This window comes from Mauremys reevesii, linkage group 6 (assembly GCF_016161935.1).
Source record: "Mauremys reevesii isolate NIE-2019 linkage group 6, ASM1616193v1, whole genome shotgun sequence".
Taxonomy (NCBI): Eukaryota; Metazoa; Chordata; order Testudines; family Geoemydidae; genus Mauremys; species Mauremys reevesii.
The window spans coordinates 124,540,033-124,778,505 of record NC_052628.1 but is presented as its reverse complement, the minus strand read 5'-3'; the positions used below and the strand labels follow the sequence as shown (position 1 = coordinate 124,778,505).

The window sequence follows — 238,473 nt, the reverse complement described above, 5'->3', positions numbered from 1 at the left end:
GTTTGAGCACTGGCCTGCTAAACCCAGGGTTGTGAGTTCAATCCTTAAGGGGGCCACTTAGGGATCTGAGGCAAAAATCAGTACTTGGTCCTGCTAGTGAAGGCAGAAGGCTGGTCTCAATGACCTTTCAAGGTCCATTCCAGTTCCAGGAGATAGGTATCTCTGCAATTATTATTAACCTAGTCCATTTGCTCCTCAGAAGTATTTAAAGCTGTATCTTTAAATAAAGGCACTGTCTATCATTTCCAATAGGGATACTTCACCAATATCTAGAGAAGGGGATGAGCTCCACGAAGAGAAATCACAACCTTGCTTCCAAAATGGTGGCAGAATTATAATATGGGACCAGTGAGGAGCCCCCTCCAGCATAGCACTACTAGGGCTACAAAACATCACTTGGTTTCTCCAGTGATACCTCCGCAATTTGTGGAGCATGTTATTCTCATCAAAGTCTTACCGACCTCATCTTGAATATCTGCAGTATTGGTTTTTATGACTACCTCCTTAAGTCTGTTCTTCTACCATTCTTTTTAGCTTGTAATATTAAGCCTAAGCTTTCTTTACTTCAGTCCATTGTTGCTTGTCGGACCAGCTTTTAAAATGTTATAATACCCTGGTTATTTCCCCTAGTGTTCTTCTTAGATTATATATAGCTCCCTCAGTCTTTCATGTCATCTGATCCTTGTATCATTTTGGTTGCTTTTTGTATTTCTCCTAGTTTTTCTTCATTGTTCCTGAATTTTCAGAACCAATAAGGTATCAGAGGGGTAGCTGTGTTAGTCTGGTTCTGTAAAAGCAGCAAAGAGTCCTGTGGCACCTTATAGACTAACAGACGTTTTGCAGCATGAGCTTTCATGGGTGAATACCCAATTCCTCGGCATCCGACGAAGTGGGTATTCACCCACGAAAGCTCATGCTCCAAAACGTCTGTTAGTCTATAAGGTGCTACAGGTCTCTTTGCTGCTTTTACAGAACCAATAAAGTACACAACAGATGCACCAAGTATGGTCTCATTAGGCCATTTTAGACCCTGATATCTGGTAAAATTTTCAAAACCACTTAAGTGACTTGGGTGCTTACATCCTGTTTTCAAAAGTGACAGGCACTTAGAAGCCTAATTCTCTTTAAAAGTCAGTACAATATTGACTTTTAATGAGACTTTAGCACTTTGAAAATGTTACCCATCCTGCTAGACTTATATCTGATCTCTTCACACTCATTCCTGATACAGACTGTTCAAGCAAAAGATTCTCATATTGCAATTTATCATCACTACCAGTCAGTCTTGCACTGTTTTCCAGACAGGTCCAATCTCTCGTGGTCACTCTACCTGTGTGTTACTATTTTGTGTTTCTCATCAGCAAATTTGATTGCAGTTGAAACCTTCCTTTAGATCTAGCATATAAAAATATTACTTTGCACTAAAAAGCATTGGTCCATGGTATTTAATTAGTACTTATGTTTGGAATCTCTTTGTGTCTAGGTGCTACAGGAAGGTGGTGGTGGTTCACTAGATGACATTTATTCTTCTGATTTAGTGTTAAGCCCAACATCCCATGGATGGTGGGAGGAGTACTTGTTGTTAGAAATTCCTATTCAGTCCTCCTTTCCTCGGGCAGGGGGTGGGAGCTATGGGCAACTGATCTACTGCCCACGCTGACTTGGAGTATGGAAAACCTGTTCCGCTGCTAGTAATTTGTGGTTCCATTCCTAGAAGAGCTGTTTAATTCACTCCTCGTTCAGACTGTGTAGTGACATCGCCCAATTTCATCAGCTGGCCTGACCCATCAGCATGGTTGTTACAGGATTCCTGGAATGGGTTTTCCCCCTCTGATATAAACTGCGTCAAGCTCAGATGTGGAATCCAAACACCATTGGTATTCTAATGAATGTGTGTTGTTCTAATTCTTTTTCCCCTGTTCTTTAGTTAAAAAGGAAATGAGTGAAAAGACTAACTGAATTGTGATGCTGGTAAATAAGTAGATGGCACTCTTCTCTCTTAGTTCAGTACTGCACTAATGTCACAGTGCATTGTTGGGATGCGCTGTTCTGTTGGAGGTCCTATCTGCCAGAAGAGGCATAAAGACAATGTTCTGAGTGGTACTTAAAATGTAGGTGGCATAGGTATAGTGCTCATAGTTTGGCCAACCAAAACCTCTGGTGTAGATGCAACTAGGCTAATGGAAGAATCCTTCTGTCAGCCTAGCTTCTGTCACTCAGGGAGGTAGAGTTCGGACCTAGAGCATCAGGAAAAACCCCTTTCAGTGCTGTAGGCTCCATCCACACTATGGGTTATGTCAGCATCGCTTCAGGGCTGTAGCTATGCTGCACTGTAGTCCCTTTTGTGTAGCTATGGCCTATGTCAGTAAAGATCTCATGGGGTGTCTTGTCAAGACACAGATGTTGAATTACTGCTTGAGCAATTACATTCTGCATACCTAAAATTCCTACTCCATTTTCAGTGATACAGACTATCCTGTCATATACCAACATTGACTAGAGAAGAGCAGTGCCACAGCAGCTCTTATTTCACCTCCATGGTGGCTGCATTTCAGTGTTTGGGTGGAGTAGTCTCTAAATATCACTTTTATATCTTGGATTAAATGATCCTGTCTCATTGTAAAATGCTGTTTGAATAGGTCCCAATATTAAACCCTGAATTATCCCACATGATGTGATTGTCAACATAGCAATCTTGCTATGAACGGCTACTTCTCTTGTCTGGCAACCAATTTCTAATCTATGGTATGGGATTTTTAACTAATGGTATTTATTCAGTTATCCTATATGATTATTCTGGGCATTGATATTCAAATATACATTCCATCTCCTTTATGTCCTAATCATTAGTCACACTGCAGATGGTAGTTGGATTGCCATGACATAACTAAATTTTATAAACTGATTCCTGCCTGAATGTATTCCTTGTATGGATGCCTGCCTAATAAGCCAACAGTTTCTTGGGTTTTCCTTCATATTCTTAAAGTTAAATGACAAATTAACTTTTTCTTGAAGGTTATTTTGAGAGTTCCTGAAACTTCCTCTGTTGTTTCTTCAGTGCATTTTGTCAGGGCCTCCAGACTTATATATATGGATGGTGGGGGGAAGAGGCAGGGGCAGCTCTAGGTATTTTGCCGCCCCAAGCACAGCAGGCAGGCTGCCTTCGGCGGCTTGCCTGCAGGAGGTCCCGCGGATTCGGCGGCTTGCCTGCGGGAGGTCTGCCGAAGCCGCGGAACCAGCAGACCCTCCGCAGGCATGCCGCCGAAAGCAACCTGCTTGCCGCCCTCACGGCGACCAGCAGAGCATCCCCCGCGGCTCGCCGCCCCAGGCACGTGCTTGGCGTGCTGGTGCCTGGAGCCGCCCCTGGGGAGGGGGGAAGTATCACAAAAAATAATTACATAATACCTTTTCATCATTGTTTACACCTCCAACTACTGTCTCTAGCAATTTCACTGTTTCCTTCACGGGATTTTTTTATTTCCTTCCTCTTACCCCTTTTTCATTGATGTGAAGTACACATTGGACAAATACTCGATTTGTGCACTAGCATTGCCATTTTCCCAAGTATTTTTATTTGGTTAAATAGTGATGTGACCAAGAACAAAATCACCTGGCTATTACTCTCCTCCTTGGTGCTCAGATTATGTTTGTCATCAGCGTTGAGCACAGTGACTTGATAGGCTATTCAGATATACAGAATCTGGCAGGCAGCCTCCCTTTCAAAAACATGTAGGAAGATGAGCAAGGGAAAGTGAAATCTTGACTGGGCAGCTTTCAGTGTGTGAAGATAATCCTGCAAATGCTGATTGCAAAGCCCCAATCTCTTGCTGCAATGCAACCTTGGGTACAATAAGTCCTAACTCTGTGGTACTAATTACATGACAACTACTCCGGTGATTCACTGAAGAAACTTCTCGAGTTGAATTAAATCTTCTCAAAACTACAGTATTTCAGCAAACTTTGTTCCAATTGCCTCTTCAAAGAAGATTGTCAACAAAGTCAGAGTTTATGGAGAGTCTCAATGCTCTGGGTGAGAAATGTTGCATTTAATATGGAAACCATATTCTATTGTGGGGGGCGAAGTGTGTTAAACTGCTAAGCAATCTTGTGCCACTCAAATGTTTTCTATCGTGCCATGCATCCCTTTTGTGAGGTGACTTGCAGCCTGTTCATGTTGTTAGACTTATCAGACATAAAGAAGAGAGAGATGTTGGCTCAGAGCAGGAACATAATTTACTTTTGCACTGTGGGATCTTCGATGGCAAGTGCTGGTAATACAGGTTTCAGAAAACAGGAGGAAAAGAGAGCGTGAAAAGGTCCTGTGTAGTGTGTACTAATGGGACAAACATCCAAATAGCTTTAACTGACATTTTACAGTTTGGACTGTCTTCCAAAACAACTTTGGATTGACTTTGTTTAGCCACTGGCCCCTGTTGGATGTTATGGCTGCTGGCTAGATGCTCTTTCTTAACTGCTTCTGAAGTTCATTGCATACAGAAAAGAGGCCTAAGATGGAACTCCACTTGTATGTTGAAACAACTCATACAAACAGGGCATGCATGTCAAGGAATCAAAATTCACATCCCCAATGGCTTTACAGTGGGATATTGCTAATGAGAATTGGTACACCTGAATCACTTAAGAAAGCCAAGCTGGCATCTGTGTTCTGTTATTATCTATGTCCTTTGAAAATGGACCTATGCTTAAGTCAGTGATTCTCAACTGGTGTACACAGAGGTCTTCCAGGGCGCACATAAACTCCTCTAGATCAGTCTCTCAACCTGGGGGTTGTGAGACAGGTTTAGAATGGTCGCAAGTGCAGGGCCTGCATTGGGAGTAGCAAGCAGGGCAATTGCCCACGTCCCAGGGGGTCCTGTGAAGTTAAGATACATGCTTAGCCCCCAGGCAGCGAGGCTTGGACTTCAGATAAGGCTTGCAAGTGAAAAACAGGCTCAAGTATCACACTACAATGTAAATACAGTATGTATATTCCAATTAATTTTATTATATGATAAAAATGAGAAAGTCTCTGCAATTTGTCAGTAGCTGTGACACTTTTGTAGTTTTAGGTCTGATTTTGTACCAAGTAGTTTTTAAGTGAGGTGAATTTTTTTTGGTGGGGTGGGGGACACAAGACAAATCAGACTCTTGAAAGGGGTACAGTAGTCAGGAAAGGTTGAGAACCACTGCACCAAGTTGTTGACAAAAGCATAAATACTACGAATGCAGAAATACTGGATTTTGTCTCTGTGGTTCCAGCCGTAACTAATTCTAAAGTCAGGTCGTTTCTTGTGCCAGACGTGTGCGTTTAAGTATTATCCCTTCAGCTCAGATATCATCTATCGATGCCAGAGTAGCCAATAAATCAAAGCTTTGCTGAACAAATTTAATTAAAGCATGTAAATATCTATAAATTCAAAGCAAGAACTAAATACTTCCCTTTATCTAATCTACCCATCCAGGAATACAAAATTAAAGGAACTGCAGTTTCTTCAACTGTAAGGAACGTGACAGCAAAGTATGTAACAGAACTGTACATTCCATATTCCAGCAATCAGATAGTAGGGTGGAAGCCTGCATAATTATGCTAAATCTTGTTGTGATTGCAAGGTCACTTTTAGAAGTTCTGCCAAACAGCATTTCTACCAAGAGGCAGTTCAGAACTGATGATGCAGAGAACATGGTTATTTTATAATGCCATTTATCATTGATACATTTTAAGCATTACAGGTCATGGCTGCAGACTGAATGGAAGGTCACCGTAAATAGTAGCTGCTCTGAATTAGCATTGAAATTATTGCCTCCCGGTGTTTGCTTTTTTAAATACAATGAAAAAAATCCATATTCACAGCATGTGTAGTTGTGAATTCAGTTGAACAACTATTTCTGTCAGGTACTAATACTGCATGTTACACCTGTAAAGTAGCTAATAAAATAACCTAATTAGTACATACACTTCTGGAGAAATCATAATGGTTGCTATAGATATGCTTTGGCATGGTTCACTGTGTGGCTCTGATAAAAAACAGTCTGTAAAAGACTGAGAAATTTACACAGACAGCCTACCTGTGCAAAGTGGATTGTTAACTGTTTGCACTGTCTGATAGCTGGCTGAATGGCTGTTTGTCAGATCTCTAAAGCTGAGCAAACAATAACTGTAGTATTTTAAGATTTTGTCTCTTTAGAGTTCTTGATTATCTTGCTCATCCGTCCCTAATTTGAGTGTATTTAAGTTAATGAAGATTTTATTTATATATAATATGTTTCTCAATACAACTATGAGGTAGGCACTGGCTCTCAAATGAAGAAAGCTGGAAGATGCTAAATGCCAGATTTTTTTCAATAGAGCTCATGTCAGCACCAAAATGGAGTGGGCCAATTTTTCAGATATTCAGCAACCAACAGTTGAGACTTTGCAGAACTATGTGGAATTCCTGCCCCGTCTTTCCTTTAGCCTTGAGACCCAGCATAGGCAATATCCAGTCTGGAAACAGGGATAATTTTTGTATACATCCAAATGGTATGACTGTAAAGTCAACTTATTTTGCAACGCTGTAGAGCTAGAAATAGAAGTTTACCTATGGTAAGAAGAGATTCCCTAATGGGGAACACAGCACTCCTGTCTGACCTGTGAAAGCCAGAGATATTGAACCTTAAGCTTGGGGCTTTTAGGTAGAAATAGATTTCATGGCTGTTACTAAGCCCTGTAGAGTTAGTCTGAGGAGCCTGGCTTCCCAGGTAAAAGGATATGAAAGTCCTGGTTTAAAAAAACACTCCCTTTTTCGGTAGCAGAAAATATATAGAACATATGATGGTGTGGTATGTAGTAAATACTTACTGGCCCGTAGTTGGGATAGCCTACTTAATTCACACAAGTAATAGCTCAGAATCATGCTGATCACTAGGGCACTCTGGGCAAAAAGAACTGAAACAGAGGTTCTGGATTCTCACTGAGCCACTTTTCCTATTTAATATCCATCACAAGAGGAACACTCTCTGAAATGGTGGAGGGTTGTTTAACACTACCAGAGTCATTACCTACCCACCGTTCTAGAGCCAATGTCATGAAATCTCATGACCACAAGCAGACAGGACTTCTGTCTTACATACACTCTGCAAGATTGCAGCTGTACGGCGCCCTCAAACACTCCTGGGGCATTAGATTGTTACTAACTCGGATCATTTTGTGCTAGTTCCTGAATCATTATTACTACTTCTGCAGCACCCAGGATACTTTCTGGGCTCCCAAACCTTGACCTGGCCCAGTGTCTGAGATGGCCACAGAAGCCCATATGCAATATGGTGCCACTTGTCCTCACAGGTTGGGAAAATACAAGGCAACCATTTTTTAAATCACTTTGGGGAAGGAAGTCTGTAAAGCAATAGCCTTGACATCTTTTTGACTAGTTTTGTAGTCTTTCCACAGATACATTTGACAATCAAATTTAGTAAAAGTTTTCTATACTGAATACAAACTTTCTACAAATATTTAGTCAAGACTAGATTGTGCTACTCATTTAAATGTTTCCCAAACTTGTTCTCTGGAAATTCTGCCCCTCCCAGTCTTGTGACTGGAAACTTCACAATCTTTTTATCTGTAGCCATGGTAACCATCACACAAATGTGCTCAAGTAAGGTCCCTGAGTTTTGAATGTGACTCAGATGATGCAGAGCTTTGATCTGTAGAAATCTGCAGTAAGGACAAACTCCAAAAGGCAGCTACTTTCCTGACTTTAAAAAAAAAAAAAGGCAAATCTCTAATTTAGTGGTTCTTAACCAGAGGTCCGGGGCCCCCTAGGGGGCCTCAAGCAGCTTTCAGGGGGGTCTCCAAGCAGGGCCAGCGTTAGACTCTCTGAGGCCTAGGGCAGAAAGCCGAAGCCCAGGTCCCTGAGCCCCGCCACCCAGGGCTGAAGCTGAAGCCTGAGCAGTGTAGCTCGTGGGGGGCCCTGTGGCATGGGGCCTCAGGCAGTTGCCCTGATTGCTACCCCCTAATGCCAGCCCTGGCTTTTATATGCAGAAAACCAGTTGTGGCACAGGTAGGCCATGGAGTTCTTACAGCATGTTGGGGGGGGGGGGCTCAGAAAGAAAAAGGTTGAGAACGCCTGCTCTAGTTGAAGGGGGAGGGATAGCTCAGTGGTTTGAGCATTGGCCTACTAAACCCAGGGTTGTGAGTTCAATCCTTGAGGAGGCCACTTAGGAATCTGGGGCAAAAATTGGTCCTGCTAGTGAAGGCAGGGGGCTGGACTCAATGACCTTTCAAGGTCCCTTCCAGTTCTAGGAGATTGGTATATCTCCAATTATTAAGGTTGGCTGTAGAAGGAAACAAGTTTTTGCTGGTCCCTTGGGTGTTGCCTTGTATTTAAAAGATTACAAGTATTTGGCTTATTAATCCCGCCCATTGAAAAATCAGCTCTGGGGAACAGTGCTACTTAGTTGCAAATACTGTGTATTATGAAGACGTGTTTAGGGTAGTTCTGGCATATGAACAACCAGTTTCAAAGTACTAAGTACTATATTTACACTGGAATAGCTTTACCACTCTCACATTTTTTAACTACTTTGGTCGGGGGGGGGAAATAACTTAGTAGTTTGTGGGGTTTTTTGTTTTGTTTTTTTTAAAGATGCCAGTATAGGGTTAGTGAAGTTACTGGCTTTCATGTGCTGTTTAAAAGTGAGGTAGTTTGCAGAGTGTGACATGAGAGATGAAATGTAAGGGCACTATTCAGCTGAAATTCTGGGCCTCCCATCACACCCTGTATTCTGAATGCACAGTTGACTCAATTGAGAATCAGGCCCACCAGCTTTGAGGCCAAAAAGGGAGGGGAGAAATAATTCCGTACCTGGCAGGTGTGTGTAGGGCTGTGTGGGGATGCAGAGCTTGTGTGACTGAGCATTTTGCTCAGTTATAGCTGCATGGGAACTCTCTGTGTTGGGTCTGAGCATTTCCACGGCTCCAGCTTTCTGAATTACGACAACTGTGAGCTTGCAGTAACTCTCCATACAGGTTCAGCAGGGGAGTGACCACGTTTGTTGGAGTGGGATCTCTCCCACCTCTGCAGGTATTTTGGGCTGTGATGGGGAGCAGGGGGAGGAAGGAACTGGCTGCTTCTCCTGGACAAGCTCTGGTTTTGGAGGTGTCCATCCAAGGTTGGTTGTCGTGCACTCTCTGAAATATCTTCCTGGGCTGACAAAGCTTCCTGTGTTGGAATGTGGTGTCCTTCTGTCATCCCAAGAGTCATTACTGCTGCTGCTGAGCTGGGTGCAGTCTGTGACTCTGTACAGAAGGGAACAGGTTTGGGCAGGCACAGACCAACCACATTGATGTATAATGCCAGTTTCTTCAGGGGGAGAGGCGGTACTTTGGGGTGGGGGGGGTGGCTGCCTATGCCTAGTAGAATGGCCCAGCTGCTACAGAAGTGATGGGAGGCTGGATAGAGGCCTGAAATTCTCACCTATAGTTGTCATCATTCTTAGTTCTCATTAAGTTTATTACATTTCTTTATAGTATGGGGAAAAAATCTATTCTTAGCCTCAAACGTTTCAGCTTGGAGCTCTGTTAGCCTCCACTTGAGTTCTGTGGGTCCAATTCTCCATTCCAAGGAGCAGTATCACTTTACCTGCAAGCAAAGGGGATCAAAGGGCTCTCTCAAAAGAGAGAGGTAACTGCTGTCATTCTCTCTTCCCTCCCCCCATAGCCACTAGCAGCCCCACCACCACAATGTTGCTCAAAAGCAGAACTATGTACAAAAATCAGTCATTTAGAAACTAGAATCCCAAGTTATGTTCCTCCAGGGGTTTCAGACATGTAACTAGAATGACCAGGCATTCAAGACCTAACGTAAAGAAGAGTAGCTAGTAAACCTAAGCAACTCATCCCAGATTCCACTTTGCTGCTGCAACAATAGTGATAGATTTTATCCCAATTATTCTAAATTGTGTTTTTTGTCCCTCCCTACTTGCCTCATTAACTTAATAGGTTGAGAAGAGGCAACCCTTCCTGAACCTCCCCGGCAGGAGGGATTTCGAAATTTGAGCAGGTACTTTTTGGAGTTGGTTGAATGAGAAATTTGGGATTTATTCCTACAAACAGAGCCTGCTCACATTGTAAAAACGAATTTGCTTGGATTCAGTATTACTTCAGGGTTTCTGTTTCTAGTGGAGTTTTGGAATTCTCTCTGTGTGTGTGTAAATTTCTGTTCTGGCTAGTGTATCATACTCAGACAGAGCTAACTGATTAATTCTGTTGCTTCCTGACTCCAAATTCTCTATTTTTGTCAGAACAGCCTTTCCAAGATAATTTTCGACAGATTGGCTTTCAGACATGGTAACGTTCTATACTTAAACTGGAGACTACAGGGCTTAATAAAAATGCAGCTGTGGATTATGTCTATTGGATTTTTTTTTTTACATTGCTATTACAGACTGTAATATTAGAATCAAAATAATTAGTCCAAAGTGGAAAATATTGGTTGATAACTTGCACTTGATTAAATGTAAAACAGTTTATCTTAATTTAGTGGTGTGTAGGAGATACTGTATCTTTTTAAATTGACTTGAGTGGAAAATCCATCTTTACAAGTATACTCCTGGTTCCTACCAATTAATGGTAGCCAATTTAAAAAAACAACAAAAACTGGAGGTTAAAATGTACTGCAATCTGCTATCTTGGCATAGTGGTCTCACTCCTGCAGCCACTGATGGCACTGGGGGTCTTGTTAGGGACTCAAACAGGAGCAAGATTGGATTCTAAGTCTTTGTTTTACATGCTTAAGAGAGAAAGGCGACTTGCCTTGTGCTCTGTTTTGTGCTCCTGTGTGTCGTATATAATTTAGAAATACACTGATCAATTTGCAATACTAGCACCTCTATGGGGATTGCAGTTTGTTTGGGTTTTTTTCCATGGAGAGTTAGACATTTTGGAATGTATAACATTCATCCCTGTGCTGGAATTGTTTACATGCAAAGAGATTAGTGTTTGATTTTTGTAATCTACAATGTGCAATTTTGTACATGCATTTTAAACTAAAAGAAGAGTTTATAAGGAAGATACGGTCTCTACTGGACTTGGCCATGAGTATTATTGCTTTGATATAAATATCTGAAAAAAATAAAATTTCTTTATATTCATCTTTGTGTTATGTTTTGAAAATTCAGAAACTTAAACAAGTTCAATTGTTTAGCTAAACACATTTGGCATTGCCTAGATAGTCTGTATTCCTAACACAAAAGCCTAGCTTGAGCTCTTGTATTAAATAGGTTGTACTCCTGCTTGGTACTTGCTAGTTGTTCCATCTTCCAGTGCTAGCCACTTCCTTTGTTCTTCGTCTCTTAGCAGTCCGAGTTAGTGATGATTGGGAAAAGTCACTTGTAAAAACGTTGTGGAATTCCATCTCTCTGAATAACTTCCCACGGACCACTCAGTTCACAACCCAAAATATAAGTCTTCTGAAAAAGCTCCAGCCCTTATTTAACTTGATTGTTCTGTCTCTTACCACTAGCTTGGAATCTGAACAAGTTTTGTGAATCAGTCTCAGACTAGGACTGCCAATAGCTGACTGGAATCTAGCTCACTATTAAGGTTCATATTGTCTCCGAGCTAACTAGACAAAACAAGTTTTTACACAGGCTAGTCTGACCTGGAGATGACCATGGAGCAAATCTGTTGAATAAAGCACTTTTTTTTCCTCCATAGTCACTCTGACCATTAATTAAATTTTAATACTGGGTCATATGTAATAGTTTAGAAGTGTCCTACTGCATAGTACATTTGCCAAATAGGAGAGCTGGGCACAACCGTTTTCCCACCCTCCGAAAATCCGAGAGAAATTCCCATTGTGTATTGAGGTGAAAGATACAAACCAACTCACCCTGGGCTTGCTAATAACCCCGGGGTTAGCGCTCTCGCCTGGGATGTGGAGAATCTTTGTTCAAGTCCCTGCTCTGCCTTATTTGAAAGAGGGCCTTGAAGCTGAACTTTCCCATTCCCAGAAAGGGCTCTACCCACCAGGCTTGACTAATTCAGGGGGATTTTTCTCTCTCTGGTTTTGAACAGAAATTCCACCTTGGACCAGAAAACTTCCTATGAAAAATTTGTTTTGTTTCAGCTAATCTGCATTTTCTGGTAAAACAGTTTTGAAAAATTCCCAGCCAGCTCTGCCCAGTAGTGACCAGCTATATAGTATGGCACAACTGACCGGCGTCACTCAGCCATTACTTCAGTTGTTTGCTTACTAGTTGTAAGCACTTGGAGAGAACTTAGTGCTTGCTCTCTAGAAGAAAGATGTTCAATGAAGACAGACATAAGTCCCACTTGGATAACTTCTTTCGTAACCCTACTGCCAGGCTCCCCCTGGAATTAAGATGGTAGGAGAATAATAAAACGTCAAAGCCGTTAAGAATGCTAATAACATACCTTTAAGGCAAATATAGATGCCTCAAGTATTGGGGCTTTAGACTCCCAGGTCCCTGGAGGATTCCCAACAAACATTCACACATGCATGTAATTGAACGGGGATCTTCAGTAGGTCTGTCAGAGAAAGTGTAAATACTCTCCACACACTGATTTCTCACGTGTGTATATGAACTTTAAGAACTATTCAAAGTTGCAAAGTCGAGCACTCTAAAGGTAGAAAATGCCACAATTAAGGTTTAGTGTAGCCTTAATTCAGCCCTCTTGTGCATCTGTATTATGATAGTCTTTAATTACATGATCAAACATTTTCCCCCCTACAGGACCCTCTGCATTGCCAATGGGCAAGCTTTATTGTGGGATTTCCTAAATTGAGTGCTTGATTTTGCAACCTTCAGTTCATTTGAGAGAGGGTGTAAAACAAAATGAAGGAACAAACATTCCATCATAGAGAACCAAGTTGATCCTCTAAGGTGGGTGATGAGCAGGGTTCAGATCTTTAGAGAGAATCATAGAGTATCAGGGTTGGAAGGGACCTCAAGAGGTCATCTAGTCTAACCCCCTGCTCAAAGCAGGACCAATCCCCAACTAAATCCTCCCAGCCAGGCAGGGCTGCCCGGGGGTGGGGGGAGGGCAAGTGGGGCAATTTGCCCAGGGCCCCACGGCGGTCCGGGTCTTTAGCAGCTTTTTGGTGGCTGGGGGCCCTTCAGTGCTGCCAAAGATGCAAGAGCGACTGAAGGGCCTCCCACAGCCCAAATGCCGCCAAAGACCCAGACCGCTGCCGGGTGAGTACAAGCGCTGCAGCTCCCCCGCTTTGCCCCAGGCCCCCTGAATCCTCTGGGCAGCCCTGCAGCCAGGGCTTTGTCAGCACGCACGTTTACCATTTAAGATTGCTATCAATTACACAGTTATCTTCTCTTTGAACCTGCGGGGGCGTGGGGGAGAGCTTTAAAACCCACTGGCAAAGTATATTAGTTGACAGCAGAGGAATGTAGACACAGTACTCCCAGCTTCAATTCCAGGCTCTGGAGGGAGTGGTTAGTCCCCTGCCCCTAGCCTGTTTGTCTCCCCCCCCCGCCATCAGCTCCTGTTCCCTTCCCCTTCTGCTGTCCCTCACCCTCTGGTAGCTGCAGTCCCCCTCTTTCCCTTCCTTCTCCCAAACACGCACCCTTCCCTGCTTTGCATTCCAGTGTGGCTGCGGCTTCCTCACTGCCTGGACACCAGCAGACAGCCTCCTTGCTCTAAGGTTTGGTGCCCAGCACCATAACACCCCCTAGGTGGCCAGGAGCAATAATTGCATTGAAAGCCCTTCTCAGTCCAGTGATGGCGCATGCTCAGCATGGGTGGATTGAGGGGCTTTTTTGGAAGCTTATAACTTAGTCAAATTTGGGCAAGTTTTCACATGGATGCCAAAAAGCACATCCCTAACACCAGAAGTTCCTGCTCTAAAGCACGGGGGTCCAAGAGCTACTCAACTAAGCAGTTATAAGAATTAATGAGCAAAATATTTCCCTAATCTTGTTTCTAAAAGCAGCTCAACCATTTTAGCTACAACTTTATCCAGAAATTCAGCCTGAAGGAGGCACCTGCCATGGGAAATTTTTGCTTAAATGGTTAAACTTTTGCAAAGTTATAAGCAACTGAAAGCAGTGTCTAATTCAAAATGTTGGGCAACCTTACCTATAAGTGTTGCTACCAGTTCCACCTATAATGGGTGAGCATACACATAGGTGTAACCCTTCTGCCCCTCTGAGTTGGCAGCAACAAGGGCTGCATTCAGTATCCAGGGGTTCCGTTTCAATAACACAATGCAAAACCGGCTCGAGCCCCCACCCATTGACCTGGGACAATTACATACCACCACCCCCGGGCGCCTTTAGGAGGCAATACTTCCCCTCTCGCAAGCACAGAGTCTGAGTGTAGCAAAATCCTTTTAATAAAGGAGGGAAACAATGCGGCATTATGTTGGGGAAACACCACAAACAGGATTCATAACACAAACCATGAGCAAAAGACCCACCTCCAAGTAAGTTTGGCAATGTCCTTTTCCCCTCAGGATCTTAAGTCCAAATCACCCCAAAGTCTAACAACCCAAAAGTCTCTGTCCCTGGTCAGTGCCGCCCCAGAGTTCAAAAGTTTATCTGCAGAGTCTTACTCCCCAGCCTGGGTGGAATTGAGGGGGGGGCACCTTACATGGGCCGAGGCCGACTGCCCCGTCTCTCCGTGGAGTTCTGCTGCAGCCTTCACCACGAACAGCTCTGCTCCACCAGCCGCTCCGCTCCTCCAGCCGTCCCTACATACTGCTCCGCTCTGCTCCACTCACTGTTCCGTGGGCCGCTCCAACCATCCCACAAGCCGCTCTGCTCTGCCAGCTGCTCCAACTGTCCTGCAAACTGCTGTGCTCGCCACTTAGCAATATATCTTCAGGCTCCCCCACTAGTTAACACAGCACTCAGTGATCTCAGCTCAGTAATTTTAGCTCTTTTAGTGGTTTCAGGTTATAGCAGAGGAGCCCTAGTGCTGGTGCACCATTGGACTAAAGTGAATTCAGCTCAGCAGCATCTAGCTAGACTCCTAATGAAATCAAAATTTGCTCTGCTATTCAACAGTGGGGAAAGAGAGAGAGAAAGGAGATACAATTGGTGTTCCAAGCTCTCAAAAGAGGCTCATCTCATCAGGCACACATACCTGTCCCCAAATTCTCTCAATTCACTGGGTTTTGGAACCCATGTCCCTTGTCTAGCGAGTGCTATCTAGTTGATGGTGAGACCCTCTGTCATAAAACAGTCTCATAGTCCTTCATTCACATAATCAGGGTAACAACACTTTATTCCTCCTACCCCAATAAGTGACCATTCTTGGCTGCCGTGGGCTCATGCTAGGTGGAGCGGGTGTGCCTATGCAAACAAGATCAGCCCCCTATGTTCTTTTCCACACTCGCCATAATTCACCACCAGATGTCAGGGTAGAGCTCATCCTGACTCTGCTTACATAGGTGTACTATACAGTTACCATTAGAAGGCATTTAGCTGAGAAGGGTAATTATCTTCTGGGCAAATTAAGGTTTATCATCTACATATGTCTCTTTAGGTCTGTCAGATTCTTTCTGCCAACTTCCTTATGTTTACTTTTGAGGGTTGACTACCTGTCCCAACAGATGTCAAATGGGTCTTGTTGCGCTCCTTCAGAATTTCTTCCAACCCCCAAGGCTCATTCATGTCAGTGGTCACACAAGTTCTGCATCAGGTGTCTTCCTGGAAGGTGACAGCCCGCATGTTCTTCTTGGCCTAATCCCTACCAGTTCACATCATGGTGGGTGATCCACCTCTCATTCCCGCCCTGAACTGGAGATTGTTTCCTAAAGAACAGACATTTCCCCAGCTGCAGCCTCTTTAAAAATGCCTCTCTTTCCCTCAGCATGAGTCAATCACATATTACCAAGCTGAGCCTTCTCCCTTACCTGCGCTCCTGGTTGATTCCCAAGTTCTGGGCCACTACTTTGAGAAATAGTACTGGGTGCTAGAACCCATTTGTAAAACAGGGTCGACAGCTCTTGTCCGAGAGTAGCATTTCACTAACTTGCAACATGAGGCTAGTGCTTAGCTTGCTTAGGTACGTTTCATAGAGCTGTTGCTTTCACTGCAGGTAGGGAAGAGAGGATGATGAAAGGAATTCTCTAGCCCCCCGACCCCCCCCCTCCCAGCAGCTCAATACTATTCCCACTATGTAAACAGATCTGTCTTCTGCTCAGGGAGTGTTGGGTGAGAGCCTTCTCACAGGTTAGCTGGGGAGGAGATGGCCATTGTGGAATGGTGCTCTGGGTCTGGCAATAGGTCAGTTAGCAGGAGATAAATTGAACAGATTAGTTCCCAATTTGAGGATGTGTATAAAGCCTGTTCTGAGGAGCATGTACCTGTGTTCTGGCTTGGGTTAGTTACCTTCCCAAGGGTATCTATGTGGGAGAGAAAAGATACCTTGAAACTAAACTGCAAGCCATGTCAATGTTGTTTGTTTGTTTGTTTGTTTGTTTTAAAAAAAAGCTTCTCTGTACCACAAGGTGGTGTCCAGAACACAATGCTGAAGCTGTACTGGTGTTCTCCATGCCACACACATCAAGTGGGGAAGTACACGATATAAGTCTCATCAAGAGATCAGAGCCACCTGAGACAAACTGCTGAAATTCCTTCCCCCCCTCCCCAAAGTTAGCAAATCTTAAATTTCAGTCCTAGAGGGACCATGGCAAAGACCAGACTTTTTTCTGTTAATGGATTGCCACTCTAATTTCAGGGAAGTGTCAGCACAAAGTGTGGGGATTACCCCCATATCAAATCTGGCCAGTCCTGATTAGTACCAGCCTTCAGTTTGCAAGGCTCACATTTCAATGCTTGAGACCTACCCTGCTGAGCATGCGCCCCCGCCCCTTGTCAAAACTCAGAGGGACTGAACATTTACAGAAAATGGGACTATCCAGTTATAACAATTCTGGAAGGGATATAAAAGCTTCGGGTCTCAGCCATTTTAATGATCAGAGAGCAAGATGGAACCATGTTTGAGAGTAAATTACCCCACAGCTGGCTGCTGGCAGAGACCACATATTGGACCTTTGGTTCGATCTGCTCTGGCAGTTCTAATCGCCACAGAACAACATGATTACGAGGGCTGCAAAGAGTGAAAAATCTCTTAACGTTAAGCATGGCACTGGACAGCCATACCTTGCTGAGTTTGATCTTTAGAAACAAGCTGCTTTCGGTTAGTTTCTGTAGCACTTGTCACTTAGGTATCCAAAGTGCACTCAATGCTAATTTGTAGAAGACTTTACATCCTGCATAACTGTATCTTACTCAAACTTAAGCAAATAGCAGGGTTACAAATACAACTGACAGTAGAATGAAACACTGCAAAGCACTGGCTGTTGCAACTCCATTGGGCTGGGTGAGGATGGCTGGGAGCAGTCATGTAATTGTACCCCAAAAGCTGAGGACGGGGGAAGGAGCTAGTTCCACACACCAGCTCTGCCTCCCTCCCCCCGCCCGCCCAGGCCTCTAGTAGCACCTCGCCCTACACTTAAGCCACACGATAGATACAAACCCAACAATGTGTATTTCACTGTAACACAATTTTAAATATTAACTTGCTGTCTCCCTACCCTTCTCTCCCCCATCCTTTTATTCTGTTTTTTCTTTCTTTCATTCACTCCCTCCTGCTGCGATCTGCAACTCACCATTCTCCTGACCCTAACATGGCTCCCTTCCTCCCTCCCCAACTGGTGTGTCTTCCTTACCAGGTATGGGGGTCCCCTTCTTTACCCTCCAGCTCCTATTGTCCACATCCCTCTGCTCTCCCCTTTTCTGAGTCCAGGCTCCCAAATCATGGGGGGCAGAAGAGGGGGGGACTTTCCAGCCTCATAACACATCCCCCTTTTCTTAAATTATAATTTAAAAGTTACCAGGAACCCTAGATACCTGAGCCAGTAAGTCAGGTACAGATTGGTCGGGTTCAGCAGTAAGGCTCTGCTAGCTAGCACTCCCCCGGCCATGCAAAGCAGGTGTAAACCTAGTCGAGCTGTTCGATGCATCCTGGCCCCCGCCACTGCCCAAGCATGGTATAAGGCAGCCAGAGCCTACTGATGAATGTGGCTGCTAAAACTTGGGTTTGAAATCATCTAAGGCCAATGCTACGGCTGTTCAGAGAGATCACACGGCAACTCTTGCTTAGCATTTGTGTATGAAACTTTTATTAAGTACAAAAAACTAAGGATGTTCCCAGCCAGAAAGCTACATTCAGCTGGATCTAAATTGGAGTGTATATATCAGTCGTTTAAGGGGAAAACCACATACTATGAGAGAGAGAGAGTTGTAATTGTCCCCAAAACATGCATTACAAATCCAGACGTTTCAGAGTGAAGGTTAAATTTAAGAAATCCAGATGGATTAAGATATGGAAATTCACAGTTCGGGCACTTTAGCTACCTTCACTGTGCCCTGTGGCAGTGCCAGACAATAACCATATTAAGGCATTTTGGTGTTTGTGGTCCTTGAATAAACTATTTTTTAAAAAAGACAAAAGGAGAGGTCTTCATTTATCTTCATTGCATTAGTCCAGGGAACAAGATGAAGACTCTAAGAATGAGACCTGGAATCCTCTCAAGCCCTCAGGTTTTGGTGCGGGTTGTCCCTAGTAGGTGGCAGCCATTACTTTGAAATCTTTGCCTTGCCAAACACATCCAAGATTATTACTGTACTGCAGAGGTGAACTCAGGTTTGCCAGTCTGACAGAGTGCCCACTGGGAACAGGGCAAGGTCAGCTCCAGCAAGTAGCTCTGCAGGAGAGGGATCGAACTCTGCAGATGCTGCTGGACAATAAACCTGCTTCTTAAACAGTTCTTATGTCTTGTTTGTGTCCCTTCTCCAAGTGACTCACGCCAAGCTTCTCCCGAACGCTTAAAGGATTCAGTGTGTAAACAAGGCAAATGGGACTCGCTTTCATTTCCAGAAACGAGAAGGTAAGTGGTGGGACCTGCTCCCACTGTCAAACCCAAAGGTTCTGGGGTGGCAGAAGAGCACAAGGTGTGCGTGAAACCTCCCCATGTGTACCCTACTGGTGTGACCACAAGGAGGAAATAGCTGGGGTGGATTTGAACTAGGTCTCTTCTGGTTGATGACACATGTATGAGGTTTGGGCACTGCAAGAATCTTGGAATTGGCTGGTAGCTCACTAATAAGAGCAATGGAGGAATTTGCCCGGACATGTATTGCTGATCTTTGTGTTTTCATTACAGGATGCAGCCCAGTGGGGGTCTGCCCTAAGCAGCACTGAAGGGGTAAATATGCAGCTTTCTTTGGCGGAAACCCTGCACATCTCTTTATCCTCTACTTTTAAAATGCACTGTCATAAATACCCCTCTACGGCTGAAACCCCTTCTGATTTTCTTAGGGCTTGGCTACACTTGCAAGTTAGCGCACATTGAATCATCCCGGGCACCCTAACTCCTGAGGTGTCCACTCTGGCAAGGCACATAGAGCACCTGGACTCTGCTGCTGGAGCCCTCCTGGTTCTCCACCTCCACGAGAAGCATAAAGCTTGCTGCACCCTGGCTGAAACGCCTGGGTGTCAGTGTGGATGACATGTTGCGTTACTGCACTGTGATTGGCATCTGGAAATGTCCCAAAATCCCCTGAAGTCAAGTGGCCACTCTTGTCATTGTTTTGAACTCAGCTGTAGGCATGCGGATATCCCCTTTCAAAGCTCTGTTTCTGACAGCTGGCTGCTTATCTGCTCCAGGACAAAGCAAACCATTAGTGTGGAATGCTGCTGCTGTGAGTGTATGTGAGAGAGAGGCGGGGGTGGGGGGTCTGCTGCTGTCTGAACTTACAAGACAGCATGCTGACACACTCTCTGCCTCCCAAAACACACTGTTTCTCCCCCCATAGACACAACACAAACCCTGTCACACTCCACCCACCCGCATTTGAAAAGCACGTTGCAGCCACTTGCATGCTGGGATAGCTACCACAATGCACTGTTCTCTGTGGCCATTGCAAGAGCTGCTAATGTGGCCATGCCAGTGCGCTTGCAGCTGACAGTGTGAACACACGGCAGCGCTTTCCCTGCTGCGGTCTCCAAAGGCTGGTTTCACTCCCAGAGCTCTACATCTGCAAGTGTAGCCAAGCCCTTCGTCGCTGCACTGCCCCAAAGGAGAGGGGCTAGAAAGAGAGACGACTGACGTGTTGTAGTAACACACTTCACTTAAACACATGCTGGCTCTGCTTTGTTAAACCACGTAGCTTATCATCCCCCACTTGCTGCACTCCACCCACATGCCTTGCCAGCAACCCTGCGAGATGCAGGGCCCGCCTTCACAGACACAGCCCTTGTTGATGGAGGCTGATGTCAAACTGCCTGGGGGCTTTTGCCTAATGTTTGCCGCCGGCCCAGAGTTCTTTTCAGCTCCTGTGCTGGTTTCCCCCAAAGAGGGGGATTGTGCACCACACCCTGTTCCTAGTGAAGCCTTGTCACTGAAAGCAATGTTAATGTAGCTGGAGCGTAGCTTTTTGGTGACTCTGCTCTTCTCGGCAGGCAAGTGCCATTCTCTGAAAATACACACACAGAACTGGGACCCATCTCCAGCTAAAAGGGAAAAAATTAGTTTTCATTGGCTACCAGCAGCATGAAGCCCTGGGAAGTTGGACTGAAGCAATTTAAGGTTTCCATTCAGTGATGTATCTACACAGAGACTCACTATAAGCAGGTTCCTGTGTATCCATCTTCAGCAGAAGCAGCTTAGTGCTGTATTTCCTGCTGTTTAGTTGTCGGAATTTTTCAGACAAGGCTGCACTTATTAGAAAAAAAATATCAAAACTCTGTTAGACAGAAGTACCTGAGAACCTAGCCAGGGCAAATGGCTCAGCCATCGCCTGCCCCTTCCCGCCCCTCATTCCCCCCTTTGCAAAGACTGCTAGAGGTAAGAACATGATCCAAAGATATAGACAGCGAGGTCTGTAGCTTTATTTCCAGCTCAGGGTGAGAATGGGATAAGCACAATATTCAAAGTACTAAATTAAGAGCCTGTTCAAACAGGCATGAGGTAGCGTCTGAGACCATAGGACAAATATTTGTCTGCCACGCACTCTGGCAGATAACCGAGAGGCAGCCAAAGGAGGGTGGAGAAGGAGTCCATCGGAGACAAGGCGCAGCGTGTTTACTCATCCCAGTGGAGAGAATTAACCTAGTACTGCACGAGTCCTTTGCTAGACAGAGTTCCTTCAGAACCTGACAGAACCATCCCACTTAGATAATCCGAGCCCCAGGTGCAGGCCTGCTTGGTGATATCCTACTTGTGTGTAAGTCACCCTAAGAATACAGGTGACCCTCTCACAGCAGGTGTCCTTACGCCATCTGCCTGTGATCAACATACTTTGGAAGACTTGGAATATTGTGAGATTGTGGCAGCAAAGGACGCTTCCTTGTTTCTCCTTATTCCCTTCCTGTTGCTACACAAACGGCACGTTGCCGAGTGATGAGATTGTGACATCAGATGCAAGTCATGCTCCCCGCTTCTTTCCTCATCCCCAAAATCAGCTATTTGCACAGTGCAATCCTATTGGCTGAAATGAATCATGTCAGTGGATTCATGTGCTTAAGGGGACCGTGTTAGACCAGTAGGTCTCTATATTTTCCCATCCTGTCTAACTGGGAACCTTTCTCATTTAGTGGTATGGGAAGGGCAGGCAGGTTGCAGCCCGCAAGTCGAGAACCTCTTTATTAGATGGAAAAGTCAGACATGGCGTCACTTTATGGGGGCACAGACAAAGTGAGATGACAATTTACTATTCTTGTTCCTTTGCTGAGTGGTAGCAGAATTTGGTGCCCTATATGTCAGGTTCCCATTTGCAGTAGAAATCCGGGATGTGGACTCCGATATTTTCTTAGTGTAATTTGTCCATTTATGAAAGGTGCACACATGCTGTGTCCTAGAACAGGGGTGGTGACGAAGAGCATGCATATATCTCCCTCTTACAGAAACCCCAGCTTAGGCACTGCTGCCCTGTCTGCAGAAGCAACTACCTTGTGCCTGTCTGTCTCCAGGGCTTCATGCAAATCTCATTGCTTAAACTCTGCCTCTTTTCCTCCCTCAGCCCCTGCACTTTTCCGCTGGGAAAACCCTAACCTAAGGCTGAGGCCAGATGGCCTGGCAAGATAATCCTGGTCACGCCCTCCCTCCCCTTTTGTTCCACACAAGCAGCAGCTTGGAAAAGGCTAGCGGCCGGAACAAGGAAGAGTGCTACCCCACCAGACCCTTCAGACTCTGGCTGTCTTTAGTAGAGTTCCATCCTGGGGGCTTATATGTCAATGACCAAATAATGGACAACCCATTAGCTCCTTATGATATTATATGTATCTATTCCCTCCCCCAGAAACCTCTTAACATAGAGAGAAGGTTGAGAGCACATACCAGTAAGGCAAGGATCACACCTGTTCCAGGGATGTTGTAATTATCTCTTCCCCTTGCCCCCCACCCTATAAAACCAGCCCTACAAACCGAGCGATTTCATAGCTAAGGTGAAAATCAAAAGGAAGGAAGCCATGTTAGAGAATGGAGCCCACATTTTGGCCCATCCATCTGAACCCACCGTTTGGAATGAGGGGTGCTTCCAGCATGGTCTTTATACTGGGCACTACATTGTTATAGAATAATTACCACCTCAGACAGAGATTTAACTGCAAATAATGTACTTGGGTCCTTTCAACAGCTTCACACATAACATGGCCTTCCTGATAAAGTAGCTTACAAATGAGACATTGCAAAGCTGTCTGCCATGCCAGGATCCCCACTAACCCCCACACCAAGACTACACTCATCAGGATACTCTTAAAGGGCCAGGTTTTGCTCTCAGTCAAACCAGTGTAAATGCAGAGTGTCTCCTTTAAAATGCAAAAAATTACCTAACGTTGTGCCAGTGGGACAGTGCGGAATTTGGACCACTCGCGCTGGTTATCGAGCTCCAGCACTGGGCTTAGAGGCCAATCCTGCACATGCTGGTGTGCAGACCAAGCGAGGGCTGTGCCGAAGCCGAGGCCTGCTGACATCAGTAGCAGTCTGCCCATGTGCCACCAGTGGCAGGATTGGAGGTTTAATACTTAGAGACACTGCCATCCTTTACTGCCCCTAATGTCGGAACATTAGAGATTACTCACTGCAGTATATACAGAGAGAAAGCCTCCCAGCCCCCCAGATTTTTGGACAACTCAAAAATTCCTAGACATAAACCCACACGAATTAAAATAAGCCCCCCAAACAGAGGCCCGAATTATGTTGTATTGACACCTGGACACAACACCTGGACAGAAATCCATACAAATCTTCACCCAGTGTGCTCCTATGCATTAGAGGAGCTGGTGCAGGGCTCAGAGTGCAGTGCAGTGCTGTGCAAGGCAGTGGGGAGCTCCCATGCCGCTGCAGCAGGGAGCGTGCACAGGCTGCATTTCACAAGATGCTGCAATGGGCTTCCTTCTCTGTTCTGCTGGCTGCTGGAGCAGGAGGAAATGGCCCCTCTTCTGCTTCCCCCCTTAGCATGGGTTCTATCCCCAGGAGTGCTAGGAGGGAGCAATCTCTGTGCCCAGGAGAGTTTAGGGACAGAAACTATACCCGATATCAGGAGGGAAGTTTCTTGCACCCTCCAGTCCCCTGCACTAGCTAGGGCTGCCAGTTTTGGTTGGACATATTTCCTGGAGGTTTCACTACATGACAATTTTTAATTAAAGAGTAATCTTTAATTCCTGGAGACTCCAGGACAACCCTAGCGCTAGCCCCGTGGTAAGCTACAGTCTGGTCACTTGCTTTGAACTGAAACGGCCTCTTTCCACACACCCCCAAAGACATAACCCTCCCTCTTCCCCCAGTCCCTTAGTTCAGTGGCTCTCAACCTTTCCAGACTATGGTACCCCTTGAGGGGGTCTGATTTCTCTTGTGTACTCCCACGTTTCACCTCACTTAAAAACAACTTACTTACAAAATCAGAAATAGAAATACAAGTGTCACAGCCACCAGGGGCGGCTCTAGACATTTCGCCGCCCCAAGCACGGCGTCATGCCGCGAGGGGCGCTCTGCTCCTCTCCGGTCCCGCAGCTCCGGTGGACCTCCCGCAGGCGTGCCTGCGGAGGGTCCACTGGTCCCGCGGCTTCGGTGGAGTTGCGGGACCAATGGACCCTCCGCAGGCACGCCTGCGGGAGGTCCACCGGAGCCGCGGGACCAGCGGACCCTCTGCAGGCATGCTGCTGAAGGCACCCTGCCTGCCGCCCTCCCGGCGACCGGCAGAGCGCCCCCCACGGCATGCCGCCCCAAGTACGCGCTTGGCGTGCTGGGGCCTGGAGCCGCCCCTGACAGCCACACTGGAACTGAACAATGTCTGACTTTCTCATTTTTACCATATCATTATAAAATAAATCACAACCCTCAGGTTGAGAAACACTGATACAGTGTACAGAGAAGTATAAACAAGTCACTATAAGAAATTTTAGTTTGTACTGACTTCACTAGTGCTTATTATGTAGCCTGTTGTAAAACTAGGCAAATCTCTAGATGGGTTGATGTATCCCCGGAAGATCTCTGCATGCCCCTGGTTGAGAACCACTGCCTTAGTCCACCAGTTGTGATCCTTTAAACTACTCACCTTTGTTATGAGAGGCTGAATTGGGAGCTGAGGACCAAACCAGCTCCCTAGTCCATATATATCAGGTAAATTCAGTCCAGCTCCTTCTCAGCTATTCTGTGAGATGACTTTCAAAGGTATTCAAGGAATGGCATGTGTCCCTTTTTTCTGATTTATGTTTCGTAAAGAAAGCCTGAAATGATTTTAACCATTTTTTTTCCTGCTTAACTTTTACTTTAGGGCTTGTCTATGTATGGGTTACTCAGAAATAGCTACTGTGCTTTAAATTCACACCCACTTCATCCAAATTAATTTTCGACTACAGACAAGCTCTTAGAAATACTGTATTAGGAATATTAAATCAGGTCTCACTTTGTTTTGCTGGAGAAGGGGCCAGAGATGCATACTGAGCTCTGAAATCTTAATGGAAAGGCTTTAACAAAAGCTTCACTTATCCAATGTGTTAGTTAACCTTGGAGTTAAATCAATATCAGCAAAAAATCAGAGATTTAAGCATCATTCCTCAATATCCCTTCTCCTCACACTTGTTCAGGTTTTTTCCAGTCTCTTGGGGTGTAGCTGAACACATGTTAGCTGCAAATAGTGTAGGCAAGGATGAATCATGTTTGGCACAGTTTCAGAAACTGGGTTTAAAACTGGAACAGGTTTTAACTATGGTTCCTTAAACAGCACTGAACACGGTTTGTCCTTGTCTACCCTTGCAGAAAAACTGTGTTTTCCCTTTGCCAGCAACGGGTAGGTTTTTTATGGTGTGAATAAGGCTAGAGAGGATTTTGACAGATCCTGAATTTCAAATGTAAAGAAAAAGCAGAACTTATGCACTTTTCTGCTTTAACCTTCTCAGTCCTTCTTTATACACAAAATGAAGGAGCAACACAGGACAGAAACCTCAGCTTTATTCCCTCTCCAACCCGCCAGGTTGTCTTTAGCACTAAGGCCAGACTACAAGGACAAGCGCCAACTTCCTTTTGCAAGCACTGACATGAACACTACTCCAGGCAGCGCATCAAAGGAAAAGGCCCCTTCAGTGCACCTCAACAATATTTAGTCATCCTAACTGAACTGGGCAGAGTTGGCAGTTGGTTGTGAGCCTCTCCAAAGATAAGGACCCTGGCTGCCCTCAAAAGAGGTAGCTTGGAGGTGAGGAGAGGAAGATAGAGGATAAAAGGCAGCTGGAGAAGGAGGAGCAGCAGCAGTTTGGAGGTCCCCCATGAATTTGCTGCAGTTTGTGGCCTGCTGGCTTCTTTCAATTCTCACTCTCTTTTATAAAGTCAGCTTGAGGATTTACTCCATTGTAAGTCACCCCTTCCCCCGGCTGATTGCCATAGACCTCATCACAATGTAGCACCTCATCCTTCTACTGTGAAAGTCCATATTTAGATGCCAGGCCAGGCCAGGCAATGGCAGGCACCGAGCCAGGCCAGGCCGACAACACAGGCTCCTGACGCCTTTATGGGGCAACTGTCACCGCCCACAAGGGGCGCATTAGTAGCCTACGATTGGCACCCTAGCCTGGCTTGTTACAGTAGCACGGTCATGACCCATCCCAACATTATGTTCAATCCATGGGGCCTTCTCCACAGCTAGTGGTGTAGTCCCCAAATTGTAATTCTCATGCCCAGGCAGTGGAGAGCCCTGCTTGCCTCCCACCTGGCCCAAACCCCTTGGTTCCCTTCCACAACGTGTGGAGAGGCCAGACTTAATCCCAGAAATCAACACACTCCAGTATAGCACCAGTGATTTCACGTGAACAGACACAAAACCTCAGAGAGTGTCAGGGATGATTCTGGGGCCCCTATGGAGAGTCATGGCTGGATCCCCAGCAACAGTACAACTGTGCGAGTCCCCACCACTCACCTGACCTGACCTAGAGCCCCTACAGCCCCCAGCCTCAAAGCTCCCCCTTTGCAATGAGCGATGGTGGTTGGGTGGGGTGCGAGCTTGGAGTGGTGAATCCCACCCTCTGCTGCATTTCCAGGTCCTGGTGGTAACCTGCCCATGCCCCAGCCTGCTTCCTGAGCCCCAAGTCTGGGCTGCATTTCGAGCTGCCTCTCACAGCAGCAGCAGCAACAGGTGACCTCTGGAGTGACATTCCCTTCCTCCAATGGAAGGCAGGCTGGCAGCGGGTAGCCAGGGTGGGATATCCTCCCTGGCTTCTGGGGACCCACTCCCCTTTCTGTCCCAACCCTAATGAATCAGGGCTTGTGGGGGTAGGGATACCTCCAGGGGCATGTGGAGTTGGGGCTCCCCACCCGCCATTTCCTAAATGGAGCAGAACATCATATTTTGTGATGTGGGACATGGGCTTCCGACGGGTCCAGAGGGACACTTGGGTGTCTATAATACCACACTCAGGTGCGTCCTTCAGTCTATACCAGTGTCTCTAAACAGGGTATGTGGAGGACGAAGGAGGGAAAGCAGACAGGCCTCTCAATTGTTCCCCAGAGTCTCAGCTTTCAGCAAATTAAAAAAAGGAAACGTGTAGCTGATAGGTTTGCAAAGAAAAGCTTGAAAACACAACTTGAGTGTAACCACTTCAGCCATGTCTGCCTGACTTTGAAGAGAGCCTGAAACAAGAGCTGAGATATGAATTGCCTTTGTGCATCTCAATGGGGGCCAAGTGTCAACACTGTTAACTATTTCCCTGCTCTTCAAAGCAGGTCAGAAAAGAGAGGAAGCATCATCATGTGGAAATCTACACCACTGATTCTGCATGGCCACTCATTTGGGGGCAGCTCCTTAACAGCACAGGGTGGGGGGATAGAGGGGGCACCAAAGGGAGGCACGACTGGTTACATTTTCCAGTAATGGTGCTCAGCATTACCAAGAGTCTTGGGCATGCTGCTCTATACCATAGATCACTCCTCAGGCTCCAGCGTTGTTGCTGAAGAATGTTGACATTCCCCATGGCAGATGGAGGGCTCATGTGACATACTGTACACTATGCATCATCTATTTACATCTTTTTTTACATTAGCCACAGATGGCTTGGCATAATTACTTTTTTAAAATAAAAACAAGAAGATATCCAGACTTTAACATTATTTTCCTGGACCCACAGTTATACTCTTGTGGGACCATATGCTTATGCGTGCGCGCACACACACACTTACTTACTTCGTATATATTATATATATATTCAGGGGAAAGGCTGCCTGAGTAAGGACTGAAGAGAACAGAATTTTGGTAATCAAACAAAAATATTCTGTCTCAGGGCGCACGACTCACCGCTGTACTGGTGCCTCCTCCTGGTCACTCTGGGGAGTAGCTCTTGAGGCCAACTGCCTGCAGTGCACACGCTGGTTCTCTTACTCTAGTCTGCAGCCCCTCTCACTCCAGGACTGCAGCGTCCTCTTTGTGACTTCGCCTTCTAGCTAGGACAGTAAGTGTTCCCTCTTCCATGGTTCAGTCTGCCAACAGTCCTAGGCAGTCTGCCCATTCACTGCCTCAGTGCTCCTGGGGCCAGGAGGGGAACCCAAACCCACTCTCTACTCCAGGTTCCAGGGCAGGGATCCTCAGCTCAACAGAACTGGGCTAGACAACTGGTACCTCCCCGTACTGGGAGGACACACGACCATCCCACATCTCCCCTGCCCAGTGACCCCACACACACCCAGCTCAAGGCCACAATGCTCTCCACACCCCATGTTACCTGCAGGGAGGGACTCTCTATCCTTCTCAACATGGCTCCCTCCCCATTTCATAGACTCATAGAAGATTACGATTGGAAGAGACCTCAGGAGGTCATCTAGTCCAATCCCCTGCTCAAAGCAGGACCAACACCCACTAAATCATCCCAGCCAGGGCTTTGTCAAGCCTGACCTTAAAAACCTCTAAGATAGGAGATTCCACCACCTCCCTAGGTAACCCATTCCAGTGCTTCACCACCCTCCTAGTGAAATAGTGTTTCCTAATATCCAACCTAGACCTCCCCCACAGCAACTTGAGACCATTGCTCCTTGTTCTGTCATCTGCCACCACTGAGAACAGCCGAGCTCCATCCTCTTTGGAACCCCCTTCAGGTAGTTGAAGGCGGCTATCAAATCCCCCCTCATTCTTCTCTTCTGCAGACTAAACTAGCCCAGTTCCCTCATCCTCTCCTCATAAGTCATGTGCCCCAGCCCCCTGATCATTTTCATTGCCCTCCGCTGGACTCTCTCCAATTTGTCCACATCCTTTCTGTAGTGGGGGAACTCAGGTAAGGCTCACAGGAAAATATAAGCAAAGACAACACTAAAGCAAAATTATGTGCGGCTAGTGAAAGGGGCTACAGAGAATAACAAGGGCATATATATATCAGAAGGGGAGGGAGGGAGAGAAATGGGCTAGTACTGGCAACACCAAATCTTCAAAAATTGTGAGTCAGGTCCCACATATTATGAGTCTGGCTTAAAACCATGAGGCTTAACAAATAATAAATGTTCGTTTCTCTTTCTTTTCCTTCTGCTTTCTGAGCCTTTCAGTCACACTGATGTCACAGTGTCAAGCTTTTTCCCACAGCCACAAGGGGCACTTGCTCTATTTTAAATAAAAGCTGAGATTCTTAGATTATCACATGACTCCAGGTGCTGGGATTTCACGTAAGAAATCAGACAATGTGAGATTTGCAATAAAATCACAAGGCTGATGTACTAAGAAGAAATTTAGGTCCTTTCGTAAAGGGAAGGGGATGAAATTAATGATGGCTCAAGACCCTTCTTCAGTCCATCCTCTTCAAGAAAGCTAAAGATATTTGAATAATAAGGGCATGAAGAAGAGGCTGTGATGTTACACTCCATATTCTTCATAGAAATATTATGATATGAATATGGCATAAGTGGGATATGTTTTATGCAAGATGGGTCATGTGAGGTATCATTGGAAAGGTTCTGATTTACTGAATGTCTTCAACCAATTTGTATTCATGTATCATTTCTGTATCTGAAGTTAGGAATATTGTCTACGTAACAATTACAACTGTCTGGGTACATGCTTGGGAAATGCCCATCAGATAGTAAGCAATCAGCCTTAATGGGCCAATAGGAAAAGACAACGAGTCTTCGAAGATGTGGCTCCCCCATCTTCCCAGGAGTTCCTTCCTGTGGGCCTTGCAAATAAACCTTGTCTTATGGTTGCCCTGAGACTGCAAAGTCACGTGATAATGTCACCTGGTACAAAATGCCACTTTGGACACTGCTGGTACTTTTCCACTGGAAACAAAGGCTTCCCGCCTTATGTACATTCTATTTAAGGCTGGGAAGGAAGGCAGTCAGGACTTTCCTCCATTGCCTGCCCAGGAAGGAAGACTGCTAAAAACACCTGAAGGGAAAGGCAGGGTTGAGTCCAGACTGAGACAGGAGTCCAGTCTGTAAAGAGAAATAACTGGATTTCTGAGCTACAGAAACTGTGCAACTTGCCTAAAACAACACTGAGGGTGAGAAATTACATTTTGTAATCTGTTCGTTGAGTGCATTGAGCTTAATTTGCACGTTGTGTTTTATTTGCTCAGTAATCTGCTTTGTTCTGTTTGCTGTCCCTTATAATCACTGAAAATCTGCCTTTTGTGTTTGTTAAACTTATTTCTTGTTGATTTCAAACCCAGTTTGTGCAATTCGTATCTGGGGGGAGGGGCGACAAGCTGTGCATATCTCTCTCCACGTTGAGGGAGAGGGTGAATTGCTATGAGCTGGCGCTGTGCAGATCTTTCTATGCAGCACAAGACAATATTATCTTGGGTTTACTCCCCGAAGGGGGTGTGCATGTGAGTACTGGGTGAATCCCTGAGCTTATTCCTCCCACACAGAGCTGATCTCCGTGTCTCTGTGTCCATCTGCAGTTGGGTCTGTCTCTACTTGTGTGTGTATGTGCGTGTTGGAGAAAGCTTGAGGGCCTGGCACAGCATAACAGGGTGAGGAATCCCAGGCTAGTGGAACAGGCAGAACCAGTGGGACCCCAGCACATCTGGTGGCATCCCGGATGGAGGGGGTCCAACCCGTCACGGAGGCACAAACAGCTAAAGGCAAAAGTTGCCCTTGTGCAGAGGAGAAATGCAAGACCTCTGCACTCCTGGATGAAGATGGTGAGGGTGGGGACCAGAGCTGGGGGTAGGGGTGGCATGGTCAGGGAGTAAGTGAGAAGGGACTTCCAGTTAGTGAACTAAGAATGTTCTGAGCTGAGGGAGCCGTCAGGTCTGGCCACTGTCCAGGGTGACAGTGCACCAGCTGTGTCAGTGCACTGCATCCACTCTAATACACCATCTACTGAGCCTGAGCTGGTTCAGGTTAGCCCTGTCATTACTCTATTCAGTGGGGGGGGATATTGGGTCGATTGTTGCCACTCTCAACTGTCAACGGAAGCACCTTCGGGCAGAGATGCAAGATGCTTTTCAACTGAGTGAAGGAAACTATGGGCATCATCCCTGTAAGGGAGACAAGGCCACATCTGGGTTAGAGAGGATGGAAAGCCCCAAGCAGAGGGAGACAGGAGAAGATATTGGAAGGAAGAGAAAGAAGCTGGGGTTGAAAGGACAGAGTTTGCAGGGTCAGGAAAGCCCCAGTCGGGGGAGGGGGGGGAAGAGAGAGAGAGTGTAGGGGAATGAAGAGCCAGGGAGGGGAAAAGACAAGGCTGGGATTCAAAGAAATGCAGGGGGAACCTGGAGAAGGGAGGCTAACATGCCGCCAGGGCAAGACAGAGGAAGAGAAGAGAATATGACAGCAGACAGCAAACGTGGGGAATTAAAGTGGGAAATAAAACAAACTGAGGAGGAAAATAAAGCCCCAGGAAGTGTCTCACCTTGGAGAAGGTTGATTTGTGTTTCTCTGGTATGGCCCAGGTTTTAGGGCCAGCTCCTAAGAGTGTATATTTACCGATTAATTAAAAAGCCCTCCAAACCAGTGCGTTTCTGACATGGCTTTCCTCTTCCCATTTGGGCTGCAGCACCAAAAGCTCCTTCTTCTAAACAGCCAGGCTTGCTGAAGGCATGAACAGGAAGGAAGAGAGGCAGCGAGGCCCCAATGTACAAGGCACTGGGCTGGAATTCAGGAGACCTGAGTCTCCCATCTCTGCCATTGACCATCTGAGAGACCCAGGGCAGGACTTTTCACCTCCGTGCCTAGGATTCCCCTTCATCTTGTTCATTTAAATGGAAAGCTCTTCTGGTCAGGGACCTTCTCTCACTAGAGGTACATCTTTGCTGCAGAGCTAACCCAGGTAATTGGGGAGCAGCCATGCTGCAAAGCCCTGCCCACATCTCCTCCCTGGCACTGCACTCCCCCATGTGTGTCGCTAGGACATCCCAACATCCTTTGTGCTGCAGTAACCCAAGCATCCTGTCATTCCCTCCCAGGGAACCTGCCCGATCTTCTGGCACATGAGGACTTGTGGGAAGGTATTGGAGGACGCTCTGCACTTGAGTGATTTAGCTGCATCCTAACTGCAGGGGGAACGTTAGAGCAGCAACTGGGTTCTAACCCAAGCCCCCCAGCTGGGTCAGCTAGTCTGGGCTGAAAACTCTGCCAAACTTGGGTATGAGCTTTTTGTGTGTGGATGTGAGGCGGGATTAGGGATAACACCTGAGTAGGCTCCTGAGTTACCTCTGCAGTGCAGACATACCCTATGTTTATGTACAGTGCCTAGCACCCTGGGGGTCCTGCTCCTGACTGGAGAAGCCAGGTGTTACTGTAATACAAACAAATAATAATAATAATAATAATAGATGAAATAGTTACAGAGGTGCAAGAATGTATGCACAGGAATACAGGGATGAAATGAAGGGTATATTTTTAGGCTGAGTATCAGGAAAATATTTCTGACCATGAGCTATTAGACTATGGAATAGTCACCCAAGGGAATGTGCATACACCCTATCCCTTGTGATATTTAACATTACACTGGACCAAACATTACATAACGTAGTGGCTGGTGGACCAGTGAAAGCCTGGGTATTTAATAAGTTTTCCCCAGCTCAAACTGGTATGATGTGAAGGCTGAGAATCCATATTCACATTAATTAGATAAATCTAACCTGTTGACCTTCTCTGCAGTAAATCTGGTGATTTGCCTATTGGTTATTGCTTTATGTTTCTAGCAAGCAAACATCTCTCTTTACTGATGGCATGGTGGGTGGATGGAAAGCTAGTTTACATTTTCACATTGGTTTTACTCCTCTGTAAAGCCTACTCAGCGGTGACTAATCCCGAATTGATTCACCTTTCCCATTTGGAGCATTTTATTTTCACCAGATTTTAGTATTTAATTCAGATTAACCATTTGCAGACTATGTGCTGGGCATATAATATATTGTATATACATTGGCTGGCTCTAAGGCGGTGCCAAAAAATTTGCCCAAATGTGAAAACAATTCCTGAGGTTCCGGTCTATTGCCCAAGGCGCAGGGCAATATAACACAAATGAAAGAATTATTTTTATCTTGATAGTCAGATTTGTATTATCATTGCTCTCAAAGACAAATGATTTTGTTATAATGACCCTAGACAGATGAAACTCACACAAACATAATGCATAAAAGAAAATAGAAAATGCAAAAGAAATGATAGGTAACATCTGAATAAGAAGGAAAATAACCTACAGTAGGTACGTTATGCGCTGCAGACTGGTGAGGTAACTCTCCTTGTTTCATTGTACACTGGGTTCATTTTGTGAAGCTTCCAGAAGTGGCAGTGGATTGTGTAGGGCAAAGTAAATGTCCACAAGCAGTGAAAAATCTTCACACCCAGGAATGATTCTGCCAAGGAGAACCCAGTATGGAATGATCCAGAAAGCTTGGCAGTCTGAGAGGAATTTCATCAACCTAATTCCAAACATCACTAGCAGTACGAGGAGCTACCAGCTCCCTCTTGGCCAAGATAGGCTTGGGCCCAGACAGCACAGAAATGTGGGAAAGGGGGTAGATGGGACACCTGCACCAAAATCCTGTAGGCAAACATGGTGGGTGTCCAGCTCTCAGTGGGTCCCTTGGAGAATGGCACTCAGAGGCAAGGCTCGCAGCCTGAGAAGGTCCTTCCCTCAAATTCTGGACAACTTCGCTGGCAGGTGAGAATGTGGGCTACTTCACTTAAGTGCCACTCATGCAACTAGCAGAGCTAATCCTGCACTTCCTCACCACTGCTCTCAACGAGCTGTGATCCCGACCTACCTGCTTTCCCATCCTGTGGTGATGCCATGTGGGATCTGGGCAGGCAGCCATCTCTTCACTGTGGTCCTTGTCATTCCAACTCCCTGCTCTGAGGCTGCCGGCAACTGGATCTCTCTCTAGGTTGGAACTCATTCCCCCAGCTGCAGCTTCACGGCTTGGACTCCCCAAGCCATCCTGAGCCCAAGCCCTGTCCCAGCTCCTTAGCCACCTCTGGCCCTTAGCAGGATTCCCCCGAGACTTCCTTGGAGAACTCCCTTTCAGGCTCCTTCTCCCAGGTCCTTTCTTAGTGCCTGTCCCAAAGCCAGAACTCCTTAACTCAGGACTATTTATTCAGGCCTCTCCTGACCTGGGCCTGATTCCCGTGGCCTCCTTTTCTCCTCCCACGGCTAGAGAACTTCTCTCCTGCCCATAGGAGATGGCCACTTCCCACTTCCAATAGTTTCACCCTCAGAGAAATCCAATTGCCTAAGAGGAAGAGGTTCAGCTGAGCACAGTGGCATTCATAGATTCTAGGACTGGAAGGGACCTCGAGAGGTCATCGAGTCCAGTCCCCTGCCCTCATGGCAGGACCAAATACTGTCTAGACCATCTCTGATAGACATTTATCTAACCTACTCTTAAATATCTCCAGAGATGGAGATTCTACAACCTCCCTAGGCAATTTATTCCTGTGTTTAACCACCCTGACAGTTAGGAAGTTTTTTCTGATGTCCAACCTAAACCTCCCTTGCTGCAGTTTAAGCCCATTGCTTCTTGTTCTATCCTTAGACTAGAGGCTAAGGTGAACAAGTTTTCTCCCTCCTCCTTATGACACCCTTTTAGATACCTGAAAACTGCTATCATGTCCCCTCTCAGTCTTCTCTTTTCCAAACTAAACAAATCCAATTCTTTCAGCCTTACTTCATAGGTCATGTTCTCAAGACCTTTAATCATTCTTGTTGCTCTTCTCTGGACCCTCTCCAATTTCTCCACATCTTTCTTGAAATGTGGTGCCCAGAACTGGACACAATACTCCAGTTGAGGCCTAACCAGTGCAGAGTAGAGCGGAAGAATGACTTCTCGTGTCTTGCTCACAACACACCTGTTAATGCATCCCAGAATCATGTTTGCTTTTTTTGCAACAGCATCACACTGTTGACTCATATTTAGCTTGTGTAACCCCTAGATCCCTTTCTGCTGTACTCCTTCCTAGACAGTCTCTCCCATTCTGTATGTGTGAAACTGATTGTTCCTTCCTAAGTGGAGCACTTTGCATTTCTCTTATTGAAGATATTGAACAGAGCCAGTCCCAAAACAGACCCCTGCAGAACCCCACTCATTATACCTTTCCAGCAGGCTTGGGAACCATTAATAACTACTCTCTGAGTACGGTTATCCAGTCAGTTATGCACCCACCTTATAGTAGCTCCATCTAAGTTGTATTTACCTAGTTTATTGATAATATCATATGACAGTGTATCAAATTCCTTACTAAAGTCTAGGTATACCACATCCACCACTTCTCCCTTATCCACAAGACTTGTTATCCTATCAAAGAAATCTATCAGATTGGTTTGACATGATTTGTTCTTTACAAATCCATGCTGGCTATTCCCTATCACCTTCCAAGTGCTTGCAGATGATTTCCTTAATTACTTGCTCCATTATCTTCCCTGGCACAGAAGTTAAACTAACTGGTCTATAGTTTCCGGGGTTGTTTTTATTTCCCTTTTTATACATGGGCACCATATTTGCCCTTTTCTAGTCTTCTGGAATCTCTCCTGTCTCCCATGATTTTCCAAAGATAATAGCTAGAGGCTCAGATCCCTCCTCTGTTAGCTCCTTGAGTATTCTAGGATGCATTTCATCAGGCCCTGGTGACTTGCAGGCATCTAACTTTTCTAAGTGATTTTTAACTTATTTTTTTATTTTATCTTCTAAACCTATCCCCTTCCCAGTAGCATTCACTATGTTAGGCATTCCTTCAGACTTCTCGGTGAAGACCGAAACAAAGAAGTCATTAAGCATCTCTGCCATTTCCAAGTTTCCTGTTATTGTTTCTCCCTCCTCACTGAGCAGTGGGCCTACCCTGTCCTTGGTCTTCCTCTTGCTTCTAATGTATTGATGAAAAGTCTTCTTGTTTCCCTTTATTCCCGTAGCTAGTTTGAGCTCATATTGTGCCTTTGCCTTTCTAATCTTGCCACAGCATTCCTGTGTTGTTTGCTTATATTCATCCTTCGTAATTTGACTTGGTTTCTATTTTTTATGAGACTCCTTTTTATTTTTTAGATCATGCAAGATCTCATGGTTAAGCCAAGGTGGTCTTTTGCCACATTTTCTATCTTTCCTACTGTACAAGAGTTCGCCAGGGCTTGACCCTCTCCGGGGCGGTGGGGAGCCACACCGGCTCACTACACCCCGTTGGTTCCGGAGAATTAGTCCGGCCCGGGGGGTCTCCCCTTGGTCGCCCTTGCTGTAGCCGGCCGAAATGCGGTTAGCCCGGCCCTGGCTCAGGGCGGGGCAACACCGCTAAGTCTGGGTTTGGGCTCTGTCAGGGCTGAGCAATCTTAGTACACAGTATTAAGCCCCAGCCCTAGGTCAGGGCAGGGCAACAAACGCTGAGTCAGGGGCTCAGGCCCTCAGGCAGGGCTGAGCAGTAACCATAGGCCCCAGCTCAGACCAAGGGGAGGGGGGAGTCTGCCACCCAGGAGTTGGGTGGCAGGGGGGACGCTGGGACGCACTCCACTGCGTCCCAGCCCGGGGCCCTAGAAAGGCCAAAGATCCGCTGCTTAGTCAGTGGGGATCCTGGCCACAACACACCGACATTGGCTCTGGTAATGCTGCAGCCAGACTGGGATCAGCTGCCCTCGGGCCACTTCCACACTCCCCTTGGGCCCTACCTGGGTCCTGGTGTTGGCCTCTGGGGGATCCAGGAGCATGGGTTCTTCGGAGCAAGGGTTGATTGGCAGGCCCGGCAGCTCCTCCGGATAGCGGGCGCAGGGCAGGCCCGGCACCTCCTCTGGATAGCGGGCGCAGGGCAGGCCCAGCCAATCTGGGTGGCCGCCTGGGGCCACGGGGGTTTCCCAGTCACAGGCTCCGCTAGTGACGTCTGCTCGCTCCAGCGGCTGGGCTCCTACTGAGCTCAGAGCTGGCCTTTATAGTTCCGGGTCACTGCCTGACCCTCTGAGGGGCGGGCTCAGAGCTCCCTAGCTCCGCCCACTCCGGCCTCTGGACAGGCTCTTCTCCCTCTGGGGCGGCGGGGAGCCACACCGGCTCACTACACCTACCCAGTGGAATAGCTTGCTTTTGGGCCCTTAATAGTGTCCCTTTGAAAAACTGCCAACTCTCCTCAGTTGTTTTTCCCCTCAGTCTTGATTCCCATGGGACCTTACCTATCAGTTCTCTGAGCTTACCAAAATCCGCCTTCCTGAAATCTATTTTGCTGTACTCTCTTCTACCCTTCCTTAGAATTGTGAACTCTATGATTTCATGGATCACTTTCACCCAAGCTGTCTTCCACTTTCAAATTCTCAACGCATTCCTCCCTATTTGTTAAAATCAAGTCTAGAACAGCTTCCCCCCAGTAGCTTTTTCAACCTTCTGAAATAAAAAGTTGTCTGCAATGCAGTCCAAGAACTTATTGGATAGTCTGTGCCCCACGGTGTTATTTTCCCAACATATATATGGATAGTTGAAGTCCCCCATCACCACCAGATCTTGGGCTTTGGATTATTTTGTTAGTTGTTTAAAAAAAGCCTCATCCACCTCTTCCACCTTGTTAGGTGGCCTGCAGTAGACCCCTAGCATGACATCACCCTTGCTTTTTTTTTTTACCCCTTTTAGCCTAACCCAGAGACTCTCAACACTTCTGTCTCCTATGTCCATCTCCACCTCAGTCTAAATGTGTACATTTTTAATATATAAGGCAACACCTCCTCCCCTTTTCCCCGTCTATCCTTCCTGAGCAAGCTGTACCCATCCATACCAACATTCCAATCTTGTGTATTATCCCACCAAGTTTCGGTGATGCCAACAATGTCATAGTTGTATTTATTTATTTATTCTCTTCCAGTTTCAAAGCTGCAGCAGCACTGGAGAGGTCACACTGCCCTGTTTGGGTTCAGTATGGTAGTTTTCTTTTTCTAATGATATATAGAACTGGCTGAAAAACTGGGATTTTTCCCATTTGAATTTTCATGGGAAAAATCCCCCTTTGAATTTTTACTGTTGGAAAATGCCAATTTTCCCATGGGAAATTTCAAAGCTGTGGGAAAGTAGGTTCCCCTTCCCCATGTTTCGCTGTTAAATGTAACTTTCAAGTATTAATGTTATTTTCTCTCTGAAATTTATACTATCAATACTTTCTTCCTGTTTCCCAACTGGAAAAAAAGAGTTAGGAAATTGGAAAAAAGTAGATTTGGCCACACTTTCTCCCAGTTATCCAACTTTTGCCAGTTGAGAAACAGTCAGATAGTGGGAGGGAAACCCACAGATTTGAAATTAAAATTTTCAAATATTCTGAACATTGTCAGGCTCCCCCACAAATGTTTACATTTAGAAAAAAATGGTTATTCCCCCCAAAATTCAAAAAGATCTGGGAAATGGCAAAGTTAGTAAAAAATTATTTTTCCACAAAAATATTCATTTTCAACTCAATCCTATTTTCAACTAAAAACCTTCATCAGACAATGTTTGACCAGCTCTAGCTATTAGTTATTATTGTTACAGAGAGGCAGTTGTCCATATATTACTCAGAATTATCCTTGTTGATAAACTACCAGGAGTGCAACAGACATTATCAAGGAAATTTCAGTTAATTTCTTATTACTCTGGTACTTATTCTGTACAAATTCTGTTCTGAGGTACACCAGTGTCACTCAGGAGTAACAGCTCTGAAATCAATAGATTTATTCCAGATTTACATTGGTGGGTCTCAGAGCAGAGTCTGACCAGGAGGAAGGCAAGACATTTAAGGATCTGTAGTGTTGAGTCTTGGCTCCTTTGTTCCAACACAGCTCCCCTCTCATGCACCTCTGCCTCATATTCATAAGAACGGCCATACAGAGTCAGACAAATGGTCCATCTAGCCCAGTATCCTGTCTTGGATAGTGGTCAATGCCAGGTGCTTCAGAGGGAATGAACAGAACAGGGAAATCATTAAGTTATCCATCCTGTTGTCCAGTCCCAGCTCCTGGCTGTCGGAGGTTTAAGGACACCCAGAGCATGGGGTTGCATCCCTGCCCATTTTTGCTGATAGCCATTGATGGACTGAGCCTCCAGGACCTCCTCATCTGTTACTATAAGAAATGGCTTGTACGGCACTCAGAAGTGCCAGATTTTTAAAATATCTCAGCACTCAGCAGCTCCTATTGAGGACAAAGACTGAGCTCTTTTGAAAATCAGGTTCTTGCAGTACAAAAAGAAAGACACCATCCACACCCCACATTGCTCACTTGCTAAAGGAGCAGGAGTTAAACAGCAGGGGAGCATGAGGTCAGGCAGGACAAGGGTTACAGAAATAAACCCATTAGGTTACTCACTTTCTTTGTGTGCACTTCTAGCTGCTGACACGGAAAGTGTCGTCATTATTGACTCGCTTGCTTCTTGTGAGTCCTGAGGATGAAGTGAGTCATCAGGAGAGATTTCAGGCCAGAGCAGGGTTTGCCAGAATCTGAAGGCTATCCTGACTGGGATTTTCCAAGTCTGAGTATCAATGACTTAGGGTTGCCAACTCTGGTGGTTTTATTGCAGGTCTCATGATATTTGGTGGTGTTTTTGAATCCCTGGCTCCTGGACTCATGTAAGGATCTCAGATTTCATTTTTTTAAAAGGATGTTTCTAGCCCTCGGTGTTGTGAAGGAAAGCTTGAGAACATGAACCTTAAAGGCTCAAAAAGCCAGGAGCCAAATGAAAAAGAACCCAACACTGATGATTTTAAAAGTCCCAGGGTTTTTGAGATGATGCTTGTGGCTGGCACTTCTGGTCACACTGATTAGCTTCTCCAGGTGTGGCTCCAGCCTCATGTAAATAGACTATGGTGTGAATATAACCTGGTGTGGATATAACCATGGCTTTTGTAGCCCAGTGCATCAGGTTGTGCCACTTGAATTCCATGCCTGGTATTCTCATTGACATATATAAACAATTATCAAACCAAAAGACACTAGCTTCAAGAAAGCCAATACCCTACACCAAAGCACTGTTTGCCCCCATTCACATGGGATACAGGACCAGGGGAAGGAGAGGAACAAAGCCACTGAAGGGTTTTTCCAGTTTGCTGTGCATAGGAACTACCTACCATCAGTGGGTTAACAACTCCAAGACTTGATGATTTAGCTGAACTGCCAATCCTCTTTACAGGCACTTCCGGCTCATGTATTTATCCAGGGCAATTGGATTTACTTGAAAAGACATTCCCTTGAAATCAGGGTGCAAATTTCAGAAAGATGTAAATCTTCAACTATCCTATCAAAGTTGTGATTTTTATTCATTTTTCTTTTGGTCCTCAGCATTGTACTCAGGCAGGGAAGGGGCAAGGGAAAAAGCAGAATAGGAAGATCCCTGGAGAAAACATCAAAGCAGGGAGCTGAAAGATTTCAGGTTGATTGTTTAAAAAAAAAAAAGCTGTATTAAAAAAATAACCATCCACTTGATTTAAAGCAGCTCATTAGTGACACATACTTTGCTAAAAGAATGAGGAGTCCTTGTGGCACCTTAGAGACTAACAAATTGATTTGGGTTTTAGCCCACGAAAACTTATGCCTAAATAAATGTGTTAGTCTCTAAGGTGCCACAAGGACTCCTCGTTCTCTTTGCTGATACAGACTAACAAGGCTGCCACTCTGATACTTTGCTAAAGAGTTTATTGCGTGTTTTTCATATGTATTTTGAGTAAATCGACATTAAAAACTCACAATTTTTCTATATGACTTGGAGAACAAATGCAACAGATTTTGACCAAGTGTCCTAATTTCTAGTGCCCAAGCTGGAGGCATGATTTTGAACTATCACAACTAGGAATGTATCCTCAGGGTACGCAGGAGCCACTTCCGCAGCCGAAAGCTATTTACTCCAGAGGGCTTGCAGTAAGTGGTTGTTACTTTCCAGTATAAAATGTGACAATGTACAAGTTGAAATGGAAGCCCTTCCTAGCTCTGTCTATTGCAAATGTAGCAAGTACATTTCCAGAAGGGGGGAGGGGGAGATAAGAGTTTGAATATGAAGCAGAACATATGTCACTGTGAAGCTGAACAGCTTTCTGCACCACATATTCTAGCCAAATGATTAGTAACACCTGATATACCCACTGCTCCTCATTAGTCACCTGCCAGCAATGAGCAATTGGCTTCATATTAGCACTTGCTACTCTCTTTCCTCCCACCAATTAAGCATCTGTTAATCATGAGAAACAAATCATCCTCTTGGAAAACAAGGGACAAACATTGAGATTTTGTAATAAAATGGAACATTGTAAATAATCAGTAAGATGCCCTGAAAAAGTTAGTTGTGGGGTTTTTTTTTGTTTTTGTTTTTTTTAAAGTTTAGCTATCTATTAAAAATGCTGGGGAGAGGGAAACAAGTCAGCAATATTGACTGGTACATAACATTAACATGGATTAGAAATATAGGACATAAGAGACTGGGTCAGACGAGGCCCATTCACCCAGTATTACATCTCCGACAGTAACCAGCACTGGATGCTTTGGAGGAAGATGTAAGAAACCCTGAGTAGCAGCTGAGAGAGAATTGGCTTCAGGGAAAGTTTCTTTCCACTCCCCCAATAGCCAGAGGTTGGCTTATACCTGAAGCTTAAGGATTTATACCTCTATGCAACCTCGTTACATTTTGCCACCTACTATTATACTGATTATTTTTTGTTCTCCATGTAAATGTTCAGTCCTTTTCTGAATCCTGCTGAGATCTTGGCCTCAGTAATATCTTGTGGCAATGAGCTTCACTGGCTAATTGGTTCATCTGCCAAGTGACAGAATGAAACAATGGTTGCATTAGTCAGTATTAGTAAAGTGCATTTTGGCAGGACCAAATTTGTAACTTATTAGCCTTGATAAAAGGGGACAATGGATCTGTACATCAGACCACTGCTCAAATCCCTCCAGCGGCCTCCTGCCTCCTTCTGTCAAGTTCATGCTCTTTGTGCTGATCTACAAAGCTCTGGGAAGAGCTGCCTCTTTTTCATGCCTCTACATCTGCTCTTGTAAACTATGGGTTAGATTCACACAGGAATCAGGATGCCTGCATCCAAAATATAGATCCTCAAAACCCCAACTGCCACCTAACACTGGAGGTGCTTCAAGTCCCTCGGTGCCTATATTTCTACTTTTAAAGTTCCTTAGGTGGCTAAATGTTTGCTGGTGGGCATCCACACAGCTTCACCAGGAAAGATTGAGAGCCCCACCTCAGAACATCACATAGCCCAGTGGATTTGAACCTGTCTCCCGCATCCTGGATGAGTGCTGTAACCAGGGCACCTGACTCTGTCCCAGCCCAAGAGCTCCTGACAGGGTGCAGTCATAGGCCTGGTATCTCTCAGCAGGTGGTTCATGTCTTCCTAGAATCTCAGAAACCATCCAGCACGACTTGTAAGTCCAAGTGGAAATAGGTTGCAGTGTGGTACAATCACACCCAGGGGGTCGTCTTTGCTTGACTCCCTACAACAACTATGACACTACCTTCTTCAACTTGTCTGAGTCACTCAACAGGATTCTCACTCACTCAACAGGATTCTCAGGTGCCTGCCTGCCAAGTTTGAGGATTTTCTTCTTTTAAGTTGTGTAGGGCTAGCACCTTTTTCCTATTTTACTTTGGGCATTTTTTTGAAACGAAAATTGACCATCTGTATTGGCTTATTCTGGGAGCTTTGCTTCCTGTCTGACTGAAGGAACTGGCTGGAACACACAGAGGGCAGTGTTTATGCTCAGTGAGGGTGACCTGGTCCACATTTTATCCTACTGCTACTGCCCTCCAAGGTTAAAAACAACAAAACCACCACTAAGAGCAAGCTCCAGCTGTCTTGCCCTAAGGAGCTAACACCCAGTAAGAATAACTCTGGAAGACTGTATTTTTAAAGAAAAGTGTCTGTAACCAAGTTTGAGGGGAGAAAACAGAAGAGAGTCTGTCATAAACAGATAGTTAAGGGTTAATGCCTCTTTTACCTGTAAAGGGTTAAGAAGTTCACCTAGCCTAGCTGACACCTGACCAGAGGAACCAATGGGGGGACAAGATGTTTCAAAAGGAAGGAGGGAAATTTTCCTTTGTTGAGAGTTTCAGTTTCAGCCGGAGTGAAAAAGATCAAGGAACCAGCCTCTTATCAGAATAGTAAGTTTTAGAAAGGGATAAATAGGCTTATGTTTATTTTCTTTGTAACTTGTCTTGGTACCATTAAGGGAATTATCAAATTTGGGTATTCTTGTGTGTATTAAGATTTTTGCCCAGGGGAACATCCTCTGTGTTTTGAATCTGTTGTCTGTGAGAGTAGCTGGTATGCTAATCTCTCCCAGAGGGTTTTCTTTTACCTTTCTTTTCTTTAATTAAAAGCCTTTTTCTTAATACCCGATAGATTTTTTCCTTGTTTTTTAGATCCAAGGGGGTTGGATCTGGATCCACCAGGAGTTGGTAGGAGAAAGGAGGGGGATGGTTAATTTCTCCTTGTTTTAAGATCCAAGGGGTTTGGATCTGTGTTCACCAGGAAATTGGTGAAGTCTCTCAAGGCTACCCAGGGAAGTAGTGGTGCTTGGGGGTGGTGGCAGCGATGCCAGCTCTAAGCTGGTAATTAAGCTTAGAAGTTTCCATGCAGGTCCCCACATCTGTACCCTAAAGTTCAGAGTGGGGAAGGAAACTTGACAGAGTCGAACCCACAAAACCAGTAAAAAAAAAATCAGCAAGGAGACTCTTGTTTTAACAGTGATTTATTATCAGTAAAAAACAGACAGTTTAGAATTGTGTTTGCTTTAGAGGCTTTATTTAGTGCAGCACACAGACCCTAGCCCCACACAGACCCTAGCCCCAAACAGCTGTTGGGAGACCTTTGGCTATATTCTTATCCCAACTTCTAGCCCAGTCCCTTGTTACCAATGACATCAATGCTGCAAGTCACAACCAACTCGGCAACAAGCAATTCTATACAGTACTTGTGATAAGGGTCATTGTGAGGCCTAGGGATGCTGCAGGATATTTTATGGGAGCTAGGACATGCTGTTTTGGCTGTTCCCTTGTTAATGTTCATGGCTTATTGGAAAGCTATGAAAATCTTTCAGGGCTTGTCATTTTTTCCATTGGCGCTTTGCTGCTGCCAGGTCTTTCAAATTTTTATCTACATGGGCCCAGGACTTTTTGAGAGAAAAATCCCTATGAATAATGTTAACAGTGCATCCCTTTCTTTGGGGTGAGGGCTCTGTTCATGCTGGGGTCCTTCACAAAAAGACTCCCCTCTACTGATGGGCTACTGGTGGTTGTTTTGAAAAAAACTGTAATGGTGGCTCTTCAAATTGAGATGCAGACATGTATTCCACTAGGGGTGCGCGCCTGGTGCCCCTAGAACCGGAGACTTGTCTAGCATTGCCTGTAGAGGGGCAGTACTTGTGCTTCATGGCTGCGGCCCCTCCCTGGCTATATGAGGTGGCAGCACCTTGACCCCCTCAGTTCCTTTGCACTGGAAGCCCCTGAGAGGAGAGACTGATGCTGAGGGAGGGTGGGCTGTGGAATACATGTCTGCATCACATCCCAAGGAACCACAGTTACAGCCAGTAACCGTTTCTTCTTCGAGTAGATGCAGCTGTGTATATTCCACTTAGGTGACTCGCAAGCAGTACCCCAATCGGGAGGTGGGGCTCAGAGTCTACTGCAATAGGGACTGCAGGACCATCTTTCCAAGGCCTGCATCTGCTCTGGAAGAGGCGATAATAGCATAGTGGTCCCTAAACCTAAGTATGGATGGCCACGTGGCAGCCCTGCAAATATCCAGTATGGAAATGTCCCTGAGGAACACTGCTGAAATCACTTGCGCTCTCATGGAGTGAGCCCGTATCCGCTGGGGAGGTGTGACCGAAGCTCTCTCATACGCAGTCTTGACACAGGGTATTGCCCATCTAGAGATGGTCTGTGCAGAGAGGACTGCCCCTTCATGCAGCCACATGACTTGAACAGGCGAGGTGAAGCATGCAACGGTTTAGTCCTATTTAGAAAAAGGCTACACATCGCCAGACATCCACAGTGTGGAGGCACAGTTCTTCCAGGGAAGAGAGTGGTTTAGGGAAAAAATACAGGTAAATACGCTGCCTGATTTAGATAAACCAGAGAGACCCCCTTGAATAAAAACTGTGTGTGGGGTCACAGCGTTACCTTGTCTTTGGAGAACTGAGTGTAAGACAGCTCAGCCATTAGGGCCTGCAACTCACACACCTTCTTGCTGAAGTGATGGCTATCAGGAACACGGTTTTCCGAGACGGAGAGGCAGCAGACAGGACACAAGGGGTTCAAACAGCGGGTCCATCAGAGCTGTCAGAACCGAGTTTAGGTCCCACCAGGGAACCGATTCTCAGACAGGAGAATGTAAGGGGAGATGCCCCTTCAGAAATCTCATCACCATGGCAGTGGGAAAAATTAACTTCCCTTGAATCAGGGAATGGAACCCTGGTATCGCTGCCAAATGCGCTCTCAGTGAACTGAGCACAGCACAAGGTCTGATTTCTGAAGATGTTGCAGGTAACTCCAAGATGTCCTGGATAGAAACCTCTTTTGGTTGGGTCCCGCGAACCATGGACCAGATCGAACCTCTTCCATTTTGCTAAGTAGATCATCCGAGTGGAGAACTGCTTACTGCTGAGTACAACTTGCTGGACAGCCTCTGAGCACCACTCTTCCTCTTCGTTAGGCTTGCAGCAGCCACGCTGTGAGGTGCAGGGAACTGATTGCAGGATCGAAGGTTTGGCTGTGGCTCTGCATGAGCAGGTCGGGATGGAAAGGAAGTGAAATGGGAGGTTGAATTGACAGAGCAAGGAGATCTGAGAACCAGCAATGTCTCGCAGGAGCAACGACGATGAACTTGGCTCGATCGGCTTTGAGCTTGAGAATGACTTGTGGAATGACCGGAATAGGTGGACAGGCATACAGAAGAGTCAACTGCCAGGTGCAGTGGAAGGTGCTGGAGAGGGAGCTCAGGCTGAGGCCCCCTCAAGAACAGAATAGTTAACATTTCCTGTTATCCCTCATTGCAAACAGGTTAATTGCAGGGATGCCCCATGTTGCAAAGATGACCCAGAGAACACTCCCCTTCAGGGACCACTTGTGGCTCTGGGAGAAAACTCTGCTGGAATGGTCCGTGAGACGATTTTACATACCCAGTAAATGGATTGCTATGGGGGTAATGTCTTCTTCGATGCAAAATTGCCATAGGTTGATCATCTCCAGGAAGAGTAACCTAGAATGTGCCCCTCCTTGCTTATTCACATAGTATATTGTGGTGGTATTGTCGGTGAGTATGTGAAACACTGAGTGTCTGGATGCGGTCTTGGAAGGCATGACATGCACTGTGGATGGCCTGAAATTCCAACACATTGATATACAGTGAAGCTTCCTGTTCCAACCCCAGGTCCTGCACCCTCAACAAGTCCAGATGTGCCCTCCAACCCAGAAGGGAAGTGTCGGTAACCACTGACTTGGTCGGAGACGGCCGAGTGAAGGGGATTCCTTGGCACACACCGTGTGGGGACTCTTACTAGCACAAGGAATCTAGGACTGGTGAAGAAAAGCGCACCAACCTGTCCAGAGAATTCAGGGTGGTAAGCTCTTCTGAACCACATTTGAAGAGGGAGAAGGTGCAACCTGGTGAAGTGGACTACCTGTGTGGAAGCAGACATGTGGCTCAGCAGGCTCAGACACACGTGACGGTCATGGGGGGAAGGATAGCTCAGTGGTTTGAGCATTGGCCTGCTAAACCCAGGGTTGTGAGTTCAATCCTTGAGGAGGCCACTTAGGGATCTGGGGCAAAAATTGGTCCTGCTAGTGAAGGCAGGGGGCTGGACTCGATGACCTTTCGAGGTCCCTTCCAGTTCTAGGAGATAGGTATATCTCCAATTATTGTTATTATATTATTATAGATTGCAGACTGAGGCACATCTGTTGTACTGCCTCAAAGCCCTTGACCTCATTGAATCTAATAGGACTCAATTTTCAGAGTGGGAGACAAAGTTGACTTTGCAGTATTTAAAATGAGTCCCAGATGGTTGAGCAAACAACACTGTGCCCATGTGGTTGAGAACCTCCTCTCCGGAGCCACCCTTCAGCAACCAGTCACCGAGGTACAGAAAGGTGTGGATTCCCTTCTTCCTGAAATATGCCAAGACCATCGCCATGCATTTGGTGAAGATCAGTGGGCAGAAGAGAGGACGAATGGGAGAACCGTACACTGAAAGCGGTGTTCTACCACAAAATGCGGAAACTTCCTAAGGCCCAGCAGAATCACCATCTGAAAGTAAGCATCCTGATGGTCCAGAGCAGCAAACCAGTCATTCTGAGACAGCATGGGGAGGATTGCCGATAGAGTGACAATGCGGAATCTCATGTACTTGATGAATTTATTGAGGCCACAAAGGTTGAGAAAGGCTCTCATCCTGCCCTGGGATTTAGGAATCAGGTAGTACCGGGAGTCAAAGCCATCACCTCAATGTTCTTGTGGAACTTTCTCCACCACTCCCAACTTCAACAGAGAGCTGACCAGCTTGGTGAGCAGTGTCTTGTGAGACGGATCCTCAAGGAGGTACGGGGAAGGGAGGTGGGAACGGGGCGTGGAGAGGAACTGGATTGTGTAGCCTGATCTGATAGTATCTAGGATTCAGCTGTCGGAGGTAATTGAGTCCCAAGCATTGTAAAAGTGGACCAGCCAACACCCAAAGGGACAAGGAGACAGAGGGAGTGGAGCAAAGACTCCAGCAACTGGCGGTGAGAAGGAACTGAGGGGGCTCAGATTGACCCCACCTTATATCACCAGAGGAGGAGCCACTGCCACAGGCTAGGCAAAAGTCTCTGGTTCCGGTGCACTGGGCATGCACACACCTAAGTGGAACACAGGTCTGCATCTAGTCAAAGGAGGAGGATTGTTAAGCATTGTTTTGTAAGTGCAATTTACATTTACTGTGAAGAATTACAGAAGCATCCATATAGGTGCTCAGATACCACAGCACTGAGTGCATGAAAAATACATTGCTTCTATATACACACATTGTCACACAACAACAGAATCATCTGAAATAAGGGCAGCATGATCCAGTCATTCTTTCCATAAATACTGATAATCAGTGGTTTGGTGAAGAATTTTCTCCTCGACAAGGAAGGTATCTATGCAGGAATGCATGGATGCAAAGTAAATGAGCAAATTCAGCATACTGGCCTCATCCTTTGCTCCTGTATAACCGAGCTGAGCACAGCACTTGCTTCCTTAACCATACAGAGTGCTGAAAACTGTCAGTCAAACTACATACTTAAAATATCCATACTACACATGAGAATATCATCAATTGGCATAGTTTTTACAGGTAGGATAGGCAGTCCCAATTCAGCCAAGCACTTACACACACATCCTTAAGTGCTTTGCTGGACTGAAGCCTATATTATTTCTATCGGCACCCAAAGGTGAGCTGAGTGCCTCCCACTCAGAAAGATGACAGGATCCTTGGCCCCAGAGAGCTTAAAATTAGGCACGGCCTGGCAAGACAGACAGGAAGGGGCAGGGGAGGAAACAGAGTAACATCAGTAAGATTATGCACTTACTCAGTGACAGCTTGAGCATGAGCTCACATACTAAAGAGAGTGTTTATGAACAGACTCCTTAGTTGGCTAATTTTGCATAGGCATCATGGCAGAAGTGGGTCTAAGGAGGGCTTTGAATGAGGAGATTCAGGGAGTGTCTTGTGGATCAGAGGAGGGAGGGCATTCTAGGTGTAAAGAGTGGCACGGGCAAAAATGTGAAGACATCTGTGGGAGAAACAGAGAAATGGGATATCAAGGTTAGGAAAGGATGACATTCTTACCAGAATGACTAGTCTGGACCGTTCTCTCAGGAAATAAAGAGGAAGTTATTTGTGACGACAGGACTCATGATGGCCAAGCCCCAAAAGATGTACGAGGATAAGTTTATCAGTCCTACAATCATCTTTTCAATATTGCCACCAGCTAAAAAGAGCAGGTGGGACCTCTTGGAGAGCTCTGCCTACAGCAGCAATGCGCAGATCTGTGCACCTGACTCTCTATAATACCTTGCTTTGTTATCTTAAATGTGCATATATCAGGCAGGATTTAAGTTCCTTGAATATCAAGCAAGATTCACATACTGTAGTATCAGCATGTTGACATTTAACTGAGGTAGCCAGCAAGTTGTCATCGTATATTAGTGATGACAAAATGAAGGGAAAAGATGAGGTGCTAAAAAACACTAAAGGCAGCCAAAGCCAGTAGCATACACTATGTCTTTCTCTTTTTTAATTTTTTTGTTTTTATCGCCTCCATTTTCTCTTTTCACCCATCTCAAATGGAAGATACGTGCGAAGAAAGGTTCAACAATCCAGTTAAATCATAACATGACTTTGGATATTCAAGGGCAAATTTAAAAAAAGCCAACACACGCCCTCCCCAAAACCAAACCCTATCTTATATTTATAAAGGCAAAACCAGTGATGTGCACTTTAAGCACTGATACAACACCACAAAACTGACAGACTCTGCAAAACCCATTAACCAAAAGCATTCAATGAAAAAATCCCATCATCTTCCTACACATGTATAAACACTCAAAATTGTATGCACATATATTTGCATGATCAGAAAATGGAGACTATATTAATGGAGGCTATTTCAAAATATGTCCCAACCCACATTATGTGAACATACAAAGGATCGCTTATTCTATTCATTTTATTTTCAAGTATTCAGAAAGTTAGAATGTTTGCTATTTTGCTTCAAAAATATTTTTCCTCCAAGTAGAAAGCACTGAATTCCCACAGAATGGCTTGAGGATTTTGAGTTTTCTAGCAGCACTGATTTCACACAATGAGAATATTTTCAAATAATTCACCTTGTAGCTTGTGATATCTGGTGTTAAAAATACCCACAAATTCCAAACATTTAGGGTAAAAAAAAAATCGTAGAGATTTTGAATTTTCCAGCAGATTTTTATGTCCCCATGTTACTGTTTTGTTTTAAACTTATTGGGTACAAACTTGTGAGAAAGAATAGTTACTGGTTTCATCTGAATATGGATGAATTACCATCCATATTCAGGTAAAATTTTAAGTGTGAAAATTATCCAGTTATGACATACACTTTGGATTTCCACTTTTAAACAAATTGCTACTAAAAACCTAAGGTTTTTTTTTGCAGTGGTAAATTACTTTGATGTAGCTGCACTGATGCAACCCCCCCCGTGTAAATGTGTTGCACGGGTACATAAAGTAGGGCTTACAACAGTGCAACTTACTCGACGTTCAAATACTGCTAATGTACACAAAATGTACGTGAAAAATTATTACTCAGTGCCGGTCACCAAAGTGTTGACTATTCCTGGTTTCTTCATCTTGACCCTAATGGAAAGCCTTTTTTCCCAAAACTGAAAAGTAAAATAGTTGGAAATATATATCATTATACATAGTGCAGTTAAAGCAATACTGAAGTGTTTTTTCCTCTATTTGTGCAATATGAATTGTGTACAGCAGTAAAATTCACTGTGTTAACTGTAATGCTGTCTTTGGGTTTCTTCCTGCATAGACAGATATGAAAAACTATTGTTATTTAAAAATACTCTGACCCACCACAGTGAGAATTAAGCAATTTGATAAAGTATATATTGAAGTGTCTTAATGCGTCAAGCTAATCTGAATTCTTTTTTGTTTTAAGTCCTGACATCACTTAAATAGAACTTCCCTTTCACAAACCACACATGAAGAGGTGTTTTATAACTAGCATTATCTTGCATTACATACAATTGCTCATTGGGTGTAAGCAGATGTAGGTAATTTATTACATCATAAATCTAACCTCTTCAATATTTAAGCGTATGTAACACACAAATTAAAAATTCCAGTTAAGCATCACCACATTTTAACCCCTCACATTTGCATAAAATAATTGACTATAAGCTATTAAATTCAAAAACTGAAAGTTTATACAGGTGATTTACTACGTCATACTGTGTCATGGGTCCCTTTGTTCAGCTTTCTACACAAACGTCTGAGTCACGGTTGTTTCCACTCATTATCTATTCAGTCTCTGCGTTATCACTTCTCGGTACATGATAGAGATGTATATCAGCAGCAGAAAGATGACAAAGAAATCATCTAAAAATCCCAGAATTCCAAAGAGGGCTTCAGGAAGAAAATCCAGAGGTGAAGCCAGATAGAGCAGAGCTCCTAGAAGGCAGAGGAATATTCTGATACGGAACATCCAGAAAAGGCCCCCTACAGTAAACATCTCCCTGAAAGCATGCCGCAGTAAAGTGGGTAAATCCATAATTCTTTCCATAATCTATGAACAAACAAAACAGAAATAATTAATCTTTGCAACATCATACAAAATGCCAACATAAATACTTCTTAAATGGGATTTTTTTTGTTTGTTTTTGTTTAAAGCAAAACATTGATTCTATCACATTCACCAGTTTTGGAATCCATTATGTCACATAACAAAGTTTATAGACCTGGTACTTGAAACCACAGTATAACGAATGCATGAAAGATTTTGACTGCCAAGACACCTATTGGGCAAGAAACACAGCAAAACTAGCATCAAAGAGGTTCTTAATTGACACAGAAGATAACTTATGATTCACCAAGTAGCAAGAGCAAGCAGTGGAGAAACTATTCTGGATCCATTTCTTACAGATAAGTAGTAACTGATTGAGGATATAACAATAATAGAGAAGTTTGGAATCAATGGTTACAAGTTATATTAGTTCAGTACAATAAAGAAAGGGGCTTGAACTCATTATAGCAAAGAGAAGACTCACAGAATGCAGCGGTATATATTTAAGAACAGGTAAATCAACAAAAACAGATTTCAGGAAAGCAGAATGCAATGGAAGAAAGTATGGAAAAATCTAAGAATATGGAAGAAAACTGGGGTTTCCTATGAGATGCCATTATCAAGCTGCAACAGATTACATTTCCTCTGAAAAAGAATAATGCAATATACAAACTGTGGCTAAATGTGGCTTTTCAAGGGACTGTTCAAGCTTTAAGATTAGAAAACAAAATAAATCCAGCCATGGCTCCTTTTTTTTTATTCCGTGGCTTCATCCACACTAATTAGCCATGGTTCAGTGGAAGCCATTTTTTAATTTTAACACTGTTTCAATAATGGCTCCTTTCCCAAAACAGACAGAGCCACAGAATAGAAGACTAAAAGGAAACATGGACCGAACTTAAAAAAATACTTTAGAGAGTAAGGGTAGTCTTGTGATTAAGGCAATGGACTGTGTTCAACATCCACAGGCAGGATGTCTAGGTTCAATTCCTGGGTCCGCCACGGACTTCCTGTGTGACCTTGGGCAAGTCGTTGATGGCCTAATCCAAAGCCCACTGAAGTTAATGGGAGTCTCTTAATTTCAATGGCCTTTGGACCAGGCTTTCAATCTCTGTACCTGTAAAATGGGGATAATTCTTCCTTTCTCTCATATTGTCAGGGTCGTCTATTTAGATTGTAAACTCTTTGGGGTAGGGTCCCTAGTAAGAAACAAATGAGATATGTGCAGGAAGGACCCCACTGAAAACACTGGGATTTGCCTGGGCACATCTCATTTGTAGAATCAGGGTCTGCGTTTACGAACTGTGCCTAGCAAGTGTGACAACAGTAGCTTGCAAGGTGTACATTCTAAAGTTCTTACAACTCTAATTATGACACTCAAGGTATGGCTACACTTGCAGCTGTACAGCGCTGGGAGTTAAACCTGTCTTCGTACAGCTGAGTAGGGAAAGTGCTGCAGTCTGGCCACACTGACAGCTACCAGCGCACTGTCGTGGCCACATGTGCAGCATCTGCAGCGGCATTGGGAGCGGTGCATTATGGGCAGCTATCCCAGCATTCAAGTGGCTGCAACGTGCTTTTCAAAAGGGTGGGGTGGAGTGTGACAGAGAGCGTGGGGGAGAGAGAGTGTGGATTTTTGGAGCCGACACACTGTCAGCAGCTGCCTTGCAAGTTCCGACCCCCTCCCCCACCCCTCTCTCACTCACTGAAAGCAAACAGCAGCTGTTTCCCCCCCCCGTCACAGACCAGATAAACAGCCGCACCGAAACGGACCCCCCCTCCTCCGCCTGCCGCGCTGCTTCTCTCCTCAAGCCACCTTCCTCCCCCTCTCTTCAAGCAAACACTAGCTGTGGGCATTCCAAAGGGAGCCCCCTGCCTCTGCTCATTCACAGCAAACAGTAGCTGTGTTTGTTTTTTTTTGATAACCAGCTTCGGAGCCCGGACTTCACAACAAAACAAAGAGAGGCATCACAACAAAACAAAGAGAGGTCAGTCACAGCGTACTAAGATTATTCCCTGTTTACACTGGCACCCCAGCGCTGCAGCAGCAGCGCTATACTCTTTATTCCTCTTGGGGAGGTGGAGTACAAGCAGCGCTGTAGCCACGGAGATACAGCGCTGTATGTGCCTTGCCAGTGTGGATGGGGAGTGAGTTACAGTGCTATAAAGCCACCACCAGCGCTGTAATTCTCAAGTGTAGCCAAGGCCTCAGTTATAGAAATAACACTCTCAGAGAGAAAAGTTTAGAAAACAAAATAGAGAAGGCACATATAACTCATTAGGAAATCAAGGAAGCGTAGAACTCAAAATACATTTTCAAAAGAAAGGGAGCAATATCAACACAAAAAAACAAAGCTAAATTCTCCTGATCAGTTCACAGAATCATAGAATCTCAGGGTTGGAAGGGACCTCAGGAGGTCATCTAGTCCAACCCCCTGCTCAAAGCAGGACCAATCCCCAGATTTTTACCCCAGTTGCCTAAATGGCCCCCCTCAAGGATTGAACTCACAACCCTGGGTTTAGCAGGCCAATGCTCAAACCAGTTCTGGGTCTTTATATACTGGGAGCAAAAAGGGAAATGTAAAGAAAAATAAGCCACATATTTCTTTACTTGTTAATTATGAACAAGTTAGGCCCTGAATCAGGAAAGCACTTAAGTACACATTTAACCACCCTTCCTGAATAAAGGATGCTCTTCTGAATCAGGGCTTTAATCAGTACCATGTCATTACTACAGAAATGCAAGGTTAAAGGAATAGTTAAAAATAAATGTTTTTATGCTTAAGCTGCAGGAACTTGTATTTACTAAACAAAACTTGTGTAGTTCCCGTGAATTATAAACAGAAAATAAACACCTACAAGAAAATCACACAGTATAAAACAGCGTTAGTCTTTTGCTAGTTTATTGACTCTCCACGCACCCCCAACCTTACTTACAGATCTGGGCTGTCCTGAGAATCTCCGGTTGTAATCATTAACGTCTTGAAGCACTTGTGCTGCATCCTGCTGATCTTCACCAAAGAGTGGTAAAAACAATGTTACCTGTGCACAACAGCAAGAAGTCACTTCATGCCTGACAGTTCTTACGAATATGAAATTGCAAATTCATAAATGAAACAATAGTAATTCAGTGCTAAACCTCATTCTTTAAGTACAATTCATTACTGTAGACCAAACTTGGTACAACTTTAGATATATATGGCCTTGTTTCTAAGTATTAATCTAAAAGCCAGTATTTAATATTTGCCCTGTATTTACTTAGATACAGCTCCCAAGTCTTTAAAAATTAACACTTTAAGATACTATAAAAAGGATATAGAAAGCTATTTTCAAGAATATTTTACTAAGGACAAAGTACAAGAACTCAGTCTTTGAAGTAGATCAGAGGTAAAGTTTTCAAAATTGCATAAGTGACTTAGGAACTCAAGTCCCATTTTCAGAGGTGACTTAGGCATTTAGATGCTTGGGGGTTTTAAAACTTTCATCCCCAAAATCAGACAAATGCTTCTGTCATCATTACTGATGATCTTGCATTGAAGCATAAAAGCAGCGAAGTTTGAGCTCGTATATCCACTTAACAGCACAGTGGCTGAGCGCCTTCACCAACCCTGTTCCTCCGAAGTGCACCAGCCTAGGGGGAGTCCGCTGCCACCTGCTTCGTGATCATGGCAATGCTCAGAGTGAGTCTCCAAGCCCTATCTCATTAAGGTTCCCCTTGACTGGAAAGCTGGTGGCGACAATGGGAAGCTTTGAGGGTAAGGTGATTAAACTGGAGAAAAAATTGGCAGGACAAGAAAAAAGGATAGTCTTGGCTTTTGCAATAGTAATGAATGGAGGATTCTCCTCCTACAGAAAAATATAGTTTGGGGAATTAATTCTGCTACAAATATCTAAAACTACACAATATAACATACATACGCATGTGTACATTTTATCTATATACAGAAAACTATTGTAATTTTACCCATATGTGGTGATGATATTCATGTGATAAACTGCAGAACCTTATGCTAAAGTGTATCACATTGCTTTGCAATTTTTCATCTTTGAAACCTTACCTTGTACTCTGCCACTAATCCATCGAGCAGTTGGAAACACCTACCTCCCCTCCTTTTTTTAAAACAGCAACTTGCCAAAGGACAGTTTGCTCCCCCCATCCCCAAATGAAATCCTCCTTCCACTGCATAGGCTGAGCAACACTCAGTCCCAGATCAATGACAGGCTTAAGGGCCAGTGCCAGTCCTCAAATCCTCCCAGCAGGCCAATAATGTCACTCATGCCACCCAAAACCCACCCCCCAAAACTCTGCCCCCAACCTGCCTAAGGCTCTGGGAGTTTGGGCTGGAGAGGAGGTCTGGACTGAGAACTGGTTAAAAGACATGGAACAAAGGGTAGGAATAAATGGTTAATTCTCAGAATGGAGAGGGGTAACTAGTGGTGTTCCAAGGGTCAGTCCTAGGACCAATCCTATTCAACTTATTCATAAATGATCTGGAGAAAGAGGTAAACAGTGAGGTGGCAAAGTTTGCAGATGATACTAAACTGCTCAAGATAGTTAAGACAAAGCAGACTGTGAAGAACTTCAAAAAGATCTCACAAAAGTAAGTGATTGGGCAACAAAATGGCAAATGAAATTTAATGTGGATAAGTGTAAAGTAATGCACATTGGGAAAAATAACCCCAACTATACATACAATATGATGGGGGCTAATTTAGCTACAACTAATCAGGAAAGAGATCTTGGAGTCATCATGGATAGTTCTCTGAAGACATCCACGAAGTGTGCAGCGGCCATTAAAAAAGCAAACAGGATGTTAGGAAAACAACAAGGATTCCGGTGGCACCTTAAAGACTAACAGATTTATTCAGGCATAAGATTTCGGGATAAAAAACCTCACTTCTTCAGATGCATGGAGTGAAAATTACAGATGCAGGCATTATATAATGACACATGAAGAGAAAGGAGTTACCTCACAAGTGGAGAACCAGTGTTGACAGGGCCAATTCGATCAGGGTGGATGTAGTCCACTCCCAATAATAGATGAGGTGGTGTCAATTCCAGGAGAGACAAAGCTGCTTCTGTAATGAGCCAGCCACTCCCAGTCCCTATTCAAGCCCAAATTAATGGTGTTAAATTTGCAAATGAATTTTAGTTTGGCTGTTTCTCTTTGAAGTCTGTTTCTGAAGTTTTTTTTGTTCAAGTATGGCTACTTTTAAATCTGTTATAGAATGTCCAGGGAGATTGAAGTGTTCTCCTGCTGGCTTTTGTACGTTACCATTCCTGATGTCCGATTTGTGTCCGTTTATTCTTTTTTGTAAAGACTGTCCAGTTTGGCCAATGTACATGGCAGAGGGGCATGGCTGGCACATGATGGCATATATCACATTAGTAGACGTGCAGGTGAATGAGCCCTTGATAGTGTGGCTGATGTGGTTGAGTCTCTCTGGGGCACCTGGCATTGGCCACTGTCAGTAGCCACTGGATGGACCTTTTATCTGACCCAGTATGGCCATTCTTATGCTCTTATGGGGTAGGGGATTGGGGTGCAGGCTCTGGGAGGGAGTTTGGGTGCAGAAAGGGTGAGAGGTGGGGCTCTGGGAGGGAGTTTGGGTGGGGGATGGGGTCTGGGGTGCAGGCTCTGGGAGGGAGTTTGGGTGCTGGGTGCAGGCTCTGGGCTGGGGCAGGAGGAGGAGGTGGTTTGCAGGCTCTGGGAGGGAGTTTGGGGGCAGGGTGTGTGTGTGGGAAGGGGGTGCAGCTTCTGGAAGGGAGTTTGGGTGTTGGGGGTGTATGTAGGGGGGTGCAGACTCTGGGAGGGAGTTTGGGGTAGGAGGGGGTATGTGAGGAAGGGGTGCAGGCTCTGGGAGGGAGTTTGGGGGTGGGAGGGGGTATAGGGAAGGGGTGCAGGCTTTGGGGTGGGGGTGTGTGGAGTTTGGGGTGGGAGGTCAGAGGGTGGGACAGGATGGGGAGCCTCCGTGCGCTGCTGCCCCCAGGCACCGTCCCCGCAGCTTCCCATTAGCCATAGGGGCACTTGGGGTGGGGGCAGCACGTGGAGGCACAGCCCCACCCCGCCCCGGGGGCTGCAGGGGCTGTGTAGACACGTGGAGTGAGAAGGCAGATAACGGTCAGCTCTGCTGCACTGCTGGGTCCCAGGCTTTAAATCACCTGGGGGGCGGAGGAGCTCCCGGGGGTGGCAGGTGGGGCCAAGGGAGAGACCCAGCCCCAAAACTGCTGGAGCCCTGCAGGCCACATTGGGGAGGTTTGCGGGCCACAAATGGCCCACGGGCCGTGAGTTTCAGATCCCTGCTTAAGATGAAATAGATCATCACTTTCCATGGCTAGATATGGGTGCTTTAGTCCATTGGAAAGAGAAGTGTACAGGATAATCCTGGCCCTTTGAGCTATAAAAGAGGATGCCTGGGGAAGAAAGATCTGGTGAGACAGTTCTCTGCAGCCCTCCCTGGAACAAGGGAGGAATTATCAGGGAGCCAGTGGAGGGGTTAGCCAGTGCCAGGAGGCTGAAAAGGGTGGAGACCTGGGAAGACTGGCTGACTGACCTTCCTGAGATGAAGGGCCAGAGCCAGGAGACTGATTATGGTTCTGGGAGAAGGCTGAAGGCAGAAGAGCAGCAAGAGGGGTTAGCTGGCTGGTAACCCCAAGTCAGAGCCAGGGCTAGAGGTGCCTGAAGGCCAGGGAACAGCAGAAGGAGTTGCCTCTAAGCCAGAGTGCCATAGCCAAGGGCCAGAGAGGGCTGATGGTGGGGGAGCGCCAGAGAAGCTTATCTACTGTCATCTCCAGAGGTGGAGAGCTGGACCCACAGGAAGTGTGAGATGGCCAGCAGGAGTGAGGGATGCTCTCCTGATAAAGACCATCTCTCAGCAGTCAGGCTGTGAGGGTTCCCACTGGGAAGAGCAGGGTTGCACTCCAGCTGGAAAGGCAGGAGTGGCTGTTCAGAGACAAAACAGGACAGTGTCTGGATATGGCTGAAGGTGCCGTGGTGTGGTACATGGGGCATCAGGAGATGAGATGTCGGGTGATCGTAATGATTATGTGCACTGGGAATAATGAATGGATTTTATTTTGCACATGGTTTAATAAATCAATCAATCCCAAGGAGGGGTGTTATTGAGAGAGAAGAGCCTTAGAAGTGAAGTTATTTCGTTACCTGAGAGGGGAAACTGAGGCAGGGCACACATGCCATGGCTTGCATGGGGGGTGGGCACTCTAGGTGGAGCTGCTCTATGATAAGGAGATTCCCAGGTTTTGTGACGTAATGTAATACTTGCTACTAGCCCTGGAAGGGCTCAGGATACTGGATCTTAAAACAGTCAAATGGGAAATCATTTTTAGGGCACTGTTAGAGGTTTTTAAAAACAAATCTGTTAAAATCTTCCTGTCCTGGCCTCGTACTCAGGAAACTTGGGGATTCAATTCCTGCCCTGCCACAGACCTCCTATGTGACCTTCAGCAAGCCTGTCTGTGCTTTAGCTCCCCACATGTGAAGTGAGGATCTCATCACTTCCCAAACACAGGGGTGAGGATAAATACCTCAGTATTTGGGAAGCACTGAAACACTAATAAGATAAATAATTGGACTCTATGGTAATGGAAGCATTTTGGCTTTACAGGTGAAGGAATACAACAAATACTCAAAATAATACTTGAAAACTTCTCTAAAATATTTCTGACAATTTTTGTGAAAAGTATGCACCCTAAACAGAATACATAGTGAAACGCTGTAAAGATTTTACTGGCACTGGTTTGGGATGACCCATATAACTCACTCGTAGCTCATGAGTAGTGCAGCCATCTCAAACTCAGGATGTTAAAAAATACCACAGCATCATGTCTGTAATAATGAAAGGCCCTGAACTTTTAAACACTTTATATGCCTAACTTTAAATATGCAATATAACCCTAACCATTTAAAATCATGAGTCAGACCATCCAAAAATCGTGAGATTTAAGAGAAAAAAAAGCATTAGATTTGTGTTACTTTTTTAAAATTTGCTTTCTTGTTTTTGAGCCTTTGGAGGAAGCACTTGCCACCAAAAATATAAGTGATCATTTCATGTTCAAAATTCAAACTTAAAGCACATGCAGAAATGCAGACCTCCCCGCTGGTTGCTCAGAAAGACACTCTGCTAACCCTTTCCAATCTCTTGGGTGGTGGTGTGGATGTGTGTCTAGCTGACAGAAGACTTTCACTTCCCCCCTACCTTATTGCTATCCTGTCTGTCTCTCCTCCGTTCCCCTTATAGCTATTCTGTCTCCTCGCCCCCACACCTCCTTCCTGGTCTCCCTCTCACTTCCCTACTAAGACTCTTGTCCCACTCACATTCTCCCTCCACACTCCCCACCACCAGTTCTTCTGTCCCTCACTTGCCTGCCTATATTCCTCCCCTTCCCCTTATAGAGTCTTACCATTCATACTTTCCCTCTCTGCCATCCCTTACTTAGTTTTAGAGATAAAACTGAGAGTGCGTGTTTTCAGAATCCAGGCCTAAATTTAGAATCAGAACTATTGGGTCTTTGATGATATAAAGTGTTACCGTTTGTCTGCAGATTGGGCAACGGATAGCACCGAGCCACGAGCCATACCTCCAGTACGCAATAATGCAGGCACCTAATGGAGGTAAATATCAAAAGCTGTAATGATTTAAATTTTAGATTGTTAGACATTTTTTATTTAAAACAATTTCAGCAAGAAAAACGGTAATATAATATTAAAATATTAGGCTCAAGTATTTTAGGCATAACTGGCTGTTTTTATATATTATTAACTTCAGAAACTAAAACCAAATGTATCCAAATTAAATTAATAAATTCTGATCCAATTCAATTTCAACATTAACTTCAATAGCAGGGTGGACAAACAAATAAAAAAAATTGAGTTTATATTTTAAAAATAAACCTGTTTAAAATTAAATTTGAAACTGACAACTCCAAACTTTTAAAAATCATTTAAAACAAACATAAAAATAATATTAAGCAGTACGTTTGCTGCCACTTTTTGAAGAAAGTAAAGCCACAGAACTGTGGAAGTCACTGGCTAAGCCGCGTGGGCGAAGTGCCGACGGGCCAGCTATTTTAAGCCGACCCTTGAGCTCCGCTCCGGTGCTCTCCCGGAAGCTGTAGCAGTGCTTTAATGTGGCTGTGTAGTCGCGGCCCTGTCGCTGGGAGACAGCTCTCCCAGTACTGTAAAAACCACCTCCACGAGGGGAGTAGCTCCCAGTGCTGGTGCACTGTCTACACTGTCACTTTAAATCGCTGAAACTTGCATCGCTCGGGGGGGTGTTTTTTCACACCCCTGAGAGAGAAAGTTTCAGCACTGTAAAGCAGCAGTGTAGACAAGGCCTTAGTGTAAAGGCTATGGTTAACTGAAAATCAAAATGTTTTATTATCAGGGGGTAGCCGTTGTTAGTCTGTATCCACAAAAACAATGAGTCCGGTGGCACCTTAAAGAGTAATAGATTTATTTGGGCATAAGCTTTCATGGGTAAAAAAACCACTTCTTCAGATGCATGGAGTGAAAATTACAGATGCAGGCATTATTATACTGACACGTGAAGAGAAGGGAGTTACCTCACAAGTTTTAATAGCTAACAACCAATGAAAATCAACTTTTCTTTAGGAAAATAACTAAAAAGTACAAATGCAGAACACAATTAGTATAGACAGTAAAGGTTTTCAGCTTATTGATTTGAATTATGATTAAACAGGGTCATTGAAATTGCACTGACTTAAATCAATCCATCCTGGTCAAGAGCATATCTCTTAATTGAGAAGTCAAAAAGCTTCTGCACCATTGTAACTGGAAAATGATTAGTTTTAAAAGCCTTTAACAAGATAAAGTTTAGCTGGGAAAACTACAGTTTACAAAACTGTCACCTCAGCTCCTCGTTTTATTTTAAAAAATGTTTTCAGTTAATTCTGTTTTTCCCAAGTTTAGAAACTTTAAGGATACAGAGTCAAATATATTTGCAGACGAGTGGAAATTTTGATTTCAAACCTGGTAGCAAAGAAAAAAATACTTTAGAATGTAATTTTAGACACTGCTTGTCATTGTTTTTGCTGATATAGACTAACATGGCTACTGCTCTGAAACCTATTACCAGATACTTTCTCAAGAAGTTATACATAAAGTTATTTGTTTTTAATAGTGTTATTCTACAAAAAAAACAGTTTTTCTCTTCAGATCAAGTTAAGGATATTTTAGGAATGGTTACTCACCCTGTATAGTAACTGTGGTTCTTCAAGACGTGTCCCCCTATGGTGCTCCACTGGAGGTGCACTAGTGCACCCTGTGCCTTTGATCAGAGATTTCTCATAGCAGTGTCTGTTTGGCCCGCGCATGTGTGCTACTCAGCCCCGTGCCCTGTGCCATTGTTACATAGCACTGGGTGGGTGAACCGCCCTCAGTTCCTTCTCTACCACCAAGCGCCACAGCAGAGAACTCCAAAGTAGAGGGGAAGGAGGGCTGGTACTGGAGCACTTATAAGGATACAAATCTTGAAGAACCTCAGTTACTGCATACTGAGAATAATCATTTTTTCTTCTTCCAATAGTGTCCCTATGGGTGCTCCACTCTAGGTGACTGCCAAGCAGTTCCCTCTAAGGCAGCGTTGGGCGGGGGGCTTCACAGTCAAATTTAGCACAGAAGAAAGTACAGCTGAGCCAAACAATATTAGAAGCAGAGTTGTAAGTTACTGTGTAGTGTTCGGCAAATATATGTATAGACACCCAAGTAGCAGCCTTACATATTTCAATAATGGGCACATTTTTGAGGAATGCTGCAGAGATGGAAATGGACCTTGAGTGAGTACCTATGTTCAAAGTGTTTGAATATTACAAGATTTGTAGCAAGAATTACTGCAGCCAGATAGCTACTTAGAAAGTCTTTGACTACAAACTGAAGACTGTTTTGATCGATCTGCAAGTGAGACAAACAATTTGAGGGTCTTTCTGAAGGGTTTAGTCCTAACCAGACAGAAGGCCTGATATCAAGGGTGTGCAACAATGCTTCTTGATTATCTAGGTGAGGTTCAGGGTGGAAAACTGGCAGGTGAATGGATTGGTTAATATGGAACTTGGAAGAAACTTTAGGTAAAAATTTTGGATGGGGTCACAGCATGACATTGTCTTTAAAAAAATACTGTGAAAGGGGGGGAATGTCATAAGGGCCCCTATTTCCCAAACCCATTGCGCTGATGTGATGGCTTTCAGGAATGCCACTTTCCTTGATAAATGGAGCTGTGAGCAGGTAGCCATCAGTTCAAACAGTGGTCTTGCAAGGCATTTAAGGACCAGGTGGAGGTCCCAAACAGGAGCAGGGTGTTTGACTGGCAGATAGAGATTTCCTAGTCCCCGGATGAACCTTGCTGTCATGGGATGGGGAAAAATGGAATAACCCTGTATTGGAGAGTGGAAAGCCATGATGGCGACCAGATGGGCTCTAATAGAGCTCAGCAATAGTTCCAAACTTTTTAGTGTTAGGATCTAGTCCAATAAATCTAGCAGCGATGAGGTCATTGGTGGAATATGTCTATGGTCACACCAAGAAAGAAACCTTGTCCATTTCTGAAAGTATGTGTAGCAGGCAGACTCTTCCCTGCAGTGTTATAGAATTCTTTTTACTTCCTCTGAGCAGGTTGCCTCTAGTCCCATGAACCATGGGCCAACCATGCTTTGAGACGAAGGACTGCAAGACGGGGTAAAGGATCATCCTGCCTTCCTGGGAGAGGAGATGAGGAGCAGCATGGAGAGTGATCGGAGAGCAAATGCCAGCTGTATCAGGCTAGGAAAACATGTTCGTCTAGGACAGGCTGGAACTATTAGGATGACTCTGGTTTTGTCTTTTTTTTTTTTTACTTTGAGGAGAACTAGCAGAATTAGTGAGAATACGTACAAGAGAGTCAACGATCAATGAAGGTGAAAAATGCCTAAAGAGATCTGTGACCCAGTTTGCCTCTTGAGCACCGCAAGCCAGCTGATTGCTGCAGGCAGGAGGCAGCGGAAGCCTGCGCGCTGAGTCATCGCTCCTCCCCCTCCCTCCTGAACACCGCAAGCCAGCTGATCACTGTGGGCAGGAGGCGGGGGGGAGGAGAGGGAAGGCGCTGATACGTGGGGTGTGCTGGTGGGTGGGAGGCACTGGGGGGGCGCGGGGCGTAGGGGAGCTGATGGGGGGCTGCCGGCTGTGGACAAAGCAGGCAGCCAAACGACATTATAGCAAAGCATTGCACAACTTTAAACGGAGCATGTTCTGTAATTGAGCAGGGATGTAAGATTGAAAACGTTAAGCGAGAGGGCATTAAGTGGGGAGTTACTGTACTGGCTGCCATGTGCCCTAACAACTGAAAACAGTTCTTGATCAGGGGGCTTGATCAGTATGGGGGCTGAGTTGAATTGTACTGGCTTTTTTGGAAAGGGACACAAACCTATCCAGAGGAATGTAGACTCTTGCTGCTACTGAATCAAGATAAGCTCCTATAAATTTTAAGTTTTGCACAGTGGTCAAAATGGATTTTTGAACGTTCAATTGCAGGCCCGACTTGAAGAGATCTATAACCTCAGAAGTCGGGGCAGATGACAAGCCGAAAAGGAGCACCTGGTACAGAAGGGCTTCGTTCACAGACAAAGCTATGTGGGCAGATGAGGGCGAACGAAGGATACCAAGCACCATATGATGAGGTTCTTTAACTTCCTCGAGTTAATTTCAAGGAGTCAGCAATTCTCTTGACCAGATCCTAGAACTGCTTAAATTATCCACCAAGGAAGGAGGATGACAAACGATAGCTTCATCCGGACAGGAAGAGGAGATATTGGCCACAGGAGAGACTTCATCATCGGATCGAGCTTCCTGCTCCTCAAAGGCTTCTTCTTGAGGGTCAGGTCTCCTAGAGGGAGCAGGCGATGCAGGTTGCCTCTCTGCAACGGGTGGTGCTTGATGTCTTGGAATATTGTTGATGATAGGCTGCCCAAGGGTCCCAATGTGGTGGTGCATGAGGCATAGACAGCACCCATGGGTGCTCATACCAAAAAGATGGTGCTTGCAATCTTGTGCCACGAGTGGTTATAGGCTCATCAGAGACCACTGGAAAGGGGCCTCTACAAAAGCGAGGGGAGAGCCCTGAACTGATATTTGGGACACCAAGACAAAGTCTTCATCAGAATCCTCATCCTCAAACCCACTCTGGAATGGTGGAGTGCCTGAAGACATCTGAGGTGAAACTGTTGGTATCGGGCAAACTTCAGGCAATCTCGATGTCCTCGGTACCAAAAGAACATAGGACCCGAGCAACAGAGAATCGGGCATCTCAGATGCAGCCAGGTCCTGGGGAAAATGGAAGTCCTGCAGCACCAAGCATGCTGTCGGTACCAAGCCTGTAATCTGCACTGAGGTGATGGTGGCTGAGGCTGCTGACAGTACCATAGGTCTTGGGCACTCTGAGAGAAGTGTGGTTGGAGCCCGAATGGGCTTCTTTGATTCCAATAAAGCAGAGGAAGAGCTCTTCTTGCCACCTTGGTATGCTGATGGTACCAATGATTTCTCCAGGCCCAAGGCTTTGCTGTCTTTTGGTCTAGTGGTGCCCTGGGTACTTGAGGAACCAGAAGCCTTGTGGGTACGTGACTGGAGAGCAGATGGTGGTGAAGTGGCTGAAGACACCAACCACCTCAGCTTTTTACCTGGTGAGCCTCAGACATGGTCCTTGGAGGACTTATGAGATGGGTCTTGTGTCTTCCTCATAGATGCCCTGGAGGAGTGTGGCTCAGACAGAGAGGAGGCAATAGAATTGCTGGGAGACTCGTGGACTGGGGGTCTCCTGGGCATGGGTCAGAAGTTGGGCATCGAGAGCTTTCCGTCATGAGGAGATGAAGTTTTCTCTCTCTTTTTTCTGGCTCTGAATTTCAGTTCCAGGCAGAACTTCCACTTCTGGGTGATGAGTAATTCCACTAGGCAACAGATACAGTGGGAGTGCCCATCGCTTACTGGGATTGCCTCCTGGCACAACAGACCATGTCTGAAACTGGGAGAACCAGACTCAAGCTCCCAGTGCACAAGAACTACCTTATCTACTAACCAATATCTATCTAAATATATAAGAATATTTTTTTTGACTAGGAAGCTAAAGCTACTACAACTTACTAACTAATTACACTATTGCTAAGAACTATTACAAATAGCTACTAGAATAAGAAATGAAGACAAAGTTGAGGAACCTCAATGGGGACAACTGCCAGAGCTCCGTCTCAGGCTGAAGCGGTTGAGAAGGAACTGAGGGCAGTTCGCCTGTGCAGTGTTATACAACAAGGACACAAGGTGACTAGCACGCATGCACAGGCCGAATAGACACAGTTATGAGAAATCTCTGATCAAAGGCTCGGGGGGGTGCTAGTGCACCTACGGCGGAGCACCCATAGGGACACTCCTCGAAGAAGAATCCATAGGTTCTGAGGCTATTCAGAAGAGATGGTGAGTGACAAACTTTTACTTCTAAAGCATGTCAAATAAAATCTCAATCACAATTTCTTTCTAGAAGGTTTCTAATAAACTAAGGTAAACAAGACAACTTCATGCACTACACTGTTACCCAAGAACCTCAGTTTACAAATATTCTTCAGAAATAAGTCACTGGGAGAGTAATTTTCATTAACTTTTGGAGTACTACATATGAGTTGGGTTACCCTTCCCCATTGCCTCTTTCCTTCTGCCTCTCCATAACTAAACAAGACCCGTGACAAATCAGGCATGAGTTTGCAACATGTTAAGGAGGAAAAGTGTAATATGTCTGTGCTATATACGTATATGTACGCAAAGGCCTCAAAGAGGATGGCAGTAGCCCCTCTCTAGGGGTATGTCTACAAGCTGTGCTGCTGTAGCATGGACACTACAGCAACGGAAGGGGCTGTCACTGTAATAAATCCATCTCTTCAAGAGGCGGTAGCTAGGTTGACAGCTAGGTTGCATCTATCATTGAGGGAGGCCGACCTCACTACATTGCACAGAGCATGACATTTTTCACACTCATGAACAAGGTAGCTAGTTTGACCTACATTTCAGGTGCAGACAAGCCCTACGTGGCTCTGATAAGAACACAGCTGGAATAATGTACTTAAACTCGACTACTTCTACTCGAAACCAAGTCTTAGGGCTTGTCTACATGGACACTAAGTTTGCAGCAAGCTGAAGTGTAAATCTACCCTGTACTAGCGTGCTGCACACTAAGTATCTGTCTGGCCGCTGCTGCCATGCACTAACAATTCCCTAGTGTTTCCGATCTACCCTGCTCTGAAACAGGGGTAGATCAATGTGGACTAGACTAGGGAACTGTTAGGGCACGGCAGTAGTGACCAGACGGACACTACGTGACACACTAATGAGGGGTAAATTAACTCCCCAGCTTGCTGTGGACTAAGGGCTGGTCTACACTTAAAACTTACGTTGACCTTGATACGCTGCTCAGGGCTGTGAAAAATTTCACATAGGGTTGCCAGATGTCCAGTATTTGACTGGAACACCCGATTAAAAAGGGCCCCTGGTGGCTCCGGTCAGCCCTGTTAAAAGTCCAGTTGGCAGGCTCCTTACCCAGCTCCTGGAAAGCTGCAACATGTTCCTCCAGCTCCTAGGTGCAGGGAAAGCCACGTGGGCTCCGTACTCTCCCCCTCCCTGTGCACCATCTCTGCAGCTCCCACTGGCTGGGAACCATGGCCAATGGGAACTGCAGGGGCAGCAACTCCGCATCAGGGGCTTTGAAATGATGAAGGAAGGGGAGGTTCTGTCCTCAGAGAGGTGTGATCTGCTCTGATCATCTCAATGGGATGTTAACTCTCTAACCTAGTGGTGATAATGGTAGTTTAAATGTCAGAATTTTTAATTTTCTCTGCTGATCATTTTTACTTACCACAGAAAAGATGTCCACAGTTTGTTTCAATGGGAAACGTAGCCTGCTGTAAACAGACTGGACAGGACATGTCAGTATAGAAACGATGTCTATCACTAGCAGATGCATCCTGTTGGGACAAAAAAGAGATACAAATTGTTCAGGAATTAACTTCAATTTAGAAGACTACTTGAGTTTTAAAAAACCCAGGATATATTCTCCACTTGCTAGAAGTCAGACACAGATGACTCAAACTTAAAACTAAATAAGAGCAGAAATAGAATAATATTTAAATAGAAAAATTAATTCAGTAAGCAGGTGCTTGTGTAACAAGCACATTATTTTCTTCCATCTGTTCTATATAGCATACACTTCAATCTAATTAAGGACAATGAAAATAAAACCTTACGATCCTATATTTAACAAACAGAACCCTTTAGTTTAGGTGCACTGAAGTGAGAGTGATGCTCAAAAACTAGCTTCCAATTCACTACTCACAAAAGCCTGTCTATACTAGGCAAGAGGCAATGCATCAGCATTAGCTATAAGAAGAAATTTTGGCCTGGGCCCTATTGTAGAAGGGGCCTGTGTACCTCTTCATGACAAGCTCAGACAGTGGACAGTTAACTTTGAAGCTGAACAATTCCAGCATGTTGATGACTGCTTGGCTAATCCTTGGATTCCTTCCATTGTTCTAGCACAGGCATTGCAGCCTAGAATCTCCTGTCCCCATATGTGCCAGGGAAGGGGCCAATGCCTTTAGCTGGCCTGAGTGGCTCATTACCCCAGCTCACTGGCCTTGGCTGCTGTGCTATTTTCTAGGAAGCTTAGCTTGTTAGTCTAAATGCTTCTGGTCCCTGCTCTATAGCTGCCAATTGGACTCCACATTTGAGTTCCTGACCCCCTACTGCCAGGCTCTGTTACTGTGCAGGGAGCACGCACTGTAATCTAACTTACGTTCCCCTGTGGGGAAACTTGGAACTGTCCTGTGCTCAGGGCCGGCTCTAGGTTTTTTGCCGCCCCAAGCTCCGAGAGCGTAAATGCCTAAGCAAACAAGCAAGAAAACATGCAAAAAAAGAATGGCCAGAATGCCGCCTCTGGAATTGTGCCGCCCCAAGCACATGCTTCCTTTGCTGAGCCGGTCCTGCCTGTGATTCTTTAAGGCTCTTCTGAAAGAGATTATGGATTCCAGTTTGAGAAACACGGGGATAGATCTGACAGGCCCTTTCAAATTTATCTATGACCTAAAATTGTAAGGGGATATCATGATATCCATACAAGAAATCTGTCACTTCACCAGTAGCTGAAGTTAGTTTTAGTAAGTCCATCTGCAGCGAATGGAGTTTATGCAATGGACATGAACACATTTTCTTTTTCTAGAATGACCTCTTTCAGAATTTTTTTAAACTTTAGCAGTAAAAGAACAATAGATCTACACCACATATTATTACACAGATGGACATTTCCAACATCTAGTACAGTACCTGGTCTGTTTGAAGCTGCTGCCGAAGTGCCCTCACTAGCTCTTGGTTGTCTGGATGAATGTTCTGGTGCTCATTTCTGTGAGAGGGAAAAAAAGTGAAAGAACAATGACTGCCAGAACACAGAAGAACAAAGTTTTAAAAACAAAGTGATTTAAAAAATAAAACCTGAAACTGAGGGGGAAAAAAATCATTCACTCTCAGTATAACGGATTTTAAAGAAAATTCTAACATAATTAAGGAAACTGCATGATTAATATGTTTCAAAAGGTTTCACTGATATTTTAAGCCATGTGGCACTGAGATCTTTCGCCAAAGGAAAACTTCCTTCTTATGACCAATCATCAAGAATAGCTTTGGCTGAAAATTATCAGTTTTAATAAATGAAATCAAAATCATTATTGTGTAAAAAATCAAGTTGCTTGTAAATATATGTTAGTTAACTCAAAAGTAAGAGTTATAATCTTTCCATTGGAAAGTCCTTTGTTGCTGGAAACATAATTATGACAATTATTTTTTCCTTCGCTGCATGCATATACTCACTTATTATTGTAGAGTTGAAGTATCTTTTTTTTAAAATCTATTTTATTTGCTATCTGAAGGATTATGAAATAACACTCAAGAGAAGAAATGGCAGGCTTTTCCTTTGTTTATGAACACTGATCTTATATAACTTACTCCCAGCATTAAAAACATAAACCTTTGAGGACCCCAGTGGCAACAAGAGTAGCGGTCAGACATGATAAAAAGACAGATTACTGTTTATACTTGTTCATAAGCCGAATTTTTTTTTTTTAAATAAAAAAGGGAAGCACCAGAGAAGGGGGTCAGCTTATGAACGGGTATAGAGAGGAGAGGTGGGACAGAGCCCCTCCCCCCAACAGAGGGAGCAAGGAGAGGCTGCACAGCCAGCAGAGCCAGAAGGGAAGAGGCGGGGCCAGAGTCTCTCCATTTCTGGCCACGCTGCTCTCCCCCCAGCCTCCGAAGCAACTGCAGCTCCGGGGCTGGCAGACTGCAGCCGTGCTGCTCAGCCCCGCCCCCCAGAGCAGGCTGTGGCCACGCCGCGCCACCCAGTCTGGCCCGTTGGAGCAGGCTGCGGCCGTGCTGCCCAGCCTGCCGGAGCAGCTCCAACCAGACCAGAGACATCCTCCCCTGGCCCTCCTCAGATAAGGTGGGAAGGGATGGGACAGGGAGAGTGTGGGGGTCCCAGGCTAGGGTCATGTGGGGGGTTACTCCCTTGACTCCCAGCTTCTTTCCCTCCCCCCCCCCCAAATTTCCCCACCTGTTGCTGTCCCAGCCCATCAGGGTAAGCAGCCGGCGCCAGGACACTGTTTACTTAGGTTTACCTCCGTGCCTGCAGACGCTTGAGGTAAACAAGCCATCACAGCCCACCAGTGGCTTATTCTGATGGCCCAGGAGCCAAAGTTTGCTGACCTCTGAATTATAGGGTCGGCTTATGAACAGGTTATAAAAATTTTCCATTTTTACTTATCCATCTTGGGTGGGGAGGTGTCAGCTTATAAATGAACCAGTTTATGATTGAGTATATACGGTACTTAAAATGAGAATCAGAAGAAAGGGCTGCACTGAGGACTGATGAGAAATGGGTGGAGATAAACATTTATCACTTTTTCCCAGACTTGAGCAGGCCACATGGAAATCTTTCAGTATCAATGTGGTGTCATTAAGCTCAGCTAAAAATCTTCTACAAGAGATAACAGAATTTTCAGTATTATATTGAGTATTGTTGAAGTTCCATTATGAGTCTGTTTTCATTTGCTCCGTATTTTCTAAAACAATTACCTTTTGGGATGAAACTGACATGTTTGGTATTAACTCAAAGGTGAATTTTTTTTTGAAAGTTTGAGCAAAATTCTCTCAGTTGTGGGTGTTTTTTTTTTTTTTTTTTTTTAAAGTTTGGCCATGTTGAAAACCAACACACTTATCCCATTTTAGTAGTGCCTTTGCTTGGTTTTGGAAAAAGATGAAAAATTAAAGCAAACTAAAATCTAAGCAACTGAAATATTGCTAGTGAACATGCTACATAGGAATCTGCTAAGATTTTTAGCTGACACCTTAGTGCACCATCACCCAGCCGAGGGGCCTGGCAGAACTGTTCTCCCTGCACAATGGGCTGGAAGGGACAGGACTATTGTCCTATGATACTCCTGGGGAATTCTGCACCACTGCACAATGCAGAATCTTGCAGAAATTAACATTGTGTGTGCAAAATTACCTTTCCCCCACAGAAATGGGGTTAGCTGCTAGCCGCCACTAGGGGCCACTGAACTTGGCCGAACCTAACTTGCATGTAGAAGACACTGTCGGTGAGAGGAGGGGGAGATAGAGGGTTCCCAGCAGCTGCCGTTCTCAGCATACCTTGAGGGAAGGCAAGTGCAGCGCAGGAAACTCCCTGCAAGCCTGGGACCGAGTATCAAGCTGTTTCTCCCTCTCGATTCCTGGGCTCTGGCAGGGAGGGAGCAGGTGTCTGAGCAAAGGGGGTCCCACGGCTGGGCTCTGGGGGAAGATGGGATGCAGGTATCTGGGCTGGGGAGCCCCTGCAGTTGGGCTCTGGGGAAAAGGGGTTGTGAATGTCTGGCTCCCCGGCTGGGCTCTGGAGGGGGTAGGGGGGGAAAGGGAAAGAGAAACAGGAACTGGGTTGTCAGAGACGTTTCTTTAACACTCTACTCCTGGGGGAATTTGTGTGTGTGTCTGTATTGTTACAGACATACTTGCTGACAGGTATTTTGAAATAAATTATCAAAATAATTGAATCTGGCATGATTATGGAGCTGAATAGGAGCTCCCAGTGTGATTCTTGACAAAAGAGCTAACGTGTTCTGGGACATATAAACAGGGCAACCTTGAGTGGGAGTAGAGATTACTTTACCTCTATATTTGTTACTGGTGTGACTGCTGCTGTAATACTGTGTCCAGTTCTGATGCCAACAATTCAAAAAGGATGTTGGTAAATTAGAGAAGATTCACAGAAGAGTCAAGAGAATGATTAAAGGATTAAAGAACCTGCCTTATTGTGATAGACTCAAAGAGCGCGGTCTAGTTAGGTTAACAAAGAGAAGGTTGAGGGTGACGTGATTACAATCGATAAATATCTACATAGGGAACAAATATTTAATAATGGGCTCTTCAATCCAGCAGAGAACCAATGGCTGGAAGTTGAAGCTAGACAAATTCAGACTGGAAATAAAGCACACATTTTTAACAGCGAGGGTAATTAACCATTAGATCAATTTATTAAGGGTTTTGGTGGATTCTCCATCACTGACCATTTTAAAATCAAGATTGGCTGTTTTTCCTAAATATATGCTGTAGGAATTATTTTGAGGAAGTTCTATGGCCTGTGTTACAGAGGAGGTCAGACTAGATGATCACAATGGTCCCTTCTGGGCTTGGAATCTATGAATTGTTTACAATATAATTATACACCCAATTTTTTTTTTCCAGGAAATACTCATTCTGGAACTCTAATTTTTATTTATATTTCTTTAAAGTGGACATTTCCCCAATGGCGCTACGAACTTTTCCAGTTTTGCATACCTGACTGCAATTTTAGCATCTTATTAGTGTAGTTTTTAGCATTTAATAGCTTATGTATTCTTTCAAAAATAAATGAAAATGCCTTGCAGAGTACTTGCATGCTTGGCAATATACAATAATGTATTGTTTTACAACATCAGATATACATATATAGCCTATTGTCCCTTATACACAAGATGCTCAGTGCATAAGAAAAAGGACATTCACTGCGCAATGTCCACAGAAAATACATCAAGAGCTCCTGAGGAGCCTGCTTTGTTCACAGCATGCCTCATAAGAGCACAGGAAAAAACATGTCTATTATATTGGAATAGACAAGAAATTGTATGTGACTATGTAATTAAAGCCTGTTATAATGTATGCATACAAGGAAGCAGAGTGAAGATTAGATGTGCAATCTTTACTTTTAAATTTCTTGAATTTTGAGTGCTTCACCACACAACAGCTTTAACCTTATTTTGTTTTAAAAAATGCCCATAATCTGGAATGATTCAGTAGCCACCACCAAATGTCATGACTCACAAAACGAAGTGTGGATCTAAATGAGGTAAGAGCTCCTGCTTCATTCAACATGCACTTTCCTCCAATGAAAATGAGAAAATGCTCATATGGAATTTAATTTACCTATATGGTAACACTGTAATCTCCCCTGTTAAAAAGTAAGTCTCCTTGTAGGTTTCACCTCTTTTGGAAACACTGATGTACCTATCAAAGTGAAAAGTGTGCGATAGACTAGACTACTGATGTGCAATGACTAGATAACGAAGATACTGGAAAGCAGGTTAGATAAGCAATGAGGGACAATTAGGTAGTTTCTGATATATTCTAGATTGTTTGGCTCCTTTTAACTTGTTATATGAGCTAAGATTTCACCATCTCAGCTCTGTCTATTGTGACAACAAACTCTCAGCTTTTAAAGACGATGGCAGCAAACTGACTAATTTGTCAAGATTTAGTTCTTATAAAGGCAAAGTGACTTAACAAAAGTGTCATTATAATGATTGAATTAAATAGCTGCAACTCTTGGAAGATTTTAATTTTTTTAAATCTTTTACTGTTAATAGCTTCTTCAACAGCTCAGACTTTGAATTCATGCATTGATTCTGAACTGTGATTTGTTTTTCAATAAAAAGTGGGAAACCACCACATCCCTTAAGTTCAATAGACCCTCCCCTTCACATTCCACTTCACATTCCATTGCTGCCCTCAAGGCCACACTCAAACACACTGTTGCTCCCCATCCTGTACTGCTTCCTACTGTCTGCTGTTCTTCCCTGGCACCCCTCTTTAACAGTCATGAACCACACTCCAAGCTTCCCAGTCTCCTCTTTCTCATTCTATACTTGCCACATGCCTATACCCAGTTTTAAATATTTTAAAATAAAATCTGTAAAACTGGATAGGTGCATGAGACAGAGGTATGGATGAGAAGGAGACTGTGGGGAGGGGAATAGATGCAGGGTATGGCAACATGGAGGGGTATGGTGTTGAGACACATGTGAAAGAATACGAGGCTCATGCTCCTCCTCCCCTCCAGTATTTGGTGGATAAGGAGAGTGGTATCCAAGAGGTTTACAGATTTAGGTGGGGACAATGCTGGAGTCTGGGTAAGGGAGTTGGGTGCCTACTATCCTTCAAGCTCAGGAGCTGAATGAGCCAAGGATGCTGCTTAATGAAATGCATCCTAGAATACCCAAGGAGCTGACTGAGGAGATATCTGAGCCATTAGCGATTATCTCTGAAAAATCATGGAAGACGGGAAAGATTCCAGAAAACCGGAAAAGGGCAAATATAGTACCTATCTATAAAAAAGAAAATAAGGACAATAAAGAAATAAGCTTAACTACTGTACCCAGAAAGATAATGGAACAAATAATGAATCCATCAATTTGCAAACATCTAGAAAATAATAAGATAAGTAATAATCAGCATGGATTTGTGAAGAACAAATCGTGTGAAATCAACCTTATAGCGTTCTTTGACAGGGTAACAAGCCTTGTGGCTGGGGGGAAGCGGTAGACATGGTATAACAACTTTAGTAAAGCTTTTGATACTGTCTCACATGACCTTCTCATAAACTAAGGCAATGCTACCCTAGATGGAGCTACTATGAGGTGGGTGCATAACTGGTTGGAAAACCGGTACCAGAGAGTAGTTATCAGTGGTTCACAGTCATGCTGGAATGGCATAATGAGTGGGATCCCGCAGGGATCCATTCTGAGTCCAGTTCTGTTCAATATCTTCACCACTGATTTAGATAATGGCATAGAGAGAACACTTACAAAGTTTGCGGACAATACCAAGCTGGGAGGGGTTGCAAGTGCTTTGGAGGATAGGATTAAAATTCAAAATCATCTGGACAAACTGGAGAAATGGTCTGAAGTAAATAGGAGGAAATTCAATAAGGACAAATGCAAAGTAGTCCAATTAGAAAGGAGCAACCAGTTGCACACATACAAAATGGGAAAAGACTGCCTAGGAAGGAGCACTGCGGAAAAAGATCTGGGGGTCATAGTGGACCACAAGCTAAATATAAGGCAACAGTGTAATGCTGTTGCAAAAAAAAAAAAAAAAAAAAGCAAACGTCATTTTGGGATGTATCAGCAGGAGTGTTGTAAGCAAGACACAAGAAGTAATTCTTCTGCTCTACTCTGCACTGATTAGGCCTCAACTGGAGTATTATGTCCAGTTTTGGGTGCCACATTTCAGGAAAGATGTAGACAAATTGGAGAAAGTCCAGAGAAGAGCAACAAAAATGATTAAAGGTAGAAAACATGACCTATTAGGGAAGATTGAAAAAATTGAGTTTGTTTAGTCTGGAAAAGAGAAGATTGAGAGGGGACATAACAGTTTTCAAATACATAAAAGGTTGTTACAAGGAGGAGGGAGAAAAATTGTTTTTCTTATTTAACCTCTGAGGATAGGACAAGGATAGGCTTAAATTGCCGGAAGGAAGGTTTAGGTTGGACATTGGAAAAACTTCTTAACTGTCAGGGTGGTTAAGCACTGAAATAAATTGCCTAGGGAGGTTGTGGAATCACCATAATTGGAGATTTTTAAGTGCAGGTTAGACAAACACCTGTCAGGGATGGTCTAGATCAGGGGTAGGCAACCTATGTCATACCCTGTGTCATAGGCGGCACGCAAGCTGATTTTCAGTGGCACACTCACTGCCCGGATCCTGGCCACCAGTCTGGGGGGCTCTGCATTTTAGTTTAATTTTAAAATGAAGCTTCTTAAACATTTTAAAAATCTTATTTACCTTACATACAATAGATTAGTTATATATTATAAACTTATAGAAAGAGACCTTCTAAAAACATTAAAATGTATTACTGGCATGCGAAACCTTGAATTAGAGTGAATAAATGAAGACTTGGCATACCACTTCTGAAAGGCTACCGACCCCTCGTCTAGATAATACTTAGTCTTGCCATGAGTCCCTTCCAGTTCTATGATTCACCCTTTAAAGAGTTATGTTGTCTTAAAGACAACCTTAAGCACAAAAGCACTGAATTGCTCTATGTTTCAATCCAGTTCGCTTCTCCAGCAAATAACCATTTAGGACATGAAGGCAGATCCAATGTGTGCGTTCTGTACGTAGCCCTTTGCTCTGTAAAAGGTATCAAGCTGACTAGCTCCCTTACCCAGGCCATCAGCAACCCTCATCGTAGCCATGTATCCCTGAAGCTCCAACTCCAAGAAAACTCTGCCTGCTCCAATATTGCTCATCAAAATCCCTTATTCTATGCATGCCTCCTTATGCTTCCATTCTTCTTTCCTCCTTCATACTCCTATTACCTTCCTTTTTAAAGTTAAAAACATTTCCAAATTAAACTTATCAAAATGTTTAATTTATTAAATATAAACCTTTTAGGTGTTAAACATTTAAATATTTGTTTATATGTAGGATTTCTGATTTTGGATTTTAAACAATAAACACTGAAAAAACACCCAGTAAACACACACAAAATAAATAAATAAAAATGGTGTTTATCCAGTAAACACAGGAAACAGTGACTTGTCTCTAAGGGCTTATCCCGAATGAAGGAGTAAGGAGGACTACGGGGGTGAGACTTTTAAATCACAGTAATGAGCCACACATCAATTGGTCCATGTAGACCCTGCTGGTGCACACTAAATGTTCCCTAGTGCGCTTTAATGCAGTGCTGTTTGAAACAGTACTATGTGAAAGCACACTAAGGAATATTACAAAGAGATTACTAACAGTATATACTCATTAAAAGCAGCAAAGAGTTCTGTGGCACCTTATAGACTAACAGATGTATTGGAGCATGAGCTTTCGTGGGTGAATACCCACTTTGTTGGATGATCATTACAGTATACATAAAAACAAATCCCAGACCCCCCCCCCAATTTTGGACATCTACATAAAACTCAAAAATTGCTAAAAATAAACCCTGAAAAATGAAATTTAAAAAATCCCCAAAACAGAAGCCATATTTATATGTTTATACATTTAATTTCTAAAACTAAAAACTTAAATAGGGCAAGTCACAGAAGAGGCCAAAGGGACTGGGAAAAAGGAAACTGAGGAGACATAGGATGAAGACAAGAGAGTGTCTTTCAGGGGTCTGAGGAGCAAGAGCTAACCTTTGCAGGAGGGACGCAGAGCTAAAATGCACCCTTCTTCTAGAATTCCTTTGATATAGGAGACTGTAGAGTGCCTGTTCTACCCCATGTGCTACTGCAGAACTGCTAAGCCCCACCATCTAGTCTACTCCCTTAGTTCTTTCAGGTTCCTCTAAGGCATGCTCCATAGGTGTCCCTACTTCCAGCTTGGCCCCTCAGACAGCTTCCCTTGCCAGCATGCACATATTTTTATGCAGAATTCAGTGATGGAAATCCAGTGCACGATTAAGTTTATTTAAAATTCTTCTCCTACATTTCCATGGCTGTGAAACATCTGCTATGTTCAAATGTCTACAAACCTGCATAATGGCATGCAATCTGAATCGTAGACTATTAATTTGCTGAAGAATCAATAACAACTTCATTACTTTGAATAGAGCAATTTTGAAAATCGATACATTTTGATTACCTGGCGCACAAAATTCTTTCATCTTAAATGTATAGATACACCTCTACCCCGCTATAACGCGACCCGATATAACACGGGTTCGCATATAGTGCAGTAGCAGCAGGGCTCTGGCAGCGCTTTAAAGGGTCCAGGGCTCCGGCTGCCGCAGGGAGCCCCGGGCCCTTTAAATCACTGCTGGAATCCTGCTGCTGCTACCCCGAGGCTGCGGCAGTGGGACGCGCCGGCAATTTAAAGGGCCTGGGGCTCCTCACAGCGGCTGGAGCCCAGAGCTCTTTAAATCACCGACGGAGCCCTGCCGCCCCTACCCCGATATAACGGGGTTTCAGCTATAATGCAGTACGGATTTTTGGCTCCCCACGACTGCGTTATAGCAGGGTAGAGGTGTATTTTTTTTTCAAAAAAATCTCCTCTTGTCCTATAGTATTTGAAACATATTTGCAAACCAACTATTTACAAACAAATCAGTCAATCCATTCAAAAGTTTAAGGGAATTAAAACTAGGATTTATAACAGAAGTGTATCTGCAACCTTAACTACAGAGTCACTATTAACATCTCTATAAGTAGCAAGTGATTGTGATATTAACTATGCAGGCCATGAATTCAGTAATTTCCATTCTCAGGGAATGTTGGACCATATTCAGTTTGACCAGCTGAAGATCCAGAAAAGAGTTTGGCATCATCCCTGGAAAACTTGTCATTTCATTATGGTTATGGACTAAACATCAAACTGTGTCAAGCAATCTTCAATTAAATAACAAGATATCTAGACTGAGATGTCAACAATTTATTTCAACAGCATGGAACCATAATTACTTTGCACCTTAATGCAACTACTCAATTTAATAGAAAAAGTTAAAACTTCACAGTAATGTTGGAATGCATGTATTGATCAATTCCTATCAACATTGTCTCACCTTAAAAGCATATACACCAGAGCAGCAATGAAAGTGAAACTGAGCACAACAGCCACCAGTACCTGGTCACTTATTCCTTCTATAACCGAATCCTTATCTAGTTTCAAACTCTGAACTTCTGCTTGTTGACTGGCCATTCCAGGTCTAAAACGTAAAAAGAACATATATATAATATATATGCACATATATATACACACACACAACTCTTGAAGCTATATATAATTTATTGGTTGGAATATATACTAAAAAAAACAAAGTGGGAAAAAGAAGTTGAATTTGACCATATATACACAGCTTGTTGTAGGGGGTGGAACTAATATCATTATAATACCAGCAAAAGTTTTAAATGATTGGCTGCTGCCTGAAGTGTTAAAATTAAACAAGATTTTTTTGAATCTGTCAGATATACTACCTGGGGATCATTGATAGGAGACACTGCTTGATTTGACACGTGTTCCAAATACAGCCTATCTACATCGAGTATGCATCCACGGTCTAAAGTGCTAGGGATTCTCAAACTTTTTCATAGTGTAGACCACATTGTAACAGTCTTTTGGACCACCCCCTATCAGGTGGGATTTTCGTAAGCGATAAATGTTAGCCTAACGTTGCTACTATTGAAGTCAATGGGAGTTTTTGAGAAATCCACCCTATAGCATTTACTTACACAAAAGAATATTTAAGAAGTATTAATGGGGGATAGGGGAGAAGATAATCATGCCTCTTACTCTTGCTTTTCATTGTATCTGCCCTTCCTACATGTTCCATTTCCATCTGCTGGAAACAGAGATTTAGCACAGCACACCCAGCCACTTTCCTCAGACAAACAGCAAGTGCTCCTCAGGGCACAGTTTGGAAGCCTCTGGGCTAAGCCTTGAAGGAAAAGATCATTTTCAGATTACTTCTTGTTCTAACCCAGGTGTTGGCAACTTTTCATAAGTGGTGTGCTGAGTCCTCATTTATTCACTCTGATTTAAGGTTTTGCGTGCCAGTAATACATTTTAATGTTTTTAGAAGGTCTCTTTCTAAAAGTCTATAATATAGAACTAAACTATTGTTGTATGTAAAGTAAATAAGGTTTTTTAAATGTTTAAGGAGTTTCATTTAAAATTAAATTAAAATGCAGAGCCCTCTGGATCGATGGCCAGGACCTGGGCAGTGTGAGTGCCACTGAAAATCAGCTCGCGTGCCGCCTTTGGCACGCATGCCATAGGTTGCCTACCCCGTTCTAACCTTTAACATAACATTTGTTTTTTTGTTAACTTCATATCGGCAAATATCAGAGTGACTTATCTTCTATAGACAACGTTGGCTAAACTATGGGAGCGGGAGAGGTAAACCAAATAAAATTGGCTGCAACCAGCTATTAAAGGGCTCCTGTGGCAATCAAGAAGGGCTCTGAATCACAGCTGTGAACATTATGAAATCAACCAGAGAAAATGAAGCTGGCTTTGGGAAAGGAGTGACATGTTTACAAAATATCATGCTGGAACTGTGTTCCATCACAATTAAAGTTTTAAAAATATTTTTCCTTGATGATAAATATGGACTCTTGGAGACAAAATATGAGACTAATCTAAATTTGTATAATTTATATAATCTTCTACCTCTCTCTCCACCCCCCTCAGTACACACACCACCATTTTAGGACTCGCTGATACCTCCTTATATAATAAATCATTTCAGAATTTGTCCCTTAATGTTTGAAAAATGCCAGCCAGGAAGTTATTAATTAGCCCTAAATATACACTAAATGGAAAGAAAGAACACCAAAGTCATGGAGATTAGCGTACACCAGTAATGATACGATTACACTTAGAGGAAAGCATACCCATTATTGTGGCAAAATTTCCACTAGTCTACTACTGATAGTCTCAAAAAACATCTTTTCACCAAAACTCAACGTGGATCATGAAGGTCTGGTCTTCTATCACTGTGGGGAATTTACAGGCTAGTCGCCATTATATTTGTGGGAGCTATTCTCCATTATATTTGTGGGAGCTGCCTATTTCAGTTTCTGTGCAGCAGTGAAGAAAGAGAAGCCAATGCATTCTGCTATCCCAGTAAGTGGATGAGTGATGATATTTTTAAGGACTGTAAGAATGGGGAAAAACTCCCGAGAGAAAAATTAGGGTGTGCATGAAAGGACCCGAGCGAAAAGGACATTCCTTGCATATGTCCTTAAGGAAAACAGTAGCCATTCTGTGACCTCCTGTGGGACCCCGAGAAGTTGGACAAGGAGAGGAGGTAAGTCCATCTCACAAGGAAAAGGATCTGAATTATTTCACGCCATGCTCCCTGCTGCTGTGTCTGGGCTGAGCAGGGACCAATCGCACAGAATACGTGTTGAGCGGCAGCCACTAGCGACTACCTGGCATCAGAAAGGTGGCAGTAACTGGCATCTGTCAGGCAGCTGTGGCCTTGCAGGTAAAACAGCTTGTGGGATGGGCTTGTTTTACAGCCTTCTCAACAACTTCAGCATGGACTTTGCCTACATGTTGGCCAGGAGCAGGCATTTCTTCGTCCTGGTTGCCACGGTGGAAATCATTCCTTCTCCCAAGATTCAGGAGACTCCAGTGAAACTTTCCTGCTTGCTCTACAAGCTGTGGGATTCAGGGGGAGCGGCAGGGAGGCTTTGAAAATCTTAACCTCTAGTTCCATGCCACTGATTCTGGCCAGGTGTCAAGGAAGGAAGCTTCACTGAGGACTGCTCAACTGTCTTGCTGTGGAGCTGGGTTTCTGTGGCCTGCTGTCCATCTGCCATTTCTCAGAGGTGAGGAGAGATTACGTCCTTCAGACCCTCTTCTGAAAGCCAAAAGATTTTCTAAGTTCAGCAGTTTTGAGCCGAAAAGTCTTGAAGCCACTGAAGAAGCCACATGTTTAGTTAAGAACACTTCAAAAATCTTGTGAAAGCTCTGCTTCAAAGAGAGACTTGAATTCTGCTGTATGTACTGCTTGGAGGGCAAAAAATTCTGTGGAGATCTTCTGGAGGGGCATCCTTAAAGCCAAGCTCAGAGCAAAGATCTTGGATGCCTCCAGTTGCCATACAGAAGGGGTTTGCCCATTATGAAGACTGGCTGACACGAAGGGAACTGAGAAACATCCATTTCTAAACGCCACATGGTCCAAGTTAAAACTAACATGTTGTTTGGAGGTGAGATATGTATGTTATTGGAGATAGATGTGGGTAAGGATTAAGGGTATGTAGGAGACTGAATTAAATTTGGATTTCTGTCTCCCTACTTATTTATTTTTACTGAAGTGTCTCAGGGCTCTCCTAGAGAATCAACAATGAGTTGACATAAGTAAATAAGGTTTGTATTCAACTACTTTATGAAATCCTTGCCGTGCTCCATTATTTATGCAAATTATTTTTTTTAAATTATATTTACCTAACCTTTTCATCTTAACAATTTTAGTTGAATCAACCTAACTGCAAGACCATGTGTTTTTCAGATGCCGAATAATCCATTTAAAAGACATTCTTCCTTCTCGGTGTTAAAAATGTGTGCTCATTGTTTCTTTATGATGTATAAAGGAGAATAGAAAGTTTTTTAATTTGTTCCTTCTCTTTTATACTACAAATTCTTGTTTATGCTAGTTTTCATGGAAGACTATGGATGACTGATAAAATTACTTCAGAAAAAAACCAAGAGAGTGAAACTATTAATTCAGAGGAGAGGTAACTTTTACTCAGACTTTTAAGAACTTGTTTTTTCTTGACATCCATCCAACTGAATAATCAGTTGGGAGACTCTCTCTTTAACAAAGTTTCATTCCCACACTGCCTTTCAGTTAAGAAATGAGAAAGCTCACAATCCTCCAGCAAAATCAACTTACAAAAGACAAAAAAAACAAAAACAAAAACCAGCCATTTTTTTTTAAATAGCCAAAAATTTCAGTCCCTTTTTAAACATCAAAAAAGCAGCAAAAAGGACACTAACCAGATTTTTAATTGCCAGTCCTCTTTAATCTCCTGGTGTTTCTAATACAAAATATCAGAGCTCTTCAGTGAGAAAAAGAAAAGAAAGAATTACATTATCTTTTGCACTGAGACCCAACTATGTCACAATTGGTATGATCAGGACTTGGTTAAATAGCAGAGGAGCTGATACCAGATGCATTTGCATCATGAGTCTCAATGACTATGGAATGGAACTATACACAGGCAGATTGGTAGGGACTGGGGGTGGTAGAAGGTATGAAGAGTGGTGAAGTACTGGAATGGGTTACCTAGGGAGGTGGTGGAATCCCCTTCCTTAGAGGTTTTTAAGGTCAGGCTAGACAAAGCCCTGGCTGGGATGATTTAGTTGGGAATTGGTCCTGCTTTGAGCAGGGGGTTGGACTAGATGACCTCCTGAGGTCCCTTCTAACCCTGATATTCTATGATTCTAAGAAATGTAATTTATCTGGGCAAAATTGTCATTACAAGTAACCAGCTCAGGCACAAATTCTTGCCTGCTCTTTATCATGGTGACTCAGATTGATGATAGTAAAACTAATGATAATTTACTCTCTTATCAACAAAGAATTATTTGCTGTAGGCAAGTAGAATTTTTCAAGGCTGATTTAATTACTGTCAGGTTAAAAATTCACATTGGTCACAAGTTATCTACTTAATCTCCATTGCTTCTTTCCCAATAAAGGAATATCACAAATAACAGCATCTTAAATTACAACAGTGGCTTTTATTCTTGGAAGCGCACACAGAGGACATTGAAATTTAAGCGCACAAAGGGGCATGTTAATGCAGATGTATTACCTCATCATGCTTCTGAACTGCCAGCTAACAAGAGAAATACTATCAAGATTCTGTTTCATATCGCACAGCTAGAACAATCCCAGATACCATCATTTAGAAGGACACTAAAAATGAACCAGTGCTTGCCATAGTAGGTGAAATAATTATTGCTGGCTAGCCAGACCAGAATATTCATGATTTTCTACATTTTCCATATACACCTCTACCCTGTTATAACGCCACCCGATATAACATGAATTCGGATATAACGCGGTAAAGCAGTGCTCCGGGGGGGCGGGCGGGGCTGCACGCTCCAGAGGAACAAAGCAAGTTCGATATAACGCGGTTTCACCTATAACACGGTAAGATTTTTTGGCTCCCGAAGACAGCGTTATATCGAGGTAGAGGTGTATCTGAATGCCTCTTACTTATCTGCTGGGGATGTCTTATCTGTTATTATACTCCCAAGAGAGATTACAAAGATCTTAGACACAAGGGTCACATAGGTATAGGAAAAATAAAGGACCTTATTATGGCTCTAGGTGGTCTAGAAATGACAAATTGAGATGACATGAAAAACGAGTAACCAAGAAATTAGGAGGTCACATACATTTGTGGACTTTCAGGGCATAGTACAAGGCTCATCAGTTTGCTCAAATCCCTTACTTAAAGAGAGATTTGAATTGAGAGTGTCCTTTTAAGGATTTGTTAGGGGGTGAATAAGGGGAAATTAATTACTTGAAATTCTGTTTCTCAGAAGACAATATTCTGAGAGGCTCCTGGGCTTTTGCTTCTTAGTGCGAGACTGGTGGAATACCCTTGGATCTTAAACAATTTACATAAGCACAAGCCCAGGCCCCTACTGGCTGTTGCATGCCAACTCCTGCCAGGATAAATGCTGTCCTCTAAAAGTGCTAGTCAGTGTCTTTGGTTTCAAAGGAGATGAAGCTCCCAGGATAAGCCAATGCAAAATGATTTATCATGACTAAAAAAAATACATCCCAAAGAAAAATGTACCTGGATAATGGAAAGAGTGACTAATCCAAAAAAGAACTGGACATTAACTCTTGTTATCCTCATAATAGGATTAAAAAATAAACAAGAGTTTTGGAAAGAATATTATCCCACAGGGTTTATCTAAACGGTAAATGGAACGAAAATAAGGTTCAAGTCACAACTATACTTACTTATAGTGCAAGTGTGTGCATGGATACTTTTATTTTCTATTTTTACATAATTTATGTCAATTTTTATGGACAGTAGGGCACTTTTTCCAAAATAAGAATATGCACATATGGACTTGCACTGATATAATTAAAGATGTGACCTACAACTGATGTAGTTATTTTGGTTCCTTTTACTATGTAGATGAGCCCTCAAACTTTGGGGGCATAAACTACCCTTTAAATATTGGGGGACAGGTGGAAACTTTACTTGGTGCCAGATTATCCCACATCTTCCTACTGCAAGGTTTCTTCCTGTGAAGCACTGGTCACTGTCAAAAGTAGGATATTAGACTAGACAGACCATTGGTCTGATCTAGTCAGACAATTTCTATGCTCCCTTTGTCCGTTTCATGCAGAATCCCAAGGACCTTTCAACAATTAATGCATAGAGAAGGGCATCACTGGGATGAGCAAGTGGGCATAGGAGAAACACTAGCAGGACAGGAACCCCAGCACTACCTTGCAGAGGAATCTCAGAGGAGACTCTAGCACACCTATTGCTTGTATAATCTGGTGTCAGACAGATCAAGCATTAGGCCCTGAAACTTACTTGACAAGCTTGCATCACTACTACCAAAGGAAATTCCATGTTAGAGATTAAAATTCACAGAAATGATTTAAAAGGAACTTTCATCAGCTTGTCAAAACTACATTAAGACTGCATGACATAGGGGTTTTTTTTATGAGAAGTTTTAAAAGTATCAAACCTTGCATGAATCTGATGCCAAGGGGCTGCAGAGACGCTGGCCTATCTTCCAGTAGTTCATGATATGTAAATAAGCTGCCTAATATCCCTGGCTCCCACTTTGCCACTTCCTTCATGGTGAACATTCTTTAAGAGCTGAGAAAGTGCTGCTGGACCTAAAAGCCATGAGCAAGAATTCTGGCAAATGGCATCTTTAGAGAATGGAGGGTTGTCAACTGATGCTGTCTATATCATAGGAAGTAGGATTTGTTGATTTTGATTATGTAAACATGATGAGATTTTTGCATACAAGGCACGTGTTTACACATTTAAGTAAAAATAATATGAATAAGCTTCAATATTAAAGACTATTTTGTTAATTTTTATTATACTTAATAAAAACTGCAGGTAGTCAAACTAAAAGGAGGAAGGACAACATCTGAACAGACAAGCAAGGAGATCAATTTTTAAAAGAAGATATTCATTACCAAGATAAATTCTGGGGGAAGGATAAAACAAAAGAATACTGTTTATTCGAATGGTGTGTTGTTAAGTGATCAAGCAGTGAGTATTAACAGGATCAACATTACTGGGTAACTACTTTAGAGGTACAGCTACAATACTTCTGACATTACAGTATTAAACAAGTCATCTCAGCTGGTGCAATCAAATCTATACCCAGGCCTTTTGGTGTCACTGGCAACCATGCTGTCACCATCATCCATGTGAAACACTCACTCAAGGGATGATCAACTGTTCTTAGAGCCTCTACCAGTCTCAGATTCCCACTGACCCCTGAACTCAGTGTACTTGTGAAAGAGACCTTTACAGTCTTGGTAGCTTTCCCGAAATTTTGGAAATTTTCCCGAAAAGCTGAGGTTCTTCAGCTCTGCAAGAGCAGTTTTACTGGGAAAGGGTCCTTTGCTTTCATGTAAAAACTCTTAGGACAGACAATTCCATATATTTACCTGCTGAAGCAGGTCTTTGGGAAGTCTGGGGTCAGTAGCCTCTGGAAAACATCTTTTCCTAAAGGAGAAAGAAGAAAGTAAGTATTACTCTCCTGCTGGGGGAGAGATACTTCAGAGGGTGAAAATGTTGCAGGGTACAAACACCCCTTTCTCTCCAAGAAGAGTTTCAAAGGCACTTACCTCTCAGGGATTCAAACTGAATCTCTGAGGGAAGATACTACAGAACTAAAACATTTTGTTAGAACAGAAAGACACCTCTCTCATTGTATGGGTGAAATTCCGCAGATAGCTTGCAGCAGACAGACAAAACCAGTTTCAGTCCAATTCCTAGCTAACAGGGCATCCACATTGCATAAGCCATTGTAATTGACATCCTTGCTGGCTACCTCAGCAGACAGGCCAAGGATTCAACTGGTTACTGAGGCTGAACTTCCCACTCACCCCTCTACATACTGCCCCCACCCAGTGCAGAGTTGAAGCGTGTTGGGTAGACAGGGTGGGGAAGAACTCAGTCACTGCCTGTATATTACCTATTCTGTGGGTAAACAGGAATTCAATGTGGATAAACAAGACTTTATCAAGAAGATAGAAAGCAATTTTAAGAATGAGGAAAATATCTGAAATTCCTCCTTTAAAAAGCCACTCCCACATTCCCAAACTATATTACTTACTAGTAATAATTTCTATGAATATGCTGTCCTCACGAATCCACAAACTGTGTTGAGAGACACTTGGAACAATTTTAAAAGCAGTCAGCTAACTTGGGGTGTCCTGGTTCATTGCCTAATGATCACAGACTGAATCCCTAGTTTCTATTGACCTGCTCAACGTAGACACTATGGAGAAGCAAAGAAGTAGAGAGAATGGGTGTTTGTGGAGGCAATATTTTCAGAGAATACTGGTTGGTTATAAGTAACCTACTTTTCTGCCATGCAAAACTGCCTTCACAGATTCTTAATGGAAAGGAAACTTGACAAGGCTGATTCCCCACTCTGGCACTTTGAGTGCAGAAGGTGGGGGCCGGCAAGGATTCTAAATATTAATACTGGCCACTCCAGGCTGGTATTAAACTCCCAAGGTTGCAGCTTTTATCTGACCTTGGATGGGTAGATGCTACCACCACCCAAGTGCAAAACCCCTTTGAGAGCCCAGGAAGGAGCACTTGGGAATTCCTTCCTGTGGGGTACCCTCAAGCCCTTTCATCCTCCCTCCAGGGAAGAGCTGAGGAAGAAAAAAAGAAAGGAAATCAGCTGTTGCCACCAGCTAATTAAACATGTATCTTAGGATACAAAATCCAATCCTGTTCTTAAAAACAGTAAATTTTATTAAAAACAAAAAGGAAGAAAATACATTTGAAAACTCAGGCTATTGCTAGATTTAAAAAACCCACAAGAATGAAGCACAGAGAATAACCTTCTTGAGGTCCAGCTTACAGGTTACAAGCAAAACAAAAGCATTTGGGGTTAGCACAGGAGTCCACAAGCCATAAAGAAATAAAAAGAAATAACCCTAATCACGTCTTCCTAGACATTTCCTGATCTACTTACATATCTAGGGGTTTCTAGGTATGAGTCAGATGATTTTTCATACCTGGCCCCAAGCTTCTTACAGCATAGTTCCAGCCCTGTTTCTGCTTCTCCCGAGAACAATACACAAACAGAGGGGAAGTTTTTTCCCCCATTTTAAAAATTATAGCCTTCCCATTGGCTCTTTTGGTCAGGTGTCCATTCCCTTCCTTTTACCTACGCAGGGGGACGTTTTAACCCTTTACAGGTAAAGCAAGTAGAGAAAACTACTAAGAGGGATTTTATAGCTAACTGGCTGGATGGATGTTCATAAAAGGGAGCTATTTCCCCACCACCACCACCTTTCATTTATCACAGAACTGTAACTCAGCCTCCCTGAAACACGTGTCTAGCCTCAGCACTAAATTATCTTAACTGGTCGTTTCCACTATTTATGTAAAAATATTACTTCCACATTTTTGAAAACGTCTTTATTGAAATGAGCAATACAAAGACTATATAATGTCAAGTGTTTCTTTGATTTGACAAGCTATGGGCCAAAACCTGCAAACACTACCAATATAGTGTCAGCACTACTGTTACAGTAGTTCCATGAAACTCAATAGAAATACACAGGCTAATAGGGCCAAGAGCCAGTAGTGGTTATAAGGGGCATGCCCTGTCAAAGTCAAAAGTTGAGTGTGAGCAAGGACCCTGGCTCTTTGAGCTCCACTGGCTGGGAACCTAGTTTCTCAGAACAGCTGACATCTAAAATCATCCAAGCTGGAGTTCTGAGCTGTACCATTTTAGGCATCAGCATTCTCTAATTAATGTTTATTGACTGGACTGAGAGATCAAAACAAAGAACCCCACAGACCACATTTTCTTTTTTCAAAAAAACAAACCAACCACTTATGTGTTTAGATCCAAATTTCATTCATAAACAGGGAAAAGAGGCAAGAAGGGAGCAGAACAATATACAGTGTATGCGGGGGAGAGAAAAGAACAGAATAGGTGGCAGGGTGGCCAAGTAAATGCAGTGGTGCTAAAGGCCAGGCTCATACCAGGACCTGGGGGCCCAAAGCGGGTGGGGGAGTGCCTGGATTCACACCAGAATGTAGGGGCACACAAGGGCCATAGAGGTGTGTGCGCGGCAGGGCCTGCCCCAGGAGCAGGCACTAAAGGGGATGTGTTTGGTAGGGGAGGGGTGGCCGGGCTCGCCAGACACCCCGGGGTGTGTGTGTTTGGTGGGGGGACTCACCAGGCGTGTGTTTGGTGGGGGAGGGGTGGCGGGGCTCGCCAGGCGCTCCGGGGTGTGTGTTTGGTGGAGGATGGGGGGGCCGGGCTCGCCAGGTGCAGGGGCGTTTCGTGGGGAGGGTGGCCAGGCTCGCCAGGCGCCCTGGGGTGTGTTTGGTGGAGGATGGGGCCGGGCTCGCCAGGCGCCCCAGGGGTGTTCGTTGGGGAGGGGTGGCGGGGCTCGCCAGGCGCCCGGGGTGTGTGTTTGGTGGTGGATGGGGGGGCCGGGCTCGCCAGGTGCCGGGGCGTTCGTGGGAGGGTGGCGGGGCTCGCCAGGCGCTCTGGGGTGTGTGTTTGGTGGAGGATGGGGCCGGGCTCGCCAGGTGCCGGGGCGTTTAGTGGAGGGTGGCCAGGCTCGCCAGGCGCCTGGGGTGTTTCGTGGGGAGTCGCCAGGCACCGTGTGTGTTTGGTGGGTGATGGGGGGGCGCGCAGTCGCCCCGGGTGTTTGCCAGGCGCCCTGGGGAGGTGTGTGTGTTTGGTGGGGATGGGGCGGGCTCATTAGTCCCCGGCGGGGTGTTTGGTGGGGAGGGTGGCGGGCTGTGGCGCCCCAGCGGGTGTTTAGTGGAGGATGGGGCGGGGCTCACTGGCGCCTGCCGGGTGTTTAGTGGAGGATGGGGGGCGGGGCTCGCCCGGCGCCCAGTGTGTGTGTTTAGTCGGGGAGGGGTGGCAGGCTCGCCAGGCGCCGGGTGTGTGTGTTTGGTGGGGATGGGGTGGCGGGGGTGTGTTTGGTGGGGATGGGGTGGCTCGCCAGGCGCCCGGGAGGTGTGTGTGTGTTTCGGGAGGGTGTGGCGGCTCACCAGGCGCCCGGGGAGGTGTGTGCGTTTGGTGGGGATGGGGTGGCGGGGCTCGCCAGGCGCCCCGGGCGGGGTGTGTGTGTTTGGTGGGGATGGGGTGGCAGGGCGCCAGGCGCCCGGTGTTTGGTGGGGAGGTGGCGGGGCTCGCCAGGCGCCCGGGGTGTTTGTTGGGGAGGGGTGGCGGGGCTCGCCAGGCGCCCCGGGGGTGGGGGGTCATAGAATCATAGAATCTCAGGGTTGGAAGGGACCTCAGGAGGTCATCTAGTCCAACCCCCTGCTCAAAGCAGGACCAAACCCAACTAAATCATCCCAGCCAGGGCTTTGTCAAGCCTGACCTTAAAAACCTCTAAGGAAGGAGATTCCACCACCTCCCTAGGTAACCCATTCCAGTGCTTCACCACCCTCCTAGTGAAAAAGTTTTTCCTAATATCCAACCTAAACCTCCCCCTCTGCAACTTGAGACCATTACTCCTTGTTCTGTCATCTGCCACCACTGAGAACAGTCTAGATCCATCCTCTTTGGAACCCCCTTTCAGGTAGTTGAAAGCAGCTATCAAATCCCCCCTCATTCTTCTCTTCTGCAGACTAAACAATCCCAGTTCCCTCAGCCTCTCCTCAGAAGTCATGTGCTCCAGCCCCCTAATCATTTTTGTTGCCCTCCGCTGGACTCTTTCCAATTTATCCACATCCTTCTTGTAGTGTGGGGCCCAAAACTGGACACAGTACTCCAGATGAGGCCTCACCAGTGCTGAGTAGAGGGGAATGATCACGTCCCTCGATCTGCTGGAAATGCCTCTACTTATACAACCCAAAATGCCATTAGCCTTCTTGGCAACAAGGGCACACTGTTGACTCATTCAGCTTTTCGTCCACCGTAACCCCTAGGTCCTTTTCTGCAGAACTGCTACCCAGCCATTCGGTCCCTAGTCTGTAGCAGTGCATGGGATTCTTCCGTCCTAAGTGCAGGACTCTGCACTTGTCCTTGTTGAACCTCATCATATTTCTTTTGGCCCAATCCTCTAATTTGTCTAGGTCCCTCTGTATCCTATCCCTACCCTCCAGCGTATCAACCACTCCTCCCAGTTTAGTGTCATCTGCAAACTTGCTAAGGGTGCAGTCCACACCATCCTCCAGATCATTAATGAAGATATTGAACAAAACCGGCCCCAGCACCGACCCTTGGGGCACTCCACTTGATACCGGCTGCCAAATAGACATGGAACCATTGATCACTACCCGTTGAGCCCGACCATCTAGCCAGTTTTCTATCCACCTTACCGTCCATTCATCCAGCCCAGACTTCTTTAACTTGCTGGCAAGAATACTGTGGGAGACTGTATCAAAAGCTTTGCTAAAGTGCAGAAATAGTACATTCACTGCTTTCCCCTCATCCACAGAGCCGGTTATCTTGTCATAGAAGGCAATTAGGTTAGTCAGGCATGACTTGCCCTTGGTGAATCCATGCTGACTGTTCCTGATCACTTTCCCCTCCTTTAAGTGGTTCAGGATTGATTCCTTGAGGACCTGTTCCATGATTTTTCCAGGGACTGAGGTGAGACTGACTGGCCTGTAGTTCCCTGGATCTTCCTTCTTCCCTTTTTTAAAGATGGGCACTACATTAGCTTTTTTCCAGTCATCCGGGACCTCCCCCAATCGCCATGATTTTTCAAAGATAATGGCCAATGGCTCTGCAATCTCATCAGCCAACTCCTTTAGCACCCTCGGATGCAGTGCATCCGGCCCCATGGACTTGTGCTCGTCCAGCTTTCCTAAATAGCCCCGAACTACTTCTTTCTCCACATAGAGCTGGTCACCTCCTCCCCATACCGTGCTGCAGAGTGCAGCTGTCTGGGAGCTGACCTCCTCTGTGAAGACAGAGGCAAAAAAAGCATTGAGTACACTAGCTTTCTCCACATCCTCTGTCACTAGGTTCCCTCCCTCATTCAGCAAGGGGTCCACACTTTCCTTGACTTTCTTCCTGTTGCTAATATACCTAAAGAAACCCTTCTTGTTACTCCTAACATCTCCGGCTAGCTGCAACTCCAAGTGTGATTTGGCCTTCCTGATTTCACTCCTGCATGCCTGAACAATACTTTTATACTCCTCCCTGGTTATTTGTCCAATCTCCCACTTCTTGTAAGCTGTTTTTTTGTGTTTAAGACGAGCAAGGATTTCACTGTTAAGCCAAGCTGGTCGCCTGCCATATTTACTTTTCTTCCTACAGATCGGGATGGTATGTTCCTGCAACCTCAATAAGGTTTCTTTGAAATACAGCCAGTTTTCCTCGACTCCTTTCCCCGTCATGTTGTTTGGTGGGGGAGGGGTGGCGGGGCTCACCAGGCATCCCAGGGGTGTGTGTGTTTGGTGGGGAGGGGTGGCGGGGCTCGCCAGGCGCCCAGGGAGGGGTGTGTGTTTGGTGGGGATGGGGTGGCGGGGCTCGCCAGGCGCCCCGGGGAGTGGTGCGTTTTTGGTGGGGGATGGGGTGGCAGGGCTCGCCAGGCGCCCGGGCTGTGTGTGTTTGGTGGGGAGGGTGGCGGGCTCGCCAGGCGCCCGGGGGTGTTTGGTGGAGGATGGGGTGGCGGGCTCGCCAGGCGCCCGGTGTGTGTGTGTGTGTTTGGTGGGGAGGGTGGCAGGGCTCGCCAGGCGCCCGGGAGGGTGTGTGTTTGGTGGGGATGGGGGCGGGCTCGCCAGGCGCCCAGGAGGGTGTGTGTTTGGTGGGGATGGGGTGGCGGGGCTCGCCAGGCGCCCGGGGTGTGTGTGTGTTTGGTGGGGAGGGGTGGCGGGCTCGCCAGGCGCCCGGTGTGTGTGTGTTTGGTGGGGAGGGTGGCGGGGCTCGCCAGGCGCCCGGGGTGTGTGTGTTTGGTGGGGATGGGGTGGCGGGCTCGCCAGGCGCCCGGGTGTGTTTGGTGGGGATGGGGTGGCGGCTCGCCAGGCGCCCCGGGGGGGGTGTGTGTGTTTGGTGGGGATGGGGTGGCGGGGCCAGGCGCCCGGTGTGTGTTTGGTGGGGATGGGGTGGCAGGGCTCGCCAGGCGCCCTGGGGTGTGTGTGTGTGTGTGTTTGGTGGGGATGGGGTGGTGGGGCTCGCCAGGAGCCCCGGGGGGGTGTTTGGTGGGGGATGGGGTGGCAGGGCTCGCCAGGCGCCCCGGGGGTGTGTGTGTGTTTGGTGGGGGAGGGGTGGCGGGGCTCGCCAGGCGCTCCGGGGGGGTGTGTTTGGTGGGGAGGGGTGGTGGGGCTCGCCAGGCGCCCGGGGTGTGTTTGGTGGGGAGGGTGGCGGGGCTCGCCAGGTGCCCGGGGGTGTGTGTTTGGTGGGGAGGGGTGGCTGTGTGTGCCAGGCGCCCGGTGTTTGGTGGGGAGGGTGGCGGGGCTCGCCAGGCGCCTGTTTGGTGGGGAGGGTGGCGGGGCTCGCCAGGGTGTGTGTGTTTGCTGGGAGGGTGGCGGGGGAGGGTGGGGGGCTCGCTGCGCCCCCGTGTGTGTGTGTTTGGTGGGGAGGGTGTTTGGTGGGGAGGGGTGTGTTTGGTGGGGAGGGTGGCGGCTCGCGTGTTTGGTGGGGAGGGTGGCGGTGGGGTGGGTGGTGGGGAGGGTGGAGGCTCGCTGGCGCGCCCGGGGTGTGTTTGGTGGGGAGGTGGCGGGGCTCGCCAGGCGCCCGGGGTGTGTTTGGTGGGGAGGTGGCGGTTTGGTGGGGAGGTGGCGGGGCTCGCCAGGTGTGTGTGTTTGGTGGGGAGGGTGGCGGGGCTCGCCAGGCGCCCGGTGTGTGTGTGTTTGGTGGGGAGGGTGGCGGGGCTCGCCAGGCGCGTGTGTTTGGTGGGGAGTGTTTGGTGGGGAGGTGGCGGGGCTCACCAGGCGCCCGGGTGTGTGTGTTTGGTGGGGGAGGGGTGGCGGGGCTCGCCAGGCGCCCCGAGCGGGGTGTTTAGTGGAGGATGGGGGGGCGGGGCTCACCAGGCGCCCCGGGGTGTGTGTTTGGTGGGGATGGGGTGGCGGGGCTCGCCAGGCGCCCGGGGTGTGTGTTTGGTGGGGATGGGGTGGTGGCTCGCCAGGCGCCCGGTGTGTGTTTGGTGGGGAGGGGTGGCGGGCTCGCCAGGCGCCCGGGAGGTGTGTGTGTTTGGTGGGGATGGGGTGGCGGGCTCGCCAGGCGCCCGGTGTGTGTGTTTGGTGGGGATGGGGTGGCGGGGCTCGCCAGGCGCCCGGGTGTGTGTTTGGTGGGGATGGGGTGGCGGGGCTCGCCAGGCGCCCGGGGTGTGTTTGGTGGGGATGGTGTGTGTTTGGTGGGGATGGGGTGGCGGGGCTCAGGCGCCCGGGTGTGTGTTTGGTGGGGATGGGGTGGCGGGGCTCGCCAGGCGCCCGGGTGTGTGTTTGGTGGGGATGGGGTGGCGGGGCTCGCCAGGCGCCCGGGGTGTGTGTGTTTGGGGATGGGGTGGCGGGCTCGCCAGGCGCCCGGGGTGTGTGTGTTTGGTGGGGATGGGGTGTGTGTTTGGTGGGGATGGGGTGGCGGGGCTCGCCAGGCGCCCGGGTGTGTTTGGTGGGGATGGGGTGGCGGGGCTCGCCAGGCGCCCGGGAGTGTGTGTTTGGTGGGGATGGGGTGGCGGGGCTCGCCAGGCGCCCGGTGTGTGTTTGGTGGGGGAGGGGTGGCGGGGCTCGCCAGGCGCTCCGGGGTGTGTGCGTGTGTTTGGTGGGGATGGGGTGGCGGGGCTCGCCAGGCGCCCGGGGTGTGTTTGGTGGGGATGGGGTGGCGGGCTCGTGTGTGTGTTTGGTGGGGAGGGTGTGGGGGCTCGCCAGGCGCCCGGGTGTGTGTGTTTGGTGGGGATGGGGTGGCGGGCTCGCCAGGCGCCCGGGTGTGTGTGTTTGGTGGGGATGGGGTGGCGGGGCTCGCCAGGCGCCCGGGGTGTTTGGTGGGGATGGGGTGGCGGGGCTCGCCAGGCGCCTGTGTGTGTTTGGTGGGGGAGGGGTGGCGGGGCTCGCCATGCGCCCCGGGGGGGTGTGTGTGTTTGGTGGGGAGGGGTGGTGGGGCTCGCAGGCGCCTGGGTGTGTTTGGTGGGGATGGGGTGGCGGGGCTCGCCAGGCGCCCGGGTGTGTGTTTGGTGGGGATGGGGTGGCGGGGCTCGCCAGGCGCCCGGGTGTGTGTTTGGTGGGGATGGGGTGGCGGGCTCGCCAGGCGCCCCGGGGTGTGTTTGGTGGGGATGGGGTGGCGGGCTCGCCAGGCGCCCGGGGTGTGTTTGGTGGGGATGGGGTGGCGGGGCTCGCAGGCGCCCTGGGGTGTGTTTGGTGGGGAGGGTGGCGGGGCTCGCCAGGCGCCCCGGGGTGTGTGTGTTTGGTGGGGAGGGTGGCGGGCTCGCCAGGCACCCCGGGGTGTGTTTGGTGGGGAGGGGTGGCGGGGCTCGCCAGGCACCCCGGGGTGTGTGTTTGGTGGGGAGGGTGGCGGGGCTCGCCAGGCGCCCCGGGGTGTGTGTGTGTGTTTGGTGGGGGAGGGGTGGCGGGGCTCGCCAGGCACCCCGGGGGGGGGTGTTTGGTGGGAGATGGGGTGGCGGGGCTCGCCAGGCGCCCCGGGGGGGTGTGTGTGTTTGGGGGGTGAGGGGTGGCGGGGCACGCCAGGCGCCCGGGGTGTGTGTGGTGGTGGAGGGGTGGCGGGGCTCGCCAGGCGCTCTGGGGTGGGTTTGGTGGAGGATGGGGGGGCGGGGCTCGCCCGGCGCCCCGGGGGCGTTTGGTGGGGAGGCGGGTGTGTGGCCAGGCTCGCTCAGGGGCAGGGTCCGGCCTGTCGGGCAGGGGTCGGTACCTGTCTCCGCTCCTGGCGCAGCCGAGGCCTCCCCGCGGCCGGAGTCCGGCCCCGCCCGCACCGTGTGCGTGAGGCGCCCCTGGCGCATGCGCGGCGGCGGCGGGAGCGGGCGGGTCCCGGCGGCCCGGTGACGTGTCTGCGCCACAGCCCGGCCCGGGGAAGCGGCGTCGCCTGCGACTTGGCCCCGGCAGCGGCGTCCGGCGGCCGTGCCCCCCTGAGCCCGCCCGCCCGCATCATGTTCAACGTGGAGAGCCTGGAGCGCGCCGAGCTCGGGGAGAGTTTGCTCACCTGGGTGAGTCACCGGCGAGCCCGGCCCGGCGAGCCCCGAGCCCCCGCGGCCTGCGGCACCGCCCTCCCAGGCACTGCCCAGTGTCTCGGCTCCGCACCACGGGCCGGGGCTCAGTCTCCGTGTCCGGCCCCCTCCCTCACCGGGTGGGTGTCAGCCTCCGTGTCCGCCCTCCGCCCCCACCGGGTGGGTGTCTGCCTCCGTGTCCGCCCTCCGCCCCCGCAGGGGGTGTCAGCCTCCGTGTCCGGCCCCCGCCCCCACCGGGTGGGTGTCAGCCTCCGTGTCCGCCCCCCCCCCGCGGGGGGTGTCAGCTTCCGTGTCTGGCCCCCTCCCTCCGCCCCCCCAGGGGGTGTCAGCCTCTGTGTCCGGGCCCCCCCTTCATGTTCCCTCCATCGCTGTGGGGTTTCAGTGCCCGGACGTCAGATTTCCCCCCATGTCCTCTAGTGGGGTGTCAGTGCCTGGATCTCCTGGCCTGGGGCCTCAGTGTCTTCTTTAGGTCTTCCCTCCCAGTTGTCCCTACAAGGTGTTTCTGAGCCAACATTATCCTTGTCTCTTAATCTTCCCCCAGTTCCCCCTCTGACTTCTTCCCCCTCTCACCCCCCAGTCACCCCTCCAACTTCTTCTTCTCCCACCCCCATCACTGTCCAGGCAGAAGTGTCTCCTCTCCATTTGGTCGTACCCCACCCACCATGATGTATTTCTATGTTCGTGCTTCCACCCACCCACCCAGTGGGGCCTCACGTTACCAGGACCAGGACCTCACACCCTCCAATATAACACCAACACTCATCACCCCCCACCACTCTGTCTGTTTTCACTGTCTGTGCTAAGAAATCCAATCCTATCAACATATGGAAATAGATCTAACCAACCTTAACTGTGTCCTGTATTGACACCATGAGGAAAAACAAAGAATACCCCACAGTATAATTTAAAATCACGTTAATTTAATCTGGCGCAGCACATTCTAAAAGATTCAAGTTAAGGTTGTTTCGGTGTTTTAATTGTGCATTTCTGTGTTTGGATTTCTCAATTTCCTAGGTTTGTAATGCTTAGTTTTGGTGTAGCTGTGATAGCTCTGTAACGTGTGTTTTACTGTTAGTTACTGGTACATACTCTCAATCTTAACTGCAATTAAACATAATTTTTATCTGGAAATGGTGGTGTTTTTTTTTAATTAAAGATGTTATGCCTGAACACTAAATAAGAAACTCAAAAACACATGCTACCATGTGATATCTCCAGTGAGTTGAATATCAACCTTAAAATTACATTTTTATTTTAACTTCTGTGACCTGATTCACCAGTATGTTCTGATTGTGGTGTTGCTCTGGAACTTCATAAAGCAGCTAGCATTCACTTAAAATGAGTTTACAGGTGCTTTGCCTAACCGGAACAGCACAAAGTAGCAGGAGTGCACTGGTGAATCTGACCTTTAATTTGCAGGTGATTTATTGGTTTAAACTGGAATTATAGACTGATTGTTTGGTTTGTATTTTGTCATTTTAATTCTTTGCACACATATAGGCAAAACTACAAGGTAAACTTCCAGCATATGAAACTGTCATAGCTGAAAAAGAAGATATTATTCACGTCTTAAAAATTTTGGTTGTGCAACTCTGGAGTCAGACTGGGCAGCAAGGGGGTGTAAAATAGGTGAGAGGGGATTACTGGGGATGTGGGGAAATGGCAGAAAAGAGTTCTCCCAGGAAGTTAAAGTGGATAAGCAGGGCTATATAGGGAGTAGAGGGATTTAGTGGCATGGTAGTGAGGGGAGGCCGGGGCTGTGGTGCAGGACAGTTAAGTGTAGTGGTGTGTTTTTGGAAAACCAGGGGTATACACTTGGTAGGAATCTGGATTGGATAGCCCAGGCAGTCTTTCTTCCTTGACCTCTTCACATCTCTGCTAGTACACATGGCCATTTTTTCTCCCTTTGGCTCTCCACAGTGCTGTTTTCTGTGGTTGGGGGGACCTGAGGGAGTGCAGGGATTCAGGAGGAGCTAGTTGGAATGTGGGGGGGAAGCAGGTATGTGCATGAACTTGGGGAAAGAAAGGTTGTGTGTGGGGGTGGGAACCATGTTAAGAATACCAGTTCTATGAAAAAGGGAGGGCCTGAGATGGGGTGGTGGATGGAGACCAGTCTCAGAGTGTTTCTGTACTTTAAGGGCTCCCCTGTGCTCCTACTTCAGCTGCCCTGGTAGTGCTACTATGGTGCATGGTGGAGCTAAAGCAGCAGTGCCACAGAGGAGCATTTCAAGCATTGATGCCTACTAGCATAGGGCCATTGAACCTTAAACAGCAATGGCATTTGGAGACCAGCAATCTACCAGTGAGAACTCTTGCTATGACTCATCTTCCCTAAGAGGAAGTTGTCTGATATCATGGTTGCCCCAGCTAACAGTGACCTGAGCTGTTGACCACTGTTTTTGAGCAACAGTCCACAGCCATAATCCTTGATCCTACAACTCCAAGGATGCAGGTGGAGCTTTAAGCCCCACTGTGTGAGGGGGCCACGTCGAGGGAGAACACAGTATTCTGCAAGCCAAACGTTTCATGGACCAAGTGTATAAATATCCCTGCTGGAGCAGTCACACAACCAAGAAAGGGAAAAAAAGTTTTTGTTAACAGAACTATTTGCAAATAGCGGTTAAATAGCATGGTAGTTAGAACATTTTGTGTGTTAGTCTATAAGGTGCCACAGGACTCTTTGTTGCTTTGTTTATATTTGTGATTCTTAGTCGGATGTGCAGTTTTCTATGCTGTTTAACAGTTTTAATATTTTTTGTATCAAGAGGGTTTTGAAACTGACTCAGGATTTAGAGTACCTCATCTACATTATGGCCCCAACTGGTTTTAAAATATGTTTAGTTGAGCTGGTTTAAAAAATAGAATTTTGTGTAAGGGTGTATGGGTTTTCAAAACAGACCATGGAGTTTGTTGATCCCCTGGTGAAACAATTTTTTAGAAGTGTTTGAGTCAGTTGCTGTCATTGCCTGACTTTTTTCCAAAGCCCCATAGCTATTCTTGGGAGGTGAGGTTGCTCATCCTCTTTGTCAGAAGAGCTTAAATTAGCTATTTCTTAGAGAAGACTAAGGTGTTTTTATGCTAGAGAAGTTGACTGTTCTAAGAACTTGTTTTACCTCCTACAGTGCTTGTGAAACACTTCACGTTCATACATAAGTGCTTCAACTGGTTTTCTGGTGTTCTGAGAAGCAGTTGGAAAAGACTTGGATTTCAGCAAATTTGAGAACCTGTTCAAACTAAACTAATAAGTCTGCTAATGTGGATGCAGGCAACCCGAAACTGCTCCTGCCATTGCTAACCCACCATGTCTCTATTCTGTTTCATAGTGAGATGTCCCTTGAGCCTTTTACTTACCACAGAAATGGGGTCTCAGTTGTGGAATCTTTAAAGTTATTTACTTGTAATTTTGCTGCTTTGAAAATTCCTGTGGGGTTCCCTATCATAGCGTCACCTGCCATCAGACTTCGGGGGTCTGTTCTAAGCTGGGGCCTTGTTCTCAAAGTCTTGTTTATCTCCATTGGAGAGCATTGTCAAATGTTCTCATTGAGAGTTGTGTATTATACCCCTTCCCCCACCCTGTATCTGTCTTGTCTATTTAGATTGGGGCAGAAGCCATCTGTGTTTATACAGCACCTAGCACAATGGGACCCTGTTCTTGGTTGGCCTCTGGGAATTACCATAATAAATGTAATTAATATTAAATTTTGACTCAATACCTGGGGTGCTCTCTAGCACGTAAGTTGCAGTCTCGGTGTAACATATGTCCAGAGCGTCCTTATCTAACATTTTTAAGGCTGCTACATATTCAAAGCACAACTTCATAAATCACCATTTTCTCGACATGGTATCAAGAACAGATGCTGGTTTTGGGAAGGCAGTGCTGCAGTCGCTGTGTAAGCAGCAGGAGTCCAAAGAAAGATCAGTGCTAGTTAGTCTTCTGCGGCGTCTGTGTGGAGATGTCATGACAGAGACGTACTTTACCCTTTTTCCTTCACTCTGCTGTGTAGCTCAGATACAAATAGTGTTTCAGTAGGTAGAGAGGACCTTAAGGAATGGTTAGAGGAGTTGGGTGTTTATAACCTCAGTGGTAGCATTACACATTTCTATGATATGTACATTCTGTAAGCATTGGGGGGGAGGGATAGTTCAGTGGTTTGAGCATTGGCCTGCTAAACCCAGGGTTGTGAGTTCAGTCCTTGAGAGGACCACTTAGGGAGGGATCTGGGGCAAAAATCAGTACTTGCTTCTGCTGGTGAGGGCAGGGGGCTGGACTCAATGACCTTTCAGGGTCTCTTCCAGTTCTATGAGATAGGTATATCTCCATATATTATATTATTATTGCTAAATATCCAAGATCTCTGTACTCCCTTCCTCTATTTTGAGGATGCCTCTGGCCATCTTTCTGGTCTCAATTCCTAGTATTCAGTTTGGCTCTTTCTCTTTTGTGGATGGTGTAGTTCCCCCAGTGCATATGCCCTCTGTCTTCCACATGGTGCCCATTCCTCAAGAGAGGTATGTTAGTGTTTCTTTATGGCTCTAGACCATGTACATCCGGCTCTCCAGACATTTTAATCTGGCCCTTGAGCTTCTGCTGGGGAGCAGGATCCAGGGCTTACCCCACTCCAGTGCTCCAGCCGGGGAGCGGGATCAGCGATTTGCACCACTCTGTGCGGCTCCCAGCAGCAGTGGCATATCCCCCCTTCGGCTCCTACACGTAGGGGCAGCCAGGGGGCTCTGTATGCTGCCTCCGCGGCTCCTATTGGGCGGGAACTGTGGCCAATGGGAGCTGCAGGGGTGGTGCTGGCAGACAGGGCAATGTGCAGAGCCACCTGGCTGCACCTCCATGTAGGAGCTGGAGTGGGGACATGCCGCTGCTTCTGGGAGCTGCTTGAGGTAAGTGCCGCCCGGAGCCTGCACCCCGACCCCCTCCTATGCCCCAACCCCCTCCCCCAGCCCTGATCCCCCTCCTGCCCTCTGAACCCCTCTGTCCCATCCCGGAGCAACCTCCTGCACCCCCAATACCTTATCTCCAACCCCATCCCAGAGCCCTCCCCACACCTCAACCTCTGCCCCAGCCCAGAGCCCCCTCCCACACCCTGAATTCCTCATTTCTGGCCCCACACTAGAGCCTGCACCCCTGACCAGAGCCCTCACCCCCTCCTGCACCCCAAGCCCCAATTTCATGAACATTCATGGCCTGCCATACAATTTCCATACCCAGATGTGGCTCTTGGGCCAAAACGTTTGCCCACCCCTGTTTTAGAGGATATATATTGCATAACTCAGAAATGTTTGCTACACTACACAGGGGAGGGATAGCTCAGTGGTTTGAGCATTGGCCTGCTAAACCCAAGGTTGTAAGTTCAATCCTTGAGGGGACCACTTAGGGATCTGGGACAAAATCAGTACTTGATCCTGCTAGTGAAGGCAGGGGGCTGGATGGACTCCGTGACCTTTCAGGGTCCCTTCCAATTCTGAGATAGGTATATCTCCATATTTCTTTCTTCTTCTTTCACTACTGTATGTTAGCGTACAGTTAATGGTGTAAATGTAAACAATGGTGTAACAATGTAAAACTAAAGTGGTCTTAAATATAAAAGGCCTATATAGCACAACCTTTATATAATAATGAGAAAATAAACAATAAACCCTACAACAGTTTAAATGCATTTTTCACTAACCTTTTAATTCACTGTGCAGAAGAGCCAGGGTTTAGTAAATGAAAATAACAAAAAAACAAACCCATCTTAACATTTTTTCTCTGCTGCTTATCATTGTTACAGTATCTTGTCAGTCAGTGTGAAACTTAGAGTGAGCCTTTATGCACACTGAGGTGCATATGTGTATCAACTTTATTGCATCCAAGCTGCGTAAGATGGAAGAGTGTTTCATTTGTCAGTTGGTTCCTTTCCTTTGATTTCCTATGAATCAGTCTGGAGAAGTCACTTTCACAAATGGGTTCTTCCAAAGAGAGAGCACAATTTCAACACCTACTTTCTCAGATTTGGGAAATGGGACTCAGTAAGCAGTTTCCAGAACTGAGTGTCCCTTTTATTCTTCTCTGCAACAAAGAAAGGTTCTGCAGTTCGTACAGTTGTAGTTGCAGTTCAGAAGGCTGGTCATTGACAGCAGCTGCAAGTGGATCATTGAAAAGCATCAGATGAGGTTGAAAACTTTCAAAATGCTTAAAATGTTCATTGAAATTGAGCAACAGGATTTCACTGTCAGTATCGTTCCTGCTAAACTCTGAGTCGCACTCTTGCAGTTCAGATGTATGTGCATCACATGTTGTAAAGTGGGCAAATTCAAATGTAACAGGTGAGGGTTAATAAGTGAGAGCTTGCTTCAGAACCCATCCATGTGAGCAATGAGGTCTGATGCAGTCTAGTCCATGCCTTGCAGTTGCATATTCAAACAATTCAGGTTATGTCTCTCAAAAATGCTGTATAGCACAGAAAAACTGAATCTTCCAGTTTTTCCTGAAACTTCTTAGTATCAGAACTCTGTCTTTCAGAAAGGTGACACTCTGTGTTTTTTGTTGGAAAGAATCTCACGAGGCATTTTCCATGGTTTATTCATCACTCTTCTCTGTATAGCTCCAAATTGTCCTGCTATGCATCCACTTCATCAAGAAAAGCAACTAATTTGTGATGATTGAGTGATCTGTTTGCACCTCCTATTATGTTTGTAACTTTCATGACCACATTTATGATGTGATTAAAATACAGTGATTTTCCACACAGCAACTCTTGATGAATAATGCAGGGCAGAGTTGGGCAGTGCTTCAATAAACCTGGAAACCCAGCCCTTGAGCCATGCATAGTAGGTGCTTCATCTGTTACAACAACCAACAACTTTTTACAATCTCCAAAACCCGCAACAGCTTCCTGAAGCACACCAAAAATATCTGGACCCTTTGTTGTTCTGCGTAATAAGGTTAATTTCATAAGTTCTTCATAACATGCATGTTAAAATTACTATCAGTTGTCCATATGTATATCATAGCTGACTTACATTTGACACAGCGGTACTGTCGCCTAATGCCAAAGAAGAAACAATTAGGCATGATTTTCTTTAACTTTCCTTCTACGTGTTCAGGGATATGTAAAGCTGTTCACGAAACTGTACAGAGCGATACTGTTTTGAATTTTTTTTTGCCATTTTGTCATCATCAAACACCTTTCCCATTTGCACTGCACATTGCATGAGAGTGAAAGAGTGAAACAGTGGCTTTCTAGCCCATGCCATCTCAAGAGTGACAAGATACAGTAAGACCCAAAGTTTGTACTGGGGTAACTCTAGCAAAACAACTCTGTTGCTTTAAAACTTTGCCTTTTAGATAAGCCACAGTGGCTTATCCCTGCATGTATTTCATTATTTGCTTTGTGATTGGTCCTGTGGTGATTTTTCAAGTGATATTCATTTGTCATTGTCATGACTTGCAAACATATGGGGCATTGGGGTTTACCTCCATTTTAAGTACAAAGATATTCACGCTCCCACTGTGCATGGGCGACTTAGTGTTGTCTATCTTTCATTTACTCATGATAAACTGTAAAGGCAGAAGAATCAGCCACTGGTTTGTCAGTAGGCCATTTCCTACCTCGCTCATAGCACAGCAGACAGAGTCCTGATGTTTCAGGGTATTGAATTTCCTTGTGTTCAGCATACATGCAACCCAAAGAAGTGCACAACCATTCTTTCTAGCAATCAGTCTTCCATATTGAAACAAGCACTTGATACTCATGGTATGTTTATCACAGATCCCCCCGAAAAGGTTGAGAAATAAGAAATGTCATTGCAGAATAAATAATCTCTTAACTGTTAGTGAGCCAAATAAAATGACCTAGTGGTCCAGATGCGACCATTGGGCTGCCAGTGACCCATCCCTGCTCTAGGTGTCCAAGTTTGGTATCCGATACTTCCTTTGCTTGACCATCTTTTCGAGGAGCAAAGTAAAATGCTAAAAGATACTGACATCGGGGTCTGCCCTGTTTCTAGACATGCTGTTTGTGCTTCATATGATTCATCGTATATTAGTGAGAACTGTGGCATCTGGCATCACTCTTGGCCAGTAGGTATTCTTGGCTTTAGTCATCCAGCCTCTTTGCTAAGGGCTCAAGAAGCTCTTCTCTTTGAGGATTGTTCAGTAGCAAAACCAATGATATGCTGGAGAAGATAAAATTAGCTCTGCTGCTTGATCATTCAGGTTGACCCAACCTAGTTTAAAAGAAGCAGGAATCTTCTAGGTTCCAGATGCAATGCATGTGCATGTCAGCAACAAAAGAAATAAGATAAAGGGAGCTGTTAAATGCAGATTTCTTATTGAGAATATGCGAGCCTGAAGAGAAATATCAAAACAGTACAGAGGGAAAGACTTTTCTGTGAGGTAGTTCCTGCAACTCAGAAGGGGAGAGGCAATTCTTGCTTTAGTCCTAAGTGGAGCACAGACTCTGGTCCGAGAGGTGAATATAGTTGAACCACTTGGTGATAGCAACCATAATATAATCAAACTTAGCATCCTTGGTGTGGGGGGAAATACCAGAGAAGCCCACCAAAGTAGCATTTCGCTTCAGAAAGGTGATGTCAAGACTAAATCCCCACTCTGACACTTCGAGTACAGAAGGTAGGGGCCTGCAAGGATTCTAAAAATTAATACTTGCCATTCCAGGCTTGTATTAAACTCCCAAGGTTACAGCTTATCAATGACCTTCGCTTGCTAAACGCTGCCACTACCCAAATGCAAAAAAAACCCCTTGGGCCCAGGAAGGAACACTTGGGAATTCCTCCCTGTGGGGTACCCTCAAGCCCTTTCACCTCCCCTCCAGGGAAGAGCTGAGAAAGAAAACAAAGGAAATTAGCTGTGCTACCAGCTAATCAAACAACATGTACAAACCTCTTAGGACTCCAAAAATCCAATCCTGTTTTTTAAAAAGATAAATGTTATTAAAAACAAACGGGGAAAAAATACATCTGGAGCTTAGGCTTTTGCTAGATTTTAAAAGAGCAATTCCAAAAATTAAGCATCCAAAATGCTTTCTTTGGGGTTCAGCTTAAAGGTTACAAGCAAACAAAAGCATCAGGGGTTAGCACAGAGGAGATCCACAAGCCAAAATAAGAAATAAACCTGATAGTGTCTAACTAAACATTCCCTGTCCAAATTATTTTTTCTAGGTATGGAAGATACTTTTTCATACCTGGTTCAAACCTTACATAGCATTCCTGCTTATAGCATTGCTGCTCCGTGTTCCTGCAGCCCAGAGAACAACGGAGAAAGGGAAAGTTTCTTTTCCAATTTTAAAAGTTCTAGCCTTCCCATTGGCTCTTTTGGTCAGGTGCCCACTCCTTTTCTTTTACCTGTGGGCTTGTTAACGCTTTACAGGTAAAGCAAGCAGAGAACAGACACCAAGAGGGATTTTACAGCTAACTGGCTGGCTGGGTGTTCACAAAAGGGAGCTTACCCCCCCCCCCCCCACACACACACACTTCATTTATCACAGATCACTACACAAAAATGAGGAAGTTAGTTAAACGAAAATTAAAAGTCACAGTCATAAAACTGAAGTGCCTGCAAGCTGCACGGAAACTTCTTAAAAACAGCATAATAAGGGCTCAGATTAAATGTATATCCCAAATTTAAAAACATAGAGGATGAAAACAGTGCCACAGTGGCTAAATAATAAAGTAAAATAAGCTATTAAAGGCAAAAAGGCAGCCTTTAAAAATTGGAAATTAAATCCTGCTGAGGAAAATAGAAAGGAGCATAAACTATGGCATGCCAAGTGTATCAGTTCAATTAGGTAGGCCAAAAAAGAATTTGAAGAGCAACTAGCAATAGACCCAAAAACTAAGACTTTTTTTTTTTTTCAAGTACATCAGAAGCCTGCCAAACAATCATTGGGGCCACTGGACGATTGAGGTGCTAAAGGAGCACTCAAGGAAGATAAGGTTATTGCGGAGAAGCTAAATGCATTGGTCTTCATTGCTGCGGATGTAAGGGAGATTCCCAGACCTGGGCCATTTTTAGGTGATAAATCTGAGGAACTGTCCCAGACTGAGGTGTCAATAGAGGAGGTTTTGGAACAGATTGACAAATTAAACAGACCAGATGGTATTTTCCCCAAGAGTTCTGAAGGAACTCAAATATGAAATTGTAGAACTACTAAGTATGGTATGTAACCTATCCTTTAAATCAGCTTCTGTACCAGATCACTGGAGGATAGCTAATGTGACACCAATTTTTGCTCCAGAGACAATCCTGGCAGTTGCAGGCTAATAAGCCTGACTTCAGTACCATGCAAATTGGTTTAAACTATAGTAAAGAACAGAATTATCAGACACCTAGATGATCACAATTTATTAGGGAAGAGTTAACAGCAGTTTTGTAAAGGGAAATTATGCCCCCCATATCTATTCCATTTTTTTGAGGGGGTTAACAAACGTGAGCAAGGGTGATCTAGTGGATATAGTGTACTTGGACTTTCAGAAATCCTTTGACAAGATCCCTCACCAAGGACTCTTAAGCAAAGTAAGCTGTTATGGGATAAGAGGGAAGGTACCGTCATGGATCAGTAACTGATTAAAAGACAGGAAACAAAGGGTAGGAATAAATGGTCAGTTTTCACAGTGGGGAAAGGTAAATAGCAGGGTCCCCTGGGGATCTGTACTGAGACCAGTGCTGTTCAAAATATTAATACATGACCTGGAAAAAGGGATAAACAGTGAGGATATAAAACTATTCAAGATGTTTAAGTCCAAAGTAGACTGCCAAGAGTTACAAATGGATCTCCCAAAATTAGTGACTGGGCAGCAAAATGGCAGATGAAATTCAATGTTGATTAATGCAAAGTTATGCACATTAGAAAACATAATTCCAATTATACGGACAAAATGATGGGATTTAAATTAGCTGTTATAACTCAAGAAAGAGTTATTGTAAATGGTTCTCTGAAAACATCCATTCAATGTGCAGCAGCAGGTAAAAAAGCTAACAATGTTAGGAACCATTAGGAAAGACAGTAAATATCATAATGCCATTATATAAATCCATGGTACACCCACACCTTGAATACTGTGTGCAGTTCTGAGGAGAGATTTAAAAGACTGGGACTATTCATCTTGGAGAAGAGATGACTAAGGGGGGGATATGTTGGGGGGGTGTCTATGAAATCATGAATGGTGTGGAGAAAGTGAATAAACATTTGCTTACTCCTTCCTGTAACACAAAAACCAGGGGCCACGCAATGAAATTAATAGGCAGCATGTTTAAAACAAACAGAAGGAAATACTTCTTCACACAATGTACAGTTCACCTGTGGAACTTGTTGCCAGGGGATGTTGTGAAATCCAAAGGTATAACTTGGTTCAAAAAACAATTAGATAAGTTCATGGAGGATAGGTCCATCCATGGCTATTAGCCAAGATGTGCCACGATTGGGTCTCCCTAACCTATGACTGCCAACAGCTGGGAGCGGACGATGGGATGGATCTCTTAATGATTGCTGTTTCTATTCATTCTCCTTGAAGCATCTGGCACTGGCTACTATTGGAAGACAGGATACTGGGCTACATGGACCATTGGTCTGACCCAGTATAGCCATTCTTATGTTCTCATTTAAAAAAACAAAATACAAAAAATTGCCTTCATTTCATCATGGACTTGAGAAAGTTAAACAGTTACATTAGTGTTCAGATTTTACATGCTGATTTTACCTATTGTCTCTGTCCTTCTGTTATTCCTGTCTATATCCCTGTAAGACTGGTTTGGGGCTCTCAGCATAGAAGATACATATTTTCATGTAGCTTTCAGACTGGCCTGAAAGTAATTATGCTTTTGTATAGAAACAATTGTGACCAATATAGCATTCTTGGATCTGGCTTCTATAGAAAGTGTTCATTAAATATCTGGTTAGATCAGGGGTTCTCAAACTTCGTTGCATCACCTGATAACAAAAATTACTACATGACCCCAGGAGCAGGGACTGAAGCCTGAGCCTGTCCGAGCCCCACCACCCTGGGTGGAGGCAGGCAAAACCGAAGCTCAAGGGCATCAGCCCTGGGGGTGTGTGCTGTAACCTGAGGCCCGCTGCCCAGGGCTGAAGTCCTCGGGCTTCAGTCCCGGGCGGTGGTCCTTAGGCTTCAGCCCCGGGCCCAGCAAGTCTAAGCCAGCCCTGGCGACCCCATTTGGGGTCCTTACCCACAGTTTGAGAACCGCTGGGTTATATAATAGCATACTTCAGGCATCAGGGTGTACATGTGTGTCTATACCAGGGAAGTTTGCTTGACGTTCTTGGAGACGGGAAGATGTGGAAAAGTAGATTCCATATATCAGATGGACTTTTCAGTCTTTTATCTCTTCTCCATGGCTGCATGTGCAAGACAAGACAGCAAAGTTCTACTTTAACAAGCAGAAAGGTGCTTGTCTCTGTGACTAGTATCTGGCTCATCGAATTTACATGGTGTACCTCCAGCTGGTTGGCAAAAAAAATGTATTGTCAGATAAGAAAAATCATAGAAGTGAAGACCAGAGGAGGTGGTCTCTGAAACAGTTGATGGTAGAGCTGTTGTTCAGGAGGTGGAGTTAGCATTTCCTAGATCTTTGTGTCACAACTAGCAATAGAAATGGTCCACAGTTTTATTTCAGGACAGGAGTGGACAGAAACTCAATAAGATGTGGTCCTGTTGGATTGGAGCAGACACTATGCTTTCCCACTGATTCCATTGCTTCTACTGATCAGGAAAATAGAACAAGTCCAGGGTCAAGGATCATCCTGATCACTCCAGCTTGGATCAGGCAGTTCTGTTACATGGATATCCCAAGAACACATCTCCTTCTGCATCCAAACCCAGAGACACTTTACTTCATTGTTTGACCCATGGGACTTTGACTACTTCTGGTGAAGCATGAAGCAGTATCTTGCTGCAATTCAAGAAGCTGTTCACCCTGGAATGTAGTTTACCGAAATGGAAATGGACAAGGGTTTCAGTATAGGCATCTAATAACTTGACCCTATACCCTTGCACCCATGTCATCGATTTTGGAGTATTTATTACACTTGAAGTTTCTCATTCTGTCCTTGTCATTGATCAAAATACATCTGTCTGCTATTTTTGAATACTGGCTTCTAGTTGAAATTGTAAAGCGTTCTTACTGTCATGGGTTTTTTTGAAGGATTGGTGGTTGTCTTTATACTGGGCAGTCAGCTTCACTGATGTGATATCTAAAATTCACCTTCTGAACCTTTGGAAGGGTGCTCTTTATTTCACCCATCACTAAAGGCAGCATTTTCATCACAGTTACATCTGCAAGAGAGGAATGAGTGTGTTGCAGCCTTTAATGATTGATCCTTCCTTTACTGCATTCCCTAACAACAAAGCTGTCATGCAAGCTCATCCATTTTTTTTCCTTTAAAATAATGTTTGAGTTCTACCTGAACAAAGTCATTAGTCTTCTAGGTTTTTTTTAACCAAACCCTGGGTTCCGTGTCCTAGAAGCTAAGTGCATCGAGTTTTGTCCTATGTAGAGAAGACAAAGGTATTTTGGAAATTGCCTAGATTTTTTGTAGCCTTAGTGGATCAGTATACGGGAAATGCTGAGTGACTGTCAAAATAGATTAGATTATGCACTGGCATGTGTGCTTTATCTATCATGTAAGCACTTGAGATCTTGGGGCCCACACTGCAGGGTTACTCAGTTTTCCAGTGGTTTCTCTGTTATGATGGAAACATTACAATCTACAGGGCTGCCTAGCCAGGGTTCTCTTCAAAGATTTACTGAGCGCTGCTCTCTTGGTTTATCACCTAGAGCTGATATTTGCTTTGGAGAACTGTTCTATAATCCTTGTTTAATTAAAATGTCTCAGCTCACCTTTGCTGGGGTTGTCCTGTTAACTAGACTTGCATAACTGAGCGTATGCAGAGGCAGGCTGGCTTGTAGAAGGAGAGAGATTACCTAGTAGTAACTGTAGTTCTTCAGGAATGTTTCCTCCATATTTTCTCATAGCCTGATCATCTCTTCTTGCCCAGAGTTGTCACTTTAAGGATCTTAAGGTTCAGCAGAAGAAACTCGGGTGGGTCACTGAAAACCTCTGATCTGAACATTTGGTGCCATGAGAAGGCACTAGCATGGTCCTAATAGGCACTCCTTTTCTAGAAGGATCCTGAAGCTCGCTGGCACTTGGAGAAGGGGGTTGCTATGTGGCTGCATATGAATATGCACAGGCAACACTCCAGAAGAATTAATTGAAACTTTATGAAAAATAATTAATAGAGAATGGTCAAAAGACAAAAAGGAGTAGGCAAAGGCAAATAATATAATAGGGAAAAGTTTAGAATTGGAATATTAGAACAGGCATTGGACATTTATAAGCTAATTATTAAAAAGGAGAAAAGTTGAACTAGTAAGATGCATGCCTTGATCACTGTGCTTGCATGTTGTATCACTTTTCTTCAGCCTTTGGTTTTCTGTCTCTTTAAGGGCCTTGTCTGCACTAGAGAAATGTACTAGTCTAAGAAACAAACATCTTGCATACACATTCTCCATAAAGTTAAATGTATTCCAGATATCATTTGGATTGGACTTGTGTTCAGCAGGTCTACATATTGATTCAAGCTGCAGCAATTTAGTGGCAGTATGGAGCCAGTGCAGTCATAAACTAATTCATATTGCCCTTCCACTCAAGTCCCACAGTGCTCCAGTCAGTACTGAGGTAGTTGGTCTACTTTCTCTTACTTTTGTCTACTTTGTGCACCCTATTGCACAGGAGTCTGCTTGGCTAGAAGCCATCTACCTGTATAATAGCACCACACAAACCATAGAGCTCAGTGCAGACAACTTGCATTGCAAGCAACTTCTTTCACAATTGCAAGCTTCTTTGATTGTGAACATTGCAAGTATTACCAGGATGTCTTAAAGGAGAACGTTTATTGACTGTGTTGCTGCCTGGCTCAGATATTTGGGCCCAAATCTTATTATGGGATGAGAACATCCAGAAGCAGCTGGCCAGTGGTGTTAAATGCTCTTACGTACATAGAACCAGTCACCTGGATGCTTGATATAACCTGGGTTTATAAGCCACTCTGGGATTAAATAAAAAACCTAAAGTAAAGTCAATGATGACATCAGAAGACTCAAGTCCTGGCATAGAATTTTTCATTTATACAATGGTCTGGCAAGGAGCCTGAAGACTCACTCCTCTGCTCAGCCTGAGATGCTCCCAAACATAATGAAAAAGTACTTTGTAGCATAATTATTCAGGGGAGACGAGAACACCATTGCCAAATAGGAGGAACGGGGTGAGGGAGCCTGACCAGGAGTTGCCCAGATCACAAGATCCATTTATAGGATGGAGGCCCAGATCCTGAGATGACTGAGCTGGTTCCGCATGAGGAAGTGGAATCTGGAGATGAGCAAAGCTTTATCAGGTATGCAGCTTACTATTGTATAAAGTACTGATGGGGACTGATTTTTTTTCAGATTCTGGGGCTGAGAGAAATTTTTCTGGGTTCTTATGAATGCCATCCTTAATATTTGTGAATGGGCAGATATAGTCTTATGTGAAGATGGAAGTGTCCACCTCACCTTCTCTCTGCTCTGCCAGTCCCCACTCCCTCAATCACTCCCCCCTTCATCCTCTCTGCCATAGTACAAGTAACATCCTCACAGCAGCCCACTCAAAACAGTTATTCCCCCCATAACTGGTCTTTCTTGGAGCCACCCTTCCATTCCTGTATCAGAGGGGTAGCCGTGTTAGTCTGGATCTGTAAAAGCAGCAAAGAATCCTGTGGCACCTTATAGACTAACAGACATTTTGCAGCATGAGCTTTCGTGGGTGAATACCCACTTCTTCTTGCATCCGAAGAAGTGGGTATTCACCCACGAAAGCTCATGCTGCAAAACGTCTGTCCTTCCATTCCTCTCACTTGTGGTACCCTTTTCAGCTTCATGACCTGGGAAGAGAGGAAGCGCTTGGCTTGGCACTTACGGCAGCTGTCTGTGTTATACCATGTAGCCACGTACAAAAATGGGGATTTTTTTTTAAATGTCACATGAAACACCAATGGAAAAATAAAAACAGCTGGACCTGTAAGTTACTGTAATAAGTTAATTAGTGGATGCTTGCCAAAGCATTTACCTTACATTGTATTGTCTGGCCCATATGGCATCCAGCCATTTCTATACAGCATGCACAACTTGGCTATCTGCAATCATATTAGAGTTTGTCTTTCTGATGAACTGTTTGTATGGCAGCTTCTCCAAAGTTAATATAAATGTAGCTAACCAAGCCTCACCAGTCATGAGCTTCTCATTGAATATCATCTGCAAAAAACCCCAAACCCTCATTTTTCCAAGATCCCACTTTTCTGTAATAAGTAACTTTTTTATACCATTTTGGCATTATCTCCCTTCCCCTGATCTAACATAGTACCACACCTCTCCATAGTTTTAAGTGTTGTGTGAGAATTGGGAACATATGTCCTTAACATTTTGTGTTGAATGGCTCTGGATTAGTTATTGGAATTTTAAAAAGAGAAGAGAGAGTTTCTTTTGTCTCATTTGTTGACATTTCATGGGACGTGTCAGGGATTGCGGTGGGTGTTAATTCTATCATATCTTGTTTTCTCTGTCAGGGCTTGCTGTCCAGACTCCATGTTGGTGGCACAATTGAAAAGTTGAAAGGACCAATTCATCAAAGCGCAAGGGAATGTGAACAGAGAATTAGAATGAATTTACCACATTGAGGAGTGAAAGATGAGGCAGCCCTGAACACACCTGGAAGGCAGGAACAGTTCCAGCAGGAGGACAAAACTCATGCAAAAATATAGACAGCAGAATGCACAGGGAGGCAGAGTTTCAGCAGCCATTATTTAATGACTATTAAAGACACAAAAGAAACTGCCTGCTGCTCTGTCCCCACAACTAGTGTCTGCTCCTGCACTGCCACATGTTGCCTGCTACCATGCCCTCCTGAAAGCAGAGAATACAACTCTTTGGATTGGGACCTACCTCTTTGGCTCTCTCCCAGCCATTCTCCATTCAACCCCTATTTTTGACACAGGGAAAGAAGATTGTTTCTGCAGCTGGACTCCCTTATTGAAACAAAGTTTTCTTTTTTGGAAAAAAGGCATTGTTTTTGAATGTTGATGATACTTAATATAAGGTGATAACAAATCAATAAAAAATGTACATAGCATAAATGTGCTAGGTTAACAACAATGTTGTGCTATCTAGTCCTTCATTCTTCACTGTGTAAAAAATGGTATTTTCAAGTAGTCCTAAAAAGAAACAATGCATTAGTCCTTGGTGCCCTACGTTTCAGATCTGTAGCGCCTGCTCACCAGAAGTAGTGTTGTTATCCTTCAGCTGCATCCACGTGATTTTTCTGGCTGTGAAAAAGTAGAAGGCAGGCTGTCTGAGCCACTCTAGTCTTTACTGACCACTTCTCCTTTGTTTTCGCTTACGTTATGTAAAATGCAAGAAGCAGATATGATCATGGTAATAATAGTCATGGAACAGTCAGACAATTTACATCTTGTTTTCAGTATCCCAGAAGCACACTTCACTACCATCCTGCATTGGCTCAGTGTGTAGTGGAATCTTCTACCTTTGTTTATGTAGTTGGGGAAGTTTTAATGAGTCAAAGCAGTACTGGGTAGACAGGATCACCTGGGAGCACAATGGGGACAGAAACCCCCATAATGTCAATATTGTTCAGTGGGAATAGTTTTTCACTTTTCCTGTTTTTGAGAAGTCCAGAGTTTGGTGGTGGGGGTGTGTGTGGTTTGTTTCAAGTCCTGGGATCATGCACTTTTCCAGGCTACTGTATGTCCATGCCCAGGGCTTCCCAGGGAGATACACTGTGGACTGCATCATCATGGAAACAGTTTCCTTCCTGTTATGTATTTCTCGGCTTGTGCTCAGACATAGAATGGGCATGCAGATTCCATTAATGGCTCTGTCAGTTTGGGGAGCCCAGCCACTTAAATTATTTGGTCTCTGGCATGTTAGCAGTCTTGATTACTTGTCCTTGTAACACACACAGTATTTATTACAGTGCAAACCCCCAGCACAACAGCATTCACAATGGACTTCCCAACTGGGTTTCCATCTGGACAGTAGAAAACTAGGTTAGTCAACTTCTGCAGTGTTATGGCTGCTCACATTTCCATAGTGCAGGAGATCTCTCGTCATCTGGTACTGCTGTGTCAGGGGCAAGCTCGGCACAAAATTCCAGAGAAGTCTTCTTTGACCCTGAAGTTCTTGCAATCTCTTACACAAATAGTCAAGTGTATATTATACTGCACATTCAAAAATGAAACCCTACCCCAGTATGTCTCTCTAGTCACAGCATGTTGACCAAAATGACTGTCACCCATCCACCCTATCTCAGATATATTTCTGTTATGGACTGGAAACCACCACTCACCTCCACATATGGCACTATGGACTCTGCCACATTCCATCCTTCAGTTCTAAGTCAGATACCAACACCTTGCATCTTAACCTCTATATTTATACCAGAGACTTTTCTCTGTCTAGATTTTTTTTTGCCGCATTTATTGTAGTAATTGAAAGCCTTACAACTAATAGCAAACTAACACTGGCCAGTACAAACCAGCTAGTACTAGCACAATTTCACTCTCATCCCACACTAGGGAGGAGTTAATTGTTCAGAGTGCATGCATGTGTGTGTGTGTGTATATAATTATATAACCATGGAAAGTCGGTGTACGGTCTAGGTGATCAGCATTTTTAATAATCGGGGTCTTATGTATATGCCTAAATAGGGATTTAGGATGGTGCTTGAGTGACTTAAAAGCACAAGTTCCACTAATTTTCAGTGGGATTTGTGTTCCTGAGTTATTAGATGTTTTTGCAAATCCCTCCCTTAGGAATGTAATTCTAGTAACTCCTGTTTTGAAAATCTTGGTCAGAGCTTGTAATAGAACTTTGGTTGCAGCCATATCTATGAACCTGTGTCCATGGCTCTACAACAAGACAAACCTCAGTGTTGTGGTTCACTAAATGAAATCTAACACTTGCAATATTTCTCCACTGATAAAATTAAACTTGTGCATCTTTGTGTTTTGTTTTTCTCTCTGCCATTTACTGCTGTTTGGTAGTAACAATACCGTTGTGTTACTTTTGAAAGCTCTTTGATGTGTTAGTAAGAAATGGGTAAGGCAGCCTAATAAGAAAATGTCTTTTTTTCCCCTTCAGATTCAGACATTTAATGTTGAAGCACCATGCCAGACTGTGGAAGATTTAACGAATGGGGTTGTGATGGCCCAGGTGCTTCAAAAGATGTAAGAACAAATTGTTTAATGGTTTGTAGGTTTTCTGCATGCAGAATAGATCATTTGTAAATGTGCCCAATTATCTGAATGTAAGTATGTTTTCATATTAAAAATTGACCAGTATCCAGTAAGGACTCAGCCTGCTAAACTTAGTTTGTGTTTTCACCTAAAGCATAACTAACAGTTATTTGAAAATGGAGAAAAACATCTGAAAAGTACAGCTCATTTAAGGCAAAAGAAGTACCCGGTCAAAGAGTTTGTGTACGAAGTTTCAACTTTTTTGAGAAATAAAATGGTTAAACTTAAGAACAATACTTTTTACACTGCTATTAAAAAGTTTGGTTTCCATTTGAGTAATAATGCAAAATAGCTTATTAGTTGGGGACAATTTATAAAAACTACTAAATACATACTATGTCATAAATTACAATATGTTGTAGTGATAAATCTTGAGGCTGCTATAACTGTCAAAAAGTTTTAATAACTCACCATATTGCCATCCTTTTTAGTAGTGTCCGTGGGGATTTCAGATATTGAACAGACATGGGTAATTTATTATTATTTCATCTGCTGGAATTAATCCCTTCAGGTCATGGTTGAGTCAAACCAGCAAGGCAGTGTAAGGAAACTTGATGCTCATGTAATACAAGATTTGCGTTAAACAGAGAGTCTATTTCTAATACTGCCAATCTAGCACTATTCAAAGACATTCAATTCCTAAAAGATTAAGTCGGGGGGAAAAAACCTCTCTGTACTTGGGATTGTCATGACTTTTTGTAATAGGCCTTTGATGGAGCCAATTATGGATTAAGATATCGTATACACTGATTCAGAATGCATCACTGTAGTTTATTGATAAATGAGGTTTATTTTCAATGCTTATTTTCAATTGTATCATACTTACCTATCCTTTATAGAGAGATTTCTGCTTCTGTTTTGAGACTAGGAATAAGCATCTGATATGGCAGATGCTTGTTCCCCACTTTACAGCAGCCAAAGAGGGCCTTCCTCTCTGGCTTTTCCTGCCAGGGACCCTGATACCTCTTGGGGTACATTTGGGGTGAAAAAATCTGGTCCGAAGATCAACCCTGGCATGCAATGGGGCGAACTGGTTGGCAACTTAGTCCCTGGGCCAACAGGTCAACCCTGTTCTCCCAAAAATGGGGGAGGTGGCCACTGAGTCTGGCCCTAGCCACACCCTCTGGCCTTGGGACCTAGTAAATATGGACAATAGGCATGATTCAGTATGACAATTCCTACATTCTTATAAAGAGTCAAGGGACCAATTTTATTCCTTAATATGGAGGAGGTACATAACATAACCAAAATAATTGCTTGACAAAAACAAATAAACAAATCTAAAAGTAGTTTTCTGCACAAATCCTCCAAAAGGAAGATTAGGAAATCAAAAAGAATATAAATAGGTATTAGTTTTTCATCAGCAGTCCCTTGTTCCGCAGAGGGAAGGAGTAGCAGTCTGCCTGCAGTACACAGGAGAAAGTGGAAGGAAACTCAGAATTTGCCTAATATTTTGAGGCAATGCTTAAAATGTTTTGTAAGAGGACTTTATATGTGGGAAGATAAATTAGGAACTGAAGAGGATAATCCTGATTTAAAAATGCAGAAAATATTTCCCTCCTCCCTGGTACTTTTAAGAAGGTCCTATGCTGTATAGTTTCATTCTGCTCTAGAGGAAATTGTATAGTATAATTTAGGAAATGCAAATAAACCCAACAGAAAAGTAATGCAAAAAAGCAGATTTAATGGAGATTTTCCAGAAATGCCTGTTTTGCTGAAGTAACAAATAAACCCTCAAAGGGCAATATCTTTGGCACATATCCCACAGATAAGTTGAAGTCCTCCTACACAGAGGCATCAGTTATGAAAGCTACACTACCCTGTACATGCTTTGTCAGAAAGGAATCCTGGTATGTTCAAACAATATGTCAACAGTCCTAGCTGCTCCTAATTGGGATTAAAAACTCTCTAATATTCAAATGTTGTTGCTTAGAGGACATTAAAGAGGATACTAAAAAGAAAACATGTATAGTATGCCCAATTTTAAACTAGCACCATCGTTATTTTTCTATGTATCGTGAAAGATGAATAAGTCAGTGTTTTAGGCCTAAAAAATGGGAAAACCCCAACATGAATCAGGTACTGTAACAATATTAATCTAAAAAGGGACTCTCACCGTCTGAAGCAGACGGAACATGACAGAATATACTGAGGGAAGGTGAGCACTTGGGATAAGAGATTTTGTTAGTAAATTTTGTAAGAAGTTGAGATTCTAGCTTAACCGTTCTTGAATCATGTTTCAGAACATCCATGAAAATGAGACCATATTGTTACATTATGTAGTTTGGATATTTGTTAATCATAAAGTTATGCACATGAAAGATCATAGTTGGTATATTTGTATAGTTTGAGTTGTCATTAATCATGAAGTGATGCATCTGCTTCATACTGTGTATGTCCCATAACTTCATCACTAATCAGCAGTTGATAGGATTATTTTCTGTATCCACCTGTTGGCCAACACATGTGGCTGATTAGTGTGTACAGTTCAAAATAGGGGTCTCTAGGAATTATGTCATTGAATCATAGAATATCAGGGTTTGTAAGGGACCTCAGGAGGTCATCTAGTACAACCCCCTGCTCAAAGCAGGACCAATCCCCAGACAGATTTTTGCCCCGATCCCTAAATGGCCCCCTCAAGGATCAAACTCACAACCCTAGGTTTAACAGGCCAATGCTCAAACCACTGAGCTATCCCTCCCCCTTTGTCTTGTATATACCAAAAATAAAACTCTTGGGTGACATGAGAAGGGAAAGCTCAGTAGTCCTATTAATCATATTTTTAACCTTTTGTTGGGCCTTGTATCTTGCACACTTCCAGGGGCAGTGTTCCAAGAAAATCAACCCTGACTTACTGTTTCCAGCTGCACAGGGGATATTTATTTATGGTGTGTGGTCATAATAGGTGAAATGTGTAAAATATAAAATTTGCATTTCCATAGCAGCATTTGAAATGGAATGATATTCTAGTGATCTCTTTTGTTATCACCTCCCCTTCCCCCACCCCCCGCTTCAATGAATGCTAGCTTCAATTCACTTTCCCCATGCAACCAGTGGTATGTAATAAAGGTCAACTACGCAATTTGTAAGTTCAGGTGATAACCCCTGTACAATAATTTGGGCCCATCTAAATAGACTTTGCGGCTTTCAAAGCTCCTGTTAATTGAACTTCATTTCACAGGCATGGCTAGATGGCAAATTTCTAGTTACAGATATACATAGATAGGGTTCACAGGAATTTTGAATGTCTTACTGCTGAGAAATGCTTTGGAGCAAAAGAGTCATAATTGCAGCTGATTTTGAATATTTTTAGAGTAGTCATCAGGTATTAAATCATTTTAAAAGAAAATTACAATTGCTGCTTCTTTTTGTAGTGTGGATGCCTCGATGGATTCTTTTAGGTTCTCAGATATCTATGGCTGTAAACACAGTAGCCAGTGATCACCTATGTCTCAGAAAGCTTGCCCATAAGTCTAACATATTATGAGTACCTCTAAGTACTCAGTTGGTAAAGTGATTGGGAACCATCAGGCAAAACCATTTTAGAAAATACAGAGGAAAAACATTGACTCCCATCACCTATTTAAAAAATATATATATACACAATTTGAAACAGCCAGTAAAGTTTTACTTTTGCTCCTTCAATTCAAACAGGTACCACAGAAAGGACTTAGTCCAGAGGCAGGCGGGACTGTTCAAGCAAAGGAGGGGGAGTCCAGGGCTGACTTCTCCAGTCCACCATTCCTTCTAGATCAGCAGCATGACTCCCACTCCTGTCCCAAGACAACCAACTAATTGGGGAAAAACTGTCGCAGGAGTAGAAATGCATGACAGGAGACAGGTGGGTGCTAGAAGTTATTGAGAAGAGTTGTTGGGTAAAGTTAAAATAAAGATTTGAGCACTCCAGCAACATCCTTGAAATCAGTGAAGAGCAAATTCGTTTCAGAAGCCAATAGATCACTTACTGCGAATAGGTGTTATAGAGCCGATACCACAGACTTGCTGTCTGGTGCTTACTCTAGTCAACTTCAGTAATCCCCCAGAAGGCTTGAAGGGTTGTGAGAGTTTGATGTGAAAATCTCTCAACAAGTGCACCTTATTAGAAGGGAAGCTGAAGTCAATTAGGTGACTTAGACTATTGCATCATATCAGTCCCTTTGAGAAAGATAAACTGTATTATCCCTGCCTGAATTTCTTGAGAATTATATCCATTTCTAGATGGCATCAAGAGTTTCATCAAGAGAAATCAATCCATTTTGTAAAAGAACATCAAGAAAGCAGACTGTTGCCAAAAAAAATTTCCACTTAGGGTGCTATTAGACTCCTGACAGGGTGTCAGTTTTCCATGAGTAACCAAAATACAGTCAGCAAGAACACAGCTAATTGGATCAGACAGAGTGTTGGATAGAAATGTGAAGATGTAGGCATGCTAGTTTCCTGCATCACTCGAGTGATCTGGGCCCATCTCCATATGTGGATAAGGCTGGCACGTCTTGTCACTGAAGCTCGTGATTTTGTAAGTTCTGAACACAATAGTATCTGTTTCCCTGTCAGTTTATCAACCTCTGCTTTGATGGAAGGGACTTACTAAGTGTTCATCAGGGCAGATTACAGTAGAACTAGGGAGGCAAAACCAAGTCAATATTTTCTGTATTGGGACAGTGCTGGCTATTCCTGCCACGGTAGGCTTTTACTGGAGGCTGCTCTAGCCAAACTCATGGTTGGCATTCCATGACCATCAGAGATTCTAGGGTACGTTTTGAATGGAGAGTTTACCAGCCTACAGTGATTAGAACCCTCACTGGGAGTGAAGTGTCATTCCTGGGCAAGTACAAATGGGAGCTGTGGAAGAAGACTCACTCATTTATGGATTCTCCCCCTAAAATGAAATATGATACATTTAAGACTAAAATGCAGATGCAGAGATGGGCAAATATCAGGTGTGGGCATACTGTGTTTTTGTCCCCTCCGAAGAGGACAATGAAGGCAGTTGTCTGTTTGGTACTTGTAAGGGTCCGGTAAGGGGCTCGTCCTTCTCAGGCGCGGCGGGGAGCCAGGGCGCCTCCCTACAGGCAGCAGTCCGTCTCGGGCTCAGACCCCTCTGCGAGGGCTGAGCAAACCAATAGTCTCTACACAAGGCAGAGTCCCGGCCCTTTAGCAGGGCCCGAGTAAACCCAGTGTCTCTAAGCCCGGCCCTGGAGCAGACGGGGCAACCAGCTAGTTCAGGCTCAGGCCTTTCAGCAGGGCTGAGCAAACAGAGAGAGTCAATTAGGGCTCAGGCCCTCAGGCAGTGGCTGAGCACACACAGTAGCCTGTGAGCCCAGGCCCTTCAGGCAGGGGCTGAGCAGCGAGCTAAACAGTAGCAGTCTAGATAGCCCAAGCCCTGGCTCAGGGCAGGGCAACACACACAGGTAAGGCTCATACCCTTAGGCAGGGGCTGAGCAGCGAACTAAACAATAGCAAAGGCCTCCTCGGGCCAGGGGGAGGGGGAGTCTGCCACCCTGGGAAGGGTGGCAGGGGGGACGCAGGCCCTCCCGCTCCACTGTGTCCCAGCCCGTGGCCCTAGCAGCGGCAAAGACTCGCTGCTGTCAGTGGGGATCCTGGCCGCAACACACTGACATAGGCTCCGGTATATCTGCAGCCGGACTGGGGTTGGCTACCCCCGGGCCACTTCCAATCTCCCCCTCCCTAGGTACCTGTCCCTCGCCGGCGTCATCCGGTGGGTCCCAGACCATGGGCTCCTCCGGATACCAGGCGGAGGGGAGCTCAGGCAACTCCTCCGGATACCGGGCGGTGGGGAGCTCAGGCGACTCCTCGGGGTACCGGGCCCGGGGAAGGCTGGCCCCGGCGGGAGCTCGAGCATCGGCGTCTGTCCTCTCCAGCAGCCTCCGCCTAACTGAGTGCTGGGGCTGGGCTTTTATACTTCCTGTCCCGCCCCTTGACTTTCAGGGGGCGGGGACAGGCGGTGGCGGCTCCGCCCACTCCGGCGCCTGGTCTGGCTCGTCCTTCTCAGTCGCGGTGGGGAGCCAGGGTGCCTCCCTACAGTACTCATACCACACTCATTGCTCTGGTTTCTGAGGAAGGCATAGATGATAGCTACTCTTGACTATCGGAATATGGTCCTCTGGGCTGAGCAGAACTGAGGTTGGCACCCAGATTTTGTACCTTTTCACTAGTGGCTGGCATACTTCTTTAATAATTTTCATGACTGTCATTCAGCAAGCTCCGCAAAATCATTTTCCCGCTTTTCATGAGCATGGCCTCATTCTTGTCTGGCTTAAGTTTCAAACCAGGTGTCTCAAAGGAAAATGTAAAACTAGGTGTCAGCATAAGGATGGCACTGCAGCCTGAAATTATTGAAGATGTCCATTAAGTGGCTTGCCGTAGCCATTAAATGACTGGGGAGGTAGGAGGAAAACCTTATGGCAGAACACAGGAGAGTACTGTAGGGCTTCCTTGAAAGCAAAGCACAGGTGATCATTCACAGCCCTCTTGATAAGTCACTCATATGAACCAGTGCAGCATGGTCAGTAAGTCTGCTGAAAGATACAAGAAGATCAACTTGGACACCCGACTTCTGTTCGTAGCCGAGATCAACCAAAGATACTAGTGTAGGTTTTTAGGTTTATCCAGCCCTCGTGTAACTGGAGTCCATATAGTGCTACAGTTGTCCAACTGATATTTTCTCACTAATCTCCAGAATGGGGAGATTAGGGACTGAATGGGAAACAGAGTAAAACAAAGGTGCAAGGTGTTAAACACCACTTACTTTAAAAGAGGCTGGCATGATGCTTTCATGTAGTCATTAACAATCTTTGTCAATAGTGGAACCAAGCTTTTTTTTCCTGGATTTACCTGTTCATGAGGGATAAGGGTTCATTTCACAGCTAATTGGACAAAGTCTATTTCACACACCTAGTGAGCTCTATCAGCAGAACCAGATGAAGCTGTACCATATATTTTGCCTTTGCTGTTTCATGCTTTTGTACTCTTGTGTCCGTAGTCATGAATCTAAGCTATGTCTCTGAATGGGAGCAATCTGGAGCCATAAGATTGCCTAGTACTTAAAATCATTCTTCCAGCTACGTGTTTGTAGATGCTGTGTCAGAGAAAAAGAAATATGCCTTAACCTTCATCATAGTCTCCGTAGAGGAATGTGTAAAATAGCACCTGGAATCTGTTGAGTTGAGACACTTTCACCATTGTGATCTGCTTCCTTTGCCATGTAATCTATCACAGACCATTTGTTAACTCTGAGGACATTGTAGAGAAAGGGGATACCTGGGAGCTAGTGTACCAGAAGAAAAAGATAACAAAAATTTGTATGGTCTAGCCATCAAAGCACTAATCTAATGGTTGGCCAGCTGTATCCGAGTTCCGGGCTTCATTTGGATCACAAGGCACATTAGTGGATTTGATCGAGTCTAAATAAACGGATCCTCCCAAAAGGTCTCAAAGTGGCTTAGACTTAATAACAATATACTTTTTCCATATAGGATTCACCTCAACACCATTGGATAGAACAAAGCAATAACAGTGCACAATGACAGCACAACTTTTTAAGTCAGCAATCTAAAAATACTTTTTCTTCTTGAAACTGCCTGGATGTTTACCCATTTTGGAGACTCACTAGAGAAGTAGATCCTAATAGCCTTACTCATTCAAAAAGTGCCATCAGTTTTCTGACAACTGGTGGTCAAATTTTGATTTTATCTGTCATAAAAAAAATCCCCTATAGCAAAGTTCTCCGTGATACTATGCTGCGGGGCATTGCTTTAATACTGATTAAGATGCGGAAGTGTCACCTACTAAATCACTTATTTTTTAATTGTTATTCTCTTTGTCTCTTCTTCATTCTGTTTGGCTGTTTGCTATCTGCTTCATTCTGAATGATGGACTTTGTATCTGTGTGTGTGTGTTTGAGAGAGAGAGAGAGAGAATGTGAGCACAGAAGCTTTTTTTAAATTTTATTTTATTTATTTTATTTTTTAAATTTTATTTTATTTATTTTATTTTTTTAGTGTCTAGAAGCTGTTTTTAAAAAAAAAAAAAAAAAAAAAAAACCCAGCATGATCTTGGATACTTTTTTACTGGAACTGACAGTTACTTTTAGTTCCTGGCCTCTTTGTAGTTGGGAACATAACACTGTCAAAATTCTCTGTTGGAGAATGGAAAATGTGATTTTGAATAAACAGTTACCAATAAGAAATGTTCTCTCTTCTTAGCTAGTTTCTGAACCTTGGGGAGAAAGCCCTAGTAGTTGCTCAGGGAAGACGTCTGCCAGAGGGATACAAAACAAAGGTGTATAGTGTACCCTCATCGAGTACTGTTTTCTATCTTGGTTGCCTCAGCTCAGGAGCCAAAGTAGGAAAAAACTTGAAAGAAGAGTGACTGTAAAAAAGTTAAAGGCTTGATGGGGCTTACAAGGAAAATACTTTTAAAATGCTGGGATTTTTTTAGGATAGAAGGGAAAACAATTAAGCAGATGCTCAGAGATAAATATAAACTAAGTGCTCCTTTTCAACTTTTTTCACTGTATGAGAATGGGTTTATTTGTTTTTCTTTGGTTGATATTGAAGGGATTATATTTTTAAAGGAATATTTAGAGTTAGCATGTGGGAACTCACTGCTCCAAGAATTCATAAGAAGTATGTGTGGCTGGATTTAAAAAGTCTATTAATTGTATCAATAATAACACATACAAGTATGCAAGCTAAATATGGTTATTGTAAGAGAATTCAAACTTCATGATTCCAGGTATCCGGTGATTGCTTGTGAGGATTGGAAAGAAAATTTTCCATTTGTAGAACAAGGTACAAATTGGCTAGGTACTTTGTCTGGCTATGCTGAAAGAAGGAAAGGAAACATTGGATGTGGTTTAATTAGGCTGCAACTTAATTCTTAAATGTCTGGGAGTACCTGACAGATAAAAGTGTGCAATGCTGTTTATCATTTTAATATATACATGAGGTGCCCTCCCCCTTACCCATCCTCATCCCCAGCAAACCCCCTTCTGGGGCTTCACCATCCCTCCCCCTTGTTGGGGGGGGGGTTATAAAGAGGGAGGGGGTTGGTTCCCTGCCATACCAGTCATAGGAGCCCCGAACCATCCCCTCCCCTCCGGTTCTGCTCTTTAAAGAAGATCTCCCTTAAATCCATTCCCAATCCTTTTTATCTGATCACTATATCCTGTCCCTACAGCGTACCTACATTTGGACATCCACCCCATGTTTACATAAAGAGTTGCAACATCATAGCCTAACTTCCATTTCATGTTCACCCTAACTAAGCCCCTCCAGTCCTGCTGTGGGGAAGGTGGAAAAAAAACCCACTTGACCTTGGCCAATGTGGTGAGGGAAAAAATCCTTCTCTGCCCCCTGAGAAAGGAGCGAGTAGAGCAATGCCCACAGCAGATCTTGATAAAACTTCTGGTGGATATGAGTATGGGTGCTGCTCTGTCTGGTCCAGGTAAAAGAGGGCTTTTCCTGCACCGGCATGGACCTATATAATCCCCCCCACCCTCTATTCCAGTCACTGGCAGAGGGATGGGTCAGCATCCTCATGCTGACCTGCTCTGCCGCTGCAGCAGAAAGTCACTCACTGTCTCTCTACCACTCAAAGGGACACACACCTTTTACAATAAACCAGACAACGGTCCCCACGACTTAGGTGCAGTGGGGTCATTCTAAGAGTATTACAGTCACCTCAAAAGTACTGGGTAAGTATTGGAGGTATTTGGATAACACTATGATGTGTGATAAATATTTAGATAGACTATATTAATATCTATATGTTTATATGCATTTAAATTAACATCAGTATAGGATTCATCTGGAATCTCTAGCTTGTTAGTACTAGTAATTGGTGTTTTAAGAGAGATGCTAATTTTATTTATTTTATTTTCAGAGATCCAGCATACTTTGATGAAAACTGGTTAAACAGAATCAAAACAGAAGTAGGAGACAATTGGAGGCTAAAGGTATTTTCTTCATGCTTTGCTTTTCTATAGTCAGTATTTTAGTTCTTAATAAAATATTTTTTCAGTATTAACTTATTCCTAAATTAAAATATTATCTTACAGTAGAAGATATCAAACTAACTATAATAAATGTAATTAAGGATTTCGCATTTTCTAAAGTTGTTGGCTCTTGTAGAGTTTAATTCAATGTCAAAACCCAAGTTAACGATGTAAATCCATGTAACTAATTTATGAGAAAACTTATCAGAAAAATAAATCTTAAACGAACTTTTAATTTTTTTTTTAAAGAACATTTTAACAGGTAGGAAATTTGAATGAAGGTAACTTTTTTTTTTAAATTGCTAAGTATGGAAATGCCCAACTAAATTACCCTAAAAATCTTAAGTGCAGTTTAAAAATGACTGGAAAAATGACATCTCATTACTCTGTTTCTTAGGTATATTCAGTCATATCTATGATAAGGTGGTAAAATGATGCTACTCTTTACTACAGTGTCAGCTCAGCTGTGGAAGAGAAAACTATGCTGGTTTGGATTGTGCATAATCAGATTTGTTAACTAATTTCTAGTTCCACAGCCACTTGTGCAACTCAGTTACCTTGTAATAATAGCTTTATAAATCCTCAAGTCAATAGAGATTGCACAGATGTAACGGAGGGTGCTTTTTGACCTCCACAAACCAGAAAGAACACAGCTGGATGTTGAGATCCCAATGTGGGTTTGAGGAAAAAAATCTTCAGTTGTAAATTGAACAAATTTGATCTGAAGATCATTGAGATGTAAGCAGATGCGCAACCCTACCATGCCATATTTGTAATACCTTTTCAGGGTAGACCCACAGGTGAAAGGTAAGCTGTTACAAAAAAGTTGTTTGTGCCTCTTTATTGCTCTTCATAATGTAAGGGCCGGATCAGATGATAAACAGTCACATAAAGAATCTGGCACATCAGAAAAAGGCAGGCTAATAAACAGGGACAAGTTTTTAAAGTGCTTGTACACAAATGCCAGAAGTCTAAATAATAAGATGGGTGAACTAGAGTGCCTTGTGATAAAGGAGGATATTGATATAATAGGCATCACAGAAACCTGGTAGACTGAGAGCAATCAATGGGACACAATCATTCCGGGGTACAAAATATATCGGAAGGACAGAACAGGTCGTGCAGGGGGCGGAGTGGCACTATATGTGAAAGAAAGTGTAGATTCAAATGAAGTAAAAATCTTAAGCGAATCCACATGTTCCATAGAATCTCTATGGATAGAAATTTCATGCACTAGTAAAAATATAACATTAGGGATCTATTATCGACCACCTGACCAGGACAGTAATAGTGATGATGAAATGCTAAGGGAAATTAGAGAGGCTATCAAAATTAAGAACCCAATAATAGTGGGGGATTTCAATTATCCCCATATTGACTGGGAACATTTCACTTCAGGACGAAATGCAGAGATAAAATTTCTCTATACTTTAAATGACTGCTTCATGGAGCAGCTGGTATGGGAACCCACAAGGGGAGAGGCAACTCTAGATTTAATCCTGAGTGGAGCGCAGGAGCTGGTCCAAGAGGTAACTATAGCAGGACCGCTTGGAAATAGTGACCATAATACAATAGCATTCAACATCCCTGTGGTGGAAAGAACACCTCAACTGCCCAACACTGTGGCATTTAATTTAAAAAAGGGGAACTATACAAAAATGAGGGGGTTAGTTAGACAAAAGTTAAAAGGTACAGTGACTAAAGTGAAATCCCTGCAAGTTGCATGGGCCCTTTTTAAAGACACCATAATAGAGGCCCAACTTCAATGTATACCCCAAATTAAGAAAAACAGTAAAAGAACTAAAAAAGAGCCACCGTGGCTTAACAACCATGTAAAAGAAGCAGTGAGAGACAAAAAGACTTCCTTTAAAAAGTGGAAGTCAAATCCTAGTGAGGCAAATAGAAAGGAGCACAAACACTGCCAACTTAAGTGCAAGAGTGTAATAAGAAAAGCCAAAGAGGAGTTTGAAGAACGGCTAGCCAAAAACTCCAAAGATAATAACAAAATGTTTTTTAAGTACATCAGAATCAGGAAGCCTGCTAAACAACCAGTGGGGCCTCTTGACGATCAAAATACAAAAGGAGCGCTTAAAGACGATAAAGTCATTGCGGAGAAACTAAATGGATTCTTTGCTTCAGTCTTCACGGCTGAGGATGTTAGGGAGATTCCCAAACCTGAGCTGGCTTTTTGTAGGTGACAAATCTGAGGAACTGTCACAGATGGAAGTTTTGGAATTAATTGATAAACTCAATATTAACAAGTCACCGGGACCAGATGGCATTCACCCAAGAGTTCTGAAAACTCAAATGTGAAGTTGCAGAACTATTAACTAAGGTTTGTGACCTGTCCTTTAAATCGGCTTCAGTACCCAATGACTGGAAGTTAGCTAATGTAACGCCAATATTTTAAAAGGGCTCTACAGGTGATCCCGGCAATTACAGACCGGTAAGTCTAACGTCGGTACCGGGCAAATTAGTCGAAACAATAGTTAAGAATAAAATTGTCAGACGCATAGAAAAACATAAACTGTTGAGCAATAGTCAACATGGTTTCTGTAAAGGGAAATTGTGTCTTACTAATCTATTAGAGTTCTTTGAAGGGGTCAACAAACATGTGGACAAGGGGGATCCGGTGGACATAGTGTACTTAGATTTCCAGAAAGCCTTTGACAAGGTCCCTCACCAAAGGCTCTTATGTAAATTAAGCTGTCATGGGATAAAAGGGAAGGTCCTTTCATGGACTGAGAGCTGGTTAAAGGACAGGGAACAAAGGGTAGGAATTAATGGTAAATTCTCAGAATGGAGAGGGGTAACTAGTGGTGTTCCCCAAGGGTCAGTCCTAGGACGAATCCTATTCAATTTATTCATAAATGATCTGGAGAAGGGGGTAAACAGTGAGGTGGCCAAGTTTGCAGATGATACTAAACTACTCAAGATAGTTAAGACCAAAGCAGATTGTGAAGAACTTCAAAAAGATCTCACAAAACTAAGTGATTGGGCAACAAAATGGCAAATGAAATTTAATGTGGATAAATGTAAAGTAATGCACATTGGAAAAAATAACCCCAACTATACATATAACATGATGGGGGCTAATTTAGCTACAAAGAGTCAGGAAAAAGATCTTGGCGTCATCGTGGATAGTTCTCTGAAGATGTCCACACAGTGTGCCGAGGCGGTCAAAAAAGCAAACGGGATGTTAGGAATCATTAAAAAGGGGATAGAGAATAAGACTGAGAATATATTATTGCCCTTATATAAATCCATGGTACGCCCACATCTTGAATACTGTGTACAGATGTGGTCTCCTCACCTCAAAAAAGATATTCTAGCACTAGAAAAGGTTCAGAAAAGGGCAACTAAAATGATTAGGGGGTTAGAGAGGGTCCCATACGAGAAAAGATTAAAGAGGCTAGGACTCTTCAGCTTAGAACAGAGAAGACTAAGGGGGGATATGATAGAGGTATACAAAATCATAAGTGATGTTGAGAAAGTGGATAAGGAAAAGTTATTTACTTATTCCCATAATACAAGAACTAGGGGTCACGCAATGAAATTAATAGGCAGCAGGTTTAAAACAAATAAAAGGAAGTTCTTCTTCACGCAGCGCACAGTCAACTTGTGGAACTCCTTACCTGAGGAGGTTGTGAAGGCTAGGACTATAACAATGTTTAAAAGGGGACTGGATAAATTCATGGTGGCTAAGTCCATAAATGGCTATTAGCTAGGATGGGTAAGAATGGTGTCCCTAGCCTCTGTTCGTCAGAGGATGGAGATGGATGGCAGGAGAGAGATCACTTGATCATTGCCTGTTAGGGTCACTCCCTCTGGGGCACCTGGCATTGGCCACTGTCGGTAGACAGATACTGGGCTAGATGGACCTTTGGTCTGACCCGGTACGGCCGTTCTTATGTTATGTTCTTATGTTCACCTTTTTCCATAAAAAGGTTGTTTGCTTGTTTTTCCTCCTAGAAATAACAAGCCTTGACCGCTGTTTTTCTTGATTGACTGGAGAACCACTGTCCATAACATCATAATAGGCTGAAAGTTCAGCTGCAGCTTTTTCAGCTCTCAGTTGAAATTGGGGGAAGGGAACTTTCTCCTACCAGTTTGTCAGGCATTTGAATTTGACATGAACACTCCCCTCATTCCTGCCTTGTCTCCCCCCAGAAAGTTTAAAGCAGCCATATTAAAGTCTTCCCCTCCTAAAGGAAGAGAGGGAAAAGCAGCAGCTGAGGTTTGTCTGTTGATGTCAGTATCTTAGTAGTTTTTTAGTCATCCACTTTACAAATAAGAATGTTAAGAGCTAATACTTTTCATGCAAGGAGTGTACTAAAGGAAGGAAAAAAACAAACAAACCCCAACAACAATGCACCCTTTGAGACCTTCGTAAAAAACAGTGAAGGGCACAAACAAAATATTTAACTCTTCCTTTGTAGCCTGGCCACTTGCAGGGGTCCTTGATATAAGGTGTATGAATATCTGACAAGTAGCACAGTTACAGTAGTTCAGGGGTCGGCAACCTTTCAGCAGTGGTGTGCCGAGTCTTCATTTATTCACTCTAATTTAAGGTTTCACATGCCGGTAATACATTTTAACGTTTTTAGACGGTCTCTCTATAAGTCTAAACTATTCTTGTATGTAAAGTAAACAAGTTTTTTAAATGTTTAAGAAACTTCATTTAAAATTAAATTAAAATGCAGATCTTATCAGTTTAGTGCAGTGGTTCTTAACCTGGAGTGCACACACCCCCTGGGGCAGGGCCGGTGCAAGGATATTTTGCCACCTAGGCGAAACTTCCACCTTGCACCTCGGTTCATTGAGGGGCAAATCCCCAATGAGCCTTTTATAGACCCCAGGGGCCAGCTGTGCCCAGGGGCTGCTCCCCAGACCAGGTTCCCCCCTCCCCTCCCCCTGAACTCCCCTGGAGGGTGCACAGCCCCCCTGCGAGCCCTCCTAACCCCACCCAGGTGGCCCCCGCCCCGAGTCCACTCACTGACTTTGCCAGGCTTGGGCCACTGAAGCAGCTCGGCAGGGAGGAGCCGCCTTCCGGAGGCACCAGAGAGCCAAAGCGTCCCGCTTGCGGCAGCAGCGAGCCCCAGCCATGGAGGAGCCGTTGCGGTGCAGGGGGGCAGCAGCCATGGAAAGGCGGTGGGGGCACTGCTAGCGGGGAGCAGCTGCGCCCCCTTGCCCCTCTTGCCAAGGCTGCGGCCTGGCGCCCCCTGGGGGCGCCTGTAGGCTGCAGTGGATGTTTGTGGGCACCAGCCCCCATGCGCCCCTTGGCTCCCCCCTCGCCTAGGGTTACCATATTTCAACAATCCAAAAAGAGGGGAGAGCCCTGCCCTAGCCCCCATCCACTCCCTCCCACTTCCCACCCTGATTGCCCTGGTCAGAACCCCCAACCCCCCTCCTTGCTCCTTGTCCCCTGACTGCCCCCTCCTGGGACCCCTGCCCCCACCTGCCCCCAGAACCCCACCCCCTACCTAAGCCTCCCTGCTCCTTGTCCCCTGACTGCTCCCTCCTGAGACCCTCCCACCTTAACTGCCCCCCTAGGACTCTACCCCCTACCTGTCCCCTGACTACCCCAACCCTTATGAATACCCCTGCCCCCAGACAGACCCCCGGGGACTCCCATGCCCCATCCAACCACTCCCCACCCCCTGACAGGACCCCCAGAACTCCCGACCCATCCAACCGTCCTCCTGCTCCCTGACTGCCCCCTGGGACTCCCCTTACCAGGCCCATGCTGGTGAGACGCTGGCTCCACGTGGAGGCAAAACTCCACTGGAGTGCTGAGGCAGTAGGAGTGGGGAGCTGTGGGAGGGGCAGTGGGGGCGGCGGCTCACACTTCTGGGAGCCGCAGAACCCGAGTGTGGTGAGGGAGGAGCCGGGGAGGCGCGCCTGCCGCCAGTCTGGGGTCCCAGCTGCCGGCCCCACTTCACTCAGCCGGCAGCATGTGCTGAGCGGGGCCAGTGGCTGGGACCCCGGCTGGCAGCCGCATGCCAGGCAAAATCGTCTCGCGTGCCACCTTTGGCCGTAGGTTGCCGACCCCTGCCATAGTTTGTCTTCAGCTCGCTATAAATTGGTCATTTGAAACGTGGTGAGTGTTGAAACTTTGATCACTTACCTCCAGATTTATGATGTCAGTAGCATGTATCTGTGAACATGCTTAATATTGTTTCCCTGATGTTTTTTAATGATCAGAGTGAAAACATTGATTATTGGATTAGCATTTTGTGTACTATGCCACAAGGCTCTGTTATAGTGAATAGAAGAATATTCTGACTGTTTGTCAGACACGAGACAGAGCTCTGTTCCCTGTCTCCAGTGTTGCATGGTGTAGTAATCAAACACTTGCACTAGAAGTACAAATCAGTGAAGGGATCCAAGTATGGAGAATAGACGACGAGGTAGAATACTATGCAGCTGATCTTGTTTTCCTGATGCGCCCCCGACACCGACATCCTCCTAATCCTGGTGCCATTGTCATTGAGGAATTAAGTAAATTACATGGTTATAAATTGAACCTTAAATCAGAGTTTTGAATATACATTGGAGCTGTGCAAGAATGCATGGCTCAGTGCTACGTTAGCACACACTTGGATTAAGTAACATCATAATCTCTTTGGATTGGTCTGAAATCCAGATATTGAATTATTAGCCTTCCCACTCAATCAGTTTTAAAGTGATTTGAATCACTGGGCAAATTTACCAATAACTGTGAAGGACAGAGTTGTCCTTTTAAAAATGTAGTGTCCTCTTACTATACCAGTGGCAAAATTATCTGTGTGATTGAATACTAAGGATTCTTCTCAAATTCTGAAGGAACAGTAATTGCACAGGCAGGTTAATTTAACATTCCCAGTTGCAGAGCATACTTTTTAGCTTCAGAAACACAGAAAAATGGTAGGAATAAACCATCAGGGTTACATTATAGCACTGGGTACAGGCAGAGTAGTACCAGAATGCATTCAACTAGCTAATGCGCTGTATCTTAAAATGGACCAAATTTCTGTACATATTATATTAAATGCCACTGTGTATGTCAGTATACTTCTATGTAATAGAATTAAGGAGAGATGCCAAATTTCATGTACAAAATTTTGGATAACCACAGTCATTGATAATCCATCTTTTCTATTGGCAATGAACACCCAGTTTATCAATTTTGGTGTAAAAATAATGTTTTTTGTAAAAATGGAAAGATAATTATCTCTTGCCTTGCTTAGTGCAAAAGAAATCCACTTTGCATAATTATATTTTAGATTGCATGCAGAACAGAGATTTTCTATTAAAAACACATTTTGGAAACAGAATGCCAATCATTGTAACTGGGAAGCAGCACAAAAAAATATTTTTCTTGTACCAAGGCCTTGCAGTTGTGAACTTCCCTAAACCACAAACTTCAGTATTTCAGTGGTCAAAAGATATAGGCATACCATTAACTGAGGAGAACTGGTCATGTACTTTGAAAAGCGGTTGATAACATTACTGTGCATAATGACTTGAGACAGATGCAGATATCCATAGGTGTTGTATTTCATCACATTTTATGACTGTGCAGAATATTATTGAACGTGTGGGGGATGGGAACAGAAAATTGGATAATGTCCTCTTTTACTCATTCATTATGGCAGTGTTCAGAAATTCATAAATTTTGGGGAAAGGTTGAACAATATGTTCCCAGTTATCTACTGTTTGATCCCAAGCTTTTTGTCTTAGATATTTGCCTGGGTAATCACACTGCAGCTTTTGTTAAAAAAATGTAGTTTATTTCCATTAGTACTAGCAGACGGTGTGCTGAGATATTGGGCAACATTGTCCAACCTTATAATGATAGTGACTAGAACAGATCATTGGATGTCTTGTGGAAAGGGAGGATGTTTTCGAAGATGAATGGCTCTCAGTTTGATACAGTTTAGGCAAAATGGAATAGTCTATTAAATTACAATATAGACTGTTTAGTACTATAATCCAACTAACCAAGCCTGGACTTTTGAAAACTATTTTTTGATTCTTGTTATAGTGTAGTTTTATACCACTTTTTCATACTTTTATTATTTAATTCTTTGTTTGTGCAGCAAAATACAGTTTGGTTTTAAAAAATGGTGACTGCTGGACCTCAGATAGGTGTGTCCCATCCCACCAGCGCTTTGTCTTACATAAAATAAATTGGAGCTGTCTTCCAAGCCCTAAGATCACGTAGACATTGAGTTCTTTGTTCCACTGCCCCAGCTGGGTTGGCTGTAACAAGCATAGAACTGGGTACTATCACCATTCATTATAGTCCTTTCCATGGTCTACTATCATCCCACATAAGAGAGTCCTCTGGGGGAGGAGCGATTGCTTACACATTACCCTTTCAGTTCTCTCAGACGAGAGGTGGGCAAACTACAGCCAGCAGGCCACATCAGGCCTGTGGGACCCTGCTGCTCGGCCTCTGGGCTTCTGTCCCAGGAGGCTAGCCCCTGGCTCCATCCCCTGCTGTTCCCCCTCCCCTGCTGCCTCAGCTCACTGTGCTGCTGGCGCAATGCTCTGGGCAGCGAGGCTGCAGAGCCGCAGCCTGATGCGGTGCTCTGTGCTGCGCGGTGGCGTGGCTGGCTCCAGCTGGGCACTGCGGCTGCCTGTACTGGTGCTCTGACTGCGCCACCAGCCACGAGTGGTAAGGGGGCAGGGAGCGGGGGGGTTGGATAGAGGGCAGGGGTCGGGGTGGTCGGGGTGAGGGTGTGGATAGGGGTGGGGCAGTCAGGGGCAGGGGTCCCAGGGGGGCAGTCAGGAAGGAGGAGGTGTAGGATTGCGTGGCGGGGGGCAGTCAGGGGCAAGGGTTCCGGGGGCGGTCAGGGGACAGGGAGGGGTGGATGGGTCAGGGGTCCTGGGGGGGTCCGTCAGGGGATGGGGATTGGGGGGTTGGATGGGGCTGTCGTCCTGGGGGGGGCATCATGGGGGCGAGAAACATGGCATAGCCTCCCCTAACTGGCCCTCCATACAATTTTGGAAACCCGATGTGGCCCTCAGGCCAAAAAGTTTGCCTGCCCCTGTCTCAGACAGATAGGAACAGAATCTCCTGCTAGGATTGGCAGGTAAGACTGCAGAATCTCATGATCATCCATATGAAAGGCTGTCAGTTGGTCTGAAAGAGCCTGCACAGACACTTATCTTCATGGCAAGAAGATGATCAGTGATTAACACAATTAGCTTAATTTCCACTAAGCCCCAGCTTCTGAACCAGTGCTGCTTCTTTGAGTGATGGTCCCTATTGTGTATTCCACACATGCCATGCATCTGATTCCAGAAGTGTTTCCAAAGTGTTGCCAACTTAGCTACTTTGTCTCTAGATTTAACTACTTTTTAGTTTCCTTAGCAAGGAAATAAGTGTCAGCGTGACCAGTGACAAATCTAGTGACTTTCATTGCTGATTACAGTGATATTCAGAGAAATAAATCACCAATATGTATCCCCAAATCATTTGCAAACAACTCGATAGTGTTAATAAAATCCATTCCATTCTCTTCTTATGACATTCTGTTTTACACCAAGTTAATGTCATTATGTCTCAATCGAGCATGTCCTGGGAAGGTCTCTCTTACTCTGAGCCTTGATTATTAAGTGAAGTAAATCATATCCCCCACCACTGAGATGCTGGGAAGGCACCTACCTTCTCCAAACAGGCAGATGGTGAGCTAAACTCGGAAAATGAGCAAAGTCAGAGTGTCAGTGCAATCATATGAGTGCCACTGATGTTTGCGGTGGGCCCATATGATCGTGGTCTGATCTTTAATAGAATACGGGAACTTCCAAAAATAGATTACCACTTGAGCTGTTTTCATTGGTTGTCAGAAGTAGTAGGGCTATTTGTGATAAGAAAGAAATTGAAGAAATACATAGAATGCAACCGAAACCCGTTACAGCAACTTTATAGACCTCAAACAGGCTTTTGATAGCATTGGGCATAAACGGTTATGGCAAGTCTTAAGGATGTGTGGCATCCCTAAGAAATTAATCAAGCAAATAGAAAACATCTACAGCAAGTCTATGAGTGCAGTGTGAGTACACAAGAAGCTGACGGAAAGGTGCAGGATGACTGTAGGAGTGAGACAACGATGCATGCTATTTCCAGAGTGTTGTTCATTTTGGTTCTGGAAGCAGTAATGTCTGTAGCATGGAGAGATGAAATGAGAGAACTCACCTCATGTGCGAGGACAGTCAGTAGGCTTAGATTCAAAGATGATATTGACCTCATAGCAGTGACTGAGGAGGATTTACAAAGAATAACTGAGAAGGTTGATCCAGAAAGCAGAAAATTCAAACTGAATGGCAATTGAAAGTCAAGTGGAAGAGGTAAAGATCCAAGTCAGAGACAAAGAATTAGAAGAAATGGAAAAATCTGTGCAGCTTAGAGGACTAGTATCAAGGAATGGGAATTGTGAAGATGACATAAAAAGAGGTATCAGGCTAGCCACTATGACATTCAGAAAATTTTGCAAGACTTTTAAGGCTAAAGAGATTTAGGTAAAAATGAAAATTAGCATATATGAGATGGTTGTTGTGCCAATACTTCTATATAGGTCAGAATGCTGGGGTGTGAGGAAGGTTGATAAATGAAAGATACTGACTGCAGAAATGAACTGGCTGATGGAAATACTGAGAATTTCAAGACTGCAGAAAATAATAAATGAAGTGATAAGAAAACAGATAGGCAAGAAGTAATGCTGTTACAGAAGATTCAAGAAAGACTGCGGTGTTTTGGACATGTGCCAGTGATGTACCTAGGGAGGGTGCCTTACACAGCAATTCATATCAGAGTGTAAGAAACTAGAAATAGAGGAAGGAACGAGGGTGCATTTGATAGACATGGTAAAGAATGACACAGAACAAAAAGTTTTAAAGATGAACAGAGACGTGAAGCTGGTACAAGACAAAGTGGTAGAAAGACTTCAGTCAGCCTCATTGTCGCTGATGGGCGGGAACTCTAGTGCAAACACTTGAGCACTTTTAATCCATCCAGCGGAGAACAGTATGCTACATGTAGTTTGTATTTGGAATTACTTGTGTCATTGCTTGACTGAATGCCTCTTTGTTTTCTAAAGCTCTTAAACAATATAATTATATTCTCCCCTTTACAAATTAATCAGTTGCTCTTAGCACTTTCTTTGCTTCCCTATTGTGATATAAATGTTTTTCTGTTCATTTTGCTGCATTTGAATTTCTCCTTTAAAAATTTGTGCTGTGACTGGAAGGTGATTCAGATAGAAAACAGTTGCACTAATTTCCTATGCTGATTGCCCCCTGGCAGCAGCTATTTTCCAGCATATGTGCTGTAACTAAAATGTCCCTTCCCTGCTGGACTCATGATTAGTGTTAGATGTTAGACCAGTCTGAGTTGGAGTTACTTGCATTATGGTGGGTCTTATGATTGGCTGGTTGTGTTTTATACAGTAGTGATGCAGCAAACACTTGAAAAGGATGTGTCAAGGTATTGATTATTGTGGAGATAGAAAGATTGGGTCATGGAGATCAGATGTTGGGTGTCTTTTCAGTCGCCTCTCCCTTAGGCGCTCTCTAACCACCCTGGTCTTGGTAGCAGATGAGCTGCGATCTCCTACTCCAAAAGCGGTGAAGTCTGGGAGTTACATGGAAGGAAGGTGATCACTTTCTTTTTGATTAGGGGATCTTGATTCACATGGGGATTGCATGGGAAAAAAGGTAGTATTTTTCATTTTATTTCTTTGTCACTTTTGGGAAATATTCAAGGTCCCTATGTACTCTGCGGTAAACTGGACTTAATTCATAGAATCATAGAATCTCAGGGTTGGAAGGGACCTCAGGAGGTCATCTAGTCCAACCCCCTGCTCAAAGCAGGACCAAACCCAACTAAATCATCCCAGCCAGGGCTTTGTCAAGCCTGACCTTAAAAACCTCTAAGGAAGGAGATTCCACCACCTCCCTAGGTAACCCATTCCAGTTCTTCACCACCCTACTAGTGAAAAAGTTTTTCCTAATATCCAACCTAAACCTCCCCCTCTGCAACTTGAGACCATTACTCCTTGTTCTGTCATCTTCTACCACTGAGAACAGTCTAGATCCATCCTCTTTGGAACCCGCTTTCAGGTAGTTGAAAGCAGCTATCAAATCCCCCCTCATTCTTCTCTTCTGCAGACTAAACAATCCCAGTTCCCTCAGCCTCTCCTCATAAGTCATGTGTTCCAGCCCCCTAATCATTTTTGTTGCCCTCCGCTGGACTCTCTCCAATTTATCCACATCCTTCTTGTAGTGTGGGGCCCAAAACTGGACACAGTACTCCAAATGAGGCCTCACCAATGCTGAATAGAGGGGAATGATCACATCCCTCGATCTGCTGGAAATGCCCCTACTTATACAACCCAAAATGCCATTAGCCTTCTTGGCAACAAGGGCACACTGTTGACTCATATTCAGCTTTTCATCCACCGTAACCCCTAGGTCCTTTTCTGCAGAACTGCTGCCCAGCCATTCGGTCCCTAGTCTGTAACAGTGAATGGGATTCTTCCGTCCTAAGTGCAGGACTCTGCACTTGTCCTTGTTGAACCTCATCATATTTCTTTTGGCCCAATCCTCTAATTTGTCTAGGTCCCTCTGTATCCTGTATTCTGCTGCATGGCCCTTGGTTTCTATGGCACTTTGGTGCAGCAGGCTGGAAATTCTGCGGCAGCCTCAGGTAAATTCAAAATTGGAGGTTTTTAATTAATCAGATCTGAAAATGAATAATACAATCAGTACAGCATTGCTTATAGTGTTTGATTTGATATTAAAATCAAGTAATTTACCTTTCCTGTAAATTTTAAATTTGCTGCAGATTTTTGTAATGATAATGCATACCTGCTTTGAACATTTTTTTCCAGAGGTGGTGGGGCTGGATGCCTTGGCAGTTGGATAGGAGACTGTTGGAACTTTTGACACCAGAGAAGGTGTGGGAGGTGGTTTTGGACTGCGGAATTAATGACAATTCTTTGTTCGGTCTCACATCATTAGAGAGCTTGGAATAGCTGCAGTGTGCAGTTTGCTCTGCAGTATCTCCAGCTTCTCATCTTAGGCTGATCATGATTTCAAACATCCAAGTAGACAGCATATTTTCTAGTCTGATTTGAGATTTCATAGTCATGACACCCATAAGCTCATCCCAGTTGTTTTTAGCTCACATTTGTACTTTTAGTGTTGGAGGGTCTGTTTCATTGTTTAGCCAATGGAGAGTGATTGAGCTGAATGGCTTTCAGAGCTCTCTGTGTTGGCTAACCCTGTTTTTGGCCTAGTAGGTCATCGTAGTGTGCCCTTTAATATCAGTACAGTGGTTCCAAAATTTTCTCTGCATCATCTTCTTAGGTCTTGTTGGAATATAGACAGCTTATGGCACTGCTTAGAGTGCTCTTTACTGGGTTACGTATTGACTGTGTTTATAATCTTCTTCCATCACTCTAAAGGATGTGAAGAGTTATTCCTCCTCCCCTCCCCATAGTGTCTACAAAGCTGTGACATCTGTGAGTGACTATTGACTGGTGCATAGGTTGGTGAATCTCAGCTGCCTACATTCAGTTTCTCATGAATAGTTTTCTATCTACATCATGGACAAATAGAAAGGGTTGAGACAGGATTAACTCCTTTTAGGGGTCAGATGCAAAATCTTCTTTGGTTGCAGTTTTGGCCAGTCTAACTTTCTGAGGGAGCTTCTATCTTTGAGTGAGAGGCAGGCCCCTCACAGTTAGTAAAATCAAGTTGGGAGTGATGTTAGGTGGGTTTTTTTGGCAGGGCTGAAGGGCCTTCCAGGGTTGAGATCATCTGCTACCACAAATGTAAAAAGGAAGGGACACAGTTTAAGTTTGGTATAGTTAGAGATGTAACCCAAGCATGTCCCTTAGAGCTCCAGTATGTGTTAAATCCACAGCCAGGCTTTCTCTCTCTCTCCTATTTACTCCACTTTGTAGCACATGAACTTTCTTGTTCTTTGAGTATGTGTCAGTTTGGAGCCCACTCTATATGTGCATGCCCCTCAAGGATGTGAGATCAGAATCTTTGAACAGCAGTGTCCATTGGGCCATGCCTGCACCCCCACAGGTCCTCATCCCCACTCCCCCATAAGGGCATAAAGGTCAGCAGAGTGGCCAGAACCATCCTTCAGTTCTCTGCCTGTGACAGCAAGACAGAACCAGGCTGTATATGCCTGCTACCCTTTAGCTAATAACAAGTAAAGAGAGGAAATACTCTAGGTAGGTAACTTTTTTAATTCTTTTAATTTTTCTTGCAAACCTTCTTCCTTGACACCCTCAACAATTATTTATTATTCAGTACTCTTCACCACAACCACTATCTTGGTGACTTCAAACCCTGTCCATCTCACAAATGACACATTCTCCTCACAGATGGAGGTAGCCATGGTCTGTTCTGCTTAGGTGAAAGCCGTATGACTTACCGTTGCACTGTCTGCCAGTCTTTCTCATCAAAAATGAGAAAATCTGGAGACACTGGGCTAAAACTATTTCTGTTGGAGCAGTCTGTGAGGGGCACTTTGAGCCCAGAAGAATAGGCATCAGGTGATGAGACCTTGTACCTCCAAGTCCAGTTAGTTAGAGCCCTTGTGAGCTGTGATGTGACTCCTAAGGCAAATTCCAGTAAGACAGCGGACACTATATTGATTGGCCGTTCCTGACTGTCCAAGTCAGCTTATCGCTGATGGGTGCTCCAGCACCAAAAGCCTGTGATTCCTTCACTTGGAATCAAGGTAGACCAGAACACCAAACGGGCCATGGTGTTCCTAGCACCGGTGCTTTTACCTCCCATAAAAAGGGAAAAGCTCAGAGGCCTCAGAAAAGAGCATTTGCCTTTGGTCTCCTCCTGGGAATTTGGCAGAAAGTCCTTTCATAATACAGGGCAAGTGACATGGTATTGATTCCTGTCCCAGTACCAAAACAACCCTTGTACCTACATCTGCTACCGATACCTCGTCACTGGCAATCAAAGCCCTAATGGATCCGGCAGACCAACTATTGTTGGAAGTCATTGCTTCTCTGGTACTGTCCTCTGTACTGAGGACCTTACTCTTGGCGCTAACTCTGATGTCTAAATTCTCAGTACTGACAGTACCCTAGAGGTCAGCACTAACTTTAGCGGAAATCTACTCCTTTTCTTCCCTGTCTGGGCCACACCTTTTCCCTCCGACTAGCCTAGAGCCTTCCCTTTCCCCCGCTTCCCCCCCATTCACTGAGATCAGGAAATAGTTCACCCTCTTATTTTGGAGCCCCAGCTTACCCATCACTTTCATGACACTGGCTTAAACAATGCTACCCTTAAAATTTTTCACTATTGGCTGAGTCAAAGCCCATTCCAGTCAGTAGGAATTTTTGTCATTCGCTTCATTGTGCTCCATTGACTGGCGTGGACTTTGGATCAGGTCCACATCATGAGACGAACATATATAATATTTTTGGTGATCATAATGAATTATTGATTCCAGCAAGATACTTTTCACTAGAAATTCAAATAGACTTACATTTGTGTATGTGATTCTGCTTACAGTATTACTTGTGATTTTTCTTAGCCTGCTGTATACCCACACAATTGTTTTTATATATTTAAATACAGTAGAACTTCGATTTTACTAAAACCAGCCATACAAATGACTAGTTACATAAATCATTTTTCCAGAAAGGAGCGGGGGGGGGGGGGGGGGGAAATAACATAATGAAAGTTATTTCAATGAAAAATTTGATAGAAGTATCTTTTACAGTGATGTAAAGAACAAGACAACGACCATGCAGTGCACCATACTGCAATTTATGCACCATACCTACTATAATTTTGAGATGTACAATTTTTTGAACTTTTTGATTTTATAAACTTCAGTCCCCAATTAGTTTGTAAAATTAGAGGTTCTACTGTATCTTAAATTCAGTGGCTTTATATATCTTAATTTCTCTCTCTTCCATCAAACAGATAAGCAATCTGAAGAAAATTTTAAAAGGAATATTGGATTACAATCATGAGGTAAGAACTATTTCTCGGTGCTCTATACAGACCTTTCCTTTTGCTGAATATATTCGTTATGCTTGTTGAACATGTTACAGAATATTGATTTGTTTAGCATTAGGTCCAGATATGTCACAAGTTCTCTGCACCTAGCAGCTCTCACTGGAGCTGAGCGCTTTCAAAAAATCTGACCCTTACCTCATGAAATGAAATTGTTCATTTTTCTAAATAGCCATTCTGTATCTTATCTGCCCTTCCATACTCTTTAAACCTGTCCTACCAAAATTAATCAACTCATCATGGACTATGCTTGAGTACTAGACCTCTCCAAAGCTTTATTGTGTGTTTCATCAAATATTCCACTAAGGAACAAACCCAGCTTGAAATAAAACCCCTAATATTCTTAAGCATCTTGACATGAAAATAGTATATGCCCTTGGTGACTCCATGGTGGAGCTGAATGCATAAAAAATAAAGCTGGTCTGTCTGACTTTCTCCGCTGCCCCTAGTAAAGACTATCTCTTTCATTTTTTCTGTGGGGAAAATATTCAGTTGAGGTGGGGAGAGAAGAGTTCATTAAAAGTTTTAATTTCGGACTGTTAGAGATCTACTATTGTGGCTTGTGTGTTCTATGGGGAAGCTCTTGTGCTGCTTGTATCCAAGACTGCACTCCATGTGAAGGAAAACGAGGCATATTTATTCCCTGCTATGTACTGAGGTAGCTGGTGCATTAAGAATGCAGTGAAACAGACACTGTATTGGGATACTCACATAGAGAGACTCCATACTCTAAGCCAGGGGTTGGCAACCTTTCAGAAGTGGTGTGCTGAGTCTTCATTTATTCACTCTAATTTAAGGTTTCGCGTGCCGGTAATACATTTTAATATTTTTTAGAAGGTCTCTCTCTACAAGTCTATATATTATATAACTAAACTAGTGTTGTATTGTAAAATAAACAAGGTTTTCAAAATGTTTAAGAAACTTCATTTAAAATGTTGATCTTACGCCGCCAGCCCCCTCAGTCTGCTGCTGGTCTGGGGTTCTGTTCATCTAGGCCGGCAGTGGGCTGAGTGAGGCCTGCAGCCAGGACCCCAGCTGGGAAGGGTCTGGCAGCCGGGACCCCAGACCAGCAGTGGGCTGAGCGGCTTAGCCCACTGCCGCTCAGGGGTTCCATCCGCCGGTTCCTGCCAGCCGGGATTCCGGCTGCCGGACCCACTCAGCCCACTGCCAGTCTGGGGTCCCAGCCCTGCCCACATACAGTGGGTACCTATCTTCTCCCTGGTTCTGGCCCATTCTCTTCCTCTCTCTGCACTGAGCTGAGGGTGGGAGTGGACCGAGCACAGGGCTGGGGATGAAGGGTCTGGCCAGGAGCTAGAATGAGGGAGGGGGCTCAGGGTTGGGGCAGGAGGTTTGGGTGTGGGGGCACGTACCTGGACAGCTCCCATTTGGTGTGGGGGGTGCAGGTGGGAATGTGAGTGGGGGTGCAGGAGCTCCCGTTTGGTGCTCAGGGTGGGGATGGGGATGTGGGGGGGCTGGGTATGTGGGGGTGCAAGAGTCAGGGCAGAGGGCTAGGCACATGTGAGGGGGGTGCAGGTATCAGGGTAGGGGAGTTGGGTATGTGTGGGGGTACCAGAGTCAGGGTTGGGGTCATGCGGGGGGATGAATGAGTCAGCAGAGGGCTGGGTGGTACAGGGCTTAGGGCAGGGGCCTGGGGGAGGTGTGAGGGTGCAGGGCTCAGGGCAGAGGGCTGGGTGACTGCCCCCCCCACTCTGTGTCCCGACTACCCGCTCCTGGGACCCCACCCCCATCTAAGCCTCCCTGCCCCTTGTCCCCTGACCGCCCCTTAGGACCTTACCCCCTACCTGTCCCCTGACTGCCCCAACCCTTATCCACACCCCTGCACCCAGACAGAACCCCCTGGACTCCCATGCCTATCTAACCGTGCCCCACCCCCTGACAGGACCCCCAGAACTCTGGACCCATACAACGCCCCCCTGCTTGCCCAACCCCTCTCCATACCCCTACCTCCTGACAGCCCCCCTGAACTCCTAACCCCCCCCAGCTCCTTGTCCCCTGACCATCCCCTCCAGAGACCCCCCCACCCTAACTGCCTCCCCAGGACCCTCCTTGCTCCCTGTCCCCTGACTGCCTTGACCCCTATCCACTCCCCAACCCCCAACAGATCTCGGGACTCCCATGCCCCATCCAACCCCCTGCTCCCTGACTGCCCCTCAAGAGACCCCACCCCTAACCACCCCCATCCAACCCACCGTGCTCCCTGTCCCCTGACTGCCCCCACCCTTATCCAACCCCGGACCTGGATCCTTATCATGAGGCTCCCCGCTGATTCGGAGCCCCGCTGCCGCGTGCGCAGTGCTCTGAGGGGTGGGGCTGCGTGTGCGGTGGCAGGGCTCTGGATGAGCGGGGAGCGTCTTTCTCTCCCCATGGAGCCAAACACTGCCCCGTGGGGAGCGCGCAGCCCTGGCCCCCAGAGCGCTGTGCGCGGCAGCATAGCTCATGGTGAAGGCAGGGGAGGGGCTGGTGGCTTGCTGCGCTCGGCCTGGTGCTCCAGCCCGGGAGCGCGGACCCTGCAGCTTGCCGCGTCGGCAGGATTTTTAATGGCACACTGGGGTCCTGGCAGTGCCATTAAAAATTGGCTCGCGTGCCATCTTCGGCACGTGTGCCATAAGTTGCTGACCCCTGCTCTAAGCACTTGTTTTCTGTCAGAACAGTGTAATATTCTGGAGAGGAGGAAGATAATACATTTGCTAAGACTCTTGAGGGCAGGGGCAACATTTTCAAAAATCGGCGCCTAAAGTTAGACTTCCAAATCCAAACTTAATAAATAGACTGATTTTGAAAAGTTCTGAGTATTACATTAAAGTTAGCTCACGTTAAAATCTCAGAAGGGTAGGAATTGAGAACTCTGGTGTTTCTGAGCAAACATGTCAAGTCCTGTTAGATTCATTCTGAGCAGCTATTAGAAAGACATACATACCTTTTTTCTTGGGAATTGTTTATCTGCTATGTAAAGACCCCATATGGATCCTTTTCCACGTCCTACACAGACACTGCTTGCTACCTTTACTTGTCAATCTGGGTTTAAAAGAATCTTCTCTTACACTTCATTCGGCAGAGATTTCTTTCGTGGCCATGTTAAAGGAAGAGCAGTATAGTCTACAGCCTCTGGGTTTGTGAGAGCTTGATGCATTATAAAAGTTCCTTATATCCTAGAAGACCAATGTTGTCATTGCAAAATGATGTCAGCTCCTTTTTAAGCCACTAACTATGTGTAAGTTTAAGTTTCTGACATGGTAAATTTATTATTTTAGAAAGTCAGTGACTTGATTTTAGAAAATGACTGAGCATCAAGCTTTAGTGACTGATTCATGAAATACGAAATTCTTCAATGATAAGATGCATCTGTAAAACATCCCAGATTGCTTCCAAAAGTGCATGGTGATGGAGATCCACTTAAATTTGTTAGTTGTCCTGCCTACATTTTTCTTGTCTGAGTGCCTATCCTGGCAAAGTCCTTCTGTACAAGCTAGATGTGAAAAGATTAGTCTTTTACCTAGCATAGACAAAAGCATTGGAGAATTAGGGTACTTTTTTTGTTTCATTGTACAGTAATTCAGTAGTTTATGGAATATCCAAGGGGATTCTAATGGCTGTAATGTAGCATCCTGCACTACTACAGCTTCGCAGGAGAACAAGTTGAAGATCCTGTACAGGACCCTGTGTACTTTATGGTGTCCACAGAAGTTGTCATAGACTATTCCTCTTCCCACAGAATTCTGCTCTAAAATCTAAGCTTCCACTGTTTTCCTTAAAGTTTCTAGTATTTGTGCAAAGAAGACTTTTCAGCTGTCAGAGTCTAAACCAATATGGTGGTGGTTTCCTGAGGCTGCTAAATCCTCAGATAGCTATGACTCGTTCCTTTTTCATCTCAGTGGGGTATTGACACTGGAGCCTAATTTTAACATAAGTTTACCAGAAATATCCAGCTAACACATTTGTTTCACAATCCCAAACTCATGTCCTCATAGTGCCAAATGACATATCTCCTACCCAGCTTCCCTAACAGCCTCTACAAAGCAATATAAAAATCTGCATCACATTTTAAAGGTTGGGGCAATGTAAAAATTAGATATAAAAATAACCATTCAAGAAATACTGTATTGATTATATTACTCGTTTTCTATTTTATTTAATAAAATTATTCATTTTTCAATTTACCTGGGTCTGCTACAGAATTCACATTCTAGCTTATTGGCGTGACAGAAAAATGAGGGAGCCTTGCTGAAGAATTTAGGTCCAGTTTGCCACATAGTACACAGGGGCATTAGTCATATTAATGCCCATTCTTTGGGCAAGACTTCTAAGGCAGCAAATCTCTGTTGTTGTCCTTTTAAAACAACTTGATTTGCAGGAGCATCATGTACTATTCTATACATGCATTTGCTAGATACTATTGTGTAAATATCTTCTCCAAAGCTGGTTTGTTTTCTGGTTTTTTTGAGGTGTTTTTTTTTTATTAAAAAATCAGCAAATAAATTACACATTCCTTTCATAGTCACTCTTTCTCTTTGCATTTTTGATCTGTTAAATTGACTGTTTTTTTCTATCTGCAATTTATGTGCTAAAAGTTTGACTCATCCCACTTTTCATAGTAATATTTTCAACTCTTACAAAGCTTTTTTCTGATCTAGCAGAACTGCTTAATTTTCCCAACTAATGCTCATTAATGTGTAAATCCTTCTAGATTGTAAATTGGCTTACAATAATTGTATGTCAGGTATGATTCTCTTCTCTTTCAGCTTCTTTCCATTCTTTCTCCTTGAGTCTGTCAAGCATTTTTTCCTTTTATGACCCCTTTCTGCTATTCAGTTTGTCTTGTGCCACTATTTCAGACTGTTTCCAGAGACTGAAAATTAGTTGTCTTACATCTGGGACTTCCTCAATATCTTTGGACCAGACCTGTAAACCTACTAGACCAAGGGATTAGTGACAATTTTACAGTCTTTTGTTTTGTCATCCATCAGGGCTAGACACACATTTTATATCATTGGAATATTTGGAATTCTAGCTTTCCACTTCTGTGATTTACAGCTTATTTCCCAGATGCAATTAAATTATTCTGTCTGATGACATATTGTTTGTTTCTGAAGAATTCTTTATTTGAATTGCTGAAAACAACTTTTTTTTAAAAGTCCATCAGACAGGTACTGTTGGTCAACTGTCTTTTGAACTTACTCATGTTACTGGCTTCTTTGCTGGCCTTTCCCAACCTGGAAGAACAGATCTGTAGTGGTGAGAGTAGTTGTCCATTATTGACATTAGCTGAGACAGCCTTCTCTGGATTCTCTGAAATGCTGGTTGTATCAAATTATGTGGATGGAATTTGTGTTGTAGAACCTTGTCCAGAGGTAAGTGGGCTGAGGTTATCCAATTTATTTCACTTGAGACTCGAAGTTGGGTTTGAAAATTGTGCCAAAGTTAGGAGGTGAGCTCTTTCTACTGGCTTCTTGCCTTATCTACATATATTGTGTCTTTGTGCAGATTTTAGGGCAGCAGATTAATGACTTTACCCTTCCTGATGTTAACCTGATTGGAGAGCACTCAGATGTTGCAGAGCTTGGAAGAATGCTTCAGCTCATTTTGGGATGTGCTGTGAATTGTGAGCAGAAGCAAGGTAATCAATTTTGAATATACATTATGCTCTCTGTGTAGTTAATGCAAGTCAGACTTGATGCATAAATGATGTGGGGAAAATGGTGTGTCTGGGATTGTTGTCAGAGGCACGATTTATTATCCTGTGGGTCATGACTTTATTTTGCCTTATTGATAATAGTTGACATCACATTACAAGCTTCACTGAGTTTGCAAGCTGGAACTGTGGAGCTGGTTATGTATGCTTCTGATGTATATATTTCCTTTTGGTTCCAGGAATAGAAATGAAAAATGGCTCCACCCAGCTTTTAGTTATTAATTATTGTGGGAAGGCTCAGTTGCAGATTCTTATCTGGGTAATTGCAAATTCATAGACAAGATACACATTGCACACACAAAAAATGGTTATGGGAGCAATATGCTATATGATCTGGATTCTGTTCCCCACTCTGATACTTGCTCCCACCTTGGGCCCATGATTTAAAACTCTCTGGCCTTATCTACTCTTGAGAATTTGCTACCCGCTCAGTGGTTTCCCAGCATGCTGGTCTCACACCTCATATCCATTAACAAATGTAGCTCTTTACTGTAACATCAGCTGATATTGGAATTTTCAAATATGAGATCCAGGAAGAGGAAAAAGAGAGGGCATATATTCATGAAAATACAAAAAGACAAGAGTAGGGTCTCTGACCAGATTTGCAAGGTACACAAAATGAGTCACTATTGAAAGGTAGGACGAGAATCCTGTAAATTATGGAAGGGCAGGACCTTTTCTTGTGTCATGCCCTTGTCTTTCTGTCTGAATAGTTCAGGAAAAAAAGGGAGCTGCAACTGGAGGACAGACAGTTCCAGTGGGAATTATTTAGTGGGCATTTAAAGACAAATAAAAATTATTACTTTGAGCCAACTGTTAGTCATTTCACTACAGCTGCCTATTGCCAATATCAATCAGGTCAATAGTAGTTAATGGATTGCCGCCTTAGCTTAAAAGCTTTCCAAAGCTACTCCACCCCTTGGCAAGAGCATAGAAGGAAAATGTGTATCCAGGCAAGATGCCCTTGCAACAGGGATAACTCTATTATCCCTGTTCTTGTACATAATTTGCAGTTTTTCATACTGCAGTTGGCCTACAAGCTTGTTTGTATTACAACTGAGAACTTTGCACATCGGTGATGATTTTCTTAAATATCAATATTAGAATATATACTGTTTGATCTTGAAATGATGAAAGTTTTTGAAAATGTCTCCATCATTCACTTGGCCTGCCACCATATGTACACACGCGTGGACCTTCAGAAATGTCTTACTAAGCCTTGCATCATCACTTGGAAGTATGGCTTTCTGTTACTGTGCTCCTGGGTTTATTGGGGTGGGGTCTGGACACTGACTGAGCACAAGTCCCAGGAATGGCACCTGCACAATTTGCAGGAGAGAGGTGGCTATTTACCCCTTCGTTCTGTTTGTCTTAAGTTTAAGTGTAAATAATGACATGCGAGAATGTTCTTGTTTTCAGAGTACATCCAGACCATCATGATGATGGAGGAGTCTGTTCAACATGTTGTCATGACAGCTATTCAGGAGGTATGCTGAAGTGTCCATTGTATGTAACAATTCAGCTTTTCAATTCAGTACCGGAGTGTACTTTTTCTCAGTTTTGTTAACTTCAATAGAAAGAAGTAATTAATAGAAGGGGCATGGAATGTAACATTTATAAAGTTTAGAATAAGGAATGTTTTCCTCTTTGGATTAGGGAAAACAGAGTTTTGCTAATCAAGCCTTATTTATGTAATAGAATTCAGGCAAATTTCCACTTTTCTTTAAATCTAGAAGATTAAACTTCTAGATATTGATACTGGGCTCCCCTTCCTTTACCTTTCCTTTCCCACAGCTCCTAAAAACGCACTATACTTTGTTGTGTAAGTAGCAAAACAAGTACTGTAGAATGTTGTTCATTTGCACCTAGTAACGGGGAGACTCACTGAGTTACTAAATTTTGTAAACAGGCAAGTAAGTGAACAAATACAGTAAAAAGAGGAAAACGCATTGCAAAATATACTTTCTATTTTGTTAGCTGTAGTCTCGTTTTTAGTTTTAATTATTCCTGATAATACTTCATAGTAGTCAATAAATGTACTGTAGTATATTCTGTAAAAATAACATCATTTTAGTAACGAGACCTCACTAGATCATTTGTTCCTAAAGTGATGAGAAGTGGGGAAAGGTCACCTTTCTTGGTAAGATTAGCAATGTTTAGTTTAGATTAGCAAGTTGACTATTTGCAATTTTTTTAAAAGCAAGGAGTGATTTCACCATCTTGCTGTATCTGATGAGTCATGCTGAGACACTAAATGGAAGCACATCAGAAAGGAAGCAAGTACAGTGAAGACTGTTAATGTCTGCCATTACTTCTTTCACGTTTTGGCTGTTGAAACAGGTGTCTGCCTAATACAGGGATACTTAGCTCAGTAGGACTTCAGTGCCTTAGTGCTGGGTCTTGCCTATGGGGCTTTAGCTGAGGCCTAAGAAAATAAAGCACTTTTCGGATTCAGGTGGAGCAACTTTCCTTCAAACCACTTCAGTAGCTCAACTTCACTGCCGTTGAAGCAGCTGAGTGGCCTCCTGTGTGGCCAGAAACAGATTTCATGGATGGTTTGTAACTCAGGACAGATTAATGTGAGAGGGACAGGAAATCTAAAAGCAGAGATTTTGCTGACATCCAAAGCAAATGGTTTCTTGGCACATGCTTCACAAGAAGGCAAAAGTTCACTAAGGTCTTTGCCAATATGTCTTTCGTTCCGAATCCATAACTGATGATCAGTTTAACTGTGTGCATGTGAGCAAAATCACCATGTTTAAGCATCTAATTCCACTTAGATCTTGATAAATCAGCAGTTGAACCCTACGCTGGCTTCAGTGTGATAAATTCAGATTTGTCTACCCCGTATATAAAATGTGTTTTTCCTACAGTTCCCTATAAAGGGAAATAAATGATACAGAGCCAAAGGTTGCTCAATTCTTCATCATGACTTGTCTCTGCAATCCACAGTCTAGGAGTCATATGCACTGTTTGATGACCATGGAACCATTTAGAGTACCAAAACCGGTAGGGGGCAAGCACACTTGCTTCTCAGATTTAGCATTCTGGAAATGAGAGTAAAAAAAAACCCCATCTCCCTAGATTATCTTTAAATCCCTATCCTTCCCTAAGCCAGTGCTGTCAGAGTTCCTGGTTTCCTGACCATGTTTTTTTTTGGCAGTTTTCGTGCACGTGTGTCGTCTTCTCTGTGTCCCCTTCCCCCATTTCTTTTGATAGGATTTTTGATAGCTGTCTTTTATTGGTCCTTAGTTTTTAGTAGCCCTTTCCACTCTGCTACAGTGAATAAGTTCATATTCAGGAGATGTTTCTTAATCTAATAAGATATCCATATTAATAACTGTGCCCATTGTTTAATGGCTTAATGAAGCATTTGTCCAGTGGCCATGGAGCTCGTTCAGTATTTGTGACCTGTGCCAGAAAGAAGTGACACCACAGGCTGAGGGCTCTCCTTTGGAGGAGTATCTGGAAACTCAGTTGATCAGAAGAGCTCCTTTCCAAGTAATACTCCAGATCAAAGTGGCTTGACTCTACCATTCAAAGACTTTAGAAGACTAAGAAATTCAGAACCAAATGAAGAGTTCTGAGATGCTTATTCAAAAATCTTCAGATCCTTCTCAGAATCAAGAGTTCAGATCCCAGGAAAATCTTCAGAGCTGCAATCTCCATCTTTGGCGAAAAATATAGCTCCTTGAAAGTTTCCCTGCAGAGCTGGATGGGCAACAGACTTCTGAAGTCAGATAAAGAATTAGTGCCAAATAATTGTGTTCATATTGTGCCTCAAAGCAGGTAGCCTCTATGGGTCCTAGAAAGTGCAAAAGGTTTAGGGCCTTCTTGGATCCAGGACATTCAGAACTTTTTCATGGTCTGGTGGACTGCTTGGAGCAGACCTCTGCAGAGGGATTTGAGTGCCTCAGGTATGTGGAGGAGTCACCAAATGAAGTGTTGATACGACAGCCATGTAGACAGGTGAGAAGTGTAGGTATTGCATACCTACATCATCCACTTTCCATGCACTTAGACTGTCTTAAGTGCTAGTTACATAAAAAGACCTGTTAAATATATCTTTATACTGTATTGCATAGTTTTCCTACTTCAGTTAAATATATGGAAATGCTTATAGATGATACTTTATTAATGTATACATAATAAGTAATACTGCTCGTGGAAACATGTTTCACACCCCAGCAGAACTGGCCCATCTATCACTTGTAATAGCCTATACCTAACATGGTTTTTTTTTCACTGAAAAAAATGCCATTTTTCACATTGCAAAATGGTAATTTCACACGTGAAATTTTGTACAAGAAAATGAATTTAAAAACCTTTATTTTATTTGAATTTCCTGTGCTTTCGAACAACTGTATTCTTTGATTATCAGAATTTTTAAAGTAAAACCCCAAGCTAAAAAATAAATGGAAAATCTTGTTCTTCAGGTAGATTCTGAAATATTTCAAACACCATATAAACCAAACAGTGCCTTGATAGTCTGTTCATTTCAATGGAGCTGAATTCATGTGTTTCCAGCATTGAGATTCTAAGGCCCCTGCAAACATTCGTGCACATAAGTAGTTCCGTTGAAGTTTACAGGATGAGGGCCTAAGTGTGTGGTTTTCAAAGCAATGAAAAATCTAGTATAAAGTTTTTCAATTTCATATTTTACACAGATTGATTTTTCCTGAAAAACAAAAATTTAACATTTCCCATGAAATCTATTTCTGTGACAATACAGCTTTGCAATTGCTCCATAATGCATCTGGCAAATTATGCTGTTCTTTTCCCAAGCCTCAGATATAAATAGTCATTTGGAAGGCTGAGAGTTCTTTACCAATAAATAGGAAAACACTCTCATTTCCTAATAACTAAACTTAGAGACTTTATAACAAGTTCCTTTCCCCCTTCAGTAAGCATGTCCACCAGACCATGAAAATAGGGTCATGCCCTTTACTGCAGAGTATTTGAGGCAGTTTCAAACCTGTCTGAGGTTGCATTGCAAGAAGGACTTGCTACTTAGATGGGTCCCAAAAATGTTGTCTTCACAGAGATAGCAAATATCAATTTTCCTGTGTTTCAGCCTGTCATAGAGTCCCTGGGTGATGCTCTGGAACTGCTCCCCACAAAGCCAGTCAAGACTTTGGGGACCCTCCTCTCTCTTGGAGCAGACTGTCTTCAGGGCAAGAAGCTTACACGGCTTCACCTTCCTGGGTCTGACCTTGGAGCATTCAGCATATGCCCCTCCGTGCGCTTCCCACAGCGAGTCCGCCCAGGCAGGGTCCTGGAGAAACCAGCGGGTCCTGCACCCTAGCTTCGCAGTCAGACATGACTTTTAGCCAGCCAATAAAACAGAGGTTTATTAGATGACAGGAACACGGTCTAAAACCGAGCTTGTAGGTACAGCGAACGGGACCCCATTCCGGCCCCAGCGAGCCAGACAACCCCATCTGCACTCACTCCTTCTCCCCAGCCAGCCCCAAACTGAAACCCCCTCCAACCCCTCCTTTCTGGCCTTTGTCTCTTTCCTGGGCCAGGAGGTCACATGATCTTTGTTCACCTTTAGCTATCCCCTTGCAAGGGAAGAAGGGTCCTGGCCATTTGTTGCTAGGAGACAAATTGTTGGCCATTTATGCACACTGGAGACTTAAGAAATGCATAGGGGAAACTGAGGCACCCACACAGTATTCAGAGGAAACATTAAGAACAGTCCCACTTCGTCACACAGCCTAATTATTTTCAAGGTTCATTTTGTCTTGAGTAAAAACTGTCCTTTTAGAGGCTGCTTTATGGAATAATCAGTGATGATGGAAAAAGTCAAAAGTCAGACCATACTAAAAATTGTAGAAGATGTTAGATAAGAACATAAGTATCTTATGTGATACAGATTGAAGAACATAAGTGATACAGATTGAAGTGTCACTAGAGGAGGTTTTGGAATTAATTGATAAACTCAACATTAACAAGTCACCGGGACCAGATGGCATTCACCCAAGAGTTCTGAAAGAACTCAAATGTGAAGTTGCGGACCTATTAACTAAGGTTTGTAACCTGTCCTTTAAATCGGCTTCGGTACCCAACTGGAAGTTAGCTAATGTAACGCCAATATTTAAAAAGGGCTCTAGGGGTGATCCCGGCAATTACAGACCGGTAAGTCCAACGTCGGTACCGGGCAAATTAGTTGAAACAATAGTAAAGAATAAAATTGTCAGACACATAGAAAAACATAAACTCTTGAGCAATAGTCAACATGGTTTCTGTAAAGGGAAATCGTGTCTTACTAATCTATTAGAGTTCTTTGAAGGGGTCAACAAACATGTAGACAAGGGGGATCCAGTGGACATAGTGTACTTAGATTTCCAGAAAGCCTTTGACAAGGTCCCTCACCAAAGGCTCTTACGTAAATTAAGCTGTCATGGGATAAAAGGAAAGGTCCTTTCATGGATTGAGAACTGGTTAAAGGACAGGGAACAAAGGGTAGGAATTAATGGTAAATTCTCAGAATGGAGAGGGGTAACTAGTGGTGTTCCCCAAGGGTCAGTCCTAGGACCAGTCCTATTCAATTTATTCATAAATGATCTGGAGAAAGGGGTTAACAGTGAGGTGGCAAAGTTTGCAGATGATACTAAACTACTCAAGATAGTTAAGACCAAAGCAGATTGTGAAGAACTTCAAAAAGATCTCACAAAACTAAGTGATTGGGCAACAAAATGGCAAATGAAATTTAATGTGGATAAATGTAAAGTAATGCACATTGGAAAAAATAACCCCAACTATACATACAACATGATGGGGGCTAATTTAGCTACAATGAGTCAGGAAAAAGATCTTGGAGTTATCGTGGATAGTTCTCTGAAGATGTCACGCAGTGTGCAGAGGCGATCAAAAAGCAAACAGGATGTTAGGAATCATTAAAAGGGGATAGAGAATAAGACTGAGAATATATTATTGCCCTTATATAAATCCATGGTACGCCCACATCTCGAATACTGTGTACAGATGTGGTCTCCTCACCTCAAAAAAGATATTCTAGCACTAGCAAAGGTTCAGAAAAGAGCAACTAAAATGATTAGGGGTTTAGAGAGGGTCCCATATGAGGAAAGATTAAAGAGGCTAGGACTCTTCAGTTTGGAAAAGAGAAGACTAAGGGGGGACATGATAGAGGTATATAAAATCATGAGTGATGTTGAGAAAGTGGATAAGGAAAAGTTATTTACTTATTCCCATAATACAAGAACTAGGGGTCACCAAATGAAATTAATAGGCAGCAGGTTTAAAACAAATAAAAGGAAGTTCTTCTTCACGCAGCTCACAGTCAACTTGTGGAACTCCTTACCTGAGGAGGTTGTGAAGGCTAGGACTATAACAATGTTTAAAAGGGGACTGGATAAATTCATGGTGGCTAAGTCCATAAATGGCTATTAGCCAGGATGGGTAAGAATGGTGTCCCTAGCCTCTGTTCGTCAGAGGATGGAGATGGGTGGCAGGAGAGAGATCACTTGATCATTGCCTGTTAGGTTCACTCCCTCAGGGGCACCTGGCATTGGCCACTGTCGGTAGACAGATACTGGGCTAGATGGACCTTTTGGTCTGACCCGGTACGGCCTTTCTTATGTTCTTATGAATAATCGGTGATGATGGAAAAAGTCAAAAGTCAGACCATACTAAAAATTGTAGAAGATGTTAGATATACCACTAGGTCTTTCTAAAATAAAAGCACCAAAGAGTCCTGTGGCACCTTATAGACTAAGAGATGTATTGGAGCATGAGCTTTCGCGGGTGAATACCCACCTCGTCACATGCATCCGATGAAGTGGATATTCACCCACGAAAGCTCATGCTCCAATACGTCTGTTAGTCTATAAGGTGCCACAGGACTCTTTGCTGCTTTTTCAGATCCAGACTAACACGGCTACCCCTCTGATACTTTAAAATAAAAAATCTCCAGAAAACAGAGATCTTAGTCTGACAAAGGGAAATGAAGTTAGCATGCACCTTATATATAAGGCAACAGCAGTATCAAACATCTTCATGTTATGACATAAAATAAGCTGCAAACTATGTTTATAGAATAGAGAGAGAGCAAGTCATATGTATGATAAACCAGAAGAATCAAGTGCATGTTTCTAGGGCATTCATGCATACAGATCTCCTGATAATCTTAGTTGCCAACCTTGTATCCATGACAACACTAATAACTCAGCCCTCATGAGCAAACCAGTTAAAATTGGATAAAGGTTTTAATAACACCTAGCATGGTTATATATATTTATTTTTGTAATGCTGCTTGTCATAGCTGTGGGCATGAAAAAGGTGTAATTAGAATAATAAAAGGAATGCCAGATATTTTCTATAAAAATATTAAAATATAAACTGATTAAATTAACTTGTAGTCCAGATTGTTTCGCCTGTGCTTTTAAGATCAGGGATCTGTTACCTCTCATTTACCAAAGAATAGGTTAATTGGGGGGAAATATTAGAGATTTCTCTAGGCTGAATCATGAATGGTGGGTTAGTTAGATTTGAGTGCTTAGTTAGAGATGGTGGCTTAGTTAGAGATGCTACTGGCTGGTCTGTTAAAAGGTTATGATAGATGGCATCTGGGCAAGGGAGATGGCTTAGGTGGGCATCACCGGGGTCAGTGTTGGGTTCAGTCTTAACATCGTCATTAATTATCTGGAAGAGGGTATAAACAGCCGTTAACAAAATCAGGTGCTCGGAACGTGATGTGAACACCTCTGAGGAGAGAGACATAATACCAAGCGGCCTAGCAAGGTTAGAAATTATTGGCAGGGGACTACAAAATGATATTCAACTTAGAAAACTAAAGCGATAAATTAGATACGAGTTCACAACACTACGGTTTGTGGCAATGAAAAAGGCCATCAACTTGGCTTTTCAGAAACACCAAATCACAGAACAGGGACTTTATAATCCCTCCTTATAAGAATTTGGGCTCTGTAGATGGAATATTTCATTTCTGAATGGCTTGTCACCAGAAAGTTGTAGGTAAAATGGAAGGAATTTAGCGAAGAGCAAGAAAAATGGTCGAGGTCTGGAGGAACTTTGGAGATAAGATTGACTATGCCTAAATATGTATAGGTTGGCTAAATGGCAGCTAGAGAGTGGGGTGTAAAAGTGTACAAATATGTGAGTGGCATGATTGTTGATGATGGGGAGCAATTTGTTACTGTACATTGTAATGTAACCAGAAGTTATGGGATAGCATTTAAGAAAAAGAAAGCCGAGTGCTAAATAGCAGAAGAAAGTATCACAATGAGTTGTATGACTACAGAGTGGCCATCCACAGAATGTAGTGGAAGTGAGCTGTGGAGACATTTTTAACCCCAGACTGGGTGAAGCATGAGGAATTACACTGAAGGGAACAGTGTTGCATTGGAATCAGGATTGATTAGATGTATGGTTAGATTGGTTAGTCTTTTTTCATTTCTAATTTCTATTATTCATGTAATAGAAAAAACAAACCAAAAAATGAATATATTCTAATAATCCCCAAAACACGCAGTACAAACCTGTAGTACTTGGTTTTGCGTTAATTACAACATAACTAATTATTTTTACCTTTATGTTACTAGTATGTATCTCAATCTTAACTTCTGTCTTAACATAGGTTTTTTTTTTTGTTTTTTCTCAGTCTGGGAATTTCCTTTTGCATTTATTTTATGTTTGAATCCCCTCTAGCCGTTTTGATATTGTAACAGATTGGATGTGTGTCCAGAAAGAGGATTTATTTTCTTATCTGCTAATTTTTTCCTTTGGAGAAGTATGTCAGCCAATCTGGAGCCTCCCTAGAAAGCTATAACTAAAAAAGATCTGATTTTTCTCTTTCCACCAACCCTAAAAAATCCACAGGTTATGTTTCTCCAAATAATATAGTTCAGTAAATATATCATGCAAGTTGCAGTGTTTCAGTTTTGAAAATATTCATTCCGGAGCACGGGCTCTTAACCTAGGAATTGCAAACAAGTCAGGAGGGGGAGTCATAATCCGCCCCTCTTTTTTTTTTTTTTTATATAATTAAATGGGAGGAGCAGGGACCGCAGATGTTTTGTTTTGGTGTTACATGGGGTCAAAGTATGAAAAAGGGTGAGAATCACTGTTAGAGTGAAATTTCCAGAGTAAATCTTTACTACCATATGAATTGCTGCAAATATTCTGCAAAAAGCATCCCAAGCTTTTCATGATGGATGATAGGTAGGCATGCTTATACGGAGGGATATGTACCAGATAAGATTTTTTTTTTCATATTTCTTTATAGTGTTTGTCCTGCAGATTTATAATTCTCTCTGTATATACCATACATAAAAATGTGATGTGAAAACTTAAGGCCTTATCTTCAGAACAAACCTTTTTTAAATTTAGGATTGATCTGGGTTTTTTGTAAATGAAAACTTAGCTTTTAATATACAAATAAATCTTTTGCTTTTTCTAATCCAGTGTAATCTAATTGCAGTTGATGAGTAAAGAATCTCCAGTCTCTGTTGGAAATGATGCTTACGTTGACCTTGATCGTCAGGTACCTAAGACCAGATGTTTATTTTTCTTTAATCATAGGAAATCAGTGTTCAGTCAGTCTGGTATATGGTATGTTGTAAGCAGGCTGCCTCATCATCTTCTTCTTCTTCTCTTTTTTTGAAAATTTTGGGAAAATTCAAACAAAGGAACACACATTCAAAGTTTTAAATGTAATATTTTTTCTTTGTTAAAGTACAATTTTTAAAAGAAAGTCAGTTAATCAGAAGTTGCAATTACATATATTTATGTAATTATGTCCTGTGGCTTATGTCCATCAGTAGTATGTGCTACATTTAAACAAATAAGTAAGTAAATAAAATAACTGGTATATATAATTCTGAATGTGATTGTTCACAATGCATGTGCAGAACAAAAATATTTATTTGGAAAATAAAATTCATTATAAGTATTATGAATAGTTTGTAGCTGTCTTGCTCAAAACTGGTATTATTTCTGACATAGCAAAAAGTGAAGACCTTACAAGTCAAAGGATAATCAGGAAGAAATTAAATAGAATTAGTAACATTTACTAGCTGTAGACAAAACTTTTTTGCTCTTGACAACTCTCTTTGAAATCAACAGAAAGACATCACTTGGCTTTAGTGGGCTAGATCAGGCTCAGATATCCTTGCAATAATCCTGGGAACTGTTGTGAATTTCCTGCTTTGAGAAATTTTGGGAAAATTCCTCAGTGGCTGAAGTATTTGTGAAAAATGCTGGACCAAATGTACATCAGCTATTGTGTGTGCATTTTGAGAGCACATTCTGTCATTTATGTTGTTTCTACAGCCTCAACCACAGTCCCTAAAATGGTAGAGGTATAACCTGGAGAATGGTACTGTTTTTACTGAATCATATCATAAGTTATTTGTGTGGCTGTACATACTGTCTAAGAGATGGAGTTAATTTTTATGTGTCAGCTGCCCCTTATAAACCTGAAAAATGACAAGGATGCTATTCTCTACAATAGATTAGATCATCGAGAGAAGTAGGAGGCCCTTGTAAGGCTTGTAAGAATTCTTCACATTTATTCCAAAAATACGTAGTGTCTTTGTGCTTGCTTCTCAGACTGATTTTCTTTCTATGTACTTAATTTTACAATCCTAGAGAAACTTGGAAGCCATAAATCTATCCATTATTATAAAATCCTTTAGAGACATAACTGAATAAATGCAAACATATATATTAAATCCTACTGTATTTTCCACTGCATGCATCCGATGAACTGGGCTGTAGCCTGTGAAAGCTTATGCTCAACTAAATTTGTTAGTCTCGAAGGTGCCACAAGTACTCCTGTTATATTAAATGATGTCATTCAGATTTAGACTTGTCCTCTACCACAGCAATTGTTTCCCCTTTGTGCAGCAAAAGTAGTGTACCCAGTGGCTAGACACATTTTACCTTAATTGTCTATTCCTTGTAATCCATCTCCCAGTCCTTTGTGTATTTGCAAACATAGCGAAAACCGAAACTATTCACTCTTGTAAAGAAAAGTGGTGTTGACAATTTTTTAAATGTACAGAGGTGGTATGCTTTCCAACATTCAGGTTGTGGGGGTTCTTGAGCTCAACATGTAGAATGAAAATGCTTGCCTTAATACTTTGTTTTGGAACAAAGAATTGCCTTCAGCTGTGTTCATCTCTCACATATGAATTATCTGAGCTCTTGAATGATAATAGGTGCCCTTTGTCGTCTTATAAAAGTAGAATAGTCAATAACTTTTTTCAAAATAAATATGAGCATAAAAACAGACTTTACAGTGATGATATCATTCAACATCCTTTATGGTTACAGAGAATTACATGTATTATAGTAATGTTATTGTGAAAATAAAAATATTTATATTAATTTTAAATAGTTGAAGAAAACTACAGAAGAATTAAATGAAGCTTTAGCAACAAAAGAAGAAATTGCTCAGAGGTGCCATGAATTAGATATGCAGGTAGGTAGTTTATTATATGTGCACAATACATTTTATGGAAATTGTGGAGTTAGATTGAGAAAGAAGGGGCATGGTGATTCTAAGGCAGTTGAAGAAAGGAGGCAGTTTGGAGACCGGTCTTTTTAAACGTATACTCAGAAGTTGTACTTCTTTAGCTGTACCACTTTAGTTAAAGAAATACAATCCTCCTGAGTGTGGTTGCAGTAAAACGGTGCTTTATACTAGTTTAGCTATCCTCATACAGGAAGGGAATGTGCTATACTGGTATTCTAGCATTAGGAGTTGTATTAGATATAACTATTTGGGGTGAGGGAAGTTGTGCCCCTTACCAAAATAGTTACACCAATACAAAAATTGTGTGAAGAACACATCTTAGGTCATCTTTTTTTAGTAAATTGAGCAAACTTGATCTGGAAGACATGAAGAGAATAAACCTGGAGCTCAGAAATGCCATTTTATCAAAGTCAATTTTCAGAGTAATAAGATTTTATTACAGGATACTAGCATTTTCTTTTGAAGGTAGACTAAGACTTTAATGTATTAAAGCCTTTTTGTTTGATAACTGGATACATTGTGTTCAGTTTTAGATGTCTCTAATAAATATAATTTAGAATCTACATTTAAAAAATTAATGTTGTTATGCCCCCATTGTTATAATATCTTGGGTACATCACATAGCAATTGGATAAATATTAAGGCTAGGATGCATTGCTCTCATATAAGTTTATTACGAGTCCATCTATCGCCAGTTATGGGTCATACTAGCTCCATCGCTTGCACACGTTTTGCTCTTTAAGTTGACAATTCCATTTTTCCAGTTTTGCACTTTTGTTGTAACAGGTTGCAGCACTTCAAGAGGAGAAAAGTAGTTTACTAGCTGAGAACCAGATCTTGATGGAACGTTTGAACCAATCTGATTCTATAGAAGATCCCAACAGCCCTGCAGGGCGTAGGCACCTGCAACTGCAGACACAGTTAGAACAGCTCCAGGAGGAAACATTTAGGTAAAGAGATCCAGAGTCGGTAAACTTCATTTCGAACTAACAGACACCTTATGAAATATTCCAGAAAGCAGATATTTCGTTTTAACTAGTAAACATTTTGTTCCTTTCGGCAGTTATGTTGAATTATTTTTGTGGGTGCCCATAATGACCACTGTAGTTAAGTTTACAAATAAGTTGCCATTATGACCCATCTTTTTATAAGCTCAGATTTTATAAACATTTACTTTTTAGGCTGAAATTTTCCATGCTTACTCTCTGCCCAAAGTAGTAATTGAAAAAATGTGTACATAATCCCTTCAGACATTTTTTAGCTCAGTAAGAATAAAATATATATACTTACTTCTAACCATAGTTCTGGGACAAGAAATTCCCAGTTCAAACTGGGACAGTGTCCTTAATAATAATGTTCCCCCTTGAAAAACCATTTTTTTGGTGATTTACTCAAAGATAAAAGCAGTGCTTGAGAGAGCTCCACTCCCACTCGTATTTCTTCCACTACCACTTTGTTCTTTCATAAGAACATAAGAATGGCCATACTGGGTCAGACCAAAGGTCCATCCAGCCCAGTATCCTGTCTGCCAGCAGTGGCCAGTGCTAGATGCCCCAGAGAGAGTGAACCTAACAGGTATTCCTGCCATCCATCTCCACCCTCTGACAAACAGAGGCTAGGGACACCATTCCTTATCCATCCTGGCTAATAGCCATTAATGGACTTAACCTCCATGAATTTATCTGGTTCTCTTTTAAACCCTGTTATAGTCCTAGCCTTCACAACCTCCTCAGGCAAGGAGTTCCACAGGTTGACTGTGCGCTGTGTGAAGAAGAACTTCCTTTTATTTGTTTTAAACCTGCTGCCCATTAATTTCATTTGGTGGCCCCTAGTTCTTATATTATGGGAACAAGTAAATAACTTTCTTCTTCGAGTGCTTGTTCACGTCCATTCCACGTTAGGTGTGCGCGTGTCACATGCACGAGCGTCGGAAACTTTTTCCCTTAGCGGCTCCCGTCGGGCATAGCTGTTATCAGTCAGTTATTGGTTAGTTAGCGTTTTCATTGTTGCTGAGCTCCTAATAGATCAGATGCTTGGAGGACTCTGCCACCTGCCCCGGTCCACGTGCCGCAAGCTTATGCCTGTTAGTGACCCCCACGACTCCTGTCTACATTGCCTGGGGGAAGCTCACGAAACAGAGAGGTGCAAGATTTGTAAGGCCTTTAAGCCGAGAACAAAGAAAGAGAGAGACTTTCCTTTAAGGCAGCTGTTGATGGAGGCCGCGCTGCAGCCACTAGGCCCGGAATGCCCAACACTGGCCTCAGCGTCCTCGGTGTGGAGCGCCCCAGAGTCATCAAGACACCCGGTACCAGCCAAGCATCATAAGCCATCGGCCTCGGAATGACAAAATAGGGCCCGGCACCGCTCATCCTCCCTGATACAGCCCAAGGCAAAGCCAAAGGAGGGGCGCAGACGCTCTTCACAAAAGACAGGCACCATCTCAGGCCCTGGACACGGGAAAACGGAAGAGATGCTGCACCTACTCCGGCACCAGTGGCACCAGCTCCTCAAGTCCCACCGAGTCCAGCTGTGAGTGAGCTCAGTGCGGACGCATGACTCGAGGGCACGATAAATCAGCCCTCTACGCCTGACACCTTTGAGGCTGCAAAAGACCTCATCGGATTGTCGGCGACGAGCCCCCTGCCGGCCAGGGAGAAGCCTCCGGCACCGCCACCCAGGGTGCCGTCGAGGGGAAAGCCGGCAATGGTGAGCCGTTCGAGGTCACCATCCCGGCACCACTCAGGGTGGGGGGGGAAGGGGAGTCATCATAGTCCAACCCCCTGCTCAAAGGTCCCGGTCAAGCTCTGAGTCCAAGGACTCCCAGCTACCCTTGACTCAGACGGAAGTCTCGGTACCGGAGATGAGTCAACACACGGGGTCAGTGCAGGACATACGGCACTCCCCGTGTAACTGCAGCAACTCCCTGATGGCACCGCCGTGGCCCTCACGCTCGGCGTCACCAGAGTCCGGCACCGACTCGGACCGATACAGCTACCCACAACGGGCCCCGGACAGCAGGGAACAACAAACTGGCTGGCTACCACAATGGGGACCGCCAGGACACTGGCTTTTCTGGACCCCATGGGCCTACCACCAGCGTCAAGGTGCTCCCTCTAGGGCCAGCTCTTCGGTACAGAGATCCCGGTCCCCTGTAAGGGAAGCTACGGTGTCTAAGTCACCTGCAGCCTCGCCAAAAGCCCGGCACTGTACCCGGTGCCATCCCATGACCACCGGCCCCGGCTCAAGCCAGAAGCCCCTTCCCTGGGGGAGGAGGACCGGGGGGGACCAGCAAGAGGAAGCTGAGCAGCTGCTAACCTCTTCGTCATCCCCGGATGAAGCAGTGGCAGGCACGGTGGTGCCAGGACCTCCACCATTAGACCACAAGGCCCACCAAGAACTGCTTCATAAGGTGGCCCATAACTTGGGGTTGCAAGCGGAGGAGACAGTGGAGCAGGAAGACCCCATGGTGGACATTCTGAGCCCGGAAGGTCCTTGCAGAATAGAGCTCCCGCTCATTAAGACCATTCAGTCTAATTACATGACTTTATGGCAGACCCCAGCATACAGCGCACCAATAGCCAAGGGTGTGGAGCGCAAGTACTTCACCTGGTCAAAAGGTTACAACTTCTTGTTCTGTCGCCCGAGCCCATGTTCACTGGTAGTCTCAGCGGTGAATGAGGAAGAGCACCATGGGCAACAAGCCCCGGCCCCCAAAGCCAAGGAAGCAAAACTCATGGACCTGTTCGGCAGGAAGGTGTATTCATCAGGGGGCCTCCAGTTGAAGATTGCTAACCAACAGGCCATCCTCAACGGGCATAACTTCAACTCCTGGGTGGCGGTGGGGAAGTTTAAGGACAACCTCCCGCAGGGCTCCCAACAGGAGTTCACGGCCCTAGTGGAGGACGGCCAGGCCGTAGTGAAAACCTCCCTCCAAGTGTCCCTGGACTTGGTGGACACGGCGGCCAGGACAGTAGCTTCAGGCGTGGTCATGTGGCACTCAGCGTGGCTTCAGGAGTCAGGTTTGCTGCCTGAGGTCCAGAATTCGATCCAGGACCTCCCATTCGAAGGGTCTGGACTTTTCTCGGTCCAAACTGATTCAAAGCTACATAGCCTTAAATACTGTAGAGCCACACTCAAGTCACTGGGGATGCATACCCCAGTGACTCAGAGGAAGCCCTTTAAGCTGCAACCCCCTCCTCAGCACCAGTACCAACCTTGTCCTTGGCAAGAGCCTTACCGCAGGCGGGACGGAGACAATAGGAGGCGGCGCTATAATAACAATTCCAATAGGCCTGGCCAGAACCAAGGCCAACATAGGCCTCAGCCGGGCCCTAAGCCAGGCTTTTGAAGGCACGCTCGAGGACAGCGTACCAGATCATCCACCGGATCCAACCACCTGTCCCGCTTCTCCCATGCGTGGTCCAGCATTACGTTGGACCATTGGGTGTTACGCATGGTGCGAAGCGGGTACATGCTACAGTTTTCCTCCCTGCCTACCCCAAACCCCCCTTCCCCGTCCCTCTTCAGGGACCCTTCTCACAAGCATCTCCTAGAAAAGGAGGTTCACTCGCTCCTAGAGGGGGGGGCGGTACGGATAGTACCCTTAGACCTAAGGGGAAAAGGATTCTACTCCCGCTACTTCCTCATCCCCAAGGCCAAGGGGGGTCTTCATCCCAACCTAGACCTGCGCAGGCTCAACAAGTTCCTAGTCAAGGCCCGGTTCCGCATGGTCTCCCTGGGTACCATCATCCCCTCCCTGGATCCGGGAGACTGGTACGCTGCCCTCGACATGAAGGACGTGTACTTTCATATCGCCATCCACCCAGCACATTGCCAATTTCTATGCTTCACCATGAACCATGAGCACTACCAGTTCACAGTTCTACCATTTGGCCTTGCTACGGCCCCACGAGTATTCACAAAATGCACGGCGGTGGTGGCAGCATGCTTGCGGAGACAGAGGATTCGAGTTTACCCGTACCTCCATGACTGGCTCCTGGCGGGTCAGTCCGAAGAAGAGGTTCGGACTCACGTACAGATGGCACTGAGTCTATTCCGCAGGGTGGGGCTCCTGGTCAGCGTTCCCAAGTCCACTGTCGTCCCAACACAGAGAGTGGAGTTCATAGGGGCGGTGCTAGATGTGGTACAGGCAAAGGCGAGCCTTCCGGAATCACAATTCCGGGCCATCCAGCAAGCAGTGAACTCGCTGTGTCAGTTCCCCACTACGACGGCCAGATGCTGCCTGTGACTGCTAGGCCACATGGCAGCTTGCACACGTGTGGTCAGGCATGCCAGACTGAGGCTCAGAACTCTGCAGGCTTGGCTCGCCCGTGTATACCGCCCTGGCAGGGGACCCCCTGGACTTGATAGTAACAGCCCCGGGGGACGTGCTGGACTCATTGAGGTGGTGGCAGTCCCAGACCGAAGTTTGCAAGGGCATCCCCTTTGCTGCACAACAGCCGGACTTGGACCAGATCCTGTGCACCACTCAGGACTAAATCGAGAGTTGCCTCTCCCCTTGTGGGTTCCTGTACCAGCTGTTCCAAGAAGCAGTCATTTACAGTATCGAGAAATTTTGTCTCTGCATTTCGTCCTGAGGTGACATGTACCCAGTCAATATGGAGATAATTTAAATCCTCCACTATTACTGAGTTCTTTATTTTGATAGCCTTTCTAATCTCCCTTAGCATTTCATAGTCACTATCGCTGTCCTGGTCAGATGGTCGATAATAGATCCCTACTGTTATATTCTTCTTAGAGCATGGAATTACTATCCATAGAGATTCTGTGGAACATGTGGATTCATTTAAGATTTTTACTTCATTTGATTCTACATTTTCTTTCACATATAGTGAGAGGAGGTTTTAGCAAAGATTTTCAGTAGCACAGTGAAAGCCTTAGGATTTCTCTCTCTTTCAAATACAACAATGATGGGAAGTATACAACTCCTTGTTGCACTGCAAGCAGAGTTGTTGATGACATTGACTTGGAAGCATCTATACCCATAAAGTTGGAGCTCCCTCCACCTCCTTGAAAATGTAATAGAAACTTGGCAACATGATGTTGTTCATTGGCTTTTTTTTTCCCCCCAGTGTCCCAAAAAGCTGCTATGAACGAAGAAGCTAACACTGGCCTGTGGTTAGAACATGTACCCTTTCTTACCTACTGTTTTATTTCAATACTGTAGGCTAGAGGCAGCCAAAGATGATTATCGAATACGTTGTGAAGAGTTGGAAAAAGAAATTGCAGAATTGCGACAGCAGAATGAAGAGCTAACCACTTTAGCAGAAGAAGCTCAGTCTTTGAAGGATGAGATGGATGTACTTAGGTAAACTATATTACTCTAACCATTAGGGAGTATATTTCTTTTTATTTCTAAAACAAAGTTTGTGCTATCAATTAATCTCCATTAGCATTCATATAGTTTCAAAATTTTGCATACATTAAAGTAGTTTATCAACAAGCACCAAAGTGCATCCAGTTACCATTAAAATTATGAGGCTGTGAATTTTCTGCCAGTCAACCAGCCTGATCTGACATCATTAAGCACTGTATATGTGATATTGCCACACTATTCATGTTATGGTTGCAGTGGCCCTTCTTCATTATAAGCCCCTGTTTTAAGGCATTTACAACTTTTTGTAAAAAAACTATCCTTTGGGCTGAAATGTCTATTGCTTGTTCTTAACCAAAGGGTGAATTTCTTTGAAATTTTTGGTAAAATTCTCTTTGGCTGTTTTTTCTAAATTGTGGTATTCAGCAATGAGAACTGTTTATAAACTGAGCCCCATCCTGCATCCATGTTCCTAAAATTCTTAATTTAATCTACTAAACTGCCACTGTGTGGAGAAAGCACAAGCTGCCCTGTAAATGGGCATAACAGCTTTGTGTGTTCCACTCTGTTTTCCTTCACTGACAGTAAAGATGCTCAAGTATTTCAAATTGTGTTTGTTTTAAAGACAAATTAATCTGTTGGTAGGCATGAAAACAAGAGCAGATGCAGGGATAGTATTGAAAAGCTGCCTGAAAGAAGTGAGTTTTGAGGATGGATTAGGAGTCTGAGATGGAGATTGCCTGAGAGAGAGAGGATGGCATGAAAATAGTTAGAACTTGTTATGGAAACAGACAAGAAGACAGTAAATGCATTCGAGCAGGAAGAGTGATATTGTTGGAAATGACAACATTTTTGGATAGGTTGATGAGGGGAGAAGCAGAAAGGCTGACAAAGAGAAAGCCAAGACACACAGCGGTGAGAATAAGTTGTTTGCTTTCTTATGCTCCTCCTGGTGTTTGGGAACCATTTCTGTATCGAGTTTAATACTGAGGTGACTTCAGAGCACTTACTATGTTAGCATTCTGAATATTATTATATATTATTTGTATTACCATAGTGTCTAGGACTCCTAGCCATGGACCAGGCACTGTACAAACAAAGAACAAAAAGATGGTCCATGCCCCAAAGTTTACAATATGAACAGATTTGATGCAGGCTTCTCCTTCTCTGTTATCATCCAGGCATTCCTCTGATAAAGTGGCTAAGTTAGAAGGCCAGGTAGAGTCATACAAAAAGAAGCTGGAAGATCTTGGTGATCTGCGGCGGCAAGTAAAACTCTTAGAGGAGAAGAACACTATGTATATGCAAAACACTGTAAGCTTGGAGGAAGAACTGAGGAAAGCCCACGCAGCCCGTAGCCAGCTGGAAACATACAAGAGACAGGTGAGAACAGAAATTGTTATTGCAATTGATTTGTTGATTTCTTAGCCTTTTCCGTTAATTATAATAATAATAATTTGGGTAATACCTCCAGAACTCATCCATGTTCTGTGTAAAGGATCTGCTTTATTGTAAATATCCCTCTCCACCTAGCTCATATAGGGCTGGTGTAACTCCACCTACGAAGCAGGAAAAAAGTCAACAAGAGCTGTCTCTCTTGGATAGACAAAATGTATAGAATTACAGATTTTTAAGGTCAGAAGGGACCACTGTGATCTTCTAGTCTGACCACCTACATAATGCAAAGCATAGACCTTACTTGAATTAATTCCTGCTTCAAGTCCAATAGCTGTGGTTAAACTAGAGCGGATCTTTTAGAAAAAATATCTAGTCTTGATTAAAAAATTTCCAGTGTTGGAGAATCCATCATAACCCTCGGTAAGTTGGTCCAGTGGTTAATTACTCTCACTTTAAAATGTGCACATTATTTCTAGTCTGAATTTGTCTTTCAGCCTCCAGCTATTAGATCTTGTTACACTTTTGTCTACTAGATTGAATAGCCCATTATTACATTTCTGTCCCCCATGTAGGTATTTATAGACTGTGATCAAGTAACCCTTTAACCTTATCTTTGATAAGGTAAATAGATTAAAGGAGTTCAGTCTCTCACTATAAGGCATGTTTCCCAATCCTTTAATCCTTCTCACGGCTTTCTGAAACCTCCAGTTTTTCAACAACACCAGAGCTGGACACACTATTCCAGTAGCAGTTGCGCCAGTTCGTGCTCTGCACAGGCTCCACCTCTTTTCCCCTCAATCTTCAGTGTCCTGTTGCTCCATGGAGCAAGCAGGTCAGCTCTCTGCACTGTCTGCATTTTCCGTCTTTGTTCCTTCTCCTGCAAGGAAGAAGAGAGAAGGTAAGAGGAGATTTGTTGAGATTCTTCCCCTGCCTGGTGACCCTTTTCCAGCTATTAGCCTCTGTCAATCCCCTTGAGCTGGTTTACATTTGGCAAATTCATTTTTGTGATAGGGAGTCTCCCATTAGCTTGTGAGAGGTTGTTCTCAGCCCCAGTGCAGTGTTTGCTCTGCGTCTGCCTGGTTTGGACTCCTGGGGATGTTTTTCACTTCCCCTAAGGGCCAGCCCTGGCAGGTTTCCCTCGAGATGAGAGGATATGTATTTCTCATCCTATGTGCCATGGGAGGGGTAAGTACCCCTCTTGTTACCAGCACCCTCTGAAATGAAGAGCCATATACATTCTCCAGTGAAGTGGAGTATTTTATTTCAAAATGGATGGAAGGAAGGTGCATACCTCCGTGAGACAGCTTGTGTTTCTATTCTGTATTGATTTGCCAGGACCTCATGCACATTAGCACTGGTGTCTGCACCTGATCATACCTGTTCCCCCATTAACATGGGATGAGCCTTGGGCAACAGAAAGGGGTGTAGTAGAAAGAGAGAGAGAGCCTGGAACACTGGGGCTGGGCTGAGGCCTGAACCAGAGGCTGTGAATCAAAGTCAGGCCATATGTTAAAGCAGATGCTTAAGAGTTCACTGTCCAGTAGATGAACTTGGCAAAGTTGCTGCTAGTGTTCTAGGCACTAGATATTTACATAAATTTATTCTAGCTAGTACAGATACATCCCAATCTAGTACAAGACAAGATGGTTTGACAAAATAATGAATAGGGATGTTTCATCCAAGATATTAGGAACAAGGAGAGGTAACAAACAGAGGTCATGAAATAAGCATGGTGGTACTTAAATTCCTTATAATCCAGGGGTCAGCAACCTTTCAGAAGTGGTGTGCCGAGTCTTCATTTATTCTCTCTAATTTAAGGTTTGGCGTGCCAGTAATACATTTTAACGTTTTTAGAAGGTCTCTTTCTATAAGTCTATAATATATAACTGAACTATTGTTATATGTAAAGTAAATAAGGTTTTTAAAATGTTTTAAGAAGCTTCAATTAAAATGAAATTAAAATGCAGAGCCCCCTGGACCGGTGGCCAGGACCCAGGCAGTGTGAGTGTCACTGAAAATCAGCTTGCGTTCCGCCTTCGGCACACGTGCCATAGGTTGCCTACCCCTGTTATAGACTGTCATTTGTCTCAGTCTATAAATGTTGGGATACTTCGCCTTAACTCTTTTTCCAGCCTAGGGGGCAGCAGCAAGTCCGACCACTGACTGAGCTGAGTCCATTGTAATGAGCATACATGTTTTAATGTAACTGTAGATATTGATCTAGGGAGCTAGTACCGTGCTTCATTGACAATAAACCTGGCCAAGGGCCTTCGCCAGCGAACCATGCCTGTGATTTTTCTTTAAGTAACATTGAGGTCTGTTGAATGAGCAGGTTGCCTTATCTGCTGCTAGTAGTGGTAACATTTGGAGCTCCAAGGACAGAAGCACTGAGCAGCCTGGACAGCATTACTGAGGCAACAACATTCCAGCCTTCAATGCTCAACCACGTTGGGTAGTATTGTTGAGGTTGGCTGAACCAGCTGTCTGCGCTGAGCTGAACAGCACACGGAAAGAACACACACACAAACAAGCCAACTGACCACAAGGGGAACCTCATTCTTTGTCAAAGATACAAACAATTGGAAACAAAAGGTTACATGGGAAGCATTAGGCAACCTTAACTTTAAACGTTGCTACTGTTCACACTAGAATTTTAAAACTAGGGCTGTTGAGCAATTAAAAAAATTAATCGCCGTTAATCGTGCTGTTAATAATAGAATACCATTTATTTAAATATTTTTGGATGTTTTCTACATTTTCAAATATATTGATTTCAATTACAGTACAGAATACAAAGTGTACAGTGCTCACTTTATATTCATTTTTATTACAAATATTTGCACTGTAAAAAAACAAAAGAAATAGTATTTTTCAATTTACCTAATACAAGTCCTGTAGTACAATCACTTTATCATGAAAGTTGAACTTACAAATGTAAATTAAGTACAAGCTTATGTACAAAGTAAAACTGCATTAAAAAATAAAACAATGTAAAATTTAAGAGCATACAAGTCCACTCAGTCCTATTTCTTGTTCAGCCAATTGCTTGGACAAACAAGTTTGTTTACATTTGTAGGAGATAATGCTGCCCGCTTCTTGTTCACAATGTCACCTGACAAATGTCAGTTCGTATGGCACTGTTGTAGCTGGCATTACAAGATATTTACATGCCTGATGCGCTAAAGATTCATATGTCCCTTGATGCTTTGATCACCATTCCAGAGGACAAGCATCCATGCTGATGCTGGGTTCTGCTTGATAATGAGCCAAAGCAGTGCGGATCGACGCATGTTCATTTTCTTCATCTGAGTCAGATGCCACCGGCAAAAGATTGATTTTCCTTTTTTGGCTGTTCGGGTTCTGTAGTTTCCGCATCAGAGTGTTGCTCTTTTAGGTCCCCTGAAAACCTGCTCCACACCTCATCCCTCTCAGGTTTTGGAAGGCACTTCAGATTCTTAACCCTTGGGTCGAGCGCTGTAGCTATCTTTAGAAATCTCGCATTGGTACCTTCTTTGTGTTTTGTCAGATCTGCAGTGAAAGTGTTCTTAAAACGAACATGTGCTGGATCATCATCCAAGACTCCTATAACATGAAATATATGGCAGAATGCGGGTAAAACAGAGCAGGAGACATACAGTTCTCTCCCCCCCCCCCACTCCCCCAGGAGTTCAGTCACAAATTTAATTGATGCATTATTTTTTTAACAAGCATGATCAGTATGGAAGCATGTCTTCTGGAATGGTGGCCGAAGCATGAAGGGGCGTATGAATGTTTAGCATACCTGACGCGTAAATACTTTGTGATGCTGGCTACAAAAGTGCCATGCAAATGCCTGTTCTCACTTTCAGGTGATGATGTAAATAAAAAGTGGGCAGCATTATCTCCCATGACTGTAAACAAACTTGCTTGTCTTAGTAAGAAGTAGGACTGGGTGGGCTCTAAAGTTTTGCATTGGTTTTTTTTGAATGCAGTTATGTAACACAAAAAAAAATCTACATTTGTAAATTGCACTTTCACGATAAAGAGATTACACTACAGTACTTATATGAAGTGAATTGAAAAATACTATTTTATTATTTTTACAGTGCAAATATTTATAATCAAAATAATAATATAAAGTGAGCACTGTACACTTAATATTCTGTGTTGTAATTGAAATCAATAAATTTGAAAATATAGAAAAACATCCAAAATATTTAATAAATTTAAATTGGTATTCTATTGTTCAACAATGAGATTAAAACTGCAATTAATCGCAGTTACTTTATTTGAGTTAATCACGTGAGCTAACTGCAATTAATCAAAAAACCTATTTAAAACATATTTTTATTTACACACATACCTCTTTCTCTAACTCTAAAACAAAGCAGACATTGGTTCCTTATAAATTGCTTCACAAGAAGCTACAAGTGGATGTATCTTCATCAAAGTTTCCATTCAGCTATAGAATTCGCATGCTGATCTTTCTTCAGTGCAGTTCTATCCAAGCTCTTTCTGTTACATGCTACTAATTCCATTCCTAGAACTGAGCCTTTGTTAATAGAAGTATAAAGCTTTGAGTGAGCAACTTCTTGCTGATTTGTTTTTCATGACTTGCGTGTCCACTGTGAAAGCTTTATTCAGTTTTCTCCTCTTCTAATTGTAAATAGCTGTTCATTGATCTTCTACATGGTAGTATCCATGGGAACTTTGACTGGACATTGATAGCTCATTACTTCCTCTTGTTAAATAATCAAAAGTGCCTCTGTTCCTTTGGATTTGGGGGTTTGGCTATCATTCCTTGGAGGTGAAGCTCCAGATTAGTGGATTCAAAAAACATGAGAAAACAAATTTGCAAATGAGCAAAAAATTACCTGTTCACATAAGATTGGGCTTGACTTTTCAAAGTGAGGCATGGAAACCAGAGAGAGAGGAAAAATAGGAGAATGCACCTCTGATTATTTTTTTTTTGTACTGATTTCTTTACCCACACTTTTGAGGAAGGAGAAGGGCCATTATCAATTTCCTCATCTCTCTGATCCATTCAGTTGTATAGTTATGGTGATTCATTGGTGATATAGAGATTTTACTCAAATTTAAATTTCAAGTATAATTAGCTGAGTAGTTGGGCAAGCTGAGAACAGTTTGTATCTTCCTCACAGCATTGTTGCGTCAGTTTTTACTTGCACTGAGGTTGTACTATTCTGATCCCTTCAATGATATTGACTGAAAAAATAGGTGAACAAACCATTTTGAATGTGCTAGAGATGAATATTCCATTTGTTATAACACTGATCTCACATTGCAGTGTAATTAATAACTTTATTTCATGCATATTATGTTTAACACTGATAGACAAACAATTCCTCCTTTGTCTCACAGGTAGTTGAACTACAAAACAGATTATCTGAAGAATCAAAGAAAGCAGATAAATTAGAATTTGAATACAAATTGCTGAAAGAAAAAGTAGACAGCCTCCAAAAAGAAAAAGATGTAAGTGTTTAGATGTTGCTTTTTTTCTTGTGGTGGTGGTGGAAACAAATTTGTATCCTTGTTACCCTGGACCTGCCAATCAAAATGACCTGTTTAGCCAAGTTATATTTCTTAGTTCACTTTAAATTGTCTGTTGTCTGGGTAAAATATTGTATACATGTAATAACTGTGGAGTTTGATAAACCGATCTGGTTTCAAGGTAACTATGAAAATGTGTGCAGTAGATTTTAAAAATGAAGAGCCAAGAAGACACATTTGTCTTTTCTTCTCAATATCCTTTTCTCCTGTCGCACCCCATGCTGTGTTTATCTAACCTCCTACATAGATCCCTCATGAACAGTGTAACAAGTTTTTGCTTTGAGCATCCAGCAGTGGAAGACTCAGAAATCTCAAATGTAATTGTAAAGTGTATTTAATTTTAAACTGGGTTTCAAACTTTCAGAATATTTCCCTTGAGTCAAACTCAGAAGTTTTCTTTTAAAGTAAAAAATCTTCAGTGTAGCCTTTTCATACTCCCATTTGTGGGATCAAAGTGCATGTGCTGCGAACTTTTGAAATCTTCTAGAGGGCAGTCTCAGTTGGGGCCACTCACCCCTCCTGTCATCCAGCGCTCAGAGGGCAGAAAAAGAGAAGAAGCCTTAACTGCCCTTCCGTAGCTTCCACCAAAGGTGCAGCAGAGAACTGCTTGCCAAAGTGCCCAAGACCCCCAGATGGACTTGGGTCGATCAAGCATGGTGGAGATCATTCATGAAGATCAGCTGCGAAGAGTTGCTCACCAACGTTAGCTCTGTACCTGGATGGAGGTTGCTCACCAACGTTAGCTCTGTACCTGGATGGAGGTTGTACCGGAGTTCTTGGTCACTTAACTCACATCCTAGTTCTTCTGAGGCAGACAGCAGCTTGGATTTTTACCCTACACCATCCTCTACTCCACCTGCAGATCTAGTTGTCATGTAACTCTGGTATGGAGTGGGCAGCTATCCAGGGCTGTCAGTGTCAGTGTCCACAGTTCCCATGGTCCTGGAGTCTGGGATAGCCAGTACCATCAATGCCATTTCTGGTTGTAGTGAGACCTGTTGATGTCAGAGACACTGAATAGCTTCCATGTTTCGTACTGAACCTTCCTATGATCTAATTGACCATTTGGGCCTGGCATTTGAGAGGGCCTCAATAATCCCAACTTTAATTTCTTCCTACATGGAGGTGCAGACAATCTATATCAAGTCCCTGAGAAGGACATGATTATTTTTAAACTCATTCAAGCCTGAGCTGTCAGGTAATGACACTGGCCAATGGGAAAAGGTATTAGGCTGGATGATCTTGTGCAGTGTCTTGACAAAAAAATTATTAGTGTTTTTAAAATATGTTCGCCAACACAATTAAGTCTAATGTTTTTAAATACCACTTATCACCTGGAAGAGACGGGGCTTAATAATTTTTAAAAACCTGTTTGGTGACTGATCAGTTCTAGGCCACTGTTAAATAAAATGTCATCCTGGGTGTTGCTGTTCCCTGATCAAGAAGCTGGGAATCTAAACAGTCTCCTGAATGTTGCAAATTTGAACAACAGATGAGAAACACTCAGAGGGACAGATATTATCCTTGCCATGTTTTATGATTTTATTTTCTAACCAGCATTACCTCAGTCTTGCCTGGATTGAGTCACAAGCAGCTAGTTTTCATCCATGTCCTAGTCTCAGCCGAATGCTTAAGTAAAGGTCAAGGCCATTGACTTTCTTAGGGGTTATGCTGCTCACTAATCTTCCTCCACTGGAAGTATGCAGAAACCCTTGAAGAAGAAAGAGAAGTTACTTACCAGTAACCATAGTTCCTCAAGTGTTTGCTTCTGCATATTCCGATTCCCCACCTATCTTCCTGACTTCTGCTGAGCGGGGTTAAGAATTCCCATATTAGGGGAAGGAAGTGAAAGTCTGTTGGCCCACTTCCATTGGATAGCTAGGAACCCTGCACAAGAGGAGAGGAAGGACAGTGTGAGTGGCCCTGATGGGGATACTGCTCTCCTTAAAGAACTCTGAAAGTTCATGGTGCAGGTGTCTTGACCCCACAAGTGTATATATTCAGACACAGGACTCTCACAGAACCACTGTTATTGGTGAGTAGCTGCTCCTTTTTTTTTTTTTTTTTTTTTTTTTTTTTTTAAATTCTGCCCGGGGAATGAACTGGGATTCCTTGCTATGAAAGGCATTTCTAGCAGTGCAGATTAATCCTCTTTGATAAAGTGCTGACAACGATGTGCATAGTGGCAACTTGCCTAGAGTTAAAGATGGATTTGTAGAGCTGAGATTAATATTTCCTGTGCTTCCAATCATTCAGAGGTTAAGAACGGAAAGAGATTCCCTAAAAGAAACTATCGAAGAGCTTCGATGCGTACAAGCACAAGAAGGGCAGCTCACCACTTCAGGTAATGGAGAAAGAGAAACTGAAGTTACCTTTTTCGAAAGAACGTCCACAGAGGTTTCATAGGGCCAGGTTAGACAGGTTTACCGTTGTTTTATAGTGGACCAATGTAACATCCACTAACTTGAGATTGCAAAACAACTTCTGCTATAATCACATTTTTAGATGTACAGAACTTCATGAAGCTTTCAACCTTTGGCTGAAATTTTCCATGCTTGGTCTCTCCTGAAATGTGATATTTCAAGAAAGTTTTAAGAGTTTCATTTCTAAGTAATGGCAGTAAGAAACCAACTCACTTATCTCCAAAACATTTGCATTAATGTCCTAACATAGTTTTCCTAAACTTATGTTGTACATATGCATTGATTTATATTCCATATATCACATCATGCAAATATTTATATTTTTGCATAAACCAAGGAATAAACCATAACTTCTAATTAAAAAAAACAAACAAACAACTTTGTCCAAAATGGAGGAAAATGGGAACAGAAAACCTGTTCAAAAATGGAGTTATGTTCATCTTTCCTTCCTGTTATAGCATGACTCTGTATTATTTCTCACATATTCACAAGGAGCATACTATTTTTAATGTTCTCTTAAAATTTAATCCTGTTAAACAATATTTATCCATAGCCTTCTGAAACAAAAAATTATTGTACTTTCTGTTAATCCTTTTCTTTGTTTATGTCTGAAACAGGATTGATGCCACTGGGAAGTCAGGAGTCTTCAGACAGTCTAGCAGCAGAAATTGTTACTCCTGAAATCAAGTAAGTGAAATCATGCTTATTGTCTCCATAGATCTTAGGATGTGTATGCACACAATTAGTTCTTTTTCAGAGTTTTTAAGTTTATCACTAAAATTCACACTAGTTCTTTTCTCCTCCTTTGGATTTCTACAAAGCTATTCCTCTTACACTTGCAATTAAGTTTATTTGACCTGCCCTAGGTCAAATAAATTCCTGTATCATACTGTTTTGGTTTTTTTTTTTAAAGTGCTTTCACTGGATCGCATTTCTCTAAAGAGTTCATGATATTACTATTTTAGGCATGTTAAAAAAGAAAGATTTGTAACAATGGGACTTCATGTTGTTGAAGAGAAAACAATTAAAATATCAAATTATAAACTGGATTTAAAAATCATTTGTATTATCAAGTGAGGAAGACATGCACTTATCAGAAAACAGAGCAAATCAGGAGAATAAAGTCAGAATTGAAAGTCATTATGGTTTAAGACCATCTACGGTGTATTTAATATTGTCCAGACAGTCTAGTATCACTACAGCTTGAAACTGGAGTAATTAGGGGACCCCCATCTCTAAGAAATACACTGCAACTCCTTTGGAATTACTCTTTCCTCTTGAGATGTCGGTACATCTGTTTTCAGTGATTGGGCAGATGCATATGAGCTTGAGAACTCTTCTCTGGAGTGGTGAAGGTGGTACTTGCTGGATGGCTACTAACAAAAAAGGATTCCTTCTGACTATTTTACTCTACATTGCTGTGACATGAGTTGGTTCCAGGTTAGTTAAAGAGCAGTGAAGAGGGGATTAATGCTTTCTGAAGCAGCGTTTTCAAAGAGGCATTTATCACAAGAGCCTTAAAGGTAACCTACAAAGGAGAGAAAACAAACCTCAGCATTCTCAATGGAGCTCAGGGCCCTATCATACCTAGGCAAAGGGTGGGAGGGGAAACATGCACAGAGTGGTGAAATGCCTTGCCCAAGAATACCCAGCATCTAGTGACAGCTGAGAATAGAACCTAGGTCTCCTGACTCCCATTCCAGTCCCCCTATCCACCGGGCCATACAGCCTTCAACGTTTATAACTAATCCGGACACCACAGGGAACATACCTCCATTGTGACCTGTGTGAGCTTGGTTCTTTATTATTAATAGAGAAGGTCTGAAAGTAGTTTTTCCCTGGAGGAAACAGGTTTTTATTTAATGTTAAACTTGAAAATCAGATACCTTCTAGCTTGAAAGACAATAGTCTTGTCTAGACTAGGGAAAAAGAACATTTTTTTAAGCATGTTAGCTAAAATGACTTTAAACATCACGTACCACCTCATGTAGACTGTGGCGCAGTGATGCATAAAATCATATTAGCCAATATTTAAAAAACAAGTTTCCTGGTCTAGATGAGGCTTTTGGTGCCAGGAAAGCTAGTGTAATAGTACATCACAAGAGACAAGAAGGGTGAAAGTTGAGCCATTGAGTGAGGAAGGAATTTTCAGTTATACTGGTTTTTTTTTTTTAAACACCATCTTTAAGATTTTAGAGAAGAATATCTTAAAGATTCAGCACCTTCACCCCTTCGGTTAAGATGTCAGAACAATATATTCCCTGTGAAATCCTCCTGCAAATCCTCCAGGAAAATGAGGCAAGAGCAGAGTTGACATTCCTGTCACTTTCTAAGGTATACAAACAAGCGGAGGGCAGGAGGAGAACCTCTTTTTAAAATAAGCAAAAAAACATTTCAGGCCTTCTTTATATGTCATGATGAGGCAAACAGTGGCATAAGCCCTTTTTAAAAAAAATCCTTTGCAGGTCACCTTTAAAGGCAAGTCAGAGTAGTTCAATGAATGCTGACTACATTAATAAGAAACCAGTAGATTGCAAGCTCTTTCGGGGATGGACAGCGCTTAGCACAATGGGGCCCCATTATAGAATCAGAATCATAGGGTTACAAGGGACCACAAGAATCATTTAGTCTAACCCTCTGCCAAGATGCAGGATTTGTTGCATCTAAAGCAGAATTTGTTGTGTCAGAATTCTTGGTTGGCCTTCAGTCATGACCATAATAAACATGATTTAATAATTAATAACAATTTAATGTAAAAAATGGGCTTCCAGGCAAAAGTGCCCCTCCTCTCTCATCTCATTTGCTCTGTAATGTTGCAGTATGATAAGTATACAGGTCCTTAGTTGCCACCTGGAGGGGATCCTGCAGTCATAAGAACAGCCGTACTGGGTTAGATCTATGGTCCATCTAGCCCAGGATCCTGTCTCTATCATTTGCCAGTGCCAGATGCTTCAGAGGAAATGAACAGAACAGAGCAAGTTTGAATGATCCATCCCCATCATCCAGTCCCAACATCTACAGTTGGACTTTTAGGGACACTCAGAGCATGGGATTGTGTTCCTGACCATCTTGGCTGATAGCCATTGGTGCACCCATCCTCCATGAATTTTATCTAATATTTTTTGAACCCATTTTATAATTTTGTCCTTCACAACATCCCATGACACCAAGTTCCACAGGTTGACTGTGTGTTGTGTGGAGAAGTACTTTCTTTTGTTTGTTTTAAACCTGCTGCCTATTAATTTCAATGTGAGACCCCATAGTTCTTGTGTTATCTGAGGGGGTGTATAACACTCCCTTATTCACTTTCTCCATGCCATTCATGATTTTATATTCCCATACTCCTAATCATTTTGTTACCCTTCTTTGTATCTTTTCCAATTCTAGTAGATCTTTTTTGGAATGAAACAACCAGAACTGCACATGAGGTGTAGGCGTACCATGGATTTATGATATTTTTTGTCTTATTATCTATCCCTTTCCTAATGGTTCCAAACAGTCTGTTAGCTTTTTTGACTGCCGCTGCACATTGAGCGAATGTTTTTAGAAAACTATCCACAATGATTAAAATATCTTTCTTGAGTGTTAACAGCTACTTTAGACCCTATCATTTCGTAAGTATAGGTGGGATTATTTTTTTCCAGTGTGCATTATTTTGCGTTTATCAACATTGAATTTCATCTGCCATTTGTTGCCTAATCACCCAGTTTTGTGAGATTCCTTTGTAGCTCTTTGTAGTCGGCTTTGAACTTAACTATCTTTTTGTATTGTGCAAATTTTGCCACCTCACTGTTCACCCTGTTTTCCAGATTATTTATAAATATGTTGAACAGCACTGGTCCCAGTACAGATCCTTGGGGGATCCCACTATTTACCTCTCTCCATTTTAAAAACTGACCAGTTATTCCTACCCTGTGTTTCCTATCTTTTCACCAGTTACTGATTCATTAGAGGACCTTCCCTCTTATCCCATGACTTCTTACTTTGCTTAAAAGTCTTCGGTGAGGGACCTTGTCAAAGGCTTTCTGAAAGTCCAAGTACACTATATCCACTAGATCACCTTTGTCCACATGCTTGTTGACTCTCCCAAAGAATTCTAATAGATTGGTAAGGCATGATTTCCCTTTACAGAAGCTGTGTTGACTCTTCCCCAACATATTAAGATTATCTACATTTCTGATAATTTTGTTCTTTACTATAATTTCAACCACTTTTCCTGGTAATGAAGTTAGATACTGGCCTGTAATTTCAAGGATCACCTCCGGAGCCTTTTTAAAAATAGGCATTACATTAGCTACCCTCCATCTATCTTGTATAGAAGCTGATTTAAGCGATAGGTTACATACCACAATTTCACATTTTAGTTCCTTCAGAAATATCGTTTTATCTTGGTGTCTCATTACTGTTTAATTTATCAGTTTCTTCCAAAACCACCTCTACTGACGCCTCAATTTGGGACAGTTCTTCAGATTTGTCATCTAAAAAGAATGGCTGAGGAGTGGGGATAGCCTCTGCAGTGTAGACCGATGTGAAGAACTCATTTAGCTTCTCCACAACAGCCTTGTGTTCCTTGAGTGCTCCTTTAGCATCTCTATTATCCAGTGGCCCCACTGATTGTTTGGTAGGTTTCCATGTACTTTCAAAAACTTAACAGCAACTTTTTTTTTTTTGTCTTTTGCTACTTGCTCTTCAAATTCTTTTTTGGCCTGCCTGCTTTACAGTTCTACATTTAACGTGCCACAGTTTATGCACCTTTCTATTTCCCTTACTAGTATTTGACTTCCAATTTTAAAGGATGCCTTTTTGCCTCTAACCACCTCTTTTACTCTGCTGTTTAGCCATGGTGACATTTTTTAGTCCTCATACTGTCTTTATTAATTTGGGGTATACATTTAGTTGGAGCCTCTATTGTGGAGTTTTTACATAGTCTCCTCGCAGTTTGCAGGCATGTCTCCCTTGTGACTCTTCCTTTTAATTTCTATTTGAATACCTTCTTTTTTGTGTAGTTCTCCTTTTTTGAAGTTGAATATTACTGTAGTGGGTTTCTTTGGCAGTTTTCCCCCTATGGGGATGTTAAATTTAATTACATTATGGTCACTATTACCAAGCTCTTCAGCTATATTCACCTCTTAGACCAGACCCTGTGTTCCGCTTAGGACTAAATCAAGAACTGCCTCTCCCCTTGTGGGTTCCAGGACTAGCTGCTCCAAGAAGCAGCCATTTAAAGTGTCAAGAAACTTCATCTCTGCATCCCATCCTGAGGTGACATGTACCCAGTCAACATGGGGATAGTTGAAACCCCCATCATTATTGCATTTTCTGCCTTTGTAGGTTCTCTAATCTCCCTGAGCATTTTACAGTCCCCTTCACCACCCTGGTCAGGGGGTTGGTAGTATATTCCTACTGCTATACTCTTACTGTACTCTTACTATGGTAACTACATTCAAGTAATCCTGTTTGAAGAGGACTACATTAATGCAAAGTAGGAGTCATTTAGTTTGTACCCAAAGTATTCACATGGGGGCAGTTACAGGACAGCATTTTGGTGTGCACTGCTGTTCACACCCCAGGACTCGACTATTGCAAATGCTTGCTGCCAGGTATAGTGCTCACTATGGTGAATAGTGCTTCCGGTGTGTAGGGAACTACACGCAACAGTAAGTGCTTTTCCAGCAGGCAGTTGCAGGGCTAGGCCCTTAAGTGCCCTCAGTTCTGAATCACTTATTTCTTTATTGATTCAGAACTCTGAATAAAAAGGAGATTTTCATATAGAGGCTTGGGAAAAGCAGTACAAGATACCTTTGGTATAGGCTTCCTATGGTAAATAGGCAGCTACCATGTTTTAAAACCAGACAGAAAAGGTCTTGGGGAAAGTGCCATTTAGCAGTTGTAGGCAATGGTAAGCATGCACTCTAATCAGTATATTACACAATCTGCACATTATTATGATACAGTGTGAGTTCATCAGCTATAACTTTGGCCTGGTCTACACTGGGGGTGGGGGGATCGACCTAAGATACGCTCTTTAGCTACGAGAATAGCATAGTTGAAGTCGACACATCTTAGGTCGACTTACCTCGCATCCTCACAGCACAGGGTCGATTGCCGCCACTCCCTCGTCGACTCCGCTTCCACCTCTCACTGCTGTGGAGTACAGGAGTCGAGGGCAGAGTGATCGGGGATCGATTTATTTCGTTTCACTAGATGCGATAAATCGATCCCCGATCCAGCGGGTAGTGTAGACATACCCTTTGATAAAACCATGCTGTCAGTTCCAAGCTAACTTTATCCTCTATTTTTAAAAAGAGCTTTCCCTTCTAATATTGTAAGCGATGCACACTCTTGTGATGTACCTGCATGTTCCATACTATTCCCAGCGCCCTCTGGAAATCTTTGTTCTTTGGGGGCCATGCAGACTTTACCTTGAGCTATGAAAAGTTTGAGGCAGGGCTTTAGAAGGAGCCGTGCCTTCTGTTCCTTCCAGTCTCCAAGGCAGCAAATTAGAAATCCTTGACTTTCAGTCTTTTGGTCATTTTCCTTTGCTATTTCTCCTTGGTCAAGAGTTAGTTTTTATTGTAAACAGTCAACTAAATATAGTAATAGGTAGAGTTAGTTTTTCTGTTTACAAGTATTTAAGGATTAAGTTGTTTCAGTTTTATAGTAATCTCTCTCTCCTGTCCTCAGTGTTACAGTCATTCTGCCATGGTGGCAGAGCCAGGAAGAAAGATGAGCTTTAAGACCTAACCTTGCTGTAGAAGCAGGAAATCTGTAATGGTATGTCTACACAGCCCCGTGCCAGCAAGCCTCCCAGCCCGGATTGACAGACTTGGCCTCATGGTGCCATACTAACAGTAGCTGTGTAGACAATGCTTTGAAGATGCAGCTCAGGCTGGAGCTTGGGCTCTGATGCCCACCCCCATCCCTAGGCTTCAGAGCCCAACCTACAGCCCAAGCTGCAATGTCTACACAACTACTTTTAGCGTGGTAGCGCAAGCCCAAATCTGTTGGCCCAGGCTGAGAGGCTCACTGTCGTGGGCTGTATAGACGTATAATAACAGACCTTGATACTCAATGCTTCAGTGAGGGGTACTTGCCCCAAGATGCTCTATCTGCTTGCAGTTTATTACTTGGGCCCATAACTGCCTGGGTCTCTACTCTGGTTGATGCTGATGGAAAAAGGTATAGCTTCCAGGGCAGAGTCTGAGCTATCTCTGGGCCTTTCTTTCAAGCCCCATCCTTGAGGCAAATCAAAGTTCAACTCTGCGAGGGACTGGAATGTTTTGAAGAGTGACTTCAGATTTGGTACTGAATGTTTCTTCCTTGGTATTACAAGATCATGAGAGAAAGCAGAAAAAGCAGCACCATCACTCCCTACAGAACCACTCCTCCTCGGTAAAATGTAGGGATAGTGGTTTCAGCAGGGATTGACTGCAAAGAGCCATCAGCTACTGAGGTAAGTTGTTAGAAGGAGGGGATTCTAGGTAAAATGTTCCTTTAACAATGAACTTCCAGGAGAAACACCACCTTTTAGATATCATAGCTCCTATCAGCTCTTTCTTTCATTGGACTGTCGTAAAAAGTAATCTTATTTTAGCAATCGGAAATCCAGGACTGACTGAATACAAGGGCAGTCCTCAACTTCCAGCCATGTGTTGCCAGAGTACACATTCCTTCTCTGGTGTATCTCCCCTTTGCCATTGGGGGCCTCCAGGGGGTAGTGTAGAAGCCAATGTGCCAGCTTTACACCATCCCTGACTTGTTCTTCACAAGGGGAATCCCTAGCTGGGCAGGGCCATCAGCTTTCTGACTCATTTACATGCCAGAATGGGTCTTATGATTGACCCCTAAGTTTCTTGTGCCCCTTATATTGTCCAGCAGAAATGGTGAGCCCCAGGTTTCAGTGGCTGACCCGTTCACTCTTGTGTTTTGAAAGGAGGATGTGGAGCAGCATCTTTGCCCCACATTTATCGCTAAAGTGGCCACCGATTTTCATCTGAATGAGGTCACCAAATTTGCCTGACTTCTTCACCAAGCAATGTTCACTGCCAAGGGAGGCTATGCTGCATACTTTAGAGCCTAAGATGACCCTTGTTCACTATCTTAACAGAACAAAATACATCCTGAAATCCCCCAGACTATTCGTGGGTTAGACAAGAAGCAATTTCCTTTGTCAAGATGTGTTAAAACCTGTTTTGAAAGGTTGAATCAATGGATATTCTTGTCCCTGATAAAGACTCATTGGCACTTCTATCTGGAGTTCAGCCTGTACCTTTTACACAGCTTTATTCACCTCATTATTCTCAAAATCCAGTTTGAGAAGGGAGTCCTGCTGTCATTTAGTCTTCTCAAATCAGTTCTCTTGGGTTTACCACCTGTCAGTCTTCCAAGTGTGGATATGTGTACTAACAGTTCAAAAAAAGAAAAAGAAAGAAAGAAAGAAAAAGGCAAGTTGTTCAACTATACCTTGAATTTTTCAGTAGATTGAGTACAGATCCACATCCCCATTTTCTATCCCCTCTTCTTTTGAGTCTGTTGGATTCCAATGAAGTAGAAGCAAATGAAGGCACATAGGGGGTCCACATCTCTTCATAAAGCCTTGCCTGGAATATTTCATAGCTCAAGACAAAGTCCACTGATTCCCCACTGATGCAGGTGTTGGTGCAATATATAGACACGTTCCATGAGCATGGATCTGTGTAACAAGGTACTCAAGGAATGCCAGCTATGGGTGAGTAACTTTCTTTTGTGTTTGTTATATTTGTCTTTAAGATATATTAGTGATTATATATATGCTGACGAATACTGAATCAAATCCCAAGCAGTTATTTTCTGAAAATGACCTAATCTCCATCTAAAACTTCAGGTTCCAAACAGAATCAGTAATCCTATTACATGTTACTATTTTGGTGGTTCAAGTGAAGTAACTGTTTACTTCATCTCTAATCATCTCTAAAACTGGTAAAGAGAAAATTATATTCACACTTCTTGTGATTTGCTTCTTGAGATTTTTATAGCAGTTTTTATTTTGTTTCTCTAGGGAGAAACTCATTCGTCTTCAGCATGAGAACAAGATGCTGAAGCTTAACCAAGAAGGTTCCGACAATGAAAAGATTGCCTTGTTGCAGAGCCTGCTAGATGATGCAAATCTACGGAAGAATGAACTGGAGACAGAGAACAGGTAGGAAAATACATTCCTTTGTTCTAATGACTGTTTTTTTAAATATTCGTATACCTTTGTCTTGTGAAGTCTGTTGTCAGCATTACATTACCCAGGTCAAAGAATCTAGTCATTTTGCATCAAAAAGCAACTCAGTCCACACATGAGCATACCTAAACCTTTCCAGAACTTGGAGCCTCTATCACTTTTCTATTATAGATGTAGCTTGGTAGAGCATTCAGGATATTGACACATGCAAGGTCAGAACGGGCAGTCTATATTGCTTCAGAATCCCTTTCTCCAGTACTGCTACAACAAAAGATGATCTTGCATCCTCTCTACTACCCTTCTTTTCCCCTCCTCATTTCCCACCCATTCTTCCATGTCCTCCTTCCATTTGTCTTTTTGTTCTTTTGAAGACATTACAAGTATCTCCAAAAGGAAAGACCAATAAATATTGTTGCCAGTTGTTAGAGATTCTTCAAGTTGATTTAGGTTTTGTAAAATGAAGATTTTACATAAGTTTAGAGCAATAGAAATGTTTTCATGAGTTTTTTAATAATTCCAGGGAAATTATTAGAATTTGGACATTATCCTGCCATAGTTGCAGCTCAAACATTGCAACATATACTAGTATCATGGACGCGCCTTTTCCACCCTACCATGAGGTTGTGCACCTGACTTAAAAGTGTAGGTTAGATGTGGGACCTCTTTTGGTGGTCCGACCTTAAAGGTTGATGGAACACAGTGAGTTTCCTGGTAACTTTGTGAGCAAATACTGTTCTACCAACTGACCATGCTCTCGATGGTTTAGTAGGACATAGGGCTTCATAATAATCTCTTGTCCTCAACGATCAATACAGCAGCTTCTAACACTCTCTGTCCCAGTTTTGTCCTCAGTGATCACCATGGTTCATTGATGAAGCAAGAAGGGAGATGGCTAGAGTGCTGTGGGTTGGAATCTGATGTGGAGTCAAACTGATCCTGACATACAGATTTTTAAGACTCTATGCTTTTGTTATATAGGAGGTAAAGAGGGGCTGTTCAGTCTCTGACAGTGGAACTATTCTGAGCTGTTGATAGCTTGATAAATGCTAGTGACCTCCAGTCAGCAAAACAGTCATGTTTTTCTCACTGTGGAGAATGTTCATGTTACTTTGAGAATAAAATCACTGGGATCCAATCTGAGTGGAGGGGAACTGGACTGGGTCCACTGTTGGTAGAGATCATCATTGGTTCCCTGCAGGGGATTATTGTTGAGGTCTGTGCTCAAGAAACCAGTCTTGATTATGACTACGTGCTAATGATTGACCAATGGGACATCTGCCTTTTTTGGGAAGGGTCATTGAGAAGGTTGCAGCTCGGCAACTCTGGCAGTTCCTGCAGTCTGGATTTCCTTCTAACTGGTCAGTCAGGCCTGCTTTAAATAATGAGGCATGTATTGCAGTTTGTGAGTTACGCCTCAAATCCCAAACTGAGAGGTCATAAATTTTCCTTCTCAAAACAGGCATTCAGTGAAATGGACATCAAAGTGGAGTCGCTAGGGCAGACCAGAGTCTAGATTAGGCAGGTGGTTCAAAAGTTGTGCCAAGAAACCTTTGACTAAATAGATATCTGCTCCACACAGTTGGCTCAGATTCCAAGTTAGGAGAATCCTAAAGACTGAAGTTTTCAATATAGGTTATGACATTTTGCAGCAGTATCTTTCTTTACTTATATTTGGACATACTCATTTTTCATGAGTAATCTTGGATTTACACAGTGAGCACCATGGTATTGATCAACAGAGAGTCCTGTGGCACCTTAAAGACTAACGCATGCGTCTGATGAAGTGGGTATTCACCCACGAAAGCTTATGCTCCAATACATCTGTTAGTCTTTAAGGTGCCACAGGACTCTTTGTTGCTTTTTACAGATCCAGACTAACATGGCTACCCCTCTGCTACATGGTATTGATGCTAGCATTAAAGTCACGTGGTCGCTTCCCTGCCTAGTTGGCCTCTCAGTATTCCTTGACTCAAAGCTATATGGTCCTGCGCCCTAACCCATTCTCAGTTCTTCTCTGCCTCAGTGTGTCCGTGTAGCAAAGCAAGACTCACCGGGTGCAGCGCCTCCTGCTGGTTGTCCTGAGAACTAGCTCGACTCCAGCCCGGAATGCCCTCTGCAGGCCAGTGTCTGACTTGCCTCAGGCCCCCATGTCCCTCCTGGTGCCCCTTACCCCTGGGGTTCTGCCCTCCGCAGTACCCCTACTCTGGGTCTTCCCTCCCAGGGGAACCCCCAACCCTCTCACCAACCTTGCTTCAGTGGCTGCTGCCAGTCATCATCTAGCCCCAGCTCACTGGGGCAAACTGCAGCCTGTCATGGCCACTCATCATTGACAAGGAGGTTGGACCAGCTGCCTCTGCCTGTCTCTGGGCTGCTGCCTCTGCAACCCCAGTACCTGTTTTGACCCTTTTAACAAGGCCCGCACCCTGGGGATTTACCAGGCTGGAGCTCCCCAGCTCCTCTTGCCTTTTCCCAGCTCTGCTCTGTTCCCTGTACCCTAAGCTCCCAGACAGCCCAGTCCTTCTCCCTCCAAGACTAGAGAGAGAGTCCTCCAGCTTCTGGCTCACAGCCCTTTTATAAGGCCAGCTGTGGCCTGATCGGGGCGTGGCCCCAGCTGTGGCTGCTTCCCCAATCAGCCCAGCTGCAGCCCTCTCCAGGACTGCTTTTAACTCCTCTTTACTGGAGTGGGGCAGCTGCCCCACTACAATCCTATAAAGGACTCTGAAGAAGAGGGATCAGTGTGGGTCTGCAGAGGTAATAATACCGTTAGAGAGGTCCATTTACAGGTAATTAAAATTTCTGCTTAATGAACTACCTCTGCAGATCTCCAGGGTTGGTAGAAGGTAGTATTGATTAGCAGGTAGTATCACACTCCAGCAGGAGGCCTTAGGAGTAATTTTGAGTAAAGACTGTAGAACTAACTGCCCTTTCGAACAGGCATCTGATCAAGTCCTAGAATTGAGAAGGTGTTGCTTTATAAATGTATAAATTATACTTGACTTTAGGAAAGCTTTTGATATAGTCTCCCACAGTATTCTTGCCAGCAAGTTAAAGAAGTATGGATTGGATGAATGGACTAGAAGTAGATAGAAAGCTGGCTAGATTGTCAGGCTCAACAGGTAGTGATCAACGGCTTGATGTCTAGCTGGTAGCCGGTATCAAGCGGAGTGCCCCAGGGGTCAGTCCTGGAGCCGGTTTTGTTCAACATCTTCATTAATGATCTGAATGATGGGATGGATTGCACTTTGTGAAATGTAAAGATGTCTAGCCGGTATCAGAAAGTTTGCAGATGACACTAAACTGGGGGGAGAGGTAGATACACTGGAGGATAGGGATAGGGTCCAAAGTGACCTAGACAAATGGATTGGGCCAAAGGAAATCTGATGAGGTTCAACAAAGACAAGTGCAGAGTCCTGCACTTAGGATGGAAGAACCCCATGCACTCCTACAGGCTGGGGACTGACTGGCTAAGCAGCAGGTCTGCAGAAAAGGTCCTGGGGATTACAGGGGACAAGAAACTGGATGAATCCAACAATATGCCCTTGTTGCCAAGAAGGCTAACGGCATATTGGGCTGCATTAGTAGGAGCATTGCCGCAGATTGGGAGTGGTTATTCCCCTGTGTTCGGCACTGGTGAGGCCGCATCTGGAGTATTGCGTCCAGTTTTGGGTCCCTCCACTACAGAAAGGATGTGGACAAATTGGAGAGAGTCCAGTGGAGGGCAATGAAAATGATTAGGGGCCTGGGGCACATGATTTATGAGGAAAGGCTAAGGGAGCTGGTCATATTTAGTCTGTAGAAGAGAAGAGTTAGGGGGAGATTTGATAGCAGCTTTCAACTACATGAAAGGGGGGGCACGTTTTCCAAAAAGGATAGAGCTCGGCTGTTCTCAGTGGTAGCAGATGACAGAATAAGGAGCAATGGTCTCAAGTTGCAGTGGGAGAGGTCTAGGCTGGGTTTTAGGGAAAACTATTTCACTAAGAGGGTGGTGAAGCACTGGAATGGGTTCCCTAGGGAGGTGGTGGAATCTTCATCCTTAGAGGTTTTTAAGGCCTGGCTCAACAAAGCCCTGGCAGGAATGATTTAGTTGGTGTTGGTCCTGCTTTGAGCAGGGTGTTAGACTAGATGACCTCCTGAGGTCTCTTCCAACCCTAGTAGACTATGATTCTATGGATTGATTCCCCCTGCACAGCCTGACAGATCTCATCTATAGATGCATCTCGGACCAAGCCAGCAGAAGCAGCCATGCACCATGTGGAACATGTCCTTAGACCTTCAGGAACTGGAACTCCAGTCTGATCATAGCTAGTTCCATTTGAAGAGTCTCTGTGTAGAAAATGCTCTACCTAAGGTTTCATCCCCATAAGCTACAAAGAGTTGGTAGGATACGGGGAATGGTTTAGTTTTGTCCAAAAGATAAGACATCTTTTGACATATAAGTTATGCAGTCATGGCTCATCCACAAGGCTTCGCAGTATTTTACAGAAAAAACAACCGTTTTAGTTACTCTTTTTTTTTTTAAACTATTACTCATAATCATGAGTTAACCTGAAGTTACCAAATATACTGCATAATTGTTAAATTGTAGAACTATTTTAATCTTCTAGGTCATTTTCTCCTTTTTTTAAAAAAAAGAAAGAAAGAAAAAGATAGAAGCTTAAAATGACATATTTTTTAAAATTTATTCTTTTTGGGGGAATAGGAAAGAGGAGGTAAGTCATCACTGTGTGAGTTCATAAGAGAATAAGTGGCATCCTTGACCCACTAATAATGAGTGTTACAGCTTCCCATGATGTCCAACTGGAAAGAAACTCATCTGAGGCATATCCATGCCTGAAGTGTTCATGGACAGAGATGCTCTAGGACAGTGGTTCTCAGCCAGGGATACACGTACCCCTGGGGTTACGCAGCGGTCTACCAGGGAGTACTCAACTCATCTAGATCAGAGTTTCTCAACCTGGGGGTTGCCGGATGGTTTTAGGATGGTCACCTCCAGTGTTAGGGGGTGGCAAGCAAGACAGTTGCCTGGAACCCCACATAACAGGGGGCCCCGTGAAGCTAAGTTAAATGCTTCAGCCCCAGACAGTGGAACTCGGGCTTCAAATAAGGTTCACAAGAGAAAAAGAGGCTCAAGTATCACACACCAATTGTTGTATTTTATAATTATATGGTAAAAATGAGAAAGTCAGCAATTTTTCAGTAATAGTGTGCTGTGACACTTTTGTATGTTTGTCTGATTTTTGTAAACAAGTAGCTTTTAAGTGAGGTGAAACTTGGGGTATGCAGGACAAATTAGACTCCTTAAGCGGGTACAGTAGTCTGGAAAGGTTGAGAACCACTGCTGTAGGAAACAGCAGACGAGTACAGCCATAATCTCTCTAAAGGCTGTTGTAGATGTTGAATAAATTAACGTGGCTTTGCATCTCTTATGTAAGTGGGCCAATACTGGTGGGCACAAAATGTGTGTGTCAGACTTTGGAATGAATTGAAGTGTCAGTATATTTAAAATTAAATAAACTCTCTGAAAAAGAAGCTCTAAAAGAGAGACAATCACAGACATAATTATTCACTCGCTTTGAAAAGTAAAATTTGTATCTTGTTTTCTAGGCTGGTAAATCAGAGACTTCTAGAGGTGCAGTCACAGGTTGAAGAATTGCAGAAATCTTTGCAGGAGCAAGGTTCAAAAGCTGAAGATGTAAGTAGAATTGTACATCATACCTATATTCAAGTACCCATAGTTATCCTAACTTGCACTTTGTGTGATACCAGCTACATATTATATCATGAAGAAATAGTCTAGATGCAGTTTTCTGGCAGCTTTTCATTCTCCCAAGTTTAGATTTTAGCAACGTGGCCTAAAATTAAACTATGCCTACTTCTTGTAAAGTGAGACTCTTGTCTAAAACAAATAAATGTAAACAAGTTATCATGTGTAGAAAAGAAGTGAAGTGCATTCCCTGTCTTGTCATCTTCAGTGTCCCTGTTCCTTTGTTAAATTCAACACTGATTACAGTTCTGTTTGTACTCTGTAGATTAGTGAGACTTAGAAAATCAAGGCCACACTATGAAAATTCACCACTCTCAGTACCATTTAGTAAAATATACCATGGGTTTTGTTTGTTTTGTGTTATTTTCCTGAAGCAAAGTCCTTTCTTACCAAAGTAAACCCAGGAATTGCTGTTATAAATGTACCTGCATAGTGCAAATTAAGGTTGAGATTTTACACATGCCAGAGCCAAGAAATTCAAACGATCAGCCCTCTTACTAATGCAGTATTGTCCCTCCGTGCATGCCTTGATAAATGTGACTGCCTTTTTAATGCAATGTGGGGGAAAGGTACAGTTGTTGTGGAGCCATAGCTTCAAATTCTCCATTGAGAATTCTTTTTGGAGATCCCCACTTTTGAGAGCAAATGCTTTAAAAGCCACAGGCTCTAGAGCTCTCTAGAAAGCAGTAACCTTTGGGGTTGTGTGTATGCTCTCTTGCATATCCAAATGTATACTACTTTCTAACCCATAGTCGCAAGTCTTCAAGCTGTTGCTTTCTTCTTCACTGTATTTGTTTTAAAGCAGACTTAGGGCAGGTCTACACCATGAGGCTAAGTCGACCTAAGTTATGCAACTCCAGCTACATACCTTAGGTCGGCTAATTGCGGCGTCTACGCAGCCCTGGGTCAACTGGAGAAACTCTCCCATCGACTTACCTTATGCTTCTCGTTCCGGTGGAGTACCGGAGTCAACGGGAGAGCGATTGGTGGTCAGTGTAGCGGGTCTTCACTAGACCTGGTGGATCGATTACCGCAGCGTTGATCCACTGTAAGTGGAGACAAGCCCTTTGCGAAACCAGTGCAAACTGCTTATTTTGCTTTGAATTTCTTATTTTAATTTAGCTTAATCTAGTTTTTACCAGTGTAAACTACACCAAAATAAACCACACTTACCTATCATTAATTATAGGTTTCATATATAGAATAATTTTTTTAAAAATAAGTAGTGTAGATAATTAATTTTTAAGGTAGGTCTATGCCATTATGTGGTTCGAAGACCTGCTCTGTGCCCTCGGTTACATGGATCAAAGTCAAAATTTTTCTTGGTGGACCTGGAAAATTGGAAGATAGGTATTGTGAACCATGTGGAAATGTGTGATGTTTGTTTGTTTGTTTGTTTAAGTAGTTCCATTGCCTGTCCCATAAAGCAGTAAAAATATTGTTTATTTCTGAAGTCAGGCACTTCTGCAAACCCAGTACATGCACTCCTAACATATGATCCACATGGAGACAGAAATAGTTCATTTTGAGGGTGCAGGGCAAAAACAGAATTACCTGGGAATTTTTTTCCGTTGTTTCTTTATACAGGTAAGAAATCACTAGCAAAGCAGTTTTCTTTCCCTAATTTTTTTTTGAGGTAGAGATAAATTAGTTATTAAATGTTTTGGTTTTTTTTAAATCCACCTCCTGAATATTTTTGCCAGAGTTGCTTCTATGATAATTGTGTACAGATGTTTAAGACTACAAATGCTTTTTGTGTAATGACAGTAGGATAAAGCTGACTTCTAATTACTTTTGAGTATTTATCATAAATGAATAAACTGTTTCCCACATGGGAGAAAAAGGCAAAACAGCTGGTGGGAGTTTGCTAGCTGCTGTAGGGAAATTTCTATTGTGGATGAAGGTTTTGAGCAGGGCTAATGGCAAACAATTGTGAAACTTTCAGAAAATTAAGAGGATGATGTCAATGTCAATTATTTTTAAATGGAGAAAATAAATTTTTCCTCCTATTCAGTATAGTAATTGTAAGAGTTACTTGTAACAACAATAGGTACAACATTTTGAGACAGGAATGTGTTTTTCAACTTGGCAATGCCCTTTAAAAGGGTTTGCTATACATTTTTGTAGCACATCACTTCTTTACTTAGTTATTTAACTCAAATATATTTGTTACTGCCCCTGAAAATTTTATATAGTGCTATAGGTATATGCAGCAATCTAGAATGGGTAAAATGTGCCATATAAATATCAGTTTCACTACAGTGCAATACAGAACTCATACATAGGATGCATAATGCATCTTTTTTCTACATCATGGCCACAGGCCCATCCAACAGACTAGGGCCTGTTTGACTGTTTTGTCGCTAACATGGGCACGCCTTCAAAATGTCTCTTAAAAACAGCAACTACTCTCCTATGAAATTCTAGTTTGAGTATGCTGGTTCATGTATGTGCTTCTTTACTACTTTTATATTGTTTGGTTTTGGTGTGGAGGCAGAAAAGCATTCATCAGGTACGTCTAGACTGCAAATAAAAACCCACAGCGGGCCTGTGACAACTGACTCAGGCTCACAGTGCCCGGACTGTGGGGCTGTTTCATTGCAGTGTAGACTTCCAGGCATAGGCTGCAGCTGGAATGGGCCAGCCCCAGGTGTCTAATTGCAGTGTAGACACACCCACACGGTTGAACGCAGTATGGATAATTTGTGCTAGTTTTCTAAAAGTCCCCTGAAAATGAGACAAGATAATGAAACGACTAAGTACAGAGAGGAAGGGAAAATGTGCATATATTTCCCCCCCCTCACCTTTCCCGCAATGAATAGTTTTAACTTTTTCTGTTCATGAGTTACTAAATAGTTTCTTCTCTTGGCTGCTGTTTTTGCTTCATACTAATATGTTCTCTCTGTCTCTTGGCATGGGTTTCTGCTCAAGGCTATTGTGAGTATGGCTTTCTGTTTCCTTAACACTATCATGTTTTAGGCATTTATGGTTTTGATAAAAAATGAGATGCTTAAATATGTAAAGTGACATTTTTGTCACAAATGAAAAATTATTTTGAAGCTTTTAAAAAAAATTTTTTTTTTATCCAGCTGTGACTTAACCATGAGGTATAGCTTAGGACACCACAGGTGTAAGATATTTGTGCATCTGTAGTCAAATAATAAAGACATGAGAACAAAGAACAGTGGGGAAAAAATGTTGATGGTGAACTCCTGGCCCTACTGAAGTCAGTGGTGAAACTTCCACAATTTTGGTGGGGCCAGGGTTTTAGACTGATTTTTTTTTAATCTGATGTTTCTTTAATGCTTTAGTAGTGCAACTCTTCAGGAAAGCTTGCTGCACTGTCTTTTAGTTTCAGATAAAGAAGTTTGGATTAACCTGCAAACATGCCAGAGCATGCAGAAAAGAAAACAAATGAAATAGAATTGTTTTTCTAAGAAATTGATCCAATTTCAGATAAATGTTTGTAAAGCATCCTAACTTCAGTATGATCATATAACTGTCAAGGAAAAGATAATTACTACAGTACTGTAAAGAACTGTTGTAAATGTTTGGTATAAACAGAATGCAGTGAAAATATGGCAGCTTTGGTATAAATGTAAAATTATGTATTTCACTGTAATATAATATTCACTGATATAATTCACTGATATAATCTCAAATTCCCCAATGTTTTAAATAATTAACACACTTAACTTTCTATTTTAGTCAGTTCTTCTGAAAAAGAAGCTTGAAGAACATCTGTAAGTAATAACACTTTCCTGTATTTTTTTGTAATAATGAAATAAAAATACTGACTTTCTGTATGTTGGAGAATGCTTAGCCAGTAGTGGGAAGGTCACTCGTTAATGATTTGGAAGATATATAAGCAACAGAAGTGTAGATAGCTAAATATACCCAAGGAAGCCATTATTCAAGTATTATTTACAACTTGTCGAGAAAGTCTTTGCCAAAGAAAAATAATTAAGGAAGAATAATGATTTTATGGTGTTAGAAAAGTTTGATTTAAAATGTTGTAAAGCTTAAATCAAGAGGAATAGTTCATGTTGCCCTGAAGAAAGCACTTTAATATAAACAGTATTTACTTGTCCACTCTTAAGTATACGTTATAGCAGTGGTTCTCAACCAGGGGCACATGTACCCCTGGGGGTACACAGAGGTCTTCCAGGGGGTACATCAACTCATCTAGAGATTTGCCTAGTTTTACAACAGGCCACATAAAAAGCACTAGTGATGTCAGTACAAACTAGGATTTCTTACAGATGATGACTTGTTTATAATGCTCTATATACTGTATACTGACATGTAAGTACAATATTTATATTCCAATTGATTTATTTTATAATTATATGGTAAAAATGAGAAAGTCAGCCATTTTTCAGTAACAGTGTGCTGTGACACTTTTGTATTTTTATGTCTGATTTTGTAGTAGTTTTTAAGTGAGGTGAAACTTGTGGGTACACAAGACAAATCAGACTCCTGCCAGGGGTACAGTACTCTGGAAAGGTTGAGAGCCATTGCATTATATAATAAAAGATAAGGTAGGTGAGGTAATAGCTTTTATTGGACCAGCTTGTGTTGGGGGAAGGTTTCAAGCACAGTTCTCTTCTTTATGTGTGGGGAAGGAAGAAGAGTGTCTGGGCTCAATACAAGCTGGGACAGATTTGTTAAGCCAAAGGGGTAATGCATTTGGAAGCAGTCACTTTAAATGAAGTAGGATGAGGGGCTCAGGGCAGGGGAGTGAGGGCTGTGGGCTCTGGGGCAGGGCCAGGGATTTGGTGTGCAGGCTGCCCTGGAGCTATGGTGTGGGGACAGGACCCCCCACAGCTTTCTCTCCCCACAGCAGCACCTGGGCTTGGGGGGGAGAGGCGCCTCTCTGCACTGCAGCAGCTCTGGGACTGGGGCCACAGGATAGGTGCCTCTCCTGGCTGCAGCCGGTCTGGGGCTAGGCTGGGGAAGGGGAAAGAAGAGGGGTGTCTCTTCCCCAGCTGCAGCAGGTCCGGGCTGGGTTGGGGCCAGGAGAGGGACACCTCTCCCCCGGCCGCGGCAGGTCCAGGGCTGGGAGAGAGGCATCTCTCCCCGCTGAAGCCCTGAGCACCAGCACGGTGCTTAATAGGCTGTTCCGCGGCCACGCAGCTTACAGGGAACTCTAGCCTCCAGAAACTCCACGTTAACAACCTCCCCCTGAATACCATGGATGTCACCTCCCTATACACCAACAATCCCTCACCATGCCATCATTGCTGCCTGCCTCAAATACAAACAAGATAATGGACGATGCTTGGAAATCCACCCAAAACACATCCATGTCATCTTCACCCACAACAATTCCACATTTAACAATGAAAACTTCAGCCAAACCATGGGAACAGCCACGGGTACTAGAATTGGCTTCCCAATATGCCATACTCTTCATTGGTCACTTCGAGGAAAAATGTCTGGAAAAATGCACCATGAAACCAATGATATACCTGTGATACGTAGATGATATTTCCATCATCTAGACAGAAGTCCTAAACTCCCTCATAGATTTCCGCCACAACTTCAACAACCACCACCCAGCCATCAAACTATCTCTAGAACACTCTCTTGACTTTCTGGACACCACAATGGAACCCTATAAATGACCAGGTACAAGAAATTCACTGATCACCACACTTACCTCCACAGATCCAGCAACCACACAGACATACCAAAAAATCTCTTATCTGCAGCCAGGCACTCATATACCACTGACTTTGCTCTGAAGAAAGAGTCTGGGCTACACACCTAAACACACTTTAATCTGCATGCACTAAACAAATACACTCCACCAGAGAAGTAGATCAAGTAATGGAATGAGCCACCCAAATATCCCAAGAGAATCTGCTTTAGTACAGAAAAAAACACATTGAGTGCACATCCCTAGTTGTCACCTACCACCCCATACTGGAACCCATACGGGGTATCATCAAACAGTTACAACCCATATTTGATAGGGACTACATCCTGAAAGAAATGTTTCCTGAACCCCTTCTTCTGGCCTTCAAACAACCTCCAGCCTTGCAAAGTTCATCATCAGAAGCAGCTCCCCACAGACCAGGACACACCAACTAACAGCGGCACCAGAACCTGCCAGAAAAACAGATGCCAAACCTGCAGAGACACAGTAGGAGAGAGCTCATACCCCCCCATAACATAACTTTCAAGATTCATGGATTCTACGCATGCTTATCAGAACAGATGCATCAAATACCCAGTAAGTATGTGGGTGAAACCAGATGTTGACTACGCACTTCAGTGGACTCACACAGGAAAACGTTAAAAAAACAAAAATACCCTAATACCTGTGGGCGTACACTTTTCACAAAGTGATCACTCCATATCTGATCTTTCAATACTTGTCCTCAAAGGAAACCTGTACTACACCTTCAAAAGGTGAGCCTGGGAACTTAAAATCAGAACTCTGCTGAACACCAAAAACCATGAACTTAACAGGGACAGTGATTTTATGGCTCATTACAACAATCTGTAATACAGCACACTGCCTGCTACCCTTCATGCATAACCAATCTAACTCCCAGTTGCCTACTTCATTTCAAGTGACCACCTCCAAAAGTCATTACCCCTTCTGTTTTAACAATCTATCTCAACTTCTATTTAGCTCAGATACTCTGCTTCCTTCTCCAGAGCAGAAGAAGAGCTCTGTGTAGCTCAAAAGCTTGTACCTTCCACAAACACAAGTTGGTCCAATAAAAGATATTACCCTCACCTACCTTGTCTCTCCCATATCCTGGGACCAACAGGGTTACAATGCGACAAACAGAATAAAAGATAAGATCTTAATGAATGTGATCATTTTGTTTTACCATTTACACACTTGTCTTAATTTTACACCTTTCTGAACTGCAGTTGTTACCTAAAGTTCTTCTTCGAGTGGTGGTCCCTATATGTATTCCATACGTATATGCACATGCACACCATGTGCCTGAATCCAGAAGTGTTTCTAGCAATATCCGTTGACCCGCACATGCATAGTGCGTCCCCTTTTGTTCTCAGCCAAGGCTATAATAAGGTGTGCGGGCTGATGTCTCTTCAGTTCCCTCTTACCGCCGCGTGGCCCGAGTCAGAACACCTGTTGCTTCACTCGATACTACTTCCACAAATAGGACATCCGGTGATGGGACCTCTTTGCCACTCGTGAGAACTTAAAGCTGACCCTTTATTGTTCGAGAGGGGCCATGGGAGAGGACTCACAGGGCGACGCTCTTCTCCTCCTTTGGACAAGCGATCTCCACTACATCTTTCCCCCCATTCCCCTCCTCTCACAAATGTTATGCAAGATCTACCGGCACCGATCTACCATAATACTCATAGCCTCATTCTGACCCCATCAGTTTTAGTTCACGGATCTCCTCAGACTCTCCACCCACACACCACTCTGCCTCCAAACACTCCTGGATCTCCTCATACAGGATCAGTGCCGGCACCCCAATCCGGGATCTCTTTGCCTCACGGCCTGGTTTTTGGATGGGGCTCAAGAATAGACAGGGCATACTCCACACCAGTGTGACACATTTTAAACCAAAGTAGGGAGGGCATCCACTAGGGCCTGCTTCCAAGCTAAATGACAGCGCTTCACCGTATGGGCTCACTGTCATCACCACCCAAGAGTGCGATATCTATATCTATTGTCCTCAATCACCTTCTCGATCTCCAAACATCAGGTCTTGCCCTCAGCTGTTCATGGGTCCACCTGGCAGCACTCAGTGACTTTCTCCCCCGCTTACCACTGTCCATTTCATGAAGTGTCTACTCAACACCTTCCTGCCAGTACTGAAGACCCCCACCACCGTGGGACCTTAATCTCATTCTCTCTCCCCTCACAAAGCACCCTTCAAGCCTTTGGCAACATGCTCCCTCTCCCACCTCTCCACGAAGGCGACATTCTTAGTAGCCATTACCTTAGCTTACACCGTATTCCACTAGGATAAATTTTCCTTATGGATGCACCCTAAATTCCTCCCAAAGGTAGTTTGAGTTCCACCTAAAACAGTGCATCCACCTACCTGTTTTCTGCCCCAGACCACATGCCTCCCACGCGGACAGGGTCCTGCTCTCCCTCGATGTCTGCCGTGTAAGTGCCGTTCTACCTCCACAGGACTTGCTCCTTTCACTCATTGCCAAAACTATTTGTGGCCATTGCCGACTGATCCAAGGGACAAGCCCTCTTCTCCCAATGAATCTCCAAATGGGTCTTCAGGTGCACAGGTGTGTGTAGGGACCGTCACTCGAAGAAGAGGAGGAGGTTACTTACCTGTACCTGAAGGTTCTTTGAGATGTGTGGTCTCTATTTGTATTCTAATGCCCGCCCACCATCCCCTCTGCTGCAGACTGGCCTGCACAGAGGTGAGGGGGGATACTGGAAAGGCATTGACCCACACAACCTATTATACCCTCAGCTGCAAACACGTGCGGGTCAATGGACGCTGCTAGAAATACGTCCGGACTCAGGTGCATGGCGCACATGCCACCCACATATGGAATACAAATAGGGACCACATATCTTGAAGAACCTCCAGTTACAGGTCAGTAATCTCCTCATATGATGACCTACTGGCTTACAACAAGTGTATAGCCTCTGTCTGGGGTGTTGTGGGGGGTTAGCCAGTCTTTAATAATATCATCGCTGTCAAAATCATGTATTTCAAGCAGGCTTTGTACAGCTTATTGTAATTTATAAAGTAATTGTAGAATTTTGGACTGAGAATGGAGCTTTCTGATGTTACAACTGTGCATATACAGTAATGTTTTTTCTTCTGTTTTTTAAACAGTTCCATTCTTTGTCCATTGATATCACTCACCATGCCCTAGTGCCTCACAGCCAAAAGTCAGCTTTGTTATAATTTCCCAGAACTGTAGAACATGGAATTTTTTTACTGCTTAATTTTCATTTGAGATGGAGAAGAATATTGGAACAATAATGTATCTTTTCACAATGTGTAACAGGGAGAAGCTGCATGAGGCTAACAATGAAATACAGAGGAAACGAGCTATTATTGAAGATTTGGAACCAAGATATAACAACAGTTGTGAGTTTTCCTCCATTAGAACACAGTCTTTACATAAAAAAGCTTGTATGTACAGAGGGTCTTTAATAATTAACAGAGAAAACTGTAAAATGTTTTTAAAAAATGAATTGTAAAATTGTAAGTGTTTTATTGATACAAAATTATAGGGAAGTCTGACAATGGTAAGCAGATATTAATTCTTGCAGAGGAGAACATCAAGATTTACTGACCCAAAAGATACTGCTAATGTTTATGGACAGGAAGCAGAGGTCACGTTACTAAAATCTTGATGCCCAGAGGAATGTCAAGTTAATACAGTTCTTGACTGGTCACCTTAACCTCAGTTATCTGGAATTGCTGTTATCTGCGATAGGTTCATGTCCCTGGTATCTGTTACGTTAAAAATCCCTCCATGCTTATTAGCTCTCCTGAAATATGTTGATACATACTACATGTTGCCTCAACATGTGTTCAGATTGTAGACTGAAATGGTGATGACAGAGTTGGATAATCAGAAAAATCATTAGAGCAAATCTTTGGACACTGGTTGGTCACTGAGAATGTGGCTTTAGCCAAGTAGGCCAGTTTGGGATTTCACAGCCACACATCAAGGCCCAATTGTAAAGGACTCTAAATGGTATGTTGCTTTTTTAAAAAAGGCAAATGTGTACTGCCATTACATTGAGTAGGTTGGAAAAAAATAAGTGCCCCATCATCTTTCAAACAACAATGCCAGCATCTATCCGAAGATGCCAGAGAGGCTTTGTTCATGAAAGAGTCCTGTAAGATCTACACACTGTTTTGTTCTGTATTAGTTTGAGTGGGACATGATCCTTAGTTTTTTATCTTCTATAATATAAAGCATATAGCTGGGGGACTCAGATAATTCAAAGATGTGGAATTGACTAGTCAGGCCTTTGTAAGCTATCAGCCTACATAATCCTTAGGCCCACTGGGTTTGAGGGAGGACACATTGGTAGGGCACACTTACGCATCTGTGGGAATGGGAGGGAAAATAGGCAGTGGGAGTCAGTGGCAGATGACAGTAAGGGGTTGAAGGAGGAAGTGACATTTTTAAACTGGTTCCCCTTCCCTCCTTCTCCGTCATGCACATGTGCATGCACACACTCCGAGAAAAGTCAAGCTGCCATTTCAGCAACAGCTTTCTCTGATTTTTCTAGAGTAAAAGCCAATCTGGGAGCTGTTCAATATTACAAATTAATATTATAATAGTAATTTATATTCATACAAGAGAATAACTTAGTTCAAAAACAGTTAAAGTTGAAAATCTTTTTCAGCCCACAAAATAATATTACACTTTATAAAAATTCCACACCTTAAAATGATAAGAAGTCTGGAAATAAAGAATACGGGGATTCAGCAACTTCCCCACTCACTGAACCTCAATATTAAAGTATCTGACGCCTTAAAGGGGCCTGATTTTTAGAGGCCAGGTACTTGGAATTTTTTTCATAAAGATGTTGAAAATCTTAACCTAATCTTTTATTTGGATAGGCCTAAATGCCATTTATGGAACCTTCTAAAGTTTTTGTATTTTGAGAGTTATCCTACTCTGAAGTGTCACAGTAAAAACTGTGGCTGTAATTAAATTCTTTGAGTTCTTTTAACAGACATGAGTGGAAACAACTGAAAATATCTAGGATTGTTGGGTAGAGTAAGAAGCAAAATTTTTAAAACAGATATAACCTTTGAGTATCCCTTTCTGCCTCTAGTAACGATCAGTAAAGTAGATCTTACTTTGCCCGGTCACATTCTCAATGTTAGGCCAGTGCTTGGAGAGGACATTGCAAGTAAGATAAATGGGAGTGAGTGCCACAACAAAGTGCTATTACAAAACAAATGATCAGGAGTTGTGCCTGATCTGAGCTTCTCCAAGAACCAAACACTGATGTCGTGCACCCTTTGATCAGGAATGACAAAATCAGTCTCTTCAGACTAGTCCTTGGATGAACGATAATCTATGCAAATACTGTTGGCTAGCTAGCCCCATAAATCAACCCATTCAAGTATCTGTACAATGAAACTGTCCTGCTGGTCCATAAAACTTATTTATAAAATGTTAAAAAATAATTATTTGTTTATTTTTGTCACATTTTTGGTGAAATTCTTCAGTGTTACCTTTGGGGAAAGATGTACAGGGTTTTTTTCTCCTGTAGATTTCTTTAACATATATTTGGCTTAGGTGAATTATGCTGCCACAATGTTTTGGAACATAACCTGCATTGCTAACCCTCACTTTTATGAATTAACAATGAGTTGGCCAATAGTGGCATTAATGTAGGGCAGTAATTATCCCTTTAATTTTCCATATGCTCAGACAGTAATGTTGTCTACAGGGTAATTATTTAACGGGTGTATATAGTGGAGTAGAATACACTGTGTCTCCCCCTTCATGTGTTTGAGTTGTTGAATACTTAACCACTGTATCTGCTGAATTAGTAGAACATTTTGCTATCCTGACTTGTGCTTTCCTTTACTGAAGAAATAAGTACTAGCTATGGGTTTAATTTATATTTAAACAAACAATATTAAAGTGTGTTTATTTTTAGTATGACTTTTTAAAATATATTTCTCCCTACGTGAAGCACTCAAAATTGAAGAATTACAAGAAGCTTTACGGAAAAAAGAAGAAGAAATGAAGCAAATGGAGGAACGATACAAAAAGTATTTGGAAAAGGCCAAGAGTGTAAGTGCATGGTGCTCTGAGCTGAGGTTTATGTTGCTCACCCTCTCTCCGTGGTAATGAAAATAAATAAAACAGATCTAACAATGTTAATCACCACAGGAGAGGAAGGTGATTAGTGGGTTTTGTTGTAGTTTTCAGTTTGATACCAGTATGCTACATAGTATTAAGTTTATCTTCCTGCAGAAGCCTCTACCTCAAATTTATGTTTGTGCAAACCAACTTCCCCCTGCCCCTCTTCACCTATCTGTCTTTTATACAAACACCAACCCCCCCAACTGGAAGCACCATATTCATTTATGCCAGTGGTTTACCCAGACCAGTATTCTGTCCTTGACGGTGACCAGCACCAGGTGGCACCTAGTAAGGTAACAATTATGTGATAACCTGCCACATGGGGAAAGTTCTTTCCAACTTTGGTCAGCTAGTGGGTTGGTTTATGTCTGAAGTACAAGGGTTAATTTCCCTTTTTAATGTTTATGATGACAGTTATAACTGAGATGATTTTCTTACTATTCATAGAAATAGCTTATTCTATTAAGCTCTTTGCCTCAATGAATTCTATGGGTTAATTATATATGCACAGTCTCAAAAAATAATGCATCAATTTTAATTTCTTTGGTCTCCCCTTCTTCTTGATTTGAGAGGGTAAATAGGGGCACCCAACTGCCATTCTCGATGCCATTGATTCCTTTAGATCCCTCTTTATTGTGTCACCTTTTATTTATTTCTTCTCAAAACAAAGGATTTTTAGTACAGCCTCATATGCAAGCTGTCCCATGCTTCTAATCACTTCTTTTCCCTTCTCTACCCCTTTTCTGTTTTGCTATATCCTTTTCAAGATGGGGTGCCCAAAACTGACATAAAAAATCAGTGTCTTCCTCAAGCCACAGGTGGCTCATCAGGCTGATACAGTTTTATAGACATGTCAGTTTCCATAGCCAAAGGTACACAAGGGACTGCTGTGGCCTTTTACATCCCTAATCCTGTAGATCAGGTACCCATTTTGCAGCTGGGTGAACTGGAGGCGGCCCTTCAGTATGAGATCAAGCGAAACTCGGACCCACAACCTTTGGGTTTGTAATTGAGCACTTCAGTCGCTCAGCCATCACCCCTTGTTAAGGGGTGGCTATGCCATCAGGTTTATATTGGTAGTATGGTATTTTCACTATTCTTCTCTTTCCTATTCTGAATACACCCTAACGGTTACATCTTGTTGGTGTTTTTGCGTGCCCTGATAGATGTTTTCATTGAGCTGTTCGTGATGATGCCTAGGTTTTTTTTCCTAAGTGAGAAGAATTAATTTAGGACCCATCAGTAAGTTTCTAGTCCATGACAGAAGTTTACCTCTCCTCTTTTGTGACTTACCTTGTGAAGGATTTCAAAGGCTTTTTGAAAGTCCAAATAAATTATATTTTTCACTTCTCCTTTATCCATTATGTTACTGACTCTCTCAAAGCATTCTAACAAGTTAGAGGCAAGCTTTTCGCTTTGCATAAGCTGTGCTGATTTGTCCTGTTCATAGCATGTTAATCTAAGAGTTTTCTATAACACTAGCTTTAATTATTTTTCAACTAATTTATGCTTTTTTGTGGCTTACTGATATTTCCATGATACTTCCCTAGAACCTTTTTTTAAAAATGGATACAGTGATTATACCTGGAGTAGTAGCTAGATTTAATGACTGAGTACACAGTCTCTTAGTAGCTCAGCCACTTCTTTATTAATTTCCTTCAGGACTCTTGCGTGAATATCATCTATTAAAGGAGGTTTATTAAAACTTAAATGATGATTTTGTTCCAGCATATTCTATTTGACATTTCAGCGTCGGACATCACTTCATCCTCATTACCTGTGCAGAGTTCTGAAATAGGTAGAATATAGGAGGAGGAAGTGAAGTGGCTGTGTACGTACAAGCACACACCCACACGCATGTTTACTGTTAAAAAGTTTCCAGCAACTTTCTTGGATGGAATTAGAAATCTGGGCCATTTGCTGGAGAGTCTCTTGCTTTAGTTCAATTTTTATAGGTGTTCAGATGCTATTGTGGTAGGTGCCACATACGAACCTAGATCGATATGTCCCCATCAAACTTAATGGGGATTCTTCATTTCACTGGCACTCCCCTTGGATTCCTGCTAATGGCTGCAGCAGAGCTACCAGGAGAAACTGACAGTGGTGCTCCAAGTCCCTGAGTCATGGTCACCTTCCACCATTTCCTTCCAGTGAGAGGGAGTCTTTGAGTGCAGGGTGGAAGGTTGAGGGAAATATTTCCTGCAAGTATCCCTTAGCGCTGAGGAGAATGGCTTCAGGGAGGGATACCCTTCACCCTCACTCTGTGACACTGGACGTTGGAGAAGAACTAGTTCTCTCTGACTCTGTATTCGTGAGTCCAAGACATCAAGCCTTCGAGCTTTCTCTCTCCCACCAGCAGCTTTTTTGTTTTGATGGAGTCCCTTAAGAGACAGCAGAGAGCAGATGCTATGGCATCTCTTAAGTGGGTTTCAGTTTACATCACCCTACATGGTGAAGTCAGGCAGTGGCAGGATGTTCACCACCACTGACTAACCTAGCAGGGTGGATGTGATTGGATGAAAAGATACAGCATCTTAGAATAGTGTGTTCTTCTCACATTGTGTTGTGTTAAGTTTCTTAAAACCATCCCACATAGATACAAGTACCTACTTTAAAGGACTTTAATGTTTCTTAAGACCTATCTTGGATGGTTATAATCCCTTGGCGCTTGGTGCCTTTTATGTTATCTAGATGTATTTGATGAGATCGCTTTGTGATGTTTACTTAAATGAACTGTTGTGTTTGCATCTTGCAGGTTATCCGTACTTTAGATCCTAAACAAAACCAGGGCACAGCTCCTGAGATTCAGGCTCTGAAAAATCAACTACAGGAACGGGACCGAATGTTTCATTCGTTAGAGGTAACAATCTGCACATTTTCTCTCTCTTGTTCTAGGTTTTCCAGATTTTTTCCATGTTTGCTAGATATGCTGTAGGAATTGTTTTGGGGAAGTGCTCAGGCTTGTGTTACACAGGAGGTCACAATGGTCCCTTTTGGTCTTGGAATCTATGAATCCAGGTGTTTGGGGTTCAAACGGTGTCTGTCTAATACATATTATCCATTCTTGTCATACAGCTTTAAATTTATGCTCTTTTTGTTTTTCTTCTCCCCCCCAGAAAGAGTATGAGAAAACAAAGACTCAAAGAGAGATGGAGGAGAAATTTATTGTGAGTGCCTGGTACAATATGGTAAGATGCTCCAAACTGTATTAGGGTTACAATTGTCAGTCTTTGTTAGTGTGGTTTGTGTGGCATTTATCCCGAGCCCTTTTCATCTAATTACAGTATAGTTGTTAAAAAAAAACCTGTCCTGTCCGCACACAGACAGATGAGTGAATTTGTCTCAGTAATCGATAAACAAGTCAACACTAAAAAATATAAATAAATAAACCATGTGCCGTTACCTTCTAGCTATGCTTTCCATAATTTAAAGTAGAGACACAAAATGCTGAAAGAGATCATGGTGATAACAGAAATCAGGTTAAACATGAGTTTGCAATATAAAAGTCAAGCTGGTTTTCCTTCCTTGGCTGCTCACAACCTTCAGTGTATTTATTTATACTTCATTAAAATGTCTTTGCAAGAGGCTCTAAGCACTGGTTATCGACTCTTATGGTCTCCTACCATGGCTCTTAGCCAAGTTATGCATAATTTGTTTTGTTAATCAGAAATGGTTTCTCCATTTAATCAGTTTCTCCAAACATAGCACAGAGAACCATATTTGAGAACACCAAAGGGGAATTTAACCAGAGTACAGTAATGGTGGTTATACAGGTAAAAACAACACTCCCTCCTTCCAAAATATGAAGCTGTCCCCTGAAGTATATAAAAGGAATGTCTCGGGGAACATGCACAGAGCCAGCGCAAGGCTGATGCACCACTTAACATCCTCAAAGTACAGCGTAAAGTAGGGCCACGTGCTTTTGCCAGCTCTTTGCATGGGGGTGTATTTCACCCTGAGTGAACCAGAGTTATGCATGACAGAGGGCATGGCCCCTTCAGAACCACCCTCCTGATAGATGGAATTTCTGACCCTTGTGATATGTTGATGTCCCAAAATGGAGCTTGAATCCCTCCCAGGTCCCTTCCCTTAAGAAGCCTGATGGTCAATATGCTCCCTCTCTTATGTTCATTAATGGAAAATTAGAAACAATGCTCCACCATTCCTAGCTTGATCATTTGAACCTTTGGTATGGGAAAGCAATTTCAGATGACTTTGCATAATTTCCTAATGTTATGCCTACTCACTTAGAAATAAAACATCCAATTAACATTTAATGGGACAATGACCACTTTAATTTTTTTTAATTGCATCATTTTGTATTTTTCCAGTCCCCAACAGATCACCTTTTAAATAGTGTGGTCTGAAATAGTTTTGTAAAAACTCCTTTGTACTTCTAAGGATTTTTCTGCTCGCCTGCAGTATTCAAAGGCTCTTGTAGAGAGTGACAGCACCGAACATCCTCGAGCCCACTCACTTTCCCATCTTTTCTGTGCATGTGCTTGCCTGCTTCCTCTTCCCTTGTTCCTTGACTCATCAATATGCTATTTGCAGGCCTGGGGAACAATGTGCATGTGAACTCCCCACAGAGCAGTGCAGCTGACCAGAAAACCAGTGAAAGAGTCTGTACATCAAATACCCTCAGATTATCAAAGTCAGCAAACTAGATGGGGAAGGCTCAGTCCATTGTAGTGACAGGAATTTTCTCCTCTATGCGACATGAGCTTGAAAACCCTCTGTCATACAAACATTCACAATCCTATGGTTAAGGATAAACAAATGAGTTCTCATCTCATGACATACTTGAATAGCACTTCACACATTCAAAACAATTTACAATTTTTGAAGGCCAAGACTATAACAGGGTTCAAAAAAGAACTAGGTAAGTTCATGGAGGATAGGTCCATCAATGACTATTAGTCAGGATGGGCAGGTAGGGTGACCAGATGTCCTGATTTTATAGGGATAGTCCCAATTTTGGGGTCTTTTTCTTATATAGGCTCCTATTACCACCACCACCACCACCACCACCCCGTCCCGATTTTTCACACTTGCTGTCTGGTCACCCTGTGGGCAGGGATGGTGTCCCCAGCCTCTGTTTGCCAGAAGCTGGGAATGGACGACGGGATGGATCACTGGATGATTACCTGTTCTGTTCATTCCCTCTGGGGCACCTGGCATCAGAAGACAGGATGCTGGGGTAGATGGACCTTTGGTCTGACCCAGTATGGCCATTCTCATGTTCTTAAAAACATCATCCCATTAATCCTCACAAAACCCCTCTGAGGGAGGGAATTACCATTCTCATTTTAGAGTCGGAGACAGAAAGGTATTGACTTTTCCCAAGTCACACAGCAAGTGAGTGACAGCTGGATGTTGAACCCGGGAATCCCTGATTCCAAATCCTGTATTTAAACTGCTAGACCTCCCCTCCCCATTTGTGTTCAGAGTGTTGCCTGTTATATCATATATTATGGTTTGTAAATTCCATGTGCTAAAGATATTGTGTGGCATGAGTTTATGAAGGCCTGTATATAGTCACAGCAGCATGGAAATAACAATGCTCTTTTTCCTGGTACACTCACAAGTTTCTCTTGCTCTTTTTTTCTCTGAAATGACCGAGTCCCTTTAAGCCTCCTTGTTTCTCAGCCCTTGTCTACACTTTAAAGTTTTCCGGCATAGCTATGCCTGTTGGGAGAGTGAAAAAGTCAGATTCCTAACCAGCATAACTATGCTAGCAGAAGGCCTAGTGGAGATGCAGTTAGACCAGCAAAAAAGTGCTTTTGCTGATACGGTTTATTTTGTTTAGGGACTGGTATAAAGCATACTGGCAAAAGAACTCTTCGGCTGGTATAAGCTGAGTCTGCCCTGGGATGGTTTGCTGGTACAGACAAGGCCCAAGTGGGAATGCTGCTAGTTCAGCTGGTCCAGACGGGTGGCTATAGCTTCAGCTGCTTCTTCCTTCCAGGTTAGGTCTCTGTTCTTCTCCACTGCCCAGGACAGTGTCTCTGTCTTCTGCTTCTCTCAGTTTGGACTGTCTGAGCTCCTGCTGTCAGGAATTTTAATTTTTCATCTCTCCCAGTCAATCAACAGTCAGGAGACAGCATGGCCAATTAGCTCCTGCTGCAACCAGCAACAGCAAACATATTTGTGTTTTCTCTCAGAACAAATTCCTGCCATTTATAATATGCTGATATTTACATGTGAGAAATGCATTTCTAAAAGTTGAGAGATGCACCTTAATTTTATCTGAAAATAACTTAAAAAAAAAAAAAGAGGAGTTCCCAGGCAATGTATGGTTGCATGCAGAAAAGCATGCTCAAGTGTGGGAGGGCATAACTTACTATCCTTGAAACCTTTTTGCATGATTACTACAAACTCTGAAAGTAAAGCCGCCTTTTTACACTTGCAAAAATACACATTGTTCACACAATTCTCTGGCAAAATGTAAAAGACCCAAACAGGTTAGAATGTGCTGATAACGCAAAGGAAAGACAAGTGGTAAATGGACAAGATATTGAGTAGTATGCACTAATATTCACTAACGAGTTTGTCTTTATTCATAGGGAATGACTCTGCATAAAAAAGCAGCAGAAGATAGACTGGCTAGTACAGGCTCCGGACAGTCCTTCCTGGCTAGACAAAGGCAAGCCACCAGCACAAGGAGATCTTACCCTGGTCATGTCCAACCAGCTACAGCAAGGTAGAGAAGCCTGGCCTTTAGAAAGGAATCAACCCTGTGATCCAGGCATACTTTGTTCCATGTGACGTTTCAGGAAATGCAACTAGCATCCTTTCTCTATCTTTATTCCTTGTTACCACTGTTATTTCTCATTTCAGGAAGGGGTTTTATTATGATTTCTCATTGTTTTAATGCCATTCATTCTTATTTTTTTGGAGTCGTCGTCTTTCTCTCTCTTTAAATGTGCCAAAATTTTGAAAACATCCAGAGGAGTGCTGTATTATAATGGAGTTTTTAAATTCGTATGAAGTTGTCATCTCTTACCTAATGTCTGACATAGGCTATGTAGCAAACATAAATTTTCTGTCACAAATGGTATACATGTACCTATGTGTGTTACTATCCTTTATAACTCTTTTCATTGAAAGGGAATTAGTCTCCTTTTTACTATGTAGTAATCAGTGTTTAACATTGCTGAAAATCCTTTATAGGAAATGCAAAATTTATAGGAAATGCAAAATTGCTGCATAAAATTGTTATAAAACATGTTTCTTGTGGGGGGGGGGGGGGAACACCGCCACCACAGACAAGTGGTAAATGGAAACTCAGATGTCACAGAATGTAGCTACATCCTGTGACACCTGATTTGGAATGTTTACAGAAGAGAAATGAGTTTCTCCTTTCATATGAAGAGGTTCCTCCTGTTCTTGGCATTTAATAGGGAAGTAGGATGATTTGGAGACCATTCTTTCATTCTTTTTCTCTTAAAAGGCTTCAGATCTGCTTTTATTTCTCCACTGGTATCGTCTATTGTTTGCTGCCACAGTTGAAATGTTTCAGATTGTTCTCCCCACTCCGGTTGGTTGGTTATGTCCAAAAAGAAAAATCAAGAAATATTTGGAGTGCTTTAATGTGCTACAGCATCACTGATTTAAAAGAAGGCATTTATTTTAAAGCCTTGTAATGATGGACTAACCATACATCAAGGATCAAGGTCCAGCTGAATATTGTTGAGGTTAATGTATTCAAATTGTCATCCACCGCTGAAGGACTTATCTTAATATGCTAATTAGGAGGATGATTATATCAATTGCCTTACTAATGGTAGCCGTGCACTTAGGCAAGTTTGTTGCTGACTTTATTGAAAGCTGGCTGTTTGTAGTCTAATTCTTTTAACACATACCTGTCCATATATATGTAGCATCTTCGCTGCATCTTCACTTTGATTGGTAAGACAAGTGAGTGGTTCTCACTGCTGATATTAATTTAGGACAGATCCCCCAACAAAGTGCTGAGTATTTCTGAGAGTTCTGAATGCCCTAAACTCCCAGTAACTTCTTGAAGAGTTGAAGATGCTCAACACCTAGCACCTCATAGGATCAGCCTTTATGGATTTACTAGTAGGGCAGCTTCGTGTTTGTGTGTTTTGTGACATCACCTTCAACATAAATCTTGCTCCTAATATGGTGTGCATACAATCTAGTTTCTAAGTTTAAATTTTGTACAATTATTTTAATCTCTTGCCCAATGCAGGACTTTCCTTCCTATAAATCCCTTCAAAAGTAGCTCACGTTGGCTTTTTTAAGCATCCCAAGGTATATTTTAATCTAACCTTTTGGGTTAAAATGGTCAAAGGACTCTGAAGGATCAGTACACATGGATTCAAAGACAGTGACATTTGTAAGTGCTGTTTATTCCAGAGCACATCCAACTGTTCATACCTAATCCATGTTAAAAATAGCCATTAAATATGTTGAAAGCATTTATTTTGACCCTGATTGTCCCAGCAATACAAAGAACATCTTCTGAAGTCCATGAGCAAAATGTGTTTTCTTTTATTCCAAAGACATAGAAATAACTGTTTAGTAGTGTTATATGTAGAGTAGTGATTAAAAAGACTTCATAGCTGTTGTCTGCCCTCTGTACTGTGCCTAAAATTAGGTTAAGTAAGAAAAATATCTCCTGTAGTATGTATAAAGCTAACAATGTAAAGGCAGTTCAGGCATAAACTGATGTTTGCCTTCCTGTATTTTGTTGAGAAACAAAATGCTAAAGCGACAAGTTTCATAAGCACCATCTAGCAATATGATTATCCAGACACATCTTTTGTGGAGTTCAGACTGGTCACTCTAGGAACCTTTGTGTGTACTGTGTGTGTAAGGGAGCAAGAGTTAGTCAGTCTCCTTGAATAAGTATTTACAGCATTTTTCAGCCCCTAGGAAGGAACCCAAGAATATTTAAGGCTTTATTTTTATTTTTGTCTGTCAGGCTCTTCCTTTGCACCACCATCTGCCAAAATCTACTTGTGAATGAAGGGGATTCCCAGATTGTAATGGGGAGGCTCTGTCTCCAAGTTACTAAGTCAGGTTAAGATTACTGTTAATTAGATGGGTATCCGGAAGAAACTCCGATACAATTTCCATCCTAAAATTAAACAACTTGCTTTTCTCTCTCTCTCTCTCTTTCTTTTCTGGCTCCTTCTCCCCCTCTTTGTTGCCACTGGGTTTTTGTCTCACGTTCCTCAGGTCTCCTTTTTTTATTTTTTTTATTTTGGCCTTTCTCTTCCTTTTCCCCACAAGATCAGACACTATCTGAGGTGCCTCCCATAGTTCTGTCTGAGTGAAATCTGTACTATCCTGTTGAGTCGTATGCTGCTTTTACAGAGGACACTGTGTAGATAGGAAACGCAGAGACTAACACTGAGTCTATATTTTGCTGCTGTTGTGGATAATTATAAGTTTATATGAAAACTGCCATCACTATTCCTAATACCATAAATTGGTACTAAATAAAGTATACATACCATACTGCCCTGCTCACCTAAAAACGTTACTTCCCTGATGGGAGAACTAATTTGCATTCCTGCAAAAGGTAAACAGCCCTTCTTGGCAGCAGCATTTTTAGCTGATTATGACAGAAGAGCTGAGTAGTCCATACGAGCCCTTTCTGGGGTTCCTAACAACTGTGGCAATGTCAGGCAGGCACCTTCTTTCTGTAAGCTTTGTATTAAATAAAATAAAAGCAAACGGTCTGATGCACAAGCAAGTCCACAGGATTCCAGACTGAGACTACTACTTTACAGTGCTGTCAAGCAGTTGGAACTTAACTTCTTTTATATTCAAGGACATGTGTGGATTCAAGCTTGTAAAGTGCCATGCATGTGATACTAGATACATAATAAAGAAGAATATTAACAGTCCAATTTTTTCCTAATAATACTTAGCACTTGTGTAATGCTTTACATTTTTGAAAGTGCTATATAAACAGTAACAAACTGATTGTAAAATTAACTTTTAGCTAAAGTGTAGCACAAAAGAGAAGTCTCATATAGAAATACACATTTATAAACATTTTAAAATGAAAATAACACAAATAGGAAATTGCCAATTATTTTTTCACTGTATCCTTCTTGATATTAAGCAAATGAGAATCCTTTGCAATACTAGTGTCACCAGTAGATGACTAAAATAATTTCTACATTCACTTCAACAAAAATTGCTAGTGGTTTTCTAGTCCAATGGGTTCTATTAGAATATTAGGGACCTTAAGGAGATCATCTAGTTTAACCCCCTGCTCAAAGCAGGACCAATCCCCAAATGGTCCCCTCAGGGATTGAGCTGTCAACCCTGGGTTTAGCAGGTCAATGCTCAAACCACTGAGCTATTAATAGCAACTTTACATTCTTTTGTGTATCGAAGGGTGAATTTTTAAAATCCTGTTTAGAACTACTCTGCCTGCCCTTTCTAGTATCTCCTTAACATGGAGTGACTAAGATGCATTCAAATGATTTCCGCATTTCCAATATTAGTCTACATCAGATTGTCCACTTGGCAGCTTCCTGCTTGATTTGTAATGGTTCTTTTTTAATGGCTTTGATGCTTTGGCATAGATGTAGTAGTTAGATTATACTTTCTCACCACTCCCTTTAGACAGTGACTCTGAGGAAGAATACCCTGAATGTGTCTTTCCAATTTTTCACTTTCTATGAAACACACTGAAAACAGCACCTGGATCTGATGCCTTTGATTGAGCATTTTTCTCTTTACTTTTACTCTTGGAGAGGATTGGGAGGAAAATCTTTTTTGCACTCATAGGTCCAAATACTTAAATCTGACTTCAAGTAGGTTTGCATGGGTGTAAATTGAATTGAATTTTGCCTTTTATGTTTTACAATAAGTCTGTCATTAAAATAATTAGGTATCCCCAAAATTATTATATATGAGGACTTAGGCAGTCACATACCTATGGTGTCATCTACAGCAGTGGTTCTCAACCAGGGGTCCGGGGCCCCTTGAGCCCCCAAGCAGGGCCAGCATTAGACTCACTGGGCCCACAGTAGAAAGTCCTGCTCACCTAAGACCAGGGCCCTGAGCTCTGCCACCCAGGGCTGAAGCCTGAGCAATGTAGTTTCGTGGGAGACCCTGTGGCATGGGGCCCCAGGCAATTGCCCTGCTCACCCCCTAATTCCAAACCTGCCTTTTATATGCAGAAAAACAGTTACTGTGACACAGGTGGGCCATGGGGAGCATCACAAAGAAAAAGGTTGAGAGCCCTGATCTACAGTGTTTCAGAGAACTAGACTACTCTTGGTGAAGCCTCTTCTCAGCAAGATCTAAAATGAGCTCACTTGCACTTGATAGCAAAATGACTTTCAACAACCCTTCCTTAAAATTATTGCACTGGCTGAAGCTTGCATGTGATTTTTCACTTTAAACTGAAAAGGTGAATCTAATGGTCATGAGACTGAGGAATTAGATTAATGATGGCTTGAGCCAAGTTGATCCTAGTTAAGACTTGCCCACTTCACTGTTGGGAATAAAATCACTTCTCCTGCCTACCTGCCTTTTCTCATTAAAAATAGATATAGTTTGGCACAATCTGGTGTGCCTGGATATGTGAGCCCATCACATCTCAACAGGCAAATCCTGACTGAGCCAGAAACACCTCGACCTCATGTCTACTAACGACACTAAGCCCCTAAAACAAGCAACAAGTGTTGGAATATATAGGCCAGTGGCTGCCACTTTCAGGGAATTGGAAGGCTTCTCAGCAATTTTATTTCAGATCCTAGTTGGGTGTTGTGGGTCCTTGGCAATGGAGCTCCTCAAGCATGAGCAGTTGACATTTCTTCCCTGTATGGAACTCAGGAAGGCATTTGAAGCTTGTTAGTGACTCTGCAGCCAATACTAGGTGAAAATAAGAGGATTTTTTTCCTCAGCTGAAAAAAGAAGGAAGATACAAGCATCTGTTCGAAGGTATAAAACTCCAAGGAGCAGTGTGTTTTTCTTTGTAAGATTTTCACTGCAATTTGTGCACCATATGAAGTAGAATACTGAACACCTGGGCTGCTGGCACTGATTTAAGTTTTTGACTTACAGCTGACTAAAGAAGAAACTCTAGAAAAGGGCTTTTTTCCCATGAGAGTAAGATTGTCTTTTTCAGCCATGCCAACCTCAGATTTTTCCCATTTGGCGTGATAGATCTCTGGAGATTCACTCTGCAACCAGCACCATACCTGAAGAATTTGAATGCTTCTCTTGTGTTTCCATTCATGACTTTAATGTTTTCACTGGAGATTGAGACATGAGAGTCATTTTAAAAATTATCCAGTCATTGATTTGAACAGATGGTGACATTTAACAAATAACAGTAGCCTAGAAAGCCCTCAAAAACTCTGCTAAAAGCCGTATGCATTGTTTCCCAAACTGCACGATCCTATGGGACACCAAATTAACACCTAACAGTGGATTCAAGGCAATCTAATGGTTTGATATGAAAAACAGCTGACGGATCAGAAACCATTCATGACAAATGCTCTACAGTCTAGGAGAGAGGCTGACCCTTTTGAAATGTAGGGGCATTTTGCCACTGATCTCGGTGGGGCCAGGTTTTCACTCCCCATTTGAAGAGACTAGCTGAGATAATGGGGTTGCTCTAAAGTGGTTCTGAGCATTGGTAGGTGCTAATGGAGAATTAGAGATTGTCTCTGCTGCTGTTCATTGTGTATATGAAGCCACTTCGAGAACTGACAAAAGGAAGCATACCCTGATACCACAATTTAAAGTAAACCCCCATCTCATGAGATCACAGGAATTCTCTCCCAGTGCAGTTCTGTTGCCTCAGATTTCAAAGTGGGTTTGAGACAGCTGGTTGAAGCACTGTCCAGACAAAATGAAAGTGTTACTTATAGAGGAAGAGCTGGGGCAACCGGGAAATCATTCGGATTTGGTTGCAGCCTTATTTACTGCTAGGTGCTGGCGTGTTTTGTAGTTAGGCATGGGAACATTTTTTGAACAGAAGCTGAAGGTTACAGTTAGGGAGAAATAGCTATTTTCATCTTCAAAAAGTGGAAGTTTCAGCCTTTTCTTCCAGCTGTGGATCCTCATGACAATTATCTTTGCTTTTGTGGTGCCAGTTTTAGGGCCACCATTAAAAACGCACTTATAGAGTGCAGCTACTTCAAAACTCAGGTGATCTCTCCCTGGAGGAATCAGTGCTGCCCACAGTTCAGAAACTGCTTATTATTCAGCCTCTATGCTTCCATGTCTTGCTAATTTATCAGCATTATGAAAAACCTGTCCTACACTGTCACTGTTATAAAATGGCATGGTAACAAAAATGCCAAAGATCTGAATTGCTGTGACAGAAATAATTACACAGGGAGCTAGTAATAGAAAAGATGAGTAAACTAAACGTGGCACTCATCTTACAAAAGAAAGCAAGCTCTTGCCTAACAATTGCTATCCTGCAAGTGTAACTTGAATGCCTCTAATGGCATAAATTTTAAGAGAACAAAGCGCTGAGATCATAGTAGCTCCGTGATCAATAAGCAAGCATGGTTTAAAAGATATAATCACAAAGAAACCAGATAATGTATTTATGGAATTACAATATTATTAGATGCAAGGAAAGCAACAGAATTTCAATTTAATTTAACTAGACTTTAGTAAAACATTTTATATAGATTTTCATGAACTCTTAACTAAACAATTAATTGGCTTTTGTGTATGAGCACTGTCTTTTTAAGCCTAAAACTGAGGGGCTAGTAAGCAAAGAGAAATGGATCACTGTATTTCTGGATGAGGGCGGGGGCTGTCCAGTAGAGTTTTATTGGGATTGGGGTTATGCCTGCTTTCATTTATCAACTTCAGTGAGAACCTGGGATGAGAAGTGAAGAACGTGGTGAGGCAGAATATTTATAAAGTGATCAAGTATCTCAAGATCCTTAGATTGAAGGAGCTATATAAATGCAAAGTATTATTAATACATTTGTAGAGAACCAAATGTGGGGAAGTGTTGGAAACACCAGTGGGGAAGGAAAAACCATTAGAAGTAGGAACAAGGAAGATAATGAAATGGGATTCAACATGGAAACATGCAAGCTAATAAATCTAGAGAAAATATATCCAAAGCACATACTCACTGGATGCAAATCCTTGGGAAAGGCATAGTGTAGGAGTGATGGATGACAAATTGCAATGGGACACAGAAGCCAAAAGGGAGAGTATGCCATCAATGCTTCCCAGTTGACACTGCAACCTTTAGTGTCCTCAGCTCTGACATCATTCTGAAAAATAACATTATTTTAGCCGTAAATAGTTCATCCCACCCACAGAGGATTTATCAGATTTTCGGTGGGCTCTGACCATTTCCAATACAGAGTTCTACCCTTTGGAATAGCCACGACCCCCAGAGTCTTTACCAAGGTTTTGTCCATGGTAGTAGCTCACGTCAGATATTATGGCCTCCTTGTCTTCCCTTACGTTGATGACTGATGCCTCGCTGTCAAATCTTGCCATGAAGCCTTTGTCAATCTCTATGATGATCCATCTCCTTTTCTCACTGGGGGTCAGTGTGAATATTGAAAAATCTGTTCTTACCCCTGCGCAAACTTTGAATTTCATCAGGGCAACCTTGAATTCTCACTACAAAGGCGTAGTTGCCCACAAACAGATTCCAGACCATGAATGATATCATAGTTCATGTCACGAGCAGCTCTGGGGTAAAGGTCAAAACATGTTAGTCCCTCCTTGGCCATGTGGCCTCATGCAACTTCGTCACTCCATTTGCAAGACTACGCCTTCATTGCCTTCAGGAATGGCTACAGTCGGTTTGATCCCCAAGCCACCATTCCTTGAACCTCATGCTGACCATTCCCATCAAGGTGCTGTCTTCCCTCCTGTGATGGACAAATCCTCATCACATATATGTAGAGGTTCCCTTTCTCCCCTCGCCACCAGACAAGACAGTCATTATGGATGCATCTCTACATATGGGCAACCACACGACACAGGGAATGTGGACCTCTCGAAAGTCCAGAATGAACATCAATGTCCTGGAACTATGGGTGGCACGGAAGGTGTGCGAGTCCCTTTTTCCTTTCATCCACTTTCACAATGTGCTCATAATGTAGACAAAACTACAGTGGTCTTCTACATCAGCAAACAAGCGAGATCTGCCTCCCTGTGTACAGAAGCAATCAATCTCTGGAACTGGTGCAGCAAGAATCAGATCACCCTATCTGCAGCCTACCTTTTGGGGATGCAAAATGTGCTCACAGACTCCCTCAGCAGACACTTTACAATCGACCATGAGTGAGAACTTCATGACACTGTGCTTCACAACATTTTCACGCAATGGGGGACCCCAACCAGGAATCTGTTCACTTCCCAGGTCAACAACAAGTGTGTCACATATTGTTCCAGAGGACCCCTCAGTTACCACTCCTTTCCTGGTCATACCAGTTCAACTATGCCTTCCTCCTGCTACCACTTCTGCCACGAATGCTACTCAAGAACAGACAGGACAGGGCAACAGTTATCCTGATCGCCCCTTTCTGGCCCAGACAGTTTGGTTCCCCAACCTCCTGTGCCTGTTGCTCACCCCCTCCCTATTTCCTCTCCCAATATTCCCTGTGCTCCTGGGCCAGTGCAATGGCAGGATCAGACACTCCAACCCACTAAAGTTCACCTCAGGGCATGGTATTTGGATGGACGTCAGCCCTAGAATGGGTGTGCTCCTCGGCCATGCTAGACATTCTCTCTTATAGCAGAAAGAACTCAACTAGGAAATTTTACCAATCTACTGGAAGTGCTTCTCATCCTGGACACAGCATTCTACCAAAAACTATGGGTATTCCGCTCATCCTAGACTATATCTTATCTTTAAAGACATCAGGCCTGTCCCTCAGTTCCATGCAAGTCCACTTGGCAGCTGTTAGTGTGTTACATCCCCCTATAGAGGGCAACTCTATTTTCACACACTCGCTAACCACTTAATTCTGGAAAGGCCTGATGAGGACTTTCCCACCCCCATTGGATGTAACCTCCAGTTACAGGTATGTAACCACTTCGTCCTCAACTGCTGGAAATCATCATCGCTCCTTCCTAGCTGGAACAAGGACACTTTCCAGCAGCTAATTATATGCCCTTATAGCTTGGATTTCTCCGGTCTTCTAAAACGGTGCTGCAAAAACAAGCTGCTGTTAAAATGATTGAAAAGTTCCCTGCTGTTGAAATGTTTTCGAGAAGAAGTTGTTGAAGAAGAAGAAGCAGATTCTTGTCTAGTAATAAAACATGCGCTGTTCTAGCCAGAAGGGCAATGGCATCTCTCCCTCTGTAGGACCATAGCGTATTCTATAACGTTCTTGGCCAGACTCCCACAAACACCTTGAAGAGTACATTGTTGTCTCCATTCTGCTAATGTGCATTAGCTGTGTACCTCTATATTTCACTTTGTCCTGTTGGACAAGCAGATTGGCACTATCTCACATTCTGATGAGAGTAAAAAACAGGATTTTCCATTTAAAGAAGCAAACTCTGATCTCAGCTTTAACATTTTAACTTTTTATGGCATTACTAAAATTAATTGTTCATTTTATTATTTCCAATCATCCACACCCCAGTGCGCATGCTCGTTTAGCAGTGCTTGAGTGGATAACAATGCACCTCATCCAAGGGATGTGTTATTCAAAACACACTTTATTAGGATTCTGCTTTGAATGTGTTCATTTAATGCATTCTTGATTTTATTTCACTTGATTTGTTACAGTCTGTTCTCTCTGTTGTGTTCACTTTCCAACTCTCCTAAATAAAAAGTATTCTGGTTAGGAGGAAACAGGTGAGAAGAGAGGCGCACAGTAAGGTCATTTTGTTGTTACAGAAATTTGAAAGAGTACACTTGTATAATGTGCAGCAACTTGAGTTACTGTATTCTTTTGGCTTCCGCAGAATTAAATCATCAGCTACAGGACTTGTGCTGTAGTTATAACTTTCGAAAGAAATGTCTTAACATTTAGTCATACAAATATTTTCTCTAATAAATTCAATCCAGATTTTCCTGCCACAAAAAGCATTATTAGAATCAGCTACTGATCAGGGCAATTCTTAGAAGGGAAAAAACAAATTCACAGAGCATGTCTTCTATCAGATGAGAGCATTTGCTGTTTACATTGTGCTGGAATTATTGAAAATCAGAATGAGCGGGCACTAGAAAGAAGTCTCTTTCCTATTCTGCATATTTCTGTAGTAATAGCTAAAATTTGCTTTTGATCAAAAACTTATTTTACATCAAATGGTTAAAGCTTGTTTAATGTAAAACGAATGTGACGGGATGTGCTTGTTAGGCATCAAACACAGGCTTGCTTTGGTGCAGTTAATCAAAAACTAATGCTTAATCATCAGTGTTTTTATCTTGTAACTCTATGTGGAATTTCTCACAGATGAGAATGGAAATTATAACTCCATTGCCTTTTTCAATGGTTAAAACATATGATGTGACAGAGGCACCTTTTTACTTCTGGAAACAGTTTTTTTTACTGACTGTGATGACAGGCAGCAAGAATGAATGAAAGTTGTGGAGGCCAATTTCATAACTATTCCTTGCCTCGGCAGACAGATGCCAAGCTCATTCTGCACTAAGGTGTTGGGTAGAGCCACTTGGGTGCAGATCCCCAAAGGTATTTATTGATTTGAATTAGGTGCCTAAATGCCTTTGGGGATCTGAGCCTTGCTCTGTTACTAGGAGTTGTACAAGACTCCCTTTTAGGATGTCTAAACCAGTGATGCCAAATTCAGATATTTTTGGAGGGGGGGAAGGGTGCAATTCCAGCCCCACCCCAGCAGTGACCCTGTTCCAGTCACTGCTTGTCTCTTCACCCCACCCCACCCCAAGTCTTCCTCAGCTGCAGAGTATCCCCTCTCTCTTACCCACACTGTGCATAAGCCTGTGCTGCCAGTACTCGCTTTCTCAACAGATTCCCTTAAACTCCCACCCCATGTGCCAAGGCCCAGTCACCTCTGTCTGTGTGGAGTCGCAGCCTGGTAGCGCTGGCACCATGCAGTTGGAGTGATGCTCTGGACCACTCTGGCAGCAGTCGTACTGTTCTAGCATAGGACCACTGCTTAAAAGTGGGCAGGCCACAGCCATCCCCAGCTCCATGGCCTGTGGATTGTTGACCAAATGCAAAAAGCTTGGGGGGAAGGCTAGGGACAAACACCTCTCCTCCTAGTCCCCCCATCCCAGGTGACAGCGCTGGTCTAAACCAAGACTAGCTTTTGTTCTTCCATTCAGCTGTTAGCACATTACACAAATTGTGAATGCTTTTAGTCACCTCAATAAAATAACAGTTGAAGCCCCTTGACCTCGCTGAACTAAACTTGACACAGCTTTACTAAACTGCTTAGAAAATACATGTTCTGTTTTCATTTTTAACAGTAATGAAATGTTGGCTTCTTTTTAACTTTCTTCTTTATTTTTTTTTATTTGCAGTGATGTGATTGCATGACCTGCAGCATTATTTATCAAACAGTGACTGTTCAGTGCATGACTTTTCTGTCCAGACTGCATAACCCAAAACTTAACCAGTTCTGCCACTTAAGACTCATGGCATCTGATTTCAAAGAGAGAGATCCACTTGCAAAGAAGCTTGCCATCTTGGGGAGTGGCTTTACCATCTCCCTCTTGCACCTTTTCCCTCCCCTGCAAAATAAAGTCTCCCCAGGAGACTGGGGCAGGGGAAAAGCCAGTATTCAGAATTCCTGAGAGAGTATTTGGTAAATTGACACAGTTCCCTTTCTGCTCTCCGTTTTACTTTCTGTCTACCCACTTTGACTACTTCATTCTGATTATTAACACACAACCTTCTGCTACAGTTCCATTTGCTAAGCTAGATAACAGCTAGTCTTAATGAGGTCATAAATGTACCTTTCTGATCATTCATATGTTAAAGCTCCTGCACCCTTTAAAGGCTCTGCTTTTATCAGGTTTTAAATATTTAAAGTAAAGCCAAGAAAGTTTTCTTGCAGGAAAAAATGATTATGAATGGTTGTTTGACCCTCCCATGTTCCTTAAAAAATAAGCAAGGTATATCTGCTAAGCTCCAAGACTGGACAAACTATCATGGAATATTTTATGTACAAACACTGCATACTTTCTTAATATGTAGATACACAGTAGTTTGTAACTGTTACATTTAGCTGTCATTGGTTTCTTTCAGTAACATTTTTTTCTATCTGTGTACAAATGTTAAACAATTCTAGAAAGAAACCTGAATGAACATAACTAGTATGAAAGCAGCCTACACTTGCTGACTTACAGTATTATGCAAAGTGGCCTTGCAAGCTTCTTTGGGTTGTTTATATTTTACTTGTACTAGTTTAGTTCTCTTTCTTATCCCCGTTATAGTTATTTCATTTCCAATTGCACTAGCATGCCTGTTACTTTGTATTATGAAGTATTGCGATCAGATTTGCGGTATGTAGACAGTATAACTCAGAATGCTTTGGTGCTGCCTATATTGACTAATTTAAAAAGCTGCTTATTTAAAATTTTAAATTCTTAAATATCCACATATTTGTATTACTGTATTTTCATTTTGTACTCAGACAGCACTGGCAAGATACAAGACGTGAGGAAATGCTGTTTTATAGTATTCTAAGTTCATGTGTCTATTGTGTAGATACTGTTGTTTTAACATCTGGGGCAAAGGTGAGACCTTGTAAGCCATAGTATTCGCTAAAAAGCCTCGAGAGCATCTGAAATCATTAGTACTGTACATGGTTCGGTTTGATTAGAAATCCCATTCTTGAGCAACCCCACGCTTCCTCACCTAGAGCTCAGTCCTGCAGAAACTTAGATGTATCCTTAACTTTACTCATGAGCAGACAAGCATCAGGGCCTTGGGGGCAAATTGATCCTGTCTTTGTGCCTACAAAGGACTTGGGAGGTTGGGTAGGGGCAGCACATCCCTTGCTTGGTACAGAGGCCTCCTTTCACATCAGTACACAGGGATAGGTGGGGCCTGCTGGAGGAGTATTGGGGGCCCCCATCCTCCTCAGCACCTGGTCCAACTAGCTAGGGCCTGGGCTCTCACATTGCCCCTAATTGTCATGTGTAAGTCTCAGGCAGCCCTTCCCGTCAGATACACCCCAGGTTTAATCAGCCCGGAGAGAATCTGGAGGTGGTGATGTGAGGAGTGATGCTGGGAGCTCACTGCCACTGTCCCTCTCTCTGCCCTACAGCAATCACTGACTCTTCTGCGGGGGTCAAAGGGAGATGAGGACTGGGGTCTCTGCAGGAGGTAGAGGGGAAAATAAAGACTGGGATGGAATCCGAAACTCTGTTCCTTATTCCCTTTCTCTGCGGGAGGGCAGAGCAGGGTGACTCATCCCTCCACATTCCCTCTCTTGAGGGCCATGCGGGGGGTCTTCAGCTTATGGGATCCCAGTACTCTGCCAGGAAGGGCCCTCATCACTGCCATCTAGAGCTGGGGGCTCATTGCTAACAACTCCCCAGCCTGCTGGGGCAGCGCAGTTACAGATTTCGCCACCCCAGGGAGCTCAGAATGTGGGTGGCATCAGAAGAGTGTCGCAGCTGTCCCACACAGAGGAACGTTCAGGCCTTAGGAGCTGATCGGGGTGGGCCAGGCAATTCTTGAGCAATGCACAGTGAAGAGCCCCTTGGGCTTGTTTGTGACATTTCAGCCTTAATAACTGTCGATCCCTTGCTAGGAGGTACTGTATAAACATGCCTTCTCTCCTTGTTGGGAACTTGGATGAGTGGCTTTGAGCTGCATTTTCCAACTCTGTAGTGCAGCTGGTGATGTCTTCCCCAACCCATGCTGGATACCGATGTCTCCAGAGTCGGTAGTTTCTGGCTGGCGATGCCATTTGACTGTTTAGGGGCTGGACCTCAAGCCTTCTGGAGTGGTGGCTCTGGGTGCATTGGATTTGTTCTCCACACCCCCAGCCTGGCTGTGTAGATTAGTAGTTTACTATTCAAGCTGTTCTGAGGCCCAGGCATTTGTATCTTCCGGAAACGTTTTTAGCGTGACATAACTGTTTGAGTCAACTCAGTGCAGTAAAGAAATGTCAGATTGAGCTAGTAACCTCAAGTAAATGTGCTGTCTTTCTTTTAACTAAGTTATCGTAGCATCTCTCCCCCAGAGCGTGATCCCAAGCATGTTTCTAATGTACTAACTTGATGTGTGCTGCATAAGAGACTGTTTTATTTTCTCAGTGGCAGCTTGTTTGACTGTCCTAATTTGTGTTGACAAGTTATCAAAATAACTGTTTGTGAAATTGCCAATAATATAGTTTCTGTCAGAGAATGGGCTTCTAGAGTGTCAAAGCATTAATTTCCCTTTTCAGTTCACCTATGAATTCTTATCCTGTAACTACCAGATTGTCATGGTAGTGGCATTAATATACATATCTGTATATAGACAAAAATACAAGATAATGGTCAGAAGAATTCAAACATTTTAATAATGTTTTTCCCAGTCAAATACAATAATTCTTCCAAGGCTGCAGAAAAGTGTACAGTTGTTAAACAAGTTGTAAATAAAGGCTTATATAAAATGGAATATCTTGTTTTTCCTCATCTGTTACTATATTAGAGAAAGTGCACAAAGTGAGGTTTCTGTTAAAATTGTGGGTTTGTTAAATCTGCAACTGTCCTTTGTAACAAGAAGCTAGTGGTGCTATATATTTGATTGAGATTATTAAATACAAGTCAATTAAAAACTTTAAGGCCTATTCATTACAGCGACTCAGAGCTGGCCCTACATCCCACCACACAGGGACCTTCCTCACCCCCCTCCAATACTTGCCACCCTCCAGAAGCACATATCATATTTGCACAGTGTGTCTGAGTTCTGTACAAAAGGTGAACTTTGGGTAACAAGTCCACGCCCTAAAGACTGCACAGTAAAATTACAGAACAGTGAGGTAAGGGTCATTAGTCATAGCTTGAATGCTTCACTCGACAGGTAGATTTTCAGAAATATTGGCTAGGAGGAAAAGAAAGGGGGCTTGGTGTACATTAATATTGCTTAACCATATGCAGCTTATGGAAGAAAGCACAAAGTCAGGAGCGAACTAAAGGAGGCAGAGAGAGGCCTGGAGATGAAGTCAAAACCGTAAGTATGGACACAATCATGGAATGAATTGAAAGTGAACACAAGCTTGAATGTAACGTGGAAAGTAGATGTCAGTGCAGATGCTCAAGAGAGATAGATGAGGGGTTGGGATGGTTGAGGAAAAGGCCAGAAGAGAAAGTTGAGGTAGTGAAGAAATTACCAAAACTTAGACTGCAACAGGGATTGGAGTAACAAAGAAATTCTGGGCAACAATATAATGGAAGAAATGGTGTATTTTGATGTCGCTGAAGAATCAAAAAAGATTGGCTAATAGCCAGTGTTTCCAGGGAAGGCACAGAAAGTTCCAAAGTGACAAATTTCCAAGCAAAGGCCCATAAAATAAAGTTCTAAAAATGTCCTTAGTGTACTCCAGAAATGTCAATTTGGCTGTTAAGATGTCTTAGGCCAGGAAATAGTTCCAAATTTGTGCCAGTGATGTATGAAAAATGTCTGAATGTTCCGTGTGCTCATGACAAGGCCAAAAAGGTCCTAAAAATCATAAATATCCAAACTTACGTTAGAAATGGACTCTGAAACAAGACAAACCCTAGCTCAGAGTTGTTCCAAAAGATCTGGATGTTGGCCTCAAACGAACCCTGAGAGAAGTCCCAGGAGTGTCCAAGAAAAGTTTTGACATGCCCCCAACCAAAGTGTTTGAAAAGATCTTAATATTATTACCTGAAGGTGTGCTAAGCCCTTCCTAGAGAATGTAAGAAGACCTGATCCTTGTCCCAAAAATATTAAATCTCCCTTCCGAACACTTGTGGTAACTTTATCATTGAATTTAATTGAACGGCTTGTTACTCGGGTGCATAAATGGGTCCTGGTATGGGTCTGGTTCTTCCATATCCACTTATCCAAAATGCCCATTACCCCAGCTTGCAAGGGCCTGCAACTACCATCATGAGAGCCTGCCATACTCCCTCCAAGCAGCTGCATGGACAGTTGGGGAGGGGGACTTACCTGGCTGTAGAGTGACCAGATGTCCTGATGTTATAGGGACAGTCCCGATTTTGGGGTCTTTTTCTTATACAGGCTCCTATTACCCCTACACCCATCCCGATTTTTCACACTTGCTGTCTGGTCACTCTTCCTGCTGCTACTTACCTGTCCAGCGTGATGCATCCAAGACACAGCACCAGGATGTTATAGGGCTTTCCCTCAACCCTCCTGCTTCCCTGGGACCAGAAGTCCAAAGTGCAGACAATGCAATGTTTATTGGGGTTAGTTTCCAAGCAAGCATATTCCAAAGCCCTTCACACCAGTCGGGCTTATCTCTGTGCACCGATAGTCTGTTCCCCAGTGTTCCCTTCCCAGCTCTGACACCACAGAGCGTTTACCCCATGTCCTCGTTCCCGGCTCTGACCCTGCAGAGCCTTTATCCCACGTCCCCCTTCCCGGCTCTGACCCCGCAGAGCCTTTACCCCCGTCCCCCTTCCCGGCTCTGACCCCGCAGAGCATCCCCCTTCCCGGCTCTGACCCCGCAGAGCCTTTACCCCGTGTCCCCCTTCCCGGCTCTGACCCCGCAGAGCCTTTACCCCCGTCCCCCTTTCCCAGCTGTGACCCCGCAGAGCCTTTACCTCGCGTCCCCCTTCCCGGCTCTGACCCCGCAGAGCCTTTACCCCGCGTCCCCCTTCCCGGCTCTGACCCCGCAGAGCCTTTACCCCGCGTCCCCCTTCCCGGCTCTGACCCCGCAGAGCCTTTACCCCGCATCCCCCCTTCCCGGCTCTGACCCCGCAGAGCCTTTACCCCGCGTCCCCCTTTCCCCGCTGGGACCCCGCAGAGCCTTTACCCCGCATCCCCCTTTCCCAGCTGTGACCCCGCAGAGCCTTTACCCCGTGTCCCCCTTCCCGGCTCTGACCCCGCAGAGCCTTTACCCCGCGTCCCCCTTCCCAGCTGTGACCCCGCAGAGCGTTTACCCCGCGTCCCCCTTCCCAGCTCTGACCCCGCAGAGCCTTTACCCCACGTCTCCCTTCCCGGCTCTGACCCCGCAGAGCCTTTACCCCGCGTCCCCCTTCCCAGCTGTGACCCCGCAGAGCGTTTACCCCCGCCCCCTTCCCAGCTGTGACCCCGCAGAGCCTTTACCCCCCTCCCCCTTTCCCAGCTCTGACCCCGCAGAGCCTTTACCCCATGTCCCCCCTTCCCGGCTCTGACCCCGCAGAGCCTTTACCCCGCGTCCCCCTTCCCGGCTCTGACCCCGCAGAGCCTTTACCCCGCATCCCCCTTCCCAGCTCTGGTGCCCCAGGTCCCTGGTCCCCCCCCCTTTAGTGAGCATGATTCCAATTTCCCTCCCCGCCACTTCCTGTTTGACCCTGTTTATATGGTAATAGTCTCAGCTATCCCTTAACCAATCAATCATTTTACTGAAATTTAACCACTCCTAACGTATTGTAACATAATTCCCTAACCAATTATATCCCACTCCCCTAATTAATTTACACCTAGCAAAGTTAATTATGCAGCAGACAGAAACAGTTAGAGAACCAGACAGATTAACCATAGAAAAGTGGGGGCCATAAAGAGAAAACAATACAGAAATGAGGGTTTCACAACCACAACCATTGAGAAGTGAGTTCTTGCCAGACAGGCTGCTGTCAAAGTTTTCTTCAACCATCTTAAGATCTGTTTCTTTATCTGGTGGTGATGGGCACTATCCGGACAGGATCGTCTTCCTAACAGCCCAGTAGCACCTTATTTCAGGGTGACGGGTTTGGGATGTGAGGATGTGCCCAGTCACTTCCCAGCTTATGGCTGCCCCTGCTGCTTAGCCAGAGGCCTTAGCTTAAGAACAAGGCCTCAGACTATCCTAGTGAGAGAAGGCCCAGACACAGGCAGCCTGTGATTTTGATTCTTTGTTTTTATACCCCTGGAACTAGCTAAGTGATAAAAATACACCTAAGTTCTTAAAGTACAGGCCCTAGAGGCAGGCCTGAATATCTATATTCTAACACGTACGCACAACCTGATGGACTTTCACCCTCCTATTGAGCTTCAGGTATAAAGAGTGGCCACATCTTTTTTAACCACATCAGCAAGCATGCAATTGAAATCTGCAAATGCTTTAGGGAGCTATCCAATCAAGCAATTGAAGTCCTCTGAATTCATAAAATCCAGAGGTCATCTAGTCCAACCCCAACTAAATCATCCCAGCTGAGCCTTAAAAACCTCTAAAGATGGTGGAATCTCCATCTCTCTAGGTAACCCACTCCAGTGCTTCACCACCCTCCTAGTGAAAAAGTTTTTCCTAATATCCAACCTAAACTTCCTCCACTGCAACTTGAGACCATTGCTCCTTGTTTTGTCATCTGCCACCACTGAGAACAGCCAAGTTCCATCCTCTTTGGAAGCCCCCTTCAGGTAGTTGAAGGCTGCTATCAAATCCCCCCTCACTCTTCTCTTCTACAGACTAAACAATCCCAGTTCCTTCAGCCTCTCCTCATAAGTCATGTGCCCCAGACCCATGATCATTTTTGTTGCCCTCCGCTGAACTCTCTCCAATTTGTGCACATCCTTTTTGTAGGGGAGGAACCCAAAACTGAACTCAATACTCCAGATGTGGCCTCATCAGAGTCGAATAGAGGGGAATGATCACGTCCCTCGATCTGCTGGCAATGCTCCTACTAATGCAGCCCCATATGCTATTAGCCTTCCTGGCAACAAGGGCGCACTGCTGACTCATATCCAGCTTCTCGTCCACTGTAATCCCCAGATCCCTTTAATTAGGGGGAGGAAAGATGTTAGGGCACAGGATTGAGACTCGATTCAGCCACAGACATCCTGTGTGACCTCGGAAAAGTCGCTTAATCTACTCGGTGCTGAAATTCCCTCTCTGTACCATGGGGATAGTCCCAGGTTGTTGTGAGGATAAACCCCATCAGTGACTGAGAGGTGCCTCAGATGTTGTAGCGCTGGGTGCTCTAGAAGAACCTAGATAGAAAGGAAGTGGAGTGGTCTAGTTGTTGAGTACAAGAGTGGGAGCCAGACCTCCTATGTTTTATCACCAGCTCTGGCACAGTTGTGAGAGTCCTCACCCTCTCATTACACTCACTTTATATCTAGGGAGACAGGCTGCCCAATACCTACCTTCACAGGTCTGGGCAGATCGCAGTTATAGGCCCTTCTATGCCAGGATCTCCCAGCACTTCACAAACACATACTGAGAATGTTACTGTTCTGGCACAGACTGAGTACAAGTAATGAGACATAAAAGTCAGAAATGGTTACAAGAAAAATAAAGATAAAACATTTATTGGTGGCTTAACGAACTACAAAGCAAAGTTCTCTCATCACATTTGCAGTGGTTTTACTAACCAAACTCTCTGGGTCAGGACCCTTTCTCCAGAGGCCAATTGTTGCTGTCTTTGTCCCTTCAGGTGCAATGAATGCGATGAGCAGAGGGAGAGAAAGGGGTGCCGTGGGGTGTTCCTGCCTGATGGCTTGTTTATTGCTTAAATGCAAGTTACGCAGTGCGCACATTCCTTTGTTTAGGACAAACCTGTTTGCCAACTTCTGTCTGGGCAGGGGTATGGGGTTTGGAACATGTGCAATAACACTATTAGGGTGATCTTATAACTTCACATACAGTGCTGGCACCCAGATTTTATGAGGACAATACTGACCAGAAAATTAGGAGTTTTCAAATGATACCTCACAAAGCATACCTTCTACAAAGAGTCTTACGCTAGTGTGTAGGGTGTGAATACAGGGGTATATTCTATCACACTAATACAATATCTTTCCTCAATTTACAGCACATTATTTGTGACTAAAGATTGAATTTGGGGGAGATTTTTAACTAAATATATTACTTCATTTGCACTAAAATTATGAATGGTCTAGAGAATATAGATTGGGAATGTCTTTACTCCCTGTCTCATAACACAAGAACACTGAAATTCAAACTAATAAAAGGACTTTTTTTTTCATGTAGTGTGTAATTAGACTGTGAAACTCATTGCCACAGGAGTGGATTGAGCCCAAGAATTTAGCAAGTTACAAAAACACAATTGGACCATTATATGGATAACAAGCATATCCCTTATAATTAATGATAAAGTTGTGGAAGGGATATTAAACCTCATGCATCAGGGCTCTTAAGCTAATCTCTAGTTTTCAGGAACAGAAACACTCACATACCAATGAAATCAGACAGTAAGTGACAACATGATCACTCCTGGCTGTCGCAGTGCATTGTCCATCAGCAAACGTGAGGGGAAAAGCACATCTCTAGTTCTGGGGAACGGCCTCTCTAAAGCTATCGTTCCACATTCTGCACTGGTCTGCTGTAAAAGTAGAGTAACACTACTGCTGTCAGTGGACTTACTGTGGTTGTATAGTGGGGTAATTGAATCTGGCCCCCTCTAAGCCTTGTTTCCCATGATTTGGCTTTCAGCAAAATGCTACATTTCCCACAATGCCTTGTGCTCCAGCCTCAAACCCCTTTCCGCCCCCATCCCAGCTCCATCAAGTACCAGTCACCACCACAAAACAAGCCTACCTCAGGGTATGCCTTGCCCCAAGCAGAAGAAAGCTGCAGTGAAAGGCATCCCTGCAAACAGGTGAGTCCCACAAGACTAACACACATGATACATATTATTTATACAGCACAGTACGTGTGTAATGGATGAATGGTAGCAAGCAAGTGTCTGCCCCCAAAAAGCGCTAAAGTTACTCTCAGCATTTAAAAGCTTGTTACAAAGAAGCTTTAGTAAATATGAATTATGTTCCAGCAAGAAGATTATTTTTAAAGGAGCTAAATTTCTCACAGTTAAAGCATTTTCCTTGTGTTTTCATACATTTAATTTTTTGAAAAGTGTTTGTTGACAAGCTCAGGCTAATATTTTCCACCAAAATAGTTTCTAAAAATGTCCTCCCTCACACAAAAATGTATTGCACACGGGTGACAGTTTGAAAATACTCCATTGAAAGTTAGTTTCAAGCTGGAGGCACTTCTGTAAGTAGTTGTGTGCTGTGAGCATTAGCAATAGTGTGTGTGTAAGGTTGTTATAGCAACAGGCTGTGTCATGTGATGACCTCAGCACTGGCCTTGAGTAACATCAGAATCGCAGCTCGGAAACAGCTGCATCTGCTGCAGTTGAGTTTTGAAGGAGCAAGGCTGGGATGAGAGGCTCTGTGAGGCTGAAGGCACCAGAAAGGTACACCGTGCTGACAATCCAAGCCTCCCTCTGGCTGGGGCTACCCATGGCTGAGGTAAGAATACTGTGCTTTGTATTAGGACTGTTGCATTGCTGTTGTGTAGCTATTGGCCCAGCTTAGACACAACACTACACTTCCATTTTGTAACCAGGAAGAGTTGTGTGAGGAGCTTAATCCCATGGACCAGAGGGACACAGAGTGGCTGCTGGTATTGGGGGCGGGGGGGAATTCATTTTCCCCACTCATAGCCTAAGACTAAGAACTACCCAACCGTAGCTGAAGCTGGTTGCATTGCTTCCATGGCCCTCCCTGCTCCTTCCAGCTCAGAGAACTACAGCCCACAAAGGAGACTTGAACCTGGGTGTCTCACAATACAATGCAGGCAGCAGCATTTCCATTAGTCAATGGGCTGGCTGCAATCAAATGTGTTTCAGGTGCAAATTAGCACTTACGTGAAGGTAGAAATGTGCCCTTAAGTCTTTCTATTGTCTGTCACTCTTCCAGACCTTTGCCTGTTCATCTGACTTCCCCATTAGCCCAGAGGCATAAATGCAGCTCCTCTAGAATTCCTTTGGGAGGTATTCATTGCTTGAGTCATAATTATACTGGCACCAGGGTTTCACAATGGGGCCTAAATGGTGATAAAGTTGCTTGGGACTTGCCGGGCCTGGCTCCAATACACATGCATTCCAGAAGTCACTAGGGGTGCATGAATGTAACTCCCTGCCAGAACTAGAGTAATATTGGCAACAATAACCCAACGCCATTGGGGGAGGTCCTGGATGACTGGAAAAAGGCTACTGTAGTCCCCATCTTTAAAAAAGGGAAGGAGGAGGATCCTGGGAACTACAGGCCAGTCAGCCTCACCTCAGTTCCTGGAAAAATCATGGAGCAGGTCCTCAAGGACTCAATTCTGAAGCACTTAGAGGAGAGGAAAGTGATCAGGAACAGTCAGCATGGATTCACCAAGGGCAAGTCATGCCTGACTAACCTAATTGCCTTCTATGACGAGATACCTGTCTCTGTGGATAAAAGGAAAGCAGTGGATGTGTTATTTCTTGACTTTAGCAAAGCTTTTGATACGGTCTCGCCAGCAAGTTAAAGTAGTATGGGCTGGATGAATGGACTGTAAGGTGGTTACAAAAGCTGGCTAGATCGTCGGGCTCAGCGGGTAGTGATCAATGGCTCCATGTCTAGTTGGCAGCCAGTATCAAGCAGAGTGCCCCAAGGGTCGGTCCTAGGACCAGTTCTGTTCAATATTTTCATTAATGATCTGGAGGATGGTGTGGACTGCACCCTCAGCAAGTTTATAGATGACACTAAACTGGGAGGAGTTGTAGATACGCTGGAGGGTAGGGATAGAATCATAGAATCATAGAATTCAAGATCAGAAGGGACCATTATGATCATCTAGTCTGACCTCCTGCAAGATGCAGGCCACATAAGCCGATCCACCCACTCCTGAACTAATTCTCTCCCTTGACTCTGCTGTTGAATGCTCCAAATCGTGATTTAGAGACTTCAAGTAGCAGATAATCCACCAGCAAGCGACCCCTGCCCCATGCTTCGGAGGAAGGCGAAAAACCTCCAGGGCCACTGCCAATCTACCCTGGAGGAAAATTCCTTCCCGACCCCAAATATGGCGATCAGCTGAACCCCGAGCATGCGGGCAAGACTCTCCAGCCAGACCCTCTGGAAAGGGCTAACAATATCCCAACATTGACCCTTTGTACTAATTACCAGTGTGGCACGTTATTGACCTATTGACTAAACCCATTATCCTATCATACCACCCCCTCCATAAATTTATCCAGCTTAATCTTAAAGTCATGGAGGTTCTTCGCCCCCACTGTTTCCCTCGGTAGGCTGTTCCAGAATTGCACTCCTCTGATGGTTAGAAACCTTCGTCTAATTTCAAGCCTAAATTTCCTAACTGACAATTTATATCCGTTTGTCCTCGTGTCCACATTAGCACTGAGCTGAAATAATTCCTCTCCTTCCCTGGTATTTATCCCTCTGATATATTTAAAGAGTGCAATCATATCTCCTCTTGTCCTTCTTTTGGTTAAGGAAAACAAACCGAGCTCCTCAAGTCTCCTTTCATACGACAGGCCTTCCATTCCTCGGATCATTCTAGTGGCCCTTCTTTGTACTCGTTCCAGTTTGAATTCATCCTTCTTAAACATGGGAGACCAAAACTGCACACAGTACTCCAAATGAGGTCTTACCAACGCCTTATATAACGGGACTAGCACCTCCTTATCTCTACTAGAAATACCTCGCCTAATGCATCCCAAGACCGCATTAGCTTTTTTAACGCCCACATCACATTGCTTACTCATAGTCATCCTATGATCAACCAGGACTCCTAGGTCCTTCTCCTCCTCCGTTACTTCCAACTGGTGCGTCCCCAGCTTATAACTAAAATTCTTATTAGTCATCCCTAAATGCATAACCTTACACTTCTCATTATTGAATTTCATCTTGTTACTAATACTCCAGTTTACAAGGTCATCCAAATCTCCCTGGAGGATATCCCGATCCTTTTCTGAATTGGCAATACCTCCCAACTTTGTGTCATCCGCAAACTTTATCAGCCCACTCCTACTTTTGGTTCCGAGGTCAGCGATAAATAGATTGAATAAAATCGGACCCAAAACCGAACCTTGAGGAACTCCACTGGTAACCCCCCTCCAATCCGATACAGTGGGATAGGATACAGTGGGACCAAGACAAATTAGAGGATTGGGTCAAAAGAAATCTGATGAGGTTCAATAAGGACAAGTGCAGAGTCCTGCACTTAGGATGGAAGAATCCCATCCACTGCTACAGACTAGGGACTGAGTGGCTAGGCAGCAGTTCTGCAGAAAAAGACCAAGGGGTTACAGTAGATGAAAAGCTGGATATGAGTCAACAGTGTGCCCTTGCTGCTAAGAAGGCTAACGGCATTTGGGGCAGTATAAGTAGGAGCATTGCCAGCAGATTGAAGGACATGATAATTCCCCTCTATTCGGCATTGGTGAGGCCTCATGTGGAGTACTGTGTCCAGTTTTGGGTCCCACACTACAAGAAGGATGTGGAAAAATTGGAAAGAGTCCAGTGGAGGGCAACAAAAATTATTAGGGGGCTGGAGCACATGATTTATGAGGAGAGACTGAGGGAACGGATTATTTAGTCTGCAGAAGAGATGAATGAGGGGGGGATTTGATAGCTGCTTTCAACTACCTGAAAGGGGGTTCCAAAGAGGATGGATCTAGACTGTTCTCAGTGGTACCAGATGACAGAACAAGGAGTAATGATCTCAAGTTGCAGTGGGGGAGGTTTAGATTGGATATTAGGAAAAACTTTTTCACTAGCAGGGTGGTGAAGCACTGGGTTATCTGGGGAGGTGGTGGAATCTCCTTCCTTAGAGGTTTTTAAGATCAGGCTTGACAAAGCTCTGGCTGGGTTGATTTAGTTGGGGATTGGTCCTGCTTTTGAGCAGGGGGTTGGACTAGATACCTCCTGAGGTCCCTTCCAACCCTGATAGTCTATGATTCTATATTCAAAGGAGGATCTTCAAACAACCCGTAATTGTTTCTCTAAAGCTTACAAAAGCCTAAGGCTCACTCTGAACATTGGCAAAACACAAGTTTTCCACCAGCTAGTCCCTGGTCAATCATCAGACCCAGCAACTATGATTTATATTGACAAAGAAGAACTGGAAAATGTAGAATTCTTTGCCTATCTTGGCAGCCATGTCTTACAGAGGGCAGACATAGATGTCGAGATTCAGCACAGAATTCGCTGTGCTAGTCTTGCCTTTGGCTGACTGTCTCGGCAGGTGTTCAACAATCACAACATGAGAATACCTACTAAACTTTTAGTTTACAAAGCGGTGGTAATCCCAACTCTCCTCTACGGCTGTGAGACTTGGGTGATCTACAGAAAACACCTGAAAAACCTGCAACTCCAGCACCGGCACTTTCTTCAGAAGATCATCAACATAAAGTGGGAGGATCATTGCACTAATGTCAGTGTCCTCACAGAGGCCAACATATTCAGTGCTGAGGCCTGGATTATCCAGCACCAGTTGAGGTGGAGCGGGCATTATGTGCACACACCTAATGTGTGCTTACCAAAACAACTGCTGTTTGCCCAACTCACCAAAGGAGAAAGGAAACAAGGAGGTCAAAAGAAACGCTTTAAAGACACCCTCAAGATAAACATCAAGAGGTGTGGCATCGGGATTGGACTAGATGACCTCCTGAGGTCTCTTCCAACCCTAATCTTCTATGATTCTATGACACTGCACACTGGGAGACAGCAGCCCAGGATAGGGAAAACTGGTGAAGACTTCTCAGAGGGAACCTCCACTTTTGAGGAAAATCGCCCTGCCCTGGTCGCAGAAAAATGCCAGAAAAGAAAGGAAAGACAACTGTCAGGCAGCACTCGCAGCCCAACCCTATCTTCCAACACCACCTGCAATGTCTACCAACAAGCCTGTGGCTCAAGGATCAGACTCTTCAGTCACCAAAGGACCCATGAAAAATAAAACCTGTGAAAACCATCCTCGGCCTTGAGCGATCGACGATGACAGTAAGTACTGCAGCTTATTCTGTTCCTCCTGACGTTGTCTGCAAAGGAGAACATCACCTCAGTGCTAAATCCACTGCCTAGCTCTTTCCTGGACAGTACAAAACAGAGAGTTCTTTGAGCCTGGGGCTGTATGAGAATTTCACTGAGGGGTGCACATGCGCTCCAGGCACCTGAGACCATAAGATTGAAGTCTAATTATGGGTGAGAAACCTTTTTCGGCAAAGATCTTCCACCTAAGACGACAAGGGAAGCCAGCACCTTGTACTTCTGTGGAAGGTGCTGACTGAGGGAAAGTCAGCCAGGCTGGGAAGAAGAAGAAGAACTGGTGAGAAAAACCATCTTGAACAAAGCCCGTATCTTGCTAGATTTACTTTTGGAAGTATATTTTGTTTTACTTGTAGCTAATTCCTTCATTCCTTGTACCTGAGCTCACCTTTAATCCTACATCTATTTTGTTAGTAAATTTGTTTCATTTTTACCACAAACCAACTCTGTGCTGTGTTTAAAGGGGCAGGGTGTATTTGCCCCCAGTTAAGTTAGGCTGTGATGTGTTTTTGTGTCTTTAAAGGAACAAACAAAACATTATTTCTCTGAACTATCCCGGAGAGAGCTGGACATTGGAGGACAGATGGTTTTAGGGAAATTCGGGACTGGCAGTGTGCTGGGGTCACCCTGCATGTAGTAACCAAGGCTGGCAGAAGCCAGAGTTGAGCTGTAGTCAGGCTGGTGGAGTCAGAGCTGCTGTCCAGCATACAGACACTCCGGGTGTAACCTACACACTGGCAGGCAGGTTGGGAGCTACAGCAGCAAGGCATTGTGAGGCTCCCAAAGTTGCAGGGAAGACGGCGACAGAGTCCCTCACTGGTCTGGATTGCACCTGGAATGTGACGTAGTACTCTGTGCTTCCAGGAGGGAATTGTGAGGACTGAGGGGAGAGGGAGGGGACAACCCCGGCTGTGGCTTAGCAGAGGGAGACAGTGCATCTCCAGGGATGAAAAGGGAGGGGGCAACACTCAGTAGAGGAAGCAACTATCCGAGCTGAGAGGAGGCAGGAATTTGCAGGACAGAGCACACCCTACCCTAGGAGGCATAAGAGGCCATTGCTTCGGTAGACACCAGAGAGCGGAAACGGGGAAAGGTTTTTTTGCTTTTGAAGAGGGGAGAAGGATGTAAAGAGATGCTCCTACAGGGAAAAATAAAAGTCCTGGATAGCCTTACAAGCTGCTGGTTGTGCCTGGTAAGCGTTGTAGGGAGCTAATGATGTCAGCTCATGATTGTCCTTTTGCAGGTAACTTAGGGACCCAGAGGACTTAAGAAAGATTAAAAAGGGCTCGTCATTAGCCAGATAGTCAGAATGCAGCTATTGCGACTTCCTCAGACGCAAAAGAGGCCAGTAGGGTGTCACAAAGCTCCCCTACGCCCCTTACCTGTAATCAAGGAGGGAATTTATTAGGGTGGCAATGGCTAGTGTGGGCACTATGACCCAGCCAACCCAGAGGCAAAAGACCTATATTCTAGTGGTGGTGGATTATGTCACTAGCTATCCAGAAGCAGTTGCTCTAACAGAGAAGCTGATACAGTGTCAAAAGCCCTTTTCACTATTTTCAGCTGAGTAGGTTTTCCTAAGCAGCTTTTGTCAGATTTCCTGTCCCAGTTATTCAGGGCACTGTGGAGGACGTGGGGTGTAAAACAGCTGACGGCTGCCCCATATCACTCAGAGACAACCGGTTTAGTTGAGAAGTTCAATGGGGCACTGAAATCGATGCTGGGAATTTATACAAACTAGAGGGCGTGTCACCAGCGTGAAATGTTACCCTATCTATTATTTTCTTCCCTATGAATCCCCAAATTTGCCCCATTTGGTCTCCTGTACGGGAATGGGAGAAAGGTGAGGAGACCCCTGGATTTAATCAGGGACTCTGAATGCACTGCCAGGCACAGCTCTGGTGAGTGTGAGGGGGAAGGGATAGCTCAGTGGTTTGAGCATTGGCCTGTTAAACCCAGGGTTGTGAGTTCAATCCTTGAGGGGGCCACTTAGGGATCTAGAGCAAAAATTGGTCCTGCCTAGTGAAGGCAGGGGGCTGGACTCAATGACCTTTCAAGGTCCCTTCCAGTTCTAGGAGATTGGTATATCTCCAATTATTATTAGAAGGTATGTCACACACAGCACCATGTAGTGGCTGAACAATACACTAGTTTAGCATTCCACTCCATTGCCCCTTTTACATTCTCCATTCCTACCATTTACAAAATGCCTATTATCATGCTGTGGTCAGTCAGCATGCGTGTGTTCAGTTCTCTGTGTGCTGTCTCAGCCCTGCGCAGATGGCTGGTGCAGCGGCCCTCGATAGCACTACCCAGAAAGACCAGAGACTCGGTTCAGTGCCAAAGGCACTCGGCCAAGTTTATTGCCCTCAAGACACAGTACCAGCTGCAGTGGAGTGAGTGAGCCTGAAGCAGCTACATGCAAGCCAACAGGGGCATCCCATAGGTGCTACGGGTATACTAACACATTCATGCCCAGTGGCAAGGCCCAGCTCAGTTAGCTGCTGCCTCCTCAGCTGGACAAAAGGTGCCCCGCCTAGGATTTCTCTTTTATAAAATGATACAAATAGGGCAACCATATTTCCCTATGCTGAATTACTCATATTTGAGTGCGTTCAATGGCAGTTGCTCAGAACTATGTAGTACAAACGTTCAAATTAACATCAAATTGATTGAGCACCCGTTAAAAAGAAATACTGGGTTATTATAACATTAATAATAATTAAAAATTAGATGTACGTGCTTACAATTAAGTGGTTACTGTTCTTTAGAAGTGCCTGCCCTGGCCTCCACAGAGCAATGCTTCTGGTTGACTATTTGTCGCTTGAAGCAATTTTTCAAAGGGTCCACTTGTTTTTCAGCAGCTTGTCATAGAAGACAGTACAGTCCAGGTCAAAATTCACTTGCATAAACAAACTAGCCTTCATGGTAGAAACACTGAGATGTGATTTTTTTAAGGTGACCAAACTGTGTTCGTTACTGAAAAGACCCATTCAAGAGGGGCTGTGGTGCTTGGCAAACACAAAACGAACTCAACTGCGTTTGCTAGACCTGAGTATTCTCCCACCTTACTGGCCATCTCTTGAAAAACGTTCTGCCACCTTTCCGAAATGGGTACTTTCTGAGTCTTGCAGTCAGATATGTGACAGGATATTATTGGTTTTGCATTTGCCCATTCATCAAAAAGATGATTTTTGTCTATCAAACTTAGGGTGGGAATTCTCGTGTGGGAAGGCTGCTTTGTATATTATCCCACACTGGCATGCTTCTCAACAGGGCCCACTCAAGCTTTTCTGGGCAGGTTTCCAGTACTCCAAGTACTTCAGAGATAGAAAACAGAGTATCAGGGTTGGAAGGGACCTCAAGAGGTCATCTAGGCCAACCCCCTGCTCAAAGCAGGACCAATCCCCAATTTTTGCCCTGATCTCTAAATGGCCTCCTCAAGGATTGAACTTTCAACCCTGGAGTTAGTAAGCCAATGCTCAAACCACAGACTATCCCTCCCCCCAAACTAAAAAGTAAAAAATCTCAACTGCATTGTAAAATTCCTGTTCCTTCATTTCCCCACACTCAACCAAAGCCTGCAACAAGAGCTTTGTGTGTGATGTGACAAATCTTTCTCTGAGCCTTTCTGCTAAGTTCTCTTGAAGGGTACGACTATGCAGCACAACTTCTGTCACCGATGAGTCGTTTTTCTCTTTTGCATCTACTATCTTCTAAAAGGTGGCTGTTTATTTACTAGGAAAAGCAAGCCACAGTTTCATGCAAGGCTCATTGAAGACTTTCTTCCACAGTGTTGGGCATTTGAGAAAATATGCCTTGAGCCCATCAAAAATCAACAACGTTCTGTCAAGCACTAGGCCAAGAGAAAGGAATCGTATGCTGCTGTGCACTGGCAATTTAAAATGCTCAAGGTCAACAAATCAGCAGAGGGCTTTCAGTTCTTCGTCACAAACTGTGTCAATGTGACAGCATTTATAACTTTTCACAGCAAAGGACTCCAAGTCA

At 43.7% G+C, this 238,473-nt stretch overlaps 2 protein-coding genes across 12 annotated transcripts; one reads left to right on the top strand and one right to left on the bottom strand.

Annotated features, from left to right (window-relative positions):
- Positions 1-50,693: 50,693 nt before the first annotated feature.
- RNF170 (ring finger protein 170) lies at positions 50,694-95,458 on the bottom strand. 7 transcript variants are annotated; one of them, XM_039545695.1, is made up of 8 exons: positions 95,384-95,458; positions 85,734-85,791; positions 78,114-78,257; positions 68,581-68,656; positions 67,118-67,226; positions 59,768-59,841; positions 54,155-54,259; positions 50,694-51,220 (listed from the first exon to the last, which is right to left on the bottom strand). In XM_039545695.1, exons 3-8 carry the CDS (start codon positions 78,248-78,250, stop codon positions 50,951-50,953), a joined length of 771 nt encoding a protein of 256 aa, XP_039401629.1. In that variant the 5' UTR covers positions 78,251-78,257; positions 85,734-85,791; positions 95,384-95,458; the 3' UTR covers positions 50,694-50,950. The 7 variants fall into 7 exon arrangements, with proteins under 7 accessions (XP_039401629.1, XP_039401624.1, XP_039401626.1 ...); XM_039545690.1 differs by lacking the exon at positions 95,384-95,458 and adding an exon at positions 95,096-95,252; XM_039545692.1 differs by lacking the exon at positions 95,384-95,458 and adding an exon at positions 82,058-82,119.
- On the top strand, positions 95,250-223,131 carry HOOK3 (hook microtubule tethering protein 3). Of its 5 annotated transcripts, XM_039545689.1 has the most exons (25): positions 95,340-95,387; positions 114,625-114,710; positions 118,434-118,620; positions 124,686-124,758; positions 140,758-140,808; positions 146,353-146,485; positions 147,980-148,047; positions 157,026-157,088; positions 158,946-159,029; positions 159,870-160,033; positions 165,271-165,411; positions 166,599-166,800; positions 172,177-172,287; positions 174,622-174,709; positions 175,406-175,475; positions 183,826-183,966; positions 189,598-189,685; positions 192,689-192,694; positions 193,466-193,500; positions 198,746-198,828; positions 201,414-201,514; positions 204,342-204,446; positions 204,703-204,774; positions 208,153-208,289; positions 220,038-223,131. In XM_039545689.1, exons 3-25 carry the CDS (start codon positions 118,607-118,609, stop codon positions 220,051-220,053), a joined length of 2,046 nt encoding a protein of 681 aa, XP_039401623.1. In that variant the 5' UTR covers positions 95,340-95,387; positions 114,625-114,710; positions 118,434-118,606; the 3' UTR covers positions 220,054-223,131. The 5 variants fall into 5 exon arrangements, with proteins under 5 accessions (XP_039401622.1, XP_039401618.1, XP_039401619.1 ...); XM_039545688.1 differs by lacking the exon at positions 118,434-118,620 and having other exon boundaries at positions 95,250-95,387; positions 204,703-204,753; XM_039545684.1 differs by lacking the exon at positions 118,434-118,620 and having other exon boundaries at positions 95,250-95,387.
- Positions 223,132-238,473: the final 15,342 nt, after the last annotated feature.

What these genes read in the sequence shown, in the direction of transcription:
- RNF170 (XM_039545690.1), bottom strand. Translation starts at nt 95,183, where the DNA reads ATGCGCCAGGGGCGCCTCACGCACACGGTGCGGGCGGGGCCGGACTCC. An exon ending in TGCGCCAGGAGCGGAGACAG is followed by an intron (nt 85,792 to 95,095) that starts GTACCGACCCCT and finishes TTTCTCCTTTAG; the next exon opens with GAAAAGATGTTTTCCAGAGG. An exon ending in AGCAGCTTCAAACAGACCAG is followed by an intron (nt 67,227 to 68,580) that starts GTACTGTACTAG and finishes TTGTCCCAACAG; the next exon opens with GATGCATCTGCTAGTGATAG.
- HOOK3 (XM_039545684.1), top strand. Translation starts at nt 95,331, where the DNA reads ATGTTCAACGTGGAGAGCCTGGAGCGCGCCGAGCTCGGGGAGAGTTTG. An exon ending in ACGTTGACCTTGATCGTCAG is followed by an intron (nt 157,089 to 158,945) that starts GTACCTAAGACC and finishes AATTTTAAATAG; the next exon opens with TTGAAGAAAACTACAGAAGA. An exon ending in ATTGTTACTCCTGAAATCAA is followed by an intron (nt 175,476 to 183,825) that starts GTAAGTGAAATC and finishes TTGTTTCTCTAG; the next exon opens with GGAGAAACTCATTCGTCTTC.